The sequence below is a fragment of the Oreochromis aureus genome, linkage group 20, assembly GCF_013358895.1.
Source record: "Oreochromis aureus strain Israel breed Guangdong linkage group 20, ZZ_aureus, whole genome shotgun sequence".
NCBI lineage: Eukaryota > Metazoa > Chordata > Actinopteri > Cichliformes > Cichlidae > Oreochromis > Oreochromis aureus.
In genome coordinates, this window is record NC_052961.1 from 10,798,409 (window position 1) to 11,013,811 (window position 215,403).

General features: G+C 40.5%; 10 protein-coding genes and 1 long non-coding RNA gene across 23 annotated transcripts; 6 read left to right on the forward strand and 5 right to left on the reverse strand.

The window, feature by feature from the left end:
• Nucleotides 1–1,994: 1,994 nt before the first annotated feature.
• sypb (synaptophysin b) lies at nucleotides 1,995–19,957 on the reverse strand. Its single transcript, XM_031738896.2, has 7 exons — nucleotides 19,940–19,957; nucleotides 18,574–18,639; nucleotides 9,816–9,940; nucleotides 9,093–9,291; nucleotides 8,795–8,986; nucleotides 8,386–8,698; nucleotides 1,995–4,123 (listed from the first exon to the last, which is right to left on the reverse strand). Exons 1-6 carry the CDS (start codon nucleotides 19,955–19,957, stop codon nucleotides 8,417–8,419), a joined length of 882 nt encoding a protein of 293 aa, XP_031594756.1. The 3' UTR covers nucleotides 1,995–4,123; nucleotides 8,386–8,416.
• Nucleotides 19,953–26,884, forward strand: LOC120435336. Of its 3 annotated transcripts, XR_005609661.1 has the most exons (4): nucleotides 19,953–20,266; nucleotides 20,377–20,476; nucleotides 26,488–26,674; nucleotides 26,808–26,835. It is a non-coding gene; the product is annotated as an uncharacterized LOC120435336 (long non-coding RNA). The 3 variants fall into 3 exon arrangements; XR_005609660.1 differs by lacking the exon at nucleotides 26,488–26,674 and having other exon boundaries at nucleotides 26,808–26,884; XR_005609659.1 differs by lacking the exons at nucleotides 26,488–26,674; nucleotides 26,808–26,835 and adding an exon at nucleotides 24,332–24,460.
• On the reverse strand, nucleotides 23,753–46,710 carry cacna1fa (calcium channel, voltage-dependent, L type, alpha 1F subunit a). The gene is made up of 46 exons (XM_039604735.1): nucleotides 46,698–46,710; nucleotides 44,827–44,877; nucleotides 43,690–43,829; nucleotides 43,445–43,590; nucleotides 43,034–43,186; nucleotides 42,754–42,950; nucleotides 42,541–42,644; nucleotides 42,249–42,391; nucleotides 42,093–42,161; nucleotides 41,942–42,005; nucleotides 41,814–41,840; nucleotides 40,947–41,107; nucleotides 40,608–40,833; nucleotides 40,302–40,509; nucleotides 40,049–40,169; nucleotides 39,861–39,933; nucleotides 39,190–39,253; nucleotides 39,048–39,105; nucleotides 38,870–38,966; nucleotides 38,642–38,771; nucleotides 38,474–38,533; nucleotides 38,251–38,357; nucleotides 38,006–38,093; nucleotides 36,573–36,680; nucleotides 36,409–36,461; nucleotides 36,174–36,320; nucleotides 34,660–34,861; nucleotides 34,411–34,569; nucleotides 34,210–34,320; nucleotides 34,025–34,108; nucleotides 32,236–32,256; nucleotides 31,627–31,761; nucleotides 31,462–31,527; nucleotides 31,226–31,317; nucleotides 30,235–30,394; nucleotides 28,458–28,585; nucleotides 28,272–28,368; nucleotides 28,081–28,183; nucleotides 27,860–27,961; nucleotides 27,552–27,676; nucleotides 26,718–27,049; nucleotides 26,471–26,611; nucleotides 25,862–26,253; nucleotides 25,447–25,559; nucleotides 24,970–25,302; nucleotides 23,753–24,549 (listed from the first exon to the last, which is right to left on the reverse strand). The coding sequence occupies exons 3-46, from the start codon at nucleotides 43,752–43,754 to the stop codon at nucleotides 24,343–24,345; spliced, it is 5,772 nt and encodes a 1,923-aa protein (XP_039460669.1). The 5' UTR covers nucleotides 43,755–43,829; nucleotides 44,827–44,877; nucleotides 46,698–46,710; the 3' UTR covers nucleotides 23,753–24,342.
• Nucleotides 46,711–49,474: 2,764 nt separating this feature from the next.
• On the reverse strand, nucleotides 49,475–53,159 carry timm17b (translocase of inner mitochondrial membrane 17 homolog B (yeast)). Its single transcript, XM_031738882.2, has 6 exons — nucleotides 53,074–53,159; nucleotides 51,748–51,847; nucleotides 51,600–51,663; nucleotides 51,340–51,468; nucleotides 51,042–51,152; nucleotides 49,475–50,392 (listed from the first exon to the last, which is right to left on the reverse strand). The coding sequence occupies exons 1-6, from the start codon at nucleotides 53,097–53,099 to the stop codon at nucleotides 50,307–50,309; spliced, it is 516 nt and encodes a 171-aa protein (XP_031594742.1). The 5' UTR covers nucleotides 53,100–53,159; the 3' UTR covers nucleotides 49,475–50,306.
• On the forward strand, nucleotides 53,143–57,014 carry pqbp1 (polyglutamine binding protein 1). 3 transcript variants are annotated; one of them, XM_039604165.1, is made up of 7 exons: nucleotides 53,143–53,230; nucleotides 54,414–54,483; nucleotides 54,581–54,692; nucleotides 54,958–55,058; nucleotides 55,238–55,456; nucleotides 55,542–55,599; nucleotides 56,582–57,014. In XM_039604165.1, the coding sequence occupies exons 2-7, from the start codon at nucleotides 54,417–54,419 to the stop codon at nucleotides 56,730–56,732; spliced, it is 708 nt and encodes a 235-aa protein (XP_039460099.1). In that variant the 5' UTR covers nucleotides 53,143–53,230; nucleotides 54,414–54,416; the 3' UTR covers nucleotides 56,733–57,014. The 3 variants fall into 3 exon arrangements, with proteins under 3 accessions (XP_039460099.1, XP_031594740.1, XP_031594741.1); XM_031738880.2 differs by having other exon boundaries at nucleotides 53,153–53,233; nucleotides 54,416–54,483; XM_031738881.2 differs by having other exon boundaries at nucleotides 53,153–53,233; nucleotides 54,416–54,483; nucleotides 55,241–55,456.
• Nucleotides 57,015–57,069: 55 nt separating this feature from the next.
• Nucleotides 57,070–66,903, reverse strand: gpkow (G patch domain and KOW motifs). Its single transcript, XM_031738884.2, has 11 exons — nucleotides 66,684–66,903; nucleotides 66,311–66,480; nucleotides 66,088–66,230; nucleotides 63,043–63,149; nucleotides 62,580–62,784; nucleotides 61,263–61,395; nucleotides 60,672–60,861; nucleotides 60,416–60,536; nucleotides 58,769–58,838; nucleotides 57,422–57,507; nucleotides 57,070–57,332 (listed from the first exon to the last, which is right to left on the reverse strand). Exons 1-11 carry the CDS (start codon nucleotides 66,881–66,883, stop codon nucleotides 57,201–57,203), a joined length of 1,557 nt encoding a protein of 518 aa, XP_031594744.1. The 5' UTR covers nucleotides 66,884–66,903; the 3' UTR covers nucleotides 57,070–57,200.
• A 661-nt stretch (nucleotides 66,904–67,564) lies between these two features.
• On the forward strand, nucleotides 67,565–117,310 carry LOC116319523 (membrane-associated guanylate kinase, WW and PDZ domain-containing protein 1). Of its 4 annotated transcripts, XM_039604163.1 has the most exons (18): nucleotides 68,482–68,591; nucleotides 81,267–81,556; nucleotides 83,340–83,456; nucleotides 89,213–89,332; nucleotides 92,958–93,122; nucleotides 95,312–95,510; nucleotides 97,021–97,091; nucleotides 98,124–98,285; nucleotides 100,149–100,662; nucleotides 101,571–102,117; nucleotides 102,325–102,388; nucleotides 103,439–103,825; nucleotides 109,133–109,333; nucleotides 109,430–109,506; nucleotides 109,628–109,774; nucleotides 113,724–113,862; nucleotides 114,231–114,318; nucleotides 114,786–114,902. In XM_039604163.1, the coding sequence occupies exons 1-18, from the start codon at nucleotides 68,509–68,511 to the stop codon at nucleotides 114,790–114,792; spliced, it is 3,378 nt and encodes a 1,125-aa protein (XP_039460097.1). In that variant the 5' UTR covers nucleotides 68,482–68,508; the 3' UTR covers nucleotides 114,793–114,902. The 4 variants fall into 4 exon arrangements, with proteins under 4 accessions (XP_039460096.1, XP_039460097.1, XP_039460095.1 ...); XM_039604162.1 differs by lacking the exons at nucleotides 68,482–68,591; nucleotides 114,231–114,318 and adding an exon at nucleotides 67,565–68,045 and having other exon boundaries at nucleotides 114,786–117,310; XM_039604161.1 differs by lacking the exon at nucleotides 114,231–114,318 and having other exon boundaries at nucleotides 114,786–117,310.
• A 3,247-nt stretch (nucleotides 117,311–120,557) lies between these two features.
• Nucleotides 120,558–150,570, forward strand: iqsec2b (IQ motif and Sec7 domain ArfGEF 2b). Its single transcript, XM_031738863.2, has 14 exons — nucleotides 120,558–122,329; nucleotides 142,109–142,403; nucleotides 142,551–142,868; nucleotides 143,135–144,189; nucleotides 144,301–144,462; nucleotides 144,740–144,862; nucleotides 144,973–145,139; nucleotides 145,294–145,433; nucleotides 145,524–145,649; nucleotides 145,756–145,855; nucleotides 145,949–146,110; nucleotides 146,270–146,464; nucleotides 146,683–146,732; nucleotides 147,030–150,570. Exons 1-14 carry the CDS (start codon nucleotides 121,869–121,871, stop codon nucleotides 148,203–148,205), a joined length of 4,530 nt encoding a protein of 1,509 aa, XP_031594723.2. The 5' UTR covers nucleotides 120,558–121,868; the 3' UTR covers nucleotides 148,206–150,570.
• Nucleotides 150,571–152,868: 2,298 nt separating this feature from the next.
• kdm5c (lysine (K)-specific demethylase 5C) lies at nucleotides 152,869–174,413 on the forward strand. Of its 3 annotated transcripts, none has more exons than XM_039604166.1 (29): nucleotides 152,869–153,824; nucleotides 155,007–155,154; nucleotides 155,770–155,847; nucleotides 155,959–156,081; nucleotides 156,192–156,362; nucleotides 156,552–156,686; nucleotides 159,397–159,453; nucleotides 162,763–162,886; nucleotides 163,161–163,435; nucleotides 163,680–163,838; nucleotides 163,973–164,092; nucleotides 164,195–164,353; nucleotides 165,115–165,296; nucleotides 165,430–165,592; nucleotides 166,553–166,672; nucleotides 166,762–166,956; nucleotides 167,083–167,264; nucleotides 167,388–167,512; nucleotides 167,611–167,758; nucleotides 167,831–167,921; nucleotides 168,553–168,935; nucleotides 169,051–169,189; nucleotides 169,296–169,475; nucleotides 169,694–169,822; nucleotides 169,960–170,709; nucleotides 170,812–170,854; nucleotides 170,934–171,133; nucleotides 172,972–173,148; nucleotides 173,240–174,413. In XM_039604166.1, exons 2-29 carry the CDS (start codon nucleotides 155,011–155,013, stop codon nucleotides 173,246–173,248), a joined length of 4,761 nt encoding a protein of 1,586 aa, XP_039460100.1. In that variant the 5' UTR covers nucleotides 152,869–153,824; nucleotides 155,007–155,010; the 3' UTR covers nucleotides 173,249–174,413. The 3 variants fall into 3 exon arrangements, with proteins under 3 accessions (XP_039460100.1, XP_031594761.1, XP_031594762.1); XM_031738901.2 differs by having other exon boundaries at nucleotides 152,869–153,390; XM_031738902.2 differs by lacking the exon at nucleotides 159,397–159,453 and having other exon boundaries at nucleotides 152,870–153,390.
• Nucleotides 174,414–176,163: 1,750 nt separating this feature from the next.
• On the reverse strand, nucleotides 176,164–195,952 carry LOC116319512 (PDZ domain-containing protein 4-like). 4 transcript variants are annotated; one of them, XM_039603883.1, is made up of 8 exons: nucleotides 193,168–195,952; nucleotides 183,981–184,034; nucleotides 183,190–183,500; nucleotides 182,950–183,037; nucleotides 182,759–182,857; nucleotides 182,607–182,669; nucleotides 182,193–182,294; nucleotides 176,164–179,463 (listed from the first exon to the last, which is right to left on the reverse strand). In XM_039603883.1, the coding sequence occupies exons 1-8, from the start codon at nucleotides 193,225–193,227 to the stop codon at nucleotides 177,427–177,429; spliced, it is 2,814 nt and encodes a 937-aa protein (XP_039459817.1). In that variant the 5' UTR covers nucleotides 193,228–195,952; the 3' UTR covers nucleotides 176,164–177,426. The 4 variants fall into 4 exon arrangements, with proteins under 4 accessions (XP_039459817.1, XP_039459818.1, XP_031594735.1 ...); XM_039603884.1 differs by lacking the exon at nucleotides 193,168–195,952 and adding an exon at nucleotides 186,600–186,787; XM_031738875.2 differs by lacking the exons at nucleotides 183,981–184,034; nucleotides 193,168–195,952 and adding an exon at nucleotides 186,600–186,787.
• Nucleotides 195,953–207,888: 11,936 nt separating this feature from the next.
• On the forward strand, nucleotides 207,889–214,173 carry LOC116319518 (transcription factor hamlet-like). The gene is made up of 4 exons (XM_031738883.2): nucleotides 207,889–208,247; nucleotides 208,377–208,470; nucleotides 210,267–210,438; nucleotides 210,661–214,173. The coding sequence occupies exons 1-4, from the start codon at nucleotides 208,064–208,066 to the stop codon at nucleotides 211,714–211,716; spliced, it is 1,506 nt and encodes a 501-aa protein (XP_031594743.1). The 5' UTR covers nucleotides 207,889–208,063; the 3' UTR covers nucleotides 211,717–214,173.
• The last annotated feature ends 1,230 nt before the right edge of the window (nucleotides 214,174–215,403 follow it).

Below are 215,403 nucleotides of genomic sequence, written 5' to 3' on the forward strand. Positions count from 1 at the left end.
AATGGGTTGCTAGAGAGCAAAAGAAACCATGCAAGTTACAAGTTTACTTACAAATATGTTGTTTCATTACATACTTTCCCCGTCTCCCTTAATAAGTGAAAACAAGAAGGCTGACAGGAAGCTAAACAAAAGACTAGAGCTTCAGTCCAACGGAAGCTTTTTTCTTTTCATTGTTTTCCTTGCATCATATTCGCTGACATATGCATAATTTGTGACTTTGTGCACACGCAGAGCAAAAAAAGAAGAAAACAGTGCGACGTGCATGGAGCGACGACGAGCACGAGGCATGAGGAGTGCAGGGTGTTTGATCAGAAATAAACCCAATGTAGAAAACTGGTGTGTAAAACACTTTCAGCCTTGTGTGGAGTCTTGATGCAGATGGTATTATGAGAAATGGGAAAACTTGTTTTGTGGTTAGTGGAAAGTGGAAAGTAGTGATCCATTAGGAAATAAAGAAGCAACCAAAAGGAAGTATTTAAGTTGCAGCTGGAGATGATTTTTATTACTGTGCGACATTATCAAAATATATAGTGTGTGGAATAAAGTACAATATTTGCTTTCAGAGTATGTTGCACTATTAAAAAGCAACAAAATAGAGTAAAATTAAACACTTCAGTAAAACACTCCACTCCAAGTTACTTCCACCACTACAATACCTATCCATGTTCTTATCCAGTGGGCAGTGGGAATTTAAGTCATTTGTTGAGGGGTATCACTGTGGGTCGGTCATACTCCCACCCCAAATCTAACTCTTTGGACATTACCTATGATGATACGTCCCCTTCTTTCTTTATGAATACACCAGATAAAGAAAAGAAGTGTCGAACTGTTTACTTTCAGTATTAATGTAGGATGTTGTCTCAAATTATGATATGGGGGCAAAAGGGATGAAAATGCTATTTTGGGCATTTGTTTTACTTATCTGAAAAGTTGCAAACAACTTTAGCTCTTAAAGGTAAAGAAAAGTTTTTGCCTGTTGAATTCCAGCACTGCTCACTTTTTCTCTCATCCTGAATATTTTGAAAAGTATACCTAAATTAGCTTTAATTTTCAAAGGTAACCATGACATAAAAAACCCTCAAATGCTTAAAATACTTGCTGGCTTTCTCACAGAAAGTTTGAAGACATCTTTATCTTCTGTACCTTTCAGCTGGAATTATAAAAATGTGCTTTCCAGCGCTCACAAACACTGTATAGCCTCTATGCTTTCAACATCCTAAAATATTTCACAAGCTAATTATATCTTTGAAGACTGCATAAGGCATGAGTCATTTTAAACGGAAAGCAAGAAGTTTAAAAATTTTTGTTATGGCCACAGGCAAGCTGATAAGATCTGTGCGCCAATGCAAGATGCTTTTATCTCTGTGTGTGCAGAGGTTACCATAAACAATGGGAGTGTTACTTTGAGTTTTAACGTGTAATTGTATTCCTTTATGCTTTTATCCTGTAGTTTAAAAAAATACTGTGTTTTCTACAAAATTCAAAAGATTACTTGTAGTTTACACTTACATCATCGCCAAACAATAAAAGGAAATTTTTAAAAAAAAATGAACTTAAAGATCAGTTTTCACTTCTGTCATTTGTACACTGTATTTTGTATTATACTCCTGGTATTTAGACTTCAGTCTTTCTACTATTATGCAAAGAGACAGAAACTTACAATAGATCTATATTTTAAGATGTTTAAATCCACCCTAGACTGTTTAATGTGTGTCATTTACCCCCCCTCTCTGTCCAACATCTATACTGTGGTATCAAATAAAGTCAGAAAATGGTAAATAAATAAATTAACAGCATGAATGTTTTTATGTGCATTGCATAGGCTTACACAACTGGAATGTGTGCAAGTTTCCAAGTTAGTATGACCATGCTTAATGTAGGCCTATGCCAAGAAACATATGCCATCTATAGAGCCATCTACCTGAGCCTGATTAGCATGTAAATTATATTAACAATTTGAAATCAAACAAACCACATATGAACAGAAAAACACCTTTTAACCTTCAACAGAATAATTTCAATTTTATTTCATTTCGTTTCACATGGATCCCATATAATAAGAATACAGCAGAATTCTGGAGCGTCTCGGTTATTTTGTTTTTTCTCTGACTTATCATTATCATAAATACTAATAGGAATACATCATACACAATAAACACAGCACTATCCAAAGGCTTAGAGAGTATCACAAGACATCATTCACCACTAACAACAGAGTATATTTCATTTCAGCATATTTATAAGAGCTACAGTGAAAGAGAAAGAAAGAGAGAAAAAACCGAGGTGGGAGACTAGAGGAGGAGATAAAGCAAGGTGCTTCTACACTGCCTGAATCAAAGAACCCTGAATTTATATATTTATTTATGTATTTGTGTTCACTTTTTTTCAAAAAAACATCTGTATGAATACAAGGCTGTACAATGGACCAGTATACTGAAGATGAACAATTTATTGTGACGAAGCCGGTGGAAGCAAAACTACCAATCGAGACGCACCTCCTACCATTTGGCAAAGACGATCTAGAACGTCCAGCCGGAGAACTGGCAATCGGAAAAGTGTGTTGATATCTGGAAAGAAATAATTATTGCAACACTTACTTTGTGCTTTGAGCAGAATATAGCAGAGCTGCTGTTCAGTTTGTGTCGTGTGCAGTAACCTCTACGATGGATTAAACGTACCACGACATTTATTGTGTAGCCTAACGCTTTCCTGCAGCCGTGAGCCTCAACCTCTGGAATATGTTTAAGGATCCTTTGAGATATAGGAAGCAGGATGCATGCAGTAAACTGGTTCGCCACCAGAAAGAGAAGAGCTTAAGAACGACTGAAGATGCAGACGGATTATATATGAAGACATGTTGTTTAAAATGCTTCATAATATTACGTGGTTATTCCATGGCATAAGCGAGGTCTTTAAAATTTTATACACTTTATTCTCATTTCTCTACAGTTAATGTTAATGTATGTATGCCACTGATTACTGAGTGATAGAAACACCATTTAAAAAACTATATAACTCTGTCTTACAACTTTCAGGAACACATAAAAGGTGACTGAAAACAGGATGTGGTTCATTGACAAAATGAGTTTGATGCCATTACATAAAACCAATGAATAAACACACACACGTTGCTAAGGCAGCTGCTCACTGCCACAATTCGCCATTTTCTTCTCCCTATGCACTTTTTATTTTAGATGTCAGGATTTAAAATATTCAGAGCGTCACAAGAATTCATCCTCTCTTGACGGTGACATTTGATGGGAAAAATATATTTCAATGGACATAAAGTTGAAGCAACCCACTGTTACCACTGCTGCTCACATCTCACTACATCTCACTTTCTTAGCTCATTTCATATATATATATATATATGTGTGTGTATTTGCTTTCAATATTTGCCATCACATCAACCCTAATTTTTAAATCTTGCCTATAATGCTGATGAAATACATTAGAAAAAAAGTCATAATGTGAACATAAAAAAAAACCCAGATTCTGAGATGAGAAAATAAGAAGATGATGTCGGTATTAATAGTTTATGGAAACTTAAGGGCAAAGGCTAAACTATGTGAGCTCCTAAACAGAACCAAAGTAAATGCAATTGAATAACTCTGTGCTCAACATTTGTTGTATAACAACTAATATGGAGTGCACAATTATTCAACTGTGTACATATAATCATATATATCAGTATGTTGATATTTACACAGCACAGACAAATACATTCTCCCAAGTTAAATGTTACTACAATATGTTTTTTTTCTTTTTCCGTAAATGTCTTTTCCATTACAAGATTTCTCATAAATGTTCATCAACGAATGTTTTGGTATTTGTATTCAAGTTTTTCTCGTATAACCAAACAGACAATCCTCTGTTGTCTCCTACAGTAAATACATCACGAGAATAAACATCATGTTACAGCAAAGATCCATTTTCCCTCTTTTTTTTCCTTCCCACCCCCACCCACAGTGATGATCTCCTCCCCCAGCCCCACCGGTGTCTCCCCTCCAGGCCTCCCTCCCTCCGCCTGTCAACTCACAGATACACAAACAGACAAACAGAGGAGTGTGGAAATGAAAGTGGTGGTCGGTGGAGAGCCACACTCCAAAATCACAAGGTCACCCTGGGCAAAGGAGACAAGCAAAGATGAGAGAGAAAGAAAATGTTAAATAAACAGCAAACATATCATTGGATAAATTACACATACATACAACTAACTCAACAAATCAGGGACTTTTAAACACTTACAATTAAACTATTTATTCACAGTAACACCAAGAAATGACAGTATGATGTAATGTATATTTCGCTACATAACATACAGTTAACATGAATCAATAAGGAGCTGGGCAATTACTCAAATTTAAATCATGTTTTTTGCTTCTATGAATAAATAAACCAAGATCGTCTTTCTGAACTCACTGCATCTTTCTATTTTGCATTGATGCTGTGTGGCAGCCTTCCAGTTCAATCCCAGGAGGAGACACAAATCCCTTTGGGGTTGTGTCAAGAAGAGCATCTGGTATATATTGCCAAAAGTATTCACTCACCCATTTAAATCACTGAATTCAGGCGTTCCAATCACCTCCACAGACACAAGTATATTAAATCAAGCACCTAGGCATACAGACTGCTTCACATTTGTGAAAGAATGGATCACTCTCAGGAGCTCAGTGAATTCCAGCGTGGTACCATGATAGGATGCCACCTGTGTCAGTTATGAAATTTCCTCAATTTCCTCCTCCGCATATTGTGCAGAGGTTTCCAACTTTCTGCAGAGCTACAGACTTCCAAACTTCATGTAACCGTCAGAACAGTGCGTAGAGAGCTTCATGGAATCGGTTTCCATGGCTGAGCAGCTGCATCCAAGCTTTACATCACCGAGTGCAATGCAAAACATTGGATGTAGCCATGTAAATAATGCTGCCACTAGACTCTAGAGCAGTGGAGGCGTGTTCTCTGCGGTGACTTATCACACTTCTCTGTGTGGCAATCAAATGAACGAGTCTGGGTTTGGTGGTTGCCAGGAGAATGTTACTTATCTGACTGCACAAGTACACAAAGCAAGGTCCATAAAGACATGGATGAGCAGGTTTGGTGTGAAAGAATTTGACTGGCCTGCACAGAGTCCTAATCTCAGCCTCATGAAACACCTTTGGGATGAATTAGAGCAGAGAATGCGAGCCAGGCCTTCTCATCCGGCATAGTGTCTGACGTCACAAATGTACTTCTGGAAAAATGATCAAAACTTCCCATAAACACACTCCTAAACCTTGTGGAAAGCTTTCCTAGAACAATTGTAGCTGTTATAGCTGCACAGGCTGGGCCACCATCATAGTAAACCATATGGATTAAGAGTGGGATGCCACTCAAGTTTATATGTGTGTGAAGGCAGACGAGTGAAAACCTTTGGCAATATAGTGTAGCTTTAGCTGTTGTTTTCACCCCTCAGCTTTCCTTTACCTCTCTCTAAAAGTCTAAATCGATCCCCTGCAAGGTTGTGACATTTATCTGTTTATTTATTAATTTCATTTTTTTTTCAGCTGAATTATAGTTAATTAAAAGAAATTAGCTGGCAGAGTAGTGTCCTGTCCTGTGCTTGTGTGGGTTACCTCTGGGTACTCTGGCGTCCTAACATACACGAGGAATGCATAGATAGGCATGTCAGGTTAATTGCCAATTCTAAATTAGCTGTAGGTGTGAATGTGAGGTGACCCTCAATTTGACACGTAGTTAAGAAAATGAATGGATCGTTAAAGGAAATTCACTTTCTGTGCTAAAGTGGTGACATGTCCTGTGGACTCTACCTCTAATGTTATGAAGTGGTTAAGAAAATAAATGGATGGAAATTGACTTAATTAAAAATACAGTATGATTGATATGAAACAATACTTTGCTCTTTTAAAGTAAGTCTAGTGTTTGGTTTGCAGAGCCTGAAAATCTGTCAAAAATATATTGAGTTTACATCTTTTTTAACTGTGGAGTGACTTTCTGTCTTTGCTGAAATTTGATTGGTCAATAGCAAAAGTGACATTCTCGTTTACCTGCTGAAGTTCAGATCAGCGGATGCATCAAGAATGAAAACTGCTCAAATTTAAGCAAATTATTTTGCGATTGTTTGAGTGAATTGATGAGTACATTTTTGGGACTTTAAAACATTTTTGACCAAACAGGGAAAACAAATCATTGAAGAAGATGAGGCAAAGTGCAGGAATAAATCCAAGAATACAAGACAATGGCTTCTGAGTACTCTAAACCACGTTTCTAAGTGCTCTGTTGGACAGACATTTCACATCTTTCAATACTGAGTGCATTTTTAGCTGTCAGTGTAGTCTACAGCCTTGGAGCTACATCAAAAAGCTCTCTCACCATAGTTATAAGACCTCTGGAGGGTAGTGGAACTCAAAGGCCAAAGAGAGCTGGTAAATGTACTGTAGCTGGCTCAAAAGCTCCTTTGCAAGTCAGATGTTTGTACACAGTTGGTCCTTATCGAATGACTAGATCTTTCTCCTGCAACCTTCACTACTGAACATTAACAATAATGTTATTTCAGTAAATGTCGAAAGATACCGACTGAATCTGGCAAACTCTTAATTATAAAGCCTTGAGTTTCATCCTCCAGATTTACCTTGGAGTCACAACAGGACTGATCTCTTTGAAGCCTGTGAGAACATTTTGTTTTCTCCTTTCAAAATGGAGTTGAGAGGGTAAGAATACTTCTGTTTGTGCTGTAGCTAACTAACTATTTAATTAACAATAAAAGTTCAAATTTTTCTCTTTATCACCTGCTGCATAAGATATCAAGTAGATGATGAAAATACAAAAAAAGAGGACATCTTCAAACTTCACCTTTCTCAGGTTATTAGGCTATTACAAGTGGATACATTGTAAATAGATACATATAAACTGTAAATTGATGTTGTTAATAAGAAGGTACAGCCAGGTTGTTGGCTCCCTTTTAAATCCAAAATCACATTTAATCCTGCTCCTCACATACAAGGTCTTAAATAATCAGGCCCCAACTTATCTTAATGACCTTCTAGTACCATATCACCCCATTAGAGCACTTTCCTCTCAGACTGCAGGCTTACTTGTTGTTTCTAGAGTATTTAAAAGTAAAATGAGAGGCAGAGCCTTCAACTTTCAGGCCCCTCCTCTATGGAACCAGCTTCCAGTTTGGATTCAGGAGACGGACACTGTCTCTACTTTTAAGATTAAGCTTAAAACTTTCCTTTTTGCTAAAGCATATAGTTAGGGCTGGATCAGGTGACCCTGAATCCTCCCTTAGTTATGCTGCAATAAGTGTAGGCTGCTGGGGGATTCCCATGATGCATGGAGTATTTCTTCCTTAGTCATTTTTCTCACTCACTACATGTTTATACACCTCTCTGCATTGAATCATACTTGTTATTAATCTCTGGCTCTCCTCCACAGCATGTCTTTTGTCCTGTCTTACTTCTCTCGGCCCACCCGGTCGCGGCAGATAGCTGCGACCGGGTGGGCCGAGCCTGGTTCTGCATGAGGTTTCTTCCTGTTAAAAGGGAGTTTTTTCTTCCTGTCGCCAAAGAATTTGCTCATAGGTATGTATGTATTATTGTAGGGTCTGTTGTTGTGATTTGGTGCTGTGTAAATAAAATTGAACTGAATTAAATTGTTTGATATTACTTTAGTTATTAATAAGCCAGCATAACTTTTTATTTTAAGCACTTTTATGTTTTCCCAAAAAATAAGTGTGATCTATAAAAGATGAATTTATGGATTTATTCACTGTGATGCCACCCATAGATTTGTAGATTCTTGTTTTGAAATCTTGTCTCAAGCAGTTTGACTGCCACCATCTTGCTTTACATTGGGCACTCACAGTAAGCCACACCCTAAAGCACACCCTGATTTACTATCTGTTTTACTCAAACTATGACAGTCATTTACAAAATAAACATCGCGTTGTAAGACTTGAAATGATGGAAACCATAAATATACCAGGATGTGTGTGTTTTTCTTAGGTCGTAGATGAAGGAAGTAGTAGGATCATTCTCTCATAACTTTGTTTTGTAAGCATTAGAGAAAATACAAGTTTAAGGTCGCTCTCTGAAGCAGTTGCATGCTGGATTTCAGAAAATCTTAACATTACTGATGAAATCTAATGCGCTCCAGGAAACTTCTCCATGTCATTTTCATAGTACTTGTCATTTTAGCCAAGAGGCAATGTGAAAAAACACTCAAAAAGTGGACCATAGTAAGCATTTGTGCATTCAACCCTTTATTTGTGCTTAAAATATAATATCACATTGAATAACGGATATCTATGTCATTCTAACAACACGAGTAGAAAAAAAAACGTGAGTAGAAAAACTGGACAGATTTTCTACTCATATTTGCACTCACCATTCTGCAGCTGTAGTGTTTCAGGACAGGCTCACATCTGATTAGAGTAAGAGGTAGGCTGCTGGTCATAGCCCTGGTTATAACCTCCATCCTCATTGTAGCCTCCCTGCTGGCCGTAATCGGGCTGGTAACCTCCCTGGGAGCCGGCATAGGGGTCCTGCTGTCCGTAGCCTTCCTGGGCATAGGAATCTGGGGCGGGCTGCTTCTCCTGTGATGGGACATACGTTCCAGCAAAAGCGGCCTTCCAACTGGTCTCTTTGAAGACAAACCAGAGGTTTCCAATCCACAGGATAAGGTTGATGAAACCAAAAGCCTGTGGAGGAAAAAAGAGACAAAAAAGTTTGTTCTTATAGTTATTCTAGTATCATCTCTTTACATAGTTTCGCTAACAGAAGCATTTTAAGCCTACCACAGAGGTGTTGAGGCCGGAGACCTTGGGGTCATGGATCTCACGGCACTTATTTTCTCGTTCTTCACAGGCTTGGATGAGAGTGATGACCCGCTCTGGATCAGTGGCCGTTTTCACATCTGAGAGGCCTTTAGCCCAAGCACAAGAAGATACCAGCCACATGAAGGCAAATACCGCCGTCACAACAAAATCCTGGAAATCAGCAACACAAGGTTATTGTTTTTTCCTACCATTAATTGAGAAGTATTAAACTTAAGACAAGATGTACTTTTTATGTGCTTTGAGGTAACAAACTCACAATCTGGGGCCCTTTGTTGTTTTCACGGTACTTCTCTAAGATGAAACAGTATACAGCGAGCGCTGCCATAGAGTAGAGGAAGGAAAAGACACCAATGGTGACGAAGAACTCGGCTGAAGAGGAGTAGTCCCCGACCAGGAACAGACGCTCCTTGTCTCCTCCCTTACAAGTGGGTGCATCAAAGTAAACCTGATGGAGCCTGAGACAGGAACACAAAACAGGGATAGACACAGATGAGAAGGTGTAAGAGCTGCAAAAATACAGCAGATGATTCTAAAGTTGTAAATCTGAAACATGCTGTAGTCGAATTTTAATTAATTCAAAACTGGGCGAATGGAATTCTCAGAGACTTCTATGCAACCAGAGGAGTCTTCTCCTGCTGGCCATTACACAGAAGGCAGATTTAAGGGACTTCCACATTAGGTTTATTTTTCAGAAGCAGAAACTGCATACTTTTCTTTATGAACAGTTTATGACTGCAACAAGGAGAATTGGTTCAGTTAGCTAGAACTTCTAAAATTGTAAACTTCTCTGAGCTTCTTTGCTACAGAACAACAACCAATTCTAAAATAAAAATAAGTCTTTTGTGACAAAAATTGCCCCAAACAAGGACATATTTATTTATTTATGAATGCTGTTAAACTTAATCTAATGTAGAAGGCTGTTAAACTGTAAGTTCAATGAAATGTTAAAAGTTCAGTTATGTGATGATATAATCCATACCTGAATGGATATTCAAACTCTACTTCTATGCCTAGATCACTTTCCGAGCGGTTGCTGCACTCCACACTCATCTTGAACATGCCAGAGTAACTTCCACATGTCGAGAAAGCGAAGATTGCAAAGATCTGTGGGAGAAGGAGCAGGAATACGCCGAATTACTTGATTTCTATCCAGAAGGTAAGAGTTACAATAAAAATGAACAAACATTAATGAACCTCAGTGTTTGAATTCTGGCTTCACCCACAAAGAATAAAATACATAGTAGAGGACAAAGTTGGACAACCATGTTTGTTTCTTTGAGAATGTGGACTTCTTTATGTTACATATGAGAAGCAGACGAGTTTTCTTGTTTTTTATTTGTTTGTTTGCATGATTACAATGAATGAATAAAAATAAATACATGCATGCCCTAATAAAAAATGTACTGAATTTAAAACCCCATCCATGTGATCTTTGACACATTCTAGACAACCATGGAACAATAAATAAATAAATAAAATGCACAAACTGATTTATCAGTATCCAACATTCCCCCAAGGTGGTTTGACTGCATCCAGTTTATTTTAGGTGTTGTACCCACCAAAACAACTCCAGGTGATCTCCAGGTGATAGCATAATTTACACTGAAAGCTGCAGACTATGCTTCCCTACCTGCGCAGTTTCAAGCAGACTTATCAAGTTCCACCAATCAGAGCGCGATGCTAATAAATTCCCACAGAGTGCAAATAAATGCAGTGTTATCAGCAGGTTACACAGCACTGGCTGCACATGTTGCCCACGGTACATTTAAATTGGTTTTGTACTGTTGTTTATGTGTGGGCATGTGTGTGCACGTGCGTGTGCGTGCGTGTTTTTCTGGTACAAACGGTGATTGTGCATTCATTTACAGGGTGCCTCATTATTACTGTAGGTGCACTCAGCTCAGTCTTATTCTTCGCCTCCCACCTGCAGTCACATAAACAGCACAGACAAATATGAGTGGAGATAAACTTGCAGCCTCTCCCTCTTCACACACACACAAACAGCAGATTAGACAAGTCGGACTATTTTTACCACACCCTCCCTACTCTGCAGACCAGATCCGATTGGATAGAAAATCCAGCTATTAATCTGACGGAGGTGCTCCACCATCTGTTACCAAATACTCAGCTTCCAGCTACTGTACAGTCAGTCACAACACATGCATACATACACACACTGGCACACTGGCACACCCCCACACGTGAGTGCATATGCACACACACCAGCTCACATCACTTCCTCTAGCCTTATAGTATGACCTACGTGCGAAAGGCATAAACACACTAAACTAATTACAGTAATCTTTCAGCTAATGTGAGTACGGAAGCTCGTTTGTTGGATTTGCACAGAGTGAGTGACTAAAGTGAGCCCTATTGTTTTAATTTTGTTCTTCTCTGTTCCTTTAGGGCTGTGTTTAAGTTTAAAGTGTCCTCTGCCAAAGCCCAAAGGCTTATTAACAGGTTTTAATAATCGATGCAAATGGCTGTAGATGTGAAAGAGGCGGCATTATGTGTGAAAGGAGAGATAAGAGCACTCGTAAGCAACACAGTCGTCTCTCTTTCTCTCTCTCTTTTAAATTTAAAGCAAAGAAAAAAAAAACATTTGCCATCTGCAGTGTAGCTCTGGTGCAGAAATCCAGTTGGAGCTTTGGAAATTGACCAGATCTAACCCAGAATATTTGAGAGATCCAAATGCATCCTAAAAAGTGAGAAAATCTGTCCATCCGTGTTATGTTCTTCATGGGCAAGCAATTTATCCTTAACACTGAGCAAATCACCATTTAGATCAATAACACGGATTAAAAAGGGCTGTTATAATGTTATACTTTGTTTAAATCCCAAACCAACAGAATAACAGAATCAAATGCTGAAGTAACTGTGCAATTAATCAATATCTACAGCCTGGGCAGTAACTGCAGTGTAAGCACAATCCTTAACACAGCCTGCAGTGTTGTGCTATAAATGTGTACCACCCATGCTGTTACTATTAACTGTTCATTATTTTTGAAACAGTTAGAGGTTAAAATTTCTTGAGTGAGCTCAGTATGGAGACCATTTGGTGCCTGTGTGTTGTTCTTACAGATCAAATGAAAACACACCTTTAAACATAAAATGTGTAACGAGCCTGATTTTGATGTGGTGCAACATGATGATGTAGCTAAATATTAATACAGTATATTAACATATGCAAGAATGCATAGTTTTTTTTTTAACAGAGTCCTTAAAAAACAACGAAGCATAGCAGATTATTAAAGTCAGCAAGGTGCTCATACAGTACTCATGATAACAGTCTTAGGTGCTTTTTATTTCTTCCTTGGCAAGAGAGCAGAGGCTAATATTTATTTAGGTAACAACTTGATATTGATAGCACAATGAGATGTTTCCAGGTGGATCCTGAAAAATACTTTTTGGAGTATCAGCAATCGGTAATACCACTTTTTAAATGCTCTGCTTCCATACAGTCAGCATAAAGTGTTAAGTGTTAGTTGATGCCTTATGTTCGCCTGTGTATGTAATGATGCTTACATAGACATACATACACAGGTGGAGGAATACACATTTTTGACAGTCGTGTCACTGACTGTGTGGCTGGGCTTTAGTAATCGATTTCACAGAGACTGCTGTTGACCAAACCACTCAGCAACTGGTTGGGGATTACACATTATTCTGTTGCATTCTGTGGTTGCCAGATCATCACTGTCTCTAGGCCTATGACTATGGCCTTTTTCACGTGATCCTTCACTCTCCAGCCTATGTCACATGGTTAGTCACATGACTACTCATCTATTACGATTTTATTAAAGTTTAAAGTTAGGGATGTGGCTGCTTTGAGATACCTGGGCCTGTACTTGTCTGCCTCAGCCCGGCTAATTCCAGTTATTGAACTGGAGCTGCTGTTTGTACCTTATGGACACACATTAAACACTTCCATATAACTGGTCTTCTTTCCACAATGACAGGAGTCGTCCCCTGCTGGCCATTAGAAATAATGCAGATTGCATCCCCATCAATATATACAGTTAAGCCCATAATTATTCATACCCCTGCCGAATTTTGACTTAAAGTTACTTTTGTTCAACAAGCAAGTTCTTTTTGAGCAGAAATGACACAGGTGTCTCCCAAAGATAATAAGACGATGTACAAGAGGCATCATTGTGGAAAAAAAATATTTCTCAGGTTTTATTTATATTTTAGCAAAAACTATCATGTCCAGAATTATTCATACCCTTCTCAATAATCAATAAAAAAGCCTTTATTGGCTATTACAGCAATCAAACGCTTCCTATAATTGCAGACCAGCTTTTTGCATGTCTCCACAGGCATTTTTGCCCATTCATCTTTAGCAATGAGCTCCAAATCTTTCAGGTTGAGGGTCTTCTTGCCATCACCCTGATCTTTAGCTCCCTCCACAGATTCTCAATTGATTCAAGTCAGGACTCTGGCTAGGCCACTGCAAAACGTTAATGTTGTTGTCTGCTAACCATTTCTTCACCACGTTTGCTGTATGTTTTGGGTCATTGTCGTGCTAAAATGTCCACTGGTTCCCAAGGCCAAGTTTTTCTGCAGACTGCCTGATGTTGTTGTTGAGAATCTTCATGTATTGCTCTTTTTCATGGTGCTGTTTACTGTGATTAGGTTCCCTGGTCCATTGGCTAAAAACACCCCCAAAGCATTAGGTTCCCACCACCATGTTTGACAGTGGGGATGGTGTTCTTTGGGTTGAAGGCTTCTCCATTTTTATGCCAAATGAAGGCAACATCATTGTGACCAAATAATTCAATTTTTGTTTCATCTGACCATAACACTGAAGACCAGAAACCTTCTTCTTTGTCCAGATGAGCATTTGCAAAGGCCAAATGAGCTTTTGCATGCCTTAGAAGTGCCTGGAGAAGTGGCGTTTTCCTTGGTCTGCATCCGTGGAACCCAACAGTGTCCGTTGGACTGTCTGCCTTGAGACATTGCCACCAGCAGAGCCCAGATTCACCAGAATGGCCTTGGTGGTGATCCTGGATTCTTTTTCACCTCTCTCACTATCCTCCTGGCCAGCACAGGTTTCACTTTTGGCTTCCGACAACGTCCTCTGAGATTTTCCACAGTGCGGAACATCTTGTATTTTTTAATAATACTTTGCACTGTAGCCACTGGAACTTGAAAACATTTGGATATGGCCTTGTAGCCCATTCCTCACTTGTGAGCAGCCAGAATGCACAGCTGCAGGTCCTCACTGAGTTCCTTTGTCTTAGCCATGACTGTCCACAGACCACCTGCAGAGAGCTGCTGTTTTTCACCTGTTGAGTTGATCAAAACAGCTATTTCCAATTAATCAGGGTAATTAGGATGCTTTAGAACAGCTTTGACTATTTGGAATGGTATGGAACTTTGGATTTTCCCAGAGACTGTGACAGTTTGTAAAGGGTATGAATAATTCTGGACATGATACCTTCTGCTCAAATGTAAATAAAAGCTGAGAAATATTTTTTCCACAATGATGCGTCTTGTACATCATCTTATTATCTTTTGTGAGACGCCTGTGTCATTTCCAGTCAAAAAATAACTTGCTAGTTGAATAAAAGTAACTTTAAGTCAAAATTTGCCAGGGGTATGAATAATTATGGGCTTAACTGTATATATATATGTAGTCTATGTGAATCCAGACTGCAAACCAAGCTAGCTAGTGTTAGCTAATAAAACTGCAAATATGGTAACTCCTGTTTCCAACACACAAAATGGTGGCAGCCAAAAATGCAACACCCCAAGCTTAAAAACAGTAGTCCACAAACCAGTGGATGCCAACATGTTTTATATAAATCACACTCTAGTATTTTCTAAATAAACAGCAAACACTAAAGGTGTGGGAATGCTATTAATTTTTGCCATAAAGCAAAGTACCAGCACTGAAGGAAAAGTCAGGGGATACTCGGTTTCTTGTCTCCCAGGACTGTAAACTTTTTTTTAAACATTCCTCTGATCATTTTTGAGCTTGGATAAAAAGCTGTGGTCAGCAAACAGAATCTAAATGGAAGTCGCCTTTGGACAATTAAGCACTGCACTTTTATGGTGATAAATGAGTACAAGGAGGCGTTGTGGAGAGGAAGGAGCGGGACAGCCAGACTGAGTAAAGAGATGGTGGCACACTGAGTGCTAGGTGCCATGGTAACACTACTGGCAGCATCACACAGCGAGGAGGCAGAGGCTGGTTTCTACCCCTCCTGGTATGCTGAATGGTTGTCAGCAGAAGATATACAATTCTTCACACTGTCTGACTTAGTTTGCCTCCATCTCCGAAATTATTGATCCAGACATGGATAGAAGTAGCAATTGTAAATAACAGAGCATGTAGATGTTGTAGTTTTGGGACTATCCTAGTTCTAACGAAAGCAAAGGCATTTTTAACGTTTCAAAACTTGCCATTTATGGCCATTTAGTATACAATCTATAAACTGACCCATATATATGTAGAAAAAAATACACACCAAAAGCAAAATAAACACAAGCTGTCTAAGCCTCCACCAGAGGCCCTGGAGTAATAACCACAAAGAGTGTCTGAACAGCAACCCCCCGAGCTACAACAAAATCAACAGCCTTTATTACACATTAGAGACCATGCCAAAGTGAAAAAGGCTGTTACTTCATGTTCTCACAAGCAGCCTTTATAAGCCTGCTGAGAATGAGTCAGAGCAGAAATCTGAATACAGATTAAATTCAACATCGCAGTGGCTTCGTGTAGCAGCTGAGAACGGTTCCTGAGGTTCAGCTCTACATCAGCTGCATTCTGGAACTCAATGTCTTCTAACATCCATCAAATCTAGGCTGTGTCAGCACTATTCCCCAGAGACAGGGAGAGAGAGAGAGAGAGAGAGAGGATGGGGTGAGGTTGGGTGGGGAGGTGGGCAAATCCACATTAGTCACACATACAGTATGCTGTTTTAATATCACTCATGCAACAAGAATAGTGCTCACTTGCTTCTGCATGACCACAAATCCTCAACCCATATACAGGACTGTCCATTTCTAACTACTCTCATTTCTCCAGTTCAAAAATGGGAATACTGATATGTACACAGCTGGTAAACTGCTGCTGTTTCATTGATGCATGAACTGTGCTCTATAAAAGCACAAAAAAATGTTTCATTCGGCTGTACAAAAATACACCCTCCTCATTTCTGTTTCCAGCGAAACCTCCACTAGAATCTGGAAAAATACTTCTCATGGGTGGATCATCTATCCCCCCTCCTAAAAAACACGGTGTTACTGGTTAGGCATGCCCATATTAATCCACAAAGAGGAGTAGATCCAGGAGCTCCTCCTCTAGCCCTGACGCTGAGGCACGCAGGTCCACTGACAGATGATTCATGGGCCTTGGCCTCCTGAGCGGGCTACTGATTGGTGGTTGGCTCGCACTGACCCAGGGAGGCAGTGATGAGGTGCTGGCACACTCACACAGCTCCAGGGAAGGACTTCAGAGTCATGTAGCACACTCACTGCTCTGACTATTCTCGAGCATATCTGCAGAGCCCATTACAATGTGGAACTCTGTCAGCACTGCTCTGGCACACGCGTTCTCATCTGGGTTGTTTTAGGTGTGCTCTCAGGCTGAGGAGCAGAGGAGCAGCCAGGGATTACTGCACCCATCCAAGGAGGGGCACGCCCTGCACCCTCCCAAAAATGCATTCTGACATTTCGTTATGTAGGAGGAATTGAAACATTAGAGCTACATAACCTTTGGGTCATTTGTGAGCTAAGCCCTATTTTGAGAGGTGCTGTAGTGTTCCCTAACACTAATTTATTGATTTGCTGCCTTTGCATCTTTTGTTGTTGTTGTTGTTGTTGCAGGAATTAGCCCATTGGTGTGGTAAGGATAATGGAAAGTTGTGTGTGTGTGTGAGAGAGTGTGTGCAATGCAATCTTCCGCTCCTAATCAGTATATTGCTACATAATTCAGTGAATTGTGACAAGATTTACTCCTTAAGGCAGGTAGTTACTGCCCTAAGTGATGGTGAAAACAGCTCAACCTACAGAAATACATCAACTTAATGAAAATAATTAAAAACCACCGGTTACTACATTATAACAATGGCTATAAATGACACTACATGGTCATTTCAGCTATAAAAGTGGCATCTGCAGTCACTGCTAACTGATTGGTCAAGTAATTGACCAAAACAAACCCTAAATGAAACAAATATACAAGTGAGGTAAGTTTTCAGTTCAGGATATTCAGAAAACCAATGATGAATAGGTGCTATGACTATCAGCAACCCAAGATTTAATTATTGCTTCTAGCTACCTTAATATATGTCAAAGGAAAAGCATTATGGTTTTTTAATTGACTATAATAATTATTGTATTATTATTATTACATTACTAACATTTTAATCCAATTATTATTGCAGAGAATATTTTAGTAACTTTCGAGATCGCAGTCTGCTACGATTATGACAGCAAACCAGATGCGGCCATGGTCGGTTTGTAGCATAACCATAAGTAGTGCCTCTGTTTCCATCACTGAAATGCCCCCCAGCTGTGGACACAAAGGAAAACAGAAAGAAAGCAAAAAATGCAATGTAGCTGCAGCAGTCTCAACCCTGCAGCCTCTTCACTATGCTGCTGATGATGATGGAGGACAAACACTGTGAAAAACAACACATAACGAGAGAATGTCTGTGACTGTGTGAGCTAAAAACATTTCCAGTTAAGAGGGAAACTGTTGCCATGATGCTGTGTAACATTTTTTGCCTAAAAGCTGACTTAAAGGGCTGAGCACCTGATGGAACTACAAAGAAAATCTAAAAAGATGTCCAGCTATTTGTGAGTACAACACAGTGTGTGAGGTGTCCCATATTCCACCAGCATAAACAAATAAAGGCAAATCCTTGCAATCCTCGGGTTTTCATCCTGCATTGATGAATTAATGAATGAGTAGCTTGGTTGGAACAGGCTGCACATAAAAAATGGGTACTTAATTGTACTAGCATGAGGTCACATCCTCTGAGATGGATTTAACAAACTGTCATTATATTCCTCAGTAAATTGACACAGTGTTACTACAGAGTGATGTAATACAGCCTGCTGGTATCTCCCACTCAGGGCTGCTGGGGCAAGTATTACCATAACCATAAAGAAACATGAGACTCCACAGTTTCAATCTGGAGTCGTACCTATTCATGTGCAATTCGGTAATTAAGAGGCCTTAGGATAATTTCATGTTTCATGAGAAAACATAAAAAAAAAAATGTCAGACCTCCATGTAGGCCTTGGTTTTGTTGCCGTCTTCCACTCCTAATCAGTATATTGCCAAACAATTCACTGAATTATGGCTAACAGTAGCAAGATGTAATCAGTAATGCAGATAGTTAATGCCAAAATGACCATGAAAACAGCTCAACTTACAGAGATGTATCAATTTAACTCCTTTTGGTGATTTCAGTCATTAAAGTGGCTTGGTTCATGTTTCAGGAGGAATAGTAAACATAAAATAAAAATTAAAAAATGTCTGACCTCTGAGTCTTTTCCCCAAGTCTGTACCATGCAGCTTTATGACCTCTGTGTGACAGAAGGTCACGAATATGGCATCAAGGGACATGCAGGCATTATGTGTCACACAAAACCATAGAAAAGCTTCAGGATTTCTTCTTTTGTAATATGATTTTATTACAAACTGTATTAAAATATTCCCTCGTTGGAGCTGTATATGATGATCACTGCCACCAATAAATGTGTAACAACAGAAAACTTACCCATTGTAGAGCTTTTATAAATCCCAAAGGTTGTTTGATTACCGTGAACTGCCCTTGGGCCACCAGCTGTCAACACAAAAACATCAGAAAGAAGCACTTAATTTTAAAAACATCACGCTTTGGGCTTTACTCTAGTTTTATAAACTCTGTGCCTCTCAGTCGAGCAGGCACGATGAGGCTGATTAAAAACACAAACCTCATTACTTCAGTCTCATTGCCCACAAGCCTGGCCTGCTCCTGGCACCTGCAGGTGTTTGTTATACTACAGCAACAATCTGGCAGTGAGTCACCTGCCAGAGCTCGCATCTTTGTGGACTCATGAGATGATGTAGTGTAGTAATTTGTAATATAGACTTCAAAGGCTGTGGTGTATCTGTATGTGTACGTGTGTGTAAGAATGAGGCACAGAGCTGCTCCTGCAGCTTTACAATTACACAAAGCTGATTAGCGGTCTGCCTCTCTGCTCCCGTGCTGCACACTCCTCAGCAATTCTTTGATTTATTTATGAGGAAATCCCGTTTTTTAATTGACGATCGAGGCAAAAGAGGGGCTGGCGTGCAGGTGAATGCGACACAGCAAAGAAGGCGGTGTGTCCCCGTGTGCATCAATAAATGGCCGCACCGGAATAAGCAGCAGTGATGGTTTTCTCACAGGCTGCAGGGCCACTTTCATCCTCATTGTTTCTGCATAAAGCCAAACATCCATATTAAACAGATGACGCAGGTACTGACAAAATTCCTGCTCAGAGGAACCTGACAGCCTGATATCCGCTCATCTCCGCGGGAAGACTTGATGGCTTTGACACAAACCATTCAGCAGTCTGAGAGATGAGCTGTTCGGGACCAGCGAAAGAGAGATGCAGGAGCCTGTGCTCCTCTTTGGCCTACTGCGGTTATACGAATACACCGAGGGCCTTGGAAATTAATCAGGTTGACGTTTGTTATCGTGGCAACAGCGGGCTAATCGAGATGTGGGCAAACTAAAACAATTAGGCCAATCCCCCGAGATAATAGGTATCATCGTCTCCTTCCGTAGCTAAATGTCATTGCTGCAGAAATCTCTGAACATCCTACTCATTTTTGGACACTCGGCGGGCCACTTTAAAACACACACTGCAGCATCAGCCGTGGAAAAAATTTCCTATTGCATTGGACCCTTTCGTGTCTCTATAAAACTGCATTTTTAAAGATTAATTCCTAAATTCACATTTCGAGTCCAAGGACTCCAAAACGCATTCGAGGTCTACCTTTAGTATAAAATATCGCCATTAAAACGAGCGACCAAATTAAATAAGTAATAATGAATGAAACAATCGCTACCAAACGAAACAATAATGAAATAGATGATTTCCCCATCAAAGCCTTACCTGGTTTACAACATCCATCTTTGCCGCTTACTCGCTGATAAGAGGATCAGAGGGGCGGAGGGAGGGAGGCGTCTCATCCGGAACAGCCCAGGGGAGGAAGACGCCCAGAAGGAAGAGCTGGAATGCGTCACGAGCTGGACGAGCGTCGTGACGTCAAAACAATTACGAGGATGTGGAGTAGCGACGAGCCGGGCACTCTATCCAATCGCGTCGCTGCTTTTATTCCGAGGGAGCAGAAACTACCCCGGGGGTGATGATGGAGAGAGGAGCGCATGGAGACTGTTCACGCTTTAGTGGAAGGAGTGATTCAGAAGAGAAAATCAAAAGGTCAGTGAAGGTTCGTGAACAGCTGCTAGTCATTAGCAGTCAGCACGATCACCTGACATTATCAAAACAGCTGTTTGTTTGTTTGTTTTTAATGTATATTTTACCTTTAGAAGTCCCCGTGGCCAAAACCTGCGAAGGAAGTTGGGAAAAGTTCACCGAGAGTTCTGGAAGATGAGGATGGAATCATAAATAGAGTGCTAGTGAGGCCAGGTGGGTTTGGCTCCTTGTTTTCACCAGAAATGTGTCTGAGCATTTTATTGCCAAACATCGGGAGCTGCAACTCCAGTTGCTGCTCCTGTATAATGATAATGACCTATCGTCATTATGCAAAGTAACTGTGAAATAACCGAAATGTGATGCAAAATATTAAGATCAATATGACATCCAAAAAAAGCCTTTAATCACAAAAGCAGACAAACAGTGACTTCACAAAGTCACTGCAATTTTAGTGAAAAAAGCAAACGTTTCCCTGTTGTCTAAAACTATGCATTTAAAATACACACTCAAAAAGTAAACGTTAGGACATGTCGAGGGTTGGTGTGACATAAGAAGAGGCTCGAGACAGGATGAGATGGAGATAAATGATCCGCTATTGCGACCCCTAAAGGAAACAGATAGAGAAAGATAAAGCTCAAAAGCAAAAGTCTGTAGGTGCTTTTAATTCACACTTGTTTAAAAATATTTTTTTTGGTCACATCCACATCAAACAGTGAAGTAAACACCACACGGAAAATCCATTTTCACATCTTTATGGTTGAATGACTAGATGGGAAGAGGAAGTGTATGAAAGTGCTGCAAATGCCAATTTAAACGCTTTCTTTTTATTTAAAAAAAATGGTCATGTGATGTACTTACTTCCCACCCTGTGACACCTGGGGTAGACTAAAGACGGCCTTATTTTCTGACATATATAGTATAATACTATAATTGTGGATGCTCATATTAAAAATGTTAAGCATAGAAACGAGTAATCCCTTCTACATATCCTCCAGCTTAGACTGTTTTCTTGTCTTTGTATGGTGTTAAAGAGAGGGGATGTCATTGATCCAGTCATCTGGCCACCTGCTATTAAAATCTACTAATAGGGAGGGGCGACCAATCGGAAGAAATGTTTCAAGGGAGGAGGAGTGGAGCTAAATTCCTTGTTTTAGTCAGTAAATGAACTGAAGGGGCTGCATGAAGTATAAGATATATATAGAATAGTTTGAACGACGAGTTATGCAAAGCTACTTCGGTACAGTCCAGAAATAAAAACTGAAAATTGGAAATGTAGAAAGTAGCTTTCCTTAAAGGGTACATCATACAGGGTTTTAATGTTGCTGTGCAGAGATAATCCAACCCCCTTGTCTTGAAAGTCTTTAAGAAAGCTGTTATGTGACAAGGAACCACTTCTCCAATTGTTTGCATCAGAATGGCATGTTTAAAGATTTTAAGCCAGCCCTAAAGCTCTGGTCAGACAACCTTCTCATAGTGTTAGATGATCGACTCGTCCTGCTTTTCCTCCTATTGTTAGATCTTAGAGGTGGGTTTGACATGACTGATTGCAAAAGCTGGAGCATATTATTTGGATTAAAGGCACCACACTCTTGTTTATATCAGTAACACACACGATCGTGGAGTTCACCTTTTCAATGCTGTAGAGATAAAACTTGGCTTATGTTAGTCCCATTTTAAAATGCCACCAAAATAACATGGCCCGTTGTACCAGGCGTTCTTTCTAATTCTGGTCAGTGAATTTTTGTATTTTATTCTCCTCTTAATTTGCACTGACTTGCAGATATCTGTGTCTGTAACTCTCATCCAAATATGGTCACTGCTTACTCCAAAAACAGAACATGGCATTTAACCAAAAGGCTAACATTTAGGTTAAAGAATGCCAAAACTAGAGGGGTGAATATGATGGTGGCTGCATCCATCTTTAATGTACATTACAATCTATAGGATGACACTGACAACAGTTAAGGCATGTCTTGAAACACAGTCTGAGCATATTTTTTCAATTCAAAGACAGCTTAAGTTATTGTATGTGGGCCAGTACTACTGTATGTCATGGTCCTGGGTCCTTTGACCCAGTGTTTTGAGTTTTCCTGTGTTTTTTGCCATTTTTGTTTAAGCTCACTTGTTGTTTTAAAGGTTAATTCTATGTTGCATAGGGTGTTCTGTTTAGTTTTGTTTATTAGATCCCCCCCTTGTGTCTTTGCCCTCTGTCTCCCTCAGTGTGTCTGTGTTTATTTAATTGTGAGTTCTTGTGTCCCCGTGTGTTCCCACGTCCCTCGTTATCTTTCTGTGTGTTTATGTCTGCATGTCCCTCAGTTCCATGTCGTGTCCTCCCTCATGGCTGTGTTCCTCTCCCTGTGTTTCATGTTATCATTAGTATTTTCCCAGTATAGTTTTGTCTTATTTTTGCATTCAGCAATTAAAGCTGGTTTTTTAGTTTAAGTCCTGTTTCCGAGATTTTGCATTTGGGTCCTTCTCCTGCCTGCACACAGCCGTTTCATGACACATGTAGTCTGAGATCAAAGAGCTCTATTGAGATAATATGAGGTCTTCAAGATATGATGGATCCTGATGATTCAAGATCTTAGGTCTGTAGGAGGAGAAAAAATTTAAATTCAATTCTGGATTTAACAGAGCCAGTGAAAAGAATGTCATATGGGAGAATTATGATCAGTGTTAGTGCTGTTTAACAACTCTTCTGGAAATTTTGGAAATAAAAGAAAGGTTGGAAAGGGCGCTGGATCAAGTAAAGCCTTTTAAAGTATTGTTCCTATTGCAGAAACCTTAAAACTGAAACGGAAAATTTACCGTGAGATTTCTTCACGATGAAGGTATCATCCTCTCTGTGATTCAAAGCCTTTAATAAGGAACACTTAAGCAACCTTAAAGCATCCTCTAGTTACACTGCTATAAGCCTTGGATACAAAAAAACCTCCCGTGACGTGCCAAGCTCCTGTCACTCTGTATTTCATAGACACTGTGTCTCCCTGTGACATAGACTCTCTCATGGTTTTGTTTTTTTCGTAATCCAATCTATATATTTTTATTTCCTGTCCCTTTCAAATGCTAGCAGCTAACCTGAATAAAACAGTAGCACAGGCTCTGATCAAGAGCACAGAGAGAAATAGGAAATATAAAACGGTAAAGTTGTACCTAAAAAAACCAAAGTAAAAGCTTTCTACTTAACACAAAAAGGATTTTACACAGATGCTTGATGTACTATTACAATAGCACCAAATAACAAGCATCCATGGCTCATAGCTTTGCATGTTTCTTTTCTTTAAAAGGGGAAGTGAAACCCAGATGTTACCCATCTGCCGGTCCATTAATGTCTGATTATATAATTCGCTGCTTTAATTTTGCTGTGGATTTTCAGTATGTGCTTTTAAACAAATACAAAGAGCCTTTGAGAGCGTGTGCAACGTTTGGAACGATATCCCATCTGCAAAACAAAAATTAACGAATGTTTGAGAAAACATTTCATTTTATTTGTGCACAGCGGATAACCACACAACCGTTCAGTCACAATGAATCCAAAACATGATTTGGACATTTTCGCCACAAGTTTGCATTGTGCATCTTAGAGGATATTCATTATATTTAAATATTTCTCTAAAGAAGCTAATGCTGTTGGAAACTCACAGTCTTACTCAGTTGTATCAAGAGTAAAGAAAAGTATTTGATCTACATGTGCAGATTTAAAACACTCTTATTTCAGAGTCTAGTTTCCCTGATTGTAGCTGAACACACGTGTATAAAGTGACCACAGTTAAAGTAGAGTACAAAACGAGAGCACAATGCAGAAAATGAACTTGCGTCCTGCTGACTCTTCTGCTGCAATCAAAAGTCTTGTCACAAATTGACACGTACACTTAAAATCAAAGTGTGTTTTTGGCATTCACAAACAAAAGCACATCATACCCAACATGATAGAAATCTCATATGTGGGATGTTTCTTTTTGTTTTCAAAAGAGATTTAAACACACACACACATAAAAGATTTTCTTCTTCCTTTTTTTAAGAAAAAACAAACTTCACAACTCTGTTTCTCACACATTTCTCTTACAGCTCAACTGATCTCAGTAAGAAATCACACAGTTCATTTCATCAGCCAGCTCCTCCTCAAATCGAGAAATTGACTGAGTGGCTCCACGCGCTATCAAGTCAGCAGCTGCGCTCTCCATTTCATCCAGGCTCATGTGGCAAGCTTCAGCAATCTCCCGCTTAGCAAAGGTCACAAACTTCGGGTCCCTTGCATAGACACCGAGACCCTCAGAGATCAAGATCTGTTGTTGGTGACAGAAAGAGTAAAGAAGCAATCATTTAAGACAGGTTTGTGTTGTCAGCTGCTCACTTCCAATCTAAAGTTGAGCAAATATTCAAATAAATGAGCAGGATTACATTTCAGAGAGGCAATAGTGCAAAGAGTTGCTTTGGTCATTCATTCTGTTCATGGTGAGCATGAATAAATCTGTTCCTAAAAGGATTTTTAATATAATGGATAACAGTTTTGCCATCCTTTTTACTGGGCAAGAATATCCCCATGAGGTTTCAAAAGTTTAAATTAGTCAAAACAGGTGAATATCAGCCTTAAAGTCTCACTAAATCAAGTTACAAAGGGTCAGAGGAATTTAAAATACACCAAGTTCTACATAATAGTGGGTGTAGGAGGTTTCACCTTTACAAAAATCTTAAAAACTACTTACCGACTCGACCAGACTGTCTGCGCTGCCTTTGCTTACAAAGCCCTGGTTCACAGGCGGTGGCATTCTTACACTGGTGAACGTCCTGGTTTGACCGGGGTACCAGCCGGGGCGCCTTCCTGCAGGAAGGCTGGCAGAACCGTCATTCCACAGCGGTTGACTGGTACCTGTGGCTTCATCCACCAAGATCATAGGAGTGTAGATGAGCTTGCCCTTGCGTGCCGAGGGGGCAATTATTCCTGGAACAGGAGTGGCACCAGCTGCTGTCGTGTTCGCCCAGGAGGTGGACGACATTGAGGACACACTGCTGGGCCGGGACTCCAGGCTGTGTTGGTTCTGACAGAGGAGAACAAAAGCAGAGCCAGTAAATCCAGATCAGAGAGGCTGCTTTCTTATCATTTATTCATTTCATTATGAATTTAAGCTAACACTGAGTATGAAAACTAGCAGGCTGAGTGTGTATGTGTGCCACTGTTTTACCTGCAGACGTGATCTAGTTGGAGATGTGTTGCCTTGATAGATTCCTGGGATGGGGAGGTTATCTACGCTGCTCTGTGGTCTCAGACACTGGAAATTAAAGGCAGGTTTATGACCTGAAACAGAAAGCAGGAAGATATTAGAAAAATGACCTGAGTGCAAGACTAGCACCGTGTGTGGAGAGAGTTTGTATTAGCAGGGTTCAGTTATAGTTCACATGCCCAATAAAACCCCTCAGAAAACTTTAGTTTATAAAGTAAAATAACAGTAATATTTGATAAATTCACAGATTATTTAAACACCAAAGAAATTATCAAAATATTTGAATTTTAAATTTCTTCTGATTGGCAACGTCCAAAAATATACAACCACCTCTATCTATTAGTACTCTTGAAGAATGGAAGAGAAGGAGGAAAACCTTTTGGAATAGCAGGAAGTAACCTTCTCCTAACAAACTGGGCACTGCTGTTCTCATTGGTAGTGTAGCCGTTTCCAGTGTAACCGATGCTGCTGCCGTTTTCATGGCCACCGCTCATTGTGCTTCCGTTCCCGTTGGCGGTGATGACGCCGTTTCCGTTCTCACTGTATCTTGGATATCCATTCTCGTTATATTCACTTGTGGTGTAGGGAGTGGGACTCGTGGCAGCACTCCCTCCATTCATGTTGACGTCAGTGTAATCATTGCTGATGAAGCCACTGGTACCATTAGAGTCATACGGTATTTCACCAAAGCTGCTGCCTCTTTCCAGACTCTGGCCATTGTAGCCTGCATCAGTTGGTACTGGGGAAACAGCCTCTGGATACATATACCTGCACGACCAAAGAGTAAAAGTGCTAATTAGTGCGCTTTAGAGGTGCTGGTAGGTTGAATCCTCTACCCCCTTGTTTCCAGTCTTAATACTAAGCTGTTCTCTCTTGTCTTCAGTTGTTTTTTTTTTAATCCATCTAATTCCCAAATTGTTTTCTTTTTCAATGAATAATTTAATAAACCTGCATCTATCGCTTGACCTTCTTGATTATTCCTCACCGGTCTACTGATGCCAGACTTGCAACATCTCCTTCACTCAAGTACACCTGCTCAGATACTCCCTCTGTGGCTTTGACTTCTTCAATTGAAATCTCAGGCGGAGGTGGAGGAGGAAGAGGCGATTCACTGATGGAGTCTGCCCTGTTTGTTAAGAGTACAAGCAAGTTAGAAAACTCCTCGTTATGAAATAGAAGGAATACCAGTGTGAGTACCAATGTGAGAATTCACGTATGACGCAGTCACGTACCTCAGTGGGAGGGGTTCTGACCTCACAGGCTGCTCTGTTACCACACTGACACCTGCCAGCTCTGATCCCGGTCTCTGGTGTTCCTTCAAGCCCGTCACCTGCTCTGTGATCACACCCCCGTTGGAGATCTTGGGCTCTGGTTCCATGATCACAGTCGTCTGCTCTACCAGCGTGTCCAGAGGTGGCATCGGTGTGCTGGAGGGAGTGGGGGTTGCTGACGTTTCAGGCCCACTCTCGAATATGTCATCGCCTCCACCTTCCTCGTCCTCCAGATCAGAGGCCATTGCCAGACGCATCTCTGGAGCCAGATCCTGCAGTGTCCGCAGCCCTTGCTACAAACACATCCATAAACTGAAGTCAGCCTACATTCAAAACTAAGTTTAATGCAAAGTTTACAACCTTAAGATGGATTAAAAGATTTTTTTATTTTTATAATTATTTATTTTTTATTATAAAAAGTATATTTGATCGTAAGTTGAACTTAACCCTTCAAATCTCAGTTTAAGACTCGCATGAAAAAGATGATTTTAACTTGGAAAGCAAACATGGTTCAAGATGCAATTAAAATGTATGTGCATGAGTTTTTGTATTTTACATTTTTTATTCTTTTACTTTGAGCATTTAGGTTATTTCCTTTTATTTTCTGTTAGTGGCCTGTTGGACTTCTGCCTCACTGAAATAAAGATTTGTTTTGTTTATTAATCCTCTTTTAGGTCTGCATTTGGGTCCACATTCACACACAGACATGACCGTATGATTTTATTTTGCATCGAGTCAATGAAAAAGTTGTGTCAAACATGGGATCTTTGAGTTGGATAGCAAAGTTTATGTTACCTGTAGAGAAGCTGCTTTGTCCTTCTTTTTGGATTTCCTCTCCCTTTCTTTTCTTTTCCGGAATTTTTTAAAGTAGTCTTGAATCAAGAAGCTGGCATAAACCTTTCCACAAGTCACTTCATCTCCTGAGAGAAGGTAATGTTACACAAACATTACTTTGGATTATAAGATTTATATGAATAAATGTACATATTTGGCATCATCACGTACACAATATGAAAGAAAAAGGGCTTGATTTAATATTCAGTGTGATTTAGGGTTTCTTTACTTTTCATTATGTTGGAAAGCAGTGCAATTTTGTGGTATACCTCTAGGGGGAGGAATGACTTCATCGATGAGCTTAGGTTTAGTGCGTTTCCAGAGCTTCTTGATAATCACCTTCAGCTCTTCATTCTGCTGGTCGATGGGACCTGAGTGGGACACAAACAACAGATCCTTTAATATAAACAGCACTATCATCACAGAGTGGGGTAATCTCATACACAAATAATGAGCTTCTGTGTTTGTGTGTATATGCAGCAGGTCTAACCTTCAGTCTTAATCTTCAGTGAGGTTCGCACGAGAGCAAACAGAGTAGCGTTGAAGGTGACTGTGCCATCAGGATGCAGGGGAACATTCATGGCAACCAGTCTCTGCAAAGACAAGTTGAGGCAGAAGGAGTCAGATGCGCATCTTTAGTTTGTTCATTAAATCTGCAGGAGCGAATGTGTTTCTACTCACTTTGCAAGCAACACGATGAGGACATAGTTTACCAAAACCAAGAGGCGGCTGAATCCTGCGCAGCATAGTGACGACGTCGATGTGTTTTATACGACCGCTGTAGGAGAGAGATGGACGCAGAGCTGGTGAGACAGATGTAAAACAAAGTATGCAAGTTGTGGAGAACGATACTAAAATGATTCTCACGTGGCCTCCGGATCATAGTCAGACCAAACTCTCTTAAACTCGTCCAGATGGTGAGTGCCGAGTACGGTCCAGTCTCTTGTCAGGTATTCAAAGTTGTCCATGATGACAGCAATGAACAAGTTGATAATCTGAGAGAGAAAGACATAAATATAACAGCATGTGTTTTACATAAATAAATGTATTATTGAAAAAAGTGAGAGTAGGGATCCAGAAAGTCCAGTATAAACATTTAGGAAACATTTTAAGTAAATTTAGCAAATAAAAGTAGTGAGATTACATTTTGAATTATTGTTGCTTCTAAATTTTGTATAAAGTCATAACCGGCAAGTCAGGCCACCACAGTTCTGTGAAGATATTAAAAAACCCAGCAGCACACAGAGGTCCTGATCTATATTAGCTGCCAGGAGGGTCTTAGTGGGTTTCTGCTAGAGGCCGAAGACCACACATGGATTGATTTATGTCAGCTGTCCACAAAGGAAGAAAATATGGAGAAGGACAAACAAATAGACAAACTGTAACACTGCTGTAAATTGAACCGCCTAAACCAGGGGCGGGGGAACTCCAGGCCACAAGGGCCGGTGTCCTGCAGGTTTTAGATGTTTCCTTGATCCAACACAGCTGATTAACATGGCTAAATTACCTCCTCCACATGCCTTGACATTTTCCAGAGGCCTGGTAATGAACTAATCATTTGATTCAGGTGTGTTGACCCAGGGTGATATCTAAAACCTGCAGGACACCGGCCCTCGAGGCCTGGAGTCGGACACCCCTGGCCTAAACTGAGAAAACTGTGCAGTGGAACAGTGGAAGAGATTAAAGGCCAACGTCTGTCATAGGTAAATATTATAAATCACATGGATTACATTGGGCTCCATAGCGAGATTGAAATTGTCTATGTATTGGATGATTACTTTTCATATTGTAACATTTCAGTGAAGGTTCTTGGTGGACTAGGGTTATATTTTAGGTCAGGGGTAGGAAACTCCAGGCCTCAAGAGCTGGTGTTCTGCAGGTTTTAGATATCATCCTGGGTCAACACACCTGAATCAAATGATTAGTTCATTACCAGGCCTCTGGAAAATGTCAAGGCATGTGGAGGAGGTAATTTAGCCATTTAAATCAGCTGTGTTGGATCAAGGACACATCTAAAACCTGCAGGACACTGGCTCTCGAGGCCTGGAGTTCCCTACCCCTGTTTTAGGTGAATCATATATGATACTGCTGATAATTCTAAGCAGGTAATCTGGAACAGATTATACTCCGCTGTATTTTCTGCACTTTTTACCATTTCCACTGCAGCAATGCAGCAACTTGATAGAGTATGAGATCCTGCATGGACCCTCCTCTGCCTGCTCTCTAGGGCAAACCCACCTTCATTCGACACATTTAATGTCTTAAAATAGCACTATGGTCAAAGTACTGTTACCAAAATATTTGTGCCCTTTTAAATCGGGATTTTGTGGTTTGAGTGTGCTGCCTGGATTAATAAAATCCGTGGATGGGAGTTGTCTGATGAGCTGGGAATTGGAGAAGACAGGGTAAGCTTTTAAACCTGCTAGTACGCTGCAGCTGTAATACTATGCTGTCTGCTTTCATCTAACTTTGATCCCTCCTGACCTGATATTCTATAAAACACGAGCTAGAATTAATTATACCTACATTTGGAGTCAGGAGGTAGTGTTTAGCTATATCAAAAGAAAGGACATGTTTTACCACAAACAAGATGAACAAAGTGGTTTTTAAAAGAAGATCCCTAATTTTCGGTGGCTTTGCTTACCAGGTAAGCACAGAGCATGAAGAAGCTGATGAAGTAAAGGTAGGCCAAGTTGCTACCACAGGTGAACTCTTCACCAGGCTCAACGTCGGCTTCTGGGTCACAGCGTCTGCCAGGCAAAGCTGCCAACATGATCTCTTGCCACTGCTCTCCAGTGGCACACCTACAAGGAAAAACAGCAGTATTATCACCATTCCTTTACACTGTTTTAGACCTTCTAGATGTTAGAAAAGATGCATGAAAGTAATTCAAGTTTCACACTAGAAGCACTTTTTGTTTGAGCAAAAAGTCATGTTAATGCAGCACAGTAACTTCTGATTCTAAATAAGACTATAATAAAGAAATGTATTATCAGAAGAGAGAAGAAAGCCATAGACTGTAGATAAACGATGGACATAGCTTTTGTGCCATCACCAGTTGTTTCTTAGACTGTGCATTTTGAAGCTTCAGCATTTATGTTTTGTCTGCAAAGACAAAGATATAAAATACGGATGACTCAGCTTTCAGGTCTGAAAAGTAAAGCTATCTTTGAAGTGCGTTAAATGTGCATTCTTGCTAATGAGCAGCAGGGGGCGATACCTCTGGTTGCACAATGAAATTACCCCGTATTAGTTGGAAAACAGGATAAAGTTAAAACGTTAAAGTCAAAAAGAAAGATAAAGTAGGGCACATTGTGTCACATTTTTATTTTTTATTAAAAGTGCTTCAGAAGGTAACAATACTACAAGAAGTGTTGAGAGGTCCAGTGGTTACTGAAGGTGGTAAGCCTTAACACAAAACACTTTTTAAGAGCCCCCTTAAGGGTCTTTATGGAGGAGGACATTAGTTTCTTTGCCCAAAACAGTTTTCATTACAAGGCTGTAAGCACATTAATGTAATCTCTCTGGTATTCAGCCTCCAGTGGGCATTTGAAGAACTGCAGTTAAGCTTTATTTTTCAACAATTCACCTTTGTCCATTGAATTTTGCCCCTTCCTCTGGCCTAAGCGACTCACCTAAAAAGTACCAGAACAGCCATAAAGAAAGTCTGGAAGTTGCAGTTTCTGTTTATGTGTGTGTCGTCATCAACAGCCACCTTCCCAAACATCTACAAGAGAAAAAAAACAGTCATTAAAACCAGAGACTTCTTTTTATTATAATCTTGTAAACTGGGGGCAGCCTGTATGATGTGATTGTATTGCAATGAGTGAAACAGCCAAAATTTAAACCTACGTTCATAACAAAGACTCACCTGCATGCCGATCACAGCATAGATGAAGAAGATCATGGCAATGAGGAGGCCAACGTAAGGTAAAGCCTGAGCAGATAAAAGTCGAGAGCAAAGTTACATAAAAGTTGTCTACAGGTGTCACAAGAAATTGTTTAATTCTTTTGTTATTTCTGTGCTGCTGCTGACCTGGAGGGACTTGACAAAAGTCCAGAGAAGAGTCCGAATGCCTTCTCCTTTACTGAGGAGTTTGACCAACCTCAAGACTCGGAAAAGACGGAAAAATGTGATGGACACTTTTCCACTTTCACCTTTCCCAGGACCCTAGAAAGAAAAAAGGCAGACAAAAATAGTTAAATATCTGAGACTGAAAAAGCAAATATGTCATCAGGAGTGTCAAAAATGTGTCCTGCAGGCCAGGACGGTTTACGTAAACGGTTAATTCTGGCCTGCTTGAAGCGCTCGTGTAAAGACTGAAGATAAGAACACCGTTTTTGGACTTTTCCCAAGCCATTTGGATTGGAAATCCTTAAGGTGAATGTTCAAACTATTAATTTCCTCCAATCCAGAAGAGTTTCAAAGCTTTCTTCCTGACAAAGACGTCACCCACACCCTGAGATATCACAGAGAAATGCAGCCAAGAAGCAGCACAGAAGTGTTTAAGTTATGAGTAGAAAAACTGAGACATGTCGTTCAAATTGCACATATTTTTCTCAAGGTTATTAGCTTATTAGCTTTTGTCCACCCAAAGTGTATTTTCCAAGAATTAAAATGAGTACTTCAGCATTCAGCTCTTACCTCACCATGACCGCCTCCGCCCTGAATCGTTTTGCATGTGGTCAACAACAGGCAGGCGATACCATGCAGGAGAAAAGAAATTAAAGCACAAATTATTTCATTTTCAGAGTAATACATATGTCCAGCCATATAGAATTTCTTTTTTTTTTTTAAAAAGACAGTAGAAAGGTTTATTCTATTATTTTTCATCGTGTAGTTCTTAATCATTTATTTAGTTTTTTGTTTAAAAAAGTGGAGCTGACAACCCTGATGGGAGTAATAGTTTTCCTTCTGGCATGAATTATCCTCTGATTTTATTCCTACATAATAGTACCATAATAACCGCCACCAAGCTGCTGAGATACTTTTTAGAAAAATTCTTTAATTTGCAGCTAAATATGAGCAAATCCTCAGGATCTTAAAATCAAAGTTTAATCAAAATTGCACAGAAAATACTGGGACTGGCGTCACCCAGTGTGTTAACTGCTTACCTCACCCGAATCGATCGTGGTGGATAGCTGCCCCTGCCTGAACCTGGTTCTGCCTAAAGTTTCTTCCTGTTAAAAGGAGGTTTTTCCTTCCCACTAGTCACCACATGCTTGCTGATAGGGGGTTGCCTCGTTGTTGGAGTTTCTTCCTAACATTGTAGTGTCTTTAACTTACAATATAAAAAGTCTGGAGGTGCTATGTAAATAAATTTTATTTTATTTTCCATCCATCCATCCATTCGCTTCCGCTTATCCTTTTCAGGGTCGCGGGGGGCGCTGGAGCCTATCCCAGCTGTCATAGGGCGAGAGGCGGGGTACACCCTGGACAGGTCGCCAGTCTGTCGCAGGGCCAACACACAAGGACAGACAACCATTCACACTCACATTCACTCACACATTCACACCTAGTGACAATTTGGATTATCCAATTAACCTATCCCCACAAGCTGCATGTCTTTGGACGGTGGGAGGAAGCCGGAGTACCGGAGGGAACCCACGCAAACACGGGAGAACATGCAAACTCCACACAGAAAGACCCCGGCCTGATGGTGGAATTGAACTCAGGACCTTCTTGCTGTGCGGCAACAGTGCTAACCACCGTACCACCGTGCTGCCCTTTTTATAAAATTTTATTTTATTTTATGACAAAATACCACAATGGCCACTAGTACTGGTTTGAGGACCTTTTTGCCTTTACAACTGCCAAAGTTATTAATTCTGACCCGACCATCCAAATGTCTAAGCAGAAACTAGACTCATCAGACAAGGCAACAATTTACAATCTTTTTCTTATACAATTTTGGCGATCTAGTGCAAATCATAGCCTCATATTACTCTTCTTAGTTGACAGGAGTGGCATCTTGCATCTGCTTCAAGGTTTGATCTGTTGTGAGTTCACAGAGCCTCTCCTGAACACCTTGAGCATAAAGAGTAGTTGTTTGAGTCCCTTCCCATCAACTCCAGGCTGACCATTCTCCTCTGGCCTCTGATGTCAACAATGTATTGTTTTTTCCCCAGAGAGCAGTTGCTCACTGGATCTTTTTCTCCTTTTTAGACCATTCTATGTAAACCTAGAGATGGTTTTGTGGGGAAATCCCAGTTCTCCACCAACAACCATGTCCTGTTCAAAGTCACTTAAATGACCTTTCTTCCCCACTCTGATGCTCTTTCTGAATTTCAACAGGTCGTCTTGACTATCTCTAAATGCCTAATTTGACTAATTTATTGCATGACTAATTGTTGGCATGTGATTGGCTGATTAGATATTTGGGTGGATAAGGAAGGTAGCTGGTGATATTTTGTTGCTGTGTGAACAAACTTACGCTAAATTCAGAGACTGCAATGTCCAACACACTTCCCACGACGATAAGTGCATCAAATGAATTCCAAGGATCGATGAAATAGTGCTGCAGAGATTAAACAAGCAAAGTGAGAGTCATCGAGACAGCAGACAGTGAATGGAGTTGTGCCAAATATTATTCTCTGAGGAAAAAGAGTGAAACCTTACATGTGCCCGCAGAGCCATTAGCTTGATAATCATCTCTATAGTGAAAACCACAGTGAAGATCATGTTGAGGATGTCCATAATGGAGGTGAATAGTTTTGACTGCTCATAATGCTGAGAGGAAAAACAACACAAAAATTCACATCACAGCCCTGAATCAATATTTTAGTATTTTATCTGAGTGAAAACTGACTGAAATTGTACCTGAACAGCCAGAGTAAGGGTGTTTCCCAGAATCAGTACAAACATGACATACTCAAACTGGCTGGAGTTGATGATTCTCCAGAATTTGAGCTGGGATGGGTTTTTGGGAATGTAAATCTTAATTGGTTGAGCTTTCAATGCATAATACACGCACTGACGCTGTGAGGAGGGAGAGGATAGAAATGAAACAATGCTATTACGAACAAATCAAAACTACAGTTAGAAATCCTGTTTTTAACGATAACTAACCTGATTTTTATTGAGTTCGCAGTTTTTGAACTCAGCCTCTCCTTGCTCTCGAAATGTAATGATGACAAAACCCACAAATATGTTCATCATGAAGAAAGCGATGATGATGATGTAGATGATGAAAAAGATGGAGATTTCTACTCTGTAGTTGTAAATGGGGCCTCGATTTATGGCGTTGGCATCGACGGCCCGGTACAGAAGCCTTTAGGCAAAAATAAAATAAAAAAGACAAAGTGAGTGACACACAGGATTCCTGATACATGGAGTCATTTAATCATTGGTATAAAGATTCCTAAACTTATGTTATTATTTGGAAATTCCATTAAAAAAGCCATGAAAAGCTTATATAGTTTCATGTATGTATTTCCACTCTGTGCCATCACAAGAGAGCATGTCATTTCAGTGGCATTTCAGTAGCAATATCTTTACATAAGTAATAAAGAATAATCTCATAAGGCAGGCTGTAAAACAACGGCCCCAGTCAGATTGTAGCTGAGCCCTCAGACACACAAGAAACACAGTATTTCTTTTGTCTGCTTAAAATTGGGTAGTTCAAGCTTTGGCATAGCCACACAATCATGAAATGTCAATTAAAATTCTATATTCATCATTATTTGTGTGATGTGCAAACAATTTATGAAACAATAAACTGCTTGGTGAATATTTAGATGGATATATTCAGAAAACAATGAAATCAGGTCTACAGTCATGAGGACAAGTTTTGGCAGTGGCACATATTTTGTGTTTCATCTACTTTCCTGCTTAAGTTTTTACTTTGATTATTTTTTATTATTGAACACAGATGTTTGATTTGATTAAGATATGGACATTTTCCTGGTTATGTATCCAAAATGTTAATTTAATGGTCTCATTTTTGCCTTGTGAAAATTGCTCTATCATGCTGGAAATTTAACAGATTGTCACCAAACTGCTTCTGGATCATTAAAAGCTGGTCTTTGAGTACAAGTTAAGTATGGCCAGTCCTTAAAAAGCAGAGAGACAAACAGAACCCAAAAACTGTGATCAATTTTGAGCACTTTTAAAGCAGGACTGGATTGTGATCAGTCTGGATTTGCCCCTGAAGCTGAGATCTGGCATGCAACGGAGAATTGCAAAAGCAATGTTGTCTTTAAATATTGAGTCTTTGCACGGCTTTAATTTATTGACTAATAAAAGTCTTGATGTCAAGATGATTCTTCACTGTTTCATGGAAACATGTCTTGGAGCAGCTGTGTCCATATAATTCTCTGTGAGGCTAATAAAATATTCTTATTCCGATTCTAAAAATAATCTAAACAAAGGCCATTTTCACTTAATCTTCAGCTAAAAATAGTCCCCATGACTGCTCTGTTACTTCCTGTTTTAGCAATATTTTCACAAAATAAAGAAAATAACAAAATGGTAAGTTGTTCAATAAACTTCTAAGAAATAAAAAAAAAAAAAAAGAAACTCCCGAAGAATGACACAGATAGTTTAGAGAGGTGATGGACTTAAAATGTAAAATTAATACTCACTGCGGCCAGCCTTCAAATGTTGACACAGTGAATAAAGCCAACATTCCCATTAGCACATTATCAAAGTTGAAATCGCTGTTCTCCCAGATGCGTTCCCTGACCATGGGGTGATTCATATCTCCATCCTTATACACCACAAATGTGCCTCTAAAATTAGATGCATACACATATTTTAATAAACAGCGTGATAAGAAATTGTCAAGGGCTTTATGTTGTGAGAAAAAAACCCACTGACTTGCACTCATCTGGAGTGTGTTTGGCTTCGTCAGTGCAGCTGTAGAATCTGCCCTGTAACACCAAACACAGAGAAGTTACAATGTTACAAACACTCACTCGACACGCTCTATATATCTGCTGAGGGTGTTAAAATCTTATCATGCTGAAAGTGTGAACATTAACCTTGAAAAGCTGCACTCCAATACACGCAAACATGAACTGGAGGAGGGTTGTGACAATTAAGATGTTGCCGATGGTGCGGATCGCCACAAACACGCACTGCACCACATTCTGTGAACATATAAACAGCAAAAACGATGTGACTAAAAAGCACCATGTTACACTTTTTTATGTACACTGAATAAATTGTACAGTAAACAACAATATTGTCACAGTTGCTGCAGATTTGTCAGCTGCACATCCAAAGGTGCTCTGTTAGACTGAGCTGTTGACTGTGGAGGCCATCTGAGTACAGTGAACTCATTGGCATGCTCAAGAAACCTGCTTGGCAATTCAAGCTTTGTGACATGGTGTGTTATCCTGCTCGAATTAGCCACTAGAAGGCAGAAGACCACACTGTGGTCATAAAGGGATGGACATGATCAGAAACAAAATGCTGGTAGGCTGTGGTGTTTAAAGGATCCTCAGTTGCTACAAAGGGACCAAAAAGAATATCCCCCGCACCTATACATCACCACCAGCAGCCTGAACCGTTGACACATGAGACAATGGATCTATGCTTTCATGTTGTTTACACCTAATTCTGACCCTACCATCTAAAAGTCACAATCTTACAATCTTCTGTTATCCAATTTTGGTGAGCTTGTGTGAATTATAATCTCAGTTTCCTGTTCTTAGCTGGCAGGAGTGGTAGCTTGCATGGTCCTCTGCTGCTGTAGCCCAGCTGCTTCAAGGCTTTTTTGTGCTGACATGGTCTTCTGTATACCTTGTTTGTAACAAGTGGCTATTTGAATTTTCTGTTGTCTTTCTATTAGCTGGAAGCTGTCTAGCCATTCTCCTTTGACCTCTGACATCAACAAGACATTTTCAGCCAAAGAACTGCTACTCACTGGTCCCTTTTTTGGACCATACTCACTGAACCCGAGAGATGAATCCCAGTCTATGAGCACCTTCTGAAATACTCAGACCAGCCTATCTAACACCAACAATCATGTCACATTCAAAGCCAATTCAATTTCCTTTCTTCTTCTGATGCTTAGTTGGAACTTTAGCAGTTTCTCTTTACCATGTCTACATTCCTAAATTAGTGTTTGCCATATGAATGGCTGATTAGATGTTTGTGTTAACTTGTAGATGAACACGTGTACCTAATAAAGTGATCAGTGAGTTTACATGACATTGATTAAGTGTGACATGACATGAAAAGGAGGAGCTGAGGTACAAGCGGCTTGCAGATGCAGCAGGCTGAACGGCGCACCCTTTATGAGATTTGCTAATTGGATACATAGAAGGGTATCAGCTGAGCCATCAGCCGATGTAGGTAGGCAGTGGGATCAGCTGTTATCAGCTTGGAGACCAAGCTTTACTTGGTGCTCTGTCTGAAATAATGCTTAAATGAATATAGGAATGAAACTAGACAGAATGTAACTGTTTACCTTCAGTCCCTTGGCTCTGTTAATGGCTCGAAGAGGCCTGAGCACTCGAAGCACTCGGAGAATCTTCACCACAGAGATGGCACTTGAGCTGGAAGAAACAAGGAAAAGAGATTAGAAAAGAAAAGTTTGAGCTGATTTTAAAAAAGTTATCCTCAAATTTCTTCTCTTTGCTACAACTGCTCCTGATCTTTCTGCCAGAACCCGGCAGAAGAACCACAGCTTGTGTTTCACGTGTATCTACTCACTGCAGAAAGAAGGACGTGAGTGACACACTGACAACCAGCAGGTCAAGAAGGTTGAAGGCATTTCTACAGAAGGAGCCAGTGTGCAGAAAAGCTCCATAAACAGTCATCTAAACATGAGCGAGAGGGTGAAGAAACAAAGTCAGAAACTCATTGCACTGCCATGCACTTCTGAGGTTTGCTAGTGCATCATTTTCTATTAGATTTGGTTCTTTACAGCTGTTACCTTAAGTACGATCTCCACAGTGAAAACTGAAGTGAATACATAATCAGCATATCCCAGCACCTGAGGAAGACAGAAGCTAAATCAGTTCTCAGTCTCATGAAGATAATATTATGAGTCAGTAAACATGTAGGGAATGTGACAGGAAATGCGAGTGAAGCTTGGCCTTACAGTGTTCCTGAATGAGTGGGATTTAATGGGATCCTCAGCAGCCAGTGAAATACTACTGAGGATGATGAAGATGAGGATGAAGTTGGTGAAGTAGGGGTGATGGATGAGGTTGTGGCAGGCGACTCGTAAACTGAAGAATGAAAAATGGGAAGGAAATCACGTGCACTGCACTGGTATTAGATTGTATCCCTTCAATCATTTCTCGGGTTCATCGTCACTTCAAATTACCAGTTTTTCTTTCCAAGAATGAAGAAGGAGCTTCCATCGGGTATTGGTACTATCTTTTCTTTGGGTCCGGAGAAATCAGGCTTTAGAGGAGCCACTCCTACAATAAAGACGCATTATAATCACTGTTGGTCAAGATAGTTAATATCTCTCTGTTGGGTGTAATGTCTATCAAACTCACCCTCCAGTCCTTCGATGACTCTCAGCTCCTCATTTTCCTGCCAGTCGTCATCTTCGTTCTGCTCCCGAGACAAAATGTCAGGGGTTACTTCGCTTTCTATAAACATTCAATATAATATATAAAAAATATCAAAGCTCCCTACCCCTGCGTCTTCATCCTCTTTCTCTTCATCTTCATCCCACTCTTCTTCCTCTTCCTTTTTCTCTCTGAATAAATAAATGTTCATACACTACTGTTATGCTTCAAATAACATTTTGTATTGAATACACTGATCCGTAAATGCAGCAGAAATTAAAAGAACAAGTTGGTTATAAATGCGTCACCGTTTCCTTAAGCATATTGAACCAAGCTGCAACCTACACGGCTGAGCTAAACTCGATGTGGGAGGGACAAAAACTGGAACAGGGGATGGTATGGGGTAATGATACAAAAATGCATTCTGACCAAACATCTACACTTTGGTCATGTCTGTCCAAAGGGCATTGTTCCCAAAGTCACGGGATTTGCTCAGATGCAAAACTTTAGAGAGAAGAAGCTTTCTCCTAGCTTTCTGTATGTATTAACACAGATCTGAATGCTCCAGACCAGCAAACTACCAAGCTTTTTTAAATAGGTGATGAGATTGGCTGACGCTGAGTTAATCAGGTCCATGTGATTAACTTGTTGCTACTTATCCTCTTAATTGCGATGAAAGCAATAAGGATGAACTGTGAAATATTTGTGTTTTTCACGACTGTATATAGTCGTAATGCTGAGTTCACAAATTTGGGTGACTGTAGCTACATCCATCTGCAGTCTATATATCAAACTTACTCGACTTTTTTCTTCCCACCACCTCCTGCCAAGTTGTCCACAGCGATAGCCAAGAAGACATTAAGCAGGATGTCTGATCACAAAATTAAGGAATTGCTGTTTATTCCTTTTAAAATTAAAGACCAATCTTAATATTTAGACTGTTCTAGCTGATATCATTGCTGATAATCATTTGTTGAAAAGGATACAGTTACCACAGACAAAGAGGATGACAAAGTAAATGCACACCACCATGTTAGGGAATATTGGCCCTCCGTATGCCATAATGCCATCGTACATCACAGCGTTCCAGTCCTCTCCAGTGAGGATCTGTAACAAAAGTCCATCCGAGATGAACAAGAAGACATTCAACAGACAGAGCGAAGGAGATCTAATCAATACCATAAACAGAAATGCTAAGCAGTGAGCATAAGAGAGAGAGATTTTGGAGATGTAAATCACCTGGAAACATGTGAGCAGCGCCTGAGGGAATGAGTCAAAGGTGCTTCTTTTCATCTGAGTCTCATCAAAGTTGAATTTGCCTCCAAACAACTGCATACCCAGAAGGGCAAAGATGATGAGGAAGAGGAAGAGCAGAAGCAGAAGGGAGCAGATAGCTTTCATAGAGTTGAGCAGTGAAGTGACCAGATCAGACAAGGCAGCCCAGTGCCTAAAAATGACAGGACATCATGATCACACATCAGGATGGGAAGATAGGGCATGGAAATTTGTAGTTCCCTTCTCACGTAGGGTTTAATCACTAATTACCGAGTCATCTTAAATATCCGGAGCAGTCGGATGCAACGTAGCACCGATATGCCAATGGGCGGGATGACATCAAATTCTACGAGGAGTGTCTCGAGAATACCGCCACACACAACAAAGCAATCAAAGCGGTTGAAAAGCGCCATAAAGTAGATCTGCAGACCAAAGGCGTACATCTTCATCAACATCTCCAGAGTGAAGAGCAGCAGCAGGATCTTATTGGCTCGCTCTGAGGGACAAAAAAGTAACATTTGTTCTTATATCACTGACTCATTCAGAATCAAAGCATAAAGATGGTTGGGATCACGGGTTAGAATAAAAATGGGCGGGGCTATTTATTACCTTGCATTTCTGTGAGCCATTTCGGTTGCCCGTAATGCTCTGAAGCGCTGGCCACAGTGTTGAGAAACACCAACAAAAGCACCAACCAGTAGAAGTTAGTGGTCTTTACTGCAACACGGCAGTTCTTCCTGAGAGTGTGATTCAGCTGGCACAGCTGGTCACTAAAGAAAGAGTAGAATGAACATCTTTACTGTATGCATACTAGACATGTACAGTCAAAAAATATTAATATGACATAGCACAATCACACCACTGGCCTCAGTACTGAGTGATCCGCTCTGGTCTACAAGTTCTAACCACTTACAGAATATTTAGGAGGGAAGAAATTTCGCAAGCTGACTTGTTTCATTGGTGTCATCCTTTTATAGTACCACGCTCAAACTCAGTGAGCTCTTTAAAATGATCAATTTTTCAGTAAGTTTGTAAAGGCACACTGCATCAATAGTTGATTGATTTTATACACCTGTCATAATGGGACTGAAAACGCCTTAATTCAAAGATTTATAGTTTTGTAGACTGCACCCATAAAATAATTTATCTGTTTTCTGTTTTCTTTATTTCCAGTTTGTGTTATTTTCACATCCTGTGTATAGTACTTTATGTTACCAGCTCTCATTTAGCCAAAATTTGTGTTTAGCTTTTAGTGTGCAAGCAGGAAAACCACCTGTGCCTGCCTGAGCTGTGATAAAATCATGATATCATATTTATTTTTCATAATTATTTTACCATTAACTTGAAAAGAAAGTTCTTTTTGTTTCAGGTGTGAAAAAATGCATCATTTATTTAAACCCACTGAGTCTAAAGTTATGGATAATACAATAAGAAATATATCTTCTTGTAGTGTCGTACACTTTCTCTTATCCTTACCAGAAACTATTGGCCATCATCTTTGCCCTGTGAAAGAAATAAAACAAGAGAGGAACATTAATAAAATGACACCATCTCCTCCACAGAAAAAATGATTTAAAACAATGTTGACCTTTTTGTTTCCTTACATGAGAGATGCACAGAAGCCACTATCATCATCCAGGTATGCTATATCATCATCAGAGTCTGACTCTGTTGAATGCACACACACGTACTGGCTGTTAGAGATTATCAGGTAAAATAAAAAAATAATAACAGCAACAAGCAGCAGCTTCATACCTCCTCCATCCTCACTGTGCTTATACCAGCCAAACTTCTTCATCATCTTTTTCTTTGCAATTGCAGCACCTTCAAAGACACATAGAGGCAGATTTGTATGTACAAATGTAAGGATTTGAGAGTTTACATTTGAATGTAAATGTTCTCCTAACTAACGTTTGTTTCCTTCTTCGTCCACATCCTCGGCCTCTATGAGCCAGTCCATGTATCCTATCATGTCCTCCTCCATCTGCTTGCTCTCCTGTGCCTTCTGCAGCTCACCGCGAGCGACGGCCTTCTCTCTTTCTTTAGAGAACTCTCTGTGCTCATAAATACAAGCACAAACTTAATAAGAACAGGAAAACCATGAGGGGCATATGTGGTAGATTCATTTTAAAGTATCGCCTTTGTTTCTCATAGCACAATTCACGCAAAGGAAGTTGAAACCTGCAATGCAGGGACTACCCACCCGCTCAACACACCCAATACAAGATTGATAATGAAAAATGATCCAAAGATGACCAGAGAAACAAAGTAAATCCATGGGATCTCATAGCCAATAGCATCATTCATCTGCACAGAGACAAAGGCATAAAGTACAAATAAGTATTGTCAATCAACAAAAGAAAACAAAAGAAAAAATGGAGCTTGAAAACTGTGATCTAGTAATATGTATGTGTACCCAATAGAGTACATCTGTCCAACCCTCCATAGTGATGCACTGGAAAACTGTCAGCATGGCAAAGAAGATATTGTCAAAGTTTGTGATCCCTCCGTTGGGGCCCTCCCACTTGCCCCTGCACTCAGTCCCATTAGTGACACAGAAGCGGCCGTTCCCAGCAAACGCACAAGGTGTTGGATCATCCTCCACCATGAGACCTGGAACAGAAAACAGCAAGAGACCAAAAGCCTTTGAGTCTAGAAATCAATGACATATGGAAAATCCACAGAATGACACAGACCTGTGCTGATGAGGTAGCACGTCTTGTGCATCCTCCCAATGAAAAGCTCCAAGCCGATGATGGCGTAGATTATGATGACGAACATGACCAGCATACCAATGTGGAGCAGGGGCACCATGGCTTTCATGATGGAGTTCAACACAATTTGTAAACCTGACAAGACAAACAACAACATTAACCACCAAAAGGTGGAAAAAGAGGAGGAAGTTTAAATAACAAAGTTGAATTTGACTTTTTAAGATATGATGAAGTATAGAGGTTGAAATGTCTGGGATTTAAATTTGTAAAGATGTGAAGAATAAAACCAAAATGTTAAGAATACAATTACAATATATATAAAAAGAACAAAATGTTGAGAATAATAAATAATAATAATACTAAAAGTAAATAAGCTAATTGTAGTTGACGCACTTGGCACTCCAGATACAAGTCGAAGTGGTCGTAACACTCTGAACGCTCGGAGAGCTTTGACATCCAGGCCTCCAGGTTTTCCTGCAGCATGGTGGGCCTCACCGGGCTTGTGATCTGTCATTGCTTCTGCTATCACACTGAACAACCTGCACAGAGTCAGAAAATAGCTGCTGTATTTGACTTTTCGTACTAACAATACAACATTCGTGGATGCAAAATGTGACTTTAAAAAGTACACAAAATACCCAACAATGACGATAATGAAATCAAGCAAGTTCCATCCGCTGCGTATGTAGGCGCTGGGGTGCATGACTAAGCCGTAGGCAAGAATTTTAGTGAAGGTCTCAATGGTGAAGATGACGAGAAAGACATACTCAACTTGTTCCTGAGAACAAAAGAAAAGGTAACACGGGGAGGGTTAACTAAAATTGGAAGGACCTTTTACAGATGGAATGTGAAAAAAATGGACAAAAACCAAAGAAAATGTCAAGTTATTGTTAGGGCTGACATTTAGAGGCTGTTATTCCTTTTTAGCACATATTGCAACTGGTTTTTACTCCTGCTCTAATGCAAAAACCAACCTGTGCAGTCATTAAGAGCTGATACTGTTGGCTTTCTAACCTCTTAACCCACTGTCTAACACACGCATAAGTCTGCCAACAGATCCCTTTTCTGTAACCTTCAGCTTAAAGCTTCTAATCAGTGTCACTGTCACTGGGACTTTACCTCACGCTGACACTATAATCCAGTAACGAAGTGCTTTAATGTCAGAAGATGGAGCTTGGAAAATCTGTAACCTTCCCCAAAATCTGATCCAAAAGTTATGATGATAACGGATATAGTTAAGTCTCCAATGAAGAATATCTTCAACTGTCAGCTCTGTGAAATCCAATAAAGAGATCTACTAACATCTATCCTGCTGCGACTGTGTGTCCACTACACATTTGACTAAAAGGGTCTGAGCTCAAACTCAAATACCGAATCCACTGTTATCTCTCTGCAAACAATGTCAGGATTATGTAAAACAAAGCAAAATTGCATGACTTATTTTATAAATATATTAAGTTATTATTTAGTCATAGGAATCTTTTATTATTAATAGAACTTGCTTACGATTTGACAAAAATATGACATTTGATTCACTGGACAAAAGAGATCAGAAAAAAAGAGAGTGCTGGAAGGAAAGAAGATGCAGATGGTTGGTGTTTAGGTAAGTCATGATCCCAGATAGACGTCACGTCACCGAGGTTGTGGCACAACTTTTTCCACGCTAATGCATCACCATCCACCAGAACACCAGAAATACCGACTGAACTAATAAAATAATGACTGATAATACATATCAGGCATGTTTGTCTCAGATAGATAACGGTCATGCTCACTGCTCAATGATTTCAGGAAAGCAAAGGGAAATCTTCTTACTGAGAGTAAAGCTGCAGAAACCAGGAACAGAAAAGCATAAAAATTGTAAAAGGAGATCAGACATGTCATCACATGACAATACAAAGTGTTAACCGTGTTATATTCTCAAGGCCCAAGCCTCCTTTCTGAAGTTTGATGAAGGCAGCTCTATATGATCAAAGCACCAGCGTCTCTTTGACGTTTATAGATAACAAGACTTCCTCCATGTAAGATCTTTCATCAAACATTTCTTCCTCTTCACACGTCCTCCAACGATATGATCTCTTCATCTATTTGACTTTCTGACACCACTGCCAAGTATCCACAGATGTGTCTAAAAAATGAATAAATCTGTCATGTATCCTGCAAATTAAGGAGTAAAGGTGAAGCACTGGTAAAGACATAAATTCACTTTCCTTCCTTCCCTTCTATGTAAGGTTACAGACCTTCTCCTTTCTGCACTAAGTTGGGTTTCCCTTTGCAGGAGTCAGGATGCCTGATGTATACTCCTCCACACAGAGGTTACATAACGAGCTATACATTGTCTAGCATTCCTCTTGCATGCTTTGCCCCTGCTTAAATGTCTAAATAAATACTTTATCTGCAGACAAAGTCTAAATTGTGCACTTGTTGGATTTTTCATTTAATAGTAAGGTTTTAGACTTCTGCATGGCTACATCTCTTTAAAGGCTCTCACCAGTTGCTCTAGCCCACAAAAGTAACGTGTCCTCGGGGACCTATTTTCCTGGCCACTAAAGTAAAAACCTAGCAACTCAACAAGTGTCAGAGTGTGGGAACTGCTGTGAACCAGAGTGGCTGGTAACTGTGTCTGATGAGCAGTGTTGGGCAAGTTACTTTGAAAAAGTAATTCAATTATAGTTACTAGTTACTTCTTCAAAAAAGTAACTGAGTTAGTAACTGAGTTACAAGATTCTAAAAGTAATTAATTACTTGGAAAAGTAACTATTGCGTTACTTAAAAAAAAACAAACAAAGAACGTTTAACCCCCTGGGGTCCAGGGTATAATTGGCCATTTTTTTACTACTCTTGATTTTCCCTCCACATTTTACCTTTAAAAACTATTTGCTTTGCCTTGTTTGGTATCATTCTTTTTAGCGCAACCTCACGTGCCTGAATTTACAGTTATGTTCTCATTTTGTCATACTGTATAACCAGAATTGATCTAAAATCAGATAAAAACCATAAAATCAGAGTAGAAAAAGTTATATTTTTACTGTAACAACCACAAACATGTTTAATGAATCATATTTCATAACTTCAAATGCAAATATTAATTGTCAATTTTAAAATCCTATGCACAAGTTTTGCAAACAACAATAAGATGCCACACAAATTATTTGTGCCACTCCAAAAAAATATTTTGTGTCCACTACAAAGGAGAACATCACAGCCTGATACCTGCAGGTCTGACAGCAGCAGGTGTATCACTGCTGTTTCTACCTGGAGACAGCAGTCGCCTCATTGTTCTAACACACAACACAAAACTATCCACAACACTACACACTAACTACACAAGACAACACATTAACTACACACTCCAAACACGCTAAACGTCACAAATCTCACATCTCAAAACTCGCTCTCTCTCTTTTTCTGCTCTCTCTCTCTCTCTCTCTCTCTCTATCCGTCACTCCTAAAACTTGCCCTGTTTTGTTTTGTTTTTTGCTCATAAGCACAGAGTGCTTGCTAGCGCTAACGTGGCGAAACTATTGAGGAAAAAACGCCGCGTATATATTGTTTATCATGACTCTGGTTTTACGTGGCCTATCAACACAATTTAAAAACTGGCACCTTGTTGCTTTGTCTTTAAGTGGTCATGTGATTGACTTACCACGACTACTTTATTCTTCCTCAGTCAAACAGCAGCACTCGATTGTTTTGCCCCCTGAGCTCCAGGTGTTGTGCTAGACAGCGATTGTGATTACCGTCCGCGAGAGCGCGCAGCTGCTTAAAGCTGTAGCGTCCAGAGTACTTACAGCTACTTCCTGCAGCTGATATAAGATGCGGTAAGCTGAACACAGCTTCAACCGTCTGTTTGTTGAAAAATAGTAACGGACCGCGTTACCTTGTTAGTAACTGTAACGGCGTTGTAACGATAGGAATAGTAATTAGTTAGATTACTCGTTACTGAAAAAAGTAACGCCGTTAGTAACGCCGTTACTTGTAACGCCGTTATTCCCATCACTGCTGATGAGTAGGGTTATTTGGTTAGGTAACAGGGTAGGCATTTGGACAAGCGCTGGGCATACCCGCCCACTGTGGGTTTAAACAAGTTTCTAGCAATTCCTACTGGGATAATAATAACCTTTAGGAGCAGAGACTTGGACCCTTTAGACAGCGAGTTGGTCCAGTCTCTTCGTCACTGGCTTTTACCTTAATTTTCTACATTAGAGATGCCATCAAAACAACTGAATAACAAAAATATGCCAATTTGTATCACATACAGAAGGTGTTTGGTAAGTTATTCACTATCAAGCTGTTTTATTCATATCCATGTGTCCAAAAACATATCTTTGACCCACACTATCATCTGTGATCTGGCATATGATGTAAATTTTTGGTAGCTTTGTCAAATTATTTTATATTTGTTCACTGAATACTTACTAGTTTGTGGTTGGTTGGGTTGGAATCATCATCTGGAAACGGCTTGGTGACACCCATGGCCACACAGTTGGCAAAAATGGCAAGAAGAATGAAAATGTCAAAGGGCTTGCAGACTCTAGTTAAGGCAAGAGCGGGCCTTGTGAACGTATCTCTCCAGGAAAATATATGAACCAAATGATTATTAATAAATGTGCATCATATGCAGGATTAAACATACACAAACCAAAACACACCACATGTGCAGAGAAAAACACTGCAACCCTCTCAGAGAAAAGGATATTTCCACTCCACCAGGGCCAGCGCTGCCATCCGGATGGGGTTGCTAAGGGTGAGGCAGCAAAGAGCTCGGGGGGCCCTGAGGGCAGACTTGTTTGCCTGCATCGCCTTCTTGGCGCCCCCTCCTCTTTTTCTGACCGAGCCAGTTGACCCGAGGGTGTCTGATTTGCCTGCATCGGCCCCAGGGAGGGCATCTGAAAATAAATAAGTCAATATATACATAAAGATTAAAAAGGCAGGGTGAAAATGTGCATTTTCACACACAGTGAATATTAACTGTGTTGGGCATGGGTTGGGTTGTTTTACTGTAAGTAAGGATATATACATGCAAGGTAACAGTTTCTTTTGTTTGGGGGCGTAGATTCAGTGTAAAAAAAATGCAAGTTAAAGAATGTTTTGCCCCGTTCCAGTGTGCATTTGCAGTCCTGTTTCAAGTCATGTTACTCTAGCATTGTTTATGCGAGCTCAGATTTTATTATCTAACACAATTAGGAAAGGATTTGACATGTGGCTGTGGCAACAGGGAGGTATTCTGTCCTGGAGGCCTCATATTATAAGACCAGATGTGACCTACTTCTTTAGTGGGAGCAGTGTGGCACTTAGCCCAGCCCTATCCCCAAGTAGACCCACGAACACCTGTTGACAAGGCACTGCACAGAGAATAAGCCTGAGGGTACTTTTATCATCCCATCCGTGAACAAACTAAACGAGTAGCCAAGACATAAACTGTCTGCCCCAGTAAGAAAACTTTGAATATGAGACCAGCTGTGCATTTTCTGGTTATTATAAAAGCCCCTTTTTTAATTTTACTAGTTAGGTTTTGTTACTTTTCAGAAAAGCGTCATGACAAAAATGTTTCTGCTCATCTTGCGTTTGTCTGTTTCCACTCAGAATAGCTTTACAGTGCAATAAAACAGCAAATGTTACGCGTGGCTTTGCAGTGAAGGCACACTAAGCACATTCCTGTACGGCTGACAGACCATACCTTTCTTCGCCGGGTCCATTTTCGCAGGTTTCGCAGGTTAACGCCACGAAATCACTGAAGAAAACCACCATCAACTCCTCACAAAATCTGTGATGCGTAATGGATCACAGATTTGAATTTGGCCCCCAAAGAGAGAAGGAAAAAAAAATAATGACCATCTGTAGCCTGTCATTTCATATCCACATGCAGAAAGCCGGTGCAGCTGAGAGGCTGCGGGCCATTCTGTTCACCGCCTGTTTGTAGCCCATAAATCCAATTAAAGCCGCTTTCTGGTCATTTCTTGCGGTGAGTAAATGAAGACTGCAATTAAGTTTATCTATGCGGGCACACAACGGTGAGGAATATTAAAGCAAACGCGTGCATATATTCGCGGCGGCCAGCCGTCAGGATTAAAGTAGTTGAGCCGTTTAAAAGGATGACAAGGGAAATCTTTCAAGGGGAAGGTGGAGGTGGAGGTGGAGAAACTCTCCGGCTCTGTGGGAGTTTGCCTCGATGTTTTAGTTTTGAGAGAGAATAATATTAAGAAAATAGTCCATCAAGATGAAGAAAACAGCTGCAAGTTGAGACCCCAATATTCAGGACCTTGGAGAGAAGCAGCCACTGTATGCAGTACCGGAAGGCCGGCGACGGGGGGCGCCAGTCAGCAGTAAATCACAAGACTGCAAAAATATTCATCATATTATACATTACCTGAAAAAGAAGTCACAACCATGAAAACAAAAATCGATCACATTTTTAAAGATTATCTGAAGCTTTATTATTTGTAGGAACATTGTTCACAGTACGTTTATTACGATAAATATTTGCTGACAGTTTGTAACCAGATCGATTTGATAGAATTTTTTTGTGGATGGTGCTAATTTCAGGAAATAAGAGACTTTCAGGTTTTTAAAAAGTGCTTTGTTGCTTTATGCGGCAATTAAAGTGACAAATGGTGCACAGACAACAGACTAGACAAACACTTATAATCAACAAAAACTAAAAAAAAAAAAAAAAAGGTTTTGCTGAGTTTCTACAAAAATAAACTCAAATGTCCTCTTTAACACCTCACAGGTAAATAAATATTAATGTTAATATTCGAATAAATATCTATCTAATGCAAAACTTTAAAGATGTGCAGTTTTCTTATTTTAACTTTCTGCCTTTCAGTCATTAAAATACATAATCAGCCCAAGTATAAGATCTTTGGAAGCATAAAGCAGTTTTTGGATAAAACTTATTTGGTTCCTTGAGCAGTGTCTCCAAGAATACAAATGGGCTGAAAATTATTTATTTTAATAGATACATGTTGCTATAATGACTAAATTAACTTATTATGTGGTTTTGAGAACTACACATTGAAGAAAATAATCATAAATATTGAAAACATTGATTTTTCAGGTGGTGCAAACATGAGGAAATTATTAAGATTTACTCATAAATAACTGAAACAGTAATTTGTCCCTGAGGTATGTATTAGCATCCAGTAGGGACCAGTATCTCCACCTCTTGGTCATCCTGGTAGATGCTGTTCATGTGCTGGCATTCCTATTATCCTTTCGGTTGTCCACAGCTGGCTTCAGTCCTGAACCTTCTCTACTGAAACTGCCCCCTTTGCCCCTGATGTTGATGATCTCCATCCTTTGGCGGTAACTGACTAGGGTCGTCTGCAAAGGGAATTGCTGGAGAAATCAAGGAAGAAGACACAACAAAGTCAGTTTTTCATGCTTCACTGGCATGTAATCAAGATATAATCTATGTTTCCCTCAGGAACATTTAGAAAGTGCTTTCAGGCTTTTTGGTTTGGTAGCCTTCCCTCGGCTCATCTCATCCAAAATAAGATATGTCTCAGCAGGTTATCTAACTTGAGCCGTGCTGGAGGAAACCTGATGCTCACACATTTGACTGGTTATTCACAGTAACACTAAAAAAACTATTTTAATAGTCTCACATTCTTCAGCATTTTTTATAAGTTGTTATATCATTAACATTGTGAGAAATTGTGTTCTTGGGAAAAATTAATCAAACAGGAAACACAAATTAAACTGCACAAGAACCTTGAGAGAGTGGACGATTTTCCTCAGGTTCTTTAAAACATTTGATAGAAACAAAAAATGCTACGAGTGTGGTGAGGGTGAGTAAAAATGGGACCAGTGAGATGAAAAATGTTGCCCTATGCCGAAGTCCAGCCATAACTGAGGAGTGGACGCCAGTACAGGGGTATAAAACCACTCGCACATTTAATCATGTGACATTTTGCTAAACTACTGATAAACCATTGGTTCTGTGCAGTTTAAATATCATTTCTGAAACATAATTAACTTCACTCACGGTTCTGAAACTGCTGCGCTGTGTATCTGGTTAGGAGAATCCCAAAACCCTCAATGAGAGCGAGCAAAATCCCCCCCATCATTGCAGAGCCCATCATTGTTAGAGGTCCACCTGAAGAAAAATGCAATATTCAGCGAGTCACACTAATTATCCCAATGTAGAAACCCAATTGCAAAAAGAATTGGAATTTTGTTTACATTTTACACAGCGTGCCAACTTTTTCAGAATTGGGGCTGTATTTACTGACACAGAGAGACACAGTGGTGTCTTGTTTCTTTTGAGCTAATGAGCTCCTTACTGCGTGCTGCTAGGATGGCTCCAGTCAGCGCACCACTGGTTATAGAGTTCCAAGGATCCTCTTTCCCTCTCAGACGAACCAAACCACAGTCGATTGTGGAAAAGAGCCCTCCCCATACAGCAAAGCTACCTGCAACATAAGAAGTAACCAGACTTCAGCTACTTGTATGAAGCTAACTGTACCTAAACAATTTAATCTACACAAAAAATGGTATATTACTAACTAACTGCCATGTGTAACAAAAAACAGGAACTCCTTACCTCCAATCTGTGGAGCTCTAACTCTCACTGCTTTTGCACTCCCTTTCAGCCTGTGTCTGACACCCTGAAATATTAGAGCTCAGTTGAATTCTGCCTTTAACAACCTGACAAGCCAGAGAACAAACAAAAACCTGTGTTTTGAACTCACAGCAGGGGCATTTCGAAAGCCCTTGACCGCCTGGAACACCCCTCCTCCAATTGCACCCATTGTGAAAGCACCTCCACAGTCATCCACTATCCTCCAGGGGCTGGGTTAAGAGAGAAATGGATATTTATGTGACAGGAAAACTGACAATGGGGATATATCTGACAACTAACATCCAGTACATATACAAAATGCAGAAGTTATCTATCGGGGTCTGGATGACGCCGAAGACAATATGGGCACAGTTCTGGCTGAGAAATGTATATTACCCAAGGATGAAGAACTAGCTCCTTAAATATAACTAAATACTCACCTCTGAGTTATGTTTGTGTTAGAAAACATATCAAACATCATAAATGAATATGTCAAACAGCAGTGAAAGAACTAATGAGGTGGGGAGAAGGGAAGTGACAATTTAGCATTCTCCTGCCATAGCCCAGCTGCTTTGAGGTTTGATATGTTGTCCATTCAGAGATGCTATACTGCACACTTCAGTTGTAAGGAGTGGTTATTTGAGTTACTGCTGCCTTCAGTTCAAAGCAGTCTGACCACTCTCATCTGATCTCTGACATCAACAAGGCTTTTTCAACCATATAACTGTTGCTCACTGGATATTTTCTCTTTTTCACGCTGTTCTCTATAAAACCCTAGAAATTCTTTTGTGGGAAAAAGGCTGTAGTTAAACATTTTCGAAAATATTGAAAAGATCGGCCATTCTGGCAAAAACAATCATGTGATGTTCAAAATCAATAAAAATCAACTGTTTGAACTTCTCCAGCCTGAACTTCAGCAATGCGTCATGACCATGTCCATATGTCTAAATGCACTAAGTTGTTGCCAAGTGACAGAATGTAGGTTTACATTAATAAGTAGGTGGACAGGTATGCCTAATGAAGTGGCTGATATCTGGATTCTTTATCCCGTTCCTTTGAACTCTGTCATTAAAGTTTGACTTGTAGGGGATCAACCTTGACTCGAGGTGTGTCTTAACTTGATAAATAAATAAATAAAGCTTCATGTACTGCCTGTTTGGAACCATATTTTGAGATTAAAATACCCACTATTTTTAATTTCTATCCTAACTCCAGCTGTCACTTAAAAACAGCGACATTTTCAGATAAAGGTGACTCTACCAGCTTATTGTGTGTGCAGAAGGCGCCTCCATATAACAGCTTTATCTTTTTTATATGCCTTAAATAAGCAGGCCGCAACACCCACAGAGCCTTTCTGCTCACTCTCACATCAAAACTGAGTATGAAATTAAAAAGTCAACACTTGACTCCAACTTAATTAGTAAAATAAAAACAAACGCTTAAATTCTAATCTTACCAGGGCTCTCGGGCATACTCCTCCATGTCTGTTTACGTCGTCGTCTTCGTCAAGAGGACGTGATTACGTCATCATTAAGCGCGCCGTGTATGCTGTTTTGGAAAGAGGTATCGTTAGCTTGACGATAAAAAAAGGGCCACCTTTTTTTTTTTAAAAAAAGGTAAGAATTTAATTATTTCTTATTGTTCAGTCTTTTGAAGTAAAGGTTAACATTTGTGTTTGTGTGGTGTGGATGCTTTTTGGAGACGCATAGTTTGGTTTATTGCGTTATTCTTACATCTGCAGCCACGGATGCACCGCAAGCGTGTTAGTTTCTTGTTAAAGGAAACATTTCGTATTGTACATGGTACAAATTATTACAAAGAAAATATATATATATATGTATGTGTATATATGTAAATACATATATGGACATACACATAAGACAAGGAGCTAGTAAAGTTTTACCTGGAATTCACGTAGGATGGCCATATAACCTAAGAAACTGATTTATTTATTAGGATTATGAAGTTACTTTAAGTTTTATGATCAGAGGATTACTTTATATGATAACAGGACACATAACAGTTCAGGAGTTTAGTCATTCTAAGACCTACCAGGATGCATGCTTTAAACTACAATTCATGGATATCATTGTGATATCGACATCAAAACAGCCAGTTATAATGTATTGCAGGAAATGATGGTCTACAGACCTGACAAGTCTGCTGCAAAAATGTGGTTCTGGGCAGTGTTAAAGCTGCTGTTGATAGAATTATTACAGTAAAGGCATAATCTCCGCTTATCAGAAAACAAGAAATGTCCTCAGAAAAATGGACAAAACAAAATAATGATAATAAGAAGAAGAAGATGAAGAATAAAAAAACAGGTAAATATGGGAACTGTTTCAAAACCAAGTGTTCAGTAAAGTGTGAAATGAATAGTGGACCAAAAATATTAAACATAATGATGATTAAAAAAAAATAATTAACAGACTTGCAATTTTGTGTCTAATATATAAAATAGCCCATTAAAGTAATGAAACTGTTACAAAATGTGCTTATATTAAAGATCACTAAACTATATAATGGTGGTAATCATGTGCATTTTACTTTATGGCCACATGTGACTCAGTGGTTTGTGTGTAAGTGATGAGTTTCTATATGTCCTAATTAATCAAAGGGTACATATTATTGAAAGTAAATGATATGTATTATATTATCTGATTTATGACCAATCTAAGACTATTTTAATACTGTGTAATAATGTGTTATGAGCATTTGTTCTGCAACTGTTATTTTGGTACCCCAAGTGAATTTCAGCCGTAATATGAACAGTGTTTCACATGGACTCCGTCTTTCAGGATGCCTTTACCTCCAGCACTGCTGGCCCGATTGGCCAAGAGAGGGATTGTTAAACCAACAGAGCAAGGTAGTGGAACAGATTTCATATTTGGGTCTCTGTCCTTCATGGATTTCTCCTAATGTTTTGTGCTGTTTAAAAACCTTTTCCCCTTCAATTAATCCAGGGGCAGATGAGGAGATTATTGCTGAAGATTATGATGACAACAATGTAGATTATGAAGCCACCAGAGTGGAGAATCTACCACCAAACTGGTACAAAGTGTTTGATTCTGCTTGGTATGTACACTTAATATACTATAATTTAATATAATAAGAATTTTATACTTTAATTCAAAATGATTATTATAAACTTCACAATCAGAATGCGCTAATTACTTTTTCTTTCTTGTTTCTCATTTTATTCTTGAGAAGTCAAATTCTCCTTGAACATTATAACTACTGTCATGGAGAGCTAAAGTGTATTTTTAAACACTGTTAAGTAAGTTTTATTTAATTTTGTGGTTACAATATTAATCACTAATGTTTTATTTTCCTTACACAGTGGTCTTCCTTATTACTGGAATGTCGAGACAGATATGGTTGCCTGGTTATCCCCAAATGACCCAACTGCAGTAATAACAAAACCTGCCAAGAAAATAAGAGGTATGCTTTTATTCAGCCTCTATAATGTAATGTTTTCAAGAGGCACTAATGATCACAATTTCAGTCCGCTTACAGTAGACATGTGTTACTTTGCATGTACAATCTCAGAATACAGTTTGCTTTTGACAGATTTCAGCCATGGCTAATCTTGTGATCCTTGCCTTAACTTGTGTTTTTAGTAGAAGGAGGAGATGAAAAAGGCGAGAAGCAAGTTGAGAAACCAGACAGAGACAGGGACAGAGAACGACACAGAGACCGAGATCGGGAAAGGGATCGAGATCGGGAAAGGGACAGGGAAAGGGACCGGGACAGAGACAGAGAGCGTGATGATGGGAGGGACAGAGACAGAAGAAAGCAGAGAAGAGATGAGGCAGCACCATACAGTCGAAGCAAAAAAGGTAATGTTTACATCTGATTCATTACATGTTTACACATCAGCGCCTTTCACATGATTAAATATTGAACACCTAATATTTTTTACAGGTAGAAAAGATGACGAGATGGACCCCATGGATCCAAGTGCTTACTCTGATGCTCCAAGGTACAGTACAGATGGTCACCTCGATATAAGCTATATACAGGTCGTTCTCTGGTACTCCGATTTTGCCAGAATCATTGTGTTGCACTTGTTGAAAAATAGTTATGAGAGACAGACCAAATCAATTCCCATCATACATTTTTATCTTAGACGAAAGAACTAAACCCTCACACAGCACAGCTACAGTGTTTGAGTGTGTCCCCTCAAAATTCAAAATGCTAATCAGCAAAGTTGATATCCCTGTATATCAATGTAGATTTATGTATCACATAAATCTACATTTCATGCAAGGCACAACACCTCAACAAGAGGCAGATTTTATTGCAGTAGCATGATGTTCATAGTGAACTGGATTAGGTTTCCTCCCATTTTCATAAAAGATGCTCTGCTAAAGAGGAAAATATATACAGGATTGTAGCACATTTCCTTAATATTTGACCAAATTTGACCAGCTTTTATCACAACTCACTTATTCCCTTAAGCATAAAATAAAGACTTGTAGAAAGGCCTCATATCCTTATGAGCTCTCAGCCCTCAGAGTGGGAACGTGTGAACACTGGGAAGGGGCCATACACTTTTTTTTAAAGAGCATTTTGGCTTGGCATATCAGAGAAAGCACAGGTATAAAAACAACTTAAAGAATGGCTCCATACTACTTCAGCACGCTAGTTCCATAACCCTTGTATGTGCAGTCAGTCTTATTGTTGCTGTAAATGCAACATACTGTAGCTATCATTAACTAAATTTACCCCATTTGCAGTTTTCCTGCCACCATGAGCCAAATTGTCTGCTGTGAAAATGTCTATTAAAAAATCTACACCTCCAGGGTTTCTGTTAAAAATATTCCTAAAACAAAGCTGAGATTGTCATTGCAATTTGATCAAAGTTGTTTTCTCAGGCTTGACAAAACCCCTTCTCAGCCACAGAAGACATTGTAGTGCTGATTACAAATGCAGTTAAAACACAAATGTATTCATTTTTGCAGGGGGTCGTGGTCAAGTGGGCTGCCTAAACGCAATGAAGCAAAAACGGGTGCAGACACCACAGCAGCGGGGCCTCTCTTCCAGCAGCGTCCGTACCCGAGTCCAGGAGCTGTTCTTCGGGCTAACGCAGCAAACCAACTACCCAAGGAGTAAAAGCAGATACCACGAAGACAGCATCTTAAAACCCACAACTCTACAGTTGGTCTTCATTATGCTCACATGCTAAACATCATAGTTTGACAGGCTTTTGTTTCATTGTGAAATGTGTACATGTCAGAAATGAAAGGCTGAACTTTTTGGACAGCTACTCTATTCATACTCCTGCCGTGTAGAGCATTTGTAAATATGTTTTTATATGACCCAAAGGTTCACTTCTCATTGTTACTAGACCTATCAGTGAACATGATAATAAACTTAAGACTACTGTGAAAATGATCTGTTGCAGCTTTTTCTCAATTGTTGCATTGCCATATGTACAAGGAAAAAAAAATCTTGACAAGTTTTTATTACAAAATTGAAATCTTTTAAAATCCATAATACTTGAATGATGAAAAAAAAATCAAACAGCTGGGATGAAGTGGATGGAAAAAGGACAGTGAATATTACAGTAAACATCCGAAATCAGTGGTCTGCTGCTGCCCCAACATAGTGACAAATGGAGTCATAGTCTAATGTGAACACTTTATCCTCGTATCTGTCGAGCTGGACCATCGCTCTGCACTTGTTCTTGTCCCGCTGAAGAATACGGCCAACCTGAATCAGGTGGGAAAATAGTGATCAGTAACAGCCAATCAGATTTAAACAAATACATATATGTAAAGGAGTGAGGTTACTTTGCTCACCTTTCCCTTGTGCTCACCCAGTACCACCATTACAGAATCATATTCACTTTTTGGGACAATAGTTTCCAGCATGTCCTGCTTCACATCTGCCACAAGAAAAGAAAAAAGAAACGCTGGGTCATTCATTGAAGAAATTCTACAGTAATACCAACTAGGGAGCACTCAGGAATAGAGCCAGCAGATTCTGACATTTATGTTTGCTAATAACCAAAAAGGAAAAAGAATCAAATTAATCCCCAATCTGGGAAGTCTGGTTGTCAGATTTAAGTCAGCAGACCGACCTCTCAGGACAACAACCAATGCTTCCACTTTAGCCAGCAGATATCTGTGGTAAGAAGTCCTGTTATTATTTTTGCAACAAATACGTTTTAAAGAACAAATAAAATGTAAAAATATTATTCTAACTCAAGGTTATATTTTGGCAATAACAATAATCAGTAATCCCTCGCCTTGCTCTTCAACAGGACCATTTACCTGTAAGTAATCTGCAAACAGATTCTTGTCCTGCGCCTAAATATTCTGAGCACTTTTATGATGACACGATTTTAAAGTGACTGATTTGACATGATAGCATTGTGTAAAGTTAGCTGTTGGAAAGCACAACTGCAGCCAGAACAATATGAAGTTAATTTCAAACGAAACACAGAAACAAAACTTATCATGACAGAAAAGATCTGAGTATAAATCCTAACAGATTAAAACTGTACATATCTCTCAAATTAACTAACTGTAAACAGTATAGAAGACTGGTTATTCTGCAGATTCAGTAGTGCCAAAAAGAATAGTTCAGCCATTTTTTTTTTTTTAATCCATATTTGCTTTGTACTGTTGAAAGTTAGCTGCGAGGACCTATACACCTTTATATTTAAATATGCAAATGTGCAGATCTGGGAGATTTAACCTGAGAGAAAAGAAAATGAGCATTACAAGTTATTCTACTGGTCAACAATTATAACTTATGCATCATTGTGTGCAAAGAAATGGAGAAAAAGAGATTTAACAAACCTTCAAAAACAAATAAAGCCATACTTTTCCTTCAAATTCTAACAAAAAAAGTCATATCTGACTATTCCTTAAACTAACACCTCACAATAACAGTGATTAATTGGTAGCTTGTTTTATACTATGTACGATATAAATATACTACATAAAAAGCTTTTTTCATGCAAATTATGAGCAGCTAAAAAACACCTTAACTTGCTAGATGAATTATGAATTCAACAGAGACAGTGACAGCACACATTTTACACATTTCCTGACAAGCTCCAATTAGGCAACAGAAAACACGAACGCCACAGACTGAGAAAAATAACACCGAGCGAGCCCGAGATCACACTAATAACTCACCGTCTAACAGTCTTCCCTCTTCAGTTCGGCACACACAGGTAGACGGCGTCAGGACATCCTCCACTTGCATCTACACAAAAACGAGACTTATTTTAAGAACTCTGACGGAAACTGAAGATTTGCAATTATCACTTTTCTGTGAATGCCAGTACTTCCGTTTAAAACTAAATACAACTAATGTCTGACTCTCAAAAAAGTGAACACAGGTGAAAGATAAAGTAGTTTCTGACATGCTACATGATGATCACAAAGCAGTGATTGGTCTATTTCAGCTGCTTAGGATTAAAAGTTTTCTCTATAGAGTGTGAAAAATAAAAAAGGCTATTAAAAAGGGCTTTCTAGTCCTTTATTTTCACATCTAATAAAGCCATCTCTAATGCAAACTGGCACACCGCTAACAATTTAAAGGAAAATCCCGAGTCCCTAACCCTACAATGAGGGTATATCCAGCTTGTTTATGCTGTGAGGGCTATTTTTCTGTCCCTGTTTGGGTTACTGCACTTAATACAAAGTTGTTCTGGGGGATTAACATTTCTATCGCAGTGGGAGTGGGCCCTTCCTGGACATCACTGGTAAACAAGTAACCACACTTTGATGTGTCACCAAATCTTAAACCAACTACTCATGTCATATTAGTACTCTCTAAAACCATCATCAAAGCATCAAATGGGAGAATTTCTTTTTACAAGAATGATTTATGGCCTCAGTAGAATTTCAAAGACTTAGAGACTCAGTGCAAAGTAGGCTTGAGCTGAACTCTAGGGTATTTAGAAATCCTGACAGCAGGATTTTCAATACTGTCACAGAAAAAAACAAAAACAAAACTAGACCACCTATTTCTATAAAGCTATCTATCATGGCATGCTGCCCAGAAACACCACCAGAGGGCAGTCTCTACCAGCAGTGGCAACTGAGCTCAGTGAGCTGTGAGCCATGACAACTTCAAGTAGTAAATGGAGCAAGTCCTGAAACTCCACCTTATTGATGCAGGTGAGCAAGCCAACAAACCACTTAGTTCTACAAAGTGTGTCGTGTTGTCCCCCAGCCCAGTTTTCTAGATTAAATTACTTCCCAACTAAGTTCATGTCACAAGATGGTGTTTGTTTTATCTTCCATCCATCCATTCTGTGCCGTTTATCCTTTTCAGGGTCACGGGGGGGCTGGAGCCTATCCCAGCTGTCTTAGGGCGAGAGGCGGGGTACAGCCTGGACAGGTCGCCAGTCTGTCGCAAGGCTAACACAATGTTTTATTTTATTTATATTTATGAATTCCAATAACAGGGAGAATGGAGAAATCAGTAATGCAGTCCAACATAGACTGCAACAGTGAGACGTGTGGGCTGGCTGTATGGCTGTATGGCTGTAGTACACTCAAATAAATTAATTATTATTTTAATAAATTTGTATTTCTGATGTTATTTAGGAATTGTTTAGTTCGTTATACAGTTTAAGCCTGCTTAAAGTCAGGAAAGTTAAAAATCCCACCAAAATCTAACGAAGGCACAATGAAGCTGTGGTGGTATGTGATTCCCTAACAGCTTGCCCTTTCCTTTAATTTTTTATCTGCCTGTACCTTCAACACATTACAAATCTGTTAATTCAAAGCTGTTAATAACTGACATAGAAAGGTGTAATAAAGCTGGAGTACCTTTGAATTGTAGTACCGGCCCCCTTTGAACGCTTTGTCTATAAAGCGAACTTTCAGGTCTCTCTGGAGCCAGGACGGGGGAGCCGGTGGTCGCCTTGCTTCTTTCACTGGAGGCTTATCTCTACAAAACAAACAGCAGATGAAAGTGTGTAAGCAGAGAACATGCTGTCAAAATTATAAAGTAAGTAAAAAGCATCAGATAATTCACTTTAAAATGCTCATTAATGAAATATTGCATCTCTTAGTGACAATGTACCTGTCTTGACTTGATTCTCTGTGTTTCCTCTTCTTCTCGTCTTTTTCTCGATCTCTTTCTGAGGACTTGTGTTTTACTTTGTCGCCGTTACTACTCCTCTCATTCTCCTCCCGCCTCTGACGCTCTCTCTCTTGATCCTTTCCCTTCTCTTTCTCCCTTTCCTTGTCTTTGTGGGCTTTACTGAGGCGACCTAATTGTTGGGGGGAAAAGCAGTATTAGATGGCATTAAAAAATAATTTTTTTGCAAACACAGACAACAGTACTGGAAGAGTTATTCTTCATGGCCTTTTCATTCTGGGAAAAACACTGCTGGCTAATGTAAATACAGGCGGTGGCTAAATCTCTGTTCAGTGAAATGTCACTGAAAAGGATAAGTCTGATTCCCAGAAGACTGCATAACAGCAAGATCCCTTAGATATTTGATTAAAAAATAAATCTGTATTATATGTAACTACAATAGTAATACAAGTCTTTTACAAAACAGAATTTTGGTTTTTAATGAAATGTCACCATATTTTAAGTGAGATTTCTTCCTATTCGTTATGCAGGAAAAAAATAAAGGTCACTTTTTTAAAAGTCAGAGTTACTCACTGAGATCTTTGCTGTATTTCTCATATTCCTTGCGCTCCACCAGTTTAATGGCGTATTGGCTGATCGTCACAACCTTGCTGCCAATAGCCAACTTCACCATGACTCGAGCATTGTCTGGATCAACACCTTCTATCTACCTCAGGCAAAGAAAAATACATTGTCAGAAGTGGTAGTACAAAACAAATGCTAACTTCAATTACATTTCTTACAGATTTAACATTAGAACCTGGTGTATGTCTAAGTGTCTGCACGCCTGTATGTGTATGCACCTGCGTGTGATAGCCAAGAACTTTATAACAAATAACTGAACAATATAATCAGCTGCCTCCCACAGTGAGTGGCCACTGGACAGACTCCAGCTCCACGCTTTGACTGCAGATGGGAACGGTAGTCCTTGTTCTGCTCTGTGTACCGAAGCATGAACCAGTTCTCCATCTGCTGCTGGTTCTGGTTTGGTGGGGGCTTCTGCTCCAGCTTGCAGCAGATCGACAGAGCTGAACAAGGACTATATCACTACTCTAGTCCAAGATGGTGAAACTGGAGTCCTTTCAAACACAGCACACATGACTAGACTAACAAGTGAACCAGTTTTCAAACATCAAGGGCTCAACTCCATTCGAGCCCCTACATGCTGCCACTGCCACATGACGAGCAGTTCCAAACTGACTAGCCTTTAATCGAAATGTGCTGTGCAGCCCTCCTCAATGAGTCTGCAGAAATACCATCTTACTATAACCGCACAAAAATAAGTTCCATGAGATTATTTCATAAATACAACCCATGATTTATACATGGTTTTGTGAAATGTCTCATAATTATTTATTTATTTTTCTATTTTTCTTCATATGATAAAATACAAATATGGTGGTATGAAAAAGAAGAAAGAGTGTGGGATTTCAGAAAATGAAATAAAATAGGTGCATGTTATAACAGGTGAAGAAGATCTCAACACTCTGACAGCAGAATAAATTGCCAAAGATGCTTGTTACAAGTCCCTGTCTCCAGTGCAGGAAGGTGAGGAAGACTCAAAGGTTGCTGTTGTATTTCTACTCTACCCCTAATTAGAATCTCTTACATTTGTTATGGAGTGAAAGGGTGTAGGGGGTGGACTTGTTAGCATACTGAACTTACAAAATAATTGTGAGAAGAGTCTCTACAATTGAATCATACACTTGTATGGTTAAAATAAATAAATTTAAAAAGCTAAATGAGTCACTGAATATACTTGGCTAGCATGTCTAATACAGTCCTTGCGTGGGAAATGCTGACTTTGTTCCACAAGAAAATTATACCACACAGATTCTAGATCAACTCTACCTTGCCATAGAGATCTTTATGTGGCCCGGACTGTACCAGCACACAACCCCCGGGACCCATCACTAGCTCCTCCTCTTTTCCTCGCTCCTCGCCTGGCTTTGGGGGACGCTGATGTTTGCTGGGCTCCAGGTCCTTTATTGCCGAACGATCTGCTCCAAGACCCAATCCTTTCGGACGCAGCTGGTGCTCAATTGGCTTCACATCTCTATAGCAGTGAGGCAGGCACAGGAATAAATCAATATATATGAATAGACATGTTCAGGTTGTAAAACAGGCTAAAGGATTAAATGCTTTACTTTTATGTAGGTGAAGAATAATGCACAGTTACTAGTTATTTTTAGTTTTATAGTCTGTGCCACTGTTGTAGGTTAATAAGAAAATCCACAGGAATTAATCAGTTATACAGCAATCATTACAGCTGCCAATTAATTGTTTGCCAGTTGACTTGCAATTTGTTACTTACTGTTTAAAGGTACGTCCAATGCCTTCCTCCTTCTTCCAACCCATCCCTTTAAGCATTGCAAGTCCATAAGCCTCGACAGGAACAAGCTCATAATCTGCCTCTGTTGACTGACAAATAAATACTGCAAAATTATTTTGGAAATTAAAGCATATTAAATTCAAATACAATTCAGACATCACAGTCTGCATTAAAAATTCCCAACGGGCTAAACAAGGTGCTTATGTAATCTTTGACTTATAAAGCACAAAAAAAAAACTGTTTGTTGCAGCTGACACAGAGAAACAGCTTGTCATGCCGGTCTTACTCAGCCTTTTGGCCACAGGCTGTCAGACTGGGTCCCGGCTGACTCAGAGTCACCAGGCCACAGCTATAGCAGCAGTAGCCCTGCTCATCTCTCTCCACTGAAGGTCTTCCTCTGAGGGGGCTGGGAGCCCTCGCAGAGGATGCTGCATGAAAATGAGCTCGGGGGCACCGTGAGCAAATTTTCCCTGACTCTCATGTTTTGCTAGTCACATCCACAGTGACAGAGCAGATATGGGATGACAGTGAGGAGACATGTGAGGCCTTTACATGAAAAGAAACAGAAAGAGACCCAATTGGTTGCCTTTATGTCTCTGGGAGAGTCTGATCCTCGCCTGCCACCAAAGTCTTACTGTACTGACAAAATGTGTGTCGCTGTGTATGTATGCAGGGGTGTCTCCCAGTCCAGAGTCAGCACTTTCCCACACTCAAATTTCAGTCTGAGTCAAAGCAGCCTGTCCACCAGACAGTTTGCACTGTCGGGCTTTTTTATTTGCTCACTGCTTTCTAATAGATTATATTGGAGATTATACACATTTGATACCACAGTCGTAATAGTTTCCCATTTTTCATTCCTTTTAGCATTTCATTCAACATTTTTTTTGTTTTGTTTTAAATACAGTTTGTTTTAAAAATGTTCATCTCTAATTATGTTTTTATTGGTTTCAGTGTTAGTTTTGTTTTACTTTATTTGTTTTGTTTTTGTCGCTTTAAAATAATGCAGGGTTAACTGTAAGGGCAATATAATAGGCATTTAAATATCAACTCAACACAAGCGTTGACTCATGTCCATACAGACATCAAAGTCTAGATAAATAAAGGACCAAAACTTCAAAAAATTGACTAAATTGAGACAATTTATGTTTATATTTTTCAATATGCATGGGTTATATCCCAAAGCAATAAAAAAATATTTTAATCATTTTGTAAGTGCACAATGTTGTTCCAGTTAATTTTCATATCAGAGTCTACTCTTAACTTTTATTTGAGTCAACTAAAGGTTTTTTTTACACCTAGTTTGAGTTTAATACAAGAGCCATGTATCAGTTCCTTAAATTGTCATTTCTGTGGTAAGAAGCTGTCTTTTAGGATAAATCATCAGGTTTGTCATGTTCAAGCCCTTTAATGCTGTCACAAGCAGGTATTAGTTCATTTATAGTTCCAAATATACTGTGTGGCTACAGACCTGAATGTTTATTTTGTTGGGTTTTTTAAAAATTCCATACTAATGTTATTTATTTATGTATTTTTTATTTATTTGCTTTTTTATGCATTAATTCAAATTTTCACCATCGTTTCTACAAATAAAAATTTGTTTAAATATACTGCAAAGAATAATTATCCTCAAAACAAATAACTCCATGTTTTCTACACATTTATTTTTTTCATCATTTATTTTCTTAACTGTCATAGGCTGAGAGGTGGGAAACATCCTGAACATAACCTCAACTAAGCTTACACACATCTTTGAAAAGTAGCTAAAATAACCAAGAACACAGAGAACATGCAAAGTCCATACAATCCCAGTTAATCCCAGGACCTCTTGGTGTGAGGAAACAGTGCTAACCACTGTGCTGCCCAAATCACCGTGGAATTTTCACATTTCTTAGTCAGTACAGTTCAGCTGTAGTAGAAACAGCTGGATATGAATAAAAACAGGCATGTCTAAAAAAGCCTGTGTAATCAAAAGATCTTCTTTCAACTTCTCCCTTTAGGAGTCACCAAAATAGTTCATCAGACTTCATTCACCCTTTTCTCTGGCATCCTCTTCTGTCACACAAACCCTTCTTCTTGTTCTCTAGTGTGTGCCTTTCTATTGTTTTTGTATATATTCCCCTTGATTGTATACATTTCTCCTGTTTGCTATTTATTCCTGTTGTCTTCTATTTACATTTTATTCCAGCACAGTTGGTGTGGTGCACTCACAATTTCTTTGTACATGTACAATGACAATACAGGGCTATTCTATTCTATTCTTTACATGTCCTCTTTCACTACATCCATGAACGTGTCTTCCTCTTCACCTCCTGTATGGCAGCTCCCTAATTAAAATTCAGCCATCCCAACCTATTTTTAACTTTGTCTCCAAACCAGTCAACCTGAGCTCTCCCTCTGATATACTAATTTCTAATCTTGTTCATCCTGGTCCCTTACAATGAAACTCTTAACATCTCCAGCTCTGCTTCCTGTCTTTTTGTCAGTACCAACATCTCCACACCATACCTGATAGCAGGTCTCACTACCATCTTGTAAACTTCTACTCTTGCTGCTATGCTTCTGTCATAAATGACCCCTGACACCCATCTCCACCCTCACCACCATGTCTGTACTTTCTTCCTCACCTCTCTTGTGCATTGTCCCTTGCTTTAGATGGCTGACCCCAGGTAGTTAACTCCTTTACTACATCTACTTCTTACAGCATCACTGTTACACTTGTCCCCTCTCATTGACACACTTGTATTCTGTCTTGCTTCTACTGACTTTCATTCCTGCCTGACGTTACCTGTCATCCTGTCCATCACCATCACAAACACACCTCACCACTATCTCACGGTTCTCATCCATGTCCTGCACCACCCTCACATAGACAAGACACAGTGCAGCTTCTTGTCTATACTTCTAAACTTTGTATAAAAAATAAAATTAGGATTATACCCTTCAGCAGTGTATATGGACAAGATAATACTGTGAACTGCACAGCAAATAAAATAGAATTTATGTCCTTATGTTGCTCTCCATACTTACAGATTCAGGCCTCAGGTCCACCTTTACTTGGTCTCCATCCTCAAAGCCTTCTGGCACTTTGTTTTGCATTAACAGGGGGATGGAGAGGTTGATATTTTCTGACTTAGGGCCATTTTGCCACAGATCAAGCTGCCTCCGTGAATCTATGAAAGTAAAGAGAAGTTTTAGGCGATTTGTGTTATCTAATGGTACTCACAGCCCTGCCTTCTACACATACACAAACCTTCAATGAGCTCCTTAACAGCTTGAGACTCCACAGAGTCATTGTCTTGGATTGTGTTTTCTGTTTTAACTCCATTTTCTGAGTTCTGGCCCACTTGGTCCGGCTTGTGCCAGCGGTTCTTCTGGATCAGAGGGATGATGAGCTCCTTGGGTTTCTCACTTGGCTTTGAACTGCACCAAAGTACAAAATTAGAGCGCTGTCAGGCGGGGCCGTTTCAAAATAACACTTTGCGTTGCTAACTGTGTCCATATAACAATTATACATAGTTATTAATTGTCAAAAAGCACAGTAATTACAATGACTAGCTAAGATTAGAAACGTAACCGGTAAATTACACCGAAACGTTATGTTAGCATTAGCATAAAAAGCCGACCTTTGCAGCTCATTTCCATGAATTCCTGTCAGGTAATCTCTGTCATCTTTCTTGGCCTGAGCGTCGCTCGTCAACGGTTTAAATTTACTGGCTGTTTTGGTGAAACCAAACGACACAGCCGCTGGTTTTCTCTCTCCCTGTTGCTCCTCCGAAGACGCTATGGGCTTGGAGGAACCCTCATCTGCTCCGTGCGACGCCATTGTTGTTTGTGAAAAAGAAAAAAATGACGTACGCGGAAAGACTTGTGGTAGTTGTAGTTTATTCGCGGCACAAGAACGTTTTCTAGCCAGTTGAAGATTACTACATCTCCCGTCATGCGTCATAATTAAAGGTACAGAGTAGTTTTGACGGCGATGCTGTCCCTGTTTTGTGATTTTCAAAATCCACAGGGAGGAGGGAACAAATTAGATAGGAAGCAAATGTTCACAGTTCACGAATATTTTTTTCATATTTACAGATGAAAAATATATTATAATAACACGTGTCCCTGATAATGCTCAGTGCCATGAAATTGTTTGGGTTTAATTAGAATCAATAAGGAACGAGTAGTCATTCTAATTTGAAATATTGGGGGAATATTTCGGTAAATTTTAAGAACATATAATATTTCCAGTCGGTATTCTTTAAACTGTAAAGTTTATAAGACTATTTCAGCATTATTTTCATAATTTTACAAGCATTTGAAATCAGTTTTCATTCGTGTTTCGAAAAGCAGTAGCCAGCGGTGTATCCGGGCTCCCATACGTCCCAAAACATACTTGCAACATCCCTGAAGGACACCTTCACTAACCTCAGACCTTCATATCCTTATTATGATTTTATTACGAAACCACGCTTGCCAGCGCTGGATTAAATAACCTGCAGCGCAATTGTGGCTTAGAAAGTCTCCTGTTTAAATCTTGCTCTCACGCCTTTAACTCGTAAGCGAAAAGTGATGCTGCTGCTGCTACTGCTGCTGCAGGTACAAAGAGACCTAACAGGGGCGGTACTTTTAACTCTTTTATTCCCTCCCCTCCGTGCTCCTTAACTTCTCAAGATAACCTTCTCACTTGCCATTTATGCTTTCACTGTTTCTATCGCTGCAAAAGTCAATTTTAGTTGGACGAGCTCCAGCCTATACTCGCACTTTCAACCGGACAGTAAAGCCTAATCTAATTTTGTCTTTCTCACTTACGCCCCGGGAGCACCGCGCCTGCAGTTCAATGACACCTCTACCCGGTCAAATCGATAGTACCGATGTTGGTCTTTTTGTTAGCTGCTGCAGTAGCATCGATCAAATAACTATGCATCAGTAAACAATTAACCTGGACGATCTCGCAAACAAGGAAGGGAGGATTTGACGCGAGTAAGGCGGACATGGAGGTAAGTCCAGCCATTATTATTGACACTTTGCACAAGTTAAACATTTGTAACCACGTCTTTCATCCATCCTCCACGCTGGTTTGCCCACAGCAGTGCAGCAGCTGTTACAAATTATGAGCGGCCGCTGTCACATTTGGTGTGTGTGTGTGTGTGTGTGTGTGTGTGTGTGTGTGTGTGTATTTTCCCTCTCTCTCCTCTCCCCTCTCTCCCTCTCTCTCTCTAAGATCAGCACAGCTCTCAGAGCATCACTAGTGTCCAAATATATCCCGTCAGCCGCGCGCATCGTATCTGACTTTGTCTGGGATACAGTGGCAGCATCTACACATCACTGCATTCCCACACCTTTTTAAAAAAAAATATTATCCACCGGACTGCTGCTGCTACTGTTACTGCCGTTGCTTTTTAACAAAGCAACTCCTTTTAATTAAGTATACTGGCTTGTCATTTAACCTCAGTCGGGTCAATGTATATAGACGCGTTCAAACGGATCCTCTTTGAAAGGCTGAACTGCTTGAAGAGGATGTGTGTGTGTCAGCGGCAAGGCAGGTTAGTATTTCCCTAAATATGGGAAATCTGAGAATTTGTTGTGTGTAAGCCAAGTGTGTGTGAGGTGAGATGAGGGGGGAGGTAGAGGGTGGACTGAGAGGAAAGAGAGAGTGTGTGTATGCATGTAAACTAGTCAGCCTGCGTGTGTGTGTGAGAGAGAGAGAGAGTGTGAAGAATGTGGGTTTGTGATTAGGGTGGCAGATCTTTTGGATAACAATGTCAGTTTTAACAGATGTAGCAGCTGTTAATCACGTGCGCATGCTTGGTTGTGTGTGTATCTGTGTATGTGTGTGCACATGAGCCCTTGAATGGCTTTCGAAAGTTTGTTGAGCCCCGTTTCATAAATCCATTCGCCCGTGTGTGTTTTTTCTCCCCACTTTTCAATCCCCTGCTCCAGAAATGGTCTTAATGAAATGCTCGATGCACCTGCATCCATTTTGCCCTCAGAAATAGACTGACTTGCAAAATGCACTCTATAGTTCACAGCCAGGTGTGTGCATGCATGTGAACAAGTGCCTGGCAGCTCTCTGTACATGCTTGCGCGTGTGAGTGTTTTTGTTGCAGTTCGTTTAGGGTGTGTCCTGGTTCGATAAAGGCATCTTGTTTTAAATTGATGGATGTGTAACCCTGAGTTAATAGCGTGCATTGCCCTGGGTTTGGAAAGCAGTCAAGGTTATGCTGTTAATATAAATCTTTAATTTGTTGGAAGAGAAACATACATGGTGTGTTAGGTAGTCCACACACTGAGAGCTCGTTCTGCTCTGGTCCTCACACTGTTTGTTTTGCCTTAGCTTCACCTATGCATCCAGCACCTGTTTTGCACTATAAATAAGGAGAGCCTTTTATTCTGCATTTGTCCTCCTTTTGTTTCCAGTTATACAGCTCAAGTTTTAACCATCAGTAAGTGGAAATGCATGTCAACTCCCCTTTCACCGCTAACAAGAGGGGAGGATGAAGTGAGGTGCATTTCTCCTCTGTCGTAGTAATGCATGTCATCTGGGAGTTGGTGATTGTCTAATTATGTACCTCCTGTGTCCTTCGGCATCATGAATATTCATGCTGATGTTTTAAGGTGTGGTGAAAACAAAGTATGTGTGTGTGTGAGTGTTTTCAAGGCAGTTTACCCTTGACAGGGCAGGGCTACGCAGGCACATTCTCCCATCTGTGGTCCAAACCTTTGCTCCCAGTCGCTGCTTTTGAATTCTACAGTTGTAGCTTGCTCTATTCTTAGTTCTCAGCAGTTTGTGTGCAGTCTGATATGAAATTTCAACAACAACAAAAGCATGCGCGTGCTGGAACTACCTCTTGTGGCCATACCTGCACACACACTGAGATTCAGTTTGGATCGGCTAAGCTGCCTTTAAGTGGTTTACTCTGACTTAGGTAGCAAATCAATAACTAATCAATGCTAGTGTGTGGAGTTACAATTTACACAGTTCCATATTTGAAATGTCAAGAAGGCAATGAATCCTTGTATCCTTGAGTCAGATCTGAGTTGGACAAGTGGGATCAATATCAGGTGGTGAGACTGGCAGCAGGAGCAAGCGAGGGTCACCTTCACCCATCCCTACTGAATCAGCAGTATCTCTCTTCCACACACAACTGAAGGCACACACAGACACATATACTTGAGGGCCTGCTTAGGTTACCAAACTGCGACCTCACAAAAATGCTCATTATAGTGAACTGAACCTTCCCTCCCATTTCCTTATGAATTATTCATTTTGTTATTATGATTTCAGCCATTCTTTCATAAGGTTACCGCACCCTTCTCTGTTTGGATTCTGTTTCCTTCCAGGCTTCCACTGATTCCCCCTTTTTTATTTTTTCCATCCACTTTGAATTCTCCTAATTTCTTTCTGCTTTTCCCTTTTGGTCTCTCTTATCCATCATCACTGTTGAGGAGCTGATCTGCTGTGTTTAATTAAACTGCTCCGTCTTCCTGATGAGAGCTAATCTGGGATCGCGGCGAGGGGTGCACCGCTTTTGCGTAAAAGGGGACCTGTTGTCACAGCGCTGGTCCTCAGAGGAGATGAGAGTCTGCACAACATAAAGTGACCCACTAATGTGCCTCCTAACTTGACCTTGATCCCGTGACTCTAAATATACAGTTTGCCCAAGGCGAGCATCACTGAGCTGGTGTTATCCTGTCAGGTGTGTGTGTTTGTGTGTTTATCTGGGTGTCGCTCCAAAGCTCAACAATTTTTGGATCTTGCACTAAATCCCCTTTTGTCGTCAACACCCAAGCAGCTTAGTAATAGTTCAATAAAAACATGAACTCATTTTTGGATTTGTTGATGCTGTGCAGAGAATTTTATTTTTTCATTCCTTCTATTCTTATCAGCTATTCATTGTATTAAGTTTATATTGAGTGTGTAAGAGTAGAAAATGCTTTAGTGCATGTGTATGCCACTGTGCATGGCATTTTGAACCCACAAGCATTTAATCTTATATTTATAAATCTGCCACTGCTGTTTGTTTTATGTTGAGCACTCCCATGCCCTAGATTTGAGAGAGAGTGAGCATCAGGGAGGTTTAGTACACCCGGTGTTGCTTGTGCAGTTTGGTGTAAATGTTCGGAGCGAGAGGTCAGGGCATGGGTAAGCGATAAGGCGACAAAGTCGGAGCTGGGAGAATTTTCCTGTGCATTTTCCATCTGTCTGCCACTCCGCCAGTCGCATGAATTTAAGGTCACTGGTTATTTAAGATGCTTTACTTGGCTGACCTCCAACACCTCCTGGGAGGATGCTGCAAGATTAAGAGCAGTGTGCCTCACCACAGGTTAGGGGGAACCGATGAGCTTATAGTGCTCAGTGTGTGGGATGGGTTCAGCTGAAGGTTTTGTTTTCTTCACTGGTACCTAATTTTTCACTAAATACCCTTTTGTTTCTCATCTTCCAAGATAAATGTTTCAAGATGCATTCTGGGGTATTTTCAAAATGAATGGCAGAAATAAATGGATTTAATTTATCAGCAGTTATTTCAAAGACTAAAATATTCTCTGGTTTTGATCAATTTCTTTATCTTGTGAGATTTAGGAAGTCATTACGGACTTTGTCACAATGAGGCTAGTTTAGGACAAAAAGACTTATCGATAAGTCCAACCAAACCAATCATTAATAGTTAGGTGTAACCCTGGAATGATGCTTTAAACAATGTGAGTTAGTTTATAAAGACTAAGCTTAAAATTAATAATGATAATCAATTTATTGATTATGAGCTGCTCTTCTACCACATCAAAAGGAGCTAGTTGAGGTGGTCCAGCCATCTGTCTAAGATGCCTCCTTGACTTCCCTTAGGTAAGGCATTAAAGGAACAAGGTGACAGGGCAGACTCAGGACGTGCTGGACAGATTACACCTCCTGGTTGGTTTGGGAATGCCTTGCGTCCCCCTAGAAGAGCTAGAGGAGATGGCCAGGGAGAGGGAGATCTAGGCATCTCTGCTAAAACTGCTGCCCCTATGGATGGAATGAATGAACTATTTTACAACAAAAATTAAACTCCAATCAAAATGTCAATTAAACAACTGGCAAATAGTGAAAAACTCCATCACAGGTGTCGTGAGCTGAACATAAACAACATCAAATAGCTTTTTTGGTGGGATCAACAGACCAAACTCTTTTCATTTAGAACCTAAATGATTAGGTGAGTAATCAATAAGTCAATCGGGAGAAAAATAATCAGAAACTATGCAGAGTAGGGTCACTCAGTCAAGGAAAACCTTGAACTCCTCACCCACAGTGAGAGGATCTGGTTCTGTTATGCAACGGGATGTATAATAATACTTGGATGGTTTGGGTTCACATGTACCTCTAGTGGGAGGGCCAGTACAAATCAATATATATCCATAAAAAGGCACAAGGGGTCACCGAGGGACTTAATGATTATGAAAATGATGTGGATCAATCAATGCTATGGCCTTCCCTGTCACCAGATCTTAACCCGAGTGAACACCTATGGAAAATTTTGAACTGATGTGTCCCTCCGCCACCACCATCAAAACACCAATGAGGAAATATTTTTGGCAGAATGATGTTCAAGGCTTCTATTTACATCTCCTGAGGAATCAATCGAGGGAGTTCTAAAGCTGTTCTGGTGCTGCTTGAAGGCCAAATACCTCATACCTCACACATTATATTGGGTTTTATTTGTCACCCTTTTGTATACAGTAGTAATGCATAGCTACAAACGTCTTCCTTTAACACCAGTGCTACTGTTTTGACTCCAGAATCCACCTGTAGCAAAGAGTCTTACTTCATTTGCTCTTTTCCTCACTCATCCACACCTCACCTCCCTTACCTCACTTCCTGTCCTGGTTTCCTCACTACTGATTGGCTCCTGTGTTCCTTTGTTGCTCAACTGAATTCACCTGCTCACATTATATAAGGACTGCACTCACTCTTTTCACCCCCATATGTGACGGCAGCTTAGGTGAGTTAATTTTGTTCTTCTTCTGAGTAGAATGTGTATATTTTTAAGTTCGTTATTTAGTCTAACCTTATTTGATCTCTTCAGAACTAATCAGTCAATGTGTCTCAATCACTCGTTTAGTTAAAATACTTTAGATATAAAGTAAAATAAATCTAAAACACATGGACAATCATGGCTGTGTTCTTTGTATTCTGATAACCGTTTCCTTTTAACCTGCTAATTAACTCTCTAACCTGTAGTCTTCAGGATGAGGAATCCTGGAAACATTCCTCAGAGATTTTGGCTCTTATTGACATGATAGCATCACACAGTTGCTACAGATTTGTCAGCTGCACATCCATGATTATACTGTAATCTCCCGTTTCACCACATCCCAAAGGTGGTCTATTGGATTGAGATCTGGTGACTGTGGACGCCATTTGAGTAAAGGGGATTCATTGTCATTTTCAAGAAATCAGAGATGATCTGAGATTTGTGACACGTGACTTGTTATCCTACTGGAAGCAGCAGTCAGAAGGCACTGTCTCCATAACGGGATGAACATGTCCAGTATTAGCACTCAGGTGGGCTGTGGCATTTAAATGATGCTCAACTGGTACTAAGGGCCCAGAGTCTGCCAAAAGATAATCTCTTACAATATTCTACAACCAAAATCCTGAAAAACTGCTTTCATGCTGTTTATAACAAATCTTTACCCCATCATCTGAATGTCGCAGCATAAAGTGAAGCTCATCAGATCTGGCAACATTTGCACAATCTTTTTTTGTACAATTTTCTGTGAGCCCATATGAACTGTAGTCTTAGTTTCCACCTCGTAGCTCGCAGACCCGATGTGGTCTAGTGCCCCTTTAGCCCATCTGCTTCACAGTTTGACGTGTGTTCAGTGACGTCTTCTGCATACCTTGGTTTTACTGAGTGGTTACTGTTGCCTATCAGCCTGGGGCAGTCTGGCCATTGTCCTCTAACCTCTGACATAAACAAGGCATTTTCACCCAGAGAATTGTTGCTTACTTGATATTTTCTCTTTTTCAAAAATCCCAGAAATGGATGTGTGGAAAAAATCCCAGTAGATCAGCAATTGCTGAAATACTCAGACCAGCCCATCTGGCAACAAATGCACCACTTTTAAGTCCTTTAAATCTTCCTCACTCTGATGCTCAGTTTGAACTTCATAACATTATTAAGTCTGCCTAAGTGCATTCAGTTGGTGCCTTGTGATCAGCTAATTCATTCATTTTATACTACAAGTATACCTAATAAAGTGGCAGTGAGTGTATTAGGAAGTGTTGAGCTTGGAGCTTTGATGTTGAACACTAACTAGAGCTGCTGTCTGACTGAAATATCTTTTGGTTTAGGCCTTTTAAAGACATCACGCTGGGCCTTTGTTGTTGTTTTTACATTTTACAGATTTAGAAGTTGATGCAATCATTGGAAAAATAAGCAGGAGATTAAATGATTATGACAATAATTAATGTAACATTTAATTCAATTTAAAGTGATGAGAAATAAATTAGCAGGAAATCCTAACACTTTTGAAACATGAATCAAAAATTATTTGACTTTTTTCCTTTTTCATCTGTTTACTGTACCTTCTTAGGATGATCTAATCAGCAATAGTAAAAACACTGTTTCTGCTTTGGTGTCACGTAGTGTCATGAATGTCAGTGGACATTTATTATTGCCGTTTCAAAGGTTTGATGTGCAGCAATAGTGTTGTTGGTCAGTAATTATTATGTAATGCACAGTCATGCTGACTGGCTTATGCAGAGTTGTATAAAAACAAACAAACCCTCTCTTGTTGTTTTGTTGTTTTGTTTTGTTTATTCATTGCCAGCATTTGCAGAGAGACCAACAAATGGAGCGCTTAGGCATGCTGGTCACATTCTAGCTGACAAAACACAAAGTCAGTTCATCAATATCCACCACAATTTACATTTAGGAAAGACAACTGTTCGTCGCCTTGCATTTCAGTGAGCATGCATGAAATACAAAATAAGCTTACATAAATTCAAAGAGCATTGTAGCTGAGCTAATTGCCCGGGCTAATTTCATTACCGGAGGCTCCATTTAGAGCTGCAACAAAATGTGGACAGCAGAGCAAGCGTGACTCCACCAAGTCAAAGCAACCAAGAAGCTTTTATGAGCACATACTAGTTCTGCTGCTTCGTGAAGCAGCAGGACAACAATTAATGACGCGAAGATTTAAAATGAGATGATTAAACTGGGGAGAGCGGCGTTTGATTAGAGCAACAACTCAGAGGCAAAACGCTGATTGCGTTAAAAGTTTCTCATCTTTGGAAGAAGTTGAACAAACTCTGCTTTTGTCAAAGCCGATTATGTTAGAGAGTGATCTACGAGCTGAGAGACGGCTTTGATGGGGATGAGGGCCGGCATCTAGATAGACATCAGGAACATGCGGAGAATCACGAGAGCTGACAGCCGCTGCTTTCCCCATAAAGCTGGACCTCTATTATCGATACAGGCAGACTTTGAGAATAGGTGTTGAGGTGTCAAAACGAAGGTTAAATTCATTGCTAACAGCTGTGTGGTCAATAAAACTGTTTTAAGTGCTGTTTTGAATGGAAGTCTGTGCACCCTGGCTTCGCCCTGCTGGATAAATCTGTCACGATAAGATGTTCTTGTTTTGCTAGCCTCACCAGAGACACTTTTTCAATTCAATTATTCACTCGGCTTAACTGATGTGTTTTGCTTACACCTGTGGGGTTTTTTTCTTCTTGAAGGTCTTTCAAGACATCGTCCGGCCCAATGTCAAGTGCTATTCCCTCTTGTCCTTGCTTCGTTGCTTCAAGTTGACTTTGAATTATTGAGCTCCATGGCAAAACTCATCTCTGTAACTTTAATAAATTAACACCCTCGAGATCCAACCTGAAATAACCGCTAAGTTAATTTGTCCTGTAATAAAAATATTCTGGTCATGACTATGAACTGCCAGGGGTAAAATGGCCTTTTAGACTAATCACTGTAAAGGATTTTGTTGCCTATAAATGTAGCTTTTTGCACTGCTGTTTCAGAAGGTATTATTATATTGTGATGAGACTTAAAGTGCAATTTGACTTCCTTTTATTGGAAAAATAACTATTGTGGTTAATTAGCTAAGAACGACGAATGTTCTGTGGATAATGAGTGCTCATGTAGTTCAGGGCAAAAAGACTTTTTCATACAGAAATCTCTGTGTGGCACAGCTGTTTGTGTTATACACTGACTCATAGCCTCCAGCACATGCACTGTAGTTTCTGAATAAACAGATATGATGAGAAAAAAATGGGCACTAAGAATAGACTAAATCAAGGAGTTGTGTGTTTTGCCCCTGACAGATCACTGTGGGGGTTGAAATTACACTGAAAGGCAGAGGTTGCAAACTATAGAGATCCTCACTGGTGCAGAGGAAGTCACTGAAACAGGATATGTATTGGTCAGCTCTTTTCTGACCTAAAGGTCAGAAATCTCTATAGAGCATTCTTTTTATAGGCTTAGATATCCGTGACCCTGCATATTGTTCAGTCTATGTAATTCATGCTCTAAGAATGGCTTTACTTATAGCAGTGCTAGTGGGGCAATTACTTTGGTCCATATTAAGCTCATAACTGTGTAATGAATTGCTATTAAATTATGTACAGGCAATTATAGCCCCCAGTGGATGAATCCTACTGTCTTCCATGTCACTATTTCATGTGTTTCATAGTGGAAAGATACTATATTGACAAAAGTATTGGACCACACCTCTTAATCTTTGAATTCAGGTGTTTTTAGTTCCATTGTATAAAAATAAAATGTATAAAATCAAGTACAAATCAAAATCAAACACCTAGCCATGCAGTCTGCCTTCACAAAATTTTGTCAATGATTATTTTAAAGAATGTCGCCGCTGCAACCAGTTTGTGAAATTTGTTTCCTCATAGATAGTCCATGAGTTACTAAGTGGTGTAATTGCAAAGTCGAAGCGTGAGTGTTGAAGTAGCAGACCTTTGACATCATAGAATTCCAAACTTCCTCTGACATTAACATCAGCACAAAAACTGCACACTGGGATCTTCATAGCGTAGGTTTCCATGTCCAAGCAGCTCCAGTAGGTGTAACGTGAAGGTAACTTGGTTCCTGTGTCCTTATAGTGTACCTCTTGATAGATTTGGCATTAAGTACACAGATTTATGTTTCCACGGGATGAGCTTCGTTAGTCTTACAACTTTAGCGATACATGTCTAACGTGCCTGTGCAGGTTCTCAGTCATCCAGCTCATGGTAGTCTAAGGAGCTTGGAAAGAAAACGGCTGGACTTCTTTAACTTTCATTCAAGCAACTTAATGAAGTCCAGTCACTCTCTTTCCGAGCTCCTTAGACTTTAGTGATTCACTTTTCATTTGTTGACAACTTAAAACTAATATTTCAATTAGTCCTGTGTTTATGGTTTGGGCCCAAATCCTTGCAAAACTGCTGGGATCCCTTTTACTGCTCTTTATTTGATAAGATGGTTGATAAGATAAAGAACAAGGTAGAAACTACAGCTTTTATCTCTCAGCATGTTGCCATTCTTATTGGGAACATGTGGCTGAGTTTAGCTTAAAACACAGTCACATTGCTTCTAGCATAGCTGCATATTTTTAGGCTTGTTTTGAATCAGCATGAGAGGATGATTAAGAGCTCATCATTTTCATCTTAATCATAATCAGTTCAAGCAGTCACGTATTGCGATTTTGATCAAAGGAAATTTCATATGACAGAAAATCTAATTATTATTTCAGAAAATTCATTCATGTTTTCATACAATAGGCTACAGGCCATATCACCTTTTGGGTTGTGTTCTCCTCTTGAAGCCTATTTTGTAGCATTATGGTCATTGCCATCTTGGATTTTTGGAACCAAAAATAAATATATGTGAATCAGAAAGTGGAATGCTAAGTTACTGGTTAATGCTTGGCTACTGCTATCTGTTAATTAATGCTAAACAACATACATATAAACTGCTAGAATTTAACACACTAAAACTGGAGAAACAACTTCCTGGATGTTGCTGAGGTGGCACTGCAGACTATTTAAAACATGGACGAAGTCACAGTGATAACATCTATTGGTTTGTAAAGTCCCATTTTGCCACTGCATGCTCATATAGTGGTCATTTGCCGATCAAATCCATCAAAATGAGCATCATAGCGTACTATGCCAAACTCGTTAGGAAAGTGCTTACTGAGCTGAGGGCTATTTTTCCATAGGAGTCTATGCATGCAGACTTCTTTGTGCAACTAGTGGTCATTAGAGATAATCCAGGTTTAAAAAACTTCCACACAGGCTTCACATTTAGGCCCAGCAACTACATTCATCTTTTATATACAGTCTTTGGGAGACCATTATTGGACTGCTAGCAGCCTAGTTAACATCCAGCTGTGGCTTTAAACCTTATCACTTAACACAGTTTAAATAAGTCAGTAATTAAAAAAAGAAAGAAATCAGTCATTACAGTTGACATGAAGGTGGAAATAAGCTATGGAGACAAAATGAAATTTCTGCTCTATAGTTTATTTTAACATGGAAGTCCATGTAGATTGGTTCTTTCTTCTTCTTTCAGTTTCTAAAAACTTGGCATTCGAGGAATTGCAATTCATGCCACTCCTGTATTAGCTTAATTTTCAGCTATGTGGAGTAATTGATTTATACAGTTATGGTCAGATACAGGTAAAATCACCACATTCAAAATTATATTAAATGCAAACAAATGATTTCTTAGTAATCTATTAAATCTAACATGATAAGATCACTGTGTAGAGTCAGTAGCCCTTGCTCCTCCCCAGCCTTGATGACAATGTGTTTTTAATGAACATGGTAAGATGAGCGTGCAGGGCCAGTTTGTAGTGTCAACACCAACAGCAGGGAGAGAGAGAGAGTGTCAGAGTGTGTGTCTGCAGCGGGACGAGTCAGGCTTCAACAACCTGACAGGCTGTGGCTCATTAAACCCCCATCAGACGCAGGAGGTCAAGACAACAACTACATCTCAGGCAACACACGTTAGGCAGAAACACAATGCAACTGTGTAGTTCCAACAGAATAATGCTCTAGACCTATCAGTGGTTTTATTCTAAGCTTTTTAATCTTTACTGTTGAGAAGTTCCCAGAAATCTTTAGATAAAGCATGAAAAGACCAACGGCTTATAGACTTATTATTCAGGGCCGATGCAGATGTTGTGTACAATATGATTAAATGGAAAAAGTTGCTTTTGTTTGTATTCTGGCCTCACGCCACCCTTAATGCACGCTGTATTGCTGTGTTTTCTGTGTGGGCGGATGGCTGGCTGACTTCGGAGAAGCAGGTCGACAGTGTAGCTGCAGAAGGTTTCACAGTGGGGTAGAGAGAGGGACTGGGGGCACTGTTTGGCAAGACTGAAGCGATAAGCATAATTTCAGGCTGAAATATGCCGGAGTAAACAGCGCTACTTGTTTGATTGTGTTTAATTCAAGTGTGCCTGAACAACAGTGACAGGCTGTTGTTCTAGAAAGAATTGTGTGTTTTGGGGTTCAACTATTTCTCTAGTTTTGACTCATGTCGCCTGAGCTGAAGTCCTGCAAGGTCAAATAAGTGAGTCCTACGCCAACCCTCAGGCAGTGTGGCGCCTCTCGATCTCCATCTGACCTCTGGTTTTCCCTTTTTCTCTCCTCTCCTATTACTCACTGAGTGCACTGCAAAAACACAAACAACCCATCTGTATTTCTGGGTTTCATGGTTCTGTTTTTTATAATTCAATCTTATTCTCATTCGACCGTTTTTCTACGTAAGGAAAAATAACCACACCAGGGACCTCCCTTCTTTAACTGAGCAGCAGCAGAGGATGGAAGAGGATCTCTGTCAGATCTGCAAGTCGATTTGCCAGTCAGCTGGAAAGGATTAGAAATATCCTGTCCTTCTCTCACTCTTTGAAGCAGACTTATTAGGTCTGTTGGGTCAGAGGACCCTAGGGCCTCCCTACTAGCTCTTGGGCTGGTGCTGTGCATGTTAACCCTGCCTAGCCAGGGGTCACCACAGCCTTTTAAGAGGATTGCATCTTGGTGAAGTGAAGTGTAATGGCTTATTTCCTGGCCACACTGGAAGTGGAAATCAGTAGTATCCATTTGGGATATTGTATTTAAGCAAAATTGACTTAGTGGAGGTGTTCCAAAGTAAGTAAGAAATATGCTTAATGGTGTTTGATGAGAAGATTGATATCACCACCATGTTGCTATGGTAATTATGAAGCCTGAGCCGGGGGGGTAGGTAGCTTAACATAGCATAAAGACTGGAAACTGAGGGCAAAAGCCTGCCAAACGCTGCCCAAAGGAAATTAAATCTGCCTGCCAGCACTTCTAAAGCTTTTATTCCACATGTTGTGTTTGTCTTTTTGATTGTGATATAGTGCCTTGTGTGGCTCCGTCTTACCGTGTGTTAAGGTGACAACGCTGCTCTGATAATGTCAGAGGAACATTGTCTGTTCTCTGGCAGTGCAGCTGTCACATCAGGGACGGCTCAAACAAATCTTCACCATGCCAGCTACATCCTCCTGCACCCTCCCACCCCACCCCAACACACAGCTGCTCTCCAGGAAATGTGTTTTAACAAAAAAAAAAAACAACCCAAAAACTGTATTTCAGTACAGCCTTGCCTCATTATTTCTCTTCTTTACTGTAACCAGCTGCCATTAGTGGACAAAACATCACCCTAGCAGAGCGCAGGAGAATCTATCCATGGGAAAATAAATGGCGTGGTTATTGGTTGTCTAGAAAACGTATGGATAAAGACAAGTATGTGAAAATGGATTCTCATACCTCCATCAAACTCACACTGACTTCCCATGTGACTGTGGCTGTGCACTCATGGCCGTGCTGCCTGTTTACACATAAACAAAACGTCAGCCAAGAGCACAGTGAACATAAGGGAAAGTTTTTCTCAGTCTTTTGGCTGGACAGTCATTTGGCTGTTGTGTTGTTGTATGTTTGCATAAAACAGACACATTTTCCATGTTGTCTTGTTCTTGACTTTCAAGCTGCCATCCTAACCTGTGACGCCAGAATTATTCATGACTCTCTGATGTGAAACAAAGCAACTCCACAGGCAGTAGGCATCTGCAAACTGACAAAGGTTAAATAACATGAAGTCACAGGTTCTTTCTCTTGCTTGTTATGTAACCGACACTTTCCCCCTCCTTTTTTTATTGTCTGACGCCTTCTGCTCGCTCTCTAAACACCTGTTTCCTTTTCTCAACAGTTCATTTGCCATGTCTAAGTCGGCGGTGAAGAAGCTGCACTGGCGTTCAAAGGTGCTAGACAGCTTTGTCCCTCTGCAAGGTTCGTCGGGAGAGCTTGGGATCGCCATCGGTGGAGGAGCAGATTATGGAGAGTTTCCCTTTGTCACGTCAGCCCCGGGTGGTGGCCTCACTGTGGGTGACATCATCCTAGAGATTGGGGGAACACCAGTTTTAGGGATGACATTAGGAGATGTTCGTGGTATCCTCAACTCTTGCCCCCATCCTATCCGCATCAAAACTGTGTCACCAGGTATGACTCAGCACCCAAAACAGCCAACACATTAGTCTGCAACTCATTTAAATAGATGAGCAAATTATGGGCGCAGAGGCGATGAAATGTGTGAACACAGGTGTGCTTTGTTTCTGGTAAGGCCCTTCACATATCTAAAGTTAATCTAAAGTTCCCACAGTCTTACTGTAGACAGTTTACAGTGACTTATCACTGTTTATCTTGCACGCCATTGCACTTGTTTCATCTGTCTACACCCAAACAATCTGCTACACATGCTTCCAAGCTGTCATCCATGATATTCCTGCACAATAACACCCTCCCTCCCCCGAGCTCTCACACTCCAAATTGTCGGTCTGTAGCGTTCTGCTCTGCTGATTTGTACTTGTCAATTATGTCGAGAGGACTGGTTAACATGTGGGTAGGAGTTCAAAATGTTTGATGACACATGACAAGAGTGTGGCAATCGAGTTGCCTGTCACTCGTAGTGGGGCCTTGATGTTTAGAACAGGAGGCTGGGGGAACGGATGTCTTTGTCGGCTGCGGACAGAACGATATGTCACCAAAGTGTCACCTGACTGCACCTCCCGATGGCCTTGCTCGCTAGATTGATGGCCGATTTGGCCACAGGGGCGTAAATGGGGACCTTTGCTCCTGGTCGCTCTGCTACCCGTAGATCCATTATCATTTCTGAAGTCTGCCTGGTCCTCTCTGTGCAGCTTGACTGCATGTTGTGTGGACAGTGATGGATGATCTGATGCTCTGGGTTTCTGTACCACACCTCCTTTGCTACTCCTACTACCACAACTCCCTCTGCTCCTGCCTCACAATACTGACATCAGGCTAGAGTCCCGAGAGGAAGCAAGCATTAATGCTGGAGAGAGAAAACAAAGAGCAGTGATGCCACACAAATCAAAAATACCCAACTTTAAAATTTCATTCTCTGGTTTTGATGACAGCAAAGCTCCAGAAAATCTTCTTTGCATTGCTGTTATCCCTGGCTTCAGACATATGTTTAAACATTGTCAGTTCATTCAGTTCAGATTTGAATTTTGCTCTTCAGCAGACTAGAAAATGGCAGCTGTTTCGTAACATCACGAACAAAGCTGCCATTTCTCCCAAAGGGCGGCAGGCTAGATTCATTTCCCTTTACAGGCAGCAGCCATATGTGACCAGTCATATGTACATGCTGCCTCCACTAATAAAGTTATATCACTGATCCCTTTTTTTTAAATAGCCCTCTGTAAATTCTGCCTGCTCCTGGGCAGAACCACTGTAACAGCCAGTATGGATAGGGGGTGACAGGAGTGTGGATGGCTCGGCGACAGCCTTCAGGGGAAGCACTGACAGAATGGTCGTCTGTCAGAGTGACAAACAGGAGACACGCTCAGTCCACCCATAACAGCACGCGGCCTGCCATCAAAGGCCGTAAAGCACGCGAGACGATATTAAGAGATCAGAGAGGAAACGAAGCCCCGCTGTGTTGATCGGCTCTGCCTCCTCTGGTGACAGCCTCTACCGTTGCGTCTGGAACAATTAACCTCAGTAGGCTGTTGTAGGTATATGCATGAGGAACTTGGACAGGCACGTTTAATTCTCAGGAGCTACTGTGAAGTGATATAGAGACATCAGCAGGCTGTAAAGTACTGGTGTTAAATCCAACTTGTCAGGAGTAAAGATTAGTGCTTTAGATAAATTTAAGCATGCATCATCTTACTGTTTATGCTTACTGAGCTGATTTATTTCTCTTTCTCTCTCCTTCCTCATCTCTATGCCAAACTTGTTTTATTTGCCCTTCCCTCAGGCCCCACATTGTGTAAGGACCTCAGGTTGTATCTGAGTAAGTGCTTCACACCTGGATCAGTGGACAGCCAACTTCAGCAGGTCATCAGAGAGAACCTCTACCTCCGTGCTGTACCTTGTAAGTCCTCTCCTGGGTTTCACTTCTTATCTTTATATCCAGTATTTCTGTATGTATCTTGCCTTTGTATATCTTATCTTGTCTACTGCAGTTTCATCACCTTTGTCCTGATGCTACCATGTGCTATGCCCTAATAGCAAATGTATTGTCTCCAGGTGTAATTCAGTTTTATTTCACTGAACTGTATTCAGTTCATTTCAATGAAATTGTACTGAATTGAATGAAAATACTGATTTATAAGGGCATGTCTCTTTTATTAGTGGCTAATATTTTGTTTTTACACCAGTCTCATTGTTCCTGCCATGTAAACATGATGGTTTTAATTAGCATTTGAGCCAGCAGAATTGTTTTGATTACTTTCTTGTGTCAGTGTTTATTTATATGGGGTGATTTTTATGAAATATTAAACTTTGGCATATGAGAAATAAATATATTTTAAATCAGCTTTTGGTAAAGCTGACTGAACTGTAACAGCAACCATTTGTATTGTCACAACACTGCGCCTTTTCCTGAGTGGTAGTCTCATGTTTACAATCCACATCCATAAGCTGTTTGACCGTTTGTTTGGTGGGAAATCTAATTCTATTCATGCTTAACAAGTTTTTTCTTTTGTCCTGGTGTTTGCATCATGTCCTGAAAATCAAGCCTGTGGTCTGCAAACGCCGTTTCATTTTGATGCCTATGACTAAAATCAAGCACAATGGCAGCCAAAGGCAGCTAGTTGTAGCGCATCTGTTGCTATCTTAATCCTCTGTAATATGACGTCACTGGAAACAGCCAGAGGATATAACAGCTGAGTAGAGTTTTATCAGAGAAGCTTTGTGTTTTGTTGTATTTTCCTGGCTTTCTTTAATAATATCTTTTTTTGTTGTTGTTGTTGTTGCTGGGGGGCTTTTTTTTTCTTCTCTTTTTCAGGGGGTAGTGTTAAATATACAACCCACTTCGTGTGACGGTATTGTTAACCTTGTCGTAGCAGTGTGGAGTTCTGTTGCTAATCTCTCCTTTAGTCCACGAAGTAGGTCATGTGGGACAATCTGCCCCCGCACCACATGACGCACTCGCTGACAGAACAAGGAGCGGTTGAGAAGTGTGTAAAAGAGTTTAAACTGCATCTCTCAGGATACCGCATGCTTATTGTCATTACAGTGTAATTGCAATTTTAGCCACACTCCCTCATTACTTAGCCATGCATCTACACAAGCAGCTGCTCAGGGACTGAATCGCCCAAATTAACATTAAGTCTTTAAGCTGTTTTGTAATGCGAATGGTATCAATAAGGGGGGGATCTTTATATACAAAAGTAGATAAATGGTTGTTAGACGATTTCACACGTTGGTTTGAGAAAACAGAGGATTCATATATGTATACCTATACATTCATATTGATTAGATATTGATTTATCACTTGAGGCAGTCCAGAGGATCCAAACTTGGAAAACTACCTCCATCCCTGGGTGCTTTATTTTAGTAAGAGTGACAATAAAGCAGACTCAGCCCCTGCAAGTGCAATCCCCTGACCTGCTGAAGATGACACCACAAAGATGCTGTTCGTGTCATGCTTATAGCAGCACAAGCATCTCCGAACCGATCACATTTCAAATTTGATCACTTGTAGATACATAGAAGCTGAATTTTCTTCCTTTTTGTTGTTTTTTGTACAAGTAGGCAGCTGTGTTTAACAGGAACCTAAAGCTGAAGAGTTTTCATCAGTGGCTCATTGTGGCCCCCTTCAGGATCATGTGCGTGCTCCTCCTGCTCCCTCCAACACCTCCTTGAATTACCTAATACAATGAGTAATTAGCCTCAGTTCAGGTTTTAAAAACGTGTTTGCCGTAGGGAAGCAATGATGGTACGAGAAGGCCTCAGTTTTGATTCGCTTTTTTACGTGTAGATAGTTCTTCTCTGGAAACTGTGCTCAGTACCAATGAGCTATTTCAGTCCTTAAACCCTTTTGATGAGACAATGTTCTCTGATATTCAAGCTGGCACTGATGTAAGAAATAACATTACAAAGGCTCAGTCAAGAGGACAGTGCATAAAAATGGAAATGAATTGCAGAACTAAGTAAATGCAGGCTACTGTATCAATAATTCTGAGGTGGAATTAAATTAAAAGCAAATGTCTATGAGTGCCAAAGTGGAGGAGGGGACGGCGGCGGTCTAATAGCCCTGTGTGTACAGAGAGGATGATCACTGTGTAGCTTTGGAGAACAGGTACATGCTCAATAAACAATCCTGCACCCTGTGTTCTGTTCTTTTATACAGATTGTTCTTTTTTGTCTTTTCATTCCCGTTATTTTGTTCTGTATTCATGCTTTGCAGAATTTACATGACCCTCCTCAACTTTCCCATCCATATTTCTATAATCGCATTTGTACATGTGCCCTTGGATGATTCAGAACCAATGTCACGGTATCAAGGCTGGCTGTTTCTCTTTCTCCTCCATAAAAGACTTTTATAATTGTCTTCTGAGTGAGTCAGAGATAAGAAACATCATCATTTAGTTATTCTAATATGCTTGCTCCAGCATGTCACCCAGACTCTCTGTGCCCTTTTCAACTGTAGGATTTATTGTTGGCTATTTGTGTGCAGTGATCTTGACAGACAGCTCTCTCTGGGTGTTGATACAGAGTTCTGTGTAATTACCTCTTCAATCCCTCCCTCGCCCCGTCCCCCGAGGATCAGAGCGCCGCTTCTACGGGGACAGGCGGGAAAGAAGATGTCAATAATCCATCCTGTCTCCCCGCTGACATGTCATATATGTCTCCGAGGAGGGTGCATAGATAATGAATCTGTGACTCTCATCATATCAGCTGGAGCGATGCTGTGTGTCCTGAGGGGAGGAGAAGAATCATAGACATGTCAGATGCCATCAGGAGATTTGCAATCAAATCTTTAATTAGAAAAAGAAACTGCTAATTTTCTTAAAAAGAAAAGCATCGAAGAATAGTTTTTTTTTTTTCTGTTGCCATTTTTGGAAACCAAAGGTGCAAGACCCACCCTGATCTGATACAGATAATGTATCACATCAGCCCTTCTCATCCACTTTAAACGTGGTCGACAGTTTCCTAATAAGCTGGGACTGGAGCGTCAGACTTCACTGGAGAAAATGTCCATCTCAAGCCATCGTAGACAGTAAGACACATACTGGAAATCTCAACATGTGGAAGTATAACACAAAAAAAGAGGTTAGCCCAACAGGCATGAAACCAAACCGATATAATATTAAAGAAGTGCATCAGAGTTTGTGAGTGATTTGAGCATATACTGTGCATTAAAGGGGACCTATTGTGCCAATTTCCAACTCCATATTCTCATTTTTGCACTACATGACAGTAGCTTTGCATGGCTCACAGTTTGAAATAATCCTTATATTCATCTTATACTTGTCTTTGGTGCGGCCCCTCAGTTCATCCTCAGTTCGAAACAACCTGCTTTAGCTAGTTTGCTTGTAAGCCAGCTTGTAGGAAAGATGAAAAAGAAAAGGTGTAGGGAATGTAAAAAACAAATCCAAATCACAGTGATGCTGATTCACACTGGACTGATATTATCTTGGAACGTCAGTTGCTGACAAAGTATGGTAGGTAATTTGTGGCTGAAGTTTGACTTTTGACTCTGGGTAATTCTGGTCCTTTGTGATTGTGGCTTCAGAAGAGAAGATCAGTAACACAGATTTATCAGTTCTGTGGGGCGGTTTAAAAATAAATCCCGTTTAAATGTTGTTTTTGTTTTTTTGTCGGCAAACCTCCTGATTTGTTTTCTCTCTCAGGCTTAACCTGAGCTCACATCCTACCAAGCTAACTCTCGAGTTGACTTATGACTTAAGCTGAGTTTAATAATAACTATAGCAGTGAGGTAGGTGATGTTTTCAGCACGAGCTACATTGCCTGTCTCTGTTTGCCAGTAGCCTTTATGCTACAGTTGACCTGTTCTGGATATTATTGTTTTTGTACTATATTGTTACAGCAGCTTTGCATGCACAGTTAAAAGAAAAATCAGTTTTCATGAGATACTGTGCTTTGGTTCAGCCTCTCATTTCATCCCTTGTCTTGATTAGCTCCCCTGCCTTTAAGCCCCCCTGCCTTTGAGGCAGGCTTTCTTCTGATTGGTTGCCCCTGGAAACAGAAGATGGATGGGTGGGGCTGATGTTTTAATGTCAGATGACCAAATTAAAATTATTAACCTTGAATATGTCTAAAGCCAAGTGCTTAGAGCAGTCTGAAGCCCAGGATTTCTTATGCATACTTGGACCATGTTTGATATGAGAGCCTGCTAGTATAGTATATGACAGTAAATAATGAGGAGCATCATAGGTTACTTTTAGATACATTTTACGCTTCAGAAAGAGCAGGTCAGGCTGATGGAGATTCCTCATGCTCTCTAATGTGTGGTGCCTCTGTGACTACATGGGTGAATTGGCTGCAGTGTGTGTGAGGGCTCATTGTGGGGCTTTGTGTGCACTTGTGTGCATAAAGTCCTGTATGTGTCATTGTGGCTGCGAGAGCTGCTCCCAGGACAGCAGTGCATTAATCACGGGTTTTATAGGGTAGCTGGGTATGACTCCCTCCTACTGGATCCACAGACATCATATATGGTCCTCTAGGAGAAGGACAGAGATTTGTCCTTAGTTTGGCTTTGGTGGGGGATTTTTTTTGTTTGGGTTTTTTTTTTGTCTTGGGAAATGAATTACTTGTTTCAAGGTCAGTATGGGTGCCACAGTGTTCAATTTGCAAATTAAAATTACTCCTCTGGATTTGCGAAAGATAATTTTGTTGTGTGATATTTTTCACATGTCTGTACTTGTGTTTAATTGGTTGGAGATTTGGCATTGGGGTTAAAATACAGCACGCACAGAACGTTACCTCAGTGATCCCAGAACGACGCAGGATGCTTTTGCTGCCATGGCTTGGACTCACCGTTCTCTTCCAGGCCAAGGTCAATGTGAATCAATTATGATGACAGACCATTGATCATCTGAGTGCTCCATCTTCACAATGGTGATAGAGCGGCTTTAAGACTTTCTCAGTGCCTCATTAATGTTTAATTCGGTTCTTATTGATCTGTTTATAATAAAGAGGCCTTGGTAAATGCCTTTTGTCATCATTGTGCTTTTCATACCGAAGGGTAAAGTTAGGTTTGTGGACGCTATGTTCACCTTGGGCTGCTTTTACAACAAGAACGAAATCCTTTTATTGAAAAAAAAAAGAATAGCCGACTTGGTTATTTCTCTGCCAAGGAGAGAGCCAGCGCACAGGTTGGGGCTTAGAGTTGTTTGTGTATTTGTTTCCTAACAAGAGAAATCCACCCTGCCAAATTTCACGAAACTTAGTGGTGAATTAGAAGCGGTGTTACATTTTGGTGCAGAGCTGCATCAATGCAAATTTGCATTGATTTGCAATCTGCAAATGTCCGTCTGGTTGTAATTATCAATGCATGTTGTAGTTTCTCTCCATTTCTACCTTTTAGACAATTTTTGACATTGCTCTGAATTAACCAGTAAAATTAATCTTCTATAGAGCGAAAGGTTTGTTTCATATTTCATCTATTTTGTCAAACTTATGTACTTATGTAATCCTAGGCCATTTATAACCTGCTGATTTGCTTTTTTTTTTCAACACTGAACTCAGATTGATGACCCCTGACGAGAGGAAAGGGTCTTGATTAACTGATACATCATCCATGTCAGAACTGATGGTGTATTGAGCCCTGTGACGCTGATGTATGACATAATAACTTGGGGTTTTTTTCTTCTCTCCTAGGTACAACCAGACAGCCCAGAGAGGGGGAAATCTCAGGGGTAGACTACAACTTTGTCTCTATTGAGGAGTTTTTCTCTTTGGACGAATCAGGAGCGCTGCTCGAGAGTGGAAAGTTCAAAGGTAGACATTTTAGCTAACTGCCTGTGCATTCACAGACTGTGAGATGGTGTTTCATTATGCAGGGCACATTACATTCTGGTTAAAAAGTGAGAGATGAAAAGCTTTCTTTACAGCATCTCTGGATACTGATCAGACAACCCAACAGACATCAAACAATGAGAAATAACCCCTCGATGAACACAATTTACATATAGATATAGATAATGCATATATAAATAGCATAAATTGGTGTTTATATGTCAGAGGATTGATGGTTAGATTATTATTCCTGAAAAGATTCATTTCTACTTTTCACTTTTGAATGAATTTGAAAATTTGGTTGAAATCAAAAGCAAAGTCCAACCAGACTGAGCTCAGAAAGCAGTGCTGTGTTGTTATTGTTACCCTAGAGGTTTTGTCATTTTTTTCTTATCCTCCCTGGTGAAAAATGACAAGTTAGCCTTCTTAGACTGAGATTTCCATCATTAATGGGGGACATTTGAAAGTTGATGTGTACAGTAAACCAATGCACATGGATCAGTATTTAATGTTTGACTGTCATCATCCACTGGAGCACAAACTGGGTGTGATTAGGATGCTTCACCACAGAGCAAACACCATCCCCACAGACAAAATGGCCAGAAAAGCAGAAGAACATCATATCAAGAAGGCCCTGAGCAAGTATGGTTATCCCAGCTGGACATTTGTCAAAGCTCCAGGCGATGTAAGAGAGCAGATCAACTGCTGCCTAAGCGAAAACCCTTAGTGATCCTTTATGTGTCAGGAGCATCGGGACAGTTGAGACTCATTTTCTCTAAACACTGCATCTCTGTGGCTTGAAAACCCCAAAAAACACTGCACCAAAAATTTGTCCAAAGAGAGTAATATAGTGTATGCTGTTAATTGCCAAGAGGATTGCCATGATTTACACATTAGGGAAACCAAACAACCTCTGGCAAAGTGGATGGCAGCACGCAGAAGAGCTACTTCTTCAGGCCAGGACTCCGCAGTCTATTCAGACCAACAGGCCAATTGACACTCTTTCAATGATGAGGATGTACCCATCCTGGCCTTTTATGTGAAAAGGGAAAGACCATCTCTGAATTGAGGAGGGGGCCTAAGGGTACATCTTTTACCATCTTACAATCCTGTAACTGCAGACATTCCCTAACTCTCTGTGAATGGCACTCATGGCCATTGATCAATGGTCATTGATCTTTAAGCCCCTTAGTACCAACTTAGTATTATTTAAATGCCATGGTCTGCTTGAGCGTTGTTGCTGACCATGTCCCTCCCTTTATGACTACAGTGTACCTATCTTCTGATCATTGTCACGACCATTGATCAGTGACCACTGACCAGTCTCCATATAAATGATCCAGAAACTGACCTCACAGCTCATTGTTTGCCAGTGGTGCTAGTTTCAGTCATTGTGCGAATGTACTGTTTATAAGGTTGCGGAAACTTGCAGTCAGCTAAGACTGAAGAAGTCTGGATGAATGGCGAAATGTTTCACCCACTGAAAACGTTACATCCAGATAAACAGAATCATCTTTTTGGGACATGGTATACATTCACTGGCCACTTTCTTGGATACACCTGTTCAACTGCTCATTAATGCAAATGTCTAATCAGCCAATTAGATTGCAGCAACAATTCAGTGCATTTAATCATGTAGACATAATCGAGATGACCTGCTGAATTTCAAACTGAGCATCAAAATGGGGGAGAAAGGGGATTTCAGTGACTTTGAACGTGGCGTGGTTGTTGATGGCAGACATACCAGTCTGCTCAAAAGTTGCTGATCAGCTGGGATTTTCCCACATGTCCTTCTCTAGGGTTTACAGAGAGTGGTCTGAAAAACAGAAAATAGGGTGAGTGGAGGATGTTATCCAAGCTAACGTCCATTATGGACAATACCTCATATCCCCTGAGCAGCTCCTTTAGCAGTAGACTGTTCCAGCCATGTTGTAGGATGGAGGACTAATCCAGGTCCTTCATCCCGACAGCAGTCAGGCTGGGCAAAACACACGCACAATAGATACCTGCTAAAATATATGTGAATCTATAATCACTCCCACTGCTCTTTATGTGCATATGAAAAAATCTCACAGTGTATTTTACTATATTTACCAACCACTTATAAATTACTCTTATATAGGTTTTTTTTTTTTTTACTTGTACAATATTTTTTCTTATTTATTTATTCTTCTATTTTTATTTTTCTAATATATCTCCAATTCACATTGTCTTCCCGACCCTTGTACTGCTGTAACATGTGAATTTCCCCAGTGGGGGGTTAATAAAGTCTATGTCTATGTCTAAAACCACAATTTTGTACCAGTGCAGGACTCAAAGAAGGCAGACAGACAGGTAGTGAAACAAAGGTAACTTTAATCAAACTAAAAGAAGAAGCATCAAAAGGTGCCGCACAGGTGAAAGCAGCATGAATCCAAAACCAAAAGCCCAACAAAGGTAATGCAAAGGAGATGAATCTATAAAAGGTAATAGAGAGGAGAAAAAGCCACAGTAGGGGCTAGCAAGGAACTGGGGAAAAAGGGAAACAAAGTGACCAGAGATCAAGTAAAACAGCCAAAAGTTAAACAGTTAACAGAAAAACAACATCATGAGACAACTTGTCATCTTTACATTTTTCCTTCTGTCCATGTTGCACAACTGAGATTTATCTCGTAAATTTGTAGGTGTTCTGATTTGTTGCTTAAGTCCTTTTTTTTTTCTCCATGAGCCTATTTCCATTCTTTATGCTTAGCTCAGCTAAATGTCTCCTGGCTCACATTAAGTGTACATTTATCAAACCCATGTCATATTGGTCTCACATTTACCTCTCAGCAAGAAAACACTGGAAGACTTTTGTCACCCTCTTCCCTTATTGTGCCTCTAACAGTGCTGATGTGTAAGGTAAATACAAGGAGGCTTCAAAGGCTAACTCTTGGTGCTTATTCATGAAACCTGGTGATACTCAGCTTGTATCTTCCCCACAGACTCCTCTTTTGTAAGGGTCAGAGTGCTCCCTCTGATTAAAAAGCCTCCATACATTAACATCCATAATTTATAAGAGTTTAATGGGAGCAATAAATGCCATCCTCACCTGCCTTGCATGTGACATTGACGGACGCATTGCTACAGCAAAGCAGTCTGGAGTGTCGGCAGCGTTGTTCGTCCAATCGCCTGCAGAAAGCGCAGTAAACGGTGACGGCTGGTGACCTTGCTGCTGAGTTCACTAATCTAATGTTTCCCTCAGCCCATTTGGATCTCCACGAGCCAAATGGAGGGGTGGAGGTAATTTCATTTCTGCTTTAGGAGCTGGAGCAGATGGCTCATTCTAAGAATATAGTTTATGATCTCAGGGGATACATAACAAAGGTGTGTACATGCATATGTTGTATGAGGTATATATGTGCATAATTGCGTAATTTATTTACCTCATGGATTTATACCATGTTTGAACTGTTCATTCAGGCTTTGTGCAATTAATGATCTTCAGATTTATGCCAGTGGATTTGAATGGGTTCATAATGTCCATTAATCCCAATATCTCAGTTTATTTCATTATAACATTTAACTGTTTCATTGCATCTCAATTTATTAAGAAAGGGTGTCTCTCTTCTGCTTTTCTCTGTCTCAGGGAATTACTACGGCACACCTCGGCCCGTTCACGTCAGTGCAGAGAGCCCCCCCATCACCTACCAGGAACACCGCAACCTGCTCAGAAACTTCCGCACACGCAGCAAATCGCTCAGCAACTTGGAAAAGGCTGCACCAGAAGGCATACACAACGAGGACGACTCGGGCAAGTGTCGCTGAGCTAAACTATGGCCTGTGCTGGCAAAGCAATAAATGTCCGTCTACATCTAAGTAATCATGAATGAAGCATTGAAGTTATCAGTTATATTGAGTTATTTATATAGCATATCAGCAGTGGGAAAACATATCTTCTCAGAACTGCAAAGTATTCAGCAGCTTAATACTGCGTCGTCTCTCTATCAATAGCTCCAGTCTCCAATGCCCAAATTAATCAATCATTAGCATGATTAGTATGCTCTAAAATCTCAGTTGGGCTGTGGCCTCATTGATTGCTGGATCACCTCCAAGGGAAGGTCAAGCTGCCTTGGGTCAAGCAGGCAAAGAGGGAAGCAGACAAGTGTGCACAAAGAGGTGAGGGATGAAAACTAGCAAGTCATGCGACAAGAAAACAGCATTGTTCGACTCGAGTCATTAGGCTCCCCAAACATACGGTTATTATAGGTTTTTGTGTCCAAAATACTATCTCATTTAAAGGGAAGGCTTAAAAGGCTCATTAATCACCAGTGAGAGAAAAGACTAATGCAAAGAGCTTAGTTTCAGAAACATATTTAAATAAAAGCATCATCAGCAAAATGCACTCAAATTATCAAAGTAGAAGCAGCTTGTAACTAATAATGCTTCGACTTGTGAGGTACTCTTTTTTTTTTTTTGAGTCCTAGTGCAGATATCCTTTGCCTGGGACTGTGTGGGTATTAGATCATAAAAATACAAGAATATTTATTCAGTTGTTATGAAGATACCTCCAAATTTGTAGTGGTTAACACATTCGCTTGGAAAGTAAAAGGGCACAGGTTCGAGTCCAGATGGGGACGCAAATTCTCTTTGGTTTTCTGCCAAATCAAAAACATCTGGCGCTACCTGCTGTGGCGACCCCTTGTGGTGAGAGAGCATTTGGAAGTAGTTCTCATTCAGACCATGAATGAATTTCATATGGACCTACATTTACTGAGCCAACCTGGGAGGCATGAAGAGCCCAAACAGTCAGAGGTTTCTGTGCTCTATTATATATTCCAGAGAGACTAGAATAGCTGCCAAAAAAGTCCAGGAATAATGAGAAATAAATGTAAATGACCATAAAGACACAGGGTGACCATAAGAGATGCAAAATGGATTAAAAATAACCACAGGTTGAAGCAAAAAGGTGTAAAAGCTTTGCAAGATGCAGAGATCAAGACAGGAAATGATCACATATAGAGATATTTTTGTGCTTTCATGATTAAAAGGAAACAACAAGAACCTCCAACCATACACTTTCAAATGATCACAAGCTACAAAGAGGAAAAAATATAGATGATAAACAATATTACCCTTTGAATTGCAGTGAATAAGCTAAAGATAAATAACTGAGTGAAATACAAATACTGCAAAATTATGTACTTGAATAGACTGCAGGCACAAAGAAGTGAAGGCAACATGAAACTAGTACACAGGAGTTGAACAGAAGGTGAGTGTAAGATTAAATATTAGAGAAAGGGAGCACGGCAGCAGCGTAGGGGGTGGAGGTGGCAGGTAGGGTGGCTGAGTGTTAAGAAGGGTGAAGGCAGGGAGCCAGAATGGGACAGAAGATAAGAGAGAGGCAGGCAGAGTGGGAGGTGAGAAAATCAGGCAGACAGCTATCCAGATTGTTAGAAACGTACTCCAAGCAGTCAGGTATTGCAGCAGGCAGTCCGGACCGGAGCAGGATGCAGGATGCAGGCAGGTTGGAGTTTGAGAGAGCCGTCCAACACCCTGACCTCTGCTGAGTCATCTTTTGAAGTGACGATGCGTGGGTGGATGGGTCCAGCAGCACTTGTCGTGTGCAGCAGAACTCCCAGTGTTAGGGCTGACGTCTCTTAAATCCATGCTGGAGCTCAGAACTGAAGGACAGCTACAAGGACAGCTAGGAAGGAAAATATGCTTATTTTTCATCTACTGCTAGTGTGGCATGCATAGTCACATATTCTTCCTCCTTAGAGAAAGGACAAAGACAGCTGAGATGCTGACCTCAGGTCTTTTTGCCTGACAGCCCCCAGTGGAAATGCCAGAATAAGGTCATTACAGCTTGCAGGAGAAACTTTTTACCTGCCACATCTGTTCAATAATATATCAGTGTTAAGTTTTGAAGTATTTCTTCTCTGTCAAAGAAAATCCTGCATGTGCACGTGACAATAAAGGTGATTCTGACTGTAATTACAGGAGGCTCTGCGGGTGTTAGCAGCAGCATCCCTCTTGGTCACCGGTCTCCCGGTCGCACACGAGCATCCAGTAGCGGAGGCGATGGCCACGTCATAGAAAACGGCATCATCAGCAGCAGGAGTGGTGCCAGAGTGAGAGGCGTGATGCCCGATCACTGGGAGCAGGCCTTCAGTGACCCAGGAGAGTCAGTTTACATAGAGTAAGTGTCCCCATAAATCTATTAAATGAATAGTTCAACATTTCAGGGAACAGGCTTATTCACGTTCTGAGATTTAACTCCTATTCACATGGGATTACTATTAAAAGGGGATCTTGTGATTTAGAAATTACCCAACCCCCACGTCTGTATTTTGTGCAGCACGTTCACACAGGATCAGTGAAGTCTGTGTTTTACTTGAATTTACTGACATCTGTGGTCAGCAGCTACAGGACTAAGATTAATAATAATAGGCTGCCACGTAATAACAGCCAAGTCTGTTGAAAGACAGCAAAATGTTAATTACTGATTCCTGTCATTGCCGTTATCCCTCTCATCATCATCCTTTGAGATTTTGTTCTTCTGCAAGAGGATATAAAATTTCTATCGGTGACACTAACCCTTCTTAATTTGTAACAGTCACAACTCTGACAGCAAAGATGCACAAGCAAGGTGTGGAGAACAGGAAAGTCTTTCCAAAAAGGCAGAAGTTAAAGATAATTTCATACATATAATATATAAATAACACCACAACACCTCTGGGATTCACCATAAAAAGGTTATCTGTGGTACAAATATTAACTTTAAATTATGGATCCTGTAGATTTGTATGAGATTTTGATCGCAGACTTCTTGAGCAATTATTACAAATGACTAGAGGTCTTCAGATAATAAGTCCTGTGTGAATAAGGCTTTAGACAAGAAGATCAATAACACCAATCTATCTGTCAGCTTATTATGAAGCTAAAGCCAGGAAATACAGAACAACAGCAAGGCTGTCTTTTTTTTTAACCCCATCAGTAGTTGGGTTGCATGCACTTACCAGCTTAACTTGGCCAAACCCCACCCATCTACGCCTAATCCGAACCTAATCACTGACATAAAGTAATTTAATTAATTCAACATGTACTTTTTTTTTATTAATGAGATTTACTGTTTTCAGGCATTTTTAATCAAAGCCTGACTGGCTGTATTTCCTTGCTGGTCTTCTCTATGATAATTTTTTTGATTCTTGGACTCTGTTACAGTGGCTTCTGCACAATTCCTAATTCAGATCAATCAAGTCATTCTCTATGTGATTATTGATTGGCTGCCCCTCGTAATAAGATCTGAACAACAGGAGCCCAAGACTTCTATACTCATAGCAAAAATGCTGAACCTGAGATAACAATAGAATGGATTGTTGTTGTTTTATATTGGTATCTTATAAATAGACAAAAGTTTTTGGGGTTTTTTTTTAAATGCCTGAAAATATGCATTTAAAAAAGTCAGAAACCTGAGTCTGTCTGTCTGTTTTAATTCTAAAAAGTGAATACGTGATTTTTGTCAATTTGTTCAATGCCTCCTTTTAGCATGCTGGAAAAAGATGGTAGAGAAAGTTGCATTGTTTGCCAATGGCTTTCTATTGTTCAACAAAAGTGTAATAAATTCCAGCACTGTCATATTATATCCAATGCTGTTATGTTTCTAAAGAGGCTGGCTTTCATTTCTTTTCCAACTTTGTCTCTCCAAGACGCAGCCCAAAGAGGACCAGCTGGCAGAGTCATCGAGCCTCAAGCAGGGAAAACCTCTACAAAAACGACTGTGAGCTTCTTTCGTTTGCATTCGTCTCTATCTTTCTCTCTACATTTCACTCGAATTCCGTGTAATTATTAAAACACTGGCAAGCGATTTAACTGTTGACCAGCCTAAATGAAGCTATATATTTGTCAAAAAGGGAAGAAACAGACACAGCCAGCTTGTTAGAGCCAAATGAGATGGAATGAGCTTTTAGCTGAACTGAGACGTGTAAGTGATTAAGGCCTAAAGCTCAGAGCTGCTGGCGAAGAGCCAGACTCGCTGCTGGGACTGGCAGGGTTGACACGTGTATGACATGTGACTGGCAACTTGATTTCATGATTTGGCCACATCATTTGTTGTTTAGAGGCGTAATCTAGTTGCAGATGGCTGTTTGTCATGATTGGAAACTCTCTGTTGCCACACTGTGACTCAGGCTTGTCTCAACAAAGTGCAGTACACTTTTCTCACCAGCAGAAGGTGATATAATATTCATTATGATAGGATACCTGATAGGATTTCTGCACAATCTGGTACAAACATTTACATGTTTACAGCTGGAAATGATTGCTGCTTCTGTCACCACAATTAGGGCAGGATTGAATTAAGACGCAAACATGGAAGAAAAAGCACAGTCTGTAATAGCACAGGTTTCTTGATGCAACAGTGAATAGTAAATAAAGACCTGGATTACTGTAGAGAGCTGGGTCGAGCTAATGGATTATGTTTCCATTTTAAGGTGGTCGTCTGTAATGGATTCTGCCTTTAATGCAATCGTCCCACCATATGCTTTTGTTTGTGTAGCATTTTGTTAAAAGCCATCTGCTGATTGGTTTGCAGTGTTACAGCTCTCTCTCTTTTGCCTTATTCCTAAGACCTGTCATTTCTAAGCACTGAGTTGTATGTAAACACGCAGGACGGTGTTCAGTCTTTTCTATGATTCCACACTGTTGGCATATTTTTGCATTTCTTTCCTTAAGGACTATTATGACTTTTTCTTGGAGGTAAGCATCGTTATTAACCCATCCTCTCTTTTCCTCCCTTATCGCTGACTCGCAGGGTTCACGGACGAGCCTGGGGACCTCAGGGGTTTCCCTGTGCACACACACTTGATCAAAGGCCCCAGAGGGTTTGGTTTCAATATTGTGGGGGGAAGCAGGCCGAGAGAGTTTCTGCAGGTGTACAGTGTGACAGAAAGTGGACCCTCCACTCTTAAGACAGGTAAAAGATTATATGTATCATGGTCATGACTGCTACAGTTCTACAGTTGGTAGTGTGTAAGTGTCTTTTTCTTATTTTTGTCATAATTTTTGTGGGTTTCACTATAAAATTTTCCACAGAAAGTGAGTGATCAGTTCTTAATCTTCAGGGCTAGCACACTCTAATCTGGCCATCATACATAAACACCATTGCACATGCTGGTTGCAGACACACTCATGCAAATGCACTAGGCATGATATTTGCACTCTAGAAAGCCAGGGCACAGGCTGTCTCTGCAGGGACTGATCTAGTTCGTATCTGTTAATAGGCTGGTTTAGGAGGATTATGTGGTCGGATTAGTCTACACACATACAAAATACACAGTGTGTATTCCATTTACAAACGCTGCACACTTAAGCATATGAAACTAGTAAGAAGGGTTAACCCTTACATACTACGCGGGTCAAATTTGACCCGTTCTGACGTTTTTCAGCTGCAAAAATAACCTAAATTTTGTTTAGTTAGACTGCAATATGAATATTTTTATACCGTTGTACGGGTGCTACAAATTTTTGTGCACTGCAGTTGTTCAGTGTCACATTTAACCCATAACTACTGATAAAGATTTTTAGATCCAGCAGTGTCGGTCAAATCAAGTAAAACGATGGTTTGAGGGAATCATGACAGACATGTCGTGTGTGTGTGTTTTCATGGGACAGTGGTGACAGAGTTCAAGCAGGACACTGTCATGAGAACTGCCTGTGTTCACATGCATTCGCCCAGCTTCCCGCAGGGACACAAAACCGCTGGTCTTTGCAGGGTCATGGGAGAATCTCAAAAGAGCGTAATAGTAAAACAGTGTAGATATGATCATATATGGACCGCATAAGGAACAGAGGTCATACAGAGGTCAGAAGGTGCCTTGACACAGACACGGGACGTGAAACAGTGCGGTTGTAGTGGGATCAGCCGCACTGTTGCCTCACATCAAGATGGTTCATTGTTTAATTCTGTGCAGAGTTTGCATGTTTAATCCACTCCAGAGTACTTGCAGTGGGTGTTCTCCACACATTTTAAGTTAACTGGTGATTGAAGTGCATAGAAAACAGTTATTGTGTGAATTGTAGTTCAAAGGGCTTCGAGGAGTCAGTAAAACTAGAAAAGTGCTAAATAAATGTGAGTACATTAACTATGTGTGTTTGTGCTTTGCATCTGCAAGCACAAACACACACAATTTCAGAAAACAATGCAACAATCAACAAATTATAATCTGTTAATTTTAAATTATTTGAGATTAAAACTGATCAAAAGAGTGCTTTGAATGCACAGACTAGTTGATAATAAGCAATTTTCTAATTAATATTGAGTTAACATGGGTAGTTATGGATGGTAGTTTGGTAGATGGATTTTTTTTAAAAATATGACACAGAAGTGAGAACAGTTTAACAGTAATAGTTATACATAGTTATGTAATAAATCCCAAAAGTTCCAGAATGTTCGTGTCATTTTCACGTTAAATAAAATATCTTTAAATCTTTACAGCTGTTATATATCTTTTTTTCTTTATAGCGTTATGACTTAGGTAAACAGGACATGACACTTTGATGTTTTTCTCCAAAAACACACTATTGTTACTCCTTGAAAGGTTAATTAAGGATTAAACCGCTATTTATTAATATCAGACATATTTATAGATTCTCAATTAATCTGTAATTAAAAATTCTTTGTTGAGATTTGTTATGTGGGAATTTTTGGCCCAGATTAAAACCATTCTGTGAAGGCATGAAATATGAACAGCTGTAAGGGTTAAAACAGTCCAACTGATTCGAAGATATTTGTGATAATTATTTCTGTATCCCTGTCCTTTTGTTTGTGGTTTATTAGCGGACATCCTGGTGTACATCAATGACGTCTGTGTGTTGGGAATGTCTCACAAAGAGGTTGTAGAGATGCTCAAGTCGGTGTCTGTAGGCCACAGCGTGGATGTAGAAGTTAGAAGAGGGTATCCAATGCTCTACAACCCGGATGGTTATCCAAAGCACTCGAGGTTACTGGACAGTGTGGACCCCATCCTACCACCCACCACCACCCAACCTCAATCTCTTCATCAACTACCTCACCTACCAGCACCCTCACCCCACACGCAGCACTTTAATGGGGTTCACGGTGATGGGAGGTACATGGAGCCTGGCGTGACTCTGGACACAAATGGAAATGCCACGTCTGTCACCTCCAGACACCTGCCCCCTTACAGACGCTCCAGTGTGAGCAATGCCGTCTCTTCGTCCCCTGTTCGCCCACCTCGCTCCCACAGAAGTTTAGCCAGGCTGCAGTCACTTGACCCAACAATGGCAAGCCAAAGTGACAGTGAAGTTGTTTCTGCGATTGGTTCACACAGGTAATAACTTAAATGCAAAAATAAATGTATACCTAGAGACATTAAATGATTAATTCTCTTTTAATGTGTGTAGTTTGAGTGTAATTTGATCTATTTAGGAGCTCATTGTGGAGGTCCTCCCAGTTTTTCTTGTAGCCCCTTGGGAAATTTAACTGTGCACCCCTGTGTGGGCGTGGCTAGCTCAGCAAGTTCACCAATAGTCTATAGTCAAGGTGCCAACCATAAATCAAATTTTCCCCTTAATGATTCATGGAGTACAGTTTTATGGGTTATCTGGACATATACACCTACGGGCCACTTTATTAGGTACACATGTTCAACTGTCCATTATCTGATCAACAAATAAGCGCATTTAGGCATAAAGACATGGCCAAGAATACCAGTTTAAACTAACACCATGATTCAGAATGGAAAGGTGATTTAAGTCAGCGGTCCCCAACCCCCGGGCCTCGGACCGGTACCGGTCAAGTATGCAGAAGAGCATCTCTGAACGTACAGTATGTCAAACCTTGAAATAGATGACAACCACATGGGGTTCCTACCAGCTAAAAACAGGATACTGAGGCTATAATTAGCCTCAGTGCAACAAAATTTTCAGTGATCAGTAAGGTAATCATCTTGCCAGTCGAAAAAAGGAAGCATTTTGAAATCACAATAATTATTTTTTTAAGCAAAACTTACAAATGTCAGATAGATTAAGCTTTACAAATGTGACTGCAGTTTGCTGGGTTGTTAATCTATCTGCCATGTTGTGATGAGACAAAACTGGATTTCAGAGATGGACATTATTTCTAAAAAATAAATGGCAGATAGATGCAGATGCAGCCCTACTTGTTTTAATATGAGACTGTCTCTGAACACAGAGGCATTTAGTATTGATTTTAACTCTCCTTTCTCTTCTTCATCAGGGCATCAATGATCCGTAATCACAACAATAACTCACTCGCGACACCTCGTCATCCTTTACTTTATGGAACATCCAAGTCGTCTGAGAGTGACCTGTCCACCCTTTCGGGGTCCCGGCTACCCCTGCCTCAGTCCCCAGGAAGGCCCTCCTCTTCCCCCGGTGGTCCCCGCAGCACTCATCCCCACCTATTCAGACCACAGACCTCCCATCTCAGACCTCCAACCCCAGACAGCCCACAACATCGTGGCTTTAATGGTTTCCAGGGCAACACCAGCCCCACTGCAAGTCCCAGCAGCATGTCCTCACCTGGGGCAATGAGTGTAGGCAGTGGACTTGGCGCTTTCAGTGGAGGGGAGCTGGTGCCAGTGGCCTTGGCCCAGACTGAAGGAGACAGAGGCCTGGGCTTCAACATGACGGCTGGCGGTCCAGGAGGCACTATTGGTGTAGTGAATCGAGTTTGGGACAGGAAGCAGTGCAACGCCCTGCAGCCAGGGGACGCTGTTGTGAAAATCAACGGAGCTGACGTCCAGAGCCTTAGCTTTACACAGGTAAAGGAGAAAAAGTGGAAAGAAAACCAGGGAGATGAAACATAAACTGATGAAGATGATACAGTGCGTAAAAACAGTGGTTTCCAACATTTTAATTTATTTTTTCCTCACACTCAGTTTGAATCATCAGAAATGACTTTGCATCATTAAAAATATGCAAACAATTTCAAAATTAACCACTTAATACATTTTTATGTTTGTTCTCAGGTACAAACAATTATCCAGGAGCACGCCAAACGGGGAGAAGTCATCTTACTGGTTTACAGAGGAGGTAAATAATTCACAATCATTTGATATTCAGTGATTTTTTTTTTAATAAGGTTGAGCTCTCCTGCAACCCTGACTTGCATAAGAACTAGAACCAAAAAACTGCTTTGCCAGCTTAGTAATGTGCATACATAATGTGCATGTTTGTTGCAGTAGAATAAAAGATGGGAACTTTTTAAAGTTCTACTTTTGCATCTGACCAACCAATTAAAATGTTTGTTTGTTTTGTGGAATTCAGATTGAGCAGCTGTTGTTCTGATGTTTACTTTGCAATCTGCTCCATCAGCGGTTCTCAGCCTCTCCCTCCTGACATTCCTCTATAGCTCTGTCAGAAGGACTCAAGAACGTTCATTTTTACCACCTGTGATGTTCTGAAAGTTTTACTTTAACTCACCATTTATAATTTACAGTTATCAGACAGTTTCAGCCACTTGTCCTGTTGATATCTGCTTTAACCATTTATGCATTCCCTTTTTTGTCCATTTATACTGCTTACCCAACAATCTTAGTGAACTTTTTTGTTCAGACCTGCAGGTAGACTCGGTTCTTTAGATTAGATCATTTCCCCACAGTTTTATTCTTTTTCCAATACTCTGCATACTGTTGAAATGAAATAACTCACTTGTACAATGACAGTTTAGCTGCCTATTTGCTAACAGACATGATGAACATGATTGACATGATCATTTTTTAGGAACAAGCTTATTTTGAAGTCATACTGACGAGGAAATTGTTTGGTGATTAATGTCTAGATTTTCCTTTATTCCTTAAAATGCCGACTCAGCAGCGATGCTACTCTGTAGCATGTGCTGCATCACATTGAGCATAACGGTGGTCTTCCAGTGCACTCTGCTGGACAAACTATCCTCTAGTGCAATTTAATTTTTTAAAAAGCCCCTTTTTTGTTATATGTGCTGAGCAAAATGCTTTTAGCATATGTGGTGTCTCCAGTAATTAATAATATAAGAGGCTCTACTTTTTAGTGAATCGTTAACAAAATGTATTCACTTTGGCTTTATTCGTTTCGGTTTTATTCTCTCGCTCCCCTTATCAGGAGTCTATCATTCAGCTGTCTCCCCTGGAACTATCCGGAGACTCCCTCCACCTCTGCTCCGTCCCCCTCCTCCACCTGACAATTCCTCTGTGCTCCCAGAAGCACTGCAAGTGCCCCGGACCTCTGTCGGCACACCTCCCTCTCCAGCACGTTCCTCACTAATCCAGAGCACGAGTTTCTTGGAGTCCATTCCAGTAACCCTCACTATGGAGCCCAAAGACTGGATTAACACGGGCCTGGAGGATGAAGCTGCCGGCGTTCCAGTGCTGGAGAAGCAGAGTGGTGAACGAACTCGGCGGCATCGAGGAATTGAAGTGGAGCTGAGGAGAAAGCCAGGAGAAGGCTTTGGCTTTGTGATTGCCTCACAGGACGTGGAGAATGGTAAAGGTAAGATTCAACTTACATGACTTATCATGACACTTTTATCAGGTTAAATCTTTTACAGATAGTAAAGCTTTTAACTTGTTTTGGTGAGCGACACAGTCTTTTTTTAATCCAAAGAAACAGAATTGGATGGACATTATGCAACATTAGTTGAACTTTTCCGGCTGGGTAAAACGATTTGGTGAGATGCCCACTGAAACAGGTCTCATTTGGACACCCTTGTGGACAGAAAGACCATTAGGTAATTACAGATTAAAAAGTGGTCACCGTGGCCACATGCCACTGGATGAGTCATGATGCACCATGAACCTTTCTCTTTTAAAGGCTTCCAGGTTGGTTTTATTTGGGTTGTAAAGAAAACTGGTTCTGACCTCCTCTATTTTCAAGTGACTGCTTCATCATGAAGTGCACTTTTGGCTTGGAAGCAGGAAGTTGCTCACCATTTGTCAGGTGCACAGCTGTGCTTTGGATTCATTCATTCGTTCGTTTTTAAAAAAATGTGTATCGATGTAGGGTTCTGGGCTAGCAACTCATTAATCCCGTTGCAGGACCACCCTAAGGCATAGCCTAATTTATCCTCTTTTTCATACTATTTGACAAAATGAACTCAATATTTTTATTTTTTTTATTTTGTGAGAGTTGAAACATTTAAGATTATATACAATCTACTATCCCATCTCACACTGGACTCCTTGGACAGGTTGTTTCTTGCAGTTTCTTGGACTGTGGGAGGAAACCAGAGAAGGAATCACATGCCTTTTATTTATTGGAAAATGCATGTCCTGTTTATTTATTTATTTTAATTGGAAAATATCTTGTATAGATTTGTAGGCATAAACCCCCTCAGCCAGTCAACAAAAATTTAAAAATGTAGACAACCTCACAACAGCCTGTTGTACAGGCCTGAACATGACCACTGTGTGGGAATGTGAGGTATCATAACATAAACAGCAAGGAAGGTGATAAATTGATGGCATCAGCATACTAGTCAAGTTTCTTTTAAGTGTACTTTATTTCTGGCATCTAAAACAACCACCCTGGTAGGCAAACATCCCACTTGCTTTATACAGGACTTTACACACACCTGAACCTCATTAGTCTCTACCATTGGAAAAAAATAGGTCAGACCAAACAATACGATTCTAAACAAAGAACAGGAATAAGATTATGCATGAAATTGACAAACTCATTTACTCAGCTAAATGGTTTGAAAAGTAAAACACTGCATACAGTACAACTCAAAAGGCTACTTTAAAGAAAACAAACAATACTACACAAAATGAAAAACCCTTCACTTGGTTACACCCAGTGTTCCAATCAATGACTTCATGACCCTATATAAACAGGAAGTACTGGGGCGGCCCTTCCCACACACCTGGTTTAAATATAGGACCTGAATAAATGGACAAACATGGTAAGTATAACCAAAGCGACATAAAGAAACATCATTTACCAGACATTTGCCTGTGAACAGAAGAAAATTCAAATGACCTGATGGTTGATAGTATTTGCTTTAAAAAACATGGATGCATGCATGCATGGATGTAATGGATGTAACTACTGCTATCACAAACAAACCCGCAAAAGTTACACCAGCAATGTCTAAATTAAAGCATTATGGTTGACTGTAAAATAACAAGGAATAAATTATCAATATGGTTAAGCGACAAGTGGTAAATGAGTTCATGCCTAACCACTTTGTCACAGGGAAATTTAATTTTAGAAAAGAAATGGTCGTGTAGTTTACATATGTCATACAGCAAAGCAAGTGAGTGAAACAGGTTGCACAGAAAAACGTAATAATTTTTTTGTCCACTTTGCAGACGACAAACTATACTTTTGCAAAACAGCCAGCCACAGATTTGTTCTACAGGCCTCGAGTTTAACATGTGCTGTTTGGTGACAGTGCAAACTACTGCACCAGCATACTGTCCATTTTATATTGTTAATGGATTGTATCCTTTCATCCACTAAAAAATACTGTAAGTTCAAACTGCTTGAACTGCTTTGCTAAAAGATCACAAAGTTTATTTGGCAGCCCCATCTTTCAATCATTTCCAAAAATGATTTAAGCATGGATTTTTTTTTTTTTTTTTAATGTCTGCAATCTTTTTAATTGAATGTTCAAGCTTGAATTAAGAAAAGTAGTCTTGTATCTTTGATCTTACAGGACAATGCTGCATTGTTTCAGTTCTGTCTGGGAAGTGAACACATCCTGCCCCTTATTAGCTTTTAGTGTATTGCTTATGAATAGCAGGTTAGCCGCAGCATCCCAGTGATATATTACCCCCTCACCTTCCCATGTCTTGCATTAGCTGCTCTGTTCCACTTTGATGCAGTTCAATTTGCTTTATGGCCCAAGCGAGCACACATTTGTGTTTTCATGGTGAGATTAAGGTTGTAGGTGCACCTGTCCCTGCAGTACAAAGTCTGTCCACTCTTGTAAGCCTCCATCTCCATCATGTCCTCATTCTCCCCTTCATTTCACCCCAGTCATGCCACTCCTGTCTCTCTTTTCCTCTTTTTTTTCTTAACAATTTTCTATTCCAATCTCTGGCTTTCTCTTCCTCTGTCGCTCTCACTCATAAGCTCCTGCCCACTCTCCCTCTCTCTCTCTTTCTCTCTCACACCCCTTTTACTCTGCAGTAAAAGCGTCCAGTCGGGTTTTTCAAAAGATTAAAACTCTCTCTCCGTCTCTCTGTATCTATCGCTCCGTACCTCCCGCTCTCTCCATCACTCTACGAATGCTACACTGAATGTTTCCCTCGCTGAGGAGCAACAGAAGCGACAGCAAACCTGTGTTTTCGCTCCTGTCGACCGCTGCATGTGAATCTGCTTGACATTTTTTTTTTTTATCCTTTTGTTTATTTTCCTGTGCATGCGAATCAGAGAGCCATGCTGGAGAGACTACAGTCTGCTTTGAGAACTGTGAAGGAGTCCAAACGTAATTATTTGCTCCACTACTTCTTGTGTGTTTGGCAGAAATGAGGTTGGTCTTGGTTTGGTGCAGTGTTTCACATTCAGCTTTGTAGGTGAGGTAGTAGTGTTAAATACTGCGTTCTGTTCTCTAAAGTTTGCTCAGTCAAATGTGTTGACGGTGTGAAAGTTAGAGCCACATGCTCACATGTTCGAGGTGTCAGATGTTTGATCAAAATGATGCTGCAAGAGATGCGTTGTATGGTTGATTTTGCAGTTATGATGATGCAGCCTGGTGATTAAAGCAACAGCTAATGAAAGGAAATCTTGTTGTTATTTTAAGCCCAGTCAGGTGTAAAACGGCACAAGACATAATGAGCATTTGTGGTAGTAGGCGATTAGTCCCAGCTCTAATGGTAGTTAGATTGTAGCGGTGATGTTGAGCATTAACTAACTGGCAGAGACACTACCATGTGAGTGATCCTGCTGAAAACCAGCACTCCTCTCTCCCCCCGGTGTCCAACATGTAGTATACATCAGCAGGCTGCTGTAGCAATGTCCGCGCTCGCCACCTCATCTGGGGTCCAGAGAGGGATTTTTACTGAAGAGGGGAGGGGGGCTGCTCGACTCCTGAGCGGTAATCAGTGCAGCACGTCAGAGGTTGGCTGGCTGCTGGGCATACCGCAGTGGGATTACTGTGGACAGGAGAACATGGAGAGCCAGAGGAAAAGACACTACGATATAATGCAGTCCGTTCAGATGCATGTGTGTGTAGCTTGTGTGTCTGTTTGTGCATTTGTGGCTGAGTGCATCTGTCCTCATCTTTTTGCATGTGAGTCACTGTGTGTCTGTGTGTGTGTGAGATTCTTAACATGTGTTTGTGCATTTCTACAATGCTGCCGTTTGCGTGTGAGCATCGCTGTTGCATGTGTATTCATGTGTTTAGCCACTGTTGATGTATTATGCATGATAAGAAGACTATTTGCAAAGCTGCCTTGGCTTTGATTTGACCTGATTGCTGTTTCCGCCTGGGTCACCCAGATTAGGCCCAGATTGGACTCGTGTCTCTGGGCTCTGATTTATAGGCTGAACCTTGTAACTGAATCATGATTCCAATGTGACATGCTCCTCATCTCATACGACATACTCCTAGCCCCATGAATACAATTTTAATCTGTTAACGAAGCATTTCATTTTGCTCTTTAAATCACTCTAAACATGCTATTTCGGTACCAGAGGGACATGGGCAGAATTGAGTGTCATGTACCTCAGCTGAATAACAGTTTCAAAATGTTTATGCTGCCTGATGGGTTACATAAGGCCACTGGCAAGACTCTAGAGGGGCCAGCTGCCACTAAAGCTTTGCATTCCCTCAAAGTGGGGTCAGGGAAAGCCTAATAGGGAGTTTACTAAAACACAAAAAGAGAAATAAGAGATACAGCAGACAGAAACAGACTGTCCAGCTAAAAAAAATGTAAGAAGCTTTTTAGTTGGTGCAGGAGATTAAAGGAAGCAAATTTATTGTTAGGCTGCTGAATATTTTTCTCATCAGCCTCAGATTCTGACCATTTTAGCTTAATTGCATGTGATCTCTTCATACAGACAATAAGATAAATGGAGTTCATTATACATGAAGCTAATGGTCCGGTCCTCGCCTTCCACAACACACTTGTGTATTATCTGTAACCTCAGTTTCACACTGTGTCTTATAGCTGATGAGGGTGAGAAGAGTCGTTTTCCCACATCGAGGAGAAAAATATTTCATGGTGCTCAACGAAAATAAAAGTACTGCTGTGTGTGTTTTCTAAGCCGGTGGCATACTAATGCACACAAGCTACAATTTGAGGGGGATCTTAGATGTGCTGAGCATAAGAATCACTGGTGCTGGGTAAACAGATATGTAAAGATCTAAAGTTTGTTGTTATGTGCAGTTTGACAGATTTGGGTTGGAAAAAAATATTGCCGGAAAGATTGCGTTCCATGACAGTTTATTCTTGAGGGGGAAGATGCATTGTTGGACAGCGAAAAACTGAAAACTGTGGCGTGTCAGTGGTTAGAGAGGTAGGTTGATAGATGGGAATATGAGGGAGAGGAGGAGAGTGTTTCAAGGAGATAGGGGGGGAAAGGAGGGACGAGGTAGGCTCCTTTAAGGAAGTAATTCATAAAATAGACCCTGTCAAGAATGATCCGAAGCTAAATTATAGCTTGTTTTAGGATTTCTGGCACATGCGCTGATGAGCTAATGCTTCCTGCTTTTATATTTATCTACTTATGACTCCACTTATTACTCTCAGCCTTCAGTTAAAAGGAAACTTTTTAGGCCTGATGGAATCTGGTGTTCCAGCCTCGTTTACTTTAATGCACTAATAACTGTTTTATTCTGTCCTATTTCAGCTGCTTCTCTTCTGCCCCACCGGTTTGTGACGGTCCGTCGTGGCAGTTCTGCGGCAAAGAGCGGTCAGATCCGACCCGGGGATCGTTTAGAGGCTGTAGAGGGACGCTCGGTGGTGACTCTGCCTCATCGGGAGCTCGCTCAGATACTTCGCCGAGCAGGAAATACTCTACGTCTCACCATTGTCCCACGTTCCAGCACCTGTAGGCATTCACATAAGCATCCAAACGTACACATATGCCACAGTGCAAAGCTTGGCTCTTATTTCACAATCAGACCTTAATCACTATCTTTTGCAGACTCTGCAAACCTTCCAGAAGCTGCTGACTATGACTCTGGTCACAGAAACAGAAAGGGACAGAGGTCACGTCCAAAGGTGAGGGCAGCACATTCAATCACGTGTACCTAACGGGCACTGAAATTCCTACATCGATTGTGGCTGTTATTAACTGCCAGTGTATAAAATTAACATAAACTTCTTTGTCTGTGTGTCCCAGCGGGACTCCAGGTATTACAGTGTAGATCTGGATCGCGGCCCCTCAGGATTCGGCTTCAGCCTCCGAGGAGGAAGTGAGTACAACATGGGTCTCTACGTTCTGGGACTGATGGAGGGAGGGCCTGCATCACGGAGCCAAAAAATGCAGGTGAGTCCGTTTCCTATGTGCATTTAAGCTTGTTTACACAATATATAATGAATGTATTGAAGTTCTTTGTCTGAGTTCTGCTTTTATTTTTTTCAGCAAAACCTACAGAGTTGTGTAGTCGGGGGTTGTGGTTTAATAATCCATGTAGAAACACTCTCCCCTGACCTCAAGGTCAAGGAAAGGTGTGAAGGGGAATTCACATTTTTCATGTTTTTCCTAAGTGAGAACTTAGGAAAAGACACCCATAGTGCTTAAAGAATAAGTTTTTACTTACAAAAGGCTGCTAAATTAGCCAAAACTGGACGTTGTTGACTTGAGTCTCCTATGTTGAAAAAGAGCCACATTTTTCCTCACCCTTCTCTGTGGCATGTCTGACGCACTACATGGCAAAAGCAGGGATGCACATTTCCAAACACATGTATTTTTCTTCCTATATTCCCCCACATTTTTGTTTCCTCGTATCAGACATAACGAAAATGGTCTCTGTGGTCTTCTCCGACTACTAAACAATAAAACACATTCTTGCACATTTCCATTGATGGCTATGGTATCTTTTTGAAACCTCTGAAAAACTTCCAACAAAATCTAGTCAAATCTAGTCCCTTCAAATCTAGTCCCCATCTCAATGTTTATATGTTTCCAATAGACTAATCAAAAATATAAATCAAATTAACTTTAATTACATTTGGAGAAATAAGCAACATTATATTAGGAAGAATGATGTAGTGAAGTCTTTAGAAGAAGGCGGATTGAATGTGATTGATTTTGAAGCATTGGATGGTTCCATCAAACTTAAATGGTTGCAGTCTTTCATAAATAGCTCAAATAATATTTGGTTTTACTTCCCTAAAGTATCTTTGAGAAGCTTGGTGGCATTGAATTTCTCTTAAAGTGTGATTTTGAAATCTCCAAATTACCAATTAAATTATCTAATTTTCATAAACAGGTTCTCCAGTACTGGAAAATGATTTACAAGCACAATTTTTCTCCACATACAAATTCGATCTGGAACAACCGATGTATATTGATAAAAAGAAAATCCTTCTTTTATAAGATGGATTGATGGATCACGGAATTTGGACCGTTCTACACCTTTTAGACAATGACGGCAATGTATTATCGTATAATAAATTTATTGATAATTATGGCTTAGTATGTACTCAAAGTAAATTCATTAAAGTTGTGAAAGCCATTCCCCCTGCAATGATTCAGATGACTAAAGCCAGTTTAACCTATTCTTCCTTTATAATCCGTGAACCATCCTTATTTATCGATGACCGTCAATTTAAAGGAAAGACTTGCAATAACAAATTTTTAAGGACAATTCTAACCAAGCAACTTTTTCCTTCTCAATTAACAAGAAAATATTTGTTTAAAGATTATAATTTTAGGTTTTTGACCAAGTATCTTTCCTTTCCAATTCCGCCAAAAACTAAAGAAATTCACTTTAAAGTGTTAATCCTTGGACGGGTATATGGCATTTATCTTCACAAGAAATTCAATATAGATACGAACACATGCACATTTTGCAACACTGATATTGAGACTACAGAGCACCTTTTCTACTCATGTGAAAGTACCAGATCTTTTTGGGATGGTTTCCAGTACTGGTTAACCTCTAAAAATATTGACTGCCCTTCTCTAACCTTTCAAGTAATTAGAGTTGGCCTACAAACAGAAAATAAGAAAATAGAATTTGGGATTAACAACCTATTTATAGTCGCAAAATTCTTCATTCATAAATGTCGCTTCTTGAAAATTACTCCGATCTTTACTGCTTTTAAAAATGAAGTCTCCTTATTGAAGGCTTCATTAGACAAATGTAATGTTAATAAAGCTCACACCTTACTTGATTTTTTGATGCTGCTTCTAAGCTAATGTAGACAGACTGTATGTGCATAGACTGTACGTTTTCCTTTTTTTTTTTTTTTTTTTTTTTCTTTTCTTTTTAATTTACTTATATCTTACTTTATAAGGAAGGACATTAAGACAATTGTATGCTGCTGGAGACTTCTATTACTGTGCCTTTCCTTTCTTCTTTGATTGATGGCTGCTTCGTTCCTCATCACCTATAATTGTACATTTTTGGTGGGTCTGCTTAAGTTCTGCGATGTATTTTGGTATATTGTACAATAAAAAAAAAAAAAAATCTAGTCCCTTCCCTTCCTCCAAGTGTGGTGCCAGCTCAACTTTGCCATCCTCTCAAACACTGAGCAACAACAGGTATCTGTCTCTTTTCTTCACTGTCAAAAGCAATAGGCTTCCTGAAAAGAATTACACAGATGTTTGCTAAATCCAATTTGGGGCTATACTGGGTGGCATCAAATACTGAAGAGCTAATAGAAGCCTTTCAGATGCTAAAATCCAACTTGAACTCCCAGCCTTGGGTCCAGAACCTCAGAGGCTCAATTAGGCTCACAATGCTTTGAGCTATTCTCAAACTGGAGGAAACTGCAATGCTTCAGCCAGGCTGATTCATGTCAGCATCATTAAGGAAAATTCTCACAGTGCAAAATGCAGAGGCTGGAAATGTTTCAAACAGATGTCAACCACAACTGAGCTCTCGCAAGAAAGTTGTGATTATTCCATCTGTGTAACACGATGTCTTTAAAGAAGAGTTCAGACATCTCGAGGAGGAAAAGATGTTTAACAAGCAAAGCCTGCTCAAGAAGCGAAATCCTTCGTGTTTCGTGTATCGTTTGCAGACCTCTCAAGTGAACATACTCTGATCGTCCCACACATCACAATGCCACACTGCTTGTGAGATTGTTTCATGAGAAAGTATCTCAGTAAGGACATAATATAATGGAGGCAGCAGTCCAAGCAGCTGGATGCTGGGTTTTTGGCAGAAAATGCTTTATGTCCTCTGTTATCCGCAAGTCTGTTATTTGTCGCAAGTTACGTGGGAGAAGACTAGAGGATGGCATCAATGTAGGTCTTGATGTGTTTTAATCCTGGACAATTATTAATGTACATGTTCTCCAAGAGGTGGGAGTGCAGACAGCAAGCACTGGACAGTACTCGTTACCTGGATGTCAACCAGAGCTGTGCACATTGAGCTGATTGAATTAATCAGCTCAGCGGTCATCAAAACTCTGTCAAGCAACGACCAACATATTTGCAAAGTGGAGGTGAAGATTATAAAGGAAAGAACTTTCAGGTTAATTTTTCATTTAATTGTAGGACAGAATTATCTGTTTTTCTTTCATAAAGGATGATCCAGTGTATCCTGTGCTAGAGGATGAAATAAATTAAGCAACTTTGCTTTGCTAGTACAGCAGCCATTCCCAAGTAAAGGCTGTAGCCGATTTCCCAATTTGAAACCTGTAATCAAACCTGTAATAACACAAGCCTGAGAGGAAAGATTTTCTCCTTTGTTTTCACTCATTCTTGTTGAGATTTATTCTCCATTGACATCCAATTTTGTAAACTGTAATTTTGTACATTTTAAAATTGAAAAATGAAGGTTTTTGTTTGTTTGTTTTTAAAATTTTGAACTACTTATTGTGTGCCCATAGTGTAGTAGCTCTCAGATTAAGAGTTTGCATGTTCTCCCCATTTCTGGGTGGGTTCTCTCTGGATACTCCGGCTTCTTCGCGCAGTCCAAAAACATGCAGTTAGTGGTGTTAGGTGTGAATGTGAATGGTTGCCTGTCTCTCTGTGTTAGCCCTCCCATTGTCAACTTGTCCATATGTACCCCTCATCTCACCCTATGGTAGGTGGGATAGGCTCCATCCCCCCAGCGACTGTAATGGGGATAAGTGGAAAAGAATGAATGGATGACTTTAAGTATTTATCAGTGGAATTACAAAATTATTATATGAGAAACATTTAAGACATTTAACATTAACATTTAATAGTTGAAATAACGGATAAAAAATTCAGACTCTGGTGATTAAATGATTAAGCTCCAGTTTGTAAAGTGGTGAAATGATGTGTGTGGCTGCAGGTGAGCGATCAGCTTGTGGAGATAAACGGGAACAGTACAGCCGGGATGACCCACAGCCAGGCCGTCGAGCAGATCCGCAGAGGAGGCCACCGCATCCACCTTGTCCTCAAGAGAGGAAATGGCTATGTGCCTGATTATGGTAAGGCAGCGTGGGAATATTTTAATTTTAAGAGTGGTGATACATGAGATGGCAAAAGAGAAATTTGAGAGTGAAACATAGCTTTTGCATGTTATATGTCTACTATGGGTGTTTTCCTGTTTTTCGATGGGACTGATTCTAACTAAAATGCTCTTTACTTTTTTAACATTTTCTCTTCTGGTGTTTCCCACCTTTTAACCCATCACATCTGTGTTTCATTTGACCTTTTTTGCTTTTAACACTCCCACACCACATTTCTCCTCTGTCTGCATTGGATTTTCTTTGGTTCTTCTTCCAAACACTGCTCTTCTTTCTGCTCCACTCCTTTGTTTCCTCTCCATTCCCTTCTTTCTCTCTCTTTCTCTCAGTGGAGCTCTCCAGCTTGTCTCTATGCATGACCAACTCCAAGCTAGGCGAGCCTTGCTTCTATGTCATTGGACGGACAGAGAATACGCGGTTGGTAATGGTTCCTGTTAGTTCTCCCATTTTCTGTCTCTCTACATCTCTGTACCAAACCAACATCGCTGTCTTCATTAAGTAAACGACAGTACTTGTACTTGGACTTGATTAGCAATTAGCATTGTAGCAGAGTACAACATTATGCTTTATTTCTCTCAAACCTACGCTGAAACAGTAATTGGACAGCTCGTAATTTGTCCATACACTGAGCAGTTACACAAAGAAAATGACCTAATTGCACAACCCTAGTGTGTTGTATTGCTAATGAAAGTTTTACTAAAATAGAAAAGCAGCTGTGATTACACAAGCTGACCTAAGGCACCTTTCTGGATTTCAGAAGTCTTTAATAACAGATTACATAATTCTCTTTACCATAGATGCTGTCATTCCTCTCTTTAACTGCCTATTCAGTCTATATCTTTTGTTTCTGCCCACCACCCTAACCCTACACAATGTTTGTCCAGGCCATGAGCACCAAATCTCCTCCTCCCCCCTCCTGCATCACCCCAAGAAGCAGGGTTTGGCTGCAGTAAACTCCACCGGACGGAGGGGGCGCAGTTCACAAGAGAAGAGGAGAAGCAGGTCAAGGGGAGGCGAGAGGGATAAAGGGACGGGAAGGAGAAGGAGAAGTAGAAGTAGAAGGAGAAGAAGACGAGTCTCAGGTGGAGGACAACGCTTGCGTTTACAAAGCCCCATGTCTGATCAGACAGAGAGGTTGAGGAGAGCCAGGGAAAGGAGGAGGAGAGAAAAAGCTTCTCAGAGTTTACCTAGAGATGCCCTAAGGAACTACGATGATAGTGACACAGAAACGAGGGCAGAGAGGGGAAGGAAAAGAGGAAAAGGCAGGGGGAGGAGCAGAGAGAGGAAAAGCAGGAGCGAAGAGAGGGAGAGGATGTCAGAGAGAGAAGAGTTTATGAATCGGGACAAGCTGATGAGGGTGGGAAAAAGGAGGAAGGAGGTGGTGGAAACATTTGAAAGTGAGAGCGAAGACAGTGACAGGGAAGTCATTTTACCCATTCCAAGTCTTACCCAAAGGCTTCCCAGACCCAAAGAAATCTGGGAGGAGGAGAGCGATGACGACTGGGGTATGGCAGCAGAGTACAGAGAACTGAGGAAAGAGGAGAAGCCAGAGACTGAGTGGGAGAGGTCCTGGGGTGATGACAGCAGAGAAAGTAAAGACACAGGGCTGAATGAAAAAGAGGACAATGATGAACAGAGCAGCAGCGTCAAGCGGCCTTTACCAAGCGTGGGTGTGATTGGTCCGGAGTCACGGAGAAAGCCCTTCTCCTTCCTCGCTTCCACACTGTCCATAGATCAGTTGGGGGATGATGAGTCAGACTCTGAAGGCAGCCACTCTGACGGAAGTGTGTCTGCTGCCAGCATCTCAGCTCTTTCTTTGGTCACCACACAGCCAGGTCCTTGGTTCATCCCCAGCCAGCAGAGACTGGCTCAGGTCATGAAGGAGAACAGGCAGGCGGACAGGGCGTGGGTGAAGAAGAAGTGATGTCTCTTGACTTTTAACAGGAAACTGAGCATCCATTGTAACAGATTCTGTCAGATTCACACTGTTAGACCTCTACTTGTTTTCTGCAGCTACCCCCACTACCAACTTTTTTCTCTGAGTCACTTTGATATTTAAAGTAGAATGAAGTCATATTCTTTGTGCCTTTCTACAGCTGGTCTCTGGCTGTTAATATTTTAACTTGTAAATGACACCAACAAAACAAGATTATCCCTCTCCCAACAGTGTCATTGTCTTTTTTTTCCTCCCCTTCGGCACTGTTGCCCTACTTAAGTTGCACTTTTGTCTTTTCTCACCTACCAGTGATTCGGACTACTTTAGCAGTGCCCTCTCTCAAAGGGACAGTTCACCCTAAAATCAATTTTGGTATTTATTTCCTCCGGTTTGTAGTGCTTTTTGTCCATCTAGATTATTTTAGTGATACCTAGTTGTGGTTGGTCTTCTTTTAAATATATCTATAGAACTAAATGGCACTCGTGTTTTTGAAAAACTCAGCAGCAGGGTCTCTTTTGAGAAATCGATACCCAGCTACTAAGAAAGAAAATGCTGGTGTAAGCAGTTTTCATGTAGGAAATGTTTTCTTTCTACAGTGCTGCACTAACCAACCATATCACTGTGTAGAAGGAGCGAGCATCTACCTGTAACAAGAAGCTTGTCCGTGTGACAGAGTGCAAATGTTAATTTGTATCCCCCTTCACTTGAGTTTCAGTGTTAGCTAGCTACATTTTTCTTTTGGGTGGTAGATGTAGTTCGGTAGAAGCAAAGTAGTTTCAAATTCTTCAATAATCAGGCTTAAAAACCTCTTAGTATCATATTATTCCAACAAAGTACTACGCTGTCAGACTGCAGGATTACCTGTGGCTCTTCTGAAAGTAGAATGGGAGGCACTTTTTCACATTTTACATTTGATCCTTTCCTTTTTTTTTTCCCTCTTCTGAGGCACCTGAGCCTCTTCTGCTATAGTTTTCTTCCTGTTTAAAGGCAGGTCTTTCTTTCCACCATCACCAGCTGCTTGCTCAGAGAGGATCACCAGATTTCTCTCTTAATATTGTGAGCGTCTCAGCTTACAGCGCCTTGAGGCATTTGTTGTTATGGATTCTGGAAAGAGAAATTGCTGCTGCTGATTTAACAGCATAAATAGCACTGCAGGCCAGAGGAAAAACAATACATTTGATTTTCAGTCAAGCTGTCCCTTTAAGTATCCCCTACTGTTTAAACACAACATAGAAATTCACTTATACCTCATGAAGATATTGAGCAATAATAATGCAATCAGTAATCCATATTCACTGCACCGCATCTATCTGGCCTGAGAGGAGTCAGTGTTTGTACAGCATCCTCTTTGTGTTGCCTCAACTTGTAATCTTGTTCTATATTTGATTGTGATAATGCAAATCCCTTTTGAAAGCCAACGGTATATTCTGTAAATATCTGTAGACAACAAAGCACTGTAAATATAATACTAAATGGAACCTGATTTATATTATATATATATATATATATATATATATATATATATATATATATATATATATATATAATATGTCTAAACATTTGAATATATGCAGAATATATCTAGATATTACAAACAACAGCTAACTATTCATATTATTTATTATTGTGTGATGACAAATAATGTGAGAACTAGCTTTTGTGAAGGCTCAAAATGTAAACAGACTGACCTATATTGTAGCCGTCCTATTTATACATGAATGTTTTGTATTATGCTGCTTGAGTGTGGATTAGAATGCTCTGTGTCGTACCCTACTTCAGAAGTCAGCAAAAGATGCCAAAATATGCATCAGGTGCGTGCATATTTCAAGTACTGTTAAATATTGTGTATGTGGGGTCAGTACAAAACCACTATCTAGATTCTAAAGAGTGCTGTGCCCATCGTGCCACGTACAGTTGCCTTGGTAACATAAACCACTTTATCCTAACCACTGATTTTTCTGACTGTGAAAACCTTTGCTCTGAGGTCTCTCTCATACTAGAAGTGTGTGGGCTGTTTAGTAATTTAAGTCATGCCAAAAAAAGGCCCCACAAAAATATATTTAAAAAAAAATCATCTGCAGAATCTGAGCTCGGTGTTGCATCTGAGGTGACAAATTAGCACATCGTTTTCTTTTGCTCTCTCTCTCTTTTTTTTATATTCTGTTGAGGGAAAAAAACAGAAGCCAAGTTGAATGGATACTGTGAGATGTTATTTTTCTATGAAATTATCTTTTTTGATATACTCAGGTTTTCTTGATAAGCCATTAGGAGGTAAAGCTACAGTCACTTCACGCCATTTTCGTAAACACACACAATGGATTAATGTTATTTAAATGTTAAAGCAATATTACGTTGGTTCTCTACGGTGGCATTTGGAGACACAGACTGTTACAGCTGTTATTTGTTAGCACTCCATAATCATTTAAAGGTTGATGCCATAAGTGACGTCATTCCTCCATTTGTACCCAGAGGAACAAAGCAGAGAAATAAAAAGCGTGGTGTTCCCTGTCTGTTTGTTTGCAGAAAGCCAAACGGACATACTGTATTCTCCATCCAACGGCCATACAGTGTTGCTAGGTAGCCTATATATAAGACCTTTTTATATATATATATAAATGTTTGGCAATATTCTTTTTTTTCTTTCATTTCCTAAGTATGGCTGAACTGTAAACACACTAATAAAACTGCAAATAAACTGCTGAACCAATTTCCTCTGTGGTCATGATGGTGTTCCTTTCCTCGGTCCACATAATGGACAGCAGATGGCAGCAAAAACATAGACAACAGTATATTTATGTGAAGTGGGATTTCACAAGATGAAGGTGTGTGTGAATGAGAGAGAAGGGGGAAATGCAGTCTGATATTCAGATGCAATATGTGGGTGAGATGTCTGTTAATAAATCAGATGTAAACTCTTTAATTAGTGGTGAATGAGATCCACGAAGAGGCTGAAATCTCAGCATTTCCCGCAGATCAATCATTCATCCAGCTTTTTGCGAGAGCATGCATTTTGCATACAGCCTCACTCCTCAGTGGAGTATTAACTGTACAGTGAGGCAACCTCACCTGTCCAAGCTGCTGTGCAGGGAGAGACGCGGGTGAATTTACAGAGTCTTAGCTTAGATATGAGCACTTAAGCACTGACACTAAAAATAACAGCGCTCTGAGGCCTGTCTTTCTCTCGTGTTGTCCTAAGCCGCATCCTTCTGTTCAAATCAGCTCAGATGCAAAATGGAAAAAAAAGAAAAGAAAAAAACGGCAGTAATAACAGCGCTGCTTTGACTTCAGCTGCAGGAGATTGTCTTATAGAAGTGGATTAATCCACGACTTCAAATATAGCATTTTAAATGTTATAACAGGGAGATATTTGACACGACAGAGGCAATGTTTTACGTGCATTGTGTTGCAGTGCACTGTATTGTTTTCGTACCTGGACACCAAGGATTCAGGCGCTCAACAGGGTTCCTGGAATGCGTAAAGCTACAAAGACAGAAAATGAGATTCTTGCAGTATTTTCAATATAAAATGTCTTCTTTGCGCTTCTCTGTTGAAAACTGCATTCCTAAATTCACTATCTGACAAATGTAACAGGACCTGTGCGATTTGAGGAAAAAAATGAATGCCATTTTCTTTGTGCTGCATACTGTAGAGGTATGAATAAAGGTGTCGCTTTTGGATGAAATGGGTCGTTAGTATGCTGAAATATCCTGGTTTAGAGATAATTAATTAGCTCTTAAGTTGCGCGCGTTTGTCTCAGAAGACTGAAATAATGACCAAGAATGACAGACGTATTATTTACCAGCTAGACTAGTCATTCGGATTCCTGCAGAAAACTATTAACCGACCCAAAGAAAATGTCTTTCTCTATCTACTGCAAAGAAAGAAAACCTTTTTGAAAGCATGTGGATAATACTGCTTAGAAATACATGGTGCTGGGCTGGGTGAAGGATGTCAGATTCTCATGTCACCCTCGTAAAAATTGCTTTTGACAGTTTGATCTGAAACAACTCCATTTACATATAGGGGATTTTTACATACTTTCCTGCAGGAGCTTTGCAACCTGAATGATCTGCAGGTACCATCTCATGCTACCATCCGACACTGGCAAAACCCTAAACTAGAGTCAAATTCGTCAGGAGGGACGAAGGGAGAGGAATGTGCTGTGACCACCATCAGCAAAATCTTTTCCTTTTTAGGGGGGTTGACCTCTGCAGGGCACCTCTGGCACTTTCATTTCCATTACGGCAGGCGAAATGGATCCATAATATACTTCATAAGTGGACAGTTTGAAATCCATCAAGTTTAACTGACTGTGTGATGCGTTAATTTTTATTTTATATTTTTTTAAGCAATAGATAGACTTTTAGTTTACACAGTTTGGTAGCTCAACCTTTAATATATTTTGAATCAGTGCTTATTAGTTGTGGAAGTTGTGGAAATATTTAGCCATTGCACCGACTGTTTCATTTGTTTGTTGTGATCTTGTATGAAAATCAGCGCTGTGTAGCTTATACACTCAGGACATCTTAATTTATTAATTTGCGCCTTTTTTAATAATTCATGTTTGTTTTTGCCCACAAATCAACTGATTTTCACCCTAAGTCAGTACTTTATTCTCGACAGTTCGTCCTTTATTTTGAAAACCTTGCCCGGAAGTTACTTCCTTATTTTCGCCCGCTTGTCTGTGATGCGCTCCAGAGGAAAAGGCGCACGCAACGCTGCGGTTCAGACGCGCAAGGAGCGAAATCATCTCTGTTTCTGCGCCACCTCAAAGGAGACTCAGCGCTACTCTCCTGCATGGATTACCGACCTGCTGCCACTGAGAGTCAGATAAGTAGGAAAGGACGCTCCCTGTTCTTTTCGACCAATTTCAGATTTTTTTCCGCAAGCGGCAAAAACAAAAGTGCAGTTTTAAGATTAGAAACAGCCATTAAGACTTTAGGACAGCAGAATCTTGCGGTTAGGTTTTAGCCTTTAAGAGGTGACAAGTTTTATCTTGAAGATCAGTATTTATGAGTGCATGACGAGGAGGTAAAGTGCATTTTTCTTGGATGAAAAAGCGAGACAGATACTTTGGGATCTAGTTTGATTTTTTGTTTTGTTTTGTTGTGTTTTTTGTTTTTGTTTTTTAAATAACGGGATGTAGTTTTGGCGGACCAAAGGGGAGGATTCGGACTTCAAGAATGAACTTCGTAAACCACCTCTGCTCACTCTCTGTGCTTTAAAGACACATCAAATCATGGGTTGAAAGCGACGATGACAGACTGCGGGGATATTCAACGTGGGAAGGAGCAGAATTTTCTGTGTTATGTAATGATTGACAGCGCCTGATAATTAGTGGTAGATCAAAACTAGCGTATCCCTCCTCTCCCCCACCCCCTTTCCCCCTGTATATCGATGAAAACATAAAGTGTTTTTTTTAATTAACCAAAAGCTGATGCCAGAGCTTTTAAAGTTAATGAGCAGTGTATGTCACAGGTCAGTGGATAAATTCATATTCTACTTATTCTTTTTCTCTGTCAATCATCGAAGCAAGTTAATTATCAAACTCTGAAAAGCTTAAATTAGACCAGACTGATGTGTGTCACTCCCTCCGCCTGGAAGTCTGTTTTTAAACATTTTATTTAGTAAATTAACATCATGACACCCCAAACTCTTTACCTGCTACGTGTCGATTTCAAAATGACTGGGACTTCACGAACTCAGACACTCAACAGTGCCATGAACTTTTTTTTTAGCTTTAAATTCTCTTCTTGGCTTTGTGACGTTTTCAATGGCTACTAAGATGTTATAATGGTAAATTTTGCCCTCATGTTTGGGGATATGTAGTCGCTATGACATTCTCAATATCTTAATATCTGTGACTTCCTGTTTCTGAACATCTGAAGCCTATAGTTAATCTTCACCACAGCCTTTCTTGGTCCCTCCCTCCCCCCAACTCATCAGGGCTGGTGGGGAGGGTGGATCTCGGCCCCACGGGGTATAACCTGTGGCTGGTGGTGGTCGTACCCTGAGAGGAAGGGCTCCCACCATGGATACCAGCCCAGAGAGCCCAAACCGGGCAGTGGAGTACCTCCTGGAGCTCAACAACATCATCGAGAGCCAGGCCAAGCTCCTGGAGACGCAGCGCAGGCGCATCGAGGAACTGGAGGGCCAGCTAGACCGGGTCAGCCAAGAGAACCAGGACCTGAGGCAGGAACGCAGCCCGCGTACCCCTGGAACGGACACACCCGAGCAAAACTACAACCACAACCAGCCCCTGTCCCTGCCCATCCATCATGGCAGCGGTGCTGGTGGCAGCGGTGGCAGCGGGAATGGTAGCACCTCAACAACTCAGGTGATATCCGGATCAGCTACAACTCCAGCGCCCGGCAGGGAGAGGAGGACCCACACCAGGCTGACGCGAGGTCTCTCCTGCGGCTCCTCCACCACAGACCGACTTGAACGCACTGACAGCACAGACACCAACACCAGTTCCACCTTGCGCCGAAAGTAAGTTCTCCTCGAATACACGGGCCTCTTCTGCTGGCTTAATCTTCCGCCTGTAATGAATGTCAATAATCTTGTCCAAGTGGCTCTAAATTATAGTAATGACCACAGTCTGCATGATAGCTAAGAGTGGCAGAACATTCATAGGCCGACATGATGACAGGCTGTATGAAGCATCAGCTTTTTTAGCCATCAGAGATAATCCTCGCAGTAATGGGACTGAACCTAAGATGGGATGTGTTAATACACCACCATGAGGAAATATGCTGAGTGCTGGAGGATTATGAGTGGAGTGATAAGTGCTCAAGGTGTGTATTTCATCATGCTGTGTATGATTCTGCCTGCAGAGAGGATGATTCGTGCACTGATCTCCGTCTTAAATGTGAATCCTGTAGGAGTTGCATAGTAGTATGCTGAGGAAAACTTGGGTCCAGGCAGGAGAGTCTTATTTTTTCATAAAGATCTGAACTTTCTAGACAAGAGAAGCATTTCTGGATGAAAATCCACCCACTGTTTGCTAAAAGTGAGTTTTTCTTTTCTTCCTCGCTCTGAACTATCGGCTGCTTGGTCTCGAAGAGAGTTTTTTTTCCCCCCAAACTCAAGGCTGACCTGAAGTTAGAGTGCTGCAAAACACAGCTTTGGCAAACAGCAAGTGCATCTGTCCTTGCTTTTACTTAACCACGCACGCACACGCACGCACACACATGCAGATAGAGTCGGCTTTTGTTCTGGAAGCATTAAGCTTTGTGAGTAGGCAGCAATTCATGTGAAAAAGCTCACTGTGAAATAAATTGTTGCAGTCTTGGTAACAGAACCCGTTTGTTCTTGTGCATATGTATTTCTCAACACGCAATCATCTTAGCAGTTATTACTGGATTTCGCTCACTGTCTGAGTTGTTATGGTCCCAATCCTCTTATCAATGATTGACTCAGATTTGACTAAATCCCTTATCGATTAGAGTTGTCTCTGGTCCCTTCTCCTCATCCCTAGGGGCGACTTAGTCATTAGACAGAAGCACATATTAGTTATTTATGTGGGTGTTAAATGCAGTGATGAATTGCAAATGTAGATCTTGCTGATTCTCCCTTGTTAATTGCCTGTAGCCATTGTAGCTGACTTTGGATCCAGGCTCAGACAAGCGTATCATATGAAGTGCCACATTTAATAAATAGTCACCCGCACAGCAGAGCCATATTGTGCTTGTCTGGCTGTGACTCAGTCTAACCCAAAACTGGCCTATTAGCTTAGGTCAGCGACAATACGCTCCTCTCTGATAGTGGATCAGATACAAACATGAATTTCTCTATCGTCAGTCCCTGTGACACGCTAAATATGGCTCGGATCAGAGGGAGAGACAGAAGGAAGATGTGGGAGAGGAAGGGGGAGAGGAAAAGGGATGACAAGGGGGAGGAAAGTGACTGAGCGACCTTACTCAGCATGCCTCAGTCTAAAAGAGAAAAAGGTGGAACACACACACTGATTTGCCATCTGTCAACGGAGTGTATATAAGAGGGAGGGAGAGATGAAAAGGGGAGTCTGGGCAAGGGAAGGCAAGGCTCTGAGAGCTGCCTTTGTTTTTGTCCAATTAGTTTTTGGTCCTCCAGCAGGAGCCCTCCTCTCTTCCCTGTGTCTCTGTGTGGGTCACATAACCCACAATTTTGATCTCAGACAAAGAAACTGAATAAACTAACCCCCCACCCGCCTCCACTTCTATTAGCCATGCGTGCAAGAAATGCATCAAAACAAAGTCCTCTCCTCTTCTTCCTCCTAGCGGCACACCATAAACAGCTGTCCCAAATGCAACCCTGTTTCATCCTTTTCCTGCTGTTAATGGCAGTGTGAACAATGTGAGTCTGAGGCCTTGGGGTGAAATGATATTTGACGTCAAGTCCCTCCTCCAAGAAGGGTTGAGGGCACTGCCACAGCTCGCTGTGAGTGCGGCAGATGTGGGGTTTTTGTTACTGTTATCGTTATTTTGGGAGACTTCTGCAAATGTATTTCGTATTACCAGCCGCATGTATGTGTATGCGAACAAGTGCATGTTTATACAGTACACGTGCTGGTGTAAGTGCACAAAAATGTGTGAAAGAGGGAGGAAGACAGACACAGAGTGCATGAGAGATTAATTAGTGTGACTGGAGTATAATTACCACTGGCCCAGGGGTGACAACTGCTGCTGTGCATGTGTGTGTCTCCTCTGTGTGTCTTTCCTGCGAGTGTGTACGCCCGCTTTGCAGGACATCACCTGGGATGTCCTTTATTATAAAGCTGATGCGACCCTGGTGCTGACAATAGAGCCTGTCATGCCGTGAAGATGTGGCAGTTCATTGTGTGGGTGAGAGATTGTGTCCTTGTTTATGTGCTACATGGATGTAAGTGTGCTCAAACAGCTCATAGGATGACAGGCAGGAGGTCTTGGTGACAACCCCAGTAGTGCTCATACTCAGAGCAGTTTTATTATGTAATGGCACAAAAAAAAGATCTGCGCTATCTTTCTTCTCTTCACTCCACTTTGACTGTCACAGTGGGAGAGTTCAGAAGCTCCAAAGAGCCCTGTGAAGGTGCTCGAGTCTTCGTTCGCCTCTTTATTCCATCATCCCTCCATCTATCTCCCCTCTCCACACATGTCATCGATGGCATGTTCACTACTCCCTCGGAAATTGACATTAATTCCTCTGGGAGAATATGGAGAACGATAATGGCCTTTCGTTTCAGAAGGAGCTCAATTTCGCTAATTTTACGTAGCTCTACTACACATAAGCCATCCCCTTTCACAACCCCCACTCCACCCCTTCTCTCACTCTTCATTTCTAACTCTCTCTCTCTCACATACCCACGTACATACACTCACTCTCTCCCCCTCGCTGTTTCTGTTTCCCACTGCTGCAGATATGACTCAGAGAAGCAGCAGAAATTACTTTTGTGCTGTTCTCCTTCTCTTCCCCTCTGTGCTCATCTGCCTTTTTTCCCTTGCCTTTAACTGAAGCACGGTTATTGTTCCTGATTGAATTTTCATTCTTGAGGCTAAAATCAAGCTCATAATGTGTATTCATTTAAGCCTTTTGGCTTACATTTTACATCCTATGATAACAAAGATAGCACAGATACAACTGGCCCCGGGCAAATGTGTGGGTAAGCTCGGCTGAGCCTGTACTGACCTTCTCGAAACATGCTGTGTGAAGTGATGGGAGGTAATCTATTCTCTCTGGATCTGGCATGGCTTTCTAGAAAAATAACACAGCGAAGCTGCAGCTATTTATCTCACAAGAACCCAATCGTAGACCTGTTAATATTTTTGGTTTCGGGATTGAATAATGTTGCCGGGAATTAAAATATCGTAATGGTGCTAATGATTACAGTGATGGAGTTTAGCTTGATGTAAATTTAAATGATGGATGTGTGTGTGTGTGTGTGTGTATGTGGGAGGCAACTGTATGTGGGTGGTGTTTGTTGCCTTCTACTTGCCATTTCTGAGTGCAGTGAGTGTTCATGGCTGCATACATGCACGCGAAGAAAAAGTCATAGTTTTGTCCGTTTATATTTAGCTATGCATTAGTCTGGATTCATGAAAATGCATGTTTTGTTTTAAATATCACCAGACCAATTAGAAACACGCACCTGTACTTCATCTCCAGTGTAGACTGACCCCTGAACCTGCCTCTTTCTGCATATATTCTATATAATTAAGATGAAACACACAGATTTAGCTTCTGTTTTTGATATCAGGGTAGAGATTATATGTAAATGCTGATGGATTCACAGGTTTGATGAGGCAGTTATCTTCACATGTTATAGAGAGGCTTTATGACAGAATGAAAATGATAAAATTATAGCTGTAATATGTTAAAGTTAATTGTCTCAAGTAGTATGTTGTTGTGCTTCTAGGCACAAACCCATGCCGCTGTCATTCAAACGACATGCCTTCCCAGTTTCATTCCTCTTATAGCTGCATGTATCATCAGACCCGACTTTCTTGAAATGGCGAGGAGACAAATAAGCAGCTGTGATATAAAGATTTCCACAGGAAGTGAAATGTGCATGCGAGTTGCTGTGGAAACTGTAAAGCTGTCCTCAAGACAGTTGCGATATTGCATTCCTGTCCCTCCCTCCCTCCTGCTCCCCTCACCTGTATCTTGATCCTGACATACCCTCCTCCCTTTTCCGTCCTCCTCTGTTTGGAGCAGCCACCGTTGCTTTGTTTGTTGAGGGCAGCTGTGTGCAGATTGCATCTTAACAGCATCAAGTGTACTGTAAATTAGCGCAGAGATTATGGGTCTTGCTTGGTCATTAGTGAGGAGGGCAGAGTGCTAAGCTGCTGTCCAGTCATCACTGGGGATCTAATTATGAACCCCTCGCTATAGTATCAAGAGTTTCACACATCATTGCTCTTTCTATCATTTAAACTGAAGCTTGTTTCACTAAGATTAATTAGACTGGTCGGTAAGGGTAGTTAGAAGTTAGAAAGTTAGAAAGTTTCACAAAAATGAAGACTAACTCATTTTAAGACAAAAAAAACAACAACAAAAACTTTGATCCTTACCTCCCATTTTTGCCATTGTAACAATAAGCGATGCTTCCATTTACCAGCAGCATTTAAAATAATAAAGGAGAGAAAAGAACATGGCTCATAGTTTGCTAAGAATAATAAACATTGAAAGCACTAGTTTATTATGAAGCTCATGTCATACAGAGATTAGTCAACTTTGATTGGATTGATTGATTTTGATTTAGAACTACAGCTGAATCCACTGGGAAAGAGATTGAATTATAAACTCTTCCCGTGTTTTCCTCCTGTTTCTCCCAGGGTCACTCAGTTCAACATTTTATTTATTTATTTAACTTTATTTACTCATAATTCCCTGTACCATGCTCCTACTTGAGGTAGTCAAGGTCTGAAGTGCTTTGTGCAGTGGATGAATTCAGACGTGTATCTTAAGTCGGCCTATTTGATCTAATCTGTAGTCAAAATCGCCTCCAATCTGTGCGTACTGCCCCCCCGGACTCAGCATCTGACCAACACAGGCGTGATTCCCAAGTCTTTTCTCGGCCACGACTTTAATCATTGTCTCCCCCCCGTTCAGATGCAGATAAGTGGCACTTTTGAGGCGGGATGTTTGTCAAACACTCATGCAAACGTTCTGCGGAGCCGAATAAGGGAGACTGGTTACCGTGGGAACGCTGTGAGCTCTTCTGTGAAGAACTCTGTGGGCGAGAGACACAGAATAGAGAGAGATACAGAGAAGTGAAGAGAGGGTAGGAGTGGGAGCAGGAGCAGGGCGAAAGACAGAAGCGGGATTGAATGACGACTTGATGGAGATGCGGGAGACATATGGAAGACAGATGAGTGCCGCCACACGTTTTCATCGCACGGTGCATGTTCTGTTTCACTGGAAAGTTGGGATGCAGTTTTTTTGGATACTCTGGATAATAAGAATATCCCTCTCGGTGATCTGCAGTGATATCAGTTTCTTGAATTACTCCTTCTCTGTCTCCCACATCACATTCAAATGAAGCCTAATTTTTCTTCATTTGGATGAATCATATCCAGTTATAATCAAGAGCGTGCGCGCACACACAGACACAGACACCTGTGCACAAGTGCTCACACGTGCACTCAGACTCACAGGGTACAGCAGGTGCCTTGTCTGTGTATTTGAATCGTAACTGTAACTATGCCCCTCCTTGTCAGTGCTTTTGCCTGGCACTTAACGCCAGACGCCCACACAGGCAGTCCACCCTGTTGCCAAGCAGCAGGAGACTCAAGCTTGCGGTGGAAAACCGGGGGGGAGTTGGTTGTGGAAGAACTGGTGGAAGATGGTGGTGGTGGTGGTGGGGATAAAAACGCACTCTACTTGAAGCTACATCAAAAATCTCTGTTTGTCAGCAGGAGTGAGCCAGGTCAGGCTGGAGGTGGGATGACGCAGTACGCTCCCACACGCTTATTTCATAGACAATGGTGAGAAGAAAAAGAAGGGAAAAAAAGGTGAAAGCACAGTTTGAAGTGGCTCGTACCATTAAATCGGGCGAATGGATTTTCACATTAAAACTCTGGAAAGCCACACAGATGTAAATGGTAGTGCTCTCTGACCTGTGGGCTGCTTTGTAAGATGTGCGCTGTGGTATGTAAACCTGCCACAAAGATGAGGCTGAATGTCTTCCTGTGACTGCCGCATGTGAGCCTCGCTCCCACTCTGCTCACTCGTCTATACATAGACACTCACCTACACGCTGACACCCCCAAGCCACTGCACAGGTTTGAGGAAACACTGAATCCAGCACTATCACTCCACATCATGTTTCCACCCCACCCCACCCCCCACACCCCCACACCCCCCCCAAATCTCCATCCTTTTTACCTTCATTCTTTCTCTCTTGATTATTTTCACCCTTGCCCTCCTCTGTATTCAACCTCTCCCACTCTCGCGTAGCTCTTTCTCCTCCCACTCTTCTTCCTGCCTCGAGCCTCTGTCAACTCACAGCTTTAAATACACGCCACCTCATCCGTTCTCCCAGCGTACCACTTTTTCTTCTAGCCTGGACTTCCTGTGTCCTCTCTGTTTTCACTAATATCTTTTGACTTATGTTGATTCATATCTTATTCTCCTCTCCCTATTGTCTTGCTATTGTGTGTGGGCCTGCTAATAATAGAACGAGAGATGTACATACCAAGAGTATGTGTGGGTAGTATGTATGTTTTGTGTTTCTATGGAAGAAGGAGGAGGACGATCGGGAAACTGTGTGTCTGTTTTTATGGCGCTCGGGGATTCAGGCGTAACTGCTCATGAAGCAGAAATCAGGTTCTAGATTAGCCTGTCAACACTTGCCTCACTGGGGGGATACTCTTAACAGGAGGCATTAGTTACCGCTGGTAAAATACAAATCTTGGCAGTGTAAAACCACACAGTGTGTACAAGCATGGCTCAGACTTACGTAACAGCACCTCTGCTTCTCTCAACATCTCCATCTGAAGATGAACAGGTCAACGGGTTTATTTATTCCGAATGTTTAATTTCTTTGTCTTCCACAGACCTGATTAAAAATGACCAAGACAGAAGTAACATCTCTTGAATGCTCAACAATAGAACATCTGTGCTTATAAATTACGCCTAAACTTTTCACATTAATATAGAAGGGATGAAAAAGGTGGTCTTCTTCGATACTATGGCGCTAAAATAGCCACTGACAGTTTTTTGCTACCCTAATTGGAACTTTTTATTCATCTGCACTAAGCAAACAAGCGCTCCACCTACGTGATTGTATCTTTAAACACTCTAATTTCGACCACTCTCGTAGTTCTTAAAGTGCTCCTAAAATTAAAGCGATGGGATGTGAATTGCTGCTCAGTGTGGTAGATCTGTGTCTTCTTTGACTGAGCCAGTATTAAAAAGGGCAGAGTCAGAGTGAAATCCTGTCAAACATCGTTTAGGCTACATGTAAAGTTATGTCATCAGGAGGATTAAGGGATAAAACTGAGTCTGCCTTTTGTCATTGTCAACTAAGCCCATGAAAAGCCAACCAATCCTTCTCTCAGTATTTGCAGAACCACAACCACGACTCCACCCCAAGTAGTTTCATTTTAAAGCTTCAGTTACTTCATGTTATGCTTATCCAAAGTTATGCTTCAAGATTGCATTACTTTGGATCAAGCTACGCAACAGTAAGATCAGTCAATAGCTGCATCAGTGATATACAGTACTATGCAAAAGTTGTGAGCCATTTTTGCACCAACAAGGTGATTTTCAAAGAAAAAAATACAGTGAAGACTTGAAGGCTCCATCTGGTCCTTCAGCTGATTCGTCTACTGTTTGCCAAAGCCTCATAAGAAATGCTCTCAGTGGAACTTGGCTGTCAGGAAGCCATTCTTAAAGAAGGAAAACAGGGAGAAAAGACTAAGGTATGTCAAAACACAAGGACTGGATTGAAAATCAGTGGAGTCAGTCTTATGGAGTGACTAACCAAATTTGAAAATTTTGATTAAAGTCATCAGTAAGTGTCTACAGTGTCTGCAGCCATGTGTAAAACACATGAAGGCTCTGACATGTTTTGGCAATGCATTTCAGGCAATAGTGATGGTTATGTTGTCAACATTGATGGAATTATTGCAGAAAAGTATCATAAATTTGTTAGTACTGTATAAGCTCTGTTTCTGCTTTATATACTATATATCACATTTAGATAGATTTTCTTAGGGTGGCATGGAAATCAGATGGGGTGGGAAAATCATAGCCATTTCTTTACACATATGCAGCTGTTACATTCTGTAATATGTACTGTATATGGTTAAAATACATCAAATGCAGCAAGTATATACACAAATAATTAAACATTTCAGGTACATTTGACTTTATGTACTGTATAGCCTATATAATAAATAATCATGTAGCCTAATAAGTATAAAATCCAGAAAGCTACACAACATGAGGTGGATCAGTTAGAAAGTCAGGTTTCACATGCTCTCAATTATAGATCTGAGTTGCTACTCAAAATAAGAAATAAAGCAGATCCGACGCTATGGGCTGAACCATTTTAATGGGTGAGGGGGGGAGTCGAACCCAATATGTTCAGTTTTAGAATTCATATTCAATGTTAATTGTAGCTATTGTCATATGCAAAATGGAAAGAGATTATTTTAGGGTAGCACAAGCCACCCTATTCCACCACAGTAGATCTGCCTCTTGCACATTTCACTAAATCACTGCATCTATTTCCCATTTTCCTAATGAAATATAAAGAATTGGGGGTAACTCAAAGTGTTTGCCCAGTACTTTACACATCAATGAATTAGAAATTATAATTTAATATGTATAGGAAAATTGGTCATTTTAGCCTGTTGCTAGGCAACATGATGGTGTCATAATATATCATGCATAATTCAACTTTTGTGGGTACAAATGAGATCTTATTGTCACGACATTAAAATGATAGGATGCTTTTATAAGAAGTTATAGGTACATAAATTTTAAAAACGGGTCATTTTACCCATCGCTAAATGGTTGCTAGGCAACATGATGATGCCGTATTATCATGTACTGCTAAGAACCTTCAGGGGCCTGAGATGTACCTGCATGCCAAGTTCGGTTGCTCAAGTCCTGATGCTGTAGGTGGAGTTTGTGGACAAAGACACAAACAGACAGACTGAGATTTTGTCTATTATAGTAAGATATGAAACATTTGCAATTATTTGCTAACGTGAGCTAAAAAGAATAGACAAAAATGAAATTGTTAAAAGTGGTTAGTAGTTGAAACGGTAATAAATTGCTGTCAATATAGATAAAAAATGGAAAAATGAGAAGAAAAACATAAAGGAATGCTCGAGTCTGAGTCTGGCTTGCTAGCAGATACAGGGGAGGATCGTCATTTAATCTATTATACAATATTCACTCTTTTTTTAGTTCTGCTGTTTGTCTCTGTTAATTCCTGAGGAAAATATCTGGCTCATTAGCTGCTAAATATTCCACTATGTTCACCAAAAACCTAAGGCTCTATTAAGCTAAGGGGAGCTGCAGATTTGGGTTTATTACTGTTTTCATAGAAAGTCACAGTAATGTATATTCAGTAAAAGATGCTTGGTAATTTACTGTAACAGTGTAGTGAAAAGCTACTCAAACAGCAGTAAATACCATATTTGCCGGGAACTATTTTCAGCCGTGGATTTGGTGTTCTAGTGAGTATTTACGGAAGCTGGAGGGTGTATGTGGGCTTGACTGAGAATAAACTACAGTGCCCATGTTCGTAGTAGTGACGGAGCATGTCACTCAGTGCAAGAGTGTGCCTCACTGTTATGTCTTCTAGTCTTTGTGCTCTCTGGCACAAAAACGTAAACCATGTCAGGCTTTGGCTACACATGCTGTTCTTACAATGAAAAAGGGAGAAACCTTCAAGAATAGATGCTATGAAAAAGATTAAAATATGTCAACGATGGCTGTATTAAAACTTCAAAAAGGGCAATATAAGATCACTCTTGGGTGCAGTGTACAAAGTACAGTATAAATAAACAGCTGAGACCAAACAAAACCCTGAAAATTTAAAAGTATAATTAAAAAAAAGGATTTTAAAGACACTGTAGTTCACAAGGCAGGTATTTCCATAACCCTTGTGGTGAACAGCATAAAGTGGAAACAGTCAGCAGGTTCCTGTCTGAAAATCTCAGGGTGTAAATTGGTTAGTAGGGGGACAGCAATTAAATGGGCAGCCAGTGTTGGATAATTAAAAGTGGAGTATTGTGTTCTCTTGTGTTTTGTGGTAAGCCTTACAGCTCTGTGTTACACTGTTTTGGAGCTTATTAATCGATTTCTCTTTTTTTGACAGCAACATTACAATACTCCTGCTGTTTGACAATAGTCCAGCCTGTAAATAGAATGAAGTCTTTGTTGGTTTTGTCTTTTCATTGGATTTGTTGATAGTGGAAAAAATATTAAATACAGTCTATCTTTAACAAGAGATTGCTTCTCATTGTTTTTCCCTAAAATTCTGTTTGGCTGCCTCGTCCTTGCACCGCTCTCCATAAAACAAGCTGGGAAACTACAATGAATTGCAAAAGTGTTGCATTATCTTATTTCCTCTTACTCTCTTTGCTGCATTCGTGCCTCCCTCTCTCTGTGCTTTTTTTTTCCCCAGAGTGTTTCCATGCTAAAATGACAGGGACTGCATGTCCTTGACAGCAGCTGGCCCCAGCGAGAAACCGGCCATTTACATGCTAATCTCAACCACTGCTCCCTCTTCCACCATTCACTCACAGTCTGCAGACGGAACATCTCTAATTTCTGCCAGCATAGAGAGGCTTTTGTGTTATATGTGCACTTTTGCATGCATTACAGAAAGTGGTTTCCCATTTTCATACAGAATGATCCACTGAAGAACTTGTATCGAGCTTTATATAATCCATTAGAGTGGTTGGAGTTTCACTAATAAAACTTATATTTAACAACTTCAGCGAAGGGACATTTTTCCCCATTTTACTTGTTTTTCTTAAATTGCTTTTGTTACTCTTTAATACACTTGTAACTTATCTGTCTGAACTCAAAACTTTAGTTTAGTTGGTGGGGGCGTATGTCTTGATGATGTCAGTCATCTTACTGTTATTACAGTATGTTAGCTGTCGCACATCTGCATTACATTCCTCCTCTTAAATGTCCCATTCTTTGTACTACCATTGCTATGATTTGTCACTATCAATGTGCAGCTTCAATTGCTTCCTTTGCCTGTCGCTGTTTCTGCTTTGGTGCTGACTGTATGTGTCTGTCTTTCTCTGGTTTCTCCATCTCTGTATGTGTGTGTGTGTGTTTGCGCGTGCGTGTGTGTGTGTGTTGTCCATCTCTGGTCCTTCCTGTCAGTGTCCGGCCGCCGTCTATCTCAGGGCAGCCCACCTCGGCTCCCTCCACTCCTACGGCAGTGAGCAGTGCTGCCACTCTGTTTCCCACCAGTCTGACTGTTCACAGCTTCGTCAGTCTTCATCAGTACTGCTGCCCTTCTACTGACCAAAGCTTACAGCAGGAGGACAGGTAAGGGCTGTCTTCATGGGGCCTAATTACAGTGAGTACAAGATAAATAAATAAAACCCCTTAAACCCCATTAGAAACATTGCGATGCCAAAACCTGGCAACCACCTGAAGATCTCTCCCTCACGCTGTGGCCAGTCCATTTGTCACCATCATTGTCTGCCAGTTACCTGCTTCTCTCAAGAGCCTGTGTTTCAGTCTCCTACCACTCCCAGGTGTGACTAATAGCTAGGCAATTCTACCAGCCTGAAAAACACACAGCTTCTTTTAAAGAGTGAGAGGAAGCAGTCATCCTCAGAAAGCTTTGGGACTGAGATGGACTGAGTCACAAGTGAACCTGGTGAATTCTCCCCCTCTGTCCTCTCCTTATTTCATTTATCCTTTAACTGAGTCTCAGACACATGTGCGCATGATGGTCCAACACTGCCATCTAATGGTATTAGAAGGCTGTGGCTGCTTAAACTGTCCATAGAAAGCATATTTTTTAATAAACATGCCTTCATGTCCCAGATTTAACTTAAAATTGCCACCCAGTCTCCGTCTGTTAGCTTTCTGCTTTTTCTGCCTTTGTGTCTCATGCTGTTGTGTTTTTTTCACTCTCCGTCCTCCTCTTTCTCTTTCTCCCTGTCTGGTCTGTCTGCCTCCTGTCCTGTGTTTCTTCACGTGCTTTGGCTTGTCCCATGTTGCTTTCCAAGAGAGGAGGGTGAGGATGAGCGTGCCCATCAGTTCTGTTGTTCTGCCTCAGGCTGCAGTAGCCCCTCCTCTCGCTGAGCTGAGGTGTGACTGACCGCACGACGACTCGCTCGCACATTTACCTGTGAAAAGGATATCGCAGCTTATGCTGCCAGAAAACCGAGACCTCGCTGTGTACCAAAAATACAGAGTCTTACTGCATCGGAGCAAGAAAAATAGAAATGCATGCCGTATTTGTTTTTATGTATGCTGTCACTGATTTAGCCAGGTATCATTTTCGTGTGCTAATTTACATTTTATGGAATCTCGATGTTGTGTTCTCTCTGTATTCGTTGCTGGGTTTTTTTCTTCACTTGCAGCCATATCAGGCTGTCAGATCACATCACTATCTCCTGCTCATTACTGTCACACTCATGTTTATCTTAGATCCACTAGCTGAGTCATGTCATTTTGGATGTGCACAGTAGTCACTATTTGTTATCTGTGCAAAGTGCTCTACACCTCTGTCTCCAGCCATTATGTATTGTCAGAGAAACTAGCATATGATGATATAAAAACATTGTTGTTTAGCCTGTTAATTTATTTGTTCCATCTGATAAATATCCGCCTGTTTATTATCATTTTTATTCATGACTTCAAAGTCAAGTCTTGTTGATTTCATTTTCTGAAAAAATAAAAGACTCCAAGCTCCTGAAGGATTTCTTTCCCGTATAAATGTCTGAAGATAACGCTTGTGCTTCTTTAATTGCTAATTGTGTTTCAGTCATGCACCAATGTTGCTCATACATATCTACCACCTCATTTATCTACACCTTAAGCCCATTGTATTCGCAGGAAGTCATACTAGCAATTCTATTTTAGCGTTGAATTGACTCTGTGCTCTGCATTGGCCTTCCATGGTAACCTTTTACTGCAGAACACAGGAAATGCATGGTTATCGATGACATATTGTTACAGTTTGGTTAAAGTGTTATTTCCAACCAGTTGGCTTCCTTTACTCAAATTGTATTTATTTTTTTTAGCACATGTAGCTGTTTTTACAATCTCTATAGATTACAGGGTTTCAGACATATATTCAAAGTCAACAACATAAACGCATTTCTCAAAGTGTTGGGACAGTGTTTAAAATGTAAACAACAGCTATGCAATTTATACTTTGTAAATAGGTAAAGAATATATTAAATGTTGAAACAGGTGTTTCTTTTGTTTTCTAAAAACCCGAGTCCATTTTGAATTTTATTCCAGCAGCACATTTAAAAAAATGCAGGACAGGATAAACAGGTTTTGAAGATGCTGACATCTCCATGACGTCTATGCAGGAAAGGCCTTGCCTACCACATTTTGCATGTATATTAATAGCATCACAGTGAAAGATGAGTTCTAAAATAGGCTTGTTGCAGTTTAGACCTGTTGAAAACATTTAGAGCATTCAGAAATGAAAAACACGACAGAGGAAGATTTGAACCGCTGAGCGGCTGAAATGAAGAAAGAATGGGGACCAGTGTGGCTCTAAGCAACTGGGCTCCTCGGTTCCCACATGCTTACAGAGGGCTTTATTAAAAGAAATGGTGATGCATCACAGTGTGAAACATGCTGCTGCTCTGTCTGTCGTTGGCCTCAAATTCAAAAGCATGGATTTTTCAAAAAGCACTAAACATTTTTAGCAGTCTATTTGTTTACTGTGTGCAATTTTCGTGATTTACAAGTCCTTGTATTCCATCACTATTTACATTTTTCGCAGCGTCCCAACTTTTTTGGAAAAATGTTATTTTATAAAATATTAAGGAGAATTATTATTTTGTAGTATTGTGCTATAGAAGATTACATTTTAAAATGTGTCACTGTTTGCCTCCCACTCTATTTTTTACTAATATTGTGGCATATAACTCTCCATCCATCCATTTTCTTAACCGCTTATCCAATTCAGGGTCACGACACGGCTGGAGCCGGAGTTGGCTCCAGCAGGATTACACTGTGGACAGATAGACAGTTTTATCACAGGGCTAACACAAAGAGACAGGCATTCACATTCACACCCAATGCCAGTTTAATCAGTGATTAAACTAGCATGCGTGTCTTTTGCTATGTTGCCCATCTCATTTCAACACACTGTCCATGTGTCTTTCATTTTCACTTGCTTCTCATAGACTTGTAAAAAAAACCAAAAAAATCCAAAAGCACAAGATGAAACAGCACTCATTTCTTATGGGTTTGTTTTTAATTTCTCCTCTTTTTCTTCAATAAATGAATGCACTTCTCTGTGTCTCTATTTCCTGTGTTTTGATGTGTTTTATTTGCTTGGTTTGCTCTTGTGGAGGACAAGTGATTGTGAGCGTGTGAGTGATCTGGCAGAGGAGGGTGGAGATGAAAAAGCTGGGCAGGGAGAGGGAAGTTCATAGCTGTCAAAGGATCGTCAAGAATGTAGCCTGTACAGCTCTGCGGGGTGAGCAAGAGCCCTGCACATACAGCATGTGTGTATGCAGAGAGAGAGCGAGAGAGGGTGTGTTTATTATTACGGTGTTCCGGTTAGTGTGGGACTTTCTCTGACAGTAGCAGCATGGTAAGAACTCAGCTTTTTCACTTTTCTTTTACATGTAAAACTACCCCAAAAAGACTTTATTTTGGCATCTGTATGAGACGACTTGTAACACCGGTGTGTGCGTTTGGCGGCCTACAACGCAGTGGTGCGAATTCATGACATGGCTTGTACAGTGGATTAACTGCTGTGTGTACAGACGGTGATATTTAATCATCACAGACAGACGGCAGCAGGAACTGATAATAAATGGGGGTCTGTTTTCAGTAGATGCAATTTTATTGAAGGAAACTCAATTTGATAAACTGAAAAATGGAAAGGAAAGGATATAAATGGGCTCTGACGGGTAATTGTGTGACAGAGTGTAAATGCCAGTCAGCTGACAGATCACATACTTTTAGAAGTCTTGGTAATCTGCCACTGTTGTGTGTGCTGCTCTTGAGGAACTGCAAAGAAAGCATATAGCCATATGCCAGATGGGGTCTGTTTGAAATAAGTGACTTTAAGTAAATTAGTTAAAACGCCCTTGCAAATGTTTGGCATGTTAGTTTGAATGCCTGCTAGCAGGAGTTGTCAGCACTCAATGCGGCACTTTAAGTGTGTTCACAAGATGCTAAATGCCAAATCAGCTGTACCCAACCTGAAAGTGAATCAGTCGAGCTTGACAGTAAAAGGAAGTTTCAAAAACAGATGTCAAGCTCAGACAAACTGCAAGTGTAATAAGAGACGAGAAAACGAAGTCAGTTTCCAATGAAAGTTTACACTATCTTGTCACCCTGTCTCTTTATACAACACTTATCTCTTCATTCTTTTTTGCTTTAGTGCCAGAGATTATCTGATGAGTTAAGGCTTAGGAAATGCTGCCAATTCTCAGCCTTCCGAACAAGTTGTACAACATTTTCATCCAGTAAGTCTTTATTGGGCTTTGAACTGGAGGCTCCAGGTAGTAGGAAGAAAGTGTAAAGTGTTCATGTGTGCGATGGGAAGCTCATGGGTTGAGATGGTGAAATGGCTGGAGAGTGTTGGCGGTGCAGGAATGCTCCGATTTGACCCATGAATGATTTTATTGTTTCCTTTCGGTTTGGCCATGAAAGAGAATACTGACTGCTCCGGCTGTGGATTCATTTCTGTGGTTTCTGATCTCTCTAAGTCCTGAAATTAATGGCAAATATTATCACATCACATCTCCAAAGTAATTAGCTTGGATCTTGTTGAAGGTCTGCGCTGCACTTTTTATCCTTCATTGTCCACATTTAGCTTGGCAGGGTTATACTGGGTAATAAGCTCGGAGACAAATGGAAAAATTAACACAAAAACTCAGAGATGAAGAGATTAGAAAGGATATGGGATAACTGCGCTGAGTCAATGCTCAGGTTGAAATGAGTCAACGTTCAGATCGATGCAATTGTTGGCATCTCATGGCAGACAGCGGAGAGGCTAATCCCTCAGCCTCCATGTCCCGCTGGGGGTTCGATAGCACAGTCGGACCTACTGCTGTTCTCTCATAAGCGCATAGGCAAACACACATACACACACTGTCAGCACATCAATATTATATGATGAAGGGGAAAAAGGCGGGGGACTGCATGAAGTTGGCATTGTCCTTTACAGCGCACGCTCCCATACACTTTTCACTTTCTCTCATCAGCCCTCTTATCAATTTCACTTCTATAACCCACTAATGTAATTTTTTTTTAAACACCATCAGCAATCTCTTTCCTGTTTATAAAATTCCAGCCATCTGTCCCATCTCCAATTAAATGATAGGAGGTAGTAAAACCCTGGGCTGGTCTTTATGCGGAAGCCTCTAGAGAGAGCCTCTCTGTGTAACAGGAATACAGTGTTTCTTACATAAATAATGAGATTCAGATGCCAGCTGCGATATGGCCACACTCATGTTTTATACAACAAACTTTTTACTCAGATATCATGGTCTTGTCTCTTACCGCATATTACTGCCTGGCTCTTACTGCAGGCAACTCCAAATTAAACTCTTTCCCCCTGGGGATGTCCCTGCACCAGCAGGCAGTAACTGTAAAACATAACCAGCTGTCATTTTTTTGTTTTTTGAAAGTTGCACATTCAGTAAAGAGGCTGCCTAAGTGTAGCATTTCTATTGGGCCTGCTGTGCTTCATTTCTGTTGCATAAACTTTGTTGAGGTTGCATTTCAGTTCAGTTTTAGAACAGGTTTAATAGCATCAGTGTCTGCTTTAGTGACATATTCTGAGGATTTTATTTAGGCTGATTGTGAAGTAAGAAAAAAACAATTACCATTGTTTTATGAGGGAAAAAAGAAAAGAAATTGAATATGTATTTCAAAAGTCTCCCAAATATCTCTCGCATATTTGAGCCAAAGCTTGTGCAGTTTGGCATTATCGTTTTGTAGCTGTTATTGACTGAATCTGAGAGAAAATCTTTTTTTTTTCAGGTGAAAATAAAAATAGCCAGAGTTTTAAGGGAGCATTGCATGCACAGTTGGACGTGGGTTGCACTGCACCTAGATAGGATAATTTTTAAAAAATGTTTTCTTTAATGTTTCACCAACCTGGGTATTTTACAGTGTGACAAATGTTCTCCCCACGCTCAGAGAAAGAAACATAAATCTGTGATATTTGCACCCGTCTTATAGCATACAGTCTGTGCAAATGAAAAACACAGTTATATGGTCACATAATCCATATAGTTGATCTCTTATTTGGTGGCGGTGGAGAAATTGTCACCTTTACATTTGGTTTGCATTTTTAGATTTTCCTTTTTAATGAGTTTAAAAGAGCTTAAAAGCTAAAATCTGGGGATCAGCTATGCTTTTTCAGAGACAGGCATATGAAACTGGGTTTGCAGCTCTCTAATATTCCTTTTCAGTTCATATTTTAGGTCCGCAGCTGAATGAAAGTAGCATTTGTTCCAAGTGACGTGCACAGCTGGAAATCACACAGTAGTCTACCTGTTGATGCTATGCAGAGGCACTTGTGTGGCCAGTTTCCTTAAAAGAAGCCAACTGAAGCCGCTTTGAGTTAGACAGAATTTCATATTCCTACAGGTTATGCAAGACAATATGTAAATAACCAACATAAATATAGTAACAATTCATCCAAAGATTGATCTATCGAAAATAGCTAGTTTAGACCATACAGTAATTTCATGATTCACTCTTTACAAATATCTTATTTTTAGTGTTTTCGTAAAAAGGCAAGTATTACGTAGACCGTCATTCACAACCTGTGGAGCATCTTCAACACCCACCGAAATGGTGGTAACAGTCAATACATTGTCATGGCAACCACGCTTCTCTTCCTAACAACCGCCTCACCGCCCACAAAGGTCCCACAGCAACCGTCACCAAGCAACCCCCTCCCGCTTCTCAGTTTCTCTATTTAAGGAGCAGAGGAGGAGGAATGATAAATGATGTTGCACAGAGAAAGAGGAGATATACGCAAAAACTTGTTGCTCACAACTGATCTGCTCAAAATGAAAGCGAAGCATAGCTTGGGATTGTGATGAATTTCTTGAGCATGGTCTAGTTATAATATATTATTACACATTCACATCATAATATGTGTGGATCCTGTCTTAACTGTGGTAATATGGGCTATCCTGTAGATGTCAGAATTGCTTCTTTAAAACTGTGTTTCAACATGACTCTTGTGTTATGCAACATATTAAAGCTTTTCTTAGAGTTGTTGTTAGACTCAACAGTAAATTAGCTAGGTTATGTTTTGCTTGAAGGCACTGGATGTCCTTCTTAAAAACCCTGTCCTATGCGGTATTTTCCCCTTCTGGCGACAGCAGTGACTCTAAGTCTGTCGAACTGCGGGGCTTGAATTTCAACAGTATCGCTTACAACATCAAAACCAAAACAAATTAAAATAGTTTCCTTGTTGCCCGTGAAGACTTTTCCTTGTCTTGTTTTTACCAACTAGACTCTAACAACAGGAAGTCTCTTTGATCCAATGGAACAGCGACAGCTCAGGGAGGGAGGAGGACACTGAATGACCCACTCAAACCTAAAATGGTCAAAAGAGTCATTTTTCAGTCATTTTTCTGTCATGTGAATTAATGTGTGCTGCAGAGCTTAAACAATACGGAAGGTTAACACTATACAACAAGTCTTTTACTGCCAAAATCTGTTTCACTTGCTGACTCTAATGCTCCCACACATCCTTGACCCTTGCTGCACACTCTGTGCCTTGTTGCGGGACAGGACACAACTTTCTGAAGGGGGTGCGGCTAACACAAGAAGGAAATGTAGGCAGGGACATGTGACAGCAGTTGTTCTCCCAAACACACACTGAGTGATTGAGTCGGGTGGATTTTGTCTCATCAAATCTGGATAACAGGACACTGGAGGACTTCTGGAACTAACTGATATCTGAGAGGTTTTGTTGTTATTGCTATCCTGACTGGAAATAGGATTCAGTTTGATTACGACGGTACTCTTAACTGCTTTCATTTACAGCCGCATAATGAACTGAGTGAGTGAATCTGGAAGGAATTGCGTGCATTTAATTCCAGTATTTAAGCTGATGGTGCCTGTCGTACAGCTAGCGCTAATGTAATAACCTGGTTTTTCCTGTCAGTATGGTGCTGCTGGTATTTGGCACTTATTTGGTTACTGTTGTGTTTGTCAAACAAGGAGAGTGCAAAAGTGCATAAACACTACTAACCTTGGAAACGCTTGGTAGTACATTAACTACTCCTCTGGACTCTTAAGAAAGACGATAGATGACAGAGACCTTTTATGTCTGTTGGATTACCTATTTATTCTCCAGGCAAGCAATACTGTCAGGTCTCAGGACTGGCACTGCTTGAAAGTAACCAGAATATTGCTTTTCTATAAGTTCATCATGAGCTCCACTAAGAGATGGTTAGTTCTACACCGCTCAAAAGTTTACACGTAAGTCCTTGTTAGTATGTTTTTAATGCTATCCTACAGAATTTTTCAATCAGTCTCCATTTAAGACTTAACACACTTCAAAGTCTTTTTTTTTTTGGAATATTTAGTCAAGCTGCTTGTGAGTCATTCTTATAGCTTCTGCTCCTTTTTCTTCTGCAGTGTGGAAGGGGAATCCCAGTGTCCAGAGACGGGCACCCACAAAGACACCTCGTTCAGCCAGACGCCTTACCTTCGAGGCTCAGAGCGCTACAGTGACAGCAGCAGCAACGCTCCCTCTGGATCCAGGGGCCCTTCATGCGTTACAGCTTCCAGCTCAGCCAGCTTGGCCTGGGCGTTGCGAACACGCCACCAACCTGCAAGTTTGGCTCTTCGCAAGCAAGAAGAAGAGGAGAACAAGAGATGCAAGGCTCTTTCGGACAGCTATGAACTATCAACAGATCTGCAGGATAAGAAGGTATCAGTCACAAGAATATATTTGTAAATGTGTTCTTTGAAAGGAGTAAGCAGTAGGAAACATATTTTCACCGGGGCAGTATGGGTGCAAAGCATCCAGACTGATTTCGTCCTTTACCTTGTTTTTTTTAACCCTCCCCTATTTCAGGTGGAGATGTTGGAGAGAAAATACGGTGGCTCCTTTGTAAGTCGCAGAGCAGCAAAGACCATTCAGACAGCCTTCAGACAGTATCGCATGAACAAAAACTTTGAGCGCCTCAGAAGCTCAGCTTCAGAGAGCCGCATGACGCGCCGCATCATCCTGTCCAACATGAGACTGCAGTATTCGTTTGATGAGCGACAGCCTCAGCAGCAGGCCCAGACACAAACGAACTTCACCCACAGTGTGGCCGTGGGGCCTCCTCACTCTCCTGATCCAGACCGCACAGGAGACTACACCCACTTAGAGGACTCCTTCTCCAAGCAGGTAAGAGTGTTGTCAGTTTTCTTTCAGTAGTCATCGTCAAGTTCATTTAATGCTAAGTTTTATATAATATGAAGGTAGTTACAGAGACAGAAAGTAACAAAGAAACATTATAATGAACCAAACTTGACCAGCATCCCCTGTCTTGTCAAACTTAGACCTTACAAACAAACTACTGATAAATCATTTCATGTTTAGACAATTTCCTCTTTTCTTTTAAATGTGTGAAAACTGTGCGATCATAACAGCTCACCCTCTGTTCCCTCTAGGTTAAATCCTTAGCTGACTCCATAGATGATGCCCTTACCTGCCGCGCAGGTCGCGATGACTCCCAGGAGGGCAGCAAGGAGGGTGGAGGAATTAGTGAAGACTTTGGGGAGTGTGTGTGGAGCAGCAGCAGCAACCCATCTTCCCAAAGGGGTTTGGGAGAAAGAGGCAGGGGTGCTGGAGGAGCACTCAGTATGCATGGTGACAGTACAGCTACTTCGTACAGTGATGTCACCCTTTACATGGATGATGGTATGCCATCCTCCCCTCTGTCCCTTGACCGGGCACCTAGCAGCACAGATACAGAGTACTGGGGTCCTAGTGGCGGTGTGGGAGGGCGAGAGGACAGCAGGGACACTGAGGGAGGCGGCAGCAGTAACAGTCGGCGAAGCACCCCGTGTACAGAGTGTAGAGACTATCGTCTCAGAGGTGCACACCTGCCTCTCCTCACTATTGAGCCGCCCAGCGACAGCTCAGTGGACATGAGTGATCGTTCAGACCGAGGCTCTCTGAGCAGAACGCTGGTCTTTGAGCAGGAGCCAGGTGTGGGTGCAGGTTCCCCTCAGGGAACCCTCAAACACTCCCCCAACACGGGTACTCGAACCACCTCCACAGCAGCTGCGCAGGGCCAGACTCGAGCTCCTGGCAGACCCATACCCACACATATCCCGCACCAGGTGGCGGCCCACCACCACCATCACCACCACCCTATACACCACCATCAGTACCCTGACACACCTTCATCATCCTCGTCCCCACAGCAGCCTCCTACCACCCCTCTGTCGTCGTCGTCCTCTACAGCTCTGCCCCCTGGGGGCCTGGAGCAGCCGTGCTGCTCCGATGGAGACAATGATTCACTCAACTCCACGACCAACTCTAATGAGACAGTCAACTGCAGCTCAGGCTCCTCATCTCAGGACAGCCTGCGGGAGCCTCTGCCTCCTCTGGGCAAGCAGACATACCAGAGGGAGTGCCGCCATAGCTGGGACTCGCCCCCCTTCAACAGTGACGTGGTGCAGAGACGCCAGTACCGCATTGGTCTTAATCTATTTAACAAGTAAGATGTACTAAGAAACACAACACAAGTAGCTGTTTTACTGGGAAATATATATCGAATGTCGTAATACTGGAGCAAAAAGAAAAGTCCTTGGTGGTTTTTCTTCAACAGGAAACCAGAGAAGGGGATCCAGTACCTGATAGAAAGAGGTTTTGTTTCTGACACTCCTGTTGGCATTGCTCGCTTCATTCTGGAGAGAAAGGGTCTCAGCAGGCAGATGATTGGAGAATTTCTGGGAAACCGACAGAAACAATTCAACAAAGATGTTTTAGAGTGAGTATTTGAGACAGACGGCTGTAATATATTAAAATATGTCAGACACAGATGTCTGAATGATCCAAATCCATCTACATTTGTAACTTCAGAAAGTTTGCCCACAAATATGTTAGTGTATATGTACACTCCATCTCACATATTTCATGCCAAGTCTAAATTGATGCAGTCTTGAAGCAGCTTTAATCTCCTGCCCATATATAGGATGAATTCTTCTTAATATCCAAGTTGGAGGGTAGAGACGTTTCATCTGTAACTTCTGACATGTGTGTTTCAGCTGTGTGGTGGATGAGATGGACTTCTCAGGCATGGACATCGATGATGCTCTGAGGAAGTTCCAGGCACAGATTAAAGTTCAAGGAGAAGCCCAAAAAGTAGAGCGGCTTATAGAGGCATTCAGGTTTGTTATAGATCACTAAAGGAATTCATTTCAGTCGCTTGGATGCTGCATCAAAATGAAAATAATCTTTTTGTTTTATTTTTTCACACAAAATTTGTCTCTGTCTTCAGTCAGCGATACTGTGTGTGTAATCCGACCCTGGTTCGACAGTTCCAGAATCCCGACACCATCTTCATCTTGGCCTTCGCCATAATCCTCCTCAACACAGATATGTACAGTCCCAATGTCAAACCTGAGAGGAAAATGAAACTAGAGGATTTCATCAAGAATTTGAGAGGTGCTGCTGGACAGAAAAGATCAAATTACCCTCTACATGAGCTCATGAAACACATAGTGCAACTTTTAAAATATGTCTAAAGTTGTGAGAATTTCCTAGATTATACGTTTTCTGTGTTACAACTCTAAAATAGCTTTCTTTGGGTCCACTCAAGGTGTAGACAATGGCCAGGACATACCTAGAGACCTGCTGGTTGGGATCTACCAGAGAATACAGAAATGGGAGCTAAGGACCAATGATGACCACGTGTCCCAAGTGCAGGCAGTGGAAAGAGTCATTGTGGGCAAGAAGCCTGTGAGTTTATCCTGTAATACAAAGCTCTTTAATATATTGTTCTATCTAGCTAAAAGTTGTCATTTATTTGTACTGTGTTTGTCTATGTAGGTGCTGTCCCTTCCCCATCGTAGACTGGTGTGTTGCTGCCAGCTCTATGAGGTGCCTGACCCTAACAGACCTCAGAGGTCAGGAGTGCACCAGCGGGAGGTCTTTCTCTTTAATGACCTGCTCGTGGTAAGATTTACATTATCACTTTTTTATCATGTGGCAGATAAGAGGTCCGTTTTTCTTAAAGTACCTGTTAAAAAAAATTCATTATACTATTTCTATTGTGCACTAGGTGACAAAAATCTTCCAGAAGAAGAAAACCTCAGTGACGTATAGTTTCAGACAATCTTTCCCTTTGGTTGAGATGCAAGTGCACATGTTCCAGAACTCATGTAAGAAGCAGTCTCTGTTTTGCACCTTCTAACTGTTCTTAAGTGCATTTTGTGATGACAAGAGTATTAATTTCTGCTTTTTTTTCCATCTAGACTACCCTCATGGCATCCGTCTGACCTCAGCAGTCCTGGGTGGAGAGAGGAAGGTTCTTATTGTGTTTATGGCACCCAGTCAGCAAGACCGCACCCGCTTTGTTAGCGACCTCAGGGAGAGTATTGCTGAAGTGCAAGAAATGGAGAAATACAGAGTTGAATGTAAGTAGCCCCATCTGCTGGCCTTTCCTGTAAACCATAATGTTACTTTTTGGTCAGTCGAAATGTTTCGTTTTCTTCACATCCTTTCTGGTCATTCTCCTCCGCGCTAAACCTCAATTTTATTTCAAATCCCCCTGTGCCCTGTGTGTAAATGTGCAGCGGAACTGGAGAAACAGAAAGGTGTGATGCGGCCCAGCTTGCTAACTGGAGGTGTGGTTGGAGGAGGCGTAGGTGTGAAGAGCGATGTTGTGAATGGCACCTTGGGAAGAACAAGTTTTGATGACAATTGCTCAGTTGGTGAGGGTCTCAAACGCACAGCGCTCAGCTCTTCTCTCAGGGACCTATCGGATACAGGTGAGACATTGCCTCATCGGAGACGGGGTCAGCTTGATTTCATTACTACCAGCTGGGATGAATTGGGTTGCATGATTTTGGTCTCTGTTTCTATTGCTACAGCCTGTTTCTCCTTCTTGCTGACAGTCAGACACAGCTTATGCAACTCTTGCCTTTTTTGCAAAAAATATTCCAATCTTTCATGCTTTGCTAACCTGGTTCTTCCTGGTGGGGTACAGGGAAACGTGGTCGCAGGAACAGTGTTGGTTCTCTGGACAGTACAATGGAAGTAAGTCTTTATGTAAGACTAGAATTAGACCTTTAACCTTCACTAGATTTGCATTTTCCCCCATTGGTTCTTTATCCTCCCGAGCAAGTACTGTATGTACATGGTGTGTGCGTGTACATGCATGTGTGTGTGTCCTGGACTGACACCTGTTGCATGACTATGTGCGTATATACTTACCCTAGCATGTTTTCCACCTCCAGATACAATTATTTCCTGTGTGTGATAATAAGCGGGAACCGGGATGTATTGCAAGATTCTAGTGTTTATTCTAAAACTCGATGATACTTTATCTTCTAGGGCTCCATCATTAGCAGCCCACAGCCTCACCAGCGCTATCCACTGCCAGGTGTGCTTCCTGGTTGCTATGGAACAGAAGACTTCCGGCCTCATCGCCCCATCCTGAGCCCCGGGACGGGGGTGGGGGGTGGGCCGGGGCAGCAACATACCACTGCTGGGACAGGAGCTGGGGGAGTCTCCAGCAGTGCAGAGAGAGCAGGAGCGGGGAGCGGCCCTGGGGGGAGCAGCAACAACAACAGCGGTTCCTTCCTGGGTTCCCTATTCGGCAGCAAACGCGCCAAACCACCAGGGCCCCTTATTCCACCGGGGCCACCCTACCCCGCACCTGTCCCCCCACCGACTACGGGAGGGCCCCCTCCTCACTCCCCTTCATCTCTATGCCAATTGGAGGGGGGGGCTTCCAAGCTCCAGGCACTTCACGCACAGTACTGTCACGCGGGCACCGTGCAGCCGCCACCACCTTACTACCATCACCATCGCTACCACATCCAAACTGTCCCTCCTCCTTTGCCAGGAGTGCCCCCTCATACTATACAGAGAGGCCCTCTACCCTGTCGTCCACCGCTTGGCCCACCGCACGCCCAGCACCCGCAGCTGGCCCATCTCTCCCAGCTCTCCCAGCATGGGCTTCCGGGTCGTTACGCCAACATGGTGGTGGGATGTCCCCCCCCCCTTTCTCCTCTCTCCCAACATTCCCAGAACCAACAGTTCGCCCTCTACCACGTGCAGCCCACACACTCTGTCAGAGGGGCCGGCGGCCCTGGTACCAAACCTCCACTAACCTTGTCACTCTCCCACCCCCACGCACACTCCCAAACCCACCCAGGACACGCGCACACACCACACCCAGTCAGCCACAGCACCCACCAAACACACTTCATATTCGGCACTCTGCCCCACAATCTACCATCCGCTACCGTCAATGCGCATCACGCAGCCTCCGCCGGCCCGTATCTGCCCCAGTACCCTCCTCTTTCTTCTATCCCCCCTCCCCCACCACACTCCCCTTTACCCCCCCCTTCGTCCCCCCTTACCCCTCTTACACCTCTCTCCCCTCACCCCCCCCAGCACCCCGGGCAGCCTCAGCAGGGGCCGCAGGTGACAGGGGCTGGAGCGACCGGTACAGGGGGCAGCTCCAAATCCAAGCCTATCAACCGGATAAGTACCGTAGTGTGAGCAGGATGTGGGGCTCCAGAGTTCAAAGGTCAGATGATAGATTGGAGGAGATGGGCAGAGCTAGGCCTAGAACCAAATCTGCCAGGACAGAAAGTAACAGCAGCAGCGCTACTGAGAAGAGGAAACGAAGTTTGCTGCGTCTCTGTTACTTTCACCTCCGTTTTCCACATATGTAGACGGAGACAGAAAGCACAATTAGAGTTAAACGGCACGGCCTGTGGACGCATCCTTGAAACCTGAACCGGCACCACAGAAACACACACACGTGCAACATTACACAAAAACACGCACCACACGTTTCCCACACACAATCAGAGAAGTCTATAGCCATATATTTAAGATGAAACTAAATCTATATCTAGCTATATTGCCTCAGTTTTAATTGTTTGGAGTCTAGTTGAGTCTGTATGAGACTATTTACATGTACAGTACAAAGATGTGATAATGTGGCACTGGGAAACTGGAGACCATAGGTATCCACCTGCTTACGTGGGCATGTAAATAAGGACTGAACCACCAAATGTATTCCAGCGGAGTTTGGCATTAAAAACTGCCCCTTGACTTTGCAATAATTTACTTGGCTTCATGATGTCTCTGTTCATTCTTGCAGGTTACGCTTTGCTGACAGGCATCTTTTTTTTTTTCTAAAAGAAGACCTCAGATATGTTGCTTTGTCTAAAACTTCTAAAACCAGTGCACAGTTTTCTGACAGTCTTTTGCTTATTGGTCTTTCACATGTCAACAGATGTCACCGGGCTTTCTAATGCAACGTGGGGTATGGGAATCAATGAGACAAATAATAATATATTTTGAATGTTTATGAAGCTTCTTGCTGTTTTATAGATATTATAATATACCTGCCATGAGTATGATGAATATTGTCCAATAATTGTTTTGATCAGTGAGTAATTATATCAGCAGATGTTTGTACATGGTTTTAGAGAGTATATTCACATACAGATTCCCTCGCTTTGCCATAACCAGTAGAGGGTATTCAGATATGTGAAGTGTGAGTTCTTTTCATAGTACCATGGTTTTATTCAGTTCATCTTTTAATGATTAGTATTATTGACTGTTCAGGATAAAGAAGGAGGTTTTAGTTTTTGTTCGAATCGATTTGAACATTTACAACATTCCTCTTTTTTTCTGTTCTGTTTGCAAACAGGGGCACAACCTCTTGAATGGTGTGACTTACAAAAACTTGAATCTACAGAATGAATCTGAGTTAGTGTTTCCTTTTTTTTTCTTTTCTTATGACTCTCCCAGTATTTTAAAAGGCTTAATTATGATCGTAAAAATTGGTGAATTTTTCATACAGGGTGCATATGCAGCACCCCATATCGCAGTCATCAAATTTATTCATTGTGTGTTTTTTTGTTTTGAAACAAGCACGCTTTTACATGAAGTTTTGTGGTTTTTGCACACGTGATGTCTTAAGTCAGAAATGGCCTTCTTCTAATCCTCCCTCTCCTGCTACTTTCAGAAATCTCTGCTACCATTTTCTGATGCCTTGGCATCTTGCTGAGGGCTTCTTGTTAGAAACCATAACAAGAGTCAAGAATGTAAAATAGCCTACAGGTGCATACTGTATTTCCTGTTCTTTTTTTTTCCTCTCTGTGGGCCTCGTGTTAGTGTCATTCCTTTTGCTACTGCAGATTTTGAAGTAAAAATTGAGCACTGATGTAGATTACCTTCAGTGCCACTGATTACAGAGGAAAAACTGCGTGTAAAATCGGATTCAGACGAGACTATTCGAGCGAGGGAAGTATAAAAATGCAGGTGATATAAGCTACAGGAAGAATATGCCAAATTTCTGGATGATCTGAATCATCAAAAGTAGGTTTTAAGAAGTTTTGGAGAGAGTCAGGAGTATTAAATGAAGAATTTTATAAGTATGTGTTGGCTACTCTTTTCTTTTTATGGTGTCCTTTTTGACTCTATTTGCATGAATATATCTGCACTTATTGAATAGATTGTACTGTATAAACCTGAATGTACATATTATAATATACATAGGCTTCTTATCTTAACTATGGGATGAACTGCTCCCATTCTGTATTCAGGTGCGTGCATGTGAGTGCCACTAAGTATGTACATAAAAAACAGGGATATGAGATGTTGGCCAAAAGGAATATCAACTTCTTTTTCTTTTCTTATCATTTCAGACTAAGGGTGAGAGAATGAGTTAACGTAATTTAAATTAAAGCCTAAAAAGAGTTTATATGTCAGTGCACTTATGGATATTATTTTAAGCAAACAATTTTGTTTTTTTCTGTGTATGTACTATGTGTACTGAAAGAATAGAGAATTGAGATGTGAATATTTATTGCTTCTGATACATTAAAGTGTCCTTGCAGTGATGTGATGCGTGTTTGTGTGTATTTTGTACGTGCATTAAAACAGACCTCGCCACTAAATATTCAACATAAGCAGCATTGTCGTTCCTAGATAAAGAGGAATATACGTAATAATAAAAGTCAAAGGGGAAAAGTTTACGTTCCACGTTTCAGTTCTCAAGTCAACCCAAATGCAGCTACAAAAACATGATGTAAAACAAGAAGTGAGTGTTGTTACAAATCTGATAATAAAAGTCCATAATGCAACAAAATGTGAGGAGGAAAAACTCCAGAGAAACAAAAACTAACAAGGAACACGGGAAACTTGCATGGAGAACTCATGACAAACAACAGATGATCTGACAATACAGAGCAAGGCAGGACTACATACACACGGGGGCCTGATTGGGGAAGTGGAAATAGCAAAAACAAAACATGACTACCTCTCTGCATAGAACAGGAATGATGAAAATCAAACTAAATGCAAAGACAAGAAAGCTCACACAAACAAGATTCAAAGAGACATTGAAGAGGTTACAAACCAGAAAAACTCCAAATCTGCAGTCACTGTGGGACGCTATCATCGTTTTAGCATCTTGTTGAATCTATGCCAGAAAAGAATTAAGGCCGTTCTTAAGACAAATTATACTTAATAAACTGACCAATGAGGGTAAGTGTAATAACAGAGAATATCAATTAGAAATCAAAAATAATACCTAGGAGTAATACATTTAAAAAAAAGACCAAAACTCTAAAGCAACACAAACACCCTGAGACCAAACCAAACCAAATGACAATAAGTGATTTTTACAGGTATATTAACAATGAATGATGTTACAGTCAGTTCAGATAGTTTTAACATATAAAAGTCTTGATGGCCATTTACTAAAAGCATATAGAGCCTTCAAAAGAAAGTTTTCATGTGACTCATTTTCCCGTGATTCATTCCATATGAATTAGGAGGGCATGTAGCATCCAGTTGCTGCTAATGAAAAGCACTTGATTAACTGATGATCAGCAAGTGTGTGCACTTCTGGAAAAGCAGATGTTCAGAGAGTTTGCCGATCTGGGGCATTCAGATGTATCTTAACACAATACCAAGAAGGACAAGCATTAGTAATGACCTTAGAGAAGCAATTGTTGCTACACATCAGTCTGGAAAAGGTTATAAGGTCATTTCCAAACAATTTGAAGTCCATACTTCTTCAGTGAGAAAGATTATTCACAAGTGGAAAACAATCGAGACAGTTGCCAGTCGTCCCAGGAGTGGACCTCCCAGCAAATTCCCTCCAAGGTCAGAAAATGCTCCGAGAATTTGCAAAAGAAACAAAAAACAGCTCCAGGCCACAGTTGGCACATTAAATGTTAATATTAAGGACAGTACAACTAGAAAAAAAACATTTGCAGCACAACTTACATTTGCAAAGGTGCATTAAAAAAAATTTCTCTGAGTCACCATCTGAATGCCAAAGTATTTTAGACTCAAATGTGAGACAATCTGTCTGAAATCTGATTGTGAAACAGGAAAATCCCAAGCACACCAACAAATCTACAACAGAATACCCGAAAAAGAAAAGAAACAAAAAGTTGCAATCAGTCCAGTCAAAGTCTAGACCTCAACCCAACCTAAAAAAGCTGCAGCAGGACCTTAAGAAAGCTGTGCATGAACTGAGTCTCACAGAAAACAATTACTTCCAGATCTTCCTCATCCCTGTAGATCTACAGGTACAGGTAGATCTACCTGCTAAAGGTAGATCTACAAACTACTCAATCATGGAGTGTACTTTGTTTTTAATAGGACTACATAGAGCCTTATCTCACACGGCTGTGGCTCAGCTCAGTAGGTAGCCTGAGTTGTCTACCACTCAGGTCCACAATTCAGTTGTTGACTCCTGCCTAAATTCATCACACAGAGTGTCTGTGTATGTATATAAATGTAGTGAGTGTATAAATGTGTGTAAATGAAGGGATGTAGGAGGCTTGTAGTATGAAAGCATGAAAGCACTTGAGAGCTTAAAGTGAGAGGAAAGTGCTTTATAAGTACAGCCTAATTACCATAACTTTCTTTTTTACGACAATAGGGTGTTGCCTGATGGTAAACTTTCAGGAAGATCTGCACGGCAATAAATAATCAGGAATCAACCTGGTGGAAGTCTGACACTGTTATTGATTTATTTAATTTTTTTCATTATTAAGCTTGTCGTTTTTCTGCTAACATTTAATGTGTCGCATTCCTTCCGAAATTCTAAAGTGATTAAACGGAAGAGAACTATCGTGCTGATCATTATCAGTGACCTGTTAATGTGCTGCGGAAGCGCAGATGTGAACTTTTTTTTCTTTTTTCCTTCCTTAAATACACAGTGGAACCTCCCTTCTTCTGACCTACTTCTTCCCCAACTGGTCGCGCAGCAATTACATGCTTTGTGTTTTGCCTACGTGGGTACTACTTTCAGGGAGTAAACGTGAGAGACGTGAGAGATTTGAGGTTGTACTTCGGTCGTGAGAAAAAAGCTAAGATGGCGTCTCGTCAAGAAAGATAGGATGGCCTGAGGAGTGTGATGATGTTGATCGGAAAATGACTGATAACGACATAATTGACAAAGTTTGAGACTCTCGTTTAGTATTAAACGAACATCAGCAATCCATGTTTTGAGCCCGTGTGCTTGACAGACCGGAGTATATGGAGAGCTGAAGCTAAAAAAAACGGTCAACTTTGCTAGCAGCGGTAGCTAGCCAACTGGACCGAGCACAGCTGGCCATCGTTAGCTAAGCCACCAGTCATCACAACAACAGAGGAAGGAGAGCGGCCACAATCCCTATCATACCCCGGGACATCGAGGTGTCTTCGGGTCAGTCACGGGAATGCAGCGAGATGTTGTCTTGTAATCAGATCAACAGATAACTGCATATCAACTTGCATATATACGATTAATGTTCACTAGCTGCTTGTTGGCGTCGACTTCAGTGACATTATGTAGGGTTAGCTGGTCTGCGGCTGTAGTATTGACTTAGTTTTTTTCAGCTGCCCAGTTAGCTAACTAAGGCTAGTTACCTACCACTGTGGGTGGCGATGGGACGGAGCTGAGAAAAAAAGTGTAGGCCTCGGTGCTAGCGTTTAGCCACAAGCTGCGTTATCGCCTCTGATAGCCGGACAATAGACACAAATAGAGTTCGTAGGTGATAGAAGATGAGAAATGAATGACACATAGCTAACCCACTATAAATAACGGAACTGGAGGCATTTTCTTATAATTTATTTCTGTCGTTACGCTTCTGGTTGAAGGTAAGGTTCGTTTAAACCTCAGTTATGTCAAGTTTAGTTGGTAGAAGCTAACAGTTGTAAGCTAATAGTTACATGTGTTATTTAATAGTGGTGTTTAGATGTGATTCTTTGGCTTCTGTAAGCAGGTTATTGTATTTGTCATATTTAGTCATTTAATCCAGCCCACTCATGAGTGGTGATAGCTGCAAGGCCTTCTGTATCTGAGGTTCATGGCCTCCACGCCATTGTTTGGGATTAGATGGATGTAAAATGTGTACTGAAGTCTCAGCATCAAGTTCTTTTTCTATTTCTATGTTAATAAAATAAAAATAGAAAAGTTGAAAAACTAAGGCACTAGATCAACACTTTTTACAGGCTTGTACAGATATTTAATGTACACATAGACAACAGTGCTTCTTGGTCATTTTTATATAGAAATTACTCGTGTGTTTAATCTAATATGATTATTCTTGTGTAGCCCAAATGATAAAGAAGAACTTAAAACCTTAGCCCCTTCTAACACTGGGCCTTCAGACCTACCAGACCATGGCATTTGTTTTGTTGTCTGATGATGGGGGAGGGGTTTTTAACAAGGAGCACTTCAAGGGTAAAAAAAAAAAAAAAAAAATCATAGTCCTGGGATTTCCCAGCATGATATGTTATTATTAAGAAATATATAACTGTTGTGATTACTAGAAACAGTGTTTTCAACATGATCATCACACGTCTGTATATATGTAAACCTGCGAGTAGAATAAGGAAGTGATGATTTGGCAAGACTAAGCAAATGGGCTATTTGCGCATGTATGGGTCTTTTTTTTTTTTCCTGATGTGCAAGTACAATTTGCATATCAAAGAGTTAACCTGAAAGGGGGGAAATTGACATTCCTGAATACCTTTGTAAAAATTGACGTCACCAGCCCGCCCACTTGTTCTTATTTTCTGTCAGTGGGAACATTTAATGAAATATTCAACATGTATGTAAATATGATGATGACATTGAGTGTCCCGTAGTATCTATTAAGGTCACTAGGTCATGAATTGGGGCCGGGGGTATTCAAATAGTTGTAAATGGTTGTGTGTAAACTAACAGACTTATGTACATAAAATATTTTTCACATTCTGTATTATTGCTGCCATGCACATTACTAAGTGGGCTAGAGTTTATTAACTTGTTTGACTTGACAATTTCCCTATTGTCAGGGCGATGGAAGGGGAAGAATTTGTACCTCCTCCGGAGTGTCCAGTATTTGAGCCGTCATGGGAGGAGTTTGAGGATCCCCTAGGCTACATCGCCAAGATACGTCCAATTGCAGAGAAGTCTGGGATCTGTAAAATTCGACCTCCACCAGTAAATACTTGCTTATACTTGGTTTATTTTGTGGAAATGGCATTTATGTATTTAATTATTTATTTTTCTTCAATTTTGTTGTCATTTTTAAATTCCATGACTCTGGAAATCCCATGTACAGTATTAATTAAAATGTCTATACATGTTGCTCCTGAAGGAGGATTACACTTGCCTTTAGTTATGTATATGTCCACTAAATCCAGTTTGCTTTTCTCATTCATGTTTAGGGCTTGGTCGAAAGTTATACAAATAGGAGCTATTATAAGTGCTAGTCAAATTACCTGCAGTGGTGTTTTTTGTTTGTTTGTTTTCTTTTTTCTTAATCTGTATTATCATTTCTTCAGAATTGATAAGAGCAGAGGCAGGCCTTTCATTGTGGATAGCTTGAGCTTCACTTACTCTTGAGGGAAAGACCTTTCTGGTTAAAGCTGTGCCAAGTTCTTGAGCCCAAAAGCCATTAAACCCAAATAAGCCCAAAATAGGCTCACTGTTCCCTTTCTCCCATGCTCTATTATTCTTTTTCCTACCTCTTTGAATAGTCTGCAGCAAGATATTGCACAAGTTTGATTTAGCATATAGGCGCACATGTTTTAATTGAATGTCTTTCCTAAATAGGACTGGCAACCTCCATTTTCCGTGGAGCTGGATAGTTTTCACTTCACACCTCGTATTCAGAGGCTTAATGAATTGGAGGTGAGTCCCCCCCCTCCCCTTTTGTTATTTTAATTTCCTTATTTGTCAGTAATTTATTTGGGTGGAAAAAGCTATAGTAATTGCGGTGTTTCCCCATACATTGGGTTTTAGGCGGAGACAAGAGTGAAGCTTAATTATTTGGATCGCATCGCCAGATTTTGGGAGATCCAGGGATCTTCTTTAAAAATTCCACATATTGAAAGGCGCATTCTTGATCTTTTCAGCCTGTCAAAGGTGAGTATAAATCAAATTTTTTTTAGTCAAAATATATACTTCATATATATATATTTCTTTGAATTCTTCAGTTTGTTAAAAGTATGGGTAAAAATATATTTCTGCCAAAGATTGTGACGGATGAAGGAGGTTTTGAGATGGTCTGTAAGGAGCGGCGCTGGGCTCGTATTGCCCAGAGGCTTGGCTACCCTCCGGGCAAGAACATCGGTTCTCTGCTGCGGTCACACTATGAGAGGATTGTCTACCCCTATGAAATGTTCCAATCTGGTGCCAACCTGCAGGTAATGCTCTACAGTCTGGTCTCTTGGTACTTGGGGTGATCAGTTAATAGACAGCCATCAAATTGAGTTTATCTGTGAATAGTATCCTCTTTAAAGTCTTACTTTTTTAGATCATTTCTAATCTACTTTGAGATGTTTTCATGTAAACTTTTTTCTTTCCTTAAAAAAAACCCCCAAAACACTTACCAGCATTGTAAGCCGAAGCACTATGACGGGGAAGATGTGGACAAAGAGTACAAGCCTCACTCGATTCCCCTACGACAGTCAGTGCAGCCATCCAAAATCAGCAGTTACGGACGCAGAGCAAACCGCTGCCAGCCTGATGTGAGTGAGACTATCAGTCCTTAATGCTCTTTGAGTATATTTGCATACCTCTGTGACCAGTAATCCTCTGATGTGTATTTATGTTACTTAAATTGCATTTGTTGAATCACATTTCCAAATAGGCTTGCTGCCTCAAAAAGAAACTGTCCACCACAGAAAGTTGTTTATAAAGCAATGCAAAACTCGTGTTGGTTTGGTTCATCTGTTTCAGCAGCAGCGTGGTTTTAACTGGGTCAGATTTAACCTGTGTCCGTGACCACCTGGTATTCATGTAGTTTTCAGGGCGCCTGATTGGGGTTATTTATAATTATATAAGGGAAGAAAAATGTGACGACTGTGACTTAAAAAAAATTCATATGTAAAAAGTGTTGTGGTCAAAATAAGCAGGAGTACAATCAGCGCTGGTTACATTTACTGCAAAGATGCATGAAATTAACAAGTGCAAACCTAAGAAACTTTTCGAGGAGGACTTAAATTATGCAACTAAATTAGTTGTTACTTTGATTTATTCTATCTCGCATTATAACATTTTAAATCTAAGTGTAACGTAGTTATCTGCAAATTTTTATTGTTCAATCTAGAAGTAACAGTGAATTCAGAAGCCTGTTCCGTCATGCTTAAATTTTAGTGTCATTTAACAGTTCACTTTCTACTTCTGTGATCATCTTGCAAAGGAAGGACAGTGCTTCCATCACTGCAGGCACACCATTTACACTGCAAGTGTTTGAAAATCTTATTGAGTGGACCATGCTGTCATGCTACTGTTTCCAAGTCCTTTATGTACCCATGTGAATCAGTTGTATCTGGAAAATGAGAGTGCACTCAGAGCGCATCATAGTTTGCTTATTCTCCATCCTGTTGTGCTGCTTTGCTTTCCTCTGCTGTTGCTCCTCTTTGCACTATTATGTTGTTCTCTGATCTGTTTCTTGCACTTTCTCCAGTCACCCAAGTAAATGCAAAGTATATTTTTATTTATTTATTTATCTTTAATAATTTTTACTAATCTACAACCCAACTTTTGGACAAACCTACATTCACATCTGCTTCTACTTAGATGCAGCATGGCTGCCCGTAGATTTTAATTTTCTTTATTTTTTTTATGCTGGACTACATTTTTATTTTGCATATTTAAGTTTGAGAACAAACGTTTTTGAAAATTAATGTGTGCAGTTGTGATGAGTTAACTGATGGTGATTACTACCTAAGAATGTTCTTTATATTCTATTCAATGCATGGATTTCTTTCAGCTTTTATATAGCACTATACTGGGATTTGAACACTTCCAGTTTTGAGCACATGTTCAAAAATCATATCTTAAATATTTATTCTAAAAGTGATATATGCCTCACAATACTCTTCAGAAGCAACAGGGGAGATGTCAAAAGCATTTTTATCACCAGGTTGCGCAACAAAAAAATGTAATAATAATTTCATGGGTCCTATTTAAAAGCAGTTTGTTTCTCTGCCACAGTTTACTGCAATTTCCAGGAAACTCTTCACTTAGTTTAGAGACCCAAAACAGTTTTCACTTAGAGTTCAGTTCATTAAAGTGTGTGTGTGTGTGTGTGTGTGTGTGTGTGTGTGTGTGTGTGTGTGTGTGTGTGTGTGTGTGTGTGTGTGTGTGTGTGTGTGTGTGTGTGTGTGTGTGTGTGTGTGTGTGTGTGTGTGTGTGTGTGTGTGTGTGTGTCAGAGCTATAATTGATATTACCTTCAGTCGATATATACAAAAGCAGACAAGAACACCCAACTGAAGTCATTTGTGGCTATGGACGAGGTTGATGGCATCATGAATTTTAGCCATCTATAAGAAATCAATATCAGTTTAAGTGTCTTCACCACTTTACCTGCTGTCAGACAAATCTTTCTGACAAGAAAGGGGAGCTGTGACTCCACCAGACTTCACCGACAACAGCAATTTTGCTTCACAATGATAGCAGTGATTTGTGCCTTTTGCCTCAGTTGTGTTACTTTGGTGTTGGGTAAGGTCACATCAACACTAACTTGTTCAAAAAGGTCACATAGAGTAACCTGCTACTGTTGTTTTCTACTTCAAAAAAAATCACTGCCTACCAGTCTGCACTGTATACTAAATGCAGACTGATAGTTTTGAAGTTGGTCACTGACTCTTAACATTGTTTATACAAGTCATCATACTTGGTTGACTTTTGTGACATGGACTCCCTTAAGTCCAGGCGCTTCCTTCCAAGCCCCTTAGACTGCCATGAACTGGATGACTGAGAACTGCACAGATATAAACCTTCATATTTTCCCTCCATGCGGTAGATGAACTTTGAGAATGAGCATGAGTTGGAGGGTTCACAAGCACAGCTTTACTAAAAAAGGCTTTGTGTAAAATAGTTGATATCGCGCTATGTCAATATAAACAATATTGTTTAATTCTGTATTTACAAATATCTCTATCTCTCTAGAAAAGCTAATCTAATCTAGAAATTTTTTTAAAAAAAATCTGCATTTCAAGTGTCGTGCAATAAAACAAACTTCAGCTAAAATGGCAATCCTCAGCAGCTCCTATTAGATCTAAAATTGTACATCCTACATAAGATGTGATCCTGGACTCATAATGTCCCACTGGGTTTTTCTGTTTCTCTACAACTACTGGCTGTTCTCTCCAGGCTCTCTCCCTTCCTCTTTCATCTCCTGTTTTCCTCTTGTCTTAGTTTATTGTTGCTGTTATTGTCTCCCTTTGCAGGGTCCAGAGGATCTGGCCCCCCATCCTCTCACCACTGGCTCTCAACTCATCTCTGCGGTACTGCCTCTTGAGCATATGAGCTCCCTTTACGTCCCCACTCTTTTCCTAGACCACCATACCCCCTTTGAAGTTGTCTAAATGTTTGATTTTTTTTGTTTGTTTGTTTTTATAATTAACCACTAAAACATTTTCATTAACATGCAATCATCCCTTCTCAGTGTGGGGGTGCCAGCCCATAACATGGTCACAGGACTGTTGCCATAAATCTCCATTATTGATTTACAATGAATGCAGAGAAACTTCCTTGACTTCTTTTGTTCTTATTTAAGCCCTTTGGTCTTTTTCTTAAAATTGCTCTTGGGCTATTATTAAAAATGAGACAGTGTAGTCTCATCTTGGACAGAGGTGTTTTATAATGCTATCAATGTGTTTCTAGGCATTATATTATTTTAAAAATTCAAGGGGATTGGACTTTGAATACAAGAATGCCACTGCTGTTGAGAACTATTCTTCCAAGGCCCTAACTAAAACGGTTCATTATAGACAATATTGACAAACTAATTTTTCTAGTCTCGTTTTTGGGCTGTTGTGCTCTCTAATCTTCTCTATTTCACTCATGCTCTTTCTGTGTGGTAGTAATTGGCTTGTGATGCTTTGTTGCTGGGATGTCTGTGTGCCTTTTCACTTACGCTATGTTGGCTTGCTCCCTCATTACAGCAGTTAACAGTGTGACTGCATGTGTTCTTTTTTTTTTGAGTGCACTCACACTGAAGAACCAGCTAGGTTTAATTTAATAGGGTTTCACTTACCAAGCACTGTATTTTGACAGTGGACAGTGATTCTTAATGCACTCAAGCACTAAAATAAATAAGCACCACTCTGAACATATTGTTGTCGTCTAGGTGGTTTTGTCTATTTGAGATCAGGGGGCCTGTACTATGAAGCAAGTGAGGCATATCCAGTATGTCTATAGTTATTTGGCTTCACTTACCCTATCTGCAGTCGCACTAAATCACATAAAGGTCTGTCAACTCGATAAGGGGACCCAGTGTTTTTCTGTCTCGTGTTTACAGCATATGCAATTACAAAGGTTAACAGGTTCAGTGTTCAAAAAAAAAAAAAATCTAGAAATAAATTTGCTCTAAACACTATTTCTTACTAGTCCTCATCAAGGAAAGACTTTAGATAATTCTTTAAATTATAGTTGCTTTCACAACATGCACTATATTTGACAGAACTGATTAGTCACTAGCTGGTGGTGTTTGTTGATGTTCAACTCTTATTCTCAAACATAACCTGCTCTGGTGAAGGTTATGTTGGCAGCATAGCTTACCATGGCAATAGAAACACACTATTGGGGAAATTATGGTTCAGCAGTGGTAGCGCGTGGGAAGTCCATTGGCAGCTTTGGACTGCTTGTCTACCTGCAGAGAGCATCTGTTGTTAGATGGGGCAGTAACAAAAATATGTGATGCAACCGGTCTGAGGGCTACTCTTGCTTGTGCTGTTGTTGGTTTATGAGCCAGCCGTGGAGATGAGCACAAGTTGTAACATACAAAGAGCTGAAGTGAAAAAGTATTAAAAACAATGAAGTGTCTGCTGTAGCCACTGTCTGTATTTTGTTACTTATGATTACTTTCTGATCTTATTCTTTTTGTCACACTCCTCTCATTCCTGATGAGCCTCCAGTGTCACTCCCTTCTCTGGCCCACCTCTCAATCAGATTTTGACCAATGCGCAGAGTTATCCACATTGAGCAGCATGTAGTTGGGATTTTGAAGGACTGCATGGGAGTACTTCTGTGCTGGTTGAAAATCCTTCTCTATAGTCAAATACTTCTGCAAACGGACACAACTGTGGTGGCGTAAATTAAGCATAAGTAGTGAATAAGCTTAGACTTTAGCTCCATAGTTGAACCTGAAGCCCAAACTTTGCTTTGTAGTACAGGCCTCAGATCAAACAGTGATTGCTCAACAACCTCAAGCCCTTTTCATCTGCTTTGATGTCTGTTGCGTTCATTCCACAAGGTTTGGCTGACTGAAAAAGGTGCTTGCATTATGCACAAGGACAATATAGGTAATGTTTTAGGCAGCCAAAGCTACATTTGCCAGTTAAAGGGAGTACAACTGCACACAGGTGGAAAATATTTTGAATTCTTCTTGATTAAAATTGTAACTTTTTTTCCTTGTAATGTCTTGACCTCTTTATCTAAAGAAATTTTGAGTCTTTGGTATTGTTTATGTACAGTTTTTGTGCTGTGTTTGGCAATAGTATTGGTATGATATGCAAACATGAACTGTCTTGTTGGAAGACAGGTTGTGGTTTGAATGTGGTTTACTGGTTTCTTGGTGCACACCTGTGTGCAAAAAGTGGGGGGTGGGCAAGTTTTAACCAAATCCTTTCATGATTAGGACTAAGCTGACTGAGGAAACCTCTTAAATGGATGTTATGAGAACGCGTTATGTTTGTTTGGAATGGCTGTTCTAAACAAGGAATGCTTTTGTGTCTTTCTTTCTTGTTTTTTTTTTTTTTTAATTCTATTTAATTGTGACTTTAGGGCCTGCTATGGTTTTGTTAACATTGCTGGTCATGCATGTGTTGTATGCAGTCTGCAGACTGAGAATCTGATCACTGTCCTAAAATATTCACCCCCAATTAATATGTGCAGGAAGTATTTTGATTAAATTGGATTTCTCCATGTTCTAAACCTCCCAGATGCAGTACAGTTCAGAATATGGCTCCACTAATTTGTAGTGTTCATGTTTTGCTGTAATGTGATGTCATTTTGCTGCAGTTTTTCTGAAGTTAAAACATCCAATAGGAATGGAAAACTATATAAAATCTGTTATTGGGATGTTTTAGCACAGCTTTAGATGCTAAAATGGCTTATCTGCGCTATATGAGCATGAAACTTTGTGTCTGAGATGCATTCCTGCCTTTGACATTGTTTTTCAAAATCCATTTACCCTTTTAAAAAATAACTGTGAATGGCAGCCTTAATCTACTCTGTATGTTTGCTATTGATTTTTTTTTGTGTGTGTGTTCTCACCCGAATCGTAAACTAATAATCAACCTGAGTTGACTAAATAGATGACATAACTTAAAATCCTTACCAGTGCCCTCCACTTAAATGAATGGTTGCATCTGCTGTTGATTGTGTGTGATGGTGATGGGTCTTAACCTTTAAGCTTCACTGTGATGTAGGTTAACTTTTCCTTACTTTCTAACCTAGAGTAATCCCTTCTTGTGATGCATTGCTACGCTCTCATGTTTTAACTGTGTGTTCTGCTTGCTCTTTGTGCTTTGAGGAGTAGCTGCTGTCTGTTTCTTGCTTTGTGATTTGTAAAAGACTTCTTCTGTCCACAGCCTGAACCAACAGAGGAAGATATAGAGAAAAACCCAGAATTGAAGAAGTTACAGATTTATGGTGCAGGACCTAAGATGATGGGACTTGGACTGGTGGCAAGGGACAAGGGCATCAGAAAGAAAGGTATCATTACTACAACTTTATTAAACAGCTTTTTTTTTTTTTTTTTTTTTTTGAGGCCCATGAATTTTGGCTTGTATATCTTGGCACTAGTAATATGAGGGGGGAAAAATGGCGTGACACCAGTCAATAATTGGACAGTTGAATAAATGGACATATTATGAAGCTTGTTTTTTGTGTGCTGTAATCATCCAGTCATCTCACACAATATAAATTTTATATGTCTTGAGATAAATGACCACATCTGACTCTGAACGATTCTTCTTCCTCTTTTTAGATGAGTTGCCCCAAACTGTTACTGTCAAGGACAACATGCCACCTCCTTTGAGTGACACCTCAGTCAAATCAGAGCCCCTGGACCCTCAAGAGAGACAGAGTGATGGGAGCTCATCAGGCCCACAGCTTCCTCCTCCTAGTGTTACAGTAAAGATGGCACTGAAGAAAGAAGAACCAGCAGAAGAGAATGGGAAAGGACATAAAGAGGAGGAAGATGATACACCTTGCACCAAAATGACAATGCGCCTTAGACGCAATCTCAACAACCCTCAGTGTGTAAGTAGAGTTAGTGATTACTCCATTGTGGCAGTTAAAATTGTGATAAATGTGATATCTAATTACGTTATAGCATAAATGATTATTTAGCCCGGTAAACAAGGTAGATGGTATTCTTTAGAACTTTTGCGAGAATCACTGCTTTGGTTCCCAGGAACCTGTTTTTCAGATGTTCGGTTCAAAGTTGGCATCATTTGGCTCCAAGCCTTGTGATTAATGTTATTTTAATCACTGACTTTCAAAGGTGGATTCTTTTGTGTGTCGGATGTGTGGTCGGGGAGACGATGACGATAAACTAATGCTATGTGACGGCTGTGATGACAACTACCACACTTACTGTCTACTACCCCCACTTGCCGATCCACCCAAGGGCAACTGGCGATGCCCTAAGTGTGTGGCAGAAGTACGTAAGAATGTTTAAATGCATGTGTTTGCCTTTTAATCTCCAAGACTCCTGGAGGTTTTGATTTTCTTTATGTATCATCTTGGTTTTTTTTTTGTTTGGGTTTTTTTTTTTTTATTATTAATTTTTTTTAGGAGTGTAAAAAACCCACAGAAGCGTTTGGCTTTGAGCAAGCGACACGGGAGTACACACTGCAGAGTTTTGGAGAAATGGCAGACACTTTCAAAGCAGATTACTTTAACATGCCTGTCCATGTAAGTGTATCATTTGCTTTTCATTATGAATCATGATTCCCCCTTCAGTGATTAAAATAGAGAGAGGCTAATTTCTAGCTTTTATATTTTTTGCCTGTATAGATGGTCCCCACTGAGCTCGTAGAGAGAGAATTCTGGCGATTAGTAAGTAGTATTGAGGAAGACGTGACTGTTGAATATGGAGCAGACATACACTCCAAAGAGTTTGGTAGTGGCTTCCCAGTGAACAATGGCAAGAGGAAGCTCACAAAGGAAGAGGAGGTACGTGCATTGTTTTTCTTATTTTCTAAGCTCAGTTTTTCATTTGCAGTCTTTGTTTGAGTGATGATTGCAGTATCCGGCTTTAGATTAACTGTTGAAAATCTTGTCAACTGAAAAAAAGCCCCAAAGAAGTCAGTGTGTGCACAAAACACCACTGTAGAATGGATTTTGTGTGAAACTAATCCCTACCTAATTCAGAATTAAGATGATAAAGGTAGAAAATAAATCCCAAACATTGTTTAAAATGTTTCAAAAGTAAAACTGCAGCTACATCAGAAAAGTGTTTTTCAGCTAAATGTACTACAACAGAAACTTAAATTAAAATTGCTGGTAACTTAGAGTGAAGACACATCAAAGCTGCTGCTGCACATGCTGTGTGTTCCATATCATTCCACAGTGTGATATTTATTTACATTTTCGACTAATTTACTTTCTTTCTAATAATTTTTGTCAAAAAGTCAATTATAATTTGTTGCAGTTCAAGATTATTTAATTAAATTACTTCTTTTGATTTTACCTTTGGTCCAAAGTACAACAAATATTTTTAAATATAAATATTTATCAGTATTTAATTGACCAAATGTTTTATTTGAGAAGGAAATGCTGCAGTTTATTCCATTTGGAGAGACGGACACTAGTGTATGTTTGCCATTTTTGCTTTAAAATACTAAATGTTGCCAATCTCTAGATCTCTGATCATGAAAGTTTTTCATAACCATGTTTTTTGTTTGTTTGTTTTTTTTTTCTTTCTTTTTGGTCAGGAATATGCCCGCTGTGGGTGGAACTTGAATGTGATGCCTGTGCTAGAGCAGTCACTCCTGTGCCATATTAATGGAGACATCTCTGGGATGAAGGTGCCATGGCTCTACGTGGGCATGGTGTTCTCGGCTTTCTGCTGGCACATTGAGGATCACTGGAGCTACTCCATCAACTACCTGCACTGGTACAGCATGCTCAATGCATTTGTTCAGGAAGCTTTTAAGTGCAGAGACTATGTCATTTGTACGTGTACTTTAGAGAAAGAATGTAACTTTGCACTCTCTCCTCTTCACTCCCCATGTATCTGCCATCTCTAGGGGGGAACCCAAGACTTGGTATGGGGTTCCTTCTATGGCAGCTGAGCGACTTGAGGAAGTTATGAAGAAGCTAACACCAGAGCTGTTTGAGTTCCAGCCTGACCTCCTGCATCAGCTGGTCACCATCATGAACCCAAATATTCTCATGGCTCATGGTGTCCCGGTCAGTGTCACATCAAATCACATACACCAGTGTTTCCTACACATGGAGTTTACTTACCCTGTCTGAAAGAACATCACCATCCATGATTGGACAATCAGTTTGCTTTTATTTTGAAAGTTCAGTCACACAGGCTGACTCGGACATGATCACAAATATTGAATGTGTATTTAAAAGACATTTGAAACCATTAATCACAGTTTCCATTAATCAAACTGTGAATTGAATGTTAAATGAGGCTGAAACATGTGGTGGTTTGCATCATACAAAACATTGCGCACACCCAATGTCATATTATCAGTTTGCCAATTGTGGGTAACGTTGGCATTGTTAGCAGCAGCGGATTAACGTCCTCACACCCATGCAAAATGTGGTTATGTATTGCTCTGGTTGAATGGTTACAGCGGGCATACAGCTGCACATTTTCTACTTCAAAGTACAGCAAAGCAGCAGTAGTTTGTGCAGCTGTTTTCCACCTTGCCTGTTTACATCTTCCTGTCACACGGCAAAGATTCCCCTGACAATCTCTGTATGGGGGTGCTGTGGTGGGAAGTGGTGGGTGGCATCCTCACATCTCAGAATCAACAGTACAAATGTTGTTTTACATTAGTAACATATCAGTTGTTTAACATACTATTGCCATACCATGGTCGTTGATAATCTTCTGCTCTGTTAATTGGCTGGGCACTCTAACCACACCTTGTAGCTTGTTTATGTGCCACTGATCTCATAGTGGCTACACTGGAGAAGCACTGATTGTATTGTCCAAGTATTTGTCAGTAACTTGGCAACTTGCAGAGTAAAAACATGTAATTTATGATTGTTAAATGCCTTTGTGGTGCACAAATAAACAATTGCTCATATATGCACTTTATATACTGCCCAAAGCACCATCTGGCAAAAAATGTACACCATTAGAAAGATTTATGTTTTTAAAGTGATTGCTGTGCTTCTGATTGGCAGGTTGTCCGTACCAATCAGTGTGCTGGGGAGTTTGTCATTACCTTCCCCAGAGCCTACCATAGTGGCTTCAATCAGGGATATAACTTTGCAGAAGCTGTCAACTTCTGCACTGCAGATTGGGTATGTCTGTTTACGCTGTCCCAACTTATCATTTCACATTGCTCCTTCTATATTGCGTGATCAGTAACACTTTTCTCTGTGTCTTTCAGCTGCCTGCTGGTCGTTCCTGTATTGAGCACTACAGACGTCTTAGGAGATATTGTGTATTCTCCCATGAGGAGCTCACCTGTAAAATGGCTGCTAGCCCAGAGAAGTTAGACCTTAATCTGGCTGCAGCTACACATCGGGAAATGTTTATCATTGTTCAGGAGGAGCGGAAGCTCCGAAAGGGTCTGATGGAAAGGGTGAGACACAGAAGCAAACTTCATTTTTTTCACATATAAGTAAATAATGCATCAGTTGAGTAATGTTTATGTATTGATGATTATGTAATGTTCATTTAAGATTATGGGAAAACTCGTTTCTTGCAGGGCATTACCGAAGCAGAGCGTGAGGCTTTTGAGCTGCTGCCTGATGATGAGAGACAGTGTGATAAATGTAAGACCACATGCTTCCTTTCTGCCCTGGCCTGCTCAAACTGTCCCGAGCACCTGGTCTGTCTCTATCACACTCAGGATCTGTGCAACTGTCCCACTGAAAAACTCTACCTCAGGTATTCATCAGTTGTTTTTGTTTTCCTGCAGTTGTAAAAACAATTGCCATAAAATAAGTGGTATTTTTCTTTTCTAATACATCTACCATCTGTGTTATTTTCTGTTATCTCTTCACTCTGCAGGTACAGGTACACCCTGGATGAGTTATTAGCCATGTTACATCGATTAAAAGTTCGGTCAGAGTCCTTTGATTCTTGGGCCAACAGAGTAAAAGAGGCACTTGAGCAGGAAGAAGGAAACAAAATAGGTGGGGAATCAGCATTAATTAATTAAAGCCTTGAAATTTCAGTGAAACACAATCATTTCAAAAGACAATACTAACACCAAAGGCATGTTGAACTGCAGAAATTGACTACTTGGAGATGCTGAAGATGGAAGCAGCAGAGAAAAAGTTTCCTGACAATGAGCTCCTCAGAAAACTCAACACTGTTCTTAAAGATATAGCACACTGCCAAGAGAAAAGTACGGAGCTCCTCAGCAATTCAACAGCTAGGTAAGATGGAATCCAAGCTTAAGTTTTGCGCAAAGCATTGGGTTGTATGCACTGACATAGTTCTGTTTTTAGTGAAAACAGGATGACTCTGGACGAGCTGAAGTCCTTGGTTGAGACGATGCAAAACCTGCCCTGTGTAATAAACCAGTTGGAGGGGGTCAAGGTGAGAATTAAGAATCAATTCTGAATTATTATGAAGTTAACATTACATTTCACACAAAACAAATAATCTTCTGGGGTTTTTTTTTTCATATTTATGTCATTTACAAATAGGGCCTCATTCACAAAGGCTTTAACCCTTGTGATTGTGAATAACTGTCTGACAACTGCCATTCATAAGGGAAAAACTCCTTGAACACTTGCAAGTGGTTGCTAGCTGTCACTATGTGAAAGTGTTATACTACTCACCACGCAGTATTGAAACTTACAGTGTGACTCAAACTAGAAATTGATAATGATCCCTGTCAAAATAAAAGTTGCAAATTACTACTTGGAAAGTAAATGCCTAGTGACTCCAGAGTGTCTTCATGCAAACTACAGGTGACTTCTATTGACTAAAGCAGTTACCAGCAACGATGTTTGGGCAGCACCCTCTTTGTGACCAGTTTGACCCAGCGACTTGCCAGTCTCTTGGGGAATACACATTTTTCTCTAGTGATCTGTGCTTTTTCAGGGGCTCACAGACTGGTTTTTGTAGCTATGTGACTGAGATCTAAAGAAAAAATCTTGTATTGGGTCTCTGTTTAAAAGTGTGATTGATGTTAGCCTGACCTCAGTACTCTCTGATTCTTCAGACGGTTCTGCGGGCAATGGAGGATTTCCAAAGCAGAGCTCAAGTATTGATCAATGACAAAGATTGGAGGAAGGATTCGCCACCCCCTGAGCAGTTGCAAACCTTGTTGGAGGAAGGGGCCAAGCTGCCTGTTTTGGTTCCAGAGTGTAATTTACTCCAGGGGCTAAAGGAACAGGGCCATTGGTTGGCCAAGGTGAGGTGCACCCTTGGGACAGAAGAAGGTGAGAGGCAGGAAGTGACGCTGGATGTATTGAGGAACCTGATGGAAGCAGGCTGCAATGTGCCCCAAAGTGTGTCTGTGGAGACCGCCATGGCGGAGCTTCAGGAGCTACTCACGATTGCAGAACGTTGGGAAGAGAAGGCACAAATCTGCCTCGAACAAAGGTGAGAGGGGTGAATCAGGCCAGAGAATTTACATTCCCTGCCATAGTGAGTGTTATTGTTTTACAAGTGTTTCTGTCTATTCTGTCAATGAATTTTTTGGGTTCTGATCTTCCAGGCAAAAGCACCCTCTCTCCACCCTGGAGGCAATAGTAAATGAGGCCCAACTTATCCCAGTCACGTTGCCCAACATTTTGGCTCTACAGGGGTGCCTTACTCGAGCTCGGGCATGGGTAACAGACTTGGAGGAAATTCAGGTGAGAAAAAAAGAAATATAGCTTATTTTAGCCTACCTCCCACTTTAATGGTTTGATTTATACTTAAAATACCTGTAATTATTAAATAATGTTTGTGTTGTTCTAGAATGGGGAGCATTACCCATGTATGGATGATTTGGAGGGCCTGGTAGCTATTGGCAGAGACTTACCAGTCTTCATGGAAGAGCTGAGGCAGCTGGAACTGCAGGTGGCCAGCGCACATTCGTGGAGGGACAAGGCTAGCAAGACCTTCCTGAAGAAGAGCAGTCAGCACAGTCTACTAGAGGTCATTTAGAGCTGTCCTATACTGTTTTTTGGCATTTATCATTGAATCGATAAAGTAGATGTCTGAATCCCAAAATTGAAAGCAGAATACCTAATAAACAAATAATTATCTGAATAAATGCTTGTGTGTTGAGGTTGTACTAGTTAATTTAATTTTTGTTTGTACAGCGCTGTGACCTCCATGAAAGCATTAATTAAACTCGGCGTTCCCCCCTGCAGGTATTATGTCCATGTGCAAAAAGGAGAGAGAGACGAGATCAGGCAGAGCCGCTGGATGATCCTTTGGATGACTCTGATACCAACACTCTGGGACTCTCTGCTCAGGACTTGAGGGACCCTGCAGCTATTGTGAGTATTCAGAATAGGATTTTGTTTTAGGTTTTTTGTTTCGTTTTGGTTTTTTTTCCAGTGTTTAAGTTCCATCATTATTAATGGGGTTTTTTTTATGCTAAACTGGTAAACCTATTTCTATGCCCTGTTTGTAGGTGATGGCTTTCAAAGAAGGGGAACACCAGGAAAAGGATGTGCTATTAAGGTTACAGAAGGTGAACATGCGTAAATCTGGACTTAGCATTGCAGGTTGTAAGGAGGACAAGGAGAATGGGAGTTGGGAGGATCCCATGGAGACGGACACATGCAGCCTCTCGAAGAACTCTGTAAAAGAGAACGGTAACAGAAACCACACCCCTCCCCAGTCAGTCTGCGTGTGCTCTGGGCAGCCTCGTGCGCCTCAGTTACGCTGCCATCTCTGTAAGGACTGGTTTCATGGTGGCTGTGTTCCTTTCCCCTCCCTGCTACCCTCTTCTGGACCACCAATAAACCCCCTTTGCTGGTGGGACTGGGACTCGCGCTTCTTGTGTCCTCAGTGCCAACGGTCACGGCGCCCGCGCCTGGAAACTATCCTGGCATTACTTGTAGCCCTGCAGAGGCTGCCCGTGCGTCTGCCTGAAGGTGAAGCACTGCAGTGTCTCACAGAGAGGGCCATCACTTGGCAGGGCCGAGCTAAGGAAGCACTGGAGACACCTGAGGTGCAGCAGGTACTTCAGAGGCTGCAAGAACTCAAAGAAACTCTTCATCATGAACCAGAAAAGGAGAAGAGCGTGGAGAAGGAGACAGAAGGGAGTTCGGTTATTGTTTTATCCGACTCAGAGGGAGGGGAAGGAGACGACGGTGTCATTGATTTAACCGAGGAGAATTCGCCTAAAAAGAACACAAAGGAAAGCAATGGCACACAGGTAAATTCCTTATATCAACTTCTTGTGTATTTTTATATTAAACCAAATCTGAGCTGTCCAGTAGGGCAAAATCTTTAATATGTTTATGTACCCGTTTGACAGGGTGGATGTGAAAATGGCATCAGCAAGAAGTCAAATGTTACAGGTGAGATGGCATGTTAATTTTAATTTAACCAAAAGTCAAGTTGTGCACTGTACTGACTGTGTATCTGCCTTCCTTTCAGGTGTAGGGTCTCTGTTGCCCCTGCTGCCCTTGCTAAAAGGTCGGGTAGTGGAACTTTCCCCTGACACCAGGGTCCGGCTGGAGGAGCTGCAGCTAGAAGGAGATCTGCTGGAGGTTTCCCTAGATCAGATGCATACCATCCACAGAGTCCTGCTAGCTGCCTCTGATCCACCCAGAGAAACACTACACACACTCATACAGGTACTGGAAAATAAAGTGACTGTATAGTTTAATTTTAATCTTCCAAAACTCATTTGGTTTCGATGTGCAACTAGAACCAGGACCAAAGCACAAAAAGACTAACATCATGTACCTCTGGCCCCAAGGAATGCGTGGTGTTGGTCTTCTTTGTGGAATTTCTTGTTTGAAATGCATTAAAAAAAAAAAAAAAAAAAAGAGTCAAATCTTAGAGTTTGAAACCCTGTAAATTGTCAGGTGTTAAAGTTAATACAGTTTTACAGGCAAAGGTTCAGTGCTGACTAATCCAAAATATTACATCACTGTATTTACTTGAACTTTTGCTTCCATCTACTTCAACTGCTTTTGGGATAGACGGGAAAGGCAGGAAGATTCAGTCCAGGTCTCTGTATTAGCCTTAGTACATCTAGGTCAAATGTTTAACCCGTCATCAATATGTTTATATTTTACTAAAACGCTTACTTTAATTTTACTAATAATAATAATAATAAACTTTATTTATAAAGCACACTAAAAAACCAAGGGTATACCAAGGTGCTTGACAAAAATAAAATAGGAAAAGGGAGATGGGAGGGAAAAGAGAGAGGACCTGGCACGTATCAATTATAAAACCTTGACAATCATAAGATATAAAAGTAGTTCACAAGCATAACGGATAAAAATGTACCAACGCACACCAAGTGTTAACTAGGTGGAAAGGCAAGATTAAACAAATAAGTCTTCAGCCGTGATTTAAACAGAGGCAGAGAGTCAGACGCCCGGATAGACACAGGAAGGTTGTTCCATAAGACCGGGGCAGCTACAGCAAACGCGCGGTCACCGCGAGACTTCAGCCGAGAACGAGGTTGTTCCAGAAGAATTTGGGTAGCAGATCTAAGTGCTCTGACAGGAGTGTGTAACCTGAGAAGCTCATTGAGGTAGCTCGGCACCAAATTATTAATGGTTTTGTAGGTGAAAAGTAATATTTTAAATTGAATACGGTATTTAATTGGAAGCCAGTGCAAGCCAGCAAGAACAGGAGTGATGGAAGAAAACTTCCTGCTACCTGTCAAAAGGCGTGCCGCTGCATTCTGGACAGTCTGCAATCTAACGAGAAGGGTGGAGGAAAGGCCAATGTAAAGAGAGTTGTAGTAGTCCAACCTGGAAGTCACGAATGCGTGAATGAGTTTTTCCAGGTCATTGTGCGGAATGTAGCGCTTAGCCTTAGAAATGAGGCGCAGCTGATTAAAACTAGACCTCACAACAGCAGACACTCGCTTGTCAAATTTAAGCGAGCTATCCAGTAGTATGCCCAAATTACTGGCATAATCAGAAGGAGAGCTAGCAAAAGGCATCAGAGCAGCACACAGTTGGTCGCGGGGGATTTTACTATCAAACACCACGATCTCCGTTTTCTTTTCGTTCAGGACAAGAGAATTACTCTTGTTCTCTTGTCCTTTACTACAAAATGTTGCAGTTGAAGCCTCTGTTATCGTCTCTGTTCAGTGACACAATGTCATGTGTCTGGCATCTACTTACCTGTAGATATGTGGAATAGTGGAAACTAATGACATTGTGTAGTCAAACTATTCTCATACATGAAAACACAGCTCTGCATAGGTAAAAATTGCTATACACTGCTGTTAGAACTGATGAGTTCCCCATATTTAATTTCACTGATGTATTTTATCAGTGCAGTCTTGACTAAAGTGTTCAGATGATTGTGTTTCAGTCTTTTCTCACATATCACTAGTAAAAACATAACAGTTTGAAATTCTGCAGGTTTTACAAGATTATTTCCAGAATGTTTTTTGTTCTGACCTGCTACATTATTTATTTTTAATTTCTTCATCATCTCTCAGATTGAGCTTGAAGAGCAGAGACGAGCAGGTCGCGGGCGAACCAAGGACTCCAAAAGGAAGAGGAAGAGCAACAGAGGGGGCAGTGGGGATGGAGGACAAAGGTCACTGGATGCCTCGGAGACAAAGAAAACCTGCCCCTTCAGACACACCCCCTCCCCTGTCCAGACCCATCCTGAGGTATCGTATCCCCTTTCCAGATTTTTCTTTTTACCTTGAAATGCATAAAGTACCTTAGTGTTAACCTTTATTTATTTATTTTTTTTGACAGATTTTGTGATGCAGACATCGTTGGAGCTTCGATAAAGTCAGTTAGCCCGAAAAACTGAAGGGACAGGGGCTTTCTGTGCCAGAAGACTGTATCAAGTTACAGAGAGATACAGGACCTCCCCTGTGCTCTGCTTTCCTTCTCACCCCTCATTTATGCATTCAGACACTAAGGGTGGTGACTCTTCTACACTCCAGTATCATCCATAACACCGCAGTATCTCACTTGTCCGGATTTTTTATTATTTTTTTCTTTTTGTTGTTGTTGTTGTTGTTCAGACTCGCAGTCTTACCCAAACTTTATTCTCCACCATCCCTGGACGAATTCTTCCTGTGAACATAATAAGACTGTGCTTGACAGATGTGAGACTTGCCGTAATAGGAGCGTCTTTGGTCTACAGTTGTCTCTGAGGTCTTTCAGTATGCTATGTTATCCCAACTGTGTTAAAAGCTAGTTTAAGCGAAGCCTGTCACGAGGACCGGCATTTGCAGTTTCACTTCACTTGAGTCACTTGTTGAAGTTGGATAAGCTATGGGTTTATTTTAGACTGTTGTTTGGGCATGACTCCTGAAGCTGTGCTGCGGTAGAGGATTTTGACTACTGATCTGAGACAACAGCGCCATGGATAGACTTTTTTTTTTTCTCTCTCTCTCTTTTTTTTTTTGTAGTTGTTTCAAATCTCGTGTTTGATGCTGTTTTGAGGGGACATGCATTTTAAATGAGTAAATTTTGGGAAGTGTTAAAAACAGGCATTAATGTTTTTGGTGCTACTTTCCCAAAATGTACCTCCGCACCTCCTGGCTTCCTCCCTCTCTCCTTCCCTTCTATGCCTTTTTTTTTTTTTTTTTTTTTTTTATAAACTCCCATCCTTTTGACTCCTCGTTTTATTCCTCCCTCCGTCATTCTCTCTCCCTTTGCAAGTTAAGGTTAACTTCACTGTAACTCACTTTATCTCAATATATTTTGTTTTCTTTTGTTCAGATGATTATTATATTATTATTATTGATATTGCAGACACACAGATGTCGTGAGTTTGTGTATAAACTTTTCATTTTACTGTTGCCTTTTGTTTCTTTTCACTCTTGTTAGAAAAATTAAAGGTTTAGAATTGTTTAGGAAACGTGGACTGATTTTTCACCTTGACCTTCTATACTCATAAAAGCGCTATATATAGAGATGGTATTTTGTTTTGTTTTTGGGAAAAGATTTACACACAAGTGCCAACCGACAACATTTTCAGTTCTATCTGGAGAGAATTAAGCCTGTTTATTAATTATTTGTAGCTGTATCATATAGATTTCCTATAAACGCAGTTAAACACACTGATCAAGTTATTATTGTGGAAGGAGAACTGCTGTGAGGATTCACATTCACTACATGTGTTTTTGTGCTTGTTCAGAAATGTCTGCGAATGAGAAAATTATTAGGAGATTGACCCCAGCAGTCATGGGAAGAGAGGCAGGTAACAGAGGAGAAAGACTGATGCTCACATGCACATCTATTGCTAATTAACCACTAACACTAACTGGAGTATCTGGAGAAAGCCTGTGCAGATCTGAGTAGACCATGCAAGTGCCCCGTTTGCAGAAAGGACCCAGGTGGCTGGATTTGAACCTAGAATCTTCCTGCTGTGTGGCAGAGCTGACTACTGCACCACAGCCAGTATATAACACAGAATATTTCTAACTTTCCTTTTGTGAAAACCAATTTGAGTTTAAGACCTTCAGAATGAGCGATGGCTCTGATGGTTTTTCCACTCATACTGTTACAGCAGCAGGATAAAGAATAAAAATAGTACATAGTAATAAACTGCCACCACTGCATAGTGAGTGCATTATACTATGAGAAATTTAATATTCAAATTGAAACTTTTCTTTGAAGTGGATCTTCATTGTTATTGCCATTACTAATTTGATTTCCTTTCACCCTCAACCGATTGCAGCAGATGGCAGCCCGTCCCCTCCCCTGGTTCTGATGTTTCTTACTCTTCAAAGTGAGTTTATTCATCCCACTATCACCAGGTGCTTGCTAATAGGAGCTTATGTGACGGGGGTTTTCTAATTCAGTTTTATTTATATACCACCAAACTGCAACAACAGTTTCCTCAGGCCACTTTATGTAAAGTAAATGCCATAGAATAATCATGTAATATCATTACCCAAAGCACAAACTGTTGCTTGGTTGAACTGAATTGTATTCAATGTCTTCATATTTGCTCCATATAAGTCTTGTTTCTTCCATAAGAAACAAAACAAAAATCCAACTTTTAAAGGCACCAAATAATTTGAAATGTCACTCCTCTTCTTGTGTCCCTTTATTGGCTTCCAGTGAAATTTTGAATGCATTTTCAAATGTTATAAATTAAATGTAAAACTCTACTTGGCGACACTCCTGTGTGTAGCAGAGCAACTGAGACCTTATTATAGCTTATTCCTTCTCTCCGATCATCTGATCCGGGTCTATTAACCATGCTTTTCAGGTTTTATCACCTGAACTTTGGAGCAGGTTTCCTCACTTCAACATTAGTTCATTTAAACGACTGCTAAATACTCATTTTTATAGGTTAGTGTCTTAATTCATTTACCCTTTATTTTTGCCTATAGTTCAAACGTGAACTACATACATTCCTACAAACATTCTCCCATATATGTGTGGAAGGGTCCATACTTGAGATGGATAATATAAGAAAAGGGTCCAGTTTTTGAACTACTGAATTAAAATATGATGAACAGTACGCTGACTATGCTAAAACACATGAGAAAGTTTCGCCTTAATTGCTCTAGTTCCATTAACACAATGCTTTCTACTATTATTATTATTATTATATTCATTTTAATTTATTTATTGGATGAAAGGTTGTTTAGATAGATGAGGTCAAGGATGGACAGACTTCTCAAATGATTAGTAAGATGATCACAGCATTTATTTAGAAAAGCTTTCACTGTAAAATGACAGACACTGGATTTCACAATATTGAACAGACGAGTACACCATGTTTTCTTTTTTCTATGCTAGGATTTTGAGCAAAGTCATAGAAAGACACATCCACAATTACAGTATGTTAAAGGCCTTCAATTTTAAAGAACATGAAAAAAAGATTTTGGTATTAATATCAAACATGCATATAAGCCAGATGAAAAATTAGCTTTAGTTTACATAGGTTAGGAAATTACTTGGCTATGATTGCAATTCAAGTAGACCAAATTAAGAGGAATTTTTTTTCAACTTTATTTTGCATTGCAATAGCCTTGATCACAGTCAGCATTAAGATAAACTATACTGCATACTAACCAAAATGTATTGGTCTAGTTTTGCATGAAACGCTATCAAATGATTAATGTGCTTATATGATACAGTGTTTCTTTTTGGAAAAACGGTAATTAGGCTGCTTTGTGCATCACCATTTATTTTCTCCTCTAGATTTTTTTTTGTATCATTGAAAAATGTGCTATATACAGTCAAGTCTGCCCGAAAGGAAGGCACCGCTCAGCTCCTCATGACCAAGAAGCATCTGTGATCAGCTGAAGATGTTGGCTTTCTTATGACAAAAACAAAGAGGCATTTGTACATGAACACTTCAAGAATGTAGGAAATTGTAACGACATAAACTGGCACAAAATGTTCTTTTGAAGGTGTGCTTAATGAGAAGTCCTCTGTGGACACTAAATGTTCAGTTTTATGGCACAGAAGTGACTTTAACTCATCTTATTTCACAGCTGTGTGGCTCTTGGCTTCACTTTTGATTTTTCTGCATTTTTCCAATCATAAAATAGTAATAGATGTCACTTTTCTAGTTGTTAAACAGCAGGTGGTTCAATCCCTGACTGCAGACATCGTTTTGTTTACTTAATTCTGTGTGTTTAGGTCTATAGGTCTCCTACAGTGTATTTAAAATGCACTGCGTTTGTGGGCTTCGAGTTCATTTCTTCAATGGATGATCATTTTGACAACATTTTTACTGCGTGTTTTTCTAGACACAGAACGTGGCAGTTTTCCTTTTGGATTTTGAACTCAGGTCTAAGATTTTGTAATCATTACAATCCTTTACCATCATGAATTTGTGTTGCTGCATCTCTGCAGATTAACATTTGTGCCATGGTTTACTGAAGCTGCTCATCCTGAAGGTAAAACACTTTGGCACTTTCTTATATTCCTAACTCTCTGCCCTCACTCTCTGATCATTTCTTTTCTCAGACTGTGGTGACAGACAGCAGGGGGTTGTAGACTTTCTTCCCATCAGCAGACCTGGTTCCATGAGCCAGTAGCTCCTGTATAGTGATCCAGTTGTCCAGGATTTTGCGACTCCGCTTCTTCATGCTCCTGCGGTGACACAACTCCAGGATGGAAGTTGGTTCTTGCTGTTGTTCGGTTCCCTGCTGTCCTCCTCCGCTGCTTCCCTGCTCCCTCTCACGCTCTCTCAGACAGTCGAGGCGGCTCTGCATCATGAACTCTCTGCGCCGCCGCTGCTCTCGGGCCTTCAGCAGCTGCTGCTTGCGTTCCTCTTTGCTCCAGTAACGTCCCATTTTCATTTCACTTACAGCATCGTCGTCTGTTGTCATGCCGCTGCGCTCTTCTCTGATCTTCATGGCGCGTGCCTTTAGGAGGCGATCCCTCACAGGCCGCTTGGCCACGTAGCGCGTGCCATCGCTGCGAATCTTCACCTTCCACTCCATTCGGGGGGAGGCAGGCAGCAGTGGAGGAGACAGGGGTAAGGATGCAGCACCTGGGGCCTGGGCAACATCTTTGCATGTGCTACCCAGGCTCATTGGGCTTGCATCGCCACCATTATCTATGATGCCCTCTTTGGGAGCATTACTTAGTCCACCCAGCTGCTCAGAGGTGGAGGGGGACCTCAGCTGCATGCAGCTCAGGTAGCGTTGAGGCGGCTGTGTTTCAGTCTGACGGCGAGACAAATAAGGGCTGTTTTCCGCACTGCGTCCACCACCCCTGTCAGCCACTCCGTTAGCTTTGGGATTACGTCTCACTCCACCATCTGAGCCCCTCCTGGTTCCCCCGTCTCGGGATAGGGACCTAACCTTTGCACCGGGGCTGGAAGTCTTTGCCTCAGCCCCTCGCCTGTGAGCGTGGGGAGAATAGGGTTGGTTTAAGTTTGCTTGTATTCCGTCCCCTCTGGTTCCTCTCTCTCTCTGCCGAGTGGACGCTGGAGTCTGCATACCTGCTGAGTGAAGACACTCTCCTCCCTCCAGACTCTGTGTGGAATGTGAAGGGTACTGTTCATTGGCAAGAGGGGTACTCCTGCAACTTTCCCCTCCAGTGTTGTAGGCACTCGTGCTATCTTTATCTGAGCGCTCCCTCTCGGGAAGCTCGTTGATATCTGAAAGAGCATGGTGACAGGATTCCTCGCTGACCAAAGTACCATTAATGTCCAAGCGTCCAGCTCCTGCTCCAGCGGCTACACTTGCCCCATTCTTTTCCTCTAGAGGCCAAGCCTTCAGGCATCGCTCCCTCAGCTGCTGCATTTTCTGTGCCCTCAGGATGTTGCGACACTTGAATTCCAAGTGGCGCAGTTCCTCTTCTAGGAGAGCCATCTCATGCTGTGTCAGACTTTCATTCCTGTTCACATCCAGTGAGACACCCCCTTCCTCTTGTGCTGCCCCCTGACCTCCCAGTAACGTTAGAGCATTACTGTTCTTTTCATAGTAACACTTGATTTCCAGCAGCTCTTTGTATCTCTCACACTCCTCCTCAGTCAGCCCAGGCATCATCATCCTCACAGGATCTGCCTTGTAGGGCCTTTCCAAACGTTCGCCCTGTTCCAGGCCACCTCCATTAACAGATTCCAGACCTAAAAGGGAGTCCGTGCTAAACTGGAGGTCCTGGGAATGCAGTAAGGGTGGAGTTTCTCCTCGGCTGGAGAAAAATCTGCGCATGCTGCCTGGTGTGTTGGTTGCATTCGTATTGGAGGCACTAGTGTGGTCGTCTCCCAGAAGGTCATGCTCTGAAGACTCCTCATAGCGTGTGCTTTCATCTGTACGACCCACCCCACTGTCCAGCTCCTGGCTGTTGCTCAGCACTGTCTGAAGCAAACTGGGGGAATCCCTGTTCAGTGAATGACTGTGGCTGGGTAGAACACCTCCACCAGCAAAACCTCCAGGTCCTGCACCCAGAACAGAAGGGCTGTTCTTCACACTATGACAGCTGGCCAGGTGGACAGCATTGTCTAATGGCTCCAGCTCCAGCTCATCTGGATCCAGCTGGTTGTCATTCTAACAGGTAAAAGGTGTATCCAGCACCAGTTGATGATGGCAGTTGTTCATTGTTGAAGAGACAAAAAAGACAGGAAAATTATTCATTAGGAAGTTGGTCAAATCAAAGAATGGGTATTGTAAAAGTCAATGGTAAGTCTTTACATACAATATGAAATTCAGCAGGTATACAGTCATAATATGTTCATATTTCTTGATGGAAGTTAAAATCTGGGCAATGCCGTTCTGAATCACCTGGTGACTCGGTGACATGAGATCTGACTATTCCACTAATCAAGTCAGCAAAAAATACAGCTTTGTGGAAATCATTAATGGACAAAAATCCCTCCCAGGTTACAAGTTGACAGCTTGACATTTTTGATCAATGAACTAAGCTTACTGTGAGGCAGAACTGTGGACATTTTTAGATCAATCACTATTAAATCAAATGTATCATTATTTAACTTCGGAGGATTTTGAGACAAGCCAGCATTTAACGTTTAATATTTACTATATCAACTGTATAGTTGAGGTGGGTGATGGTATGGTTATGAATGATCTGACTAAGACGAAGCATGTGTAAAGGAAGCATGTGAAAAGGAAAGTGGACCAAGGATAGAGCCTTGAGGAATGCCACAATTAAAATGGGGAATAGCAATAGGATTATCTATGGCCATTGAAAAGTTATGCTACATAAGACCATAAGAGATATAAATAGCATCATACAGAGAACAGTGGAGCATGCCAATGTATAAAACATAAATCACATTGGTGTACAGCATCTAACTTCTTTAGGTGATACTCAGATTCACAAAGACATCAATGTAATCCAGTAAAGGTAAAAAACAAAGAAAGAAACCCGACTCATTTCTACAAAAGAAAAAAAAAATTCAGTTTCAGCTGAGACATGTTTTCAGTGTGAGATTTAAATAACCAAAAAGTCTGATAATAATAGTCTGATCAATGATTAAGCTTAAATACTGGCCTAAATAAAGCTTACATAATGTCCTGACCAGTTTAGTTTCAGTCCCTTGATCTTAGAAAGAATAACCTTTTGAAAATAGCAAGGGTGTGGATTTGTGTGTATTTTACACAGACAGTGTAAGGTGAGTTAAAAGCAGCTTAACAACATCAAAGGTAGTAGACTGTGAAGCAGGCAGTTGCTTATTTATACAGGCACCAGATACAGGAAAACAGGATCCGTGACTCCAGTTCAGACTTACTCTCCTTTTAATCTGGCCTCCAACCAACCAGTGGCTAAACCTTACTGCCTTTATGAACTTGCTGTTGAATTTTGCCTGACTGTCATTTATTTTTATTAGCCTTAAAATAGTGTTTTAGAGTTGAAAATACATGAAAAAAAGAACCTTGAAAATTTGATTATTTTTTTGTGGAAATTTTGACCAATTCTCATCTTGGCAGTACTGATAAAAGCAGCTTTAATTTCGACTACAGTGTATGTCTAAACTGAGCCCTTTTGTGTCACTAGATGGAGCCAGTGCTCTGTAAGATTTTTACACTCAAAAATACATTTGTTTTCTATTTACCAATATGTCTCTACAGAAAACAAACAAACAAAAAAATCTGAGAGGACTAAATGCCAAAAAGAAAATAAAAATGATTTGATGATATGTAAGTATCAGCATTAGTGGATGAGAGTGATCCAGTCTTTAGAAATTAATGAGAATTTATATTCATAAAGAGCTGTTGTCTTTTCTAATCTGTTTAATTTGCCGACTTGATTGGCATCCCCTCAAAAGCTAATTAGATATATTTCAAATACTTGGTCTCAAATTAGTAAACAATTCACTCCTCCTCCTCTTTGCCTAATTGGTTTGATTTGAATGTGAACTGCATGCAGACCGTGAGGCGAGCTATTGATTAGGTTCGTCTTCATTCTCATTCTTTGGCAAACCCCTTCAGTTCTCCTTCTTTCTCCCACAGGGCAACAGATCTCTTTAATCTCTGCTCGTGCATTTCCCTCTGATGATTCTCCCCTCTCTCGCTTGAATCCTAATGTGGGACAATGCCTTAGCAATATAAATCTTGTCAGCCTTTCACAGCCAGTACTTGTGCTCGAACACAAGGACACATTTAAACAGAGGACAGGCTGTTTGTGTGCATGTGTGTGTGTGTTTGGCTTACACCATTTTAATGAGTGCCTTTTAAATCTGCACTAAAACTCAGACAGCATACCAATTTTTTGCTTTCTCACATATTTTGCCTGTCTCCATATGAAGCGCGTTCTTGTGAAGCTTTGCAATGAAAAATCCATTTGAGCGGGTCGACACGTGTTGTGGTTTTACAAGTAATTTGGCAGAGGTGTGTTATTCAGGGCCGTCTGATGTGTGTTACAGTGCCCCCATATCTGCTGGAAGAGTGACCTTGAGGGAAACAAAGTGGTGCCACATTAGCACTGCGAGTACAAGCACTATTTGTCTTTGTCTCTCCCTTCACATTATCTGTGTTCTCATCGTGTTTTTGCACCCTTTGCTTTTCTGCCTCCTGAAACACTAAAGTACATGCCAAGTTATTCCTTTTGTTTTCTATCTCTTCTCTTATTTGTTCTTGTTCTTTCATTTTTGTGGCTAAATGTTCATGTAATGTCTGTAGTATCACCTATATCCAAGCAAACAAATTTCCTGCTGCTTAAAAATCGAGATAAAGGGAAAACAGTGTATTTTTCGCTGGGTATTTTAACTGAATTTTGTAGCATTTTCCCCTAAAAACTGCATCTCCAATTTCCTCACCTCTATCTCGGGTCGTGCGAGAAGCAGGGATACATTAGTGCTGTCCTCTCTGGTGAGAATAGCCACCGCCTCCTCTCTGTTCTGGATGTCCACTCCATTTATCTGACAGTGAAAGGAGAGAATAATGTCAGATAATGTAAGAGCCTTAATACCAATGCTAGATTGAATTAAAGTGCACACTTCAGGAAAATGGGTTTCTTTATTGAGCTACTGAAAAAACCTCTCTGTAGTTTAATAGCGTAGGAAATAATATTCAAGAAGAATTAATCTTAAATGTGGCACTATTAGCAAATTCTTTTGAAATGAGGCGCACAGGATGTGGTCCAGGGGGTTATCTAAGACTTCAGATTTAGGCATTAATGTTGCAGTAAAGTAATGGCATAGAAAAGGAACCTTAGCTTAGAAAACCTCTACCTGTAGTATTCGATCCCCTTTGCGGATACGACCATCCATTGCAGCTATACTGTTGGGGTTCACCTAAAAAGATAACGTCTAGAATTATGAACAAATGGGAACTAGTTTTTAAAAAATCTGATAAATTTTAACAATCATGATACTGTCTTCACCTCGCCTACATAGATCCCGAGGTCCTCCTCCTCATCAGTTCTGTAACACACTGTCAGACCCAGTTTATCCTGCTGTCGAGACTTGTACAACTCCACCTCCTGGTGTAGTTAGAAAAAGTTAACGAATGTCAGACAGGAAGTGGGGATCAGCTTTCTGTACTAGAGTTTTGAGGTAGCTAATAGGCTCTCACCTCATATTCCAGCTCATCCTGCCGGTCCACTTCATGCTGGTTGATGTCAAAGTAGTCTGTGGGGTCATAGTATACAGGCTCTATAAAGCTGAGGATGAGAAAATTCATGAAATATTTGAGTAATTGGGACAGCTACCGACTTCAAATGTGTGAACAGAATGGCATGGGATAGCACAGCAGGTGAGTTCTGGTCTGATGGTTGGACATGCTGCAGAATCCAATTAAACTGCTCCCACTCACAGTTCATTGAGTAGATATGGTTCCAGGAGTGGAGGCAGAGGAGGGGATGGTGGAGGGTCGGGTGGGGGTGGAGCTCCGCAGGGATGCTGGCTGCTCTTGCCCAGAGTCAACATATGCTGGAAGCTGATGTCTGTTTGGGTGCAGCTGTCCACGCAGTCGGCCATGCCCATGGTCACTGGCACTTGCCCTCCAGGAGCTCCTGCTAAGCCCGCCCGTCTGCGGGCCCCCCTCCTCAGTATGCTGGATAGCACAGGGTCACGTATGTCCAGGGTGGGATCCCCCGACAGGCGCGTCAACTCCTTCCCATTCACCTGATAAAAAACAAACAAACATCACAATTCAATAGTGGAAGAGCAAAATGAGAGGAGGAAGAGGAATAAAAGAAAATAGTTCCAGGAAGAAGAAATAAGCTGTAGATTTTCCACAGCTGCAAAAAATAAACAGCAAGCAGAAATGACCAGAGACTGAATTTTAGTAAAAACTGAACCATAAAGATGCTGATATGAATGACAAGAAGTGGAAGAGAGGAAGATAGCAACTCATATCAGCAGTTAGATTAAACAGGCAAGGTTAGTTCACAGAAGGAAATGAAGGAGGGGAAACTACAGCTACAGATACCTAAAATAAAGCAAAACTGACACTAAGTTAGTGAACAGAAAACTCGAAACATACACTTAAGTGTCACAAAGCTAGTAGACTTCATACAGGGACATAGAAGCGTAAAAACAAGTTATATAAAAGGCTTCGACACATCACACCAAGCAGCAGAGCGAAAAGCCGAATACTGAGACCTTCAATCGACCATCAGCGTCAAAAGAGCACAGCATGTTGCTTATGTGACCCTTCTGTGGAGAGAAAGAAAGACAGCAGGAAAATGGTGAAGTTAGAAAGTAATTACAACTGTGAATAGATGGAAAATGGAAAGGGGTCACTGAGAGTTTTTTTTTTTTTTCTTATAATGGAGAGGACCAAAGGTAATGTCAGAGGAAAATCGCATATTAAGCTTTCAACGTTGACAAATATCAAATGGAGTTTCCTCAGTACGTTAGTCAGTCTGGTCTGCAAAACACTGTTATCTTTCATGTGTGCAAAATAAAGGTGATTCCTCTCTGCATAAAACTTTAAATCTGGAAAACTTCTTTTTACAGGAGTCGAAACTTCCCTGAAAACCTTCGTAAGATAATTTTTTGCAAGCACTTTCAGACCTTTTGGTCGGGAAAACATTTATACCTGTGAAATATGTTTCATAGGTATTTCAGATATTTTATTAAGCATGCTTTTATGTTCTTAAACAGACCCAAATATACGCCACAGTATACTGCTCCTGCTTGTGTATGTTTTGATTCACTTGTGCTGTTTTAATACCCTTTGGCTTTTGAAACTTCTCCTTTCTTTCCATGTACTGTTCGAACAGCAAAGAGGAGAGAGGGCATTAAAAATGTAAGATTATTGAAAATACAACTAGAGAAAAAATGAAACAGTACAAGGATTTTGCCTTCAAGGTGACTTAAAGCAAAACAATCCTTATCATACCAAGCAGTGCTTTGCACAAACCTAAGGGAGAAATATTCATTCAGTATTCAGACTAAACTGCCTCGACTACCACCACAGAATGAAATGTTATGTATTTTATACATTCAGCTTTCCCACAACATGTGATTTCAGTACTCTTTTATTATAACAATAGCTTTTAATTTCTTTAATATCTTAGTTGATGAAAAACTAATTATAGTTTACATTATACTCAGTGGTTTACTGCTAATTTGCAATTATGGTACTGTGCAAAATTCTTCAGTCCTCATTTCTCTGTATGGTTGGAAAATTAGAAAGAGTTGCAGCAATTTATTGGAACATGCTTGTATTAAAATACAGCATATAAGGCAAAGCATAGTTTGCACGATTCTAATGAGACTGAAAGCCACCGCTGTATGACTGCTTTTATTCTTTAACACAGACTGAATTCTCTTAAGCAAGCTTTCATGTATATTTGAGTAAATGTAAGTAGTCTTCAGGAATAGTTTTCCATGCTTCTTCAAAGAGATTCTTAGGATGGAATGCCGTAGTCGCACCTCTTCAGTAATTTTGAGATCCAAGGATAGTGTCCCATTGTGTTTTTCTATCTAAGTGTGCTTTTATTTGTTGGCATTGTGTTTGGGAAAAGAACTATTGCTTAAGATCAATTTAAAAATAAATACAAGAAACTCTGGATCCTTAAAAGCAAAATATAAATAAAGATGGCATGGCTCTAGACTTTTGCATGGTACTGCATGCTAGCATGGAAGCTAACAATAGCATTAAGCTAACTAGCTATTGAAATTTATGTATAAAATATGTATTGTATATAAAAGGTGGATATAGCTTCAGACTATACTTCAGTGAAGTGCATTTCTGCAAGTACTTTAGCTTTACTGTATACTTCTAATATCTAGTAATCTTTTGAAAATGATTAAAAATGCCAACAAGAGAGTGTGTCATGTTACCAATCAGCAGAATGCTAGCAATTTATAAGGAAAAAACATTTTCCCTGTCAGAAAAACTAAAAGACATAAGTGTATTTCAGTTCTGGCATTTTATTACTAGTGCATTTGTAAAAACTAAAACCTGCAGGCCTTTTGGTCCAGAAGCAGGACTGAATAATTGTTTTAGGTGTTTAGCTTCATTTTCAGTTTGTGGTCATAATTGCTATTTTCAAGTCTGAATACAGTGATTTTGGTTTTATATATTATGGCCTCAATTAAAGTCAAATGGGAGACTAAAACTGGGTTTTTGGATTAACCTACGCTAATTAAGCTAACCACCACTGGCACTAATAGATTGCTGGTTTATCAGTCAGGTCACCCCTTTGCGCATTATGTATGTTGCATTTCAAGACACTCCAAGATGACAAACAAAGGTTGACATCACAGTGGATGTGTTCATCTTTTTTATACAGTCCATGGCTAAGGATCAGAATATTATCATTGCTTTAACTGGAGTCTCACAGAGCCAAAACGCCACACATTTGTAAATTTCGATCTAAAATACCATTGATTTAAAGACATTTACATCACATGTAGATGAATTTAATTTTCTTGGTGTCATTCCATATGAGAGACAGCAAAATGAAGATGTGTGCATATCAATGTTACTGAGCCAGACAGCCTTGGTATAATTTCATTCATGTTGTACACAGTCACTGACCTTGGCTGTCTGCGACTCGCCACATCTTTACCACTCTGCTTCATGCACCCACTCCCTCTTTCAAATCTTGTCCCCTTCCAGTAATTGCATGTCAAATCAATGTTCCCCTGTGCAGCCAAGCACAAAAACTTTCTTGCCGCATTGGGTCCTGTTCCCCACACTTTTTTTTCCCCACATTGGTTCACCCACATACTCCTGCAGCAACTGCATCTCCATCCCTTGGGGTCTACCTTTCGTGTTTTTCCATAGCATCAAATCCCTTTCTGTTCTCTGCATCTAAAGCCATGTCCTCTCCTGCTTCTTCTCCTGTTTTCTCCAGGCTCTGCATTTATTTTGCTGTGCTGCCTCAGCAGTTCTGTCTGCTCTGTCCCTTCCCTCGAGATAGCAATTCGCACTCCTCTATTTCCATCTATTTCTGCTGGCCCACCTTCCTCTCACTAATGTTCCTCCATAAATCTTGCTGTCTTTCCTAATGAGGCTCTTCACTACAAATAAGACACTTCCTCCCTGCATGATCTACTGGTGATGAAGGAATTAACAATCTACAATTTGTGTGTTTTGTACTATGTGTATTTCAACACTCAACTCATTACCTATTTTTCTCTGTAGGACATTTCTATTGTTCCAGTGCTGTATGCCCTTCACGATCAGAGAGAGGCTATTAGAAGTCAGCTCCATGGTCATGAGTGACAGGTATGAATACTGATAGAAGGGGTAAAAGGGGGCTTTCTCATTTATTATCAATGAGAGGTGCTGAGATTGCTTTTAAGATGACTTCATGCGGGGTAATCGTTGTTGTGTGTTAGGCAGCTTTTCAGATCTGACTTGATGGAGAATCCATTACACTCTTTCCAAATGCTGTACTCTATTTTCTCTGGGTTACTGGGTCATTATGTACATTTGCGGTTTAGAAGCTAAACTATGCAAAAAAAAAAAAAAAAAAAAAGTTAAAAACAAAAGCTGCTGTTGCTCACCCATCCCCAGGCTCCTTGTGTAGTTTATTTACATTTAAAAATTATATTAAAATTCAGAAAAAACAGTCTCCGAAATTCACAGCGGGGGGCTGGCGGTGGTGGTATCTACGGTGGCTGCGAAGCGGAGGGTGGGGATGTTGTGGATAGAGATGAAAGAGAGGCTGAGTTCAAAGTGTAGACGGAGAAAGCAAAGCATGAGAGACATAAGGAGCGGAAAGGAGGTGAAGAGAGGTGTAATAATGATGGAGAGATGTAGAAAACAAGCTTTCAAGAATTTGCCGGGTAAATGTAAACAGAGAGAGAGCCTGACTCTGGGATCGAGACTTGCATGTAAACACACACACAATGGAGCTCACGGGGAATTACTAAGTGGTTGATGCATAATTAGTTTTTATCCGAGAGCCCTTTAAAGAGCAAATTAATCCCATGTGCTGTACAACAGGCTGAGATGAAAAAGAAGGGGGGAGGCGACGACTCAGTACACAATAACGCACATTATCTCACACATAGTCTTCAGTGTAGGTTGAAAAAAACCCAAACAAATAAGCTCAATCTTCATCTGAAGTGCAGCCTTTAAGCTTTTCTTCTCAGCATCACCAAGTTTTTCCAAGCTTGTGTTCATTTGCATTTCCACAGTGTTTATGCAGGAGCGTGCATGACCGATACCAGCACCCCCTAATTTATTGAATTCTGACTCGTTTGGTAATTGATTTTTCTCATCCTCCCATGCTTTGAAGGCTGCACCAGTCACCTCCTCAGAAAATCAATTAATCTGGAGCCAGAGCTGACCTACTCCAGATATAACCCCGATTGTTTGATATCACTGAGCTAATTTAAGTAGACAAGCCTGGAGTGGTGGTCTTATTATAAACTGATAACACTGAGAAGATATTGATTTGAAAAACTATTCACACACTGCTCATCGCAAGGATAAGCGGAAGAGAATGGATGGATTCACACATTGCTTTAAATGCTTAGGTAGATACATAGATTGGGCATAGACAAACACACCTTTGGCATTACAGACAGCTGACACTTGAGAAGGTAACAAACAGTCTGTCAGGCAGTCTATTTAACTGCTTTAAATTACCTGTTTGTCTTTTCCTTTTTGCTCCATTTGATGCTTCATTTGCCTTTAAATGAACATTTCAGTATTTATTTCTAACACACTGTTAGGGATACATAGAAACACAGTCATATTGATGCCAAGAAGGTTATGTGATCGTTCGGTTTATTTGTTAGTTTGCACAATTACTCATGAAAATATTATCACAGCTGGGACCCAACTTAGAAGTGATTAACTTTTGGAAACGATCCATATCCGGATCTGGATCTGGATTGCCACTGTGAGATAGGGCAAAATTGGACATTTTCCACACACCAGTTTCATGATTACTAATACAGAAAATTTGTAACTGTGATATTTAAAAGCTGAAATTCCATCTAATAAATAAATAACATGGAAATGATCCCAGTCTATTATTCTGATATTATTCTAAATAACTGAGTGACTGTATGGGTATTGTTAAAGACTGTCTCCTGCAATTGTATTTTGTGTTTAATTGACCAGAAAACACAAGAATTTGACTGATATCATTATTTTCTTTTCTTTCGACATTGCAGTAACATCATTATCGCGGTCACTGAACTGATACTGATATTGTCAATCATCGCAGTCCTCATTTCTTGTCATTTTTTCACAAATACATATCAAATTAAAATAACAAAAATCGAGACACATCATTTTGATTATCTTAAGAAAAAATGACAGGCTTAGAGGGATCCAGTTATTCTTGTTGATCCAGGGACTAAACCCATTCGTGGGAAGGAGGGAATTGACAGTCTTGGCAGAAAAATGCAGTCTCCATCTGCTGATTTTGATGTATTTGTCAATATCTTTAGCTCCTCCTGTGAACAGGATGTTGGTGTATAAACATGTAACGAATGGCTATATGAGACAACTGAGTTAAATTATTTAGGTAGGATTTATAGAAGCAGCACTTCTCCTTGTATTTGACTACTTTATAATGTGCTGTAAACAATTTCTCGCCAGTTTTAAGATGCTAGATAGAATAAAATGGTATTTTAACCAATTAAATAAAAGTATTTATAGGAAAAGGTGCCAAATTAAGGTAAATTATATCATCGGTGAATGATATCATAATTCCAATATAATAGCACTGCAGTACAGCATGCTGTTGAAATACTTCTGTAGTAAATCATGTTACAGTATACTGTCAGATGTATCTTTATTCTGTCCATATGTGCCAGCATGCGGCTGCCTTTGTCATTCACACACACCGGGGTGCACCGGCTGGGTGTGATTGCCTCTGTGCACTTATCCAGCTTTATCAGCTGGTCATTGGTATGTATCGATTCTGATGTGTTTGCTTCTTGCGAGTGTCAGCATGTTTCTTCTTGTCACTGTGAATGAAAGCACATCAGGTCCGTTTAATGACGCAGGTTGCTATGGAAACAGCCTCCTGCTTTACAGCGACGGGAGAGGAAAAGAAGGGAGCGGCTGAAGGGCTCAGAGGGGAGGAATAGGTTTGCTGAGTGTGTGGGTCAGGTACTCTGTAAAATGTACGTAAAATAAAATATGTTGCTTAAAAAATGGTTTGTAATATTCAGATCTGCCTGCAGCTCTGCAATTCATCAAGTGAACCGAAATATTTCTTCTTACTTGTGGCTGTAGGACGCAGTATTGATTAGAAACATGCCAATGGGTGTGTACCAACCACCAGTATGCAGCGTATGTGTAGCAGAGGCCCAATGTATAATGCATGAGTTTTATTCCTTTGGCAAGAGAAGCAAGTGTTTTGATATAGTCAGATTTAACAGGCTGGTTTTAGAGCGCGATGTAGCTGTAAGCTGTTTAACGCTGTATTTATTGTCTAAAGACAGACTCAGTTACTCAGTAGACTGCATCTAATTTGAAGGTATAATTATACATGTTAGTTAAGGAAAACAGCTCAAAGCCGCTTCCCTCTAAAGGGAAAATGAATAGCGTGGAAAGCCAGGAAATGTGGGGTGCCAGTGTAATTATGTTTCTCTTTTATGATGGTTTTTTAATGATTAAGTGCCGTATACCTCAATTTTTTGCTTGGCCTGATCTTTGGATTATTCAGCCATCTGCACAGCAAGATTTGCTTTTTCTGTTACCGTTACCATTAAATAACCTTGATTGAATCTTGTGTAGAAAACAGCAGGCTTGTGATCACCTTCCTGTTTTTTTTGCTTCATACGTGTTTAACTTTTTTTTAGCAGTTTAGCACAAACCAGCTCGTGCTTCTTTTATGAGACTTCTAGTGTTCATAATATTCTGATTGCACTTGTAGCAATCAGCCTCTCTAAGCCAAGGGCTTTGGCTCCGCTTTGATACCCCATCTGCGTTCGCTCTCTTGTCTCATACTTGTTTTTCATGTTTAATAGACCACAGTGTATGTAGTCTTGCTGCCTCACCACCTCAATACTTTGGGGTCCAGAGAAAGCATCTTTCTCTGCAACATGACAAGTCTTCTGCCTGCTCCAAATGATACACCCTATTTTCACGGCTGTCACTCTTCAGTCCACTCATCACCACACCCATCTGGAAGGCATGTGCAGGTGTCTGATCAAGCTGAATGGACTCTGGGATGACAAACCTTGACAGATGCCTACGTCTGACACAACCCTCGAGCACAGTTGACCTTACAATCACCAGATTAATGAAATGATGTGTTTTCCACTTGCCACAATGCTGACCTGCATGCAGTCAGTGTCGTTATTGCTGACTCTTGTTAGGTAAGGTCACTGATTGTGGAATGAGCCACCCGTGCTCTGAATTTATGATCATATACCAAACTGTGCACGCCACCTCCTCACCCTCCACCCTGGGGATTTGTGAAGTCGCTCAAACCTCTATATTCGCCCCTGCTCCCTGAAGTGTTCAAATCAATTACTTTTTGACATCTAAGGACAAGCAGCAGGGAGAAAAGACAGTCAGGCTTTCCCAGACGCTTTCATTCACATGCTTGGACTCCCTCTTTGACACATAACTGTGCTTCTGTTTGGGCTCTCTTCCTGTTTTCCTCTCTCTTGGCATTGCCTTTGGCACCAGATGCAACCCAGTTAACTGGCTCAGACCCCCGACTCCAGCAGGCAATAGAGTTTCAGCTGAGGCTTCTGGTGCCACAGATACTACAAGTGTTGCACTCCATAGCCATGTGTGCTGAGCATTTTTCATGCTTAGTAAGCATGGGACCTCTTTTCGGTCACCGCATGCATCACGGCGTTGCGGAGCAGCAGCTTCCTTTAGGCACTGCACAGCCAGATGAGCTTACTCACATTCAGTCTGTGGTCCCAGTTGGCAGGTGGTGCTGAAGCTGTAACCGTGGCAACCCCTCTCTCTCATAACACTTTAGCCCAGTTTAACAACCCATCCATCCTCATGCCTCTGTGGCTCTGCACCACAAGGCTACTTTGTCTGCGCCAGCCTATCTCTCCACCTCATGCAGTGGTACCCTGTTCTCTCAGATCATATCATCGTAATCACTGTGAAGTATCATTATCATAATTATCAGTATTATTGTCACTAGATGACTATTCCAATACATCAATTAGCAGGCTTGTTCAAGAGGTACTAGGCTAATTTATACATGTATAAAAATCCATAAAAACGGAGGAGAGAAGAAAAAGCAGGTTATGATTTTGAGTTTGTATCAGTCGGGCTGATTCACGTAATTAACTTTATTTATTGATGTTTATTTGCAACTAGTTTTATTCATTTCTTTATTTGTCAGGGACAAACAGCCTTTTATAGCACATACCATGACTTACAGTGTAACTTCACAACCTTTATCCTGTAATTTTTCTGCATTCAGCTTATCATTTCCAGCACCTAAAAAACTTACAAGTAGGTAAATGAGAAAAGGAGGGTAACAGTTGTAGGTTTTAAACTAATTCTGTTTAGAAGTAATGAGTATAATCAGACAATTTTTAAAGAAAGTGGGGAAAAATATGAGGAACATACAAATTATACTGTAAGAGGAAAAAAACTATTTATTAAATACGAGCTGATTTTCATCTGCAGTACCTGGACAGGTAAACACACTTTTTTGGAAAGTTATTCAATAAAAACAATAGATACAAGTCTGTGTAATTGTATTTTATAACAATTAATTTGAATATACTTACATAGCCTGAAAAGCCCAAATAAGCTCCTGATCTTTCCCCACCCAGAAACACAGAGACATTGTAAGATCTTTATATATTAGGTACACACACACCCTGTATTCATTAATCACATTACTACCCGATCAATATAACCAATATAAATCAGGGTGGTGAAGGAAGAAATGGTGATGTGGTGCTAACGTTGTGTTTTGATTTATTAATTAGAGATATTTAGTATCCTTTACATTTGCTACAGTGTAAATAACTGTGGACAACATGTGATTAACATCTTTCTATGCACATAATTTAGAGCTAATGTTTGATTTTTTATTCATGAGCTGACTCTATGGATTTTATTTTTGTTGTTTTAATCAGAGTGACTCATTTATGCAAAATTTATTTGGGATTCAAAACAGTTTTTTTGTGTTGTTTTTTGGGTGTGTAAATGGTTTAGTTAAATTGTTGGCAAAAAATGTTGAGCGTCTGTTGATTTCTGAGAAAGGTGGTTGTGACCTGTGCAGCAGCTTCACTGTAAGGAAAATAACAAGTTGGGAGAGAATAACAAAGAATACTTTGGGGACACACGCAAACACTTCCGCTTGAAGACTCACGAAGAAAGAAATTCAAGAAAGTCAAAGGACAAAGAGAGGAGAGGAGACAGACAGCTCACCTGGAACATGACCCTGTATTGTTCCTCAGGTTTTTGGACCACACACATGTTGCACCCCATCGTGGCTGTGCAGGTCCCACAACTGCCCCAGATGAGCAACGCTCACGCCAGGATTCTTTGTGCGGTCTTTGTCTATGGCAGTGGGAAAGCCCCACCCTCATTCGCAGGGTTGTAGCATACAACTAGTCCTCCTCAGAGTAACACACAACACATCCCTGGCTGGGAATAACACAGTTTAATTGGCTGTGTCACTGTTCGCTTCTCTTCTGTGCTGTTTGCAGCTCAAGTGTTATAATCCAGAGTAAATTTAAACGTGGAGATAGTTTCAGAGCAGCGAGCCCACGTGTTAGTTTCTGTTTCCATGGCAAGCAGAAATGTGTCTTGCTTAGGTTTGTGTGCTTGTTGTAGATCAGGAAGGATTTTTGACTGGATCTGTGGAAAAGATGTGCTTCAAGAGTCCTGCTGGTTTGTGTGTCATTCAATAGATCAGGCATAAAATGTTGTGCTTATCCAGTAACTTTTCAAAAATGATCACACTGAAAGCTTGCTGTAAATTGCAACAGTGGCTTTTTAGTTTGAAAAACTGCACTAAAAGACAAAGTTTTCCCAGAAGAACTCTCGCTGAACTCTCCCACGCTGTTCCTGAGTCTTTTTCACTCAAAGAACTAAACTTCCAAAAAGCACATTTTCAAAAATGCTCTTTGAGCCCGTTAGATGCAAACAATGCAGCTATCAAAGAATTTGCCTCAGTTTTGTTTTTTCCTTCTGCTATCGTCGCTGCCACATGGAGCTTCCCACCTACTACACTCTTTCTCTCTTTCCAGGACTGCTGAGTGTGGCTGCTGAGATAATTTAGCCTCCTCGGTGCCTTTTTAGAACTCTCTTTACCTATTCTGATCCTCCACTTAAGGATCAATGCGTGTTTAAAGTAATTTCATAATTTAAATCTATTGAAATGCACCGAGTAAGGAGGTGGGGCGGGTTGGGTGGTGCCCGTTATGCCAGTGGCCTGGATCTCTAAGCCCTTGCTGTGCAGCTAAGATAAGCTGCGTGCCACAGACAACAACCTAAAGACAAGCACACCTACAGACACATCAAGACAGGAAACAAGACACGATTCTTTCAACTACAAGCTTTACTGCACGGAGGGAGTGCCAATTTTCCTGTAACTGTCAGCAGAACTGTCATTTTTCATAAAGCTTCTCCAAACAATACAAGCAAATAAAACATACAGAAATGGTTCAGTTTGCAGATTGTTACAGCAAATCGCAGCATTTATCTGATCTGTTGTCAGAAGTCATGACCAGTATTAAACCACTCATATTCAGCTAAACCCAACTCAGGACTATACCTAACTGCTCATGGGTTGGACTCACTGATTGATTATATTTACTGACACCTCCTATCCTGTCTGTGTTGGGAAATCAATACAAAACTGAATCATTGATCAGCTGGATTTTGTACTGGGTGGGTTGTTGTTGAGCTCAAGGTTCTTTATGACAAGTACCACCAATGTTCATTCTACATATCCAATTAATTCATTTAGACAGGCAGGTTATTTTTTATGAATTTGTAGGCATGCTTTGCGCTGTTACTAATTCTGATGCTTTAGTTTTAACTCTTCAAATGAAGCTGTTGTAAACTGTCTCACTGAATTTAAATATGAGTTGAAACTCCCGTTTGCTTTAGGATTAGCCCAAGTCTGCCTCCTTCAAAGATAACTGGAATTAGAATATGCCGTATTCCTGTCTCCTCCTTTGCCCTTTAAGTGTCATCATATTACACAGAGCGTTATCATTAATCCTCCAGCAAGAGGTCATAGTTTGAAAGTCTTGTCTCAAAGTACCATCGCGCTGTCTGCTGCCAGTGACAAGGTGTTACAGCTGCTAATCCTTATTCAAGGCTCTGCTACACCTGTATTCTTTCCAGAGGCTGTGTAATCCCAAACTCCCCACACACACACACCGAGTGGCATCCTCACTCACACAAGCACAGAGGAGAGCTAAATACACTCAATGAACCGCATGATAACTTGGGAGAAACAACCTGATAGTCGAACTCTCGAGAGCAGACGGCCAATCAACCTATAGTGAAGTGCCAGACAGGCTCAGCAGGCAAGCCAGTTCCAACTGTCACCCAGTCTTTCCATCTCCTGCTCATCATCATCATCTACCTCTACCTGAGTGTCAGTCCTACATGATTGTTGCAGTGGAGTGTTTAGGATGTTTCCCAGCCTGCCATGCTTTCAGAATAAAACATGGCATGGCACGCTGTGACAAACGCAGCCTTTCTGTTAGAGTGATGGGTGTAAAAATATGTCCTGTGCTTGTGTCAAAGTTAGTCCATCTTCAGTGTGCTGCAGGAAATTCAAGAACATCAGTCAGTAAGTCCATTTTAATCCTTCTTTTGTCCTCTGGTCTTTCCCTTTGAAACATCCACAGGAGGATATTTATTTGTAAGAAAAGAAATAAAAACCATGGCGAGTATTCCAGGTGGTTAGAGTGTTGTGCAGAGTGCAGCGCTAGTCTCAGGTCAGTGATAAATCACCGTCAGCAGCCTCACAAGACGAGAGAAATCATTAAAGGCTGATTGGAGGATACTTCTTGGCTTCTCCCCCTGGGCAAGACGATAAATGCACCCCCCCACTGCAGTGGAGGGGGAGAAACAAAAGGCGGTTGTTCCCCAGCGGTGAAGGAGCTTACTGATCTGCACGTCGCACTACTACTAAAATTGCATCTTCTGGTTTTACACTGTATAATCTCTTTCTTCCTCTGTCTCTCCCCCACCCTCTTTCTCTCCATATCCAGGGCTGGGCCACTGCTCTCTTTTCCAGTCCCCCATAATTTTTACCCACACCTCATTTGCTACCCTCTCCCTCCTCCTTACACTCTCCTCTCCCCTGCCTCTCTCGCTCTGCTTGTCTGCAGGCAAGAGAGCAAGCACCGGAAAGTCTATGCGCTCTGTTTCGGCAGGACAGGACAAGATAACGAGCAACGCCACATAAAAGTGAATGAAATATCAAGATTTTCATGCACTGTACTACCAAGACGTGCGAGAAAAGCGGGGAATCGGTTCATTTAAGCAATTCAGTGTCAACCCTTGTTGAGATGTATCAGAAAGAAAAAGGATGATTGCACTTTTTCATTCCAATAAAAATGCCCAGAGCAGGTAGAGAGCTGATGACTGGCTGTGCATTTAGATGAGGTTCTGTGCTGCCACAAAGAAGGAGGGAAGCGAAACAGGGGGGTGGAAAAGAAGAAAAACAAGTGAATAACAGGTGTGACAGGATAAATCGAAAGATATGGAAGAAAGCCAAGATAGAAAATGCAAATGACTGTGTGGGAGATCACTGGTGAAGTGGAGAAGGGGTGGAAACAAGGGGTTTCTGCAGTAATCAAAATGACCTGCTGAGGGGAGGGTGAGGCGGAGGCATATGGAGATGTTTCATTTTAAGTATCTGCACAGGCTGGGAGATATTTGTGGGTACAATTCCTTCTCCCTAGTTTTCCCTGTGGAGCTCTGTGCTCACACTCAGAACACCACTTATTTTCTATTTAGAAAGGCTTTAGTGGCACCTTTGCTGCAGCGCCAATGCCAAGTACCACAAGGCTGGAGAAGTGAAACACTCCATGGGACAAGAATGACATGCTGCCATACTCAGATTAACCTTTACATAAGGATACTTTTAATTTTCTGCCTGCCACTTTTCAGTTTTTCCATCTTTATATGTGTGAATCCTCTCTAATACATCACACGTAGACCTTTATTAACTGCCGTTTAATTAAGACCACCCTTTTGTCAACATCTAGTCCTGTGCCACTTAGTTTGTTTTTATCTGCTGCTTTCTCTCTCCCTCTTTGTGTCTCTCTCACACACATTCAGCCTCCCCTTTGTGTGTGTTATTCGCTGTAAGCCAGTCTGAAACAGGATTTCATGGTGGCTGTGTCTGGTTCAACAGGCTTACATGTATTTTGCTGCATAGCCAGTAATACCGAATGCACCCCACACACTTAGCAGTACTCACAGAAAACACGCACACACCGATCTCGTCGTCTTGTTATCTGTTGCACTCATGTGCATCATTCAGCCCCAATCTGTCCGCTTTAGATCTTCATCTCAATATAAAATGTCAGAGTGTTTTCTCATTATTCTCTGAAATATCAACTGTCCGTTCCACAAGGAAGAGAAAAGTAGAGAGCATCGCATTTAAACAGACAGATCTGGCTCGCATTATGATCCGTCTCCAGCTTAAATACCAGTGGTTGTCATTTCACATTACCCACCACTGCTTCTTTCTTTCCCACCTGAACAAAGGGGACGTAGCCCGCAGGTCGCCGCCCTTTTCTATCTCCACCCAACTTCACCTTTGTCCTGGCATTTTTTTAAAAAGGGCATTTTTAAATGGAAAAGCTAAAAAGCATTTAAATCCTTTTGGTAGTCCTTTATGTTGGCGTAATTTATCAGCATTTAGCATGTAATTCTTTTCCTTTTAAGTTGTCATTTCAATACATAAAAAAACTTGGTTCTTAAATGTAGGTGCGGTAAAACAAGATAATGACAATTACTGGTTTAAAAGAAAGGAAAAGAATATACTGCTAAAAGTATTTAAAAATAATGAGTACCTTTGGAGAAATTTAAAAGAAAGGAGATGCAAATTATTCTCTAATGTGAAGTGCTTCACTTTTTTTCTCTTTTTTTGTGTTTCTGGCACACTTCGCATTGCTAAAATGAACAAGAGGGATGAATTGGGAGCTTTTGTTTTGCAAAAATGTTAATGGCAAACACTCAGGAATAGCAAGGTAACAACAGCGGTGAATTTCAGACGAAGCAGAGAAGTTTTTTTTAAGGGAGAACGAGACATAAAAGAGTAGGGAAAAGGGAATAATCGCAGGGAGATTAAAGAAGAGGGGAACAGAAATATGTAAAAATGAAAGAAAAAAGAGAAATTGCATTTCCACTGAGGCCTTCCTTTTCTTTATCGTGAGGCAAAAGGCAGCAGAGCAATGGAATACTGGCAGAATTTTAACCGTGTTCTCATTATTTATTTACTGCTCTGAGGAGCACAGCACCAATACACAATAAGCTGCAAAGGAACCACATTTTAAGGGTCTTTTGTTTGGGTTTTTGCACATATATATAATATGTATAATATATATATATATATGTGTGTGTGTGTGTGTGTGTGTGTGTGTGCACAAGAGTATGTGTTTATGACTCAACTGTCACATCATAGCGAGGACTATGATTGGTAGGTAGTAAAAAATGACCCTTGCAGCAGCTTCATTCACATTCCACAGAAGTCACTGAGTGTGAAAGCTATTTCACAGAGGAAGCAGTGAGGGCCAGGTGCCACAAAGAAGCATTGCGATGGCATGAGATGGGGGCTTAGATAGACTGCGAGGAGACAGAGAAATGAAAGAATGATGGAAAGGGAAAATGAAAGAAGAGGCTCTGTGTCTAATCTTATTTGAGTGAACGAAACTTTGGTCTTCAGAAACACAGAGAAAGCCATATATACCAGAAGCTTTCAGCTCTGCATGTTTTGATTTGAGTTTTACGCTGGATGCCCTTCCTGATACGCAATCTTAAAGGGGATTTGTGTTTATGACTGGAATCAAACCGGCAACTTTTCAATTGCCAAACAAATATGTTAGGACTGGAGGTGCACTGAGATAGCTATATTGAAAAGCAAAAGAAAACAACCCGCGCTGCCCCTCAAACTCAGGTATGTCAAGAAAATAAGAGCGCAAAGCTGCACAAACAGTTATTCATCATATGCGTTTGCTTTTGTTTTTTGTTGTTGTGGATGATATTCTCAATCACAGACTGCATACTTAAAAAAAAATACTGGCAGCTGCCAATGCTACTCCTCAGACTCCCGGTAGATGGTATGAATTTAAAAATCGTAGGTGATTTTCAGAAAAGTTGACCTCTGACCTTGAGGTCGAGGTCACTGAGATTCAAACTCGTGCAAGATTTTTTGTTGCTGCACCTGTGGTATGAATTTGAAAATCCTTGGTGACTTCCTTCTTGAGTTATCATATTCACAAGATTTTCAGAAGACTTGACCTCTGACCTTGACTCTGAGGTTGAGGTTGAGGTTCCTGTGATTTGAACTCATCCAAGATTTTAAGGAGCTACACCTAGGATACCACCTTACTATGTCCATGTTTATGTCGATATCAGCTACACCTCAAGGCAGGGTTTCTCTCTAATGATGATCTCTGTTCGACCTTTAGACCTTGTTTACAATTTCATTTCTCCAAAGGGAGAAGGCTTTGATGTTTCTATGCAATTCATCATCTTCAGTGAAAATCTAGTGGATAATATAGTATTTGCCAAGTTGCCTAGTGTTAAATTTGAAAATTTAAACTGACTAGAGATTTTCTGAATCCTCGTGCTGTCCATATGGACACCATTTTTCACATTACCTGTTTAATTCAGTTCAGTTCAGTTTGCCCCAAGTTGCCCCAAGGCACTTTATATTGTAAGGTAAAGACCCTACAATAAAAGAGAGAAAACCCCAACAATCAAACGACTCCTTTTGAGCAAGCATTTGATGACAGTGGGAAGGAAAAACTCCCTTTTACTAGGAGGGGCGGCCATCTGCCGCGGCCATTTGGGGGTGAGGGAAGGAAGACAAAAGACTTACTATGGGATGTGTACCTTTCAGATTGTTACTCAAGAATTTGGTGCTCACATCCAGAAAGTCCCAGTATTCCAGTTTTCCTATTTATCAAGCCTCAGAGTTGATGAGATATTTAACAGAGAGTTTAGCTTGAATTAAACAGTTATGATACTGCTGTTTAAGTTAACCGTAAAAGCTGAGGAACACAGATTTAGAGCATGCCAATACTGGAATAAACTGCAAAATAAATTTAAGTCAGATATTTCCTTTTAAAGCATAGGTCTATGCTGTGTTTGATGATGGTGTTGTTCCCATTTCAGTTTTAATGACTGTATTTGCAGATGTTGTAGTGGTGGTGCCTTCTTTTGTCTCCCAAACTAGGCCAGTTGATAATTCTCAGTTATAACTGCGGTGCAGATGTACACTATGGGGATTCTAATTCCAACAAAATATTTTTTCATGTCATCTTCAACTGATGAAAAAAATGGTTGATCAAGTATTTTGTAATTGTTAATTAAAATCATAAGATATGAATGTGTGGCTTCACTGTTTAAATGTGACTGTTTGGAGACAACAGCCACAGAGAAATTGTTCCACAAATAATATGAGTTTGTAAATTTGAAGTAATCAGAAGTAATACCGGTTCTGAAAGCATGTGTATAGTCAACTCTCAGGTTTCACCATTGGTCGTGTGTGTGTGGTGCCAGCACCAACAAGCCTGGGTACGCCTCACCTCATCCCCTGGTATCTGTTTTTGTTCATAGACTGGATGGACACTACCACCACTGACATCACCTATTAGGTTGTGAAGTCCAGTGTGAAACCTTGTCTCTTTCGCTTTCTTGGTGTTTTAAAACATTTTGTTGTATTCAGAAAGATGTGAAACTAGCCAGTGTCCATGATCAGTGAAGCTGAAGATGCATTTTCTTATAGATTCCTGTACAACTGCAACTAAAGAAGTTGCTCTTCGCCAGCCTTTGGAAAGGAAGCAAGTTTAGAGCATGCTAGCTTTGCCATCACTTTTCAGACCTGGAAGCTACACCCATCTCATTTTACTGTGATCTATAAGACTATAAAATAATCTGTTCTCAGGTCTCTCTTGCAAATATGATCTCAATTTAAATGAGACTTCTTGACAAAAATCAAGGTTAACAAATAATAAATGCAAAAAACTGGAAGTCTTTCGGTGAGGACTTACCCTTAAGGCTAAAACATTTAAAACAGAGATTCAGCTAAAAAGAGAGATGTAATAAAACCTAATAAAAAGGATATTTTTTTTATGAAAGAGCAGAGGGGCGAGACGGAGACAAGCAGACACACTTGAGGCTTGTTCAGCTTTATAAGGAATTAAATTATCTGTCTATCACAAGGGGCTGGCAATCATGTGGGGCATGTAAGTCCTCTTACACAAATTAATGGCTTTTTGTGGTAGTCAGGGTAACGGGGGCTTATTCCCTAATGTCAACCTTTTCTCAAATCCTCACTCATCACTACTCCATACCCTCTATTCCCAATTCTCACAGGCTCTGCTATCATGTCACAACAACTGATTAGGGATGGAGGAGAGGGCAGTAAAGTGGAAGGTAAGGCTGAAGGAAAGAGGAAAGGAAAGGACTGCAACATTTTAATGTAAAGCTGAGAATACAGTGTATATAATCTGCTTCAGGATCACGTTCCTAAGGTGCAAAGTGCTGCTTGTTCCATGCAGTAACAGAGAGATGAAAGAAAGGAGAAACTGTGAGGGGGTTTGGAGCTGGAGGGAGCGGAGTGAGGGTGTAGGGAGCTTGAGAGTTAGTTTTGTAGAAGTGGAGAAAATAGCCACTGAAGTAGTAGGTGAAGAAACGGGGATTTGAGAGATTTAAGCGAGGAAAAGACAAGAAGAAGTGCAGTAGACATCGACTTGAATTTTCCAAAGAAAAAAGTGATTATCGTGGTCCATAGGGAGGAAGGGAAGGCTTACTCAGAATGGTCTAATTAATTTGAACGCTAATACAAAGAACACAATATGAAGTCTCCAACTCTTCTCTCCGGATGACTGCTCATGCCAACCACTGTCTCAGCCAGTATTGCAGATAATTTCACATGCAACAGCGGGAGCAGGAATCTGGTATCACATAAGAACAACAGGGAGGAACTGTCGCAGCAGCCAGGTAAGAAATCAAATTAACAAAGTGCCAGTGTGGCAATGAATTTCCTAAATTAATGTATTATCTCTTAAATTTTACACCCACTGCTGTCTGTGTGGCTGTTCCAACAGTGAGACTCTTCCCAGAGCATGTTTCTTATTATCATAATCTCTCAATTGACTCCTATAATCAATAAAGAGTGAGCCATCCATCTAGAAGAGATGTATTTATATTTAATAATCAATATCAGCATCTGTCTTCTGCTTTGGCCAAAGGGGCATGAGTGCACGGGCACATGAACACCAAATTGATGACAGGAAGATGTAGAAAAAGCCATTAATTTCACCTTCATCCCTCCACTTAGTCCCCCCACTCTTGGGGATCTCACCTAATACGATCCCCAGTGACAGTCCACCATCTAAGTGCTTGCCTTTATAGCCAGAGGATACCATTCTGTTCCAGCTCAGAGATCTTGCTGAAATCTATGCTTCCGTTATTCCTGAGATATTACCCATTTAAAATGTGCTTAAAATTTCTCGTTAGGTGCAAGCGCTATATGTATAAACTGTGTTTTCTGCCTTAACGAGATGCCTAAAGATGTTTACAAACTGCGCTTCTGTTGCCCTCAGTATAAGCATGCAATAAACAAAGCGTATCCCACTCAGGTGTTTTAAGACATCTGCAAGCTGTGACTCTTCTTCTCCTCCCACATACTCCTACATATTTGCCCCGGGCCCAGCCAAATCAATATATCATTAGCCAGTCTCTCCACTCACCCCCTGTTTTCCCTCCAGAAAACCTTACCTTCCTCCCACTCCACTCTTACTCTGTCCTCCCCTCACATTTCACACTATTTCATGCTGTTTTTCTCCAAGCGCCTCGCCTTTCATTTTTATTCTTTTGGCCTCCAAACCCCACAATCTCTCTGCAGTCCTGCTTCAGTCCTATGTGTATTTCTCTGCTGATGTGAAGCAAACCGTGAAAGAGGGGTAAAAATGAGAGGGGGGGGGTTAAAGGTGCAACGGGTGGAAATTTTGAGCCACATCATGTAGAGATGGAGATGGTGGGCGTCGGCAGACAGAAAGAGCAAAGCAGGGAAGAAATGGGGAGCACGAGGGGGAGGGGAGCTTGGCTGCTTGACTGTGCGGGTGAAATGAATGTGTAATTGAGTTGTTGTGGCTCAACCCTTGAACAACTGAGTGATGGAGGGAGCGGCAGCCACAAGATCCCCCGGAGAAGGTGGCTGAGCCCGTGGCTGCTGCACTGTTGGCTAAACGCAGGGAGTTGTCAGTAGCAGTGTAAAGGTGCCAACAGCACCAGGTAGCAACATGTCCATCGCTCACTGCAAAGTGTCAAAAGCGTGGCGTGTGGAATTTATGAGCGTGATTAAGTCAGGAAAGCATGAAGAAAGCATGAAAACTGGTCACTGGATTGATGCAAGGAACCACAAATTCAGCTTCCTCCTCTCTATTTGATGCCCTCTCCTCCATCTTTCCCCATGACAGACCACCATTCCTATTTACATTTTTAAACATTTGCATCCATCTCCTCTTTATTTTGCCTTCCCCTTCTTCCTTCCCATCACTTAGAGCAAACCGAGGAGGGGTGAAGTAGAGGGTAATTAAAATGGGAGTGCTGTGCGTTGAAATGAAGCCAGTACAAAGACACACCTCAACCCTAAAACAGCAAGCTGTGGAGATGAAAACATGAATGGAATAGGAAGGACTGTATGTGTCATCAGGAACTATGCTAACTATATATTTATTCAGATGTTGTTTTAATCCTAATATTTCTTTCATAGAGACTAGACTAGCCTTCTTTGATGACCCATGTACACACCTTTCCCTCGAACACACACACAGACACACACGCACACAGAGATCAGGAGCAACGCTGCAGAGCTATGATTGATGTGCTTAATTCATTGAAACAGGTGAGATAGTGACAGCTCAGAAAAACAAGAGGGGAATCAGATCCTGGTTTCTATACCAGTTACTGCAGAGAGAGGTATTGGCAAGACCAGGGAGGGTGCAGATGGAGGAGTCACCTTGAGGGAAAGGCGGAGGGAAGTGACACAGTGGGAATGCCAATTTATTTATTTTCAGGTCATAAGCTTGTAGATATTGAAGAACACACCTGAGAAGCAATGGATTTGTATGCTGGGCCTGAATAATACAAAAAGGTTATAATATATGGCAACAACATGAGCAAATCCTGTAATCCTGAAATCTCTCCATGTGTTAGCTGTTGGTTCTTGACTGTTTGTGGTACAAGCGGGTTCAGCAGTGACTAAACGCTGGCTTCAGTGGAACTCTGCTCCCCCCTCTCTCTCGGTGGAAGTTTGAGTGGAAGTGAAATAATATTGATTTAACTCTCAGGCGCAGCTTTATAGATTGATTGTCATACGAAGCAGCCTTTATCCACAATAGTACTGCCCTCAGGCGGCCTAGATTTACTGTTTATCACAGCAACAGATTCAGGTTTGAAATCCACAGTGAAATCTTTTAGAATGACTCAGCCAGGACATTGGGGAGGATTGATTATAATGTTAGTTACACATCACTGAGTATGAAGTGAAATAGTGGAATATATTCAAATTATATTTAATAAATATGTCGGGCATGGCTGCTGTTTTGGTGCTATTTTAAAATCTCCCCAAAACTGGGCAGGACACAAGTGTGCCACATTATGCCACAGTGACATCTATTGGTGAAATGCTGATATTCACCCAGAGAGTGAGACGGGTGGCAGGAGCAAATCCTTTTATTCCAAAGTGTCATGGAGGTTCACTGATATCAGAAGACAATTTATTATCTGTAGCCCTGCCTTATTCCATAAACACACTTGTAAATCCACCAGTGAAAACAGTGTCACAGTTTTTCCTAGGTGAACTTCTTTTAGGGCATTACTGGCTTTTCAATACTGAAAGAAGCATAATCTTTTATCACAAAGCAAAGAAAAGAAACTAGCACGTTTAACACTTCATTTTTCTCCACTCACCACAGGACTATTTCACAGATGACATTTAGGCGTTTCTTAGTAGAACAGGTGTTACCAATAGTAACATGGCACCATTCTATATCCCAACAAGCATCATTAATTTAATTATCACCCATTTAATTATGCTTTTCCTAATTTGTCATTTGATTTCATCATTTCATCTTCATATTCAGATAAAGTATATGTATCTAAAAAGCAAATACACCTTATTAGTCACACTTTGCTAACACCAGGTTTGACCCATTTTACCTTTAAAACTACTTTAATTATTCATAGTGCCACACATTCAACAAGATGCTGGAAACATTCTTCATAGATGAGTTTGTTGGGTGCACATCTGTGATGTGAATCTCTGTTCTGTCACGTCCCCAAGGTGCTCTACTGGAATGAGAGCTTGTGATGGTGGAGGCGATTTGAGTACAGTGAACTCACGGTCATGTTCAAGAAACCAGGTTGAGATTATTTAAGCTTTGTGATAATGGTGCCTTGTTCTGCTAAAAGCAGTCATCAGAAGATGGATACACTATGGCCATTGATTTGTAATTTCTTCATAATGTCTCCCGTAATTTGTTCTTTTAAAATCCGTTTCTGGGAAGCACTTTGTAACACTGGTTTTAAGTAGTGCCATACAAATAAACATTATTATCATTATTATCATTAGTATTATTATTATCATCATTATTATTATTATTATTATTTATAACAGGATGGACACGGCCAGTAATGCTGCTTCGGTAGGCTGTGGCATTTAAATGATGCTCAGTTAATACTAAATAGCTCAAAGTGTCAGAAGAAAATATCCCCACATCATTACAACACCCCCACCAGCCTGAACTGTTGATACAAGGCAGGCTAGAGCCATGCTTTAATGTTTTTTATGATATATTTTGACGCCAAAATCAGAATTTTGCAGCAGACGTTGAGACTCATCAGCGCAGGCGACATTTTTCCAATGTTCTACTGTCCAGTTTCGATGACCTGGTACAAAATTGTAGCCTCAGTTTTCTATTCTTGGCTGATAGGTGGTCAACTGCTGCTGTAGCCCATCTATTTTAAGGTTTAATGTGTTGTACGTTCAGAAATGCTCTTCTGCATATCTTGGATTTAACCAGTGGTTATCTGAGTTACTGTTGTCTTCCTATCAGCTTGAAATAGTCTGGCTCTTCTCCTCTGGCCTCTGAAAGTTTCTAAAATACTAAGAGTGACTCATTTCGCACCAATAATCATGCCACATTCAAATCACCTGTCTTCTTCTCTCTGATGCTCAGTTTGAACTTCAGCAAGTCGTCTTGACCATATCTACATGACTAAATGCACTGAGCTGCTGCCATGTGATTAGATGATTAGATATTTCAATTAACAAGCAGTTGACCAGATGTACCTAATAAATTGCTCACCAATTATTTTCTTGTTTACACTATTTTAGCAGATGAATACTCAGGAATATGTATACATTGGCATTACCATTAGAAGAGAAATTCAAACAGAGTACAAAGCCGGCTACCTTAAAATCTGCAGATGAAAATAGTGCCAGACGGCATACTCTGTTCTGAGTAACAGGCAGGAAAACACTTGAGCCTACTTGTGTTTTCAGTAAGTGGTAACAATAAGGGGAAGTTGGAAAAACAGAGACGCATTTTTTAAAAACAAAACCAAGGACAAGTCAAATGAGTTTTAGGGGAGATTAATTTTGTTCTTCTGACTGATAATGGGAATGAAATCGCTGAATATAAATGTGTCCGGGAAAGTGGTCGGGAAAGTGCATTAGGCGTGGCACTGTCGGGGAAACGCTAGTCCTTAATTAAATAAATATGTTTTGAAGTGTCCTTGATTGTACGTTAGCGAAACCTTTGTTTAAAGGATCAAGGACCCTCTGCCTCTTCGGTGGTGAAAATTATGCATGTTTTGGGATGTGTATTCTAATGCAGATAACCATTTCAGGTTAAAACCTGAAAGACTGTTTGTCTCATGCCTGCCTTATACCTCCTAATACTACTGAGCACAAAGGAATATTTTTTTTTAATGGATAAAGCAGTGTTGTTCTTACAGCTCAGCTGAATCTAAAATAACACTTAACTATTCAAATAGCAAAATGTATATATATTTTTAGTGTGAATTTTTTTTTTTACTTTAATAGAAATCATGGGTAGTTACCAATATTTTTTCCAGTGTAGATATGGCCAGGTAAAAAAACAAAAAACAAAAAAAAAACTTCTTTCGGTTTCTTCCTTTAGAGGTCACCAAAGCGAACCCTCTGCTTCCATCTCACCTTATCCCTAACATCCTCTGCATGGCCTCCTTCACTACATCCACGAATCTTCTCTGTGGTCTTACTCTTTTCTGTCCAATAAATACACTGCCGCTCCTCTGCACATGCCCAAGCCATCTCAGCCTCACCTCTCCAACTTTGTCTCCAAACCACTCAACCTGAGCTGTCCCTCTGATGTACTCATCTCCAATCCTGTCCACTCTGGTCACTCGCAGTGAAAATCATAATGTTTTCAACTCCTCCTAACCTTGTATTTTTATTAGAGTCCCAGTCTCCAAACCACACATTATAACAGGTCTCACTGCCATCTTCAATTTCACTCTTGCTCTCAAGATTAAAATAATAATATTAATAAAATAATAATAAATACATTTCTTTATCCTACATTAGTAGAACATAATAAATAAGACCGAGTCACATATATTCAAAATTATAGACGAATTATTTTTATAGAAATTTTCTAGTAACCGGGTAAAGTCACTTTTTTTCAATTTAATTTCCGATTAAATTTTATTTAATTTCGAGGAACCATTTCAGGTCACGGGCTAATCAGGCTCACAGATCTGAGTGCGGACAGCAGGGGTCCCCAGTTCACTGCGTGCTGGCGGTGTACTCCCTGCCTCGGTAAAACTCTCCCTTTAGTCAGCAGTCTGCCAAAATCGACGCTGGATCGAAACATTAGAATAAAACAGAAAAATGTAGTGATTGTTATCTGATGTTTACCTAAAATTAACGTAAAACAAACTGCCCGGCCACCGTGACGTCCTCAACAGAGTTGCGCGCGCCTGTTGGCAGCGGAAGTTGACTTTAGTTGTTTCTCATAACTTCCGTAACCCGTGCTAACCACAAAAACCAAACAGTTTTAAAGCAAAAATGATAGTTTGCTGCGTGTCTGGTTGTAAAAAGCGGTATATCCGCAGCAAAAAATTGAAATTTTACAAAATACCGTCTCGGGGCCACCGGAGGCGTTTGTGGCTGCGAGCAATACAAGAAGCGAACGGCAGCACTGCCAGACTCACGGAAAATGATCGCGTTTGTGGCGCTCATTTCATATCAGGTGAGCTAAGATAGGAGCTATGCTAGCACTGTGGACATACTGTAACAGAAACAAGCGGTTTGTTGATTAAAATTGTCGCATTTAGCACAAAGTTTCCTACATATTTTCATTTTTATTTTTGTTTTATAGGAGAAGCATCTATGGAGCGTGATAAGCCGGACTTTGTGCCTTCTGTTTTTACCTGCACCCCAAAAAATCAAAGCCCCAAGAAAAAAGTGAAATGGTAAGAAATGTAAAGTAGTGTTGGGTCAGGATAAAATTTGTGAGGATCAGAGTTGTTAGATAGCTTTGTGTTTCTCTAATTATTTTTTTTTTAAATTTTTTAATTAACTTTTGTTATGTTTTAAATTTAATTTTAATGTACTTTTTTGTTAATTTATTTATTCTGGTCTGTATTGTCATTAGTTAAAAAAACACTTAAAAATTAATTAAGATAAGGGTGTTTTCTGATAGTTTTCCAGCTTCATCGTTTTGAGTGTCCTCTTTAAAAGTATATAAAATTAATTTAACTAGGTCCTTAAAATTTTATGCTAAACATCTATGGCTTAATGAATATAACATATAACATGATGGATGCTTGAAGGTTCCAACAGCAGAGTTGGAGGCTTGGATTGATCTTATTTATAGCGCCTCATCTGTAGGACACATACTGCCCTTTAAAGCAGTCAAAATAGTTTTACAGATATTAAAGCTTGAATTTAAAGTTAAGTGCAATATTCTCCAGGTATTACACCATGTACCAAATCCAAATTAATTCATATCCAAAATTTGTGATTGTTTTCTGTCCCGTTTTTGGTTTCTCAAATGTTACTTATTTATTTTCAAAGTTTTAAGTAGGGATTTAAAAGTTTGCACAATTTTTCTTAAGAATGGTATTTTTCCCTTGGAATTTTTTTTTCCCCAGCAAAATCTGTGGTGGTCATTTGAGAAGTTTTCATATGATGAGTTTAGATGGAAAGAACCTTTGTGAATTATAATAATCATGGTGAGGACATACTTTTAATTGTCATCATCAGTTTCAAGTGAATGCATACAATGTGATGTTCATTATATAAATTATGGTCCTCAGATTGAGGCTTCCCAACAGGAGCACAATAACCTATGGGTGATGTCCCAATGGGCATGTCCATGTGGGCTGCACCAAGGCCTAAATAAGGACTGTTTGGAATTCTAAATCATGCAAATCTACTCTAGTCCAAGATTAAATGCAATGCAAGATCACATTGGAAATGATAATAGGTTCCTTTTTACCAGTGGAGCGAAATCATAAAAATAAAAGCTACTATAACAGATAAAACCCTACAAGAACCTGTTCATTCAATTAATAGAAGGTTGCAGATGTACACAAATGAAGCCTTTATGGCAGGATGTTACAGGTTTTTATAATGCCCATCACTATAAACATAACATTAACAACATATTAACTTGGTGTGTGATATTTAATGTGTGTGCTGTAGTCAGTGCTTTGCTCTGGGTTCATAGTTGTCACGTCTCTTTGCTTCTGAGCTCTGTGTGTTTGAACAGTGCGAGGAGAGAGGGTTGTCTTGAAGCTTGTGGTATTTTAAACAGTACTGGTGTTTTCTGTTCTATTTTTCTTCTCTGACTGATCAAAAGCATAAAAAAACCCTTTTCATTTTCACTGAGTGGGCGAGAAGCACATTCAGGTCCACTCTGGCCTATAGCTATAGCCAGCCCAGGTCAGGGTTACAAAGGTCGCCCCTTGGTATCAGTTTGCATAATAGAAAAGGCACAGTAACTCGTAATGAATCAGAAAGGGTGATAAATATTCAGTAAACAAGCTGCACAGTTATCTCTCTTCGTATGTGTTCCGTGTACATGTCGGGTCACAGACCCTGAACTGTTGACAATATTTGCAGCTTTACAGTGTATGACAAAAACAAGGTGTTAATACTCACATTTTCTTTGACACTTTGACAAGTACTGTATATATGAGACCCACTTTTATAGGTCACTTCATATGTTTGTTTGTGGGTGGTTTTTTGGTGTGTTTTTTTTAAGGTTTTATGGTCGTAGAAAAAGGCATCGCCGGAAGGCAAGAGGCAGAAGAGAGGAAAATGCAGCTCCACTTCGAGCTGAGTCTTCTGCGAATCCTGAGCCGTCTGTTTTGACGGGAACTGAAAGTGAACTTTCAGAAGAAATGCAGACGCCAGCAACCCCCTCAGTGCCAAAGGTAGCAGCCACAACTTGCTCTTTCTGTATCTTTCTTTTCTACTTGGACATTATGCAAAATAGCTACGTTTTTTTTGTTTGTTTGTTTGTTTGTTGTAGTTGTTTTGTAAGACATGAGTTGCAAGATTGTCATAAGTATTTTTATTTTCTTCTACTAAAGATAATGATAAGTTCTTTAGTTTTTTACATTTTTTGCTCCTGTTTGTGTATTTATGTTTTTCAGGAAGGAGAAACGGTGGCAAAAGTGTCTGAGACTGAAGCAGAAACCCAAATTATCCAGACTCAAACAATCAACTTAAATAAGACATCACCATCCTTCAAAGGACTACCAGACACCCTAAAACTAGATAAGAGAAGGCCAATTGTGCTCCTGAAACCTTTAGTTGCATCAGAAGGTGGTTATCGGTGTGAACTGTGCAGTCAGACCTTCACTGATATACCACAGCTGGTAAAACACAAACGGCTGCATGAAGAACAAAGGTCCTTTGTCTGTGAAAATTGTGGAAAAAGCTTCATAAGTCAGGCAGATTTCAATGAGCACCATGCTGTGCACAGAGATGAGCCCCTCTTTCCGTGCAACATGTGTGATCGATCTTTCACCACAATTCACCAACTGAAGCGTCATAAACTGCTCCATGTTAAAGATGGCAGGAAGTGCCTCAGGTGTGGCACGCTGTTCTGTCAGCGTCACAACCACATTTTATTCCTTCCGCAGACAGAGTTTAAAACAGAGTCTGAGCCTGAGGACAGTTCCTCTAGGAGTGAGACGGAAAATGAACTGGAACCAAGCCAGATGACTGAAATACCTGGCAACACTCAGAGCTCAAGGACCGTTACACCTCCACTGTCTACTTCTGCTCCAACTGCTGCTCCTACACCCCCAAATCCTGGATTTCTATCCAAGCCCCCACCCCTGGCTACATTTAGTAGGTTACCAGAAATCCCCCTACCTGTGTTGCTGAGACCGTGTCCTGTGCCTCGTCGACTCTATCCAGAAGTGAGACACTCAGAAAACCCGGGTACCTCATTTCACCATGACTTCTTCACCCAAAATACAGAACTTCCATCTTCACTGAAGATCTTTTCACCTCAGTACCTCACCTCAGCCTTCTTAGAGGTTAAAAGAAATTATCAATATATTTTAAGCAAGCCGAAAAAGTGTAGGGTTAAGAATCCGGTGAAGAAGGAACAAAGTGAGGCACCAATAATTTCGCCAGAAGAACACACTCAGCCAGAAAAAAAGGAGAGAATAGCTTATGACCTGGAGATTGTGCTCTGATCTGAATAATGGATTAGAATGACCTGTTTACTTACCTGACCTGTTTGCCTTACTTAAGATGTTCAACATTAGTGCTCCTATCCTATTAGTGTTTCTGTTCTTTGAGTTAAAAGGCATTTTTAACAAAAGCAAGGATGTGTTCAGTATTAAGCCTGTAGTATTTGGCTTGTACTTGCACTAATTTTGCCTCTCTTAGCACACTGATATATTTGTAATTACTGTAATGCTGATATATTTTTTTTTAGTTTTGTAGTTAAAATCTTTCACTTCTTAATCAGTGATGAGGTGCAATTGTTTTTTTCACTACTGTTTGATAAGTAATACTGTTATGTATGTAAAGATAACTGACCTGTGTTGTAAAACCGCACCAGGTGGGATTTGGGCTTCAGGCTGTATTCTGTACTTGGCAATTTGTGCCGTAATAATCACTTTAGTCTGTGGAAAAATGCACCGTGTGCTACAAACGGCATCAATAATATGATCAAGCTTCTCTAATAACAATTGCCACACAATTCAGTTTTCACATCTGCCTCAGCTAACTGGAAACAGATAGCGGTTGCAGCTTTATATTACATATATAAACCGATCAGCCGTAACCTTGAAACCATGAATAACCTTGATTGCACTATTACAGCGGTTGGTTCTGCTGGCAAACCTTGAGCTCCCAGGAATTCGTGTGGGTGTTACTTTTACGCGCAACACACGCCTACAAATGGAAAGGCTTGAAGAGCATGACAAAGAGTCCAAGGTGTTGACAGGACCTCTAAACTCTCAGATCTCAATCCAGAAAAACCGCTGATCCACAGAGGCCACTACAGCAGAAGACAGCTGTTGCTCCTAGCCACATGCCGAAGAGGACAAATCCAGAGGGTCCAGTATGCATGCCCTGAGGGATTACAGTCATTTTGTCAGATATCAGGTGGTTTTTATGTTGTTGATCATATGCAGTGTATATGATCAACAACGTATGTATGATATAGCTACAGTTACATCAACCATTTGTTACATTTTGTGCGTTTTTTTTTAAGTTGTCCTCTTTGTTTTTTTGTTTTTTTGTTTTTTAATCTGTATATGAGAAGTGGATCTGACTGTGACACCAGTGCTGTTTGTTTCCTAATAAATACTGTTTATGGTTAGAGTAAACAACTGCCAGCTTAAAAATGCCTCCATCAAGCGTTTGTCGAATTTTTAAAGTGAACACTAAAATCATCTGTGAGTAGAATTAACAGTACCAACAGTCCTCCATTAACTACAATCAATTAAGTGTAGTTTAGAGACTGTATATAAAAGATGTACATAGTCACAGGGATGTCATCCATTGATTGCTAAGCTCCATTTTTTTTTTAAACTCTGTGTTTTTTGTTGTTGCCATTTTAGCTTTTTGAAACTGGACTTCACAAGTGTGTGTAGAGGTAAAACTGAGAGATACTAAGGGATGCACCATGTTTTTGTTAATTGCAAGGCCAGCTCACTGTACTGGATACCCTTTATCTTGCTTTTTTTGGCTTGAATGGGGGCTGTAGCTAGCAACTGAGACTAATTGGGAAAATGTTTACTGCAGTCATAGGTCATAAAGGGTCATTTTTCCTCACGATCATATTGGTTACATAAAACCCAATGTGGTCAACCCACGTCACTTTTTAGCTGGCTTTTAGTCACTAGTGGATCTTCCACACTGCAGTTGTGTAGTGGATCCTTTTAATGTATTCATGAAAATCTTATATCAATTAACAGTATGTTTTGATCCCATGCTTAACTCCAAACGTGCCCACGTTCCATCGTTCGGGGTTATGTCACCTGCTGTTTCTACAAGTTGCTGAATTTAATTGACATTTCGTGGTCTCTTATATGGATTAAGGCACCTTCGGCTTCGCTTTTCTGACTTGTAAGCTATGACCATCTTTTATATGCAATCTATGATATTTGCAATGTTTGCACACAACATGGAGTTTTGATTTCCCATTTGTAAAAAACAACAACTTTGGAGAGGTTACGTTTTATTTTATTTTTGTTTGTTTGTTTTGTTCTCCTTCAGCTGACCTGTATGTATATGTACTCAAATGTAGAAATGGCAGAAAACATGGACAAATGGAAAGATTGAACTACCATGTACCCATTTCCCCCACACCAAGAAGCACCTAACCTGCTATAGCTGTAACAAGCAGTACACTAGTTCTCTACCCATTACAACCTGAAACATTCTGCATTTCACTGTGTTCACCTTACTGTCTGTTAAGATTTTCTTTACAATTGATACATTTCCAAATAAAACATTCTTGGAATAGCATTATCTGTTAAAATAGCTAAAGCTGTTTGTCAGCTGGTGATTTGTAGCTGTCTACTGCATGCCCATTAGACTTGCTCTCACATGGACACAGGAACAAGAGAAAAAAATAAGCTGTATGAAGTGAAGTATGCTCTTTACATAATGTAATAAAATTAAATTACTGTATTATATTTTTTGGACTTTTCTTAATGCGTAGATTTCACAGAGTTGTAACAGTTTTGAAGGAAAGTTCAAGGTTGTCAGACCAAGTAGTCTGTCCTGATGGTGGGTCTAGAGGGATTGTTAAAATGACCCAAAAATGTCTGTCTAACTTTCTTGGACAGTCTTCCTGTCAGTGTGTCACACTGCATTAAAACCACCTGCTTGTTCTGTGAGCTGACTGCACAGAAAAACCCTGCAGTACAGCAACAATAAGGTGTGTACTAGTTTTCATTGCTTGGAGCTTTTCTTGCTATGCAGCTGAATTTTCCAAGGAGGATTTTTGCTTTAACTGCTGCATGGATGTGAAGTAAAAAGAGGACCCCATTGCTTTATAATCCAACCTGCCAACCACAGTTTACATAGTAAAAGTCCTATTTGGCCATACAGATGTTTTCAGTTAACATTGCGGTTATAAAGCCTTTATGTAATCAACTTCTGGGTCGTTAGGTTCAGCTGCATTGATCTGGTGAATGTTTTTGCACTGTCTGCAATTGAGCCGTGACAAATATTTTAATAATTAATCATAATGTGAAAATGCAGACTTGATTCGATAGTTCCGGAGAAAGCTGGATCCGATGTATAGTGCCCTTGAGCATGAGACTGACAAAGTGTTACATTTTTTTAAAGATGAAAAACCCTACTTTGTATTAAAAAAAATGTTTATACATTGACAAGTAAACCAGTGAAAAAAAATTAAAAATTCTCTTTAGTAGTGTCTATTAGTATGTTATCTAATTTTGTATTTAATTGACCTCTTCTGTGTGTTTTTCCCCCTATTTAGTTATTTTGTTTTTCATACCTTAATTTATAAGTTTTGTTTTATGTTTTTGCATTAGCAGTTTGCATTATTAGGAAGCAGAAAATCCATCAATCTTAATAACAGTAAACAACAACAAAACATTTGATTTATTTATCATCTTTTGAAAGCACAATTTACAAATTGCTTTGACAAGTAAAAGTAGAATACTTTAAACAGATTGCCAGGCGTTATGGCCACAAATCAAATTTAATAAAATTAAAGGGAAGTTAAGACCCAGGAAAATATCGTAGAAAAGTGGATGCAAGGGTCTTTTTTGATTAATTATTTAAAAGCAAAATCCATTAATCCCCATTACATGAAGAAACACAACAGGCAAATGGCCTTTTTGTTTATCATGTTCTTCTTTTAAACCCAGTATTATGGATGACTAAATAGAAAG

What these genes read in the sequence shown, in the direction of transcription:
- sypb (XM_031738896.2), bottom strand. An exon ending in GAGTTTGAATATCCATTCAG is followed by an intron (nt 9,292 to 9,815) that starts GTATGGATTATA and finishes TTCCTGTCTCAG; the next exon opens with GCTCCATCAGGTTTACTTTG. An exon ending in ACAACAAAGGGCCCCAGATT is followed by an intron (nt 8,987 to 9,092) that starts GTGAGTTTGTTA and finishes GCTGATTTCCAG; the next exon opens with GATTTTGTTGTGACGGCGGT.
- pqbp1 (XM_039604165.1), top strand. Translation starts at nt 54,417, where the DNA reads ATGCCTTTACCTCCAGCACTGCTGGCCCGATTGGCCAAGAGAGGGATT. An exon ending in TGTTAAACCAACAGAGCAAG is followed by an intron (nt 54,484 to 54,580) that starts GTAGTGGAACAG and finishes CAATTAATCCAG; the next exon opens with GGGCAGATGAGGAGATTATT. An exon ending in ATACAGTCGAAGCAAAAAAG is followed by an intron (nt 55,457 to 55,541) that starts GTAATGTTTACA and finishes TATTTTTTACAG; the next exon opens with GTAGAAAAGATGACGAGATG.
- cacna1fa (XM_039604735.1), bottom strand. Translation starts at nt 43,754, where the DNA reads ATGCACCCCAGCGCCTACATACGCAGCGGATGGAACTTGCTTGATTTC. An exon ending in TTCATTATCGTCATTGTTGG is followed by an intron (nt 43,591 to 43,689) that starts GTATTTTGTGTA and finishes GACTCTGTGCAG; the next exon opens with GTTGTTCAGTGTGATAGCAG. An exon ending in AGTCATCGAAGGACTGGAGG is followed by an intron (nt 38,967 to 39,047) that starts GTGAGTTTGATA and finishes TCTTTATTGTAG; the next exon opens with GAGTGGCTCCTCTAAAGCCT.
- kdm5c (XM_039604166.1), top strand. Translation starts at nt 155,011, where the DNA reads ATGGAAGGGGAAGAATTTGTACCTCCTCCGGAGTGTCCAGTATTTGAG. An exon ending in GAAAGGGTCTGATGGAAAGG is followed by an intron (nt 166,957 to 167,082) that starts GTGAGACACAGA and finishes CGTTTCTTGCAG; the next exon opens with GGCATTACCGAAGCAGAGCG. An exon ending in CAGACTTGGAGGAAATTCAG is followed by an intron (nt 169,190 to 169,295) that starts GTGAGAAAAAAA and finishes GTGTTGTTCTAG; the next exon opens with AATGGGGAGCATTACCCATG.
- LOC116319523 (XM_039604161.1), top strand. Translation starts at nt 68,509, where the DNA reads ATGTATATAGACGCGTTCAAACGGATCCTCTTTGAAAGGCTGAACTGC. An exon ending in GGACGTGGAGAATGGTAAAG is followed by an intron (nt 103,826 to 109,132) that starts GTAAGATTCAAC and finishes GTCCTATTTCAG; the next exon opens with CTGCTTCTCTTCTGCCCCAC. An exon ending in TGGCTATGTGCCTGATTATG is followed by an intron (nt 113,863 to 114,785) that starts GTAAGGCAGCGT and finishes ATGTTTGTCCAG; the next exon opens with GCCATGAGCACCAAATCTCC.
- iqsec2b (XM_031738863.2), top strand. Translation starts at nt 121,869, where the DNA reads ATGGATACCAGCCCAGAGAGCCCAAACCGGGCAGTGGAGTACCTCCTG. An exon ending in TTCAACAAAGATGTTTTAGA is followed by an intron (nt 144,463 to 144,739) that starts GTGAGTATTTGA and finishes TGTGTGTTTCAG; the next exon opens with CTGTGTGGTGGATGAGATGG. An exon ending in CTCTGGACAGTACAATGGAA is followed by an intron (nt 146,733 to 147,029) that starts GTAAGTCTTTAT and finishes TTTATCTTCTAG; the next exon opens with GGCTCCATCATTAGCAGCCC.
- LOC116319518 (XM_031738883.2), top strand. Translation starts at nt 208,064, where the DNA reads ATGATAGTTTGCTGCGTGTCTGGTTGTAAAAAGCGGTATATCCGCAGC. An exon ending in CCCAAGAAAAAAGTGAAATG is followed by an intron (nt 208,471 to 210,266) that starts GTAAGAAATGTA and finishes GTTTTTTTTAAG; the next exon opens with GTTTTATGGTCGTAGAAAAA. An exon ending in CAACCCCCTCAGTGCCAAAG is followed by an intron (nt 210,439 to 210,660) that starts GTAGCAGCCACA and finishes TATGTTTTTCAG; the next exon opens with GAAGGAGAAACGGTGGCAAA.
- timm17b (XM_031738882.2), bottom strand. Translation starts at nt 53,099, where the DNA reads ATGGAGGAGTATGCCCGAGAGCCCTG. An exon ending in GCTTTCGAAATGCCCCTGCT is followed by an intron (nt 51,664 to 51,747) that starts GTGAGTTCAAAA and finishes CTAATATTTCAG; the next exon opens with GGTGTCAGACACAGGCTGAA. An exon ending in AGCCATCCTAGCAGCACGCA is followed by an intron (nt 51,153 to 51,339) that starts GTAAGGAGCTCA and finishes ATTTTTCTTCAG; the next exon opens with GTGGACCTCTAACAATGATG.
- LOC116319512 (XM_039603883.1), bottom strand. Translation starts at nt 193,227, where the DNA reads ATGGGGTGCAACATGTGTGTGGTCCAAAAACCTGAGGAACAATACAGG. An exon ending in ACGCTGATGGTCGATTGAAG is followed by an intron (nt 183,501 to 183,980) that starts GTCTCAGTATTC and finishes GTTTTTTATCAG; the next exon opens with GTGAATGGGAAGGAGTTGAC. An exon ending in AAGGGGATCGAATACTACAG is followed by an intron (nt 182,295 to 182,606) that starts GTAGAGGTTTTC and finishes TTTCACTGTCAG; the next exon opens with ATAAATGGAGTGGACATCCA.
- gpkow (XM_031738884.2), bottom strand. Translation starts at nt 66,883, where the DNA reads ATGGCGTCGCACGGAGCAGATGAGGGTTCCTCCAAGCCCATAGCGTCT. An exon ending in TGGACCTGAGGCCTGAATCT is followed by an intron (nt 63,150 to 66,087) that starts GTAAGTATGGAG and finishes TTTATTTGTCAG; the next exon opens with TCAACAGAGGCAGATTATGA. An exon ending in ATAAAGATCTCTATGGCAAG is followed by an intron (nt 61,396 to 62,579) that starts GTAGAGTTGATC and finishes TGCCTGAGGTAG; the next exon opens with ATAGAAGGTGTTGATCCAGA.